The sequence below is a fragment of the Scyliorhinus torazame genome, chromosome 9 (assembly GCF_047496885.1).
Source record: "Scyliorhinus torazame isolate Kashiwa2021f chromosome 9, sScyTor2.1, whole genome shotgun sequence".
Classification (NCBI taxonomy): Eukaryota; Metazoa; Chordata; class Chondrichthyes; order Carcharhiniformes; family Scyliorhinidae; genus Scyliorhinus; species Scyliorhinus torazame.
Genome location: NC_092715.1, coordinates 27,221,863 through 27,478,665, shown reverse-complemented (window position 1 = coordinate 27,478,665; position 256,803 = coordinate 27,221,863). Strand labels below are relative to the sequence as shown.

Below are 256,803 nucleotides of genomic sequence, written 5' to 3'. Positions count from 1 at the left end.
ATTGTGGGTCACGCATCAGGGCAAGCACTACTACTTCGAAACGGCGGATGAGGCATGGACCTTCATCCGAGAAGAGAAACTGGTCTAGAACTGAGAGACTGATGTTGGGGGGGAAACAACGAGGTTGTGGTACAGAAGTGTAAATTGGGGAATGAGAGGTTTATAATATTGAAACGATACAAGTGGGTGATGGAGGGGGAGGGGGCTGCATGGAAGAGGCTGGAGACGGCGTCCTGTGTGGGTACCAGTCTGGGGGCGCTGGCAACGGCGCCGCTGCCGCTCCCTCCAAGGAGGTATACCACGAGCCCGGTGGTGGTGGCGGCCCTCAAAATTTGGGGCAGTGGAGGCGGCATAGGGGGGAAGTTAGGGCCTCGGCGTGGACCCCATTACGGGGGAACCACCGGTTCGCCACAGGAAGAACAGGTGGAGGGTTTTCGGGGTGGCACAGGGCAGGCATACGAAAGTTAGGGGACCTGTTTGTGGACGGGAGGTTCGCGAGCTTGGGTGAGCTGGAGGAGAAGTACGGGCTCCCCCCGGGGAACACCTTCAGGTACTTACAGGTAAGGGCGTTTGCCAGACGGCAGGTGGTGGAATTCCCACGGCTACTGCCACACACCGTACAGGACAGGGTGCTCTCGGGGGGGGGGGGGGGGATTGGGGAAGATCTCGGAAACTTACTAGGTGATGCAGGAGGAGGAGGAGGCCTCGGTGGTGGAGTTGAAAGGTAAGTGGGAGGAGGAGTTGGGAGAGGAGATCGAAGAGGGGACGTGGGCAGATGCCCTAGGGAGGGTGAACTCTTCCTCTTTGTGCGCGAGGCTCAGCCTCATACAGTTTAATGTGCTGCACAGGGCACACATGACCGGGACAAGGATGAGCAGGTTCTTTGGGGGTGAGGACAGGTGTGTTAGGTGCTCAGGGAGCCCAGCAAATCACACCCATATGTTCTGCGCATGCCCAGCGCTGGAGGAATTTTGGAAGGGCGTAGCGAGGACTGTGTCGAGGGTGGTTGGATCCAGGGTCAAACCGGGCTGGGGGCTCGCAATATTTGGGGTGGCAGAGGAGCCGGGAGTGCAGGAGGCGAAAGAGGCTGGAATTCTGGCCTTTGCGTCCCTGGTAGCCCGGCGGAGGATTCTCCTTCAGTGGAAAGATACAAGGCCCCCCAAGTGTGGAATCCTGGATCAGCAATATGGCAGGGTTCATTAAATTGGAGAGGGTGAAATTTGCCTTGAGAGGGTTGGTACAAGGGTTCTTTAGGCGGTGGCAACCGTTCTTCGACTTTCTGGCAGAACGCTAGACATTGGTCAATGGCAGCAGCAGCTCGGGGGGGGGGGTTACTTTATTTTTGTTTGTTATTTACACTGGAAGGGTCTGAGGGGGGTGTATATACCTGTTGTCTTAAGTCGGGGTGTTAATGTAAATTTATTATTTAGATACGGGGGGAGGGGTTTGGGGGGTTGCTTTTTTAGATTGTGTTTTGTACTTACCCCTGTTGGGTTCTTTTTTCTTTCTCATTTTGTTAATGATATTTTATGAAAATCTTTAATAAAAATTATTTAAAAAAAAAAATATTGAAACGATAGATGGGGGGGCACGGAGAAATATGGGCGCCAGTGGAAAAAGGGACTGGGGGGGGGATGGGGAATGAGGGAACTAGGCCATAGGGGGCGGGGCCGATAAGAAAGCGCGGTGTTTTTCCCACGCTATGGAGATGATGGCGGGAAGATAGGCGCAGGAAGGGAGTTCCACACGGGGGTCAAAGAGAGAACGGGGGAAGCCGGGGTCAGTTAGAGTTAGCTGACTTTCAGAAGCATCATGGGGGGAGTAACCATGCTAGATGGGGATCTGGGGGGGGGGGGGGCACTAACTGGGTTGCTGCTGCTGAGTGCAAGGGGGAGCTGGCAAGAGAAGAGGTGGTCGGGACGGGAAGGTGCCGCTGGGGGGGATGGGTGTGTGCGCGGGACCCGGATGGGGGGCTGGCCCTGAATAGGGGATGGCTAGTCGGCGCGGGGGGGGGGCGCAGGTGGCCCCCCAATCCGGCTGATCACGTGGAATGTGAGAGGCCTGAATGGGCCGATTAAGAGGGCCCGGGTGTTCGCGCACTTAAAAAGACTGACGGCGGACGTAGTCCTGCTTCAGGAGACGCATCTGAAGGTGGCGGATCAGGCTAGGTTAAGGAAAGGATGGGTGGGACAGGTGCTCCACTCAGGGTTGGACACGAAAAATAGGGGTGTGGCGATACTGGTGGGGAAACGGGTGTCGTTCAAGGCCAAGAATATAGTGGTGGATAACGGGGGTAGATATGTGATGGTGAGTGGTAGATTGCAGGGAAAGGAGGTCGTGCTGGTAAATGTATATGCCCCGAACTGGGATGACGCGGGATTTATGAAGCGGATGTTGGGACGTATCCCAGACCTGGAGGTGGGAAGCCTGGTAATGGGGGGGGGGGGGGGGGAGGAGATTTCAGTACTGTGCTGGATCCAGGGCTAGACCGGTCTAGATCCAGGACCGGAAGAAGGCCGGCAGCGGCCAAGGTGCTTAGGGGGTTTATGGAACAAATGGGGGGAGTGGATCCGTGGAGATTTGCTAGGCCGTTGGCCAAATAGTTCTCCTTTTTCCCCCATGTCCACAAGGTATACTCCCAAATAGATTTCTTTGTTCTGAGTAGGGCACTGATCTCGAAGGTGGCAGGAACGGAGTACTCGGCCATAGCCATTTCAGACCATGCCCTGTACTGGGTGGACCTGGAATTAGGAGAGGTGAGGGAGTAGCGCCCACTCTGGCGACTGGATGTGGGACTATTGGCGGATGAGGGTGTCTGTGGAAGGGTGCGGGGATGTATTGAGAGATACCTGGAGGTCAATGACGATGGCGAGGTTCAGGTGGGGGTAGTATGGGAAGCGCTGAAGGCGGTGGTTGGGGGAGAGTTTATCTCCATTAGAGCTCACAAGGAGAAACAAGAGGGCAAAGAAAGGGAGAGATTAGTGTGGGAGATTTTGAGGGTTGATAAAAGATATGCGGAGGCCCCGGACGAAGGACTATATAGAGAGAGGCGAAGACTTCAGATGGAGTTTGACCTGCTGACCACAGGAAAGGCAGAGGCACAGTGGAGGAAGGCACAGGGGATGAGATATGAGTATGGGGAAAAGGCAAGCCGGCTCTGGCCCACCAACTTCGCAAGAGGATAGCGGCGAGAGAGATTGGGGGAGTTAGGGATGAAATGGGAACTACGGAGCGGGGAGCGGGGAAGGTAAATGAGGTGTTTAAGACCTTCTATGAGAGGCTATATAAGTCCCAACCCCCGGAGGGAAAAGAGGGAATGCAACAGTTTCTGGATCAACTAAGGTTCCCGAGGGTGGAGGAGCAGGAGGTGGCAGGACTGGGGGTGCCAATTCAGGTGGATGAGGTGACTAAAGGACTGGGGAACATGCAAGCAGGGAAGGCCCCGGGACCAGACGGGTTCCCGGTGGAATTCTACAGGAAATATGCGGACCTGTTGGCCCCGCTGCTGGCGAGAACCTTTAAAGAGGCCAGAGAAGGGGGGATACTACCCCCGACAATGTCGGAGGCGACGATATTACTAATCCTGAAGCGGGATAAAGATCCGCTGCAATGCGGGTCATATAGGCCTATCTCACTCCTAAATGTAGACGCCAAGCTGCTGGCAAAAGTGCTGGCGACGAGGATAGAGGATTGTGTCCCGGGGGTGGTGCATGAAGACCAGATAGGATTTGTAAAGGGGAGACAACTGAATGTCAATGTTCGACGGCTGCTGGGGGTGATAATGATGCCCCCAGCGGAGGGGGAGGCAGAGATAGTGGTGGCGATGGATGCGGAGAAGGCATTCGATAGGGTAGAGTGGAAGTATTTATGGGAGGTGTTGAGGAGGTTTGGGTTCGGGGAGGGGTTTGTCAGATGGGTCAGACTCCTATATGGGGCCCCAGTGGCAAGTGTAGTCACAAACCGGCAACGGTCGGAGTATTTTCGGCTACACGGGAACAAGGCAGGGGTGTTCCCTGTCCCCATTACTGTTCGCGTTGGCAATTTAACCACTGGCCATAGCGTTGAGAGACTCTAAGAAATGGAGGGGGGTGGTTAGAGGGGGAGAGGAATATCGAGTGTCACTCTGTGCAGATGACTTACTGCTATATGTTGCGGACCCTGTAGAGGGGATGACAGAGGTTATGCAGATATTGAGGGAGTTTGGAGATTTTTCGGGATACAGGCTAAATATGGGGAAGAGCGAGCTTTTTGTAATACCCCCCGGGGACCAGGAAAGAGGAATAGACGCCCTGTCGTTAAGGAGAGTGGAAAGGAGCTTCCGATATTTGGGGATCCAGGTAGCTAGGAGCTGGGGAACTCTACACAGACTTAATCTGACGCGGCTGGTGGAGCAGATGGAGGAGGATTTCAAGAGGTGGGATATGCTGCCGCTCTCATTGGCGGGCAGAGTGCAGGCGGTAAAAATGATCGTTCTCCCGAGGTTGCTGTTCGTGTTTCAATGTCTCCCCATTCTGATCACAAAGGCCTTTTTCAAGAAATTAGACCGGAGCATTGAGTTTTGTGTGGGCAGGGAAGACCCCGAGGGTAAGGAGGGGGTTCCTGCAGCATAGCAGGGACAGAGGGGGACTGGCGTTGCCGAGCCTGGACGACTACTACTGGGCCGCCAATGTGGCGATGGTTTGTAAGTGGATGATGGAGGGAGAGGGGGCGGCGTGGAAGAGGCTGGAGATGGCGCCCTGTAAAGGAACGAGCCTAAAGGCGCTGGTGACGGTGCCGCTGACGCTCTCCCCGAATAGGTATACCACAAACCCAGTGGTGGTGGCAACCTTAGGGGTCGGTGGAGGCGACACAGGGGGGTGATGGGTGCCTCGGTGTGGTCCCCGATCAGGAATAACCACAGGTTTGTCCCAGGAAGGATGGACGGAGGGTTCCAGAGCTGGCAACGAGCAGGAATTTGGAAACTGAGAGATTTGTTTATAGACGGGACGTTTGCGAGCCTGGGAGCGCTGGAGGAAAAGGTATGAGTTGCCCCCAGGGAACAATTTCAGATACATGCAAGTGAGGGCGTTTACGAGGCAACAGGTGAGGGAATTTCCGCTGCTCCCGACACGGGGGATCCAGGATAGAGTGATTTCGGGGGTATGGGTCGGGGAGGGCAAAGTGTCCGAAATATATCAGGAGATGAGAGACGAGGGGGAGGCGCTGGTAGAGGAGCTGAAGGGAAAATGGGAAGAAGAGCTGGGGAAGGAGATTGAGGAGGGGCTGTGGGCTGATGCCCTAAGTAGGGTAAATTCCTCGTCCTCATGTGCCAGGCTTAGCCTGATGCAATTTAAGGTTCTACACAGAGCACACATGACGGGAGCAAGACTGAGCAGGTTCTTCGGAATGGAGGACAGGTGCGGGAGGTGCTTGGGAAGCCCGGCGAACCCCACACACATGTTTTGGTCGTGTCCGGCACTGGATGAGTACTGGAGGGGAGTGGCAAAGGTGATCTCAAAGGTGGTGAAGGTCCGGGTCAAGCCAGGCTGGGGGTTAGCTATATTTGGGGTAGCGGAAGAGCCGGGAGTGCAGGAGGCGAAAGAGGCCGATATTCTGGCCTTTGTGTCCCTGATAGCCCGGCGAAGGATTCTACTTATGTGGAAGGAAGCAAACCCCCCCCCCCCCCCCCCGGCGTGGAGGCCTGGATAAACGACATGGCAGGGTTCATAAAACTGGAACGAATGAAATTTGCGCTGAGAGGATCGGCTCAGGGGTTCTCCAGGCGGTGGCAACCGTTCCTTGACTATTTCGCGGAATGTTAAGGGAAAATAGATCGCCAGCAGCAGCAGCCCGGGGGTGGTGGGGGGGGAGCACTATTTTTTGTTACTTTGTTAGTTCACCATATTATTTAAATAATGTTATTTATCAGTTACTGTACTATTTTTATGTTAATTTGTAAAATGGAAAAATTCTGTTTGAAAAATATATATATTTTTTTAAAAATAACTCCCGAGATTGTCTTCGACAGCTGCTCAGATTTTAAAAACTTGCATTTATGTTGCTTTCACAATCTCCTGAAGTCCCAAACCACTTAACAACCAATTAACTACTTTCAGTATGGTCGCTGTATGAACCCCCGACAGCCAACTTCTGCACTGCAAACTCCCACAAGGACAATGGCTGATGTCAATCGTGGCTCACCTTGGTAGTAATTGCCTCTGAGTCAGAAGGTTGTGGGCCCATTCCAGAGACTTGAGTGCTCTAGTGCAACACTGTGGGAGTGCTGCACTGTCAAGAGGTGCTGTCATTCAAGGCCCTATCTGTTCCCTCAGGTGGTCATAAAAGATCCATAGCACTTGATTGCAAGTTAGGTATTAGTTGAGGGATACATGTGGCTCTTAAGACAGTGGGAAAGTCCCTTGCTCTTCAAATGTTACAGTAAGGAGCCTTGCAACACCAGGTGAAATGGTGGGCACCAGGTTCAGATGTTGCCATGGGATCAGTTACATCCACTTGAGAGGGCAGACAGTGTCTTGGTTTATGCCACATCCAAGAGACTGCACCGTACCACATAACGGTGCTGCACTGGAGTGAGCCTAGATTATGTGCTCAAGTTCCTGGAGAGGGATAAATCCACAGCCTTCTGACCATGCTGCCCACTGATTCATAGCCGCATTACAGCTTGGTATGGCAACTGCGCGGCACAAGATCGCAAGAAACTGCAGTGTGTGGTGAACTCATCCCAACGCATCACACCCAACGCATCACACAAGCTTGCCACCCTCCCATTGATTCTGTCTACACCTCCCGCTGCCTCAGGAAGGCAGACAGCAATACTTACCTGGCAGGGGTGAAACCATGATCAAGAAGGAAGGCAGGCAGCATTGTCAGAGTAACCTCCCACCCAGGCTTTGTCCTCTTCCAGACCCTTCCATCAGAAGATACAGAAATCTGAAGACCCGCTCATCCAGACATAGGAACATCATCTTCCCCACAGCTACGAGACTCTCCCTCGGACTGATCTGTTCCCTGTAAGAATACTATTCACAACGCCCTATGCTGCTCTTGCTCATGTATTTGCTTTGTTTGGCTCTTGTTTTGCACTGTAACCAATCACTATTTGTCGATGTACTGTTTGTCAATCTACTTTTTCGATTATTTTTTTTGCCTACTGTGTATGTTCCCTTGGCTGCAGAAAAATACTTTTCACGGTACTTCGGTACATGGGACAAATCAATCAATAGCTGATGTACTTTTATTTCCTCGCATGTCTTCCTTGCAGGGAGTGTATTTGGTGAGTGCAGGTTTGGGGCTCAGCTGTGATGTTTCATGGTCACGTAATCTGCAGAGTTACCAATTGCCTTAAATAATAGCTCCTTGGTGAGGTATCTGAAGCCTCTGGCATGTGTGGGACTGGACTTCAGCAGGGGGAATCGAGGGCGTGAAGGAAAATAGTCAAGTGGAGAGGAGGAGTAACCCTAGCACAGAAGTTCAGGTTAATGTGAACAGAGCCTCATAAGGAGATAGTTAGACACGTGACTAAAAGCTTGGTCAGAGAGCCAGGTTTTAAGGATTGTCTTAAATGAAAGAGAAGTTTAAGGGTATACTACATTGCTGGTATACAGACAATTCTACATGATAAACCAGTTTAGTGACACCATATCTGTTTCCGAGCAGGTGTAGCAATAGAACGAGCAGAGTGCAGATGCACCTCGTGCCTCAAGGAAATTTTGGTCAGTCCCAGAATAGATGTAGTATTGTTGTTTTTATGCCCATCAACGAAGGAATCTCTCCTTAGCTTGCTCGAGGTGATGCAGAATCTCATTCATTTTCGAGTGGATAATCTGGGTTTGGGTGAAACACTTAAAACTCTTGAACATGATGTATATTCAACAAATTAATCTCAACCCCTAGGCATGGTACTCACATTGTTACTCTCTGTAGCTCAAGGCATAGTTTTTAATAAGCATTGCAGTCTTGCAATTCCTGACCTTGTTTTATGTGGCCGTTGAAATTTACAATTACCCCCCTCCCCCCCCCCCCCCCCAAAAGACACTCACTCTTCTCAACCTAACAAAATATCAGGACTCCAGGAAAAAGGTAACTGCTCACACAGTAAAGCTGAAGTGCTGCCAATGTAAAGAATCACGATTAGATGTGGCAACAAAACAGCAGGCAGGGAACTACTGTTTCTAATAGAACCAAAGAGACCTGATCACCTGAGGTGTTTTTGAGTGACTGTGTGACATATGCAGACTGGCCCACACGACCTGTCTTTCAAATTCTGCCTTTTTTAATTGGGCTGAGAGACTTTGCGTTACGTCCACCGACTGGAGTCTGCATTTGCTGCGTTTTGTGTTCTCTATTCCATAAAAGTCCTCCAGGCAGTGAAAATACGGGTTTCTGAATGATGGTGAGCAGCGTGCTCTGATACAGAGTTAAATAGTCCACCCATTCATAGCCAGAGATTAAAAGGTCCAGTCCTGTAACCTTTGCAGCTGTGTATAAGCACTTTTTAAATTATAATAACTTAATAATCTTGACGTAATTAATTTGTTTTTTTTAAGTGCAGTGGTTTCATCATAGAATTTATCATCATGTAGGTTGTCATGTAGGATAATCTAACTTAGCCATAGTCTACAAGGAATGATCGACATCTGTCTTCATTGGAGACTATTGGTTGTATATAAGCTTGAAGGGGCTCTATTCAAGCATGGGACAAGGTAAGGAGACAATTCTGCATCACAACCAACTGAGCTAACTGACCCCAAAAATAAGTGCAGCCATTCTAAACTGAAGGTGAGCAGAATAGTGAGTAATGTGAGCAGGGAATTTAGTAAATGTAATGTAAATTGCTTATTGTCACAAGTAGGCTTCAAATGAAGTTACTGTGAAAAGCCCCTAGTCTCCACATTCCAGCGCCTGTTCGGGGAGGCTGGTACGGGAATTGAACCGGGCTGCTCGCCTGCTTTCAAAGCCAGCGATTTAGCCCTGAGCCCTAATACAGTAATTAGTAATACAGGAATGAATATGTTTCAGGCACAGTGCCTTTATTTTACTTTTTTAAGTATCTTTCTTGTCAAAGTATAAGAACAAGAATTGAGAAATAGGTGAACAAAAATATTATTGCAGTTTCTCTAATTGGCAGGTTGTTTTTTTCGTTTGATATCCGAAATAAGACATTTTATATAATGCTATGATTTTTGTTATTTGCATAATTTTAGTATTTTTGTTTTGAAAAAAGTTACTGGAAGCAAATAATAAATCTTTTAAATTGACTGATAATAGACCATTTACACACAGGATATCCGGACTTTTATTTTATTCTGTTTAATGCGGCTGTGTCTCATAATCCTTGCGGTATCGAGAGAGTGCTACATGTCTGTCGGGAAAGGCATTGAATCAAACCCATATGCCTTCAAATGGGATCTTTTTTGTTCAAGACGCACCTCCATGTGTTACCAGGGTTTAAACTTCTCCAGCTGCTTTGTCCTGTCCATCTATAAGCTGAGTTTGTGGAAGACTTTACATCCATATAGCAATTTCACATCTTGGGACAAGCCTAAATGCTTTGCAGCACTCCGGGTGCTCCGGTTTCCTCCCTCAAGTCCTGAAAGACGTGCTGTTAGGTGAATTGGACATTCTGAATTCTCCCTCTCTACCCGAACAGGTGCCGGAATGTGGGGACTAGGGGATTTTCACAGTAACTTCATTGCAGTGTTAATGTAAGACTACTTGTGACACTAATAAAGATTATAAGATTATTATTTGTAAGGTCATAATCCTCATTGACATGAGAATTTCAAAGGTTCACTAACCTCTGAGTGAAAGACCATCTCTCCTTCTCTGACGTAAAGTCTCTTATCCTGAGACCGACCTGGAGTTAAAGATTCGCAAGAAAGGAGAAACAGCCTTTGTTCATCTGCACTTTCGACCACAAGACATAGGAGCTTAGAAGTGGACCTTTCAGCCCTACTTGTTACAATTCATAAAAGATTATTATTACAAGAATTACATTTGAATTTTAGTCACTGTTGCTATTTTGAGGTGTAGCAGCCTATTTAACTCCATAATATCCCAGTTATATTGTTATTGTCGAGGTGTTAGCTGTGGGATGCAAATTGTCAAATTGTTTTAATGGATGACATTCCAGCTTATACACCATCTTCAGATCCAATCATTGATCTTATTTCCAAATTGGAGCCATGACTGACCCAATCAGCCCATAATTTGGCCACCTTCCTCATCTGCCTATCATTTTTTCACAACCTCGTGAAATCTCCACGTATTTTTCAGCCGATTAAGTACTTAAGTGTCCACTTGTAGGAAACGTGGCTGTCAATTTATGTACAGCAAGACCCCAAAAACATCAATGTGACAGTGACCAGATAATCTATGGGTAACTCACTCCCATTTTTTCAAAGTAGTGCCTTGGGATCTTTTACGTGTATCTGAGAGAGAAAATGGGACCTTGGTTTAATGTCTCAACCAGAGAGATACTATTGCCAACAACACAGGGGAAGACAGTGGCATAGTGATATCACTGGACTGGTAATCCAGAGACCCAAGGTAATGCTCGGGTCCCTGGTTCGAATCCCACCAGGGCAAATGATAAAATTTGAATTCACTAAAAATCTGGAATTAAAAGTCTAATGATGACCATGAAACCATTGTCGATTCTCATGAAACATCTGGTTCACTAACATACTGTAGGGAAGGAAATCTGCCGTCCTTACCCAGTCTGGCCTACATGTGACTCCAGACCCACAGCAATGTGGTTGACTCTTAAATGCCTTCTGGGATTGGCATTGAATGCTGACCCAACCAGCGATGCCCACATTCCCGAAATAATTTTTTTAAAAAACGTTAAATTTTTTTTTTTGCCATCATAGAATGTTGGGACGGTCATACCTGGCACGAAGGAAGATGGTTCTGATTGTTGGAGATCAATCACCTATGTTCCAGAACATCACTGCAGGAGTTCCTGAAGATAGTGTCGTAGACCCAATCACCTTCGGCTGCTTCATCAATGACCTTCCATCATCAGGTCAAATCCGGTTTCCTCCCACAAGTCCTGAAAGACATGCTTGTTAGGTAATTTGGACATTCTGAATTCTCCCACCGTGTACCCAAACAGGTGCCGGAATGTGGCGACTAGGGGCTTTTCACAGTAACTTAATTGCAGTGATCATGTAAGCCTACTTGTGACACTGATAAAGATTATTATTAAATATTTCTCCTTGTGTTGCCTTTGGTTCTTTTGCAATTCACCTTTAAGCGTCCTCCGCTTCTTGTCCTTTTACCAAAGGGCATGATTTCCTCCTATCTTCTCTGTCCAGACCCTTCATGATTTTGAACATCTCTGTTATGTTTCCTGTAGAAATTGAAACTTATTTTTTAAAAAAGGAATCCCCCCATCACCAGTGGAAAGAAAACGGGTGGTCAAGATTTCACTTTTTAAACATTTTGCTGTAATAAACAAGCTCCATTAATTGTGCAGGGCAAATTTCGATTTAAATAGTTGATACAACAAACATACGCCTCACATAGTTACAAGCACTCTCATTAGTTCCCATACAAATTTAGTGCCATCTCATTTGAACAGTCATCCCAGGTCAGGATTGTTCAATACGTTAGTCACTCTTTACATGTGGCTAATTATATTTCTGTTTAAATAAATAATGAGTCATCGACACTCATTGGTCACATGTAATTTCACAGTCTTTCCAACTCTGCTTCCACTATGTAGGAAGCGGTGGTGTCCTGGTACTGGCATTGGACCAGCTATCCAGAGACCGGGGTAATAGTCTGGGAACCTGGGTTCGAATACCACCATGGCAACTGGTGAAATTTACATCCAATAAAAATCTGGAATTAAAGGTCTTGTGGTGACCATTGTCGATTGTTGCAAAAACCCCTCTGGTTTTCTTTTCGGGAAGAACTCTGCCTCCCTTACCTGGTCTAGCTTACACGTGAGTGCACATTTGGTTGACCCTTAAATATCCTCCGAAAGGGCAGTTCAAGGGGTTATTGGGGATGGGCAATAAATGCTGGCCCAGGCAACATTAAATGAATAAAAAAACTCACTTCCCACTCAATCGTTTTGGTTCTTGAGCCACATTCCCCAGCAATCCTAATCAATACAATGTCCCCAGTCACCACTCGGGTTATGTGCTAATGGCACAGAATCCCCAGAGGTTCCCGTCGATCATTTAAAATAGTCTGGTGAGCTTTTTCCAACTGGGACAGCAGCAATGGCTATTGTCCAATCCACTGTCCCTTGCCCCTCCTGTCTCTGCTCTTTCCAATAGTGTAGCAAACACAATAACAGTATCTGCTCTACTCCCAGAAATCTGTTTCAACATCAGGATCTACTCGAAGACTGCCAAACAGAAAACAGGCTAACCCAATCTCACTGCAATTAGCTTACTATTTACCCGTTGCTTCTTAGGTCACATGGACATTTATTGGAATCCAATGATGTCATATGATCAGGAAAACAATTAGCCCTCAGTTAGCTTTGGTCTTATAGGGGCATCACACAAAAAAAATACATGCCTCCCAAAACTTGGACCATCACATCTCTCAGCCTTCACCCAGAAGAACAGCCCCAGCTTCTCTAATCTACCCATGTAACAGAAATCTGCCATCCCTGAAACCATTCTCATGTATCTTTATTATAATTAATCTGTTGATAAAATATATATATTTTAATAAATTGAGTATCCAATTCATTTTTCCAATTAAGGGGCAATTTAGCATGTTCAATCCACCTACCTTGCACATCTTTGGGTTGTGGGGGCGAGGGGGGGGTGCGAAACCCCTCCACATGGACAATGACCAAGAGCCAGGATCGAACCTGGGACCTCAGTGCCATGAGACTGCAGTGCTACCACTGCGCCACCGTGCTGCCCGTGGATAAAATATTTTGGGAATGCCAGTGAAACGGCCACTTGAAGCAGTGCTGTCCGATACATGAGCCACTAGTTACATATGGGTACCTGTATTTCTGTGTAAATAAATAATGAGCCATAGACACACTAGCTGCATAATCAAAACTCATTTACATGGTGTGCGCATGTGAGCTTTAACCCTTATGGCTGTTTGTTGATATAATAGATGAAAAGCAGTGGGTGCATTTTTTTGATCATTAGTTTCTAACAAACATGTGGCAAGATATCTAACAAACTAGAATACAGACAATGAGTAGTGATTGAATTCAGTAAATTCTCCTGGAGCTACTTCTTATGCAACTGTCCTCCAGTACGACTTACTACCAACTGCCAAATCGCTCCAGTCACATGGTGGATCTCCATCACCACCTACCGGTTGTAGGTCATACGGATAACTGTATACATTGATACATAACTATATGCATTGATGTGCACATTCATATCACCACACCGTCCTTTGGATGAGATGTCAAACCGAGGCCCCACCTATCTTCACAGGTGGACATAAGACCCATGGCACTCTTTCGAAGAAGAACTGGGGAGTTATCCTCCGTGGCATAGCTGGTATTTATCCCTCAATCAACATTCACTGAAACGGATTAACTGGTCATTATTGAATTGCTGTTTGTGGGAGTTTACTCTATGCAAAGTGGCTACCATGCCCCCCATTGCAAAATTGATGCCACTTCAAAAGTACTTCATTGGCTGTAAAGTGGTTTGGGACGTCCTGAGGTTGTGACACCCAATGTGTAAATACAAGTCTTTCTGTTTGTTGTCTGTGAATCTATGTAAGGGACTTTGTAATAAATTAATGTTATCATAATCACGCCTATGGTTGGTCAGCAATATCTACTTGTCAACAGCACCTTAAGGGAGATGGTGGAAGCAGATTGTGCTAATTCATTCACATGCAATTGGTCATCAATATCAGATGTTTGAAAAATGTCACAATTGTATGATTTTTCGGGTCAGCAAAGAGAACCTCAGACTCCTATGTTGCAGTTTTTATTCAGCTTCTCGTAGAATCTTAGTGTGCATTTATTTTTCAGAGTGATTAAATCCATTAGTTCTCACTGATCAGGACTGTCGACAACAGAGAAGTGTTAGCAATGCACAAAAGGCAAAACTAGGATTTCCCAACTCCCTTTGACAAATTGACAATATATTAGATACAGTACAACACCCACTAATCTGAGCACTGGTAGGCATCAGCAATACAAACAGTGTTCAGTTGCTTTGAAGAGCATTTCTCAAGACTGTGCACAATGGATTGGTCAGACCGCATTTAAAATATTGATTTCAGTTTAGGGCAACTTGCCATACGCAAAAAAAAAACTTGCTTCAGAAAGGAGCAGCAAGGCTGATCTCAAGTGTGAAAGGATGAGCTGCGATACAAAGTTAAGGAAATTTTCAGCATTGGAAAAAGATGACTAAAAGGAGACATCAGTGCATACAAACCAATGCAACACACTAGGTGCTTTTCACAACTTCACTGAAGTCTACTTATGACAAGCAATTATTATTATATTACCCTCATAATAATAATCTTTATTGTCACAAGTAGGCTTACATTAACACTGCAATGAAGTTACTGTGAAAATCCACCTAGTCGCCTCATTCGGGAGCCTGTTCGGGTACACTGAAGGAGAATTCAGAATGTCCAATTCACCTAACAGCACGTCTTTCAGGACATGTGGGAGGAAACCAGAGCACCTGGAGGAAACACACAGTCACGGGGAGAACATGCAGACTCCCCACAGACAGTGACCCAAGTGGGAATCGAACCTGTGACCCTGGCACTGTGAAGCAACAATGCTAACCACTGTGCTATCATGGAAATTGTAAAGTAAATTTAGAGCAGATAGCGGTAACAGTGATAAATGAGGGGCTGGTTTAGCACAGTGGGCTAAGACAGCTGGCTTGTAATGCAGAACAGGACCAGTAGCGCAGGTTTAATTCCTGTTCCAGCCTCCCTGAACAGGCGCCGGAATGTGGCGACTAGGGGCTTTTCAGAGTAACTCCATTGAAGCCTACTTGTGACAATAAGCGATTATTATTATTAAATGTTTGGAATAACCTCCCAAAGAGGTTATTTCCCTGGCTTGAGAGTCTCGAACACGGGGGGGGGGGGTGGGCACCTTTTTCTGAAAGTTCTTTTTTACGGGATGTGGGTGTCGCTGGCTCGGCTGGCATTTGTTGCCCATCCCTAATTGCCTCTTGAGAAGGTGGTGGTGAGCCGCCTTGTTGAACCGCTGCAGTCCATGTAGTGTAGGTACACCCAATGTGCTGTGAGTGAGGTTGACCCAATTGGACATTTGCCCACATTTAGCTTATATGCCTGAAGCAATTGGCATTTGTCTGGCATTGCAGCACAGATTTTCAATGTTGATTTTCTAAATGATATAACCCATGCCGAGTGGTGAGGCAGATATAAGGTGACTTTGAACTATTGCTATAAACTTTTGATCTGGTGGGGGGCGGGGTAGGTGGGGGGAGGACATACAGCAATACAACAACAACACGATGTTACACCAACAACTGAGGCCCCGCCCACAGGGTGCGCAGGCGTGGACTCTGGCCGCCGCGCCTGCGCACACCGCTCACTGGGCGGCCTGGCAACGGCGGCGGCTCCGGAGGATCGGGAGGCGGCTGAGCGAGAGGGTGAGTGAGAGGGTGAGGGGCTGGCTGAGGGTGAGGGGCTGGCTGAGGGGGAGGGGGAGTGAGGATGAGGGGCTGAGGGAGGGAGAGGGTGAGGGAGGGAGGGGACGCTGACCCTGGACAGGGTTTTATTTCCCGGCCGGGGGGTGATAGATCCTCACCCGAGAGAAGCGATCCCTCCCCGATCCCCCCTGCCCCATTCTCCCTGATCCCCCTCCCCTGCCCCCTCCCCCTGGCCTGATCCCCCTCCCCCTCTCCTGATCTCCCTTTCCCCCTGCCCTGATCCTCCTCTCCCCTGCCCCCCTCTCCCTGCCCTGATCCCCCTCCCCTGCCCCCCTCTCCCTGGCCTGATCCCCCCTCCCCTGCCCCCCTCTCCCTGCCCTGATCCCCCTCCCCTGCCCCCCTCCCCCTGGCCTGATCCCCCTCTCCTGATCTCCCTTTCCCCCTACCCTGATCCCCTCTCTCCCTACCTCCACTCCCCCTGCCCCCCTCCCCCTGGCCTGATCCCCTTCTCCCCCTGCCCTGATTCCGCTCTCCCCCTACGCTGATTCCCCCCTCCCCCTGGCCGGATCCCCCTCTCCCTGCCCTGATTACCCCTCCCCCTGGCCTGATCCCCCTCTCCCTGCCCTGATCCCCCTTCCCCCTGCCCTGATCCCCCTCTCCCCCTGCCCTGATCCCCCTCTCCCTGCCCTGATCCCCCTCCCCTGCCCCCCTCCCCCTGGCCTGATCCCCCTCTCCTGATCTCCCTTTCCCCCTACCCTGATCCCCTCTCTCCCTACCTCCACTCCCCCTGCCCCCCTCCCCCTGCCCTGATCCCCCTCTCCCCCTGCCCTGATTCCCCCTCTCCCCCTGCCCTGATTCCCCCTCCCCCTGCCCTGATTCCCGCTGCCCTGATTCCCTCTCCCCCTGCACTGATTCCCTCTTCCCCTGCCTTGGGCCCCCACTCCCCCTGCCTAGATCCCCCTCTCCCTGCCCTGATTCCCCCTCCCCCTGCCCTGATCCCCTTCTCCCCCTGCCCTGATTCCCTTTCCCACTGCTCTGATTCCCCTCTCCCCCTGCCCTAATTCTCCCCCCCGCCCTGATCCCCCTCTACCCCCATGCCCTGATCCCCTCTCCCCCAGCCCTGATTCCCCCTCCCCCTGCCCTGATTCCCTCTCCCCCTGCCCTGATGCCCCTCCCCTGATTTCCCCTCATCTTGCCCTGATCCCCTCTCCCCCAGCCCTGATTCCCCCTCCCCCTGCCCTGATTCCCTCTCCCCCTGCCCTGATGCCCCTCCCCTGATTCCCCCTCTCCTTGCCCTGATCCCCCTCCCCCTGCCCTGATCCCCCTTCCCCTGCCCTGATTCTCCTCTCCTCCTGCCCTGATTCCCCTCTCCCCCTGCCCTGATCCCCCTCTCCCCCTGCCCTGATCCCCCTCTCCCCTGATCCCCCGCTCCCCCCTGATGCCCCTCTCCCCAGCCCTGATCCCTCTCTCCCCGATCCCCCTCTCTTGATCCCCCTTTCCCCCTGTCCTGATTCCCTGCACCCCCTGCCCTGATCCCCCTCTCCCCCTGCCCCCCCTCCCCCTGCCTTGATCCCCCTCTCCCTGCCTTGATCCCCCTCTCCCCCTGCCCCCGTCCTGATTCCCCTCCCCCCCGCCCTGATCCCCCTCCCCCCCTGCCCTGATCCCCCTCTCCTCCTGCCCTGATCCCCCCTCCCCCTGCCCTGATCCCCCTCTCTCCCTGCCCAGATCCCCCACTCCCTCTGCCCTGATCACATTCTACCCGCCCCCTTTTCCCCTCCCCTACCCCACCCTAATATCTTGCCTCCTCCTCTCCGCCACACTCTCTCCTGCCCCCCCACCCTCAGCCCCTCCTGCCCCCCCACCCTCAGCCCCTCCTGCCCCCCCACCCTCAGCCCCTCCTGCCCCCCCACCCTCAGCCCCTCCTGCCCCCCCACCCTCCGCCCCTCCTGCCCCCCCACCCTCCGCCCCTCCTGCCCCCCCACCCTCCGCCCCTCCTGCCCCCCCACCCTCCGCCCCTCCTGCCCCCCCACCCTCCGCCCCTCCTGCCCCCCCACCCTCCGCCCCTCCTGCCCCCCCACCCTCCGCCCCTCCTGCCCCCCCACCCTCCACCCCTCCTGCCCCCCCACCCTCCGCCCCTCCTGCCCCCCCACCCTCCACCCCTCCTGCCCCCCCACCCTCCGCCCCTCCTGCCCCCCCACCCTCCGCCCCTCCTGCCCCCCCACCCTCCGCCCCTCCTGCCCCCCACCCCTCCTGCCCCCCCACCCTCCGCCCCTCCTGCCCCCCCACCCCTCCTGCCCCCCCACCCTCCGCCCCTCCTGCCCCCCACCCTCCGCCCCTCCTGCCCCCCACCCTCCGCCCCTCCTGCCCCCACCCTCCGCCCCTCCTGCCCCCACCCTCCGCCCCTCCTGCCCCCCCACCCTCCGCCCCTCCTGCCCCCCCACCCTCCGCCCCTCCTGCCCCCCCACCCTCCGCCCCTCCTGCCCCCCCGCCCTCCGCCCCTCCTGCCCCCCCGCCCTCCGCCCCTCCTGCCCCCCCGCCCTCCGCCCCTCCTGCCCCCCCGCCCTCCGCCCCTCCTGCCCCCCCGCCCTCCGCCCCTCCTGCCCCCCCGCCCTCCGCCCCTCCGCCCTCCTGCCCCCCGCCCTCCGCCCCTCCGCCCTCCTGCCCCCCCGCCCTCCGCCCCTCCTGCCCCCCCGCCCTCCGCCCCTCCGCCCTCCTGCCCCCCGCCCTCCGCCCCTCCGCCCTCCTGCCCCCCCGCCCTCCGCCCCTCCTCCCCCCCCGCCCTCCGCCCCTCCTCCCCCCCCGCCCCTCCGCCCCTCCTCCCCCCGCCCCTCCTCCCCCCCCGCCCTCCGCCCCTCCTGCCCCCCCGCCCTCCGCCCCTCCTGCCCCCCCGCCCTCCGCCCCTCCTGCCCCCCCGCCCTCCGCCCCTCCTGCCCCCCCGCCCTCCGCCCCTCCTGCCCCCCGCCCTCCGCCCCTCCTGCCCCCCCGCCCTCCGCCCCTCCTGCCCCCCCGCCCTCCGCTCCTCCTGCCCCCCCGCCCTCCGCCCCTCCTGCCCCCCCGCCCTCCGCCCCTCCTGCCCCCCCGCCCCTCCTGCCCCCCCGCCCTCCGCCCCTCCTGCCCCCCCGCCCTCCGCCCCTCCTGCCCCCCGCCCTCCGCCCCTCCTGCCCCCCGCCCTCCGCCCCTCCTGCCCCCCGCCCTCCGCCCCTCCTGCCCCCCGCTCTCCGCCCCTCCTGCCCCCCCGCCCTCCGCCCCTCCTGCCCCCCCGCCCTCCGCCCCTCCTGCCCCCCCGCCCTCCGCCCCTCCTGCCCCCCCACCCTCCGCCCCCCCCCACCCTCCGCCCCTCCTGCCCCCCCCACCCTCCGCCCCTCCTGCCCCCCCCACCCTCCGCCCCTCCTGCCCCCCCCACCTTCCGCCCCTCCTGCCCCCCCCACCTTCCGCCCCTCCTGCCCCCCCCACCCTCCGCCCCTCCTGCCCCCCCACCCTCCGCCCCTCCTGCCCCCCCACCCTCCGCCCCTCCTGCCCCCCCACCCTCCGCCCCTCCTGCCCCCCCCACCCTCCGCCCCTCCTGCCCCCCCCACCCTCCGCCCCTCCTGCCCCCCCACCCCCTCCTGCCCCCCCACCCCCTCCTGCCCCCCCACCCCCCCCCCCGTCCTGCCCCCCCCCCCCCCCCGTCCTGCCCCCCCCCCCCCCCCCCCGTCCTGCCCCCCCCCCCCCCCGTCCTGCCCCCCCCCCCCCCGTCCTGCCCCCCCCCCCCCCGTCCTGCCCCCCCCCCCCCCCCCGTCCTGCCCCCCCCCCCCCCCCCGTCCTGCCCCCCCCCCCCCCCCGTCCTGCCCCCCCCCCCCCCCCGTCCTGCCCCCCCCCCCCCCCCCGTCCTGCCCCCCCCCCCCGTCCTGCCCCCCCCCCCCCCCGTCCTGCCCCCCCCCCCCCCGTCCTGCCCCCCCCCGCCCCCCCCCCCTGCCCCCCCCCCCCCTGCCCCCCCCCCCCCCCCCCCTGCCCCCCCCCCCTGCCCCCCCCCCTGCCCCCCCCGTCCTGCCCCCCCCGTCCTGCCCGTCCTGCCCCCCCCGCCCTGCCCCCCCCGTCCCCACCCCTGCCCCCCCCGTCCCCACCCCTGCCCCCCCCGTCCTGCCCCCCCCGTCCTGCCCCCCCCCCCTCAGCCCGTCCTGTCCCCCCCCCCCCTCAGTCACCAATCCAGGAGCTGGGCGCGTTGTCTGCCTTTGGTAAACTGTTAGTTGGGGGTCAGTTAGTTGGCTCCGTGTGCTTGTTAAAATCCCGCTCTGCCCACCGTTTGTTATTGAGCGAGATACAACTCCCTGTGACAAAGGAGTTGGAATGGTTCACGGCCCATTCTGCCAGAGTCCCACCAGAGTGTCAGCTCCAGGGCTCAGCTGAAAGATTGACAGACCCAGGGAGGAAAAAGCAGAAGGAAACACAAGCGCGCTTTCCCCATGATTAGCAGGCACGTTAGTGTCGAGCTTTTAAATTATAGTTTTGTTCAGAATTTCCATGCCATGGGTGGTTTTAATCCGTGTGTTTTAAGAATATTCAGGATAAGATCTTTGCTCTTCCCATCTCCCTTAAAATGCAGTTCGCCAAACGACAGTCTAAAGTGTAACTAAATTCTGGGTCGTGGATGCCATGTAACCAACCACTTGCAAAACCCATATGGCTGTTCACCACACGCACCTCACTCAGCCCATGGAGAATGAATGGGGACCTGATTCAAATAGTCTCCCTCAGGAGATGCTCAGTGCACCAGCCACCTTGGGCTGTTCCACATTAAGATCACCAGAACAGCGGAGGGGAGTTGCTGGACTCTTTAGCCTGACGATCAGCCCGCACACTGGGGCTGTAATCCCTGCTCACAAGAGTTTTGAAACCGCATGAAAAATTCAGCTGCTGGAGCCAGCTCTGCGGGCGGGGGTGGGGTGGGTTATTTTCCCAGAAACTGGAGAGTTTGTGGAGGTTACCCTGGCGTCACTGCTGTGCTGTGCAGCGCTGCGGTCGAATAATAGCTTGACTGGACCTTTTTTGTGTGTTGGAAACGGTTGGTGGGTTGGGGTTGGATCGACTCTCTGGGAATGTTTGGAATACCCGTGGTATTAATCAGCCACACGCATTCCCATCGCCTCCCCTCGGGCAAATAGCTGCTGCTGCTGCACAGGCGAGTGTGTAGTTCGATCAGCTGATTCATGGAGTCTAGAGCTGGTCGAGGGGAGGGATCTGCCTCCTAGAACCATACTGCACAGATGAGGCCATTCGGCCCGTCATGCTTCTGCCTTCCCTCTCAAAGCTAAAGTTACGTTGCCCCCCCCCCCCCCCCCCCCATAACTGAGCAGTTTTATTTTTTGATACAGATCCTTTTAGTTTGGACAAAGACATGGAAATATTGAATTATGGCAAAATATTTAAACCATTTTGCTAGTGTGACTATATTATTGCTAGGTTTATTCAGATATAGATGTAGTAGATCTAAAAGAAAAATCAAATGATGCAGTAAATGGGGAGAGTAATCCTTATGACCGCTAATCACCTCCAAAGATGTGCAGGTTAGGTGGATTGGCCATACTAAATTGCCCTCTGTGTCCAAAAAGGTTAGATGGGGTTACTGGGTTACGGGGATAGGGTGGAGGTGTGGGGCTTAAGTGGGGTGCTCTTTCCAAGGGCCGGTGCAGACTCGATGGGCCGAATGGCCTCCTTCTGCACTGTAAATTCTATGTTCTATGTATGTTTTATTTGTCCTCAAATTTTTGCACCGGCATTTAATTTAATAATTTACACACGTTTGTTTGCTTTTGAAATAGTTATTTGAAGTTGAAGTGAAAGGCAATGGATGTGACGTGACCGAGCTTGGCTGGATATCAGGTTGCTCATCATTCAGCGGAGTCTTTGTTGCGATGAGGTTCCTTTGGAGACCTGCCACGGACTGAAGCTTCGGAGATAGAACAAGACAGAATGGATGAATCCATTTTGCTGGACCTGCTGGAGTGCCCTGTGTGCTTAGAGCGGCTGGATGCCACAGCCAAGGTGCTGCCATGCCAGCACACCTTCTGCCGGCGGTGCCTGCAGGGCATCTTGAACTCCAGGAGTGAGCTGCGCTGCCCAGAGTGCCGGACCTTGGTGGGCTGCGGTGTCGACGAGCTCCCCACCAACATCTTGCTGGTCCGATTACTTGACGGCATCAAACACCGGCCGAGGAGACCTGGCAGCAGCGGTGTCAACGGCAATAACAACGTCAATGGTACTGCCAGGGTGCAAGGCGACGGGACCATTACTACTACCAATTGTGGCACTGCATTGAGGGATCTTCAGAGCATTCACCGAGTGCAGGCACGTAGTCCCCCAGTCAGGGTAGGTTAACGGTTGGTCTTCACGTGCAATTAAACTGAAACATCTAGGAACAAAAGAGTTTGCATGTTGTAACTTTAACATTCCCTAGTCATTTTGGTATTAGAGAGTCACTTGTAAACATTTGCTTCTTGCGTTTTGCGACAGCTGCAGGTAACTGGACAAATGATTATTCAGACATACTTCTCCCAGAAATACTGCTGGTTCAAAGTGTTTGTTCAATTAATGATCCCTTTAACTTTAACAAATCTATATCTCTGACCCTTTTGCAAACATGCGTATCGAGTTTAGTTCCAGTTATGTGCGATTTTGAACGGTCAAACTTTGGGCAGGACGTCCCCATAGCCTTTTGCTGCATATTCTAGCTGCAGTAGGATTTTAAGCCAAGTAGTGCCCTATTTTATGCCGGTTAACTGGCACTGCACCTCCAATGCCCAGGGGAACATTCTGTCTGTGTTTCCATGGTGTCACATGCAGTCTTTCTCTTGCATAAACTTAAAAATCTAAAGTATTTTGAGAGCATGAGTGACAGTTTCATATTGTTTAAACACATGCATTCAATCGCGACCAGTTTATATTGCACCCAAAGGTTCAAGAAATGGACCCTGCACCCCCCTCTTCAGCACTTTATGAACTGTTTGCTGACGTTACACCTCCCTGCTGCCTTGTGCTGTGAGACTGTTTTGCTCTGCAGTCAGCTTGTGCCCCAGTTTATACTGTGACTCGACAGTCCGAGAAGTGGAAATCTCTCCTGCTGAAGTTTCAACTATCCCTCACAGAGTTGTTGTAGCCTTGTTCTAAATCGTAAATATGCCCTACCCCCCCACTGCCCACACAAGCTAATCAGTTTTATCAGTAAGCTGCTCATATTTTTCTGTTTATTTTGGACAGAGAAATGTCAATCACAATTCAATGTAATTTAAGTGAAACTATGGGCGCGATCGTCCCAAAAGTGAATAAAGACCCCGAGCGAACGCGTTTAGCTGCCTGTTTCCCAGCACTCCCAGTGCCGAGAAACACATGGCTATTCCAACGCGACTCGCTTTGACTAAGGGGCCTGAGCAGGGAATGCGCAGCCGAGGCCGCACATAGCCCCATTTTCTACAATGGGGAACTCCGCTCGCCGGAGCTCCCCGTTGTAGCTAGAGAAATGACGTCCCGATCTCCGAGACCACGAATAAAATCCCCGACCTCCAACCACCCAGCCCATACGTAACGTGGGAGGGTCCACCCCCCGCACCCCCACGGCAGGCAACCCCGGCCCGATCACACGTGCGCGAAAAATGCCAGCTTGGAACCTTGGCAGTGCTAACCTGACAGTGCCCCAGCCAAATGGCAGTGGCACCTTGGCAGTGCCAGGGTGCCCAAGTGACACCAATGCCAGGGCACCAACTTGCCCAAAGGGCATGCAGCTGGGGGTCTCCGATCCCCTTGGAGACCCCCACGTGTGCCATTCCATCTGGTCCCCGTTTGTGGGGACCAGTACCAAACGGTACTCGCCCGAGGTCCGCAGGCAAAGGGATTGAATCCCAAAACCTCAGGTACCTTGGGAATTGTAGGCTTACTGTCGCGCTCTTTATGTAGTTTGCTAAAACGTGAGCGGGATTCCCTTGCAACGTCTCGCGAGATTGCGTTGAATCTTACGAGGCGTTGTGAGCCGGGTAGACCCCGGGAGCGGGGTCTCCCGGCTTTCACCGGCCATGCTGTGCACGGCGAGCTGCTATTCCGGCACAGCATGGCCAGAGGATCGTGCCCTATGTACACCAAATGAACAAAATTGCAATTCATAAATTCAACAATGGTTGCTGGTCTAGCTGCTCTCCCCAGAAACTGTTAATATGTGTGGTCTTATGACACTAGCTGTCAGATGGTTAATAGACTGCTGAGTGCATTGGGAACTGTTCACTTAAGCTCGTGTAAAAATGCAAGGCAGCTTGCACCCGCCAATCTCCAGTGTGTTGAGACAATTTGTTAAAGATGTGAAGCACGTGATGTTTGAGTACTGCTGCAGTCCAATTGATGCCTATCACTGCTACAGTTCATATATGTTGGAAACATTTTTTTTTGAGTTGCAGAATTTAAGACGTGTAACCGTTATGTGTGATCTCGTCTCGGGAAAGTGACCCAGTCTCTCATGTTTTGACTATGTATGTGAGCCAAGGTTTGCAGTTTTTTAGTGCGATGCATCAATGATATTCAATTATTGCATCAGAACCTGCTTTAGAGCAGCTTCAAATCTCTCAATAAATGGCTCCACGCCTAATTTAATCTGAAAGAGCTACGGGTTTAGTACTCCTGACCTTGAGCTAAGTTTAGCATTAGCTTATTCCAGAAACACAGGACCACTCCATTCATTTTGAGTGGCCAAAATGACGAATTGAGAATTAAAGTTGTTTTGTTGTTTCCTGACATAGAATTGTGTGCAAACGGACTTTGAAAATTCCTTTGGCCCGAGCAATACCTGAGGTCTTTCTCTAACTCTGATGAAAATATTCCCTTGGCATCCAGAGGGTGTGGGAACAAAGCGTAACAGGTTTGTGCCAATGGCTGGAAAATGTTCCCTTTATCCTCTTGGGAATCAGCATGTATTGTGGAATCATTTTGCATCAATCGATACAAACAAGCCTAGATAATAACTGTGGATAATAATAGCATAGGAATGGTACTGGTGCAGTCATAATGGTGGTTTTCAACAATTCCTTTCAAACATTTCTGTTAAAAGAGCGGATGTGAATATTTGAAAGTGTCTGAGCAGTAGCAATAATTTCTAAACTGCAGTGACTTCTTAAGAGATATTGAGCATTCAGCAGTGTGCTATTATTGCAAGTAGTTTGCAGTGTCACCAGTGGAAGATTCAGCCATTGTCGTGTAAAGGACCTGGCATCTTAAGATGTCTGTTAAAAGCTTGTGGCTGCATTCTTCCTTTTTTTTTGACCACCAGGAATGTTTGGTGCGCTGGCCTCCTGATTGACAGCAATCCAGGGGCAAAAGTAAATTGTGGAGTGATTTCTGCTTGGAGATTACAGTTCCGTGTTTGAGTGCTGCCCCTTGGGAACTCGCTTCACAAGGTGTATGAGTGCTTTTACATTTCAAAAAGCCCAGCCGTAGGGAAACATGTGATTCTCGCCATCGGTAATAATACTTATTTTACTGTTTTAGCATCTGTTTTGACTGTTTTACCAACAACGGGGATGTGCTTCTGTCCAGCTAAGAGGATGCAATGGCGTACTAGTATTGTCACTGGACTACTGATCCAGAGACTAGGAACCCGGGTTCAAATCTCACCACGGCAGATGGTGAAATTTGAATTCAATGAAAATCTGGAATTAAATATCTAATGATGACCAGAAAAATCATTGTCAATTGTCGTAAAAACCCATCACTAATGTCCTTTGGGAAGGACAACTGTTAACCTACATGTGACTCCAGATGAGGTTGACTCTTAAATGCACTCTGAAATGGCTGTGCAAACCAGGGTAATTAAGGATGGGCAATAAATGCCCATGAACAAACTCCAGTGAACAAATAAAAAAAGGGTGGTGGATCTCCCAGGTTTGGAAGGTGCTGTCGAAGGAGCCTTGGTGAGTTCTGGCAGTGCATCATGTAGGTGATACGCACATCTGCCACTGGTGAAGGGAAGGGAGTGGGAATCGAACCTGGGACCCTGGCGCTGTGAAGCAATAGTGTTAACCACTGTGCTACCGTGCCACCAGTATAAATTGGAGCTTGGTGTGACACTTAAAGATTCCTTCTTAGGTTCCGCAATTTGTTATTGCAAACCTGTTGGGATTCTCCCTTTGGAAAAATGGGAGACCGGGTGGAAATGGTCATTCACGCCAGGTAGTTCTGTCTGGAAATGTCAGCTAGGGCTTCAACGGTCTGCTGGGTGCCTCAGCCTGTCGAAATGGCCCGCTGATGATTTAAAATGCCCCGTGGTAGCCTGGCTTCAAAGAGGAAGGTCAGGTAATGAATTGAAAGGCAGTCGTGTCAGTTCAACCTTAAACCAAAATCTCTGCCCTCGGGTCTTGGACCATTTTCTTACCCGTTTGTTAAAAAATTTAAAAACTGACAGACAAGACATACTTTTGAGGCCATTATTATCAACTTGCGCAGGTGTGTTTACTGCTTGGGCACGTCCTGAATTTATGGAATTAAAAAAGGACATTTCTAGATATGGAGTTCTCAGTTTTGTTACTATAGTTACCAAACACGAAGTGTTTGTGAGATGCCTGCACACCAATTTAATTATTTCAGGATCAATGCAACACATCTCCAGAAAATATTCCCATTTTACACATCTATGCGGCAACAATTTGTCTTTATATAACACCTTTTAATGTAGCAAAAAGTCCCCAAATACCTCACAGGAACAGTTATCAGGCACAATTTGACCCCAAAGACATGTGGCATTAGGACAGGATACCAAAAGCTTATCTTAAAGGAGAAGAGAGACGAAAGAGGTGGAGAAATTTAGGTGAAAATCCCAGTGCATGGGGTCTGGTCAGCTGATGGCACACCCGCCAGTTGTGGAGCGATAAGCATGGGGATGCACAAGGACTGTTTTTATTTTCTATTCATTCCTGGGATGCGGGCGTTGCTGGCAGGGTCAGCATTGATTTCCCTGGAAAGGGCAGTTAAAAATCAACCACATAGCTGTGGGTCTGAAGTCACATGTAGGCCAGGCCAGGTAAGGACGGCAGATTTTCGTCCCTACAGGGCATTAGTGAACCAGATGAGATTTTACAACAATCAACAATAGTTTAAAGTCCAGATTATTATTGGATTCAAATTTCACCAGCTGCCGTGGTGGGATTCAAACCTGGGTCCCCAGATCTGTACTCTAGGTCTCTGAACTACCCGTCTAGTGACAATACACCTCCTCCACTGCCTCCCAAGTATTGGAGGTTAAGTCAAGGAGGGTTTAAGCCATGGATGGATTTGACAACAGGGACAAGGATATTAAGATGGAGGCTTTGAGACTTGGGAGCCAACATACAACAGTGTGCTTGGGTGATAGGTTAATGGGACGTGGCATGATTTAGGGCATGAGCAGCAGAGGTTTGGATGAGTTCATGTTTAGAGGGTAAATGGTGGGGTGCTGGGCAGGAGAGCATTGGAATAGTCAAGTTTAGAATTAGAAAGGTTTCAGTAGCAGATGAGCTGAGGTAGGGTGAGGCATGGGTGATATTGTGGAGGTGGATATAGATTGTCTTGGCGATGAATCGTAAATGTCTTTCAATTTACTTCAGTTATCTATGTTTATTTAATGTACATGACCTCTTTCAATTGGAAAAGAATTGGAAGTGTATTTCTGTACATAACGTTGTTCCCTCACGGGGGCGGTGCAGGTGACAGTGGCATCATAGTGGAGGCTCGTCCTTGTCTTCAGCTGCTTTCCAGTGTGCGTGACCACGCAGTGACTGAGGAACCTGCTTCCGTTCCACCCCCCACCCCACCATGAGATCCTAGGAGAGAATAATTAAAATACTGTATTTCTTCAGTTATCGATTAGCAAGGTCGGGAATTGAAGCCCTCGGGGCCACACAGAGAAATCCATTCATTCAGAGAGACCATCAAACTGGGGGTAACATCGAAGACACCAAGTTCATTAGGTTGAATAGCTTTCTCTTCAAAAAAAGTGGCAGTCAAGCATCCCCTGATGATCTGGCTGGCTGAGCATTGCTGACTTTGAAACTGCAGTCCACATATCTGGCTGCAGTGTACGGCTTCAAATTGCCAGATGGAAGAGGTATTTGAAGCCACTCAAATGCTTTTCAGGTAACAAACCTGTCTGCATGCACTGTACAAGAAGGTTTGTGAGACAAAACCATTCAGGAAAGCGTTGAGCTACTTCAAGCAGTCACGAGGCAGTTGTGTAAATAAATTTACTACCAAGGGCACTGATTTCTGTTGATGTGCAAGGCACAGTCCATGGCTCTTTACTGCATTATCAATGGAACGGGAATTCTTGAATCATGTAAATAATCTCCTTACTGGAGGAATATGTTGTACCTCTTTGAAGAACCAGAGCATAGCTCGTCAAGGTTGTTTCTTTTGAAATAAATGGAAATCAATACCACTGAATTTTAGTTGCTAGGATGTTTTGTTTTGATTTTGCATCTGAGAGGCAAGTTTCTGAAGCTGGAACTCCTACTTTTTAAACACAACCAGAGAGTGTGCCATTTCCTCCACTAGCTCAGATTTCTGGGGAAAAAAACTTCACTGAGCAGAGCAAATAATGGGGGAACTAACCTGAAGCTTGGGAGAAGTAGCATGAACAGTGCATTGTAACAAAAGCTGCCGCAATAACAGAGTTGTCAATCTAGCACTCCTCCTGAACACTGGCAGCTTGCATATTGGCGGTGACTTTTAGTTTAAAAAAATCTATCATAAAAATAGATTAAATGGAATAAACGTTTTACCCTGTGGGTGTCGGTAACTGTTAGGCTGTCATGAGGCTACCAGTCAATATTACTTATCCTGCTCTGAGGGAAATAGTGATTGAATTGATTACTGTATGTAATGTGAAGCAGTGAGTGTTCTTCTCGGAGGACAAGTTTATCTCCTATTCTTGAGCACTTCTTTCTAACTATGTGGATAATGGCAGCACTTAAAAATAAAATAATGTTTCAGGGCTCCATGTTAACGGATGTCCATTTGCCTAAACCAACTTTTGTTTATTTTGTGTGCCCCCCCCCCCCCCTGGCCTTGTGGCCTCTCATCATATGTGCTGCAACACTGCATCCTTGGTTCCTCCTATTTGTAATCTATTCAGTTGCAATTTAGGCTTCTGATAGTTCCATTAATAATAATCTTTATTATTGTCACAAGTAGGCTTACATTAATACTGCAATGAAGTTACTGTAAAAAGCCCCTAGTCACCACACTCCGGCGCCTGTTTGGGTACACTGAGGGAGAATTCAGAATGTCCAATTCACCTAACAGCACGTCTTTCGGGACATGTGGGAGGAAACCGGAGCACCCGGAGGAAATCCACGCAGAAACGGAGAGAACGTGCAGACTCCGCACAGACAGTGACCCAAGCCGGGCATCGCACCTGGGACCCTGGCGCTCTGAAGCAACAGTGCTAACCATTAACATGGTAAAATGTCTCAAAAGGCTTCACAAGTGCATTAGCAAAGAAGATTTGACATTGAGCCACACAAGAAGAGCTTGATTAAAAATGTAGGTTCTAAGGAGTGTCTTAAAGGAGGAGAGAGGCAGAGTGAATTCCAGAGCTTGGTGACTGCCAGCATTGTAGCGATTAATTTGGGCACACGCCAGGAGTTGGAGGGATGCAGAAATCTTGGAGCTCTGCAGGGCTGGGATTGTGACTTGAGATATGGAAAGGCAGGGCCTTGACGGATTTGGAAATGAGGATGAGTATTTCAGTCCCGAAAGATGTGCTTGTTAGGTGAATTGGACATTCTGAATTCTCCCTCAACAGGCGCTAGAGTGGCGACTAGGGGATTTTCACAGTAACCACATTGCAGTGTTAAAGTAAGCCAACTTGTGACAATAATAAAGATTATTATTTTTGCTGAACTGGGAACCATTGTAATTCAATAAGTGTGCAAACCCATGGCAACATCATTCATACCACTTGATCAGTGCCTGATAAGTGGCAACTCATTGAAACACTTAGTTCCTGTAAAGATGACCTACTCACTCAATAAGAAGACCCTGTGGCCCAGCGTGCCTGTACCGGCTCTTATGAGTATCAATAACCCGGTCAGCTTTTTTGCTCAACGCTAATTGCCTTTGAGAAGTTGATGGTGAGTTGTCGTCTTGAACTGCTGCAGTCCATGTGGTGTAAGTACACCCACAGTGCTGTTAGGAAGGGAGTTCCAGGATTTTGACCCAGTGACAGTGAAGGAACGGCGATATATTTTCAAGTCGGGATGGTGAATGACTTGGAGGGAAACGTGCAGCTGGTGGTGTTCCCATGTGCCTGCTGCCCTTTTAGGTGGTAGAAGTCGTGGGTTTGGAAGATGCTGTCTCAGTGAGTTGCTGTACTGCATCTTGTAGATGGTATACGCTGAAGCTACTGTGCGTCGATGGTGGAGCAATTGGATGTTTAAAGTGGTGGATGGGGTGCCAGTCAAATGGGCTGCTTTGCCCTCAGTGGTGTTGAGCTTCTTGAGATCCATCACACTCCTGACTTGTGCCTTGTAGCTGGTGGGCAGGTTTTAAGGAGTCAGGAGGTGATTTACCTGCTGCAGAATTCTCAGAGCCTTACCTGCTCTCTTGTAGCTGCAGTATTTATAATGCTGGACCAGTTCAATTTCTTGTCAATGGTAACCCCCCAGGATTAAAAAAAATATATTTTGTTCAGAAAAAATGTTCAATTATAACTAATACAGAATATCTCCCCTTTGAGGGGGAGAGCAGACTGGTGGTGATTTAGCCCAAGAGTCAGCTCACCTCAGGCGAGCGGCAAGGTTGAGAAGGCATGAATAACCTTAGCGGTACGGGAATTGAACCCGCGCTGCTGGCCTTATTCCGTATAATGCCGCAGAGGAGGCTAACGATAATCGTAAGAATAATTTATTTACAAGTATTTACAGTGGTCTGCATAATAATCTCCCAGTGCAATCCTAGCTGGGAGTACTGATCTCACCTGGCCCTGATCTGGGCCTATTTTTAACCTTTGCTCATAACGAGCCCCAGGTGCTAGGCCTCCACCCTCTGCCTGGGGAACTCGTACTCCACGAGTTCCAGGGAGAGGTCAATGATGGCTTTCCCATCGTTGGAGTTATGACACTCTGCGTCACAAACCAGCTGTCCATACCAAGTGCTTCGTGGTCAGCCCGAGAGAGAAATGAGCTCATCTGGCCTGACACATGTCCCAGCCATCTTATTGGAAATAGTCATTGACCATAATACAAGTAGATCAAGCCTGCAGTATACCAGAAAGCTGCTGCTGGTCCAGTTTGACTGGTTTGAGATCATATTTGGATGGGAGTGGCCAGATGTTTTCAGGGGCCTGCTCCCATTTCTAAACTTCCATCTGGATATGTAACCCGTTTACTGGCAAATATGCATTATTATGGGATAGGGACCTGGTGAGATGAACTTGCTATTACTGCAAAACACTGGGAAAGAAGTCTTCAGTAAGTTGTACTTTACTAAAGGGAGTAGTTGTGCGTGAATGTAATACAAAGAGCGAGGACAGTGAAGAGAATAGATTTTGAAGTAAGGTTTCACAGGATCTGACTTGTTCAAACTTCCCTGCTGCACCCCCGTCACTTCCACACATACTTGTACAACTCCATAAAATATAAAAGGTTAATTGTGTCAGAAACTGGGATGAGCCATTTAAAACAAATCCAGGTGGATTTAGGCTTTACACTAGTTCAACATTACTTAAAACTATTTGGATAGAAGCTGGTTTCGACTTCAAATCTCAAGTACCCTATAAATACTACGAATGAATATGTTGTCATTAACGAGAGGCAGAAACAGAGAATCATTCAAGGCTTTTTTTCTTGCTGGCGCTTTAGAACTTCCTGCAGTGATTAAACACCTAAAAGCAGCTGGTGTCACAGCAGTAAACTACGGACAAATTGCCTGCTTAATCTGTGGTTTAAATGGAATGCCATTTGTTTCTATGCATGGCTGATTCAGTTACCTTCCATTCTGGGCTGATTTCAGTGGTGGTCCATTTGGTATAAAAGTGACAAAACTCACTTTAGCAACAGTAACAACTGTTGTTTATATAACACCTTTCATGTAAGGCATCCCAGCTGCCCAACGGCAAGCAGTCAGACCAAGTTTGATAACAAGTCACAGAAGGGCATATTGAATGGGGTGACGAATACCTTTTGTCAAAGAGGTGAGCTTTAAGCTGAAGGAATGACTGGCAGTGGCGGGGCAAAGGAAGTGTCTTTTCTACATCAAATGTTGTCAACTAATGCTTCTGTGAAGCACCCTTGAAAAGCGTTATGATGTTGAAGGCACTTTGTACCAGCAAGTTAAAGACTGGTTAGTGATGGCTGATAAACTACCAATTCTGCATTAACAACTGGTACTGGTATTTATGGTTTGGGCCAGTAAAGCTGTATCGATAGGCCTACATAGAAGTCAATTTTAATTGACAAGAGCCAGCCGTTTAAAATGATGGTTCCGTTCATTCAGTACTTGTCCATGAAATCAAATATTAAATTAGGATGACAACACCAGATGACCCTACCAATACAACAAGCCAGATTATTTAGTGGGCAGTACCGTAGTGTAGTGGTTAGCACAGTTGCTTCACAGCTCCAGGGTCCCAGGTTCGATTCTTGGCTTGGGTCACTGTCTGTGCGGAGTCTGCACATCCTCCCCGTGTCTGCGTGGGTTTCCTCCGGTTGCTCCGGTTTCCTCCCACAGTCCAAAGATGTGCAGGTTAGGTGGATTGCTAAATTGCCCTTAGTGTCCAAAGAAAGAGTAGGTGGGGTTACTGGGTTATGGGGATAGGGTGGAGGCGTGGGCTTAAGTAGGGTGTTCTTTCCAAGAGCCGGTGCAGACTCGTTGGGCCAAATGGCCTCCTTCTGCACTGTAAATTCTATGAAATTCTATATTTACTCCTAACAGTCAGGATTCTGATAGAACAATCCAAATCTCTTACCATTTAAACATGGCACAGTTTAAGATACGGACTGTAATAAACCACCTTCCTTTACTTTGAGGCAGTACCTGGCGGCACAGTGGTTAGCACTGCTGCCTCACAGCTCCAGGGTCCCGGGTTCAATTCCAACCTCGGGTGACTGTCTGTGTGGAGTTTGCACTTTCTCCTCGTGTCTGCGTGGGTTTCCTCTGGGTGCTCTGTTTCCTCCCACAGTCCAAAGATGTGCAAGTTAGGTAGATTGGCCATGCTAAATTGCCCCATAGTCTCCAAAAGGTTAGGTGGGGTTACGGGGATAGGGTGGAGCCGTGGGCTCTTTCCGAGGGTGGGTTCAGATTCGAAAGGCCGAATGACCTCCTTCTGCGCTGTAAAAGTTTGTGTACTGCAACATTTGCACGCAAACTTTGGCCAGTTATCTCCCTGCTGTAATTTGAGGGTTTTAACATTCCACAGGTGTCGAAAATGCTGTTTGGACTTCTTTCAGAAATCCATATTTATCCATTATATCTTTAATTCCTCCCCCACTCTTAAACTTAAATTATTTCAAGCTTCGTAAAATATGATCAAACATAAATCCATTGCAATGTTTACAAACTCTGTTAGATCACTCTAGTTTTGACGGACTTGTAATGAGAATTAAGTGAATTGGACCATCGCCGTATTTATTGTGTTTTGTTCCAACACTTCAACATATCAAGTGGAACAGTTTGTACAAAAAGAGAACTCTGTTGTTTTTGGCAATTATGCTATTCATTTGAGATTTAGAACGGTGTTTAATTAGCTGTCAGAACCTGAGGTGGGTGGTTAGCTTTAGATTCATCCCGAAGACCTGAAAATAGCTGTTCGATTTTTGTTTTCTTTAAACTGTGGCTTTAGATCACCGCTTTTTTTTCACTCAGGCTTAGTGTGGATGAGGGTAGTCTGCAAAGTTCAGGTAGGTTTGAGGCGTGAGTGCTTGATTTCCTCAGCAAAGATATTTGGAAGCAACAACCCATTCTAGCGGTTTCTGTTTAAGAGCATGAAAGGGAATAGGACATCAGTGATCGTGTATTTACACCGCAACCACATAATGATGTTTGAAAGAAATGTTGGCAGCGAGCAGCAGCAATTGATATTAGCACCTGCACTTAAAAGATGGTTGGTTTTCAACTATATAGACCCTGCAACGTGCATGGTTTGATATCAAGTCTCTGCAACAGAAAGCAAGATTTGAAGGAGGACAGAGAGCTAGTGCGTGTGTCTTCAAAGCCCAACCCTTCTTGCATGATTGATAGCAACAGGGTTGGATAGCTAACCATGGTAGGATGCCAACCACTGTAGCCCAGCCTCAGTAAGTGGTTTAAAAGAAAAAGTAATCCACATCAACAAATCTCCCTTCTAAAATTCCTGCGTCTCTTTCCTTTCAGATGCTCCTTAAATTCTATATGTTTGACAAATCTTTTAGTAACCTACCCTAGTACCTCCTCCCATTGGCTGGGTATCGCAATTCGATGATAATAGCTCTGGTGAAATGCCTTGGGAGGTGTTAATGGTGCTGTATAAATAATTTTAATAATCTTTATTGTCACAAGTAGGCTTACATTAACACTGCAATGAAGTTCCTGTGAAAAGCCCCAGCCGCCACATTCCGGCGCCTGTTCGGGTACAGGGAAGGAGAATTCAGAATGTCTAAATTACTGAACAGCATGTCTTTCGGGGCTTGTGGGAGGAAACCGGAGGACCCAGAGGAAACCCATGCAGACACTGGGAGAACGTGCAGATTCCGCACAGACAGTGACCCAAGACGGGAATCGAGCCGGGGACCCTGACTATGTGAAGCCTTAGTGCTAACCACTATGCTACCGTGCTGCCCGTGCTGCAAGTTGTTGTCAATTCATTGAATTAATGGTTGGCTGTCTGTATCAAGACTCACTAATTTTGGGAGAATAGCCTGCTGCACACACAAGAGTCCAAAGTGGGTATAGCAGACAGGAAAATGACTGAAGCTCCCCTAGATAACTAGAGAACTGCAAATAATTGGGTTTGCTTGATGAAGATTGGCTAGGTTGGTGGCCACTGTATTCAACCCCTAGGCAGTCTGTGGGCTGCCTCAAAGGAGATCCGCTACAGTACAAAATTCACAAGATAGTTGACACTGTTCTGGTCTCTGCTTGATTGTGTACCTTGTAGGAGATTGTTTTTTCATGGGATAGCAAAGCCAGCATTTGGACCCATCCCTAATCTCCCTTAAACTGAATGCAGTTAAGAGACAACAACATGAGAATCATAGAATCCCTACAGTGCAGAAGGAGGCCATTTGGCCCATCGAATCTGCACCGGTCTCCTGAAAGAGAACTCTCACCTAGGCCCCACTCCCCTGCCCTATCCCCATCCCGATAACCCCACCTAACCTGCACATCCTTGGACAATAAAGGGCAATTTACCATGGCCAATCCACCTAACCTGCACATCCTTGGATAATAAGGGGCAATTTATCATGGCCAATCCACCTAACCTGCACATCCTTGGTCTGTGGGAGGAAACCGGAGTACCCGGAGGAAACCCACACAAATGCGGGGAGAACATATAGACTCCAACAGACAATCCTGATCCCGGTAACCCCATCTAACCTGGACATCTTTGGACACTAAGGGGCAATTTAGCATGGCCAATCGACCGAACCTGCACATCTTTGGAATGTGGGAGGAAACCCGAGCACCCGGAGGAAACCCACGCAGTCACGGGGAGAACATTCAAACTCCAATAGACAAGGCTGGAATTGAACCCGGGTCCTTAGCATTGTGTCTGTATGTGTCTTTCTGATCATTTGGATGTGTGCCTCACTCTCTCCCGCAGTTTGTGTGTGTGTCTTTCTTTCTCTGTATTTATGTGTCTATCTCTGTGTGCGTGTGTGTGTGTGATTCTCTATATGTCTGTGTTTCTGTTTGTGTTCGTGTATCACCCTCTCTGTCTGTTCGTGTGCCACTCTCTCTCTCTGTCCATGTGTCGCTCTCTCTCTGTCTGTCCGTGTCGCTCTCTCTCTGTCCGAGCGTCACTCTCTCTCTCTGTCCATGGGCCGCTTTCTGATTCTCTGCATCCGTGTCTGTGTGTGTCTATCTGTGTGTCTGTGTGTGTGTGTCTGTGTGTGTGTGTCTCTGTGTGTGTGTGTGTCTGTGTGTGTGTGTGTGTCTCTGTGTGTGTGTGTCTCTGTGTGTGTGTGTCTCTGTGTGTGTGTGTCTCTGTGCATGTCTCTCTGTGCGTGTCTCTCTGTGTCTCTATCTCTGTGTCTCTATCTCTGTGTCTGTCTCTCTGTGTCTGTATGTGTGTGTCTCTCTTTCCTCCGTGTGCGTATCTCTCTCTGCGTCCGCGTGTGTGTGTGTCCGTCTCTCTCTTTCCCTGTCTGTCTCCCTGTGTGTGTCCGTGTGTGTGTCTCTGTCTGTGTGTGTGTGTCTCTCTGTGTCCTTGTGTGTGTATCTCTCTGTGTCCGCGTGTGTGTGTCCGTCTCTCTCTCTCTTTCCCTGTCTCCCTGTGTGTGTCCAAGTGTGTGTCTCTGTGTCTGTGTGTGTATCTCTCTGTCTGTCTGTATGTGTGTGTGTGTGTGTGTCTGTCTGTCTCTCTCTCTTTCCCTGTTTGTCTGTCTGTGTGTGTCTCTGTCTGTGTGTGTCTCTCTCTCTCACTCTCTGTGTTTGTCTCTTTCTCTGTCTCTGTTTCTCTCTCCCTCTCTGTTTCTTTCCCTTTCCCTGTCTGGCCATGATCTACTAGCCGCATTGCGCCCAACTGGGAGCAGAACCTGGCCGATAGATGTCGGGAGAAGCCTCCCGCGGGCTTCCTTGAAACCAGTACGCCTCGTGAAATCTACCCAGATCCCGTGAGGTGTCGTAATCCGGATCCTTCCCACAATGGTCATGACGAAACCTCATACGACTGTCGGTTTTAAACCCACTTTGGTGTGCTCACCCGGGATCTACTGGGCTCCCGGCATCCAACAGCCTCCCCAGGGAGTCCCTAGGCGGGTGCTGTTCAGTACTGGTCCACACAAATGGGGACCAGAAGGAATGTCACTCGTGGGGGGTCTCAGGGGATCAGAGGCCCCCCAGTTGCAGGCCCTTTGGCAAGGTGGTACCCTAGCACTGCTGGTGCCACCTGCTTACCATGGCATTGCCAGCCTGGCACTTGGCAATGTCACCAGGGTGCTATCCTGGCACTGCCAACAAACCCATGTGGCACTGCCAGATGGCAGGGGTACAGTCAGGCTGCCAGGTTGGTACTGCCAAGGTGCCAGGCTCGCATTTTCTACATGGTGGTTATCGGGCCGGGGTGCCCTATGTGGGCGTTGGGGAAGGGCAGGGACCCTGCCATAGTGCATTGGGGCTTGGGGGGGAGGGGGTGGCGGTTGGGCGTCATGTCGGGGGCTCCAGAAATTGGGTCGCCATTTAAAAATGGCGTCCCAATCTCTCGCTGCACTGAGGAGTTCCAGCGAGCGGATCTCCTCAGTGCAGAAAACGGAGTTTGTGCGGCCTCGGATGCACAATCCCCATTGAGGCCCCTATCTAATCTGGGTGCCGTTTCATAGCATTGTGTCTCTCAGCGCTGCGAGCGCCGGGAAACACACGACTGAATGCGCTCGTAGTAGAGCTTTGTTCCATATAGTTCAATCGCGCCCTCTGTCTCGCTCTCAGTCTCTGTATTGCTCTTGATCTCTGTCTCTCTGTCTTCCACTCTCTCTGACTCTGTCTGTATGTCTCTCTTTCTCTTTCTCTGTGCCTCTGTGCACGTATGAGAGATGGAGGAGTGCAGGCATTTGACCTCTTTAGGAACCAAGCTACCAGCATGCACAAACAAAATAGGAAACTTTTAAAAGTTCAGTTTACAACATCTGCACAATGGAGTGTCAAATGTTGCAGATGCTGGTACCTCGAACATTCCACTCACATGAGCGCTTTTAAAAACAAACTCATATTTGCTCCTTGTTTTGTTGAACTTAAATGGCAGGAGGATCAAGTAATAGTGCATCTTCAAACCCTTGCATGGATATAGTCACCTCTTTCAGCTCACATCAGACCACACACCTGTTACCAGGTGTGTGGGTGACCTGCTCCCAGGCTTCTTGCTGTACTACTGTTTACAGCACATTTATATTATTAATTTCACAAGCATTTTAAGAATTGACTCTGAATTATTACCCGAGGAGCCCTGGTGATGTAGAAACAGCCCTGTTGATATTGTGGGGCAGATTCTATTCCCCTGGAATGAAAGGAAGGAAGAAAACATGCACAAGCTAGGGCAACACGGTGGCGCAGTGGTTAGCACTGCTGCCTCACGGTGCTGAGGACCTGGGTTCGATCCCGGCCCCGGGTCACTGTCTGTGTGGAGTTTGCACATTCAACCCGTGTCTGCGTGGGTCTCACCCCCACAAACCAAAGATGGGTGGCACGGCGGCACAGTGGTTAGCACAGTTGCTTCACCCCTCCAGGATCCCAGGTTCAATTCCGGCCTCGGGTAACTGTGTAGAGTTTCCACGTTCTCCCTGTGTCTGCATGGATTTCCTCCGGGTGCTCCAGTTTCCTCCCACAGTCCATAGATGTGCAGGTTAGGTGGATTGGCCATGATAAATTGCCCTTTGTATCCAAAAAGAATAGATGGGGTTACTGGGTTACGGGAATAGGATAGGGGTGTGGGCTCAGGTAGGGTGCTCTTTCCAAGGGCCGGTGCAGACTCGATGGGCTGAATGGCCTTCTGCACTGTAAAAATTCTATGATTCTAAAAATTCTATGTGAAGGGGAGGTAGATTGGCCACGCTAAATTGCCCCTTAATTGGAAATAAAAAAAAAAAGAAAATAAGCATAAGCTTGCGGACATGGTTTGACTTTGCAGATTTTGGCTTGGTTTGTAGTAAGTGGACCTTGCAGAATGTCTGCGGCGAGATGGGGTAGACCACAAAGCGTGACACGGTTAAGTTTTTTGCCAAAACAGATGGTCACTTATGTTTCGCTTGTTGCTACCAGCTTGCTACCTCCTCTGGAAGTGAAATTTATTTTGAAAATAAATATCCAGGTATTCAGGGGGCGATTCTACAAAATGGAAACAAAGTGTTTGTGCCGTCGTGAATGCCGTCGCGTTTCACGACAGCGTGAACCGGGCACGGGGACGACCGATTCTGTCCCTCACGGGGGGCCAGAGCGGCGCTGGAGTGGTTCACGCCGCTCCAGCCTCCCTTCCCGGCGTCAAATGGGCGCCGTGCCAATCCGTGCATGCGCAGTTGGGCCGTGCCAACCTGCGCATGGGCGGGGGACTTCTTCTGTGCGCCGGCACTGACTCAACATGGCGTTGGTGTTCACGGGCCGGCCGCGCAGGAAAGTAAGCCCGGGGGGGGGGGGGGGGGGGAAGAGGCCGGCCTGCCGATCGGTGGGCCCCGATCGCGGGCCAGACCCCATCGGAGGCCCCCCCCCCCCCCAGGGACGGAAAGGTGGCTGCAAAGGATCCCCCATCAGTACTTGAATAAGACCAGGAGAGTTCTCCCCTTGTGTCCTGCGCCAAGATTTATTCTCCAAACAGCTCCTCCAAAAACTGGTCATTCTATCACTGCAGTTTGTGGGAGCTTGCTGCGTGCAAATTGGCTGCGGTTTTTCCCACATTACAACAGTGACTACGCTTAAATAAACTTAAAAGGCTTTGAGTTATCGTGAGGTTATGAAGGTGCTTATTTATAATTGCTTTTTCTTTATTAGTCTCAAAGCTGCCGATCTGCACGGGTGAACCAACAATCCCGTGCCCGTCTGATGTAGAATGATGTCAGAAAATCTACAAGGTGTTAGCAGGAAATCTTTCAATGTACTTTTTTTTAACTGGCAATTTCTTTGGAGGGAGCTGCGTTAGTAAGGATGGGAAGCTGGTGTCAAGAAACAGTAGCCTATTGTTTAATATCCAAGCGTAATGTACCTAAGGCTTTGATCACAAGATCATAGAGTAGTATCCATTTCAGCACCACCCATTGCTAGTTAGAAGTTGCTTTTCTTAATGCTGTAAATCATGACAGTTGGCAAAGATTAGTTGTGGTCTAAAGGAGTCTGTTTAGTACACAGTTTGGCTAGCTCTGGGCCACACGATCCAGGCGGGTTAAACTATAATGCACTCATTTAGATAAGGGGTTTTGTTGTTGATACGAGGTAAGGGTAGGTCTCTCTGTTCTGACTCATTGCTTTCAGGCGAGGTCATTTCACCCAGAGGATGTTTGTATTTGAGGATATTTAGGCCTCTCCTTGTGCATTCCTCCTGTCAGTTGTGAATAGTTGGGGGGGGGGGGGGGGGGAGTGGATGGAGGGGCCGCTGATGGCTGAATATGAGCCTGTTGGTTTGAAGACAAGCAAGCAAACATCTGTGCGAATTGTTGCCAAATTCAAAGGCTTTGTGAAGCATGAACTGACGTGAAAAGACAACATGCTCGGATTTTGAAATGGTCTGATGGCAGACAAAGGACCTATTTCATACGATAAGTCTTTCTGCCCACTATCCTCTATTTTTGAAGGTCTTTTGAAAAATAAGACACAGAGTCTATTTTTCTAGGAGTTTTGCTGTGAAGCAGGACAAAGGCGTGTGTATCCAGAAATAACATGCCACATATTCTGATGACAGGTCAAGAGTACTTTTAAGTGAATTGAGAGCAGTTTATCTGATAATAGTTTCACTGTTGAAAGCACAAAACTACCTTGATAAAATGACAGACTGTATTCTGGAATGGAGATTCCTTAATACAATCTGACCTTGCAAGGTGGTTCACAGGATGTCTAAATCTCCTGTTGTCTTTTGGGTAAAGACCTCTTTTTAAGAATTGCATAGAAACTAGAGCATGCAAAAGACCACTCAACCCATCTACCCAGTGCTCATATTCCATATGTGTCTCCTAATTATCTCTTCCCACTTTCTCTTATCTTCTCCCTCATCTGTGCGTTTAAGCCTCCTTGAAATCCTGTCTACTTTAACCACTCCTATGTAGTAATGATTTCCACGTTGTTGCCTCTTAAATCCTTTATTTGATCTGTTAACTGGCCGTTAAGGGCGGCACGGTAGCACAGTGTTGCTTCACAGCGCCAGGGACCCAGGTTCGATTCCCAGCTTGGGTCACTGTCTGCGCGGAGTCTGCACATTCTCTCCGAGTCTGCGTGGGTTTCCTCCGGGTGCCTGGTTTCCTCCCACAAGTCTCGAAAGACGTGCTTGTTCGGTGAATTGGACATTCTGAATTCTCCCTCAGTGTACCCGAACAGGCGCCGGAATGAGGCGACGAGGGGCTTTTCACAGTAATTTCATTGTAGTGCCCAGCATCACATTCTCAAGGGCAGTTGGGGATGGGAATAAAAGCTGGCCTCGCCAGCAACGCTCACGTCTTAGGAATTAATAAAAAAAACTATTAGTTCCCCCCTCTCCACCCTTCATAAATTTAGTTCCCCCTCTCCACCCTCAATAATTTTAAAGGCCTCTTGTTGGTCGAAATCCAGAATAATAGTGTTCTGCCTGGTGCCAGGTGCAACACGGAGTCTACAGATTTTGGGCTGTACTTTTCCCTGCATGAGTTCAGATCAGATTTGCTACACATCAAGTATACGTACGGGATGTGTCAGCCGTGGCTCAACTGGTAGCACTCCTGAATCGGAAGGCTGAGTGTTCAAGTTAAGCTGCCGAGATGTGAGCACAGAATCGAGGTCCTAGCACTATACCATAGTGACACTGCAGTTTGGCAATATTGTCTTTCAGGTTGAAACTTAAACCTAGGCCCACCCTCTCGGATGGATTGGGGGTGTGTGGGGGGAACCAAAAACAATCCCAAGGCATTGTTTCATAAAGGGGCAGCAGAGCTGTCACTCATGTCTTGGCCAATAGTTATCCTCTTGGCTGACATCACTGAAATAGATTCTCTGGTTGAGATTATCAATCTGATCTACTAGGGAGAAAAATGCACTTTATAACGATGAGCTAAAAGGAAGAAAATAACTGGGAAAAGTGCTGAGCTAAAGCAAGGACTTGAAATGGACGGTTTTAAACTAAGTGTCATAGAATTTTACAAAACCACCACTCAGCTGTGTAATGATTTATTTTTGGGATACAGATGATTCTAAATCTAGCTTTATGCAAGAGCAATGCTAAATTACACAAAGACAGTGGGAAATGCTGGAGTTAGTGGAGCAAATGAGTCAGATACAACCAGCCACAAAGTCGAGAGGAAGCAAGTCAGTCATATAGGCAATGAAAGATAAATGCACGCAGAGAGATGATTACGAGAGAGCTTTGAGGGCTACGAGCAACTATTTGTGCCCTCTTCTGACCATCTTATTGCCCCATTGAGGCATTGTTTCCGGTGATCCGTTGAATCTCTGGTGAGTTAGTCTGTGGAAGTCTCAGCAGGTCTGGCAGCATCTGTAGGGAGTGAAAAGACCTAACGTTTCGAGTCCAATGACTCTTTGTCAAAGCTAACCTCTTTCCCCCCCCCACAGATGCTGCCAGACCTGCTGAGATTTTCCAGCATCCGCAGTAATTTGCTGTTATAAGAGTCAAGCACACATGGCGGGAGTCTAGAGTCACATGTAGGCACAGGCCAGTTAAGGGTGGCAGATTTTCTTCTCAAAAAGACATGATCCAGATGGGATTTTGCAACAATCGATGATTGTTGTCATGGGCACCATCACTGAGACTAGCTTTATATTCCACATTTTGTTCAGCTGCCGCAGTGGGATTTGAATCCGTTTTCCCCAGAGTGTTGGCTTCGGCCTCTGGATTACTAACCTTGCGACATTGCCACTGCGCCACCATCCCCCCCGTCATAGCCCTATGAATCTTTCCTTCACATATCTATCAATTCCCTTTGGAAAGTTGCTGTTGAGTCTGCTTCCACCAGCTTTTCAGGCAATGTATTCTGGATGATAACAATTTGCTGTGCTCGTAAAATGAGAAAATCTCATTTGTCCACCTTGGATTTTTTGTTATCTGTTACCGGAAATCTACATTCTCTGGTCACCACCCTTTTCTATTATTGGGAATAGTGGAACAGGTCTCTCTATATTCTCTACCGAAACCTGAACATCTCTATTAAATCTTCCCACAACATTCACTGTTCCTCTACAGGTCTGATTGATCCATAGGAATGTTGTGGCCTCAGAATTGCTGGATTCCTTTTTATTAATGGTAGATTTTTACCAGCCGGGATGTCGGTTAGTTCAGTTGGCTGGATGGCTGGTTCGTGATGTGGAGTGAGGCCAACAGCGTGGGTTCAACTCCCGTACAGGGTTATGCATGAAGGCCCTGCTTCCCAACTTTGCCCCTCGCCTGAGGTGTGGTGACCCTCGGGTTAAATCACCCAAATCACTCAAAGGAGAGAGCAGCCTATGGTCTTCTGGGACTGTGGCAACAGGTCCAGTTTATATTTTTACCAGCTATCTCTTCCACCTTTATCTCACTTACTTTTGACGCAGCCCTGCTACTGCCCAAGCGACCTACCTTCCAGTCTTCTTGCCTGCAGCTGAATGCCTCTTTTCCAGTAAACCTTCTAGGACCCAACTTCCGGCTATCTAGCTTAGACATGCATGTCTCAAACCTGGACTCGGCTCTGCCTCTGACCCCTCCACATTTGGGGGGGCCTCTTCCCCCTGAACCTAACCTCGAAGCAGTGGGGTATATGACGTGTGCCAATGTGATTCCTGCAGTAATTGTGGGTGTGAATCCGCCTGACTTGCTGTACAGTCTGACTCTCTCCTGATTTCCATCGCTTTTGGCCAGATTCCCAGCAATCAAGCCCAAGCTCCCTGCAGAAGCACTGACTGACGGGCAGTACATTCTCAATTTAACTCTGATAATGGGAAGAGTAATATTATCTATCTTCAGTGGAAGAATCTGATTGATATAAATCTAATATATGATTTAATATGCAAGTGCATTTCATGTATAGAATCTTCAGGGTGCTTCACGGAAACACCAAATAACGGGAGAGCAATTGGAGAGGGTGATAGAAGGTTTGGGCGAAGAAGTGGGCTCGGAGAAGAATCTTTCAGGAAGTGAGATTGATCTTGGAACACAATCTGAGCGGGCTGTAAACAGCTGAAGGAAGGGGTGGATGGTCAGGAGGCCAGAATCATGTTATGACCAGGTTGGAGGAGTTGAAAGGTTCTCCTCGTTTGACTGCAACAGTGTTTTTGTTTGAAGAAAAGGATTCTACTTGCCAATTCATTGTGTACCTAACTGTTACCTGCTGTGATAAAGAATTGGTTAGGCAGGGTTTATTAATATTTTAATAGTAAGGGGTTTTATTACACTAAAACTGATCTGAATAAAATATGAATAATATGTGGATAATTAGGTGGATTGGCCATGATAAATTGCCCTTAGTGACTAAAAAAGGTTAGGAGAGGTTATTGGGTTATGGGGATAGGGTGGAAGTGAGGGCTTAAGTGGGTTGGTGCACACTTGATGGGCCGAATGGCCTCCTTCTGCACTGTATGTTCTACGTCTAGACTTCCACGAAACCGCACGTGTGCCGCATTCAAACCACACACGCAAATACAGATTACAGAGTAGAGGAGGATAAATTTGGCCAAATTAGACTTCATAGAAAAGATACACAAGGTTCATGGGTTTGTAGCTTGCTGTCCTGTCCAGCTGCAGATACGATCCCGAGGGCCTTGCTTTCGGTGCTGTGGCAGTTTAAAGTTGCAGCTGGGCTTCTTGTCTGGAGACGCTGCTGTAAAATTGAAATATTTCTTTTGAAATCTGTAGAATGGAGTCACGGATACAGTGGCAGACAGGACTCACTCAGCTTTCAAGTGGAGAAAGAGAGAGAGCAGGTGGTTTTCATAGATTATCATAGAATTTACAGTGCAGAAGGAGGCCATTCGGCCCATCGAGTCTGCACCGGCTCTTGGAAAGAGCACCCTACCCAAGGTCCACACCTCCACCCTATCCCCATAACCCAGTAACCCCACCCAACACTAAGGGCAATTTTGGACACTAAGGGCAATTTATCATGGCCAATCCACCTAACCTGCACATCTTTGGACTGTGGGAGGAAACCGGAGCACCCGGAAGAAACCCACGCACACACGGGGAGGATGTGCAGACTCCACACAGACAGTGACCCAAGGCGGAATCGAACCTGGGACCCTGGAGCTCTGAAGCAATTGTGCTAACCACAATGCTACCGTGCTGCCCCGATTTCCTGCAATCAACTGCTGCTGATTTTCTTTTGAAAACCATGCGCTTAAAAATACAGAACTTGGGCATGTCAAGCGACTTTCTTTCCTTTTCGAAAAATAGTTGTATATTCCAACGATAACTTGGTTGAGTCAAGCCTTGATGGGAGGTCCTTTGTTCAGAGTAATCAGTCGTTGAATGGTTTGTTTCCAGTTGTTGAATACTGTAGATGGCTGCCTTTGATATCTTTGATGAGGCAGGGAAGAGAGTTGTTTGCAATTCAGGAATGGGAGGGGGTGGGCCCATAAGACCATAAGACATAGGAGTGGAAGTAAGGCCATTCGGCCCATCGAGTCCACTCCACCATTCAATCATGGCTGATTTCAACTCCATTTACCCGCTCTCTCTCCATAGCCCTTAATTCCTCGAGAAATCAAGAATTTAGCAACTTCTGTCTTAAAGACACTCAACGTCCCGGCCTCCACCGCCCTCTGTGGCAATGAATTCTACAGACCCACCACTCTCTGGCTGAAGAAATTTCTCCTCATCTCTGTTCTAAAGTGACTCCCTTTTATTCTAAGGCTGTGCCCCCGGGTCCTCGTCTCCCCTGCTAATGGAAACAACTTCCCTACGTCCACACTATCTAAGCCATTCGTTATCTTGTAAGTTTCTATTAGATCTCCCCTCAACCTCCTAAACTCCAATGAATATAATCCCCTTGTCTGTAATGAGTTTATGATCCAGGACCAGACTCCTCAAGTTTTTGGTAAGATCTAGCTATGGACCAATTACATTTTGTTTAAAGTGGACAAAGTCTTAACATTCAAAATGCTTACTAAGTGGCTTAAGTGACAACACTCCATGTTCCAACCACCCACCCAGTTATCAATAAACACCAAATCAACCCCATGGCATTCAATGGTGCGACCATCACTGAATCTTCCCAATCAACATCCTGGGGTTTACCATTGACAAGAAACTGAACTGGACCAGCCTGATACATGCGGAGGCGAGAATTCCTGTGACGAGAAACCCACCATCTGATCCCCCAAAGCCTCTCCCTCCCTAACAGCACAGTGGGTGTACCTACACCACATGGACTGCAGCAGTTCAAGAAGGCAGTTCACCACCACCTTCTCAAGGGCAATTAGGGATGGGCAACAAATTCCCGCATCTCGTAAAAACTCATCAGCCAGAGGAAACATCCTATCCACAGCCACCCTTGTTACGCCTTGTGAGAGTTTTGAAAGTTTCTATGAGGTCGCCCCTCATTCTTTAAAACTCTCGGGAATACAGTTGCAGAGAGACATCTTTACTCCTATACGGGCAGCACGGTATCATAGTGATGGGCAGCACGGTAGTATAGTGGTTAGCACCATGGCTTCTCAGCGCCAGGGTCCCAGGTTGCCGTCTTGGGTCACTGTCTGTGCGGAGTCTGCACGTTATCCCCATGTCTGCGTGGGTTTCCTCCGGGTGCTCCGGTTTCCTCCCACAAGTCCTGAAAGACGTACTTGTTAGGTAATTTGGACATTCTGAATTCACCCTCTGTACCCGAACAGGCGCCGGAATGTGGCAACTAAGGCCTTTTCACAGTGATTTCATTGCAGTGTTAATGTAAGCCTACTTGTGACATTAAAGATTATTATTATTCAAATCCCCCTGCGATGAAGGCCAACATGCCATTTGCCTTCCTGATTGCTTGCTGTGCCTGCATGCTAACTTTTAGTGAGCAAGGACACCTGGACTTCCCAACCTCTCACTGTTTAAGAAATAATTTACATTTCTGTTCTTTTCGTACCAATGTTAATAACTTCACACTTGTTCACATGTATTCAATCTGCCATGTTCTAGCCTATCCACTGGTTAAATCCTCTGGAAGCCTGCTTGCACCCCCTTCACAACTTATATTTCCATTTAGTTTGTTGTTATCTGCAAATTTGGAAATATTATAATTGGTCCCCACATCCAAATCATTTATATAGATTGTGAAGAGCTATGGACCCAGCACAGACCCTTGTGGTAACCCACCAGTAACAGCCTGCCATCCTGAGAATGACCTGTTTATTCCTACCCTCTGCTTTCTGTCTGTTAACCAATTCTCAATCCACATTAGTATTTTCCACCCAATCCATACGCTTTAATTTTGTTTACTAACATCCTGGGCGGGATTCTCCACTCCCGCGCCGAAGTGCCCACGCCGTTGTGAACGCCCCTATCCCGACCGATTCAGGGCCCGATAATGGGCTAGGAGCGGGGCCACGTCATTTACACGCGCCAGGCCTCGTCACCGCGTAAAAGCGTCGCCGCATACATGACGCGGCCGGCACCGCATAACTGGCGTCACCCACGCATGCGCGGGTTGGCCGGCGCCAACCCGCGCATGCGTGGTTGCCGTCCTCTCCGAGTCCGCCCCGCAAGAAGATGGCAGACGGATCTTTCCGGGGCTGCGGAAGAAAGGAGGTCCTCCTTCAGAGAGGACGGCCCGACGATCGGTGGGCACCGATCGCGGGCCATGCCACATTTGAGGTACCCCCCGGTGCAGGACCCCCCCCCCCCCCCCCCACAGGCCACCCCCCCAGCGTTCCCGCGCTGTTCCCGATGGCAGCGACCAGGTGTGGACGGCGCAGGGGGGAACCCGCCGTTTTGGCCTGGCCGCTTGGCCCATCCGGGCCTGAGAATAGCAGGGGTGCCGGAGAATCGCCATTTTGGGTGTCTCGGGCGATTCTCCGGCCTGCGGCCCGCGGAACTCTATGGGGCCGTTCCCGCCGCTTGGGAGAATTGCGGGAGGGCGTCGGACCGGCGTCGTGGGAAATTTTGGCGGCCCAGGCGATTCTCCCGAACGGCGCGGGAGTGGAGAATCGCGCTTCCAGTGTTGGACCTTATCAAAAGCCTTCCAAAAATCCAATTACATCATAGCCACTGGTTCTCCTTTATCAATGCTGCAAGTTATATCCTCAAAACAATTCCCAAGTTTGTCAAAGATGATTTTCCTCGCATAAATCCATGTTGACTCTGCTCAATTTTAACATTCTTCTTTGAAGGTCCAGTTATCACACCCGTTATGATAGATTCTAACATTTTCCCTACTACTGACATCAAACCAACAGGTCTGTAGTTCTCCATTCTCCCTCTTCCTCCCTTCTTAAATGATGTGGAGATGCCGGCGTTGGACTGGGGTGAGCACAGTAAGAAGTCTTACAACACCAGGTTAAAGTCCAACAGGTTTGTTTCAATGTCACTAGCTTTCGGAGCGCTACTCTTTCCTCAGGTGAATAGTGGGGTTACATTTGCTACTTTCCAGTCCACGGGAATCTTTTTGAAAGATAAGCACCAATGCACCCACTATCTCCCTCGCCACCCCTTTCAACACTCTGGGGTGAAGCTCACCTTGTCTAGGGGAGTTATCAACCTTCAACCCAGTTAACTTTTCGAGTACTACCTCTTTACTGCTACTCTTCCCCCTCATCGTCTTCCTCTCCTGTATAGCTGAGCCATTCTTGGTGTCGCAAACCTCCGACTGCACTCTCGGCAGAACCAATGCCCTCACCACTATCCAAAATGGAAAACCGGTCAGTGAATGGTACCCCGGGGACTCCTGCACTACTTGCCTGGTTCTCTTGGATTGCGGTCACCCATTCTCTCTTCGCCGACACACTCCTAACCTGCGTTGTGACCACCTCTCTGAATGTGCTATCCACGTAACTCTCAGCCTCACCGCTGTCCACAGTGACTCCAGCCACTGCTCGAACTCCGAAACCTGGAGGACAGGATTGTAAATTCCATGCATCAGGAGGCCGGGAACAGTGACCACGAAAGACAACAAAACACCTCGCATTTATATAGCAGCTTTAATGTAAAACATCTCAAGACACTTCACAGGAGCCTTACCATAGAGATGTTAGACTGAGCAGAGTTGAGTGGAGGAGAAAGAAAATGGGCGCACATTTTTTGTTCAGCTTGGAATTTAGGGAGTGAAGATGATGGGAAGATAGCATTGGAACATTCTGGAAGGGTCCAAGGGTCCCAGCAGCAGAGTAACTAAACTGAGGCACAGTTAGGCAGTGTTGCAGAGGTGATTATTGATGAGCAGGACAGGGTGCAAAACAGGATGCGGTTGGCTGGGTTTTGGTACCAAGACAGCAAGTCGAGGTTATTGTCTCAGCAAATGTTTTTAGGTGTTACCTTTCAGTGGAATCGGAGACCAATCATTTGGATTAGACAGATGTGAATGTTAACTGAGGGAAGGGGCAGCACGGTGGCGCAGTGGGTTAGCCCTGTTGCCTCATGGTGCCGAGGTCCCAGGTTCGATCCCAGCTCTGGGTCACTGTCCGTGTGGAGTTTGCACGTTCTCCCCGTGTTTGCATGGGTTTCGCCCCCACAACCCAAAAAGATGTGCAGGTTCGGTGGAGTGGCCACGCTAAATTGCCCCTTAATTGGAAAAAAATGTATTGGGCACTCTCAATTTATAAAAAAAATGTTAACTGAGGGAAATCAGAAGTCAAAAGAAAATGGGCAAACTATACTTGAAGGGAAGCGTCACAAATGCCCACAGGAGGCAGTGGCTGTGCTCCCATGATCGAATTCTGAGAAAAATGCAGAGCTTTTTTCCTTTCAGAAAGGCAGACTATCTTGTAAGTGTTGGCAGGCACTAATTTTACACACAGCAAGATCCCACAAACAGCAACAGCAATTAGTCTTTTTAATGCTGTTCTGTTAATGGGACAAAACTGTGATTAACCCAATCTCCGCATGCCACTAATCCAAAACCACATTGCATGCAGGTACACTTTGGTTGAGATTCATGTGGACATTTGCATTTCAACCCAACATACTTTGCCGTGCAATCTGTTATCCATTTTCAGGCTGAGCTTTTTGCATTGGGGTACACCATAGTCACCTTGTGTGATCTTTAACAAATTTGTTGTACAGCGAAAGCTTAAATCTTTTAATATTTGACCCTTGGGGAATGTGGGAGTGACAGATTCCAGGTTGAGGAAAGGCAGGCTGTGGAATGCAGTGAATTCCAAGGATAGCTGGAGGAATTTGTGTGTGAAGGGAATGTTAGTTAGAAGGAGATCAGATCAATCACTGTTTTGTGTTTGTAAGGAACATATTTAGTCAGCAGGAAGCTTCTCTATTAAATAAGCCCCATGTGACGTGAAGAGGCGCCTCCACTTTTAATTAAGATGGGTGCAGTCAATTCCCATGAGAAGTTACTCTCTTCTCTTTAAGATCCAGTGAGAATGTCCTGGCACTAGGGAACGAAACTCCACATCGAATGGTAGCAGGACAATCTAAATTTAAAAAATAAAACTAGTCAAGTAGGTGCTTTTCTGTGGGGTCTATTTCAATAAGTAATCGGTAAGAAAAAACGCTATGTTGGAAGTGCACAGCTGGGCCTGTCAGCTTTCGAGTGCAGAACTTTACTGGAATGCGATGCATTCTGCTTAAGGTTTTAATCGATGTGTCAAATTTCAGCGGCTCCTGGGGGCTTCATTTTGTTGACTTTTTTTCCCTGTTGACTGTTAAACCAAGATCATTTGCCTGAAGCTGGATGTTTTACACAGTTACTGTTCCTTCACTCATGCTTCCACACCTAACATCAATCGTGGTGGCACTGTTATCACTATAATAATCTTTATTATTGTCACAAGTAGGCTTACATTAACACTGCAATGAAGTTACTGTGAAAAGCCCCTAGTCGCCACACTCCGCCGCCTGTTTGGGTACACTGAGGGAGAATTCAGAATGTCTAATTCACCTAACAAGCACGTCTTTTGGAACTTGTGAGAGGAAATCGGAGCACTCGGAGGAAACCCCCGCAGACACGACGAGAATGTGCAGACTCCGCAAAGATAGTGACCCAAGCCGGGAATCAAACCTGGGCCCCTGGTGCTGTGAAGCAACGGAGCTAACCACTGTGCTACCGTGCTGCCCTGAAGATTGGCAGCACTCCAGGGAAGAGAGCTGCCAGCACCTCGGGAACAGCTAGACGTGGAACAGTAACTTTAATCATGCCCAAATCGGCCACTGGATAGTAGCAGTCCAATCTAAATTTAAAAATAAAACTGTAAATCAAATCGACTACATCCTCAAAACACATTTTAAACAGAAGACCTTGGACAGTCCCCACCGCCGACAGCAAGCAAATTGATGTCAGTGTACTTTGCCCACTGTGCGTGGTGGCAGATGATAAAAGCACAAGGAATCTTCATCCTCTGTCTAAGTGCCCTAGTAATGATCCAAAAGAGATAGCAGTCTGGTAAATTGCAACTTTATTGGACAGCAGAATGGGGCTGAAGTTCGTATTTGAGCAAACTGCTAACAGCTAATGGATCTGCCCAAAATAATTGGCGCACTTAATATCGTTAAAAGAAGCCTCTCTAATTGGTGCTTATTGTAATGGCAAATGGTCAGTGTCATTTTCGATATAGGCACTTACTTGTTCAGGATAAGTAGGGTTGAAGTGGTTGTGGCTGTACTTCATCTTGCTTTGAGAACAGTGCGTGTATTTGACATTAAGAGCATCTTTTCCTCCCTTAACTGAAAAGTTTTCCAAAGAGGGTTCTTGAAAGGTGAAATAAAAACAATTTTGAAATAAAAAACAAAGAGATAAAGTCAAGCTGTGACATCACAGGAAGGCCATAAGTTGATTAGTCAGTGAGTATCGTAGCTCTTTGATTCCCTTCCACCAAAGTTAGTTATGGAGTTGGGAAGTTAAAAATAAAACATTTTCGGTAATCATAAAGGTTAAGTAAAGCACTTCAATTAACCTCTCGAAGAGAGTGGCGACCAAACAAGAACATTAAGTAGCTTTTTGAGAAGCAAGTTTTATTACCCAATCGAGGAATGGCAGGGCAACCTTGACCCCTGGGGTACACATTCTGTTCAATGTGGAAACTCCAGGGCATTTCCTGTTTCCTGGATAACCATATGTACAGGAAGTGTGATCCACTGCAGTAGCTCGAGCTCCAGGATTCAGAACTTCAGCAGCAGCTGGACTCACTGAGGCGTGTCCACGATGTTGAGAGCTTAGTGTCTAGAATGTTTATGGATGGGCCACCCAGCAGCTAGCGAGCTTAGTGTCTAGAGTGTTTATGGCTGGGCCACCCAGGAAGAGAGGGAGTGGGTGACCACTAGACAATAAGCAGGTAATGCAGGAGTTCCTTGAGTGCATTTCACTCCCCAACCAGTATTCACCAGCCAGAGCGATGGTTCATCTGAGGAGTACAGCCAGAGTGAAGTCCATGAATCCACACAAATCCTCTTTCTATTTGTAAGCCAGTCCTTTTTTTCCCCTTTTAGAGTACCCAATTCTTTTTTTTTTCCAATTAAGGGGAGCTTCAGCATGGTCATCTTTTTGGGTTGTGGGGGTGAGACCCACGCAGACGCGGGGAGAATGTGCAAACTGCACACAGACAGTGTCCCAGGGCTGGGATCGAACCTGGGTTCTCGGTGCTGTGAGGCAGCAGTGCTAACTGGTGGCTCAGCTGTACAGAATGTTGCGGAGAGCAACGCTGATTGGAAATTCAACATCCCAGGGGTTATCATTGATCAGAAACTGATCCTGACTAACCATCCAATTACAATCCAGTCTCCTCTCCACTTGCCTGGATGAGTGCAGCTCCAGCAACACTCAAGAAGCTTGACACCATCCAGGTCAAAGCAGTCCGCTTGATTGGCACCCCATCCACAAATATTCACTCCCTCCACCACTGATGAACTGTGACAGCCGTGCGTACCAATTGCAAGATGCACTGCAGGAACTCATCAGATTAGCGAGCACTTTCCAAAACAACAAGCGCTACCATCTAGAAAGGGCAAGGGCAGCACACACATGGGACCACACCACCGGAAGGTTCCCTCCAAGCCATGCATCATCCTGATTCGGAAATATACCGTTGTTCGTTCAGTGTCGCTGGGTCAATATGCTTCCCTAACCTATATCACATGGACTGCAATGGTTCAAGAACACAGCTCACCACCACCTTCTTGAGGGCAATTCGGGATAGGGAACAAAAGTCGGTCGAGCCAGCGACACCCACATTCCTTGAACGAAGAATGAAAAAGCTCCCAGCACCACACACAAGCGAGTATAGAAATAGGAGAATGGAGCAGATGTATGTGTGGTTGGATATTTACCTTTATTAAAGAAGATATGGGATTAAGTTTATATTGAAAATAGAATCCGTACAATTAAAATGTGGTGCACCAGTTGGACTGCTTTGTGAATATTCAGACTCTCATAGTCGGGTAGGAAAGTTTACATTGCTGCTTGTAAAATGGGGGAGTGATTGATGCCCTAAGATTCTCAGGTATTGTGAAGCAACACTTGCTTGAATCAGTGGTGATATTCTTACTGCTGAATGTGAAGGTTATGTATGGGCTCACGGTTGGGATTTCAATACATAACCTATTGCTGTGATGTCCTTAGAATGAGATGATATGTGGTTGTTTACTGTGAGATTTTGATGCGCACAAATTAATGCTTAGGCAGCAACGGTTACTTTGTTTCAAATTAATTCATTGGCCTAAAGTGCATTGGTGCATCCGGAGAGTGTGAAAGGTAATGCACATCAGTCAATTCTTGTGCACTGATAAACCAGGGAAGTAAGGATACCTTTTGTAAGGATACCAGTGCCCAAGCAGATTGGTGAAAGTTATGAGGTGGAATTTTTCCAACATCTGGCAGAGTATCAGGTGCAGATTGAGAACCGGTATCTATCTCTCCAGATGTGCAGCTGAGTTTTCAGACCAGATTTCTTGGCACACGACCCCCCTCCCCCAAAATATCGGGCTCTCCCCACACCCACCAAGTAAGTAACCCCCCCCCCCCACCACCCCTGTACGTACTTGTGTACGTATATACGTACACACACAATACTCACACCTGTGGCTGCCTTGAACGTAACTGGCGCACAAATCCTCTTTCTATTTGTACGGAAGTTCTTTTTTCCCCCTTTTAGAGTACCCAATTCTTTTTTTTTCCAGTTAAGGGGCGCTTTGGCATGGTCATCTTTTTGGGTTGTGGGGGGAGACCCAGGCAGACGCGGGCAGAATGTGCAAACTGCAAACAGTCAGTGACCCAGGTCTGGGATCGAACCTGTATTCTCGGCAGCGTGAGGCAGCAGTGCTAACACTGCTCCACCGTGCTGCCCCCTGTACGACAGCTCTGAGATTGCTTACCAATTACTTTGATCGCCTCACCAACCGCTTACATTTTTCCTTGCCTCCCTGCTTATATTTCAACCAGCTTTTTATTTGGAAAACCAATATAAATCTACATGTACTAGCTGGCTGCGTGCAGAGATGATTTAAAAAAAATCTTGCCTAATTGAACAATTGGTTATGGGAGACTGGGGGTGGTGATTCTCTGACCCTGAGTCGGAGAATCGCCGGGCCAGGTGCGATTCATGCGACGCCGGTCCGCTGATTCTCCGGTGACCGGCGAATTGGCGCTGGCCCGGCGCAGAGCGGACCCCCCGGTGATTCTCCATGCAGGATGGGCCGAGTGGCCGCTGAGCTAGGCCTAGTCCCGCAGGCGCCGTTCACATGTTCTCTTACCCGGCGGGACCTCGGCGTCCATCCTGCGGGGGGGGGCGACCTGGTTGGGGGGAGAGCGGATCCGCCCCTGGAGGGGGCTGCCTCCACCATGGCCTGGCCCGCAATCAGGACCTACCGACTGGCGGGCCGACTTTTGGTGGGGGCCTCTTTTACTCTGCGCTGGGCCCCTGTACCTCTACGCCATGTTGCGTCGGGGCCGGCGCGGAGAAAGAAACTTGCGTGCCTCCGCGAGTTTGCGATGGTCGCAGCGCGCATGCGCAAACCCGCAGCGGCCAGTTGACGCTGGTAACGGCAGCTGGAGATGCGTGAGTCGCTCCAGTGCTGTGCTGGCCCCCTGTGGGGCTCAGGATCGTTGCTCCTGGGGGCCTGTTGACGCCGTCGTAAAATGCGACGGCGTTTACGATGGCGTCAACACTTAGCCTCAGAATCCCGCCCCTGGTGCCAGTAATAGGTTCTGAAATCACTCCAGTTTGAGTGCTGATGCACATGGGAAACACTCGCAGCTGGTGGCTGGCAGGAACCTCTTGTTTGGCTAATGGTGACTTCAGTTTTTGTGGTGCTGAAATTTGTATTTTTAGCAAAGTGAAGTCAGGCCTCATATCTTCAACTTCAGGTGAAGCACAGCAAAAATGGGGGGAAAACATTGAATTATGCACTCATTTGACTCCAGTGTGTTGCATAAGCAAGGTTCAGGCAGCAACTGAGCAAACTATCTTGAATAGTGCTAAGGAAATGAGAAAGGTGTTCAGGATTACTAACCTATTCAGGAGGATAAAGCTCTAGCCATTTTGTTCAAAAAGCTGCTTTTTTGTTGCCTCCTTTCCAATTAAGCCCTAATGTTTTAAAAAAAAAAAAAAATTTCAAGTACCCAATTCTTTTTTTTCCCAATAAAGGGGCAATTTAGCGTGGCCGATCCACCAACCCTGCACATCTTTTTGTGTTGCGGGGGTGAGACCCACGCAGACACGGGGAGAATGTGCAAATGGACAACGACCCGGGGCCGGGATTGAACCCATGTCCTCAGCGTCGTGAGGCAGCAGTGCTCACCACCGTGCCGCCCCAATTAAGTGCAAATGGTTGGAACTGGTGCTGGTATTGCAAGTGTGAGTTGAATATGATCTGTTCGTACGAACAAGGAGCCGGAGTAGGTCATTCAGTGCATTGAGCCTGCTCCACTATTTAAAAAGTTGCTGGTTGATCTGATAGTAACTTCAAATCTGCATCCTCACCTACCCCCCGATAACCCACCACCCCCTTGCTTACCAAGAATCTACCCACCTCTGACTTAAAATATTCAAATATTCTGCTTCCATCACCTTTTCGGGAAAAAATTCTAAAGACTCCTGACTGAGTGAAAGAAATTTGCCTCAATTTATTTTAAATGAACAACCCCTTATTTTTAAACAGTGACCCCTAGTTCTAGATTCTCCCACAAGAGTAAACATCCTCTCCATATTTACCCTGTTAAGTAAGACCCCTCAGGATCCGAAAGGTTTCGATCAAGTTGCCTCTTACTCTTCTAAACTCCAGCGGATACAAGCCTAGCTTGAAAAGAAATGAAAATCGCTTATTGTCACAAGTAGGCTTCAAATGAAGTTCCTGTGAAAAGCTCCTAGTCGCCACACTCCGGCGCCTGTTCGGGGAGGCTGGTACGGGAATTGAACCGTGCTGCTGGCCTGCCTCGGTCTGCTTTCAAAGCCAGCGCCAGCGATTTAGCCCTGTGCTAAACCAGCCCTGTCCACCCTTTCCTCATAAGGCAGCCCACCCATTCCGATTACTAGACTGGTAAACTTTCTCGGAACCGCTTTCAGCACACTTACTTCTTTCCTTAAATAAGGAGACCAATATTGTTACACAGTACTCCAGATGTGGTCTCACCAGTGCCCTGTACAACTGAAGTATAACCTGTGGCACACCACTCAGCAAGTTGGTTAAACATGATTTTCATTTCCCAAAACAATATTGAAACTGCCTGGTTATCTTGAACTTAATTCTTTAATAATAGCGTTGAAAATTTCCCTTTGACAGACATTAAGTTAAGTGGCCTGCAGTTTCCCTCCCTTTTTGAATAATGGAGTTACATTTGCTATCTTCCAATCTATGGGATCTTCGCTGAATCTAGAGCGTTTTAGAAAATTAAAACCAATACACCAACTATCTCACTAGACACTTTTAAGTCTAGAGTTACGTCTATCAGCACCCGGGCACTTGTCAGCCCGCAGCTCCAACACTTTACTCAGTATCACTCCTCTGGTGACTGTGGTTTTCCTGAGTTTCTCCCTCGCTTCCATTTCCTAGTTGCTTCTGGGATGTTACTTGTATCCTCTATAGTGAAGATACGTTTGCATTTGTCCTCCGCCTCCAGGAAGAACTTCATAGAATCATAGAATTTACAGTGCAGAAGGAGGCCATTCGGACCATTGAGTCTGCACCGGCCCTTGGAAAGAGCACCCTACTCAAGCCCACACCTCTAACCCATCCCCGTAACCCAGTCACCCCATCTAACCTTTTTTTTTTTGGACACCAAGGGCAATTTAGCATGACCAATCCACCTAACCTGCACATCTTTGGACTGTGGGAGGAAACCGGAGCACCAGGAGGAAACCCACGCAGACACGGGGAGAACGTGCAGACTCTGCACAGACAGCGACCCAAGTGGGAAAATAACCTGGGACCACGGAGCTGTGAAGCAACTGTGCTACCCACTGTGCTACCATGCTGCCCCTACTCAGATGCACTTTCTATAGGACAATGGTCACTTTGTTAACAATGTTAAATATTTATAAAACTCTTACTATCTGTTTTTATATTTCTGGTTGCCTTTCACTCGTACTTTATTTTTTTCCCTTATTAATCTTTTAGTCTTCACTGCTATTCCATATATTCTGTCCAATCTTCCTAACTGCTGCCTGACTTTGCACAATTGTATGCTTTTTCTTGAAGTTTAATGCTATCTTTAACCTTTCTTGGTAATCATAGATGGTGTGGTTGCCCCTTGGACTTTTCCTTACTCGTTGCAATGTAGTTATTTTGTGCATTCGGAAATATTTCCTGAATTGCTTGCCAAGACATACCTATTGGCCTATCCCTCAACCTAATTTGCCAATTCATTTCAGCCAGCTCAGTTTTCATGCCCTCATAATTGCCCTTATTTAAGTTTAAAAATATAGTCTCAGACCCACTCCTCTCTCCCTCAAACTGATGTAAAATTCAATTACATTATGGTCGTGGGTAGCCCTCACTATGTGAGCATTGCACAATACCAGGTTGGCTCTAGAACATGCTATTCTCAGAAAACATTCAATTAACTCCTCATTTAGGCTAGCTTTGCCCATTTGACCTTTCCATTACTATAAAGATATTTTTCAGTAATCAGTGTTTTTAGGTTTGCTGCAAGATCTTGGAGCTTTAAGCAAAATAATTTGTAACAATTTACTGGCATACAAATGTTACAGATTTTGTTTGCTTGTTGAGTGCTCTTGTGAACTTCATCTTGTACTCCGACAATGATCATTTTCGCAGTGCTGTCACTCTCCACCAGTTCAGTAAAGAAGCAGAATGATTCACAACACACCAATGACACAGCTGGGAGTCAAGATTGAATATGAAGGTCTGTGCCGACTCCAAAGGGAACCTCTTGATGCTTCATTCCTGTGTCAGGTTGGATCCTGGTGCCAGATTCCACTATAATTACTCCGTGATCTTGGCATCGGGAGCTAGCGAAACCACTTTGCCCCAGTACTACAGATGGAGAGTAAATGCACCCTAAATTGCCTGCCTTCTTCAAAGCTAACTGCTTCCCACACCTCCACAGGGATCCTGACCAACTGCACACTCATTCCTGCTGTTTAGAGCAGGGCTGCCAAGAAAGAGTATTTCTTTCCAGTTCTGGGTCATTCACACACATCCAATAAAGGGAACTTCATTATTTGAAATATTACATTCTATTTCTGTGATGAGCTTTTTGTTAATTTTCATGAGGAAGTTGAACTGATATTGGATCCTCACCACTTTCATTTTCAGAACCATTCCTCAAATTGAAGCACATTTCCACCGAATGATCTTGCAAGTACTTAAAGTATTACACCAGTAATAGAATCATAGAATGGTAATAGTGCAAAAGGAGGCCATTTAGCCTGTTGGGTCCACACTGTCTTTCTATTCGAGCGAATCATCCAGCCCCACTTCCCCACCCTTACTCCATAGTCCTTTGTAATGTCTTCAGATAAGGATCTTGGGAAGTTAAACCTTCCAGATTTAACTGGGAATTTTAAATTGTAATAAATTTGTGCTTATAACCCGAGTATGCCCCCCCACGTCCGCAGAACGGCCCTCCCCTGACTGTGGCGGCGCTGGACTGAGTCCACAGCCGGCACGCTGAGTTCCTGACGGGTGAGACCACACGTGTCCACGCCGCCGGGAACTCGGCCAGTCGGGGACGGAGCATCGCGAGGCGGGCGCCCAACATAAGGACGGCGTGGATATGGCGTGCGGTGTACTCTCCGAGTATGCCGCTTTTCAGGGGGCGCTGCCCCCAATTTTGTTGTTATCCCTTCCTGGATGCAGCAGTGGAAGCGTCAGGTCTCCGAAGTGGGGTGACCTCCTGACTCTAAGGTGATGGTGCTTCTCATTGAGCCTGGGCTGATGCAATGGCATGTGCAAACGGGAGCCAAATAAAATGTGCCGAGTGAGCATGTTCAGTTGGTTGTAAACACCCTCCTGTTGGGTGGAATGAAATTTGACAATTAACTACGTCCAATAAAATAATAGCATGCATTCGTGGACAGCAGGACCATTGCTCAAGAGTTCACAGTGACAAGCTGTTACTCTACTTTACAAGCAGAACTGCAAACTCAAAGCGCCAGTGGGGGGTGGGGGGTGTGGGGGGGGCACGATTAGTTCCAGAGCCTTTGAAATGCCCGCGTTGTGGTTGAGAAAGTGGAAGGTGCCAAAGGAATTACATTTTCTTAAAAACCCTCTCAAAAAACAGACATCTGAAATATCTATAAAATTATACCAGGCCAAATTCATTGTTTAATTAGTGTTCCTCAAGGAATGTGATTGAGTATCTGAGTGCAGTTCGCCTTGATTCATCATTCTGGGAAATTAACCATACTTGCATGCCAACTGATTTGCTGAAGGCCTTCATTTAGATACTGCACGGACAGTTGGAAACTCCGGAAGATTTTCATAAAATCTGAGATGAATTCCGTAAAATGTAACCCTCGGGCCACACCCAGTTGGTACAGGGATGTAGTGGTTGACGAGCTTCTTTTTTTTAAATTTAGAGTATCCCAATTCTTTTTTTCCACATAAGGGGCAATTTTAGCGTGGCCAATTCACCTACCCTGGACATCTTTTTGGGTTGTGGGGGTGAGACCCACATGGACACAGGGAGAATGTGCAAACTCCACACTGATAGTGACACGGGGCCGGGACAAACCCGAGTCCTCTGCACCGTGTGGCAGCAGTGCTAACCACTGCACCACCGTGCCGTCCGACAGGCATCTAATATAAGTTGTTTGATTGCAAGATATTTGAGCAATTACACCAATTGACAGAAAAATAGGAGCAGCCAAGCCCCTTTTGAGCGATAAGTTTCTGTTTGTGCAGAGGAAATGTTAAATGATTCTCATGCTATTGAAAAGGTGTGCTGTATATCTATAATTCCTGTAGTTTAGTGTCCTTTTTAAAATAAATTTGGAGTACCCAATTCTTTTTTTCCCAATTAAGGGGCAATTTAGCGTGGCCAATTCACCTCCCCTGCATATCTTTGGGTTGTGGGGGTGAGGCCCACACAGACACGGGGAGAATGTGCAAACTCCACACGGACAGTGACCCGGGGCCAGCATCGAACCCTGGTTCTCGGCGCCCTGAGGCAGCAGTGCTAACCACTCTGCCACCGTGCCGCCCAGTCCAGTGTCCTTTTGTGGAAATTTCAGGTTTTTGGTTGGCAAGGGAGTCGGGCTTCCTGCCCGGTAATGACATTCAAATGAATGTAAATGAGGGCGAGAGCCTGAATGGAGCCGGTGGAGAGGGTCGGGAGACTTGCAATGGGTTTGACGCCCGGCAAGATACCAGTTTTGGCCCCTCGCGCCCTATTCAACAGGCCATCGTGATTCCCGACTGGGGCGAGTGGCCCCGGAGAATTGCCCCAGCATCTCACAAAAAGGGCTTTTGCAAAAAAAGCAGTTTGTCTAAACCCTCAAAATAGCAACTTTTTGAGTTGCCATGACAGTTTGTCCCATGGTAACACCATCCACCTCTTCAATTACCAGGAGAGGTTATTGCACATAGGATTGTCAACTCTAGGGAAACAATTCCCTGGAGGGCCAATTGCACGATATGTGTTGATGTGATGCTGGACCACGTGGTATTTCTCCCTTTGTTGGCTGAACATTATTGGGTTCTGCTGCAGTTGAGTGTCTCGAGCTGAAGAAAATACTGTTTTGGAGAATAGAATGATTTCAGGGAGATGAGTTGCAACATGGTGGATAGATTAAAAAGCATCTTAATTTAAGAGATCGGGTGCCCTCCCGGTTCTTGGCTGGCTTTCACCCTTCTTGAGTGTATCTGACGCACCCAGGCTCAAAATCCTGCTCTTCTCCTGGGATACTCACAGGAGAGCCCTCAATCCTGGCTGGCATTTGGACAATCTCTGTGAGGTTTACAACCCCAGCTGCTTCTGCTGTACAGAGCTTTCTTTTTTCTCTGCAATCTGAAGTATACCTCCTGCTTCACTTCAAACTGCAATTGTGCAGATAAACCTCATCTCCTAAATTAAAAAGAAAGACATGCATTGATACAGGGTCTTTCATGTCCTCAGCACCTCCAAAGCATGTTACAGCCTATGAAATACTGAAATGTAGTGACTGTGGCAATGCAGGAAGTGCAACAGCCAATTTGTGCACAGCAAGCTCCCTCAAGCTGTAATATACTTAATCAGACAATCTGTTTCAGGTGTTGGTTGAGAAATGAATATGGACCCTGACACCAGGGAAAACACCCCTCCCCTTCTCTAAAATGGTACCACAGGGCGCGATCTGCCGGCTGGTGTGCCAGGTGCGAAGATGAGCAGGCCAGTCAGATAGCAGGAGAGGCCAAAATCGAGAGCCACGCATGGCGGCGATAGCTTTCCAATGTAACTGGCCCGCTCCCATTGGCAAGATCTGGATTTTGCCGTGGTGTGGTGAGGAACCAATAATCACCAATTAAGACCAAGTTCCATCCCATTAACGGGAAGGACCTATCAAACGGCCTCCTGTGATCTAACCACCTCCCCAGCGGGCGGTCAGCTGGGCGCCATTCAGTACACCTATTTAAAACCATGAAGCTAACGCAGTGGCTGCTGTGGGGATCCGAGGAAGTGAGTAACCATCTTTGAAATCGGACAAACAGCTCAGGGTCTCAAGGGCCACCTGCCCCAGTGCTTGGAGGGGGGGGGGGATGTGGGCTCAGTCGGACGGTGGCTGGTGGGGGGGATCGAGAAGGCTAAGCGCCCTTGGGTCTGCCATGCCACCCTCCCGGATTGTATATACCTTTGACGGGGGCAGCCGGAGCTGCTGCCTGTCCGTCCCACCTAGCACCCCCCGGGACAGGGGGGTCAGTATCTTTCATGTCCATCTGAGGTGGATCCTCTGTTTAATGTCTCCCAGAAAGATGACAACTGCAACAGTGCAGCACTACCCCCCGTACAGCATTCTAGTGTGAACCTAGATCTTGATTTACAGTCTCTGAAATGGGACTTGAACCCACGACGTTCGAGGCGCAAACTCCAGGCACTGAGTCAAAACTAATGCTGTATGTGTAACTTCTAACTCAGCCTCAGTGGCGATGCGAAGGATCATGTCAACCAAAGCCTCTTACCTGTAATTCTAAAGGCAGACAAAAACTGTAAAGATCAAGGACCTTTAAATAAAAGCAATGACGAACGTAATAGAAATTCAAAAAAGCTTGATCAGTCAAAATCATAGAATCTCTATGTGCAGTAGGAAGCCATTCGGCCCATCGAGTCTGCACCAACCCTTCAAAAGAGCACTCTATCCAGGTCTGCTCCCCCGCCCTATCCCCATAACCCCATAACCTAACCTTCACATATTTTGGACACTAAGCATGGCCAATCCACCCAACCTGCACATCTTTAGACTGTGGGAGGAAACCCGAGCACCCGGAGGTAACCCACGCAGATACGGGGAGAATGTGCAAACTCCACACAGTCACCCAAGGTCAGAATTGAACCCGGTCCCCGGTGCTGTGAGGCTGCAGTGCTAACCACTGTGCCACCGTGGGGAAACAGCTAAAGCAAGTGAAAAGAAGAAAGTGGAGAAAAAACAAGTTTCTGCTTGCATCCAATTCCGAGGGCGACTTCTAATTTTTCAGATGTTTCCCCATGAGTAATACCATGGGAAAGCTGGTAATAATTGCTTAAAGTAGGCCAACACATTTTTCGCTGGTCTTTACTTTGAAATTTCTTTTAGACCATCTACCCTGAGAGCTGTCCTGGTTTAGTCACATGGCCTCAGTGCATGATTTCGACAGCCGTGATAAATTTTTCTCCTGTTTTCAACCTTGTCAGCTGTCCTCAGCACAAGAGAGGGGCTTGATGCGTTTTGGCAGTCACAAGACACGCTCGTGAGCTGGGATGTTCCTCGGGAGCCACTGTTTGTTTTGCAAGCTGAAGGCAAGGCTAAAAGTAAACTGCTTATGTCACAGAATGGTTATAACTGGTGCGGTGTGCTATCACGATAGCTTCTGTCATGCCACATTGCTAGTGACCTCTTTACTGGATACTAATTTGGCAAAGCCAATTATCTTCATGTCAGGGGAAGAGGAGATTGCTTTTGGCTCTCAATTTGTGCTTTCTCCCTCATTTTCCCCTTCTGTGTGTGAGGAATTGGGATATGAAGTTTTCTCTAGTATGACATGTCCAGAAGCAATTCAACTGCATTGCTTTTATTTCACTGACTGGTGGGAGAATTAGTTTGATAAGTTTTGTCGTCACCTTCAAGTAGAATTTCACTCCATTTCCAGGACAAAATGAAAGCACGAGCCTCCTTCTGTTGAAACATTGGCTGAGGATTTGAGCAGCTGTAGCTTTTTTTGGATGAGATTTGGGATAATCAGTTTTTAAAACAAAATTCGTAGAAATGTACACGCCAAAGCTACGGTGGTAAATTTAACAGAAATTTAAACTCAAGTCATTAGTTGAGCACACATACCCTCACCGTGTTGAAGGAAGAAATGGTCCTGTCAGTATTTAAACAGAAGCCAAGGAATGTTCTGTTTTTTAGGGGTGGAAGAGGAAATTGGCAGGATAGTTAAGTGGTTAATAAGCAAGTAAATGGTTCCAGTGTATTATTTTCATCTGTCTATCTACGCCCTCTTTTATTAATTTTTTTCCTCAGTTTTGAGTCATTCATGGATGAGCTTGACTGTGGGGCTGGAGCATTACCTACTGAATGAAATGTTATTTTTCTTCTCCTGCCATTTTTATTCCGCTTTAGGTTCCTCCCACCCCCTAACCGTGAGGATACTCACCTTCCGTTGGGACATTAGTGTCCTCCAGTTCCTCATTCATGTGGATTTTGTTTTTGTTTTACATTTGTAAATGAATGCTGACAGTGGGAATGGAAGCATCACTGCTGTGCTCTGTGCCCCCTGCAAGTCATTGTTGACTTGCTCAGCAGGAGTTGCTGGGAGGGGTCAAAGAAAGGAACTCTGGCTGAACAGGATGTTAACAGGGAAGAGAGGCTAGATCGGAAATGTTAGGGCTGTTCGCATTGGAAGAGAAGTAATTAAGAGGTGATATAATGATAGTTATTAAGACAAAGGACTGGATTTGCCAGTTCCGCTGCTGCTTGCCAATGGGATTTCCCAATGCTGCTGCGAATCCCGTAGGCGGGGTATGCTGCCAGCGGTAAAAGTGAATCGTAACGACTCGATAATTCTAGCCGAGAGGTTTAAATAGAGTAAATGAAGGATACACTGATGAGTTACAGAGCCATTATGTCACAGAAGATGTCATTCAGCCCTTTGGGACCATGCCGGCGTTTTGCGTAACAATCCAGTCAGTCCCATTCCCCAACAAGGATAGAATGGGGATATGGGGCTGACTGGTTTGCTTCACAGAGAGCTGGCATGATCTGGGTGGGCCAAAATGCCTCCTGTGCAGTCAGTAACTAGAGTTCATAGATTTAAATGTATTTGATGAGGAGGGATGTTTTCATTCGAGGAGTTAGGACCTGGAATGTTATATCTGAAAAGTTGGTGGAGGGGCGGCAGGGTGGCACAGTGGTTAGCACTGCTGCCTCATAACGCCGAGGACTCGGGTTTCGATCCCGGCCCCGGGTCAGTGTCCCTGTGGAGTTTGCACATTCTCCCCGTGTTTGCGTGGGTCTCACCCCTGCAACCCAAAGATGTTCAGGGTAGGGGAATTGGCCATGCTGAATTGCCCCTTAATTGGAAAAAAAAAGAATTAGGTACTTTGAATTTACCAAGAAAATTTTGAAAAGATCATGGAACTGGTAAACGATTTTAAGAAGGAATTGAGGATGTCGAACTTGCAGGTTTTCAGACAAAAGGTTGTGTGCGTGGGGCTAAGCATGACTGCTCTTTTCAACGACGCAGCACAGGCATAATGGGCCGAATAGTCATCTTGTGTTGTCCAATTGTAGAATTATCATATCATTCCAGGTAGGCTGAACCTTAAAGCTGTTGGTATCTTCCTGATCTTGTTAGCATGGAAGTTGGGAAATGCATGTCTACTTCCCACCCCTAATTACTGCAGGAACATAGCAATAAGATGCCTTCCTGTTTCCCAGCACTGTTTTTAAAAGTGGTTGTCTTGAAAGAGCAGCAACGGCCAAGCAGGTATTTTGCGACAAAATCATTTTTAGGTCCGATTCCATTTCCTGAAGAACATGAATGGACCAATTGTTTTTCTTGCCAGTTTTCTTTTTAGAATTCAGGTTCACAACCTGGTATTTGAACTCGTGACCAACAAGTTATTTACTATTCCTGGAGCAGAACCACTACTTTGCTCTTATCGAAAATGTGAGACGGTGTCTGGAAGTGAAATTAAAGACGGGCTGGATACATATTCTTTAATGAAGATGTTTTCCAAATCACTGAGGGCGGTTGGGAGGGTAGGCATAAGCAGTCCATTGTAAGACATTTTGTAGATGTCATGAGATGCAAACATGCAGCTAATGAACACATAGAATAGGACACGACCAATGAGCAGTCAGGACACTCAGAGGTGGTATTCACTATAAAAGGGATGAGGCACTCACACCCCGCCTCTTTCCACAGACCAACATCTACAGAGTGAGACAGGGTGTATCCTCAGCATCACGCCCCAACATGTGGCTTAGAGCAAGGTTGGTTCAGTTAGACTGAGTTACAACATTTAGATTAGCAGAGAGTCGAACTCATTGAGAACTGTGCTAATAGTTCAATAAATCCACATTGAACTCACTTCAAAGTCTGGAGCATCTTTTACTCAAAACTGCATCAAATGGTAGCTTGTGTTATTCCAAATTACATAACACAACAGTAGATACCTTATCCCCGCCAGTTAATATGTACGCCAGGGTTGGAATTGTATCCTGCGCCAGCGAGTTAAATCAGTGCAGCAAGGATTTTTTAACTCCTTGACTGTCTAGTGAAAAGAAAAATATTTTTTTGCCACTTGGTTCGATTTTCATTTTTACTTTTTCTTGAGCTCGTCTTAGTCCCTTTGGAGAGGGACAGGGGTTAAAATGCTGTTCCAGTTTTGACAGTGGCATTTATAAAGCTTGCAAATAAGTTGGCAGGAATCCAATTGGGCAGGTATTGTAAGATTAGTTAATCGGATAGAGATTTACGGGGAGGTGGTGGTAATGTGACTGGGTTAGTAAGCCCGAAGCCCAGGCTAAAGCTCTGGGGACATGGTTACAAATCTGTTCAGTTTATTACAAATCTGGGATTCAAAAGCTTGCCTCACTAGTGGTGACCCAAGAAACTGTCGTTGACTGTTGTTAAAAAGGTCATCCGGTCCACCGATGTTCTTTCGGGAAGGAAATCTGCCGTCCTTACTTACTCTGGCCTACATGTGACTCCAGACCCACAGCAAATTGGTTGACTATACTGCCCTCTGAAATTACCTAGCCAGCCACTCCGTTCAATTAGGGATGGGCACCAAATGCTGACCTTGCCAGTGACACTCCTATCCCAAGAAAGAATAAAAAATATAAATAAGGTAAGTGGTTGGACCATTGCTGAATAAAACAGCTTATAGTGAGTTCTCAGTCTGTGTCTGGCAGTGGACCTCTGTGTCTGGCAATGGACCACGCTACTCATTTGCTTGATACTAATTTGTGCACAGCCTCGAGCAAGAAACCTGCTGTTTTACTGAGTATGCGATCTGGATTTGGAGGTTTTGGATAGAAGAAAGCAGAGTGAAAATGTGCTGCCATGATTTTTGATGTAAAATTCTGACTAGAAGAAATGCTCGGTGTTCATGAAGTTTAGGCTGGATTCAGAAATTTGCTTTTGCTCAGATAAGCTGAAAAAGACTCTGCAGAATGTGGGTTATTAGCACTCCAGTTATCTGCCTGTCCAACTATCAATCAGAATTCTCATGGACAAGAGTGCAATGTTTGTTTATTTTGCATCTTGCTCATAGTTCACACGTTACTTTTACCTACACACCTACAATTTTAACTTGTATTGTCGGCATTCCTCCGCATCAGTAGGGTATTGCGGTGCAAGATTTAAAAAAGTGGTGCATCAATTATCCACTGATTCTCTCTTATCCTGCAAGAGAATTCCCTCCATTGTGATACATAATTAGAGTTTCCCCTTACAGCCCACATTGCCAAGCTGGCGATTAAAAACGAAACAGCTCTGAACCGGTAACAAGGTGGCATTACGCCTGCTTTCAACTCTGTTGTGAAATGTGCAAGAAAGAAAAATAACTTGAATCTTATTTCGGTGTTGATCATGTCCTTGGAAAAATACCACGCAATTGAATGGTTGCTGTTTAACATGCTGCACGAATTCGGCAAATGGAACGGGCAATTTCTGTGCAAAGTGTGATGGTCTAACCTGTTCGTGCTGATACTGTTGGTGAGACCAATACTGACTGGAGGATTGGCAGCACGGTGGTTAGCACAGTTGCTTCACAGCTCCAGGGTTCCAGGTTCGATTCCAGGCTTGGGTCACTGTCTGTGTGGAGTCTGCACGTTCTCCCCGTGTCTGTGTGGGTTTCCTCCGGGTGCTCCGGTTTCCTCCCACATTCCAAAGATGTGCAGGTTAGGTGGATTGACCATGATAAATTGCCCTTGGTGTCCAAAACGGTTGGGTTTGGTGGGGTTACTGGGTTACGGGGATAGGGTGGAGGCGTGGGTTTAAGTGGAGTGCTCTTTCTCAGGTCCGGTGCACACTCGATGGGCCAAATGGCCTCCTTCTGCACTGTAAATTCTATGATTCTATGAACTCCTGGTGCAGTACAAAAACAACATACGGCTGGAGATTTGAAATAAAAAATTAAATGCTGGAAGTACTCAGCAGATCTGACAGCATCTGTGGAGAGAGAAACAGTTAGCGTATCAGGTTGGTAACCTTTCATCAGAATTCCTGACGCACACGAGCAGTATTTAAAAAAACCTATTTCCACATCATAGTTGACATGGTAGGATTACATCCAGGCAATAAATGTACCATTGTCCTCGAGCATTGAGGAACTTACTGAAGAGGTTCTGTGAATTTACAGTAATTAAGAAGTGAAGTTCAGCCAATGTTTGTTTTTGAGTTATAGAATCATAGAAATCTATAGCACAGAAGGAGGCTATTCAGCCCACCATGCCTGTGACAGTTGAAAAAGAACTGTGCAGCCTAATCCCACTTTCCAGCTCTTGGTCCATATCCACGTAGGTGTACAATTTCTTTAATGCTTTTTGTATCAGACAAATCTTGAGTCATCTGTGAACGACAGTTAAATTTCCTTTCTAAGGAATGAAGACAGAAATATTACATTACAAATGGGAAAATTGTGACTTTTGCTCTTTGGGGGTATGATAGAGTTTCCCGTTTTGCTCATTTTTAACCGTGGCTGTAATCCGTTTCTTTGACACTTCAGAAGAAAAAAACCCACACTTCTTTGTCCTTCCTCTGTGTTCAGCCAGCCCCCAGGTTGCATGCTGTGATTCCCCACTGACCGAATGGTGTCTGAAGCCTCGAAGAGTTTCATTAGCGGGTTCAGTGACGCTTTAGAAATTAAAAAGGGAAATTGAATCATTTCGTGGATGGAACACGAGATTATTAACAGAGCATTGTTGCCAGTTTCCAGGTTTAACTTCAACCGATTCTTCCAAGGGTGGGTGACCGACTTTGATAGTACCGTACATTTCGGGTGCTTCCCCCCCCCCCACCCCTTTTCAGCGATGGGCTGGAACAAGACAGCATGACAGCTGTCTCAAATTGGACCCAGTTTCTGCAAGATCACAGACTACAGTTTGCACCATGCTGCTTGTTTGGAAGGTACATCTGCAAGGCTATTGTTGAAACCCGCAGGATACCTCGGCTCTTTGAGCTGCACAGTCTCTTACATCGTCACGTGCAGGCTCAGCTGGCAGAATGAAACACTGCCACTGGAAATTTAATTGCTAGAAATAACTGCATGATAAAGACATGAGATCCAAATTTAATTCATTAACTCCTGGGCGACTAACAGCGGCAAATATGCTGAAGATATTCTGTAGTGCAGTAAATAGTTTGAAATGTTATTGTATTTTACTGTATGTTATAAAATCATAGAATCCCAATGGTGCAGGAGGAGGCCCCATCGAGTTTACACTGACCCTCTGAACGAGCATCCTACCTCGGCCCACTCCCCTGCCCGACCCCCATAACCCCACCTAACATGAAATGCAAATGAAAATCGCTTATTGTCACAAGTAGGCTTCAAACGTCCAAAGATGTGCGGGTTAGGTGGATTGGCCATGCTAAATTGCCCATAGTGTCCAAAATTGCCCTTAGTTTTGGGTGGGGTTACTGGGTTATGGGGATAGGGTGGAGGTGTGGACCTTGGGTAGGGTGCTCTTTCCAAGAGCCAGTGCAGACTCGATGGGCCGAATGGCCTCCTTCTGCACTGTAAATTCTATGAAATGAAGTTACTGTGAAAAGCCCCTAGTCACCACATTCCGACACCTGTTCGGGGAGGCTGGTACAGGAATTGAACCCGCGCTGCTGGGCTTGTTCTGCTTTACAAGCCAGCTGTTTAGCCCATGGTGCTAAACCAGCCCCTGCCTTGGACACTACATTTGGACACTGAGGGGCAATTTAACATGGCCAATCCACCTAACCTGCACATCTTTGGACTGTGGGAGGAAACCCGAGCACCCGGAGGAAACCCATACAGACACAGGGAGAATGTGAAAACGCCACACATACAGTCACCCAAGGCTGGTGCCGCATATATTGTATGCTTATGCTATACATATCAAATACACATTTATGTGTGTGTATATGCATAAAAACAAACACCCTATAAGATAACATTCAGTTAACTGTTATGGTTTCTGTTTATGGATGTATACTGCGAAAGTAAGTTGAGTTTCTGAGGCCTGTCAGCAGATTGTGCAAATTGGATTTGGCAATGTTATGCTGCGTGACTTATTTTGGAAAATCCTGCAGACTTTGTAATTGGAGAAATTATGTGTTTTCTAACATGTAATCTACAAGCACAAAAGCAGGGCGTTTAGCCCAACTGCACTGAGGTGATTTCTATGTTCCACACGAACTCTCTCCCACTACTACACTTAACCTCACCCGATTACTTTCTGCATCCTGTACTTTCTAGCTTCCCCTTAAAAACATGAGTGCCATTCACTCAACAACTCCTTGTGATAGCGAGCTCCACATTCTCACCACTCTCTGGGTAAAGACCTTTCACCTGAATTCTCTGTGGGCTTTGTTAGTGACCATCTTATATTCACGAACCGTAGTTTTGGTCTCCACCTACAACTGGAAACATCTTCCCTAGGTCCATCCTATCAAACTCCTTTATAATATAAAGACCACTAGAGTTAACATTTCAGGTTGAAGGATTCTGATGGCAGGGCATCCATTGCCCTAAAACGCTAACTATGTTTCCCTTCCCACAGATGCTGCCTGCCCTGCTGATTATTTCCAGCATTTTCTGTTTCTGGTTTAGATTTCCAGCATAGAAACATAGAAAAAAAATAGGAGGAGGCCATTCAGCCCTTCTAGCCTACTCCACCAGTTGTTATGATCTCAAAAGCCTAGTCTCGCTTCTCTCCCTCCCCTCCTATCCTTTGATTCCCTTCGCCCTAAGTGCTATATCCAACTGCTTCTTCAAAACATGTGAATATTTTGGTTTTGAAATGGCACAAAGACACTTCTCTTGTCAATCATTGAAGGAAAACAAGGTCTTGGGTCAAAAGAAACCAAGGGCATAAGCAGATCATGTGAATGCAATGTAAAGTACCAGTCCGGAAGCTGAAATCAACAAGGAGCTGACTGTTGGTATTTTTTGAGTAATGTGTTCTAATTGTAATGTGCTGTAAAACTTCAATGTGCAGCATTTACTTTAAGCAACTTCAATATGAATGTAAAGCAGTTACAAACTGTAAAGGTGCAGCATGAATGTGGAGTGAGAGGGGACGGTGCAGTGGAAATGATCTCTGCTGGAGAAGGTCTCACAGTGCTTCAGTCTGGGTCCACAGGGTGTGTACCACTATTGCGCCCAGCTGGGGAAATTATCCAAAGACAACGGGTGCAATTTATGGACGCTCTATAAAACTGTCTTCAACGAATTTAAATGTTGAAGCAGTGAGGGCAATGTTGCTTTCTTGACATTTAATGGCCAACAGAGGTGTTTTGTGCGTTTGTGTAACCAAGCAGATGCAGGGATCACTCCTGGGCAGAAGAATCTGTGTTTCCTCACAGGTCAGTCAGCATACATGGAGAGAATCGCTGAGTTGGTTTTTGGTCCTTCTGTGTTCTCTGTTCCCATGTTCTGCGTTGCAAGTAAGGCTAATGTTTTCTTATGTGATTTTCAAGAATTAATTTAAGGCAATTTTCCACAGCTATGGTTGTCATGCTTTCTTTTTACAATTTGCTATACCTCTTTAAGATCATTATTCAGAAAAGATCAAAGTCCTCCAGAAATTCCTGAAACTCTCACCTGTGAGACTGATGATCAGCTTTTCCTATGCACGTCTCCAATGTTAGAATTCTTCCCTTACGTCTCAGTGACCAGAAGTGAACACAGTCAAGGCATGGCCTACCTAGGGCATTGTGCATTTCCATAGTAACTTCTTCTGACTCATTCTACTGTTCTGATGGTATAATTAAACATTTATTTAACTTTGCTGATTATTTTGTATTGATTGGAAATACCGAACATTGATTCCACCCGGCCTCCAGCTCTCACTTGAGCTATTTCTGTAATAGTCATGGTGTACTGACATGGTGCATTTTTCCTTCTCATAAAATTTTATCTGTCATTGTTCTGCCTACATATTCTTTCACCCAGTTCATTCTATACATTTTTGAGCTGGGGTTCTTGCAAAGTGCTGCAGACCTAGCATGACAGCCTGCTGGGCAGAGCTCAGCTTCGCTGGGTCGGTCTTGTGGCTCGCAAGCAGGATTCCCATATACCATGGGCAGAACTCTGCAGCTGACTGAGCACAAGAACCCGCACCTCAGGAAGTCCCAAACGTAGGTATAAAGACAATCTGAAAGACAACCTCAGAACTTTGAAGCTGGATACCGATACATGGTGAAAAAAGCAACCTTGGACAGACCCAAACAGAGAAGTCTCTCTCAGCTTTGACATTTAAAAAAATATATGTTTTTATTCTCCTTTTTCACATTTTCTCCCAAATTTACACCCAACAATAAGCAATAATCAGTAACGAATGTAATGCCATTCCCCATATCAATAACAACGATCCCATCCTCCCACCAAATCCCAAACATTAGCCCGCATGTTGACATAAACAATGACAAAAAGGAATCCGGAATCACCCGTAGTCACCATTAACACATACAGTCCCCCTCCGCCCAACCCTCCCAGCCCCATCGGCTTTGACATTTCAGGTCATTTTCCCCTCGTGTACTTGTCTAGCTTCCCCTTAAATGCAACGATTTTGATAAAATTAAAGAGAGGGGAAAAAAAAGGACTTGCATTTATTCATCACCTTTCACAACTTTAGGATGTTCCAAAGGGCTTTACAAGCCCAGCAATCTACTTTTGAAGTATAGTCACAGTTGCAATTCAGGCAAACACAACAACCAATGACCAGTGATGTAAGACATTCACCTCAGCTACTACTCGTCGTTGTGAGTTCTGCACTCCAGACAGCATTGAGATTACCTTCTTTTGGAACTATGTTGAAATTTTATTGGAAGTTGAGATGCAAAATTCAAGGCCTTTCTATAGTCCAATTTGGATGTCACTTCCTCAAGGACGTTCAAGGTTGGTCTGGCGTAGTCTTCTACTTCTAAACACATCCTGCTGTGAATTGTGCAGATAACCTTTAAGTTTACGCATGATAATTGATGCCATTATTTTTTCAAACTGAATTTAGACTATGGTCTGTAGATGTCAACCTTTTTGAATTGTGATAGCTGTTTAGACTGTTCCTGTTCTGTTGGCTGCTCTCAGCATCTAGACGATCACTTCTAATTGTCAATGCCTTGCATATTTTTTACAGTAAAGCTAGTTGAACATTAATCTGCACAATCAACAATTTATCAACAATTTGTCTTTGCAATTTATTAACGTGTCGGCGCCCAACTACGAATATATAAAGTAGGAGCAGGCCATTTGGCCCCTCGAGCCTGCTCCACCATTTGATAAGATCATGGCTGATCTGATTGTGACCTCAACTATGCTTTCCTGTCTATGCTCTATAATCATTGACTCCCTTGTTAATCAAAAACTTATCTAACTCAGCCTTAAAAATATTCCATTACTCAGCCTTACTGCTCTCCGGGGAAGAAATTCCACAGACTACCGACCCGCTGAAAGAAAGTGTTCTCTCATCTTCATCTTAAATGGGAGACCCTTTATTTTTAACCTGTGTCTTCCAGTTCTAGACAAGGGGGAACATTCTTTCCGTATCCATCCTTTCAATTCCCCTCAGGACCTTAAATGTTCCAATAAGATAATCTCCCATTCTTCTAAATTCCACAATGAATATATAATGAATGGCAGGACGCTGGGAAGTACAGAGAACCAGAGGGACTTTGGGGTGCATATCCATAGGTCCCTCAAAGCAGCAGGACAGGTAGCGAGGTGGTTAAGAAGGCATATGGGATACTTGTCTTTATTAGCCAGGGCATAGAATATTAGAGCAGGGAGGTTATGATGGAGCTGCATAAAACACTGGTTAGGTCACAGCTGGCGTGCTCTGTACAGTTCTGGTCGCCACACTGTAGGAAGGATGTGACTGCATTAGAAAGTATGCAAAGAAAACACACCAGGATGTTGCCTGGGCTGGAATGTTTCAGCTATGAAGAGAGGGTGGGGTTGTTTTCGCTGGAGCAGAGAAGGCTGAGGGGGGGGGGGGGGGGTCTGAATTTAGTGTATAAAATTATGTGGGGCATCGATAGGGTAGATAAGAAGAAACTTCCCCCCCCCCCCCCCCCCTGTAGAGGGATCAATAATCGGGGAGCATAGATTAGATTTAAGATCAGGGGCAGGAGACCTAGAGGGCGTTTGAGGAAAATCTTTTTCACCGAGGGTGGTGGGAATCTGGAACTCACTGCCTGAAAGGGTGGTAGAGGCGGGAACCCTCACGACACTGAAGAAGCACTTAGATGAGGACTTGAAACACCATAGCATATAAGGCCAAGTGCTGGAAAATGGGATTAGAACAGGTAGGTGTTTGATGGCCGGTGCAGACACTATGGGCCGAAGGGCCTCTTTTCTCAAAAGATAACCCTTTAATCTCGGGAATCAGTCTCTGAACTGCTTCTATTGCAGTTATATCCTCTTCAAGTAAGGAGACCAAAACTGTAAATTGCTCCAGATGTCTCACCGATGCACTGTATAACTGGAGAATCATCTCCCTACTCCAGAATTCTTGCAATAAACACCAACATTCCATTTGCCTTCCTAATTTTAGCTAACCGTACTCCCTATTTGATATTGTGCCTTTGTGCAAATACATTATAATGTTTATAAGCTGAAGTGCATCAAACTATATGAAATTTGGAAAGCAGGTGCTCAAAATCAGACCAGCAAAGGAATGGAATTCTTTTTCTCCCTTTTTGGACTGTTAGCAGAAGAAAAGGGATGAACTTAATCGGAGGTGCTCCCCGTGGGTTTGTAAACTGAAGGTCATGCTTTAATCATTTAATTGACATTTTCCAGAAAATTGCTATGAATACAGATGAAATGAATGTAGTTGATGTGTATTTGGATGTTCAAAAATAGCCACGAGAGAAACCTGTGATAATTAAAGCGACTGCTTTTGGGATAAAATAGGATTGTGGACTGATAGACTACTGAGGGACACAGAGGAGATAACAGAAGTCAATCTTTTCAGTTCTGGGGATGTAATAAACATATCGCTCACTGCTTATCAAGAAATGTTTTCATGAATAAATAAACCAATTACATTCAAACCTTATCAGATGTTATTTTTCCCGGGGAGCCATGTTAGTGATTCACTGGTTCTTCTCATACATAAATGATTGGAATATTAGCAGAAGGGCCTAATGTCAGAATTTGCTTGCAGCATCAGGCTATGGGGTATAACCAGCTCTGAAGATTGCAGGAGGACTTGACAGGTTGGCAAGCGAACAGATGCAGTGCCAGTTGCAGCTAAATGGATAAATCCTAAACCACGCCACATCTTGTTCATCCATCACCCCATGCTTGGGTACCCTAAATTTATTTTAATAAAAAGCAATGCCTCGATCTTAACATTCTCAACTTTGCTTTAAAAGCCCTCTCTCCTTCTGTTATCTCCACCAGTTTCATAAGCCTTCAAGATCTCTATGCTCCTATAATTCTGGCCTCTTGAGCATCGCCAATTCTAATCGCTCCACTGTTGTTGCAGTGCCTTTGTGCTGTAAGCACAGTAAGAAGTCTTACAACGGCAGGTTAAAGTTCAGCAGGTTTGTTTCCCGTAACAGCCTCCCCGAACAGGTGCCGGAATGTGGCGACTAGGGGCTTTTCACAGTAACTTCATTGAAGCCTACTTGTGACAATAAGCGATTCTCATTTCATTTCATTTTCATTTCAAACACTAACTTTCGGAGCACTGCTCCTTCCTCGGGTGAATGAAGAGGTATGTTCCAGAAACATATATATAGACAAATTCAAAGATGCAAGACAATGCTTAGAATGTGAGCATTTGCAGGTAATTAAGTCTTTACAGATCCAGAGATAGGGGTAACCCCAGGTTAAAGAGATGTGAATTGTCTCAAGCCAGGACAGTTGGTAGGATTTTGCAAGCCCAGGCCAGATGGTGGGGGATGAATGTAATGCAACATGAATCCCAGGTCCCGGTTGAGGCCGCACTCGTGTGCGGAATCCACATCATTTGTGCTGTAAGTTCTGGAATTGCCGCCCTATACCTGTCCATCTTTTATTCCTCTTTTAAGACAGTCTAAAACCTAACCCTTCAACCAAACTTCAGATTATCAACCTTAATGAATGGCTTAGTGAATTAATGAATGGACGTAGGGAAGTTGTTTCCATTAGCAGGGGAGACTAGGACCCGGGGGCACAGCCTTAGAATAAAAGGGAGTCACTTTAGAACAGCGATGAGGAGAAATTTCTTCAGCCAGAGAGTGGTGGGTCTGTGGAATTCATTGCCACAGAGGGCGGTGGAGGCCGGGACGTTGAGTGTCTTTAAGACAGAAGTTGATAAATTCTTGATTTCTCGAGGAATTAAGGGCTATGGAGAGAGAGCGGGTAAATGGAATTGAAATCAGCCATGATTGAATGGTGGAGTGGACTCGATGGGCCGAATGGCCTTACTTCCGCTCCTATGTCTTATGGTCTAATATCCCCTTGTGTAGCTCAGTGACATACTTATTTTGTTTTTAATGCCCCCGGAAGTGCCTCAGGTCAAGCTTTTATATCAAGGATGCTGCATAAAGGCAAGTTGTTGTTGTATGGGGAATAAATCAGAAAATTGAACCCTACACACATCTTTAAAAAATGAGTTGCAAAATGCTATCACATTTGTAAAACAAATGAGATTTATGCATGTAGTAAGTGTGAGGCCCCATTGACCATGGGCGGGGATCCCCTAATGACCATTAAATCTCGCAGGATGCCTAAAGTGGGATTTGCGCCGGCGAGATCTCAGAACGAGATCTTCCCTGCCTTCCTCCGATGACGCGATCATGTTCCCCACCCAGGAAAGGCATGACCCTGATTAGCATATTTTAACATAAAGGAAAACTAATTTATAGGACTTCACGCCACAACGTCTTCCCTCTCCTTATCGACCCACCCAGTCGGCTTGTCGTCAACACTGACACAAATCACTACTGATGTTCAAGAATGAAAACCAGCCATGGCGATCATGCTGGTGGCTGCAGAGGTAACTATATAGCCCCTAGATGGTGAGGGACATGGCTGGGCAGCACCCTGTTAGTGCTGACCTGGCAGTGCCAGGGGCTGGCCCTCTGGGGAGCCCCATTGTGGGGGGTTCCCTTTATGTGTGGCGGGTGGGAGTGAGTGCATCGATGCCTTGGGTGGTGGTGTGGTGGTTTCCCTGATGCTTGTTGGGGTGGGGGGTGGGGAACCTTGTATTTAAATCGAGGTCCCGATCTTGGGGTTCCCGGCTGTACAGCCTGCGAACCTCACACCAGTATTCTCACCTGAGCCAACACTCTGTGCTTTTTCGGGAAGAATCCGCCCAATAGGTTTGGATAGCTAATTTGACAACTTAAATTCATGTGGCGCCTTTGACGACCTTGGGATATGCCAAAGCACTTTACCTGTGCATAAAATATGTAACTTCCGGTGCATGCGAATGCGCCACTCTGCGAGCTTAAATTGGTTGTCGGCATAAATCTTAGCACACTGAGGATTCTTTAGCAAATGATGTCCAATCACGGAATCGCATCTAATGTTGGACAGTTTTGAGTTTTGCAAGCGTAGACTGGTTGGGTTCGTTCTGTAAGTTGCCTGTTGTGAGCAGCGTTATGTGTGACACGATCTGTCAGTCTTAGGGATGTATGCATCACACTGGAACTGAACTTCATATACCACAACATTACTCATTTGTGTGATAGGCAGAGAGTCTTTTTGCTTGCTGGCAGCATGCTGTTAGTGGCAAATACCACTCGTGTTGCTACTGCATTGTAATGAAATGGCTACCTTCACCTGTTGCTCAAATCTTTGCGACACCTTGCCCTTCCTGGATAATGAGGTACACTGGGCACTTTATAGGGCCGAAGGTCCGTTTGTGAGTTTCTGCGATATACAGTGTGAAATGACGTGATCAGGGTAGCCACTACCCTGTAGGGTGCTTTCGATGTGCCCTATTTCAGCATCAAGCTTGCATGGTGAGCAAATAGTTTGGGCCCTATTCACGAAGTTGCTGTAATCTGGACTCTAAAGCTAGTCCAAGAAATAAATGCTGACCAAGAAACTATCATCAATTGTTTTAAAAATCCATCTCTTTCCCAAATGCCATTTTTAGGGAAGGAAATCTGCCATCCTTGTATGATCTGGCCGACATGTGACTCCAGACCCACAGCAATGTAGCTGACTCCTGACTCCCCTCTGAAACGCCAAGCAAGCCACTCCGTTCAAGGGGATAGACAACAAATGCAAGCCGTGCCAGCAACGCTCATGTCCCATGAAATAATGAATATTAAAAAAAATACACAGTCAGTCTGGTGTTATTACAATGATATAATACTGTAGGCTTATTTACTGTACAAGATGCACAGAGCCAATCACTCAGAAGGGATTGGGTAAACACCTTGTGGGTTCAGTTATAAAGCAAAAATGAAACTGCCACATGACGTATTTCCATTCTACTGATGTTCTGCTGATATTCCTTAAAGGCATAATCCAGCAACAAAATTTCACAAATGGCAGTAATGTGATGGTTGAACTTAAGGGAGGTTATATGAACAAAGCCTCTACACATATCCGAAGCCCCTCAATCTTGGCACCATCCGAGTAAATATTCATAAAGTAACAAAGTGTGATTTGGAATTGCAATGAAAGGCTCAATGCCATCACATTTTGGCCTTCCTGATCAGTTTGTGGCAATGTATTGAACGACATTAGTTTGCATGAGTCAAGTAAGTGCTCATTATGGAAATCTTTTGTATTGGACTTTACTTTTAAGCAGCTTGCTTGTCTGGGCTTGAAATATAGATCAGCAGAGCGAGCTGTGTCTGGTACATTATTCCAACTGGCTCCTATAGATTGATGGTGTTGAATTAGCAACAATGTGAAATCAGGCAAATAAAAGTAGGCATTTATTTTCATGTGCCTGTGCATGACCTGAGAAACGCCCAGACTTCCAACTGCGGAATTTGTGAACCCGACAATTCACACCCACCTCCACACCCCGGCATCTTCAGTATCAAGTCAGTGCCGATAGGTCGATACTGGCATGGAGTGCCTGAGCTTAGCAAGTGCTTGTTCCCCCCGGAATCACTCATTTGAAAGAATTAATTCCTTCCCTCACTGCAGAACGATGAGCTATTTTTAGCAAAGAGCCGCTGTAAAGAGGAAAATAGGTCTATAATGGATGGATGTGTTCTCAAAGTCAAACTAAAGGGCTGCTTGTGTAGGCGCCTAAAGGGAAACAAAGTAGGTGTATTGGCAAGGCTGCTTCATGTCTGGATGAATTACTTCTCTTGTGCAACAAAGAAAATGAGGGCGGCCTGTAAAAACTTGATCCAAACGCATTACATAAGCAAATCGACGGCTGTAGTAATACTTTTCTATCACAGTTTTGAACAATAGCTCTCTGTCCCTTGCTGTACCATGAATTATTTAAGAAAGGGAGAGAGAAAAAGGGAAACTATAGACCTGTTAGCCTGACATCAGCAGTTGGAAAAATGCTGGAATCTATTATTAAGGGTTTGATAATTGGGCACTTAGAAAATAATGGTAGGATTGGAAGAGTCAACATGGATTTAGGAAAAGGAAACCATGTTTGACAAACCTGTGGAGTTTTTTGAAGGTGTTACTGGCAGGATAGATAAGGGATAACCAGTGGATGTGGTGTATTTGGATTTTAAGAGAGGGTTTGATAAGGTCCCACACAAGAGGTTAGTGAGCAAAATTAATGCACAAGTGATTGGGGTATTATACTGACATGGATTGAGGATTGGTTAATGGGCCGAAAACAGAGAGTAGGGATAAACGGACCATTCTCAGGCTGTGACAAGTGGAGTACCGCAAGGATCAGTGTTTGCGCCACAGCTATTCACAATCTATGTCAATGATTTGGATGTGGGGATCAAATGTAATATTTCCACGTTTGCTGATGACACAAAACAAAGTGGGAATGTGGTTGTGAGCAGGACGCAAAGAATTTTCAAGGGAATTTAGACAGGCAAGGACATGGCGAATGAAATGTGATGTGAAAAAATGTGACGTTATCCACTTGGGTAGGAAAAACCGAAATGCAGAATATTTCATAAATGGGGAGAGATTGGGAAGTGTTGATATCCAAAGGGACCTGGGTGTCATTGTTCATAAGTCACAAAATGCTAACATGCAGATCCAACAAGCAATGAGGAAGGCAGATGGTATGTTAACTTTAACTGCAAAGGGGGTTTGAGTGCAGGAGTAAGGAAGTCTTGCTGCAGTTGTATAGAAACTTGGTGAGGCCACGCCTGGAGTATTATGTGCAGTTTTAATCTCCTTTGGACTCCTTGGAGGGATATACTGGCCTTAGAGGGAGTGCAACAAAGGTCCACCAGATGGGATGGTGGGATTGTCGTATGAGGAGAGATGGAAGAAACCAACATTGGGCACTACTCAACTGTTTCTGTACTGGCCGAGGCCTTTCTGCAGCAAATCGGCACAAGTGGGGCCTTGCAGGGAACCCGCACTGCAGCTGTGATCCACCCCGATCAATGACTCACATCCGTGTAGGCTCTGAAGACTGTCCCCTGACTAAATTCAGCAGGGGGATCAGAGAACTCCATTTAGCCACTGCGGAAGCTGTTGCCTGGTTTGGTGATTACTGCACAAGCACTAAAACAAAATCAATAATTCATTGAATTTCAATTCCACAAGCTCCCGTGGTTGGAATTGAATCCAGGTCCTCAGCTAATTAGCTTGGGCCTCTGGATTACTAGTCAGGTGACTTTATCACTACACCTCTGTCTCCCTCATCTTATTAAAATCTGGGCAATCTTGAGGGGGCTTAATACTGGGGGATTCAGCAATGGTAATGCCATTAAATGTCAAGAAGCGATGGTTAGATTCTCTCTTGTTGGAGATGGTCATTGCCTGGCACTTGAGTGGCGCAAATGTAACTTGCCACTTGTCAGCCGAAGCCTGGATATTGACCATGTCTTGCTGCATTTGGACATGGATTGTTTCAGTATCTGAGGAGTCGCGGAAGTACAGTCATGAGCGAACATCCCCACTTTTGACCATATGATGGAAGGAATGTCATTGATGAAGCAGCTGAAGATGGTTGGGCCTAGGACACTACCCTGATAAACTCATGCAGTGATTCCTTGAGCTGCAATGACTGACCTCCAGCAACCACACCCTTTGTGGCAGGTAGGAATTCAACCAGTGGAGAGTTTTCCACTTGATTCCCGTTGACTCCAGTTTTGCTTGGGCTCCTTGTCCACCGCTATTCAAGGCAGAATTTGATCGTGTATGGAATCAAGCAACCCTAGCAAAACTGGAGTCAATGGGCATCAGGGGAAAGCTCTCCACTGGTTGGAGTCATTCCTAGTTTCCCTCCAAGTCACTCACCACCTGACTCAGACACCACATGTACTGCAGCAGTTCAAGAAGGCAGCTCACTGCCACCTTCTCAAGGGCAATTAGGGATGGACAACAAATGATGGCCTAGCCAGCGAAGCCCACATCCTGTAAAAATGAATTGAAAAACATATATTGTTCTCACAAACAAATGTACATGAAGCAATCATATTGTAATAGCTGTGCAATACGGAAACTAATCTGTAGATGCTTTTGTGCATTCTTAAATTGACAGACAACAAAATATGATTCCACTGATTAAGGCTAATAAATCAGATTGCATCTGAAATTTTACATCACAAGGCTATGAAAGCTATCAGAATAGTTTGCAAACTGGATCTAGCTGAATGTTATACCGGAACTTTGGAATCTGATCAGCACTATGGTTTCACCTTGATGTACTGCAATTTGCATTTCACAGCTAGATTAATGTCAAAACAATGCGGACTGCATTACATCAAGGGGGAACAACAGAGCAGCCAGGCTAATTTCAATTGTAAGTGTTGCCAATGTGCTTGAGAGTTCCCGTACGGAGATTATTCAGTTACAGGTATAGAATATCATCCATGCGGAAAATGGAGTCACTTAGCCTGGTGCGGTCACCCATCCAGCCTCGGACCTCTGATCCGATAGAAGTACCTGATGAAACACTGTGGTCTAGGCATATATTCACAGAAATGCAGCTTGTCAAAACAGCATAATGAGTAGAAAATTCCTGAAACTAAATTTATCTGTGCAGTCTGGAAAGCAAGGCACGTTGGTCCAAACAGCACACCAACCGTTCCTGAATGATACCAGTAAAAGATATTTCTTGAGTACCAATTCAGGGTTATTTGGGAAGAACAATGCTAGAATGTTATTGTTCAATCAGACAAGTGATGGAAGGGACTGTTGGCAACGCTCTCAAGGAGCACTTACTCAGCATTATCCGGCTGACGCTCAGTTTGGTTCCACCAGGGCCACTCAGCTCCGTACTTCATTACAGCCTTAGTCCAAACATGGACGAAAGAGCTGAATTCAAGAGATGAGGTGAGACATCAAGGGTGACATCACCCCAAGCATTTGACCGAGTATTGGATCAAGAAGCCCTAGCAAAACTGGAGCCAATGGGAATCGGGGAAAACTCTCCACTGGTTGGTACTTCGCACAAAGGAAGATGGCGCTGTTGCTGGAGGTCAATCATGACATTAGCGGACATCAGTGCAAGGTCAGAAGTGGAGGCGATTCAGCACCATTCGTGACTCCTCAGTTATTAAAGCAATTCATGTCCAAATGCAGCAAAACCTGGACACATTCAAGCTTGGGCTGATAAGTGGCAAGTAGCATTTGTGCCACATAAGTGCCAGGCAATGACCATCTCCACCAAGAGAGAATCTAACCATTGCCTCTTGATATTCAATTGTATTCCCCCACTGTCAACACCCTGGGGGTTGTCATTGACCAGAAACTGAATTGGACTTGCTATATAAATACTGTGGCTACCAGAGCTGGTCAGAGGCTAGGAATTCTGAGTAGAGTAACTCACTTCCTGACTCCCAAAGCCTGTCCACAATCTACAAGAGGCAAGTCAAGAATGTGATGGAATGCCCTCCACTTGCCCAGATGAGTGCAGCTGCAACAGCACTAAGAAGCTCAACACCGGACTTCCAGGTGCGGCTATGCAGAGCTAGGTCGCATATTCGGTAGCTCCTGCTTGGAACGGACTTTTGGGCTCTTTTACAGGGCCCCCACGGCATTTGTTTGACATTTCCCGGTGTGGGAAGAAGACTGCAGCATTCCCCTGACAGTGTCCCCCAGGAATGTTATGTCTTTTGGCTACCAGACCCGGCAGAAACAGTAAAAGATTTGGCTTGAGCTGCAAGAATAGACAAAGGCCTCTTCCAGCATGCAGGCGGGGGAAGTGCAAGCTTAAAGCTGCAATCTGACTTGACTCTATCAAAGGTGAATTCTAGCAGCAGAGGGAACAACTGTGAAAAGATCTACCAAGGCCATTGAAGAAGCAGGGACGAGGCTTCCGGTGGCGGCCATGGAGGAGTAGGTCGCGCATTTGGCAGCTCCCGTCTGGAACGGACTCTCAGACCTTTTTCAGGAGTTTCCATAGACTTTTTGGGGGGCACAGACTGGTGAAGCGAACACTGCCAAAAGGATTCCCTCTCGACTTCCGGTTGCGGCTATGCGGAGCTAAGCCGCACGATTCGGCAGCTCCCGCTACCACGGATTTTCGGGCTCGTTAGAGGATCCTCGCTGTCTTCAGGGGATGTCCCGGAGGACTGGAGAATAGCCAATGTTGTTCCTCTGTTTAAGAAGGGTGGCAGGGATAATCCCGGGAACTACAGGCCGGTGAGCCTTACTTCAGTGGTAGGGAAATTACTGGAGAGAATTCTTCGAGACAGGATCTACTCCCATTTGGAAGCAAATGGACGTATTAGTGAGAGGCAGCACGGTTTTGTGAAGGGGAGGTCGTGTCTCACTAACTTGATAGAGTTTTTCGAGGAGGTCACTAAGATGATTGATGCAGGTAGGGCAGTAGATGTTGTCTATATGGACTTCAGTAAGGCCTTTGACAAGGTCCCTCATGGTAGACTAGTACAAAAGGTGAAGTCACACGGGATCAGGGGTGAACTGGCAAGGTGGATACAGAACTGGCTAGGCCATAGAAGGCAGAGGGTAGCAATGGAGGGATGCTTTTCTAATTGGAGGGCTGTGACCAGTGGTGTTCCACAGGGATCAGTGCTGGGACCTTTGCTCTTTGTAGTATATATAAATGATTTGGAGGAAAATGTAACTGGTCTGATTAGTAAGTTTGCAGACGACACAAAGGTTGGTGGAATTGCGGATAGCGATGAGGACTGTCTGAGGATACAGCAGGATTTAGATTGTCTGGAGACTTGGGCGGAGAGATGGCAGATGGAGTTTAACCTGGACAAATGTGAGGTAATGCATTTTGGAAGGGCTAATGCAGGTAGGGAATATACAGTGAATGGTAGAACCCTCAAGAGTATTGAAAGTCAAAGAGATCTAGGAGTACAGGTCCACAGATCACTGAAAGGGGCTACACAGGTGGAGAAGGTAGTCAAGAAGGCATACGGCATGCTTGCCTTCATTGGCCGGGGCATTGAGTATAAGAATTGGCAAGTCATGTTGCAGCTGTATAGAACCTTAGTTAGGCCACACTTGGAGTATAGTGTTCAATTCTGGTCGCCACACTACCAGAAGGATGTGGAGGCTTTAGAGAGGGTGCAGAAGAGATTTACCAGAATGTTGCCTGGTATGGAGGGCATAAGCTATGAGGAGCGATTGAATAAACTCGGTTTGTTCTCACTGGAACGAAGGAGGTTGAGGGGCGACCTGATAGAGGTATACAAAATTATGAGGGGCATAGACAGAGTGGATAGTCAGAGGCTTTTCCCCAGGGTAGAGGGGTCAATTACTAGGGGGCATAGGTTTAAGGTGAGAGGGGCAAAGTTTAGAGTAGATGTACGAGGCAAGTTTTTTACGCAGAGGGTAGTGGGTGCCTGGAACTCACTACCGGAGGAGGTAGTGGAGGCAGGGACGATAGGGACATTTAAGGGGCATCTTGACAAATATATGAATAGGATAGGAATAGAAGGATACGGACCCAGGAAGTGTAGAAGATTGTAGTTTAGTCGGGCAGTATGGTCGGCACGGGCTTGGAGGGCCGAAGGGCCTGTTCCTGTGCTGTACATTTCTTTGTTCTTTGTTCTTTGTTTGAGCCCCAACGGAACTTTTTTTTTTGACGCAGCCCGTGGGGAAGGGAAGAGAGAGGTCCCCCTCCAACTTCTATGAAACGGACCAGAAGTGTAACGGCCAAAGGAGCGGCACTGGAGCAACGGGAGAAGCGAGGGAAAGAAAACAAAATGGCGGCAGCCAGGGACAAAGGGGAGCTGCAGGAGTTCATCAAGCGCTGCTTCGAGGAGCAGCACGAGGAGATGCGCAAGGAGATGTTGGCGCCTATGTTTTCGGCAATTGAAGGACTCGGGATCACCCAGAAGGCCCACGAAGCTAAGATCCAGGAGGTACAGAAAAGAGTCCGTCAGAACGAGGACGAGCTCGTGGGCCTGGCGGTGAGAGTGGAGCAGAACGAGGCGCTACACAAGAGGTGGGCGGGAAGACTCGAAGACCTGGAGAACAGGTCGAGGAGAAAGAATCTGCGAATCCTGGGTCTTCCTGAGGGAGTGGAGGGGGCTGATGCCGGGGCATACGCGAGCACGATGCTTGAGGCGATGATGGGCACGAAGGCCCCTTCGAGGCCGCTGGAGTTGGACGGGGCACATCGGGTGCTGGCGAAGAAGCCCCAGGCAAATGAGCCGCCAAGGGCGATGGTGGTGAGGTTCCACCGGTTCACGGACAGAGAGTGGGTCCTGAGATGGGCCAAGAAGGAGCGGAGCAGTAAGTGGGACAATGCAGAGATCCGAATATACCCGGACTGTTGCACGGAGGTTGCAAAGCGGAGAGCGAGTTTCAACCGGGCCAAAGCGGCGTTGTACCGGAAAGAAGTGAAATTCGGAATGCTGCAGCCAACGCGACTGTGGGTCACATACAAGGACCAACACTATTACTTCGAAACGCCTGAAGAGGCGTGGACCTTTGTACAAGCCGAAAAGTTGGACTCTAACTGAGGGTTTGTGAGGGTGGGGGGGATATTTTGCGGTTTGATGTATATAGGGGGTCAATCACGCGCAGGAAATGTTACATGGGCTGGGGGAGAGAGACAAGGCCGCGACAGGAGCTGCGCCAGAGGGGGCAGAGCGGGCTTTGGAAAGGCGGGAAGGGGAACGAAGGAATGCATATGGATTGGGGGACTCCCACGCAGGGAGGTCACTGGGACGGCGGGGGAAGCCGGGGTCAGCAGGCGTCAGCTGACTTACGGGAATGACATGGGGGGAGCAAAAAAGCTAGACAGGGGTCTAGCGGGGGGAAAGGGGGGGGAGAAAAGGGTTGCTGCTGCACTGGCCGAAAGGGAATGGGACACAGAAGAGGTGGTCGGGACGGGGGTCCCCCCTCTGGGGGACTGGAGGGTGAGGGAGGCGTGGACACGGGACTGGCCCAGAAAAGGAGATGGCTAGTCGGCAGGGCGTGGGGGGGTGAGTGCCCCTCCAATCCGGCTGATAACGAGGAATGTGAGGGGCCTGAATGGGCCGGTGAAGAGGACTCGAGTGTTCGCGCACTTAAAGGGACTGAAGGCGGACGTGGCCATGCTCCAAGAGACACACCTGAAGGTGGCGTACCAGGTCAGGCTAAGAAAGGGATGGGTAGGACAGGTATTCCACTCGGGACTGGATGCGAAGAATAGAGGGGTGGCAATATTGGTGGGAAAGCGGGTGTCATTTGAGGCCAAGACTATTGTAGCGGACAATGGAGGGCGATATGTAATGGTGAGCGGTAGGCTGCAAGGGACGTGGGTGGTGTTGGTAAACGTATACGCCCCGAACTGGGATGATGCAGGATTCATGAAGCGCATGTTGGGGCGCATTCCGGACCTGGAGATAGGAGGCCTGATAATGGGAGGGGACTTCAATACAGTGTTGGATCCAGCACTGGACCGCTCCAAATCAAGGACTGGAAAGAGGCCGGCGGCGGCCAAGGTACTTAGGGGGTTTATGGATCAGCTGGGGGGAGTGGACCCATGGCGGTTTGCAAGGCCGCAGGCCAGGGAATTTTCTTTCTTCTCCCATGTACACAAAGCCTACTCCCGGATAGATTTCTTTGTTCTGGGTAGGGCGCTCATCCCGAGGGTGGAGGGGACGGAGTATTTGGCTATAGCCGTTTCAGACCATGCCCCGCACTGGGTGGAACTGGAGCTGGGAGAGGAGAGGGACCAACGCCCGTTGTGGCGGCTGGATGTGGGACTGCTGGCGGACGAGGTGGTGTGTGGGAAGGTGAGGGGGTGTATCGAAAGGTACTTGGAGGCCAACGACAACGGGGAGATGCGGGTGGGGGTGGTATGGGAGGCGTTGAAGGCGGTGATCAGGGGAGAGCTAATTTCCATTAGGGCTCATAGGGAGAAGACAGAGGGTATGGAAAGGGAGAGGTTAGTGGGGGAGATTTTGAGAGTGGACAGGAGATACGCAGAGGCCCCGGAGGAAAGATTACTTGGGGAAGACGACGGCTCCAGACGGAGTTTGACCTGTTGACCACAGGGAAGGCGGAGGCACAGTGGAGGAAAGCGCAGGGGGCGACCTACGAGTATGGTGAAAAGGCTAGTCGGATGCTGGCACACCAGCTCCGTAAGAGGATGGCAGCGAGGGAAATAGGGGGAGTCAAAGATGGTAAGGGGAGCAACGGTTCGGAATGCGATGAAAATAAACGAGGTATTCAAGGCCTTTTATGAAGAGCTGTACAGATCCCAGCCCCCAGTGGGGGAAGAGGGGATGAGACGATTCCTAGATCAGCTGAGATTCCCGAGGGTGGAGGAGCAAGAGGTGGCTGGTTTGGGGGCACCAATTGGGTTGGATGAGCTGAGTAAGGGTTTGGGGAGCATGCAGGTGGGGAAGGCCCCGGGACCAGACAGATTCCCGGTGGAGTTTTGCAGGAAGTACGCAGACCTGTTGGCCCCGCTACTGGTGTGCACCTTTATTGAGGCAAGAGAGGAGGGGACCCTGCCCCCGACAATGTCGGAAGCGACAATTTCTTTGATCCTAAAGCGGGACAAGGACCCACTGCAATGTGGATCGTACAGGCCGATCTCGCTCCTCAATGTGGATGCAAAGTTGCTGGCAAAAGTGCTGGCCACGAGGATCGAGGACTGTGTCCCTGGGGTAATCCACGAGGACCAGACGGGATTTGTAAAGGGCAGGCAACTAAACACCAATGTGCGGCGGCTCTTAAACGTGATAATGATGCCATCGGAGGAGGGAGAGGCGGAGATAGTGGCAGCTATGGACGCGGAGAAGGCCTTTGACCGAGTAGAGTGGGAGTACCTCTGGGAGGTGCTGCGTAGGTTTGGGTTCGGGGTAGGGTTTATCAATTGGGTTAAGCTCCTTTACAGAGCCCCGATGGCGAGTGTAGTGACGAACCGGCGGAGGTCGGAGTACTTTCGACTGTACCGAGGGACGAGGGGTGCCCCCTGTCCCCCCTGTTGTTCGCATTGGCGATCGAACCATTGGCCATGTCATTGAGGGAGTCTAATAAATGGAGGGGGGTGGTCCGAGGGGGAGAAGAGCATCGGGTGTCGCTATATGCGGATGACCTGTTGCTGTATGTGGCGGATCCAATGGAGGGGATGGTGGAGGTCATGCAGACTCTAAGGGATTTTGGGGAGTTTTCGGGCTATAAGCTCGGTAGCCTTGTGGATAGCACAATTGCTTCACAGCTCCAGGGTCCAAGGTTCGATTCCAGCTTGGGTCACTGTCTGTGCGGAGTCTGCACATCCTCCCCGTGTGTGCGTGGGTTTCCTCCGGGTGCTCCGGTTTCCTCCCACAGTCCAAAGATGTGCAGGTTAGGTGGATTGGCCATGATAAATTGCCCTTAGTGTCCAAAATTGCCCTTAGTGTTGGGTGGGGTTACTAGGTTATGGGGATAGGGTGGCGGTGTTGACCTTGGGTCGGGTGCTCTTTCCAAGAGCCGGTGCAGACCCGATGGGCCGAATGGCCTCCTTCTGCACTGTAAATTCTATGATTCTATGATAAGCTCAATGTAGGGAAGAGTGAGCTCTTTGTATTACAGGCGGGGGACCAAGAAAGAGGGATAGGGGACATACCGCTGAGGAGGGTGGAGGGGAGCTTTCGGTATCTGGGGATCCAGATAGCCAGGAGTTGGGGGACCCTACATAAACTGAATTTGACGAGGTTGGTGGAGCAAATGGAGGAGGATTTCAAAAGATGGGACATGTTACCGCTCTCGCTGGCGGGTAGAGTGCAGTCGGTCAAAATGGTGGTCCTTCCGAGGTTTCTGTTTATGTTTCAGTGCCTTCCCATCGTGATCACTAAGGCCTTTTTTAAGAGAGTAGGCAGGAGTATTATGGGGTTTGTGTGGGCGAATAAGACCCCGAGAGTAAGGAGAGGGTTCCTGGAACGCAGTAGGGACCGAGGAGGGTTGGCGCTGCCAAACCTGGGGAGCTACTACTGGGCAGCAAATGTGGCGATGATCCGCAAGTGGGTTATGGAGGGGGAGGGGGCGGCATGGAAGAGGATGGAGATGGCGTCTTGTAAAGGAACGAGCCTGGGGGCGTTGGTGATGGCACCGCTGCCGCTCTCGCCGACAAAGTATGCCCGGTAGTGGCGGCAACGCTAAGGATCTGGGGCCAGTGGAGACGGCACCGGGGTGCAATGGGAGCATCGGTGTGGTCCCCGATCAGGGGTAACCACCGGTTTGTCCCGGGGAAGATGGACGGGGAGTTCCAGAGCTGGCATCGGGCGGGGATTGGAAGAATGGGGGACCTGTTCATCGACACGACGCTTGCGAGCCTAGGGGCACTGGAGGAGAAGTTCGAGTTACCCCCGGGAAATGCCTTTAGATATATGCAGGTGAGGGCTTTTGTGAGGCGACAGGTGAGGGAATTCCCGTTGCTCCCGGCACAAGAAGTTCAAGATAGGGTGATCTCGGGTGTATGGGTCGGGGAGGACAAGGTGTCGGAAATACACCAGGAGTTGAAAGAAGAGGGGGAAGCGCTGGTAGAAGAGTTGAAGGGTAAATGGGAGGAGGAGCTGGGGGAGGAGATCAAGGAAGGTCTGTGGGCTGATGCCCTAGGTAGGGTTAATTCCTCCTCCTCGTGTGCCAGGCTCAGCCTGATACAATTTAAGGTGGTCCACAGAGCGCACTTGACGGGGGCGAGGTTGAGTAGGTTCTTTGGGGTAGAGGACAGATGTGGAAGGTGCTCAGGGTGCCCGGCGAACCATGTCCATATGTTTTGGTCATGCCCGGCACTGGAGGGGTTCTGGAGAGGAGTGGCGGGAGCAATATCTCAGGTGGTGAAAGTCCGGGTCAAGCCAAGCTGGGGGCTAGCAATATTTGGAGTAGTGGACGAACCGGGAGTGCAGGAGGCGAAAGAGGCCGGCATTCTGGCCTTTGCGTCCCTAGTAGCCCGGCGAAGGATCTTGCTAATGTGGAAGGAGGCGAAGCCCCCCAGCCTGGAGGCCTGGATAAATGATATGGCTGGGTTCATAAAGTTGGAGAGGATTAAGTTTGCCTTGAGAGGGTCTGCGCAGGGGTTCTACAGGCGGTGGCAACCGTTCCTAGACTATCTCGCAGAGCGTTAGAGGAAGGTCGGTCAGCAGCAGCAGCAACCTTTGGGGGGGGGTGGGGGGTGGAGAAAGGGGGGACTGCCTGGGAGGGTGGATGAGCAATAGATAACATGAAGGGTTGGGGAAACTGGCACGTACGGGTGAGGGCCAGTGTACAAACCTGTGTAAATATATCATTTTGCCATGTATATATCTTGCTCTGCGCGATTCCTCGTTTTTTTTTGTTACAAGGTGGAGGGGGGGGGGGGGGGGTTATTGTTTGTAAGGGAGAAAAATTGTGTTAAAAAACTTTCACCAATATATTTTTTAAAAAAGAAGCTCAACACAATCCAGGACAAAGCAGCTCATCCGCAGTCATCTCCCTCCACCACCGACAAACAGTGACAGCAGGGTGTACCATGCACAAGATGTACTGCTGCCATTCACCAAGGCTCCTTTGACAGCATCTTCCACACCTGCTACCCTTACTATCTAGCAAGACAAGGGCAGCAAATGAATGGGAACACCGCCACCTGGAAGTCACGCACATTGCCTTTGCTTCATTGTCCTGGGGCCATAATCCTGGAACTCTCTCACAGCACTGTGGGTGTACCCTACCCCACATGTACTGCAGCAGTTAAAGAAGGCTGCTCACTATCACCTCCTCAAAGGCAATTAGGGATGGGCAATAGAAATGCTGACCTAACCAGCGGCGCCCACATCCTGTGAAAGAATAGATTAAAAAATCATGAAAGGTTTGTGACTCCCTAGTGGACAAATGATTGGTAAAATATTCCTTGCAACACCCCTTCAATCTAGAATATTTCTTGTATTACTGTCAAAGGGAGGGTTATTATAAGGGCTGATTGTAGTCTGTGTAGCCATTCCTTTATGATTTACTTGGTGCCTTTGTTGTACTTTGGGTTAAGACCATTTTAGACTACCAAGAAGGTTAAAAAATTCCACTGTTATTGAGTTCATCTTTCTTCCTGATCCTCAGAAGGCTGAAAGGTACCCCTTCCAACAATGATAGGATGATAGGATGCCCCGAATGTAAACAAAATCTCTTGAAGGGTTACTGCTCCTTTGACCTATCCCCCCCCTCCCCCACCAAGTAGGCAAGAATCCTTTCCTTCTATTTGTCTAAACATCAGAGGAACGCTTTTCAAACTTCTGAGATACATCTGTTCTTGTAGGAAATGGTAGCTATCGTGTGGTTGCAGTCAATCTTGTTTATTTAATATAGGCCATAAACTGGACAGATATGACATGGTCTGAAATCTGAATTTCAAAATCCATTGACTCAGAAATTAGTACGTTACAGTGCAGAGAAAATATTTAAACATTTTGTAAAAGTATATGCTAAAATAACTGTGATTAAATTATTAAAAAATCTTGCTTGGTCACAGTGACTCACTGCATAGTAGATTTGTAGGAAAAGATTTATTTAGGCAATGTGTTCAGCGTGTTAAAAGCAAATTGACATGTAATTAATGCTGAACGTTACTATCACAGGGCTTTGAATTATAAAAGCAGTGTTCAGCTGCTGACCTCCTGACAAGCTGCTTGTGATGAGCCTGGAGACCTCCCCCCTACCCCTGCTGTTTACTCGCCTCCTAGCTTGATTTATTTGGTTGTTTCTAGTTCCAGCTGCAGATGTAACATTTAATTAACATGCTACAAAGACCAAGTGCAATGCTACAAAGTGTGATGTCGAGTTTAACAGACCAAATGCCGTTTGTGCTTTGCGGGCAACGTCAGAGGTGAAAGTGTCAATTATAGATTGGGTCAGTCAAGTAACGTTTGGCTGTAATCTTTGAAAAGAGTGATGCCCTGTACCTGAGAGTTAAATGCCTTTGTGGCTAACTTTCAAGGTAAATGGTTACTGTACTTTTAGTACAGTGAAATACTTTACCGCACAACCATCTGCAGGAGGAACAGCTAAATGAGGTGTGAGAATGGATCAGAAATGGCTTGCTAACAGTCCACAGCAATGTGGATAAAGCTGTGTGGGAGGTAGCATTTCTATTGCAGTAAGTAGGTTAACCAGAGCATTGGCAACGTCTGTTGTATTTTGATCTCTCGCTGTTTGAAAGCACCTGATAATGGTGAATCTTACAATAGTAGAGCACACAAGGAGACTTTTGGCCTATTGAGCCTGTGCCGGCTCTTTGGAAGGGCAATCCAGTTCGGCAGATTCCTCTGCTTTTTCCCGATATTTCGGCAGCTTTTCTCCTTTATGAATTTATCCAATTTCCATTTTAAAGCTATTATTGAATCTGTATCCATGGCCCGACCAAGCAGTGCATTGCATTCCAAAGCCACACTCACCATTTGTTTTTCCTAAAATGATTTTCAAGCCACATCTGGTTCTTTTGTCAATCATCTGAAATCTCTGCCCTCTGGCAATTAACCCTAAAGCCATTAGAAACAATTTTCCTTTATTTACTCTGGGTAAAATCTAACCTGACTCGGGACGCAATGCACTGGTAAATCTCGCGAGAGGCCTCTTGCAGAATTTACCCGGCTTCCTACGCCTCGTGAGATCTTAACGGGATCTCGTGAGACATCACAATGTGGTGTTAGACGTTGTAGTTGCTGTGAAATGAAGAGTCTAAAGTTCTGTTCCTTTTTCACAAACACCCATTTATTTCATTCCAACAGCCTTTGCACAAAACTCTCACAATACATCACCTGACAGAGGCCACCTGAAGCCCCTTTACATCAGTGTCAATTAATGGATACTTAACATGAATGAGACAACTAATTGCAATGTCTCTTAACCTATTACTTAACATCTGGATCCCGCCCACGATGCAGTAAGGCACACTTGAATATGTACTCGCTGGCGTTATCCAATGCTTGGGATCACCCCCCCCGCGCCTCAGAGACCCCGGGCGAGAAACGGTCACCGCTCTTTGGGGGGGTGTCCCAGGCCATTGGGTGCCCCTGGATTGTCAGGTTCTGAGAAGGATGGTACCCTGGTACCCCTGATGACACCTGGACACCTTGGTATGGCCAGCCTGGCACCTTGGCAGTGTTACCTGGGCACCTTGGCAGTGCCTGGGTGGCATTTTGCCTATGCCAGTGATCAGGCCTGAGGGTGCCCTGCCCTTATAAGGTGGCATGCGGGGGGGCACGATGATACCATTATAGGTGAGTTGGGGGTGGGGGTCTTGAGATCAAAATGGAGCCCTCATCTCTTCCTGCACTGGTGAGCAGAGCTTGGCAGTGCAGGAAGTGAGACTTGAGTGCGGACCCGCCGGGGCATTCCTCGCTGAGACCCCGAAATGAAACCGAGTCCCGTTTGATACTGGGCTACATGCGCTTGATCCGGGACTCTGTTTCATTTCCGTTAAATCGCGTCCTCTTTTGAACATATGGACAAGGAGCAAGAGTAAGGAGCAGGAGCAGACGCAAGGGTGACATTGTTAACAGTGGTTAGCACTGTTGATTCACAGCTTCAGGGACGCGAGTTCGATTCCCAGCTTGGGTCACTGTCTGTGCGGAGTCTGCACGTTCTCCCCGTGTCTGCGTGGGTTTCCTCCGGGTGCTCCGGTTTCCTCCCACCAGTCCCGAAAGACGTGCTTGTTAGGTGAATTGGACATTCTGAATTCTCCCTCCGTGTACCCGAACAGGCGCCGGAGTGTGGCGACCAGGGCATTTTCCAGTAACCTAATTGCAGTGTCAAAGTAAGCCTACTTGTGACACTAATAAAGACTATTATCAGTAGGCCATTCAGCCCATCGAGCCCGTTTTACCGTTTAATAAGGTAATGGCTGATCTGGTGGTTACCTCAAATCTGCATCCGTCCTACTCCCAGTAACATATCACCCCCTCACTTACCAAGAATCTATCCACCTCTGACTTAAAAATAGTCTAAGACTCTGCTCCCACTGCCTTGTCAGGAAGAGAGTTCCAAAAGCCCACGACCCTCTGAGTGAAAAAGTTTGTGCCATCATGACGGCGCCACGTGACACAGTGATTAGCACTGGGACTACAGTGCTGAGGACCCGGGTCCGAATCCCGACCCTGAGTCACTGTCAGTGTGGAGTTTGCACATTCTCCCTGTATCCGTGTGGGTTTCACCCCCACATCCCAAAGATGTGCAAGGTAGGTGGCTTGGCCACGCTAAATTGCCCCTTAATTGGGAAAGAAAAAGAATTGGGTACTCTAAATTTATATTTTAAAGAAATGTTTGTTTTAAATGTGCGGCCTCTTATTTTTAAACAGTGACCTCCTAGTTCTAGATTCTCACGCAAGAGGAAATATCCTCTCCACATCCACCCTCTCAGGGCCCCTCAGGGTCTTGTATGTTATAATGGTCTGAAATACTGACTCTTTCTTTTCTGGATGTCACTTGTTTGTATCCATTTTTGCTCTTGAAATTTCAAGCACATCTTCATCTGTCTTAGGACCTGTACATGGAACTTTCAACATTTATATGTCTTAAGGATCCACATTAAAAAGGCCCCTATTTTCTTCCACAGATCTTTATTTATTGTCCAGGTTTATGAGGCACACAGGGAAGTGGATAGAATATGTCCTTTCCTTGTTGCCAGCTCGGGTTTACCTGGTGTTAACACGTCCTTCACTTTCACAGAATTACTTCTGACCATCTCTATCCTTTGCCTGACGGCAGGATCACATCATCCACCTTCTTGTTCTCATTTACCCTAACTGGATAAACTTTATCAACTGGTATCCGGTTCAATTCCGGCCTTGGGTGACTGTTGTGGATCTGCACGTTCTCCCTGTGTGTGCGTGGGTTTCCTCCGGCTGCTTTGGTTTCGTCCCACAGTCCAAATATGTGCAGGTTAGGTGGATTGGCCACTGTAAGTGTCACATGGGCCTGAAATGTTAGCTCTATTTCTCTCTCCACAGATCCTGCCGGACCTGTTGAGCTTATCCAGCATTCTGTGTTTAGATTTCAGATTTCCAGCATCCGCAGTATTTTGATTTTACCCTAATTGCCATGAGAAGGTTTGTTATCTTGTGGTTGCGTTATAATAATAGTAATCTATTGTTACAAGTAGGCTTACATTAACATTGCAATGAAGTTGCTGTGAAAATCCCCTAGTCGCCACATTCTGGCACCTGTTCGGGTACATGGAGGGGGAATTCGGAATGGCCAAATTACCTAACAGCACGTCTTTCGGGATTTGTGGAAGAAAACTGGAGCACCCGGAGACACGGGGAGAACGTGCAGACTCCGCACAGACAGTGACCGAAGCCGGGAATTGAACCTGGGACCCTGGCGCTGTGAAGCAACAGTGCTAACCACTGTGCTATCGTGCCACCTATACAACCAAGTAACTTGCCTGACCACTTCAGAGGATATCAGACACCGATTATGTATTGTGGCTTAGTGACACTTTAAAACCAGATTGCCAGACCTGATAGCATTGGCAGGTCTCCATTGCTGAAGTACATCACTGCCTAATGAGTTAGACTTTTATGACAATCTTGCCATTGTTTCCTTGTGCTGTCCAGCAAATTCAGTTTTTCAATATATTCTAGGTGTATTATGGGCCAGGGTTTAGAGAATCCCAAAGTGTATCATGGAGTTCACCTGACCCACATCTTTTAATAGATTGTGGTATGGGGAGCACACGGCTCACTCTACGGGTATGGTACAGCAGACATGGACCAGTGTTTATTAAAAAACAAAACAATGTTTATTCTATGAACTCAAGTTAACCTTTCTAAATTAAACAGTGAACGTCTTAGCAACCAGTAAATCAAATACACCCCCCAAAGAATACAACACTAAGTAATCTGTATGCTGTTCTTTTAGCATCCAAAAGACTTAACAAACCTCCAAACAGGAGCACATCAGGGTTTACATTCAAGACTGAAAACATTTATACTTCTTCTGAATTCACCAATTGATCCATAGATAGTTTTTGGATGGCAGAGGTCAACAGCAGTGCAGCTCACAGACACACCCAAGCTTTCTCAAACTGAAACTAAAAAAGCAGAAGTAGAGCTCAGCTCCACCCACACTCTGACATCACTCCAGTAACACGAGCAGCTCCATTTCTTAAAGGTACATTTCTTAAACACCCATTTCTTAAAGGGTACTCTCACATGCCAGGTGTAAGATATGAATTCACAACCCTTCTGCATTGATAGACTATTACCATAACCGTGCCATTGTTGTATCTGTTCTATCCTGCTGCTCTGGGATATCTACTCTTGGGTGTGGCCTTTCCTGTCTGTTCAGTAGGTTAATAGTATTCGTTGGCACCATTGAGCTTGTATTTAGCCCTATTTTTATATTCCTCTGTTTCCTCACTCTCTCAACAAAAAAGTTGTCCAATCTCTGGAGAAATCTGGCTGCATTTAAAATATTTTAGATCAGGTTAATCTTCACTGTGCACAATTGGTCATGCTCTCTGTTATTATTAATTTAGTTAATGCTTGTAATTTTATTTTTTTTAAATTTCATATGCATTGTACATTTAGCTGCTGTTTCGCCCCATAGAAAATAGGGAATAATTAACTCCATCTCATTGTTAGCTGCTGTAAAAAAGACAGAGAATAGTGAAACAAGACAGTTTGAGGCTTAGAGACTTTGGTGATAGATTATTTAAATAATGCCCCAGAAAGATTGGAGGTCTCTTACAGTGTTGATACTGTACTTCTCAAAGGTTAACCTCTAATTCTGCTTTAGCTGTGCCCATGTGCAGAACAAGATTGAACAAGATTGCTGCATTCAGTGTCAGCCACCTGTCCCAGTGTTATGCAGTTGAGATAATTGGGCACTTCGTCACTCGGAACCGTACAAGCTAAATGGAACAGTCAAAGCCTTGACTCTCACAATATCCGTAATTGGAACAGCAGAGGAATAGATTAATCATGTGCCGCCTGTTTTAGATATTGGGTCAGAGCAGGCAAAATCCAGCCTCTGAAGCGCTCTCATTCATTATGAATTGGTGACAGACAGAATGAAATCGAACGCTTTGCACCAGTGATGCACCATAGTGTAGCTCCCTCTTTTAAAAAAAAAATTAGAGTACCCAATTCTTTTTTTCCAATTAAGGGGCAATTTAGCTTGGCCAATCCACCTACCCTGCACAGCTTTGGGTTATGGGGGTGAGACCCACGCAGACACGAGGAGAATGTGCAAACTCCACACGGACAGTGAACTGGGGCCGGGATCCAACCCCTGTCCTTGGCGGCGTGAGGCAGAAGTGCTAGCCACTGCACCATCATAATAATAATCGCTTATTGTCACAAGTAGGCTTCAATGAAGTTACTGTGAAAAGCCCCTAGTCGCCACATTCCGGCGCCTGTTCGGTGAGGCCGGAACGGGAATTGAGGTCAAAGAGGGAACATCTCTCTTAGCCTTGCTAGAAGAAAAGCTGTACTATGGAATAATGGTTATGAAAGCAGATGCCGAAAACCTAAAGTTCAGCTAGTTAAGGAAAGTAGAGAAATTAAGACAAGTTTCCAAGAGGCCTCGAATTAATGGAACAGAGGAAACTGGGAAACAGAACAGATTACGGTTCAATAAAGTCACCAAGTTGAAAAGGCATTGGATCGGGAGAGGCCAGAAAGGTATTTGCAGTCGTGCTAAGGTTTATGAGAAATTACTACAGTTTGGGAAGCATTATTTGAAATAATCGTGGAAATTGGTGGCTGGATCTTAGAGTTTATGTAAAATCCTTCACAACAAAGGATACCTGAAGGGAGAAGTGTAAAACCTGAAAACGAAACCTTGATGGGGGCAGCAGAGGGAAAGCATAATTTAAAAGAAGATTCAAAAGTGTGACTTTTGAAAGTGGAATTTGAAATCGCTCGTGTGGAAGCCGGAGTTCAGTGAGACATGGTCGCTCACAGTATTTATGGTATTTATAGCAAAAGGAATTGTGTATAAAGGTAAGGAAGTGTTGTTGCAACTGTACAAGGCATTGGTAAGACCGCACCTGGAGTATTGTGCACAGATTTGGCCCCCTTATTTGAGGAAAGATGTAGTGGGCACTGGAGACAGTTCAAAGGAGGTTCACTAGATTGATTCCAGAGATGAGGGGTTTGTCGTATGAGGAGATTGAACAGTTTAGGCCTCTACTCCATAGAGTTTAGAAGAATGAGGGGAGATCTAATTGAGGTGCACAAGATGCTAAAAGGTATGGATAAAGTAGACGTGGAGCTGATGCTTTGTCTTGTGGGGCATTCTAAAACGAGAGGTCGTAATCTTAGAATAAAAGGTACCAAATTTCTAACAGATTTGAGGAAAAACGACTTCTCCCAAAGGGTTGTGAATCTGTCGAATTCACTACTCCAGAGTGTGGTGGATGCAGGGACATTGAGTAAATTTAAGGCGGAGTTAGTTGGACAGATTTTTAATTGCTAATGGGTTGAAGGGTTTTGGAGAATGGGCAGGACGGTGGAGTTGAGGCCAGGATAGGATCAGCCATGATCACATTGAAGGTGTTAGGCTCGGGAAGCTAAATTGCCTACTCCTGCTCCAAGGTCATGTGTTCTAGTGAGGCGATGCTCTGGCTGAATATGCAATCCAGCTCTTGGTCTGTAACATTGTAGATAGCAGATGAGGACCATATTAGCCATGGTAGAATGGCGGAGCAGATTCGATGGGCTAAATGGCCTAATTCTGTTCCTATATCTTATGAACTGATAATCACCTGGTGGGATTTGAGGAGAAATTCACAGACATTCACTTGGGTTCAGAGAGGAGTGTGTCTTACCACAGTCACCTTGTATGCTTAAAAGGAACTTTTTGTGTCAATGTGACCATTGCAGCTTAAGATGTACTTTGTAATTCATGATAATCGTAGAATTTACAGTGCAGAAGTTGGCCATTCAGCCCATCGAGTCTGCACCGGCCCTTGGAAAGAGCACCTGACCCAAGCCAACACCTTCCCCCTATCCCCATAACCCTACCTCACCGTTTATGGACATTAAGGGAAATTTAGAGTGGCCAATCCACCTAACCTGCACATGTTTGGACTGTGGGAGGAAAGCAGAGCACCCGGAGGAAACCCACGCAGACACGTGGAGAACATGCAGACTCTGCACAGACAGTGACCCAAGCTGGGAATTGAACCCAGGTCCCTGGCGCTGTGAAGCTACAGTGCTAACCACTGTGCTACCGTGCCGCCCATCTTTAAATGTGTGTGTATTTGTTAAGTTAAAAGGGGCATAAAGGGGTATTGTTTTATAATTCAAATTTTCCATGTTTAATAAATGTTTTTTTCTTATGGTTAAAACTAATTAGCGGTCTGTGACTCTGTTCCTCCGCATTGGGAGGTTAGGTGGATTGGCCATGATCAATTGCCCTTAGTGTCCAAAATTGCTCTGAGTGTTGGGTGGGGTTACTGGGTTATGGGGATTGGGTGGAGGTGTTGACCTTGGGTAGGGTGCTCTTTCCAAGAGCCGTGCAGACCCGATGGGCCGAATGGCCTCCTTCTGCACTGTAAATTCTATGATAATTCTATAAATTCTATGATTTTATTTTTCAAAAGTAAACGTTACGGTCTTTTGAGCCAGAATTCCATCCTGGGTCCTTCACGTCATAACATCAACTGGGATCATAACACAGAGGAAGAAAATAACCATTGTTGGAAAATTTAACGTGTGAGGTTTATGAATGATTTGCACCATGTTTCCTAGTCTGTTTTAAATGTTGGCAATCTTTGTCTTCCAGTAAGCTCGCAATTTTGCTCAGCTACTTGAAAATTCCCAGTTAAAACGCCAATTTGGAATTCTTCAGAATTGTTGCGTAAAGCCGACAATTTCTTTGTTCAATAAAGTTCAAAGGCTTTTATGTGAAGAGGTACTGCAGTTAAGTTAAATAGTATTGTGGTTCAGCAGTAATAAGTTGCCAGGCAGTCCTGTTCTCAGCTTGGCAAATGCTGCTATCATCTATCTCTGATCGAAACCCATTGTTGTGCACGTAACTAAATTTGTTCCTAACCAAGCAGAGGAGAAAAAAAAAAGGGTTCTGGCTGTTGTATCTGACTTTCATTACTCCAAATCTATTTTTTTTAAAAACTAAAATGCCACCATGCTAAAAAGTCGGCTGATGAGTGTATAAATCCCTCCTGTGGAGAAGCCCTTCCAACCATTACTGTTCCTCAGATAGCTGCTTCAATTGCAACAATGGCCTGGTAATGACTTTCTCCATCTGCTTCCTGACCGCTCACCCCCCCTGCACCCCTAAACCCCTGCTTCCTTTATGCATCAGTCCAATATGCAGCCCTCTGAGCTTTGGCAATTCACCCCGTGAGGCTCGGACAGCTGAGACCCATTACGGTTACTTTACTGTTCTATGACCTCTGCTCGAATTCTGTGAAGCCAAAGTTTTGCAAAGGGCAATTCTTAGCATTGTAGCTTCCTCGTGGGATAAACCCCGAGGCAAACTACGGCAATCTGTTAGTTTCCTGCAACTTGTGTGTACTTCAATCTCTGTATGTGGTTCCCCGATGCATATGAGACCAGTGCGAATAAAACGTTTTGACACCCAAGTGTAGCATCTGGTGGTCTTGCTCTCTGAGTGGAGTCGTTTCAGTGATCAAGTTGCACAGAACTCTTTTTGCCCCCGCCAGCAAAAGTATTAGATTTACATGCAAAGCAAATGCTATTGCAGTGGGAAATCCTCCAATAAAATGCAACCTGGTGCATCAAACAATTTGGTTTGGAGTTTTGCAGTTATTGCAGTGACACTATGGGAATAGCTGGCTATCTTCCAGTGACATTTCACTTTCTATACCTGACTCCCAATTTGAACTGCTACAGACACCAAATGATGTGCCTGTGCTGGTTTTCAATTTTTGCTTTTACACCACCCTTTCCCTCAAAAATCCATTTAACATTCATGACGTGTGGTTATTTGAACTTCACTGCAAGCTGATTAGTTTCCCAAGGAGTTATACTGTATTTCCGATAATTATTTTCACATTGTATATTTTTACTGCACACTTAGGTATTTGGAACGGTACTGGTGGAGTAGCTTTGTACAGTACTGTACTTTATGGCTGCCCCTGATTTGATGGTTACTGTTCAATTTATAGTTTACCTGGCATCCACCCAGCACTACTTTACTGCTTAACTGAACCCCATTGATTATAAGACTCCTTAATGTTGCCCTAATGTTCGAAAGAGTTTCACACGGCAAGGTTGTAAAATTGAGATCCTGGGAGTAGGCTCGTGACTTTATGGTTGCATCATTGGTTTTCCAGCCACAATTGAAGGATCAGATTCAATCATGGCATGTTTCCAAAATCCATTTGTCGGAATCTCAGTGAGGTTTGCCAAATTGCCTGGTGTATCTTAGTAGTGGACATATAATGGCTTGGTCCTCCTGAGGCAGCAACTGCTCATCAAGCGGTCCCTGGTTTATCGAGCTGTGCTGGCCTGGTTGGAAATCATGCGAAGCTGAAAGCGAACAGGAATGTGGTAGTGAACGGGTTTAGATCTTTACTCGGTAGATTAGACAACATGTGGTGAGCCACACCATAGATAATCAGGCTTCACATCAATAAAATTCCTATATTTGTCACAAATGTGAAGTGGCAAGTTGGTCGCACCCCCAAAAAGGACAACTTGTCTCCAATTTCAAACAAAACTGGATCACTGTTTGGGCACACAGCTCAACAACTTCTTCCTAAATCCTTTCAGTAGTCTCATTCACCACTCCTAATACAAGCTCCTGCTCCCACCTCTCGCAACAACAGTGTAACCTTTGTCTTATTGTGAGCAACGCTACAGAAAATGGTGCACTGTAATCTAGGTCTGGACACATGTTGGATGCTGTGTAATACTGTGTAATTGCTGAACTTTCAAACAAGCACCAAGACACAATGTGGGAGGTGGTGAGAAGGGCCCTCCCTTTCAGATCCTCCAAGCACAAATGAGCTGTCTGCCACAGCGTACTGTCCTCGAGATGGCTGTACCAGGGAAAACACCATTGGCCGTACCCCCCCGGACTGCATGTTTGCAAAGAATGCCTGGAAAGAGATTCAGTGGTTATCTATAACTGTGGTTCTTGGCAAGGTTCATAGCAAACAGCCCTTTAACAGGGACTCTCTGCAGTGCAGAAGTGCACACCAAGACAAATATCAGCTCGGTGAAAGATGTTCTTTGGTCTGCCCAAAACTAATTGGTCTTCCAGTTCAAGGAGTTGTCCACGATTGAGTGTTGCAAACTTGCGCATTCCATGGCCCAGGATAATATGTGTGCTCGGGGCCGCCACTACAAAGTCCCAGTTGGCAAAGGCCACCGTTTAGGGCCCTCCCACCATTGTACAACAAGGAGTTGACACCAGTGTCACCTTTCGGGCTGTGTGTATGAAGAAATGCTGGTCTGTATTGTAAGTGAACTGAACCACCGTAGCAAGCCATGTATGTATTTGATCTGCATTGTAATGTGTGAACTACCACATTTGAATTGTACTGTAATTACCTTTACAAATTTTGGGAAGAAAGTATATTTCTGGGAAAAAGATACATCACATGAATGTTCCCTTGGATCTGTGGGGGAAAACCTCACAAAAACTATTTTTTCCCCTCTTCCTAACTGCTTCCTCCATAGGGGCAGCACGGTAGCATTGTGGATAGCACAATTGCTTCACAGCTCCAGGGTCCCAGGTTCAATTCCGGCTTGGGTCACTGTCTGTGCGGAGTCTGCACATCCTTCCCGTGTGTGCGTGGGGTTTCCTCCGGGTGCTCCGGTTTCCTCCCACAGTCCAAAGATGTGCAGGTTAGGTGGATTGGCCATGCTAAATTGCCCATAGTGTCCAAAATTGCCCTACGTGTTGGGTGGGGTTACTGGGTTATGGGGATACGGTGGAGGTGTTGACCTTGGGTGGGGTGCTCTTTCTAAGAGCTGGTGCAGACTTAATGGGCCGAATGGCCTCCTTCTGCACTGTAAATTCTATGATTCTATGATATGAAGGCATATTCAGATCTGTGACCTTTGATAATGTCTCTGTGATAGCAGCTGTACTGACTCCTGATTGCACTCTGTTACCCTCAATCTTTTAGTCACCAGCCTTTTCCTTGTCCACAAAAGTTGCTGGAAAATGTGTTCAATGTTAAATTACATTTCTTGAAGGCATTTGTCTCAGGCTGGAGAGGATTTGAACCTCACTCATCTCAGTAACAGCCTACCCTGACATTGGATAAAGCTGGTCCAGACACTCATCTATGGCTCTGGATTGATGAAAATTTAAGGATTTTAAGACCCGCATCGAACATCGTAGATCTTTCACTTCCAACACCAAAAAGCAAACATCGCTGTCATGATCCCTTTCCTGCAGCACCTGCATGATTTGCGTTCCAACATTGCGTGACTTTTGGAGCGAACGCTACTTCAAATTTGCCAGAAGGCTTGAATTGCTTAATGGGATATTAATAACAATGTCTTAAGCTGAGCACATTGAGTTTCTAGTCAGAACAATTGTCAGAGAGAGCGTGAGGCAGAATCACTGGCAGAGATATATTCTGCACCAATGCACACAGCTCGGCTGTGGGTGTTGGAGGTCACTTGGGTGAACAATATGCGCTGCTCCTAGTCATCAATCCCCCCCCCCCCCCCCTTTCAAGCCTGAGGGTTTGGCAGCTGTTTGACACCAGAATTGATGCTGACTGAAGTGTTGATGTTTTGAGTTGACGTGATTTGCCATTGGCACAGCTTTCGGAATCAGCTGGTACAGTGACCTCCAGTTGGGTGGAGATGGAAGTTCCTGTAGTCAGTACAGAATGAGCACTTCCAGCAGTCTTTTCAAAGATCCCCATTCAAACACGATTGATGCTGCCAGATGTTGTTGGGTAGAGACTCACTGTGGGACATGAAAATCTTTGAGAATAACCGCTCGGAGAACAAAATCCTTGCTCTCCCCTCCCCCATCTCCATGGATCAGTGGGCCCCTGCCTAAACACTGAGACATAGAAAACAGGAAAGTCCCAGGTTTCGTCCTTGTTTCACCAGTGGTAGGGCCTGAGGCGTATCGAGGGAGTAATTATTCTCCATGGAAACTTGCTGCCTTGCAGGAGGGAAAGCCAATATACTTGCTCATACGTGTCCAATTCCACTCTTAATGCCAGAGTGAACTCTGCCAACATTACCTCATTCCGTAATACCGTTGTACCACATGATTTCTATGAATGAACCTTTAGGTTCCCATTCTCAGGTTGCAAGTTTTATGGCCCCAAACCTCTGATGGTAATTTTGTTCTGTGCTTTAAGATGTGAAACCCATTAAACTATTCAATCTCCAGTACTATGTAATCAATGATGGACTTTCTCCATTTAAATTCATGAGAGAAAGTCTAACATCAGTTTCACCCCTCTCTCGTCCAAACGATAATCGACTGACTAGTACAGAATATTTACCTACTCCCCTCACCACCACTATTAGGTTCCGGTTGCTGCTCTTGACAGGATGTAGCACAGTTCCAACCATCTCAGTCTGGAGCTATCCTGTATTCCACTGGATTCTTATTTATCTGGATATTTTTTGGAATGATTATTCAACGTGATGTTAAATTATTATGACCACTTATATTTATACAGTGTTTTGAACAGAATAAAACACTACAAGATGCTTCACGGGAGTGTTGTAAAGCATAATTAGCTGCCCAGCTACATAAGGTGATATTAGGGCAAATGGCCAAAAGCTTGGTTAGGGAGAGCAGGAGGTTTGAAAGCGTTTTAAAGGAAGAAGGAGAAGTAGAATTCTAGAGCTGAGGGCCAAAGCAACTGAGGCATGCCATGCCGGAGAAATCAAATTCAGGCTTGTTCATGGGACCTTAATTAGAGTAGCAGAGATACCAGAGTGTTGTGAGTCTGGAGGAGATTACCGTGTTGGAAGTAGGTGTGGCATTAAGTGAATTTTAAAATAAAGGTATTACTTGACCAGAAGGCCAGGTCAGTAAACACGCGGGAGATGAGTGAACAGGATTTGGTACGAGTAAGGACAGAGGCAGCTGAGATTTGGATTCCCTCAAGATTGCGGAGCATAGATTGTGAGAAAATAGCTGCGAATGCATTGGAATGGTCAAGTCTAGAGAGGGTAACAAAAGCGAGAATGAAGGTTTCACCAGCAGCTGTGCTGGGGGAAACCTGTCTCACAGATCAACTTATTGATTGAGGTCGACTTTTGATTGTTGATTTATGGTTTTCCATTGATCCTCTCTTATAACTGTGCTACCAGAATGCTATTACAGGTTGAGTATCCCTTATCCGAAAAATTGCAAAATCCGCACTTTTTTGTGTGTGTGCCACACATGCGCAGTTCCCAATGTTCTGCACATATGCAGTTCCCAATGCACGCCGCACGTGCGCAGTTCCCAATGTTCTGCACATATGCAGTTCCCAATGCACGCCGCACGTGCGCAGTTCCCAATGTTCTGCACATATGCAGTATATTCCGAAATCTGAAAAATTCCAAAATCCGATACACACTCTACCCCAAGCATTTTGGATAAGGGATTTTCAACCTATATTACGAACCTGGACCAGACCCCAACAGTGGCTAGGGTACTGGACAGAAACTCCAATATTTTATTTTAATTTTGTAACACTGTGAGGAAAGGATACCTCACTCCAGGAGTGATTTCACACAAAATAGTGGTAAAACACCCTGGGCTAGTGCGCGGTCAATTCCAGCCCCACTTGACCTGTCGCAACACAATTAAAATTAACAATTAATTCTTAGAAAATACCCGAAGTCTTTGGTTGCCCAATAAATACAGTCACCAGGTTTGTAAATTTAGACAGCAAATACAACTGGTTAACTATTATCTAATTCCTAAATCCCCTTCTTTAACTCGCCCCTCTGTCTATACAAACACACACACTCACACACAACAGGACAAACACAGAGGGGAAAGAAAGGTATAAAAAAAGAATAATACAAAAAGTAAAAGGATAAAAGTCTCTTTCAGATGGAAATCTTCCAGTTGGATTCTCGGTCTGGGGCTCCAGTTGGATGTCTTTGCTTTCAGACTGTAATGGTTTTCACTGTAGATTCATCGGGATCTCAAGACTTCTCTGCAGATTCAGAAACAGCAGGCAGGAAACCCTTTTGGAGAAAGATGTAGCGAGAGCAATGAACAGATTCTTCTGTCAAAGAACATAGAACATACAGTGCAGAAGGAAGCCTTATCGAGTCTGCACCGACCCACTTAAGCCCTCACTTCCACCCTTTACCCGCAACCCCTCCTAAACATTTTGGTCACTAAGGGCAATTTAGCATGGCCAATCCACCTAACCTGCACATCTTTGGACTGTGGGAGGAAACCGGAGCACCTGGAGGAAACCCACGCAGACACGGGGAGAACGTGCAGACTCCGCACAGAAAGTGGCCCAGCAGGGAATCGAAACTGGGACCCTGGCGCTGTGAAGCAACAGTGCTATCCTACAATGGACTGGATTCTCCGATTCTGCGGCTATGTCAGTAGGATCCATGACCAGACGGTCGGCGCCGGCCTCGCACCGATCCTCCGTCCGGTGGGGGGAGGGCTAGCAGCCGGCCAACGTAATGCCCTTGGCTTTACCTGTGGATACGGCCTCGCCACCCCAGAGCCACCCCCCCACCAGTACCCCCAGACCCCACCGAAGCCCCCTGTCAACGGAATGACTCCCCCTCTGACCAAGGTGGCGCTGGACACAGTCCGCAGCTGCAAGGCGAGGTCCCTGAATGGTATGAGCATACGTGTCCCACATTGTTGCGTACTCGGCCCATTGGGGGCGGAGCATCGGGGAGGGCGTCCTGAGGGGTCAGAGCATTGCAAAAATGGCGCTGCCCCCGATCCTGGCGTTAAGGTGGATTCTCCGCCCGATCACCGAATGTAATGGGGTGGATTCTCCGTTTTTGGGACTATATCCCCATGCTGTTGTAAAAACTGTGGACTTTCATGCCAGAAAAACTGGAATGAAAGGGCCACATATTCCTACCCCTGCTGGGGCTAGCAGGGAACCAGCGTAAATCTAGCAGCTTTTGCTGCAGGTACTTGCCCCCGCACTTCGGGATGGAGGCCGCACATGCGCACGGTGGCAGCCTCCAGAGGCCGCGCCGTGCACTATGGTGGACTCAGACTGCGGCGCTAGACCCTAAACATAATGCCCCCGCTTGGCCGTGCGCCCGACCCTGACCGCCCGCCCAAACATTGTCCGGCCGCAGGTAAGGTTCCCCCTGCCCTCCGATCGTCCCGCCCCCGACCTGGGCGGCGCGGACTGCATCCGCAGCTGCCACGCTAGTATCTCGACCAGCAGGACCATGTTAGATCCACGCCGACGGGCCTTCGGCTGGTAGGGGGCGGAGAAAGGCGGGGCGGACCTCGAGCAATGGCCGCTGGTAGGTGATATGCTGCGCGGCGTACTCTCCGTTTACGCTGCTTTTCGGGGTCCGGAGAATCGGGGAACCGGTGTCGGTCTCGATTTTGTGCGCGAAAATGGATTCTCCACCCAGCGCCAGCCACGATTCCGGCGTCAGGGTGCGGAGAATCCAGCCCGATATATCTGAAATTCCTACATTCATCACACTATATTAAATAGAAGCACCTTCCACAACAATCTGAATTCTCCCTCTGTGTACCCGAACAGGCTCCGGAATGTGGCGACTAGGGGATTTTTACAGTAACTTCATTGTAGTGTTAATGTAAGCCTAGTGACAATAATAAATATTATTACAGGCAGAATTGAGGGGTCGTCACCCAGCTCACACTTGATAACTTACTAGTGGGTCAGTATAAAGGCTGAGCAGCAATTTACTTTTCCCCATCTTTCAGCAAAGGAAAAGTTTGCTGATGGATTGTGTTATGGTGGTGGAGCAATCGACAGGGTCAGAGTATTCTATTATACGGGGGTTAATGGGGATGTGTATATATTTTTTAAATCTGGCAATACTTGAAGTGTTGATTAAAATAATGGTTCACCGGGACTTCCGGTTGCGGCAGGGATGAGCTAGCCGCACGTTTCGGCGGCTCCAGCTCCGACGGAACTTCGGGCTCTTTTAAGAGCCCCAACGGGGACTTGGACGGCCGTAAAACCCGGTGCGAGGCGCGAGGGAAGGGAGCCCCCCCCCGAAAGACGGAGGGAAAAACCGGCGGCGGCGGCTGCAGCCCAAAGAATCTGCAGCCAGAAGATCAGAGAGAGAGAGAGAGAGGGAGTGAAACAAAATGGCGGCGGAGAAACCACAGGTGACATGGGGGCCTGAGCAGGACGAGGTGGTGAGATGGTGCGTGGACCTGCTGAAGAAGGAGGTAATGACCCCGTTGTTACAGGCAATTGAGGGGCTTAAGGAGACTTTAAAGACCCAGGAGACGGAACTTCGCGTGGTGGAGCAGAAGGTGTCAGGTATTGAGGACGAGGTCCTGGGCCTGGCGGTCAAGACTCAGACGCACGAGGCACTTCATAAAAAGTGTGCTGACAGGATTGAGGCCCTTGAAAATGGAGCGCGAAGGAAGAACCTTCGGATACTAGGTCTCCCGGAGGGTGTGGAAGGAGTGGACTGTGGAGCGTACGCAAGTAAGATGCTGAGCTCACTGATGGGTGCTGAGGCCCCTGCGGGCCCCATGGTGGAGTGGGCAAATCGGATCCCGGCGAGAAGACCAAAAGCGGGAGAACCACCGAGGGCGATAATCGTGCGATTCTACCCCCTTAAGGACAGAGAAGAGGTCCTGAGATGGGCCAAAAAGGTGCGGAGTAGCAGATGGGAGAATGCGGTGGTAAGGATCTACCAGGATTGGAGTGCGGAGGTGGCGAGAAGGAGGGCGAGCTTCAACCGAGCCAAAGAGGTTTTGCACAAAAGGAAGGTGAAGTTTGGGATGCTGCAGCCGGCAAGACTATGGGTCACGCATCAGGAGAGACAATATTATTTCGAGACGGCGGAGGAAGCATGGTCCTTCATCAATGAAGAGAAACTGGACCGGAACTGAGGGACTGATGCTGCAGGGAACTGTTATTGTTGTTATTATTGTTTTTGTTAATGGGATGGTGAAAGTTAAGCGAGAAGTAAACAGGGAAGGGGGGGGACACTGGGGAAATGTGGGCGCCGGTGAGGGGGGAGAGGCGGGACATAGTCAGAGAATGGGGAAGGAGAGGGGGAGGGGAAAGGGAGCTGCGCCATAAGAGGCGGGACAGGTAAAGGGATGTTCCCGCGCCAGAAAGAATAAGGCGGGAAAACAGGCGCAAGGCGGATGGGAGTTCCCTCACACCGGGGGGGCCGAGGAGCGAGCAGGAGTAGCCGGGGTCAGTTGAAGTCAGCTGACTTACGGAAGTGATATGGGGGGAGCAATCAAGCTAGATAGGGATCTAGCGGGGGGGGGGACAACTGGGTTGCTGCTGCGGAAATCCAAAAGGAAATGGCTAAAGAGAAGGTGGTCGGGGGCGGAATGCGACGCTGGGGGAGCGAGCGGGAGCGCGGAGGCGGGATATGGGACTAGCCTAGAGAAGGTAATGGCTAGTCGACACGGGAGGGGGGCAGGTAGCTCCCCAGTGAGGCTGATCACGTGGAACGTGAGAGGCCTGAATGGGCCGATAAAAAGGGCCCGAGCGCTCGCGCATTTGAAAGGACTAAGGGCAGACGTGGTTATGCTCCAAGAGACGCACCTAAAGGTGGCGGACCAAGTTAGGCTAAGGAAAGGATGGGTGGGACAGGTGTTCCACTCAGGACTGGACGCAAAGAACAGAGGGGTGGCCATTTTGGTGGGGAAACGGGTAGCATTTGAAGCAAAGAACATAGTAGCAGAAAGTGGAGGTAGATATGTAATGGTGAGTGGTAGGCTGGAGGGAATGGAGGTCGTGTTGGTTAATGTGTATGCCCCAAATTGGGACGATGCGGGGTTTATGAGACGGATGCTGGGGCGTATTCCGGACCTGGAGGCAGGAAATTTGATTTTAGGAGGGGACTTCAATACGGTGCTGGACCCGGGGCTAGATAGATCCAGCTCAAGGACTGGAAGAAGGCCGGCAGCGGCCAAGGTACTTAAGGGGTTTATGGACCAAATGGGGGGAGTGGATCCATGGCGATTTCTTAGACCCAGGGCTAGGGAGTATTCCTTCTTCTCCCACGTCCATAAAGTGTACTCCCGGATAGATTTTTTTTGTTCTAGGAAGGTCGTTGATCTCTAGGGTGGAAGAAGCTGAATACTCAGCCATAGCGGTTTCGGATCATGCCCCACATTGGGTGGACCTGGAAGTAGGAGAGGACAGGGAGCAGAGAACACTCTGGCGATTAGATGTGGGACTGATGGCGGATGAGGGAGTGTGTGCAAGAGTGAGGGGGTGTATCAAGAGATACCTGGAGGTCAATGACGACGGCGAGGTCCCTGTGGGAGTGGTCTGGGAAGCACTAAAAGCGGTGGTCAGAGGAGAGCTGATTTCTATTGGGGCCCACAAAAGGAAAACAGAGGCCAAGGAAAGGGATAGATTACTGGGGGAGATTTTAAGGGTGGACAGGGAATTTGCAGAGACCCCGGAGGAGGAGCTGTACAGGGAGAGGAGACGACTCCAGACCGAGTTTGACCTTCTGACCACCAGAAAGGCGGAGGTACTGTGGAGGAAGGCACAGGGGAGGAGGTATGAATATGGGGAAAAGGCTAGTCGCCTGTTGGCGCACCAACTGCGAAAGAGGGCAGCAGCGAGGGAGATAGGAGGAATTAGGGATGAAAGGGGAGACACGGTGCGAAGGGCAGGAAAGATAAATGAGGTGTTTAAGACCTTTTATGAAGAACTGTATAGGTCTCAGCCCCCAGAGGGAGAGGAGGGGATGCGGCAGTTCCTGGACCAGTTGAGGTTCCCGAAAGTGGAGGAGCAGGCGGTGGCAGGCCTGGGGGCGCCGATTGAGGTGGACGAGGTTATTAAGGGACTGCGAAGCATGCAAGCAGGGAAGGCCCCGGGGCCAGACGGGTTCCCGGTGGAATTCTACAGAAAATATGTGGACTTGTTGGCCCCGTTGTTGGCAAGGACGTTCAATGAGGCCAGGGAAGGGGGGACACTACCCCCGACAATGTCGGAGGCGACGATATCGCTAATTTTGAAGAGGGACAAAGATCCGATGCAGTGTGGGTCCTATAGACCTATTTCACTATTGAACGTGGACGCCAAACTGCTAGCAAAGGTGCTGGCATAGAGGATAGAGGACTGTGTCCCAGGGGTGGTGCACGAAGACCAGACAGGGTTCGTAAAAGGGAGACAATTGAATGTTAACGTGCGACGGCTATTAGGGGTGATAATGATGCCCTCAGTGGAGGGGGAGGCAGAGATAGTGGCGGCAATGGACGCAGAGAAGGCATTTGATAGGGTGGAGTGGGAGTATTTATGGGAAGTGTTAAGGAGGTTTGGGTTTGGGAACGGATTTATTCGCTGGGTTAGACTACTTTATGGGGCACCAACGGCAAGCGTAGTTACAGGTCGACATAGATCGGAGTATTTCCGATTATATAGGGGAACAAGACAGGAATGCCCGCTGTCTCCATTGTTGTTTGCGCTGGCAATTGAACCTCTGGCCATGGCGCTGAGAGACTCCAGGAAATGGAGAGGGGTGACTAGAGGGGGAGAAGAACACCGAGTCTCGTTATACGCGGATGACCTATTGCTATACGTGTCGGACCCAGCGGGGGGGATGATAGAGGTTATGCGAATCTTGAGGAGGTTCGGGGAATTTTCGGGGTATAGGTTAAACATGGGGAAGAGTGAATTATATGTGATACATCCAGGGGACCAGAGTAGAGAGATAGAAGGCTTACCGCTAAGGAAAGTGGAAAGAAACTTCCGATACTTGGGGATTCAGATCGCTAGGAGCTGGGGAACCTTGCACAGACTTAATCTGACACGGCTGGTAGAACAAATGGAGGAGGACTTTAAGAGGTGGGACATGCAGCCTTTATCGCTGGCGGGCAGGGTGCAGGCAATTAAGATGATGGTCCTCCCGAGGTTCTTATTTGTATTTCAATGTCTCCCTATTTTAATCACCAGGACCTTTTTTAATAAAATAGATAGGAGCATTACGAGCTTTGTGTGGGTCAGGGAAAGTACCGAGAGTAAGGAGGGGGTTCCTGCAGCGCAGTAGGGACAGAGGAGGACTGGCACTACCGAATTTGGGAGATTATTATTGGGCCGCCAATGTGGCAATGATACGTTGATGGATGATGGAGGGTGAGGGAGCGGCGTGGAAAAGGCTGGAGAGAAGGTCCTGTAAAGGGACGAGTCTAGAGGCGCTGGTGACGGCGCCGCTACCGTTCTCACCGAAAAAGTACACCACGAACCCGGTGGTGGCGGCAACACTGAACATATGGGGACAGTGGAGGCAACAGAGAGGGGTGCGGGGAGCCCTGGTGGGGTCCCCTATCAGGAACAACCATAGGTTCGCCCCAGGAAGAATGGATGGAGGATTTCAGAGCTGGTACCAGTTGGGAATTAGGAAGGTGGGAGATTTATTCATAGATGGGACTTTTGCGAGCTTGGGAGCACTGGAGGAAAAGTATAAGTTACCCCGGGGGAATTTCTTGAGATATATGCAGGTGAGGGCGTTTACTAGACAACAGGTGAGGGAATTTCCGCGGCTCCCGACACAGGGGATACAGGACAGGGTGCTTACAGGGGTGTGGGTCGGAGAGGGCAATGTGTCAGAGATTTATAGAGAGATGAAGGAAGAGGGGGAGGAGTCTGTGGGCGAACTAAAAAGAAAGTGGGAAGAAGAATTAGGGGAGGAGATAGAGGAGGGTATGTGGGCTGATGCCCTAAGCAGGGTAAATTCCTCTTCCTCATGCGCCAGGCTTAGCCTGATTCAATTTAAGGTGCTACATAGAGCACACATAACGGGGGCAAGATTGAGCAGGTTCTTTGGAGTGGAGGACAAATGTGGGAGGTGTGGCGGGAGCCTGGCAAACCACGCACATATGTTTTGGGCGTGCCCGGCACTGGAAGGGTATTGGAAGGGAGTGACGGGAGTGATTTCGCAGGTGGTGAAGGCCCGGGTCAAACCAGGCTGGGGGTTAGCTCTATTTGGAGTTGCGGAAGAGCCGGGAGTGCAGGAGGCGAAAGAGGCCGATGTCGTGGCCTTTGCGTCCCTCGTAGCCCGGCGCAGGATCCTACTCATGTGGAAGGAAGTGAAACCCCCCGGACTGGAGGCCTGGGTAAACGATATGGCGGGGTTTATTAAACTGGAGCAGATAAAGTTTGCCCTGAGAGGATCGGCTCAAGGGTTCACCAGGCGGTGGCAGCCATTTCTCGACTACCTAGGGGAAAGTTAGAGGGAAGACGGATGACCAGCAGCAGCAACCCAGGGGGGAGGGGGGGGGGGGAAGGGGGGGAGGCAGTTGAGTATAGGTCAATAGAGTACGAGGTTTTGTTACTTGTATATTATTACTACTATTATTATTATTGTTAAAAAGTTAAAAAATTTCTGTTTTGTTACTGTTATCGTTTCGCTTGTTTTGTAAGCGGGAAAAATGTTGCTCAGGGAAAAAAATTTCAATAAAATATATTAAAAAAAATAAAATAAATAATGGTTCACCAGAAAGCCCCACCCCGGACCTTGAGGCGACATTTCACACAGTTCCACACGGAAGACTAAAAACCATGGGAACGGAACATGGGATTGGTTTATAAATTGTTCAGATAATTGTTCCGCTGCCACAGGTGATGTTTTCGCTGGTTTAACGAGCTAAACCATTATGTAGTCTACTTTAGTTTGTGAAAAGTCACTAATTGTTCTGGAGAGTGTTGGGTGGAGTAATTTTAATTTCGGGCAACTATTATTTTTTACGGTTTGATAAATATAACGAGCAGGCAATATATAATCTTGCTGTTGCACCTCTAATTATTCAGTCCCCTCATTCATGTAAAAATTTAAATCTTACCTTTAGGGGGAACGAAAACGAACAAGACTAAGAAATGAATAATGATTGTTCAGTATAATTCACCAGCACAGTGTTTAAGTAATTTGAAGCATAACATTGAAATTCATTAAACATGGTTCCATACGCAGCAATGGCAGGCGTCCCAGGTACTATTGACCCTTCATTGCAGGGAACTAAAACTATTAAAACCATTTTCAAGAGACTAAGGCATTAATCAGAAAGTTATGCACAATGGGAGACCTGTCTGGAATGTGCAATAAATTCAGATGCATTGATTTCAAAATTTGTCCAGGTCAGGTATAAAAATGGGGCACTCTTTCTGAATTAACTGTGTCTTAGTTTTCTGTGGGCTTTAGAAAGGCATTCGATGTGCACAGTGCATATGTATATTCATGAGGCCCAAGTGCACCTTGGAACGTAAAAGAGCTTAAACAGGATTGAGGAACGGGGTATGGATTCACGAATCATTCAAAATAACAATACAGGTTAAGGCCATTGAGAACACTTGCAGAAAAATGGGGGCGGAAAGAGAAGTTATATTCTAGTTGGATAGACCATTGGATAGAGACTACGTAGATTATTGAGTACAGTTCTGGCACCAAAGGTTCTAGAGGGAGTGGTGCAGCAAAGATTTACAAGGATGATTCCAGAGAGTTGGCCGGGATTCTCCGCCGGCATGATTCTCCGTTATGCCGGCGCCCGGGGGTTACCCGACAGCGTGGGGCTGCCCCACAACGGGAAACCCCATTGACCGGCCGGCGTAACGGAGAATCCCGCCGGCCAGTCGGGGCAGAAATGTGGGCGACGGGGCGGAGAATCCCGCCCAAAGAAACCAGAGAGGTGAACACTGTCCGGGAAGATTGAACAGACTTGGGGACTCTTTTATTTTCAGAAAACAGAAGTTTGAGGGGTTAATTGTTGAGGACTTGAATTTTATTTTTAAAATGAATTCATGGGATGTGGGGGTCGCTGGCTGGGCCAGCATTTATTGCCCTTCTATTGAGAGTCAACCATATTGCTGTGGCTCTGGAGTCGGACAGTAGGCCAGGTAAGGGAGGCAGTTTTCCATCCCTAAAGAACAATAGTGAACCAGGTCGGTTTTTTTACAACAGTCAACAATGATTTCATGGTCATCGTTAGACTTTTAATTCCAGATTTTTGTTGAATTCAAATTTCACCATCTGCCATGGTGGAATTCGAACCCAGGACCCCAGAGCATTACCCTGGGTCTCTAGATTACTCGTCCAGTGACAATACAACTTGGTAGGGTAGATATAGAGAAAATGTTTCGAGTGGATAACAGTGCTGCCTCACAGCGGCAGAGACCCAGTTTCAATTCCAGCCTTGAGTGACTGACTGTGCGGAGTCTGCACATTCTCCCCATGTCTGCGTGGGTTTCCTCCGAGTGCTCCGGTTTCCTCCCACAGTCCAAAGATGTGCAGGTTAGGTGGATTGGCCATGATAAATTGCCCCTTAGTGTCCCAAAAAACGTTAGGTGGGGTTACGTGGTTTGTGGGTTGTGGGCCTTGGTAAGGTGCTCTTTCAGAGGGCTGGGTGCAGACACGATGGGCCAAATGGCCTCCTTCTGTACTGTAGGGATTCTATGATACTTGTGGGGAGAACTCGGGGATATTAACATATCAACCCAATAACAAATTCAGGAGAAACATCTTTATTCAGATTGGTTTAAATGTTGAACTTGCTGCAAAAGGAGACAAAGCAAGATACGTACAGGAGGATGAAGGGAATAGAAGGATATGCTGATAGGATTAGAATAAGTAGAGGTGGGAGGAGACTTGAGTGGAGCATAAGCACTGGCACTGACCCATTGAAGCAAATGGCCTATTTGCATGCTGCAAATTGTACCTAAAGCTGCATTTCTCAGAATATTTTGATTGCATGTTTACTGTGCAAGTACACAATTGCCAAGGCATAAATATAATTTTGCTCGATGTTACCTTATATGGAATAAGTGCATAAGGGAGGCAGAAAGGAAATAAATTCAACTTGTACATGTGTTTGATGCTGACAATGAATAAAAGAAGACAATTTTTGATTCTGGGATCGAAGTGTGCAATTCCAGCATTTAGACAATTAATGAGATTGCGACAGAAGTCCAGCAGGTACAAACTGAAGGCCCTGCCACAATTAGGAATCAGTGGAACTCGGGAGGATATGAAGAAAAGTTACAAATTTGTGGCCTCCAGGCGCGTCCCCCAGTTTCCATCACTCCGCCCACTGACATCCGTGTCTTCAGTTGCCAACGCCCTCTGTCCTGGAATTTCCTCCCTAAAGCTTGCCACCTCTCTACCTCTCTCTCTCTGCCCTCCAAGACGCTGCTTAAAATCAATTTCAAACCTTTGGTTACCTGCCCCAATATCGCCTTATTTGCTTTTGTGTCAAATCTTGTTACTTTTTTTAATGTTTTACAGCATTGAAAACACAAGATAAATGCAGTTCGTTGTCATGAGCCAGTGCACATTCCGATCCCGTCTGCATTTTCTTTCTATATGCTTTCATGCGATGGGGTGTCACTGGCAAGTCCAGCATTTGGTGCCCATCCCCTTGAACTGTGTGTTGCTCGGCCATTTCAGAGGGCAGTTAAGAGGAGTCACATGTAGGCCAGACCAGGTAAGCATGGCAGATTTCCTTTCCTAAAGGGGATTAGAGAACCAGGTGGGTTTAACTGTCATCGATAGTGACCGTTACTGAGACTAGCTTTCAATTCCAAAATTCCACCAGCTGCCAAGGTGGGATTTGAGTCCATTTCCCCTGAGCGTTAACTGGGCCTCTGGATTTAAAGTTGCCATAGTGCCTGAGGACCACAGGCTGCTCTCCCCTTTTGAGAGAGAGCTGACTGGTGGTGGTTTAACCTGAGGGTCACCACACCTCAGGCGAGGGGCAAGTTTGAGAAAGCAGGGAGTTCACGGAAGGCCTCAACTGGTACACGAATTGAACCCGTGCTGTTGGCATCGTTCTGCATCACGAACCAGCCATCCAGCCAGCTGAACTAACTGACCCCCACCACTGGATTACTGGACCAGTGACATCACTGTGTCACCACATTCCCCCATTTTTTAATTTAGGTCATTCACATTAAGTTTTGTGCAAGTCATTTAAGTACTGATAGCTGAAGGGACATGATAAGGGGCTGGTTTAGCACAGCGGGCTAAACAGCTGGCTTGTAATGCTTGTAATGCAATGCCATCAGCGCGGGTTCAATTCCCGTACCGGCCTTCCTGAACAGACGGCGGAATGTGGCGACTAGGGGCTTTTCACAGTAACTTCATTGAAGCCTACTTGTGACAATAAGCGATTATTATTCTAAGGGACCACATTAGTTATCAATTTTGTGACTGTGGCTTGAAAAAGTTGGTTAAGGCAGCACAGTGGTTAGCACCATTGCTTCACAGAGCCAGGGTGCTTGGTTCGATTCCCGGCTTGGGTCACTGTCTCTGCGGAGTCTGCACATTCTCCCTGTGTCTGCATGGGTTTCCTCCCGGTGCTGACACACTGTTCCACGGTGCCGCCCAGGACCTGGGGGACAAATATTGATCTCTATCTTAGCAGTGTTAGCCAGTCACCAATTCAAGATAACACCGCTGCCTGATAAATTTGCTCTCAATTCTTGTTGATTGGACACTTGCCTCTTGATACTGTAACCCAGCTAACTTCAGAAAATTTTGTGAAGCAACTGGAGGAATAATAATAATCTTTATTATTGTCACAAGTAGGCTTACATTAACACTGCAATGAAGTTACTGTGAAAATCCCCCAGTCGCCACATTCCGGCGCCTGTTCGGGTACACAGAGGGAGAATTCAGAATTCTCAGCTGGTACGGGAATTGAACCTTCGCTGCTGGCCTTGTTCTGCATCACAAACCAGCTGTCTAACCGACTGAGCTAAACCAGCACTCCAGTTTATTTACATATGTCGGCACCTGATTCTTCCAAACCCGGGATCGAACGCCCGCGCCTGAGAGACCTCGCCATGGCGATGTTTAGCACTGGTCCACACAAATGTGGACCAGGCGTGATGGCACCCGTGGGTCATCAGAGGTCATCCGGTGGTCAGGCTCTGGGCAGGGTGGTAACTTGGCCCTCAGGCTCACACCCAGGCACCTTCGCACTGCCACTCTGGCACCTTGGGACTGCCATCTGTGCACCCTGTCAAGGGACACTACCTGACTGGCAGTGCCAGGTTGCCCATGCCAGGGATCGGGCTCGGGGTACCCTGCCTTTAAAAGGTGGGATGAGGGGGGGGACTCGAGGACCCTCTAAGAGGCACATTAGGGGGGAGGGGTCCAGAAGCTGCGGTGTGGTGACCGAATGGCGTCCCCGCAGGTGCCATCAGGCCTATGGACCAGTGCTAAACGGCGCCATGGCGAGGTCTCCCAGTGCGGGAGTTCCTTCCTGGGCTTTGGAAGAATCGGGCACCGACATATTTAAATGAACCTAATGGCTCACTTAAACATTTTTAAATGGCGCCCCAAAGTGAGGTAAGTGCAGTCTCGGCAGGATGTTCCTCGCCAAGGCCAAAAAAACCCCAGAGGCCCGTTTGCAGTGGCAGGAAACACCCCGCTATTCATGCCCAAAACGGGACTCTGTTTTTTGCATGTTTAATCGCGCCCCAAAGATATACAGGTTCAGGTTACGGTGGTATGGCAGGTTGTGGGCCTAGGTAGAGTGCCCTTTCAGAGGGTGGGTGCAGAGCTGATGGGCTGAATGGCCTCCTTCTGCACTGTGGGGTTCTATGGATTCTATTCTATGGATTCAAGAAGTTGTAAACAAATACACGGTATCAGTTTTTTTAAAGAAGCACACTCGTATTGACTTTCAGATAAAGTTGTGTTTCTGTCCAATGTTATTAGCTGATAAAAGTTACTTTCTCAAGCCAGCAACGTCAAGTTGGAAAAAGGCAGACTTGCATTCATATGAAGACAACCTTTACAGCCAATTATGTAGTTTTGATGTGCAGTCACTGTAATGGAGGAAACAGGGCAGCTAAAATACCAGCAGCAAAATCTCAGACAGCAATTTGATAATGACTGGATGATCTGTTGTTTAGTGATGTTGTTTGAGTGATACATAATTGGCCAGGACACCAGAGAGAGCTCTCCCTTTCTTTGTTAAAATAGTGCCATGGGATCTTGTCCGTCCACCTGAATGTCCAATCTCAGCTGACACTCAGGAGATACAAAAGTCTGAGAACATGCACAAACAGATTCAAAAGCAGCTTCTTCCCCGCTGAAACCAGACTCCTAAACGATCCCCTTGTGGACTGACCTGATAATTACTACACTCCTGTATGCTTCACCCAATGCCAGTGTTTATGTAGTCATATTGTGTACCTTGTGTTGCCCTATTATGCATTTTCTTCTCATGTACTAAATTATCTGCTGGAGCTGTTCACAGAAAAATACTTTTCACTGTACCTCGGTACACGTGACAATAAACAAATCCAAATCCAAATCACTCCAGTTCAGTACTGACGGAGTGCTGCATTATCACAAGTGCCATCTTTCCGCCGCTCCAGTGGATGTAAAACATTCCATGGTATCATTCCAAGAAGAATCGAAGAGTTTCTCCTGCTAGCATTTATCCCTCAATCGACATTTTTTTCATAAATTTTTTTTTAGAGAATCAAAAATTTACAGTGCAGAAGGAGGCCATTCGGCCCACCGCATCCGCACTGGTCTTTGGAAAGAGCACCCCATTTAAGCCCACACTCCACCCCATCCCAGCAACCTCACATCTTTTGGACACTAACTTAGCATGGTTAATCCACCTAACCTGCACATCTTTGCACTGCGGGAGGAAACTGGACCACTCGGAGGAAACCCACGCAGACACTGGGAGAACGTGCAGACTCCACACAGACAGTGACCCAAGCCGGGAATCGAACCTGGGACCCTGGAGCTGTGAAACAACAGTGCTAGCCACTGTGCTACCGTGCCGCCCAATTTTTTTTTTCCCCAATTAAGGGGCAATTTAGCGTGACCAATCCACCTAACCTGCACATCTTTGGGTTTGTGGGGGGTGAGACCCACACAGACACGGGGAGAATGTGCAAACTCCACACGGACAGTGACTCGGAGCCGGGATCGAACCCGGGTCCTCAGCGCCGTGAGGAATCAACATCCCTAAATGGAGGTAATCTTATCTTTATCAAATATTTGTTGATATCTGCTATGTGGACATTTGGCTGCTGACTCTCCTGCATTACTGCACTTCAGAAAAAAGTGCTTTGTTGGCCTTGAAGAATTTTTAAATTTCCTGTAGTCGTGAAAGACCATATAAGACCATATAAGTATAAATGCAAGGATTTATTTTTGGACTGGGCGTGTATGGTTTCTGACCTGGGGAATAGAGGGAGTACAGTGAGTCTGTGCTTTCACGGTATGCTTGCCTGCGTGGGTTTGCTCCGGGTGCTCCAGTTTCCTCCTACAGTCCAAAGATGAACAGGTTTGGTGGATTGGCCATGCTAAATTTCCCTTAGTGTCCAAAAAGATTTGGTGGGGTTACGGGTTACAGTGATAGGGTGGAGGTGTCGGCTTAGGTAGGGTGCTCTTTCCAAGGGCTGGCGCAGACTCGATGGGCCGAATGGCCTCCTTCTGCACTGTAAATTCTGTGAATGCCTGCTGGACACGCAACAACAAAATACAGATTTTTACTGGTGTGATGTTTGACTGTATGTCTTAACTTTTTAAAAGCCCCGCCCTATTCGGTTTTTTAACTTCAAAAATACCCGAGAGTACTTTTTCCCAAATGGGTCTATAAAGTTTGCCTTCTGGTCATGCAGTGGTTTCCAAGGTCATGAAGCACAGATTGTGTAAGTTGTCGGGCTGCTGTATTAGGTGGAATAACAGATGGTGAGAATATAATTTTGCGGTTCAAATTGCATTAATACAGTGAGCACTGCTCTTGCAGTTCATGGTGTAACTTTATCTCCCACAGTTATGTTACAGCTTTGCAACGCATTCCCAACCGTTTGTTGTATCTGTATTCTTTAAAGGGCATGCTTGTTTGTGTATCATGTAGTGGTTCCTGTTGTGTCTCGAAGCCTGACTTTCCCACGGGGCCCCTGAGAACCCTCAGTGTGAAGAAACCTAACCGGTTTGTTATTGTCAGCAGTACGTCTCTGTCGGTAAACAGAGGTATGAAAAGTGATTTATTTCTAGACCCAAGAGGCTTGCCAGCTTAATCTGCTCTGCAGGGCGTGGGGAGAAAGCTTTAGCAGTAGAGATATACCCAAGCATACACTACCATTTCTCATTTCTCTTGCTAATATTTCCTGGTTAGTGTGACACGATTTACCCGGCTGTGTAGCCAGTTTAATATTTTTAGTGCCCGGGATCATGGAGTGGAAAATTGCATTGTTTTTCAAAAGTCTTTCTAACCATCCCTGTTGAGAGATTTCTTATTAGACGTCGACTTTTTATATGGGCGGCACGGTTGTACGGTAGTTAGCACTGCTGCTTCACAGGTCTGGGGTCCCAGGTTCGATTCCGGCTTGGGTCACTGTCTGTGCGGAGTCTGCACGTTCTCCCTGTGTCTGCGTGGGTTTCCTCTGGGTGCTCCGGTTTCCTCCCAGAAGTCCCGAAAAACGTGCTGTTAAGTAATTTGGACATTCTTAATTCTCCCTCTGTGTACCCGAACAGGCGCCGGGAATGTGTCGACTAGGGGATTTTCACAATGTAGCCATCTCAGATGGCTACCTGCAAAGGACCATGGGAATTATGGCCAACCCAGGACTCAGACACACTCAGACCTTGTGTGTGTATTTGCAACCCAGATAGCTAGACGCGATCGAAACCCCTGCTTGTTTGCATTCTAATGGCCCATTTCCCCAGAACAAAAGGACTGTACTCATGTAACCGATACAGATGCAGACTAACCGGCACCACTCCCTTTGCTAAGAAAGCCCAAACAGCCAAGGTCAATGACCGCTCAGGACACGCCCAGCCATCAAGGCACCCGCCCCTTTATTGGCCAACATCGAAGGCAGTGTTCGAAGCCTGTCGAATTATTGGGTCCAAAGCCAAGGACCGCCCCAAAGAGCGCGAAATCCCAGAGGGATAAAAAGAGACACAGCCATGTGTTTGGTCTCTCTTGGCCCCGGCCTATGCCTAAAACCAAGTGTAGCATTACATCCAGAAGACAAGTTCAAGACCAACGATCGCTACCAGATGGATGAGCCAAGCAGAAACGAAGCCACTTCTTCTACCCAGCCACGTAAGATCTGAACAAAGGCCTTGTTCATCTGCAAAGAGCCAGTTGCCCTAAAGTTAAGTCTAGGTTATTGTAGTTGTTAGGTGTAGTTAAACTTGTAGTGTTTTGTGTTGCATGTCGAAGTAATCCATCTTTGAACTTGAACTGACTAACTGGTTGTGTGGTCCTTTGATCGATATCCGGTAAAGCCTTGTGGTGGTATCATTTGATACCTGGCGACTCTGAAAAGCAATATTATCATTAATAACTGTCATATCTAGTTAATTTGGCAGCATTATTGGTGCCGATTGGCAACATTATTGGTGACGCTGGTGGGATAGTATTCCACTCATTAAAAAGAACATCATTATTAATTGGCAACCTTACTCTGGTGCCGAAAGAGCAACAACAGTAACTTCATTGCAGTGTTAATGTAAACCTACTTGTGACAATAAAGATTATTATTATTATATGTTGATCTATCGCCTGTGTATTTGTTTGATTTTTATCTCTCTCTAATGACAAGGAAGAATCAGTGACCTAACTCTGATTTTTACAACCACTGGAAACCCACCCATCGTTGCTTCCCAAACGCTATTTCAGCTGGATGCACTATTCACATCTCTTGAGCTGGTTCTTGCGTGTTGTGCATTACAGAAATTAATTCATCAAGTACATTGTTAAAAGGGGGAGGCAGGCAGAGGCAGGATTTGCCCTGCAACACAAAGGGGATGGAGTCAAATAAAAGATCCTTTTCTCACACATTGGCAGTAACATGGATCTCTAAACGGAATATTTCCCTCCCTCCCCTATTCTCTCCCCCAAGCCTGATTGCCCTCCTTGCTGTTAGCTGGCGGCTTGTCTGGAGTCGTAGACATTGTCCGCAATCTGCTCTGGGCCTCTGATGCTCATTCTATTCCTAAACAATGGTACTCTGGTTAACAACACACAGTTAATGAGTCAAATCAATGTGGCCAGGTGTTAATGAAGGAGAATTGACAGCATTCGAAGGGACCTTGTCCAATTAAGTGGATGTAGTTAGGCCCAGGTTTTCAAATTGACCAAGATGGTCAGATTTCTGAATTTGTTGACTGACATTGTTTCTATTGTATGCTTCAGAATGAGCCCTCTTTCCCTTTAACAAGCTCACCCTGACTGATAGCAGTTAGGACAGGAGGCCCATGTGTGCCTGCAAAGTGTTTACAACACCGTGGGAATGGACCAATACATGGTTCGATCCCGACCTCGGGTCACTGTCTGTGTGGAGTTTGCACATTCTCCCTGTGTCAGCATGGGTCTCACCCCCCCCCCCCCCCCCCCCCACCACCACCACCACCACCATCATAACCCAAACACACCCATGTATTGGGGAAACAAGACAATCCTTTAGAGATTCCTCCTCGCACCTTGTATCAACCCACTGTCACTCCGTTTCTCCTGTTAACCATTCTCTCTCCTCCGGTAATCATCTTTGCCCCCCAGAAAGCAGCATTCATCATTAGGGCGAACCAGTCTCTCCTCCCCACCCCCCCCCCCCCCCCCCAAAAAGAGCCTTGCGTAGCAACATAATTTATTTCCGTTTGTTAATTTTGTTCTGTTGTTCGGAAGGTCTGGTTAACCAGAGAGTAGTTTGAATGTGGATTGGCATCCACAAGGAGTGGTTTCGGCGAATAGCATAGATATATTCAAGGGGAAGCTAGATAGTGAAACAGCAAAATTTATAACCAATTTTGGCGAGTTTGTGATCAAAATATCTCAACAATGCCACGTGGCAGCCTCCCCTTGTTAAATGTACAACTAAAAGTAGATGCGTTTATGAGGAAGAAAGGGGTGGCAGGATATGCTGATCGGATGGGATGGAATAAGTTGGGAAAAGCGGCTCATGTGGAGCATAAGCACCTGTGTCGACTTTGGGCCATACAGACATCCTGCTATGCTGTATATTTTGTTAATTAGTTGCAGTTACATTTTTTAAATAAGTCCCACAAATCTGTACATTGGTTCCGAATGCACCATTAATTTACTTTAATCCAAGAAACCCAACCTCCCTGCACGTTGTAGACTGAAGTGTCAGCCAGGTCTGCTAGTCATTCTGCCACATGCTGTCTGGGAAATCTGATCCCAGCTGCAGGTCAGTAAGTCTGCCCCGTTGCAGGTACCCAGATAGCAAGGAGCGGGGCCTGAGCCAAGCTGGGCTTGAAATTAATTTTCTGATTTAAAAAAAAAAAGATTAATTAGCATTTATGTTGCGTCTAATGATGAATGCAGCTTTCTGCAGGGAAAGTCAATCATTGGAGGGGACAAACCAGAAAACATGTAGAGCGTGATTCGCCGCTCCCGCGACTAAGTGCCCACGCCGTCGTGAACGCCGTTGAGGTTCACGACGGTGCGAAACGACCCCGATCTCGACCGATTCAGGGCCCGAAAATCGGGGCTGCGAGAAACTCGGAGGGGGGGAGGGAGGGGGGGGGGGTCGCTAAAGCAGCGTCGTCAGCGCGCGCCGAGCATTGGCGCCGCATAAAAGCGGCGTCGCGTCATCCGCCGCCTAACTGGCATCACCCGCGCATGCGCGGGTTGCCGTCCTCCCCGATGCCGCCCCGCAAGAAGATGTCGGATGGATCTTGCGGGGCGGCAGAGGAAAGGAGGTCCTCCTTCAGAGAGGCCAGCCCGCCGATTGGTGGGCGCCAATCGGTGGGCACCGATCGCGGGCCAGACCCCTTTTGAGTGCAACCCCGGTGAAAGAACCCCCCTCACCCCCCCCACAGGCTGCCCCCCCCCCAGCGTTCCCGCGCTGTTCCCGCCGGCAGCGACCAGGTGTGGATGGCGCCGGCGGGAAGCCGTCGTTTTGGGCAGGCCACTCGGCCCATCCGTGCTGGAGAATAGCGGGTGTAGCGGAGAATCGCTGTCATTTTGGGTGTCCCGGGCGATTCTCCGGCCTGCGCCGTGCAGAACTCGACGGGGCCGTTCCCGCCGCTTGGCTGCATCGCGGGAGGGCGTCGGACCGGCGTCGCGGGGAAAAATGGCGCGCCTGGCGATTCTTCAAACCGGCGCGGGAGCGGAGAATCGCGCCCATGGTGTCACAGTCAATTGGTGCAATTTGGGAGAAGGAATCTCTGAGGAATTCTGCTGTTTCTGCATTACATCGTGGGGTGGGGTGGGTGGGGGGGAGGGGGGGGGCGGCGGTGCTGCCACTCACGTCTCTATCTGTTTTGTTAAATCTAGTTTACATTCCGCTTTTGTACGAGTTCACTTAGTTTCCTGTACAGTCGAGTGAGCATCGTGAATGGCCCAGGGACACCTCCTGTGAGCTCTGCAGCTGCTTGATTTGGAGCTGGTCTTCATTACCCAGAGGTTGGCAAGGTGCTGTTTGCAGTTTGCTCCTTTATTCCCGCAGCTGAATGCAAACCGAATTGCGCGTTCAGTATCTTAGGGTGCTATGCAATACAGAGTATAATATATACGTTTGTCGAACCAGCTCGTTGAATTGGATCACGGATATCAGGACTTGAAATTTGTAGGACTCACTACAGTAAGTCTCTGTAGTGAATCCCATTAAGCAATGGATGGTGCGTTATTGTTCACAGAGGCCGTTTATTTAAGGAGGGAATTGAGCGCCAGGCTGAAAGGCAGCACCGACAAACAGCAAACTGCTTTGCATTTTAAGGGCCTCTATTCAAAAGTCTTTATTTTGCTCTGCCTTTCTTAAACCATGATCATTAAGGCAGGGAAAGATTGAATCACGGATACAGAGTCCGGTTACTTTCACATTGTCCAGTCCAGAATAACATGTGTTCGCATGGCATCTTAAATTTGAATGAGCAAAAGTAGATGATGACCCAACAAGGTCATAATTAATGCGAAATATTAGAATTAAAGATTGGACAGTCAGCAACTGAAAATAATATTTTGAATGTGTATTTTTTTTGAATGATCATTTTCAATGTCCCACTCGATGCCTTTAAGACAGCAGAGATTGTGGGTTTGGGAGATGTTGTTGAAGGCTCTGCTCTGCGAGTTACTGCGGAGCATCTTGTAAATTTTCTTAAAGCATCTTGTATTTCTGTGTTGGTTCCATATTTGCCTCAGAAAGAATGATTCCCGGCTTATTTTTCGAGTCCTCCAGCCCTCTGAGCTAGGGCGGCACGGTGGCGCAGTGGTTAACACTGCTGCCTCACGGCACCGAGGTCCCAGGTTCGATCCCGGTCTCAGGTTACTGTCCGTGTGGAGTTTGCACATTCTCCCCGTGTTTGCGTGGGTCTCACCCCCACAACCCAAAAAAGATGTGCAGGTTTGGTGGATTGGCCACGCTAAATTGCCCCTTAATTGGAAAAAATATAATTGGGTACTCAAAACCCCCCCTCTGAGTCATCTGTTTATACAAGAGCATCAGAGATCATGGCTAATTACAAATAACAGGAACACTTAAATTGAAAGTTAGGAGTGTTTCACATACTCAGTTACTTTTAGATGTAGCCTTAATAAGGGTAAGCTGGCGTGTGGCATTCCTGAAACATTTTGATCAAAGACTTAACTCAAATTTACCCAAACTGGTTTAAATTTTACTGTTTAATAATGTCAAATCTAGCATTGCCGCCTCACGGCGCCGAGGTTCCAGGTCCGATCCCGACTCTGGATCACTGTCCATGTGGAGTTTGCACATTCTCTCCGTGTTTGCGTAGATTTAATCTCCACATCCCAAAGATGTGCAAGGTAACTGGTTTGGCCAGGCTGAATTGCCCCCTAATTGGAAAAAATGAATTGGGTAGTCTAAAATTAAAAAAAAAATGTCAAATCAAAATATTGGGTGCAATCGTACGACCTTGTTGCGCCTGACATGGGGTGCAACGAGGCTGTTAAATCTCGCGTGAGGCTTCTCGTGGGATTTGCGATGCTCGGGACGCCTTGCGAGATCTAGTGAGATGTTGCGATCTGTATCTCACCCTCACTGGGCCTGATGTGGGTTTGCATATTTAAGTGAGCAGTCTACCCCAGAGTCTCTGAAGGCCCGGGATCGAATGCCCGCCCCTGGGAGACTTCGCCGTGGCGCCGTTTAGTACTGGTCCACACAAACATGAACCAGGCAGGTCTCCCAGGCCACCTGAGACCCCCCCCCCAACCGGGTGGTTGGACTCTGGGCAGGCTGGTGGTACCATGGCACTCCCGCTGGCACTTGAGCACCTTGGCGCTGCCAGTCTGACACCCTGGCAGTGCCACCCTAAGTTTGTCAGTGCAGGAAATGAAGGTAAGTGCAGCCTCGCGAGGCGTTCCTCACCGAGGCAAAAAAAACAATCCCTTTGATAGCGGGGTCATTCTCAGCCCTGTAGGCTAAACACACCCAAAATGGGACCATAAGACATAGGAGCAGAATTAGGCCACCCGGCCCATCGGGTCTGCTCCGCCATTCAATCATGGCTCATATTTTTCTCATCCCCATTCTCCTGTCTTCTCCCCATAACCATAATGGGCAGCACGGCAGCACAAGTGGATGGCACTGTGGCTTCACAGAGCCAGGGTCCCAGGTTCGATTCCCCGCTGGGTCACTGTCTGTGCAGAGTCTGCACGTTCTCCTCGTGTCTGCGTGGGTTTCCTCCGGGTGCTCCGGTTTCCTCCCACAGTCCAAAGACGTGCAGGTTAGGTGGATTGGCCATGATAAATTGCCCTTAATGTCCAAAAAGGTTAGATGAGGTTATTGGGTTACGGGGATAGGGTGGAAGTGAGGGCTTAAGTGGGTCGGTGCAGACTTGATGGGCCGAATGGCCTGTACTGTATGTTCTATGTTCTAACCCTTGATCCCCTTATTAATCAAGAACCTATCTATCTCTGTCTTAAAGGCACTCCGTGATTTGGCCTCCACAGCCTTCTGTGGCAAAGAGTTCACAGATTCACCACCTTCTGGCTGAAGAAATTCCTCCTCATTTCTGTTTTAAAAGATCGTCCCTTTAGTCTGAGATGGTGCCCTCTGGTTCTAGTTTTTCCTACAAGTGGAAACATCCTCTCCACGGCCCCTCTATCTAGGCTATGCAGTATCCTGTAAGTTTCAATAAGATTCCCCCCTCATCCTTCTAGTCTCCAACGAGTACAGACCCAGAGTCTTCAACTGTTCCTCATACGACAAGCTCTCCATTCCAGGGATAATTCTTGTGAACCTCCTCTGGACCCTTTCCAAGGCCAGCACATCCTTCCTTAGATACGGGGCCCAAAACTGCTCACAATACTCCAAATGGGGTCTGACCAGAGCCTTATACAGCCTCAGAAATACATCCCTGGTCTTATATTTTAGCCCTCTCGACATGAATGCTAACATTACATTTACCTTCCTAACTACCGACTGAACCTGCACGTTAACCTTAAGAGAATCATGAACAAGGACTCCTAAGTCTCTTTGTGCTTCTGATTTCCTAAGCATCTTCCCATTTAGAAAATAGTCTATGCCTCCATTTCTCCTTCCAAAGTGCATAACCTCACACTTTTCCACATTGTATTCCATCTGCCACTTCTTTGCCCAGACTCCTAGCTTGTCCAAATCCTTCTGCAGCCCACCTGCTTCCTCAATACTACCTGCCCCTCTACAGATCTTTGGTATCATCTGCAAACTTAGCAACAGTGCCTTCAGTTCCTTCCTCCAGATCATTAATGTATATTGTGAAAAGTTGTGGCCCCAGCACCGACCCCTGAGGTACACCAGTGTTCTTCAAACTTTTTTTCCGAGGACCCATTTTTACCAACCGGCCAACCTTCGGGACCCAACCCGGCTGACCTTCGCGACCCACGCCGGCCGACCTGAGCGACTCATCTTTCTCTTACCTTGTTTACTGCTGATAAAAATGGAGGAAATGGTTTTGGGTCCCTTTGGGCCTCGTACACGCTCCTCCAATGGAACCTGTTGGATGAAGGTGAAGCCTTCCGGTGTCGGAAAGTATGGAGTCTCCATCTGTCCAAAGTTCTGCATTTTTCCCCGTAAAATTTTATTGAATAAAACCCCCCCGAACTTATTTTAAAAAATGAATAAAATAAATGAAAAAAAATTAAATGAATAAAAAAAACCCAAACTTGTCAAAAAGCTGCGACCGTTTAAAAAAATAGCGGCCGCACTGCGCATGCGCGCTGATGATCGTGCGCGCATGCGCAATGCGGGCAAATTTTTTTTACATGTTCGCGGCCATTTTAAAGGCCGCTTGCAGCCGGCGTTATTTAAAGCCGGTTGCTGCGCGGGGATTTGCGCGATCGGGAGCGCCGCGAAGGATGGCTCCGCGACCCACCTGACACCCGCCCGCGACCCACCCACGGGTCGCGCCCCCGAGTTTGAAGAACACTGAGGTACACCACTAGTCACCGGCTGCCATCCTGAAAAAGACCCCTTTATCCCCACTCTCTGCCTTCTGTCAGTCAGCCAATCCCCTATCCATGCCAGGATCTTATCCTGAACACCATGGGCTCTTAACCTATATAACAGTCTCCTATGCGGCACCTTGTCAAAGGTCTTCTGGAAATCTAAATAAATCACGTCCACTGGTTCTCCTTTGTCTAACTTCCTTGTTACTTCCTCAAAGAACTCTAACAGATTTATCAGACATGACCTCCCCTTGATGAAGCGGTGCTGACTCAGTCCTATTTTATCATGCACTTCCAAGTACTGCGCAATCTCATCTTTAATAATGGACTCTAAAATCTTACCAATGACCAAAGTCAGGCTAACCGTCCTATAATTTCCCGTCTTCTGCCTCCCTCCCTTCTTAAACAGGGGTGTTACATTAGGCACCTTACAGTCCTCTGGGACCCTTCCTGCCTCCGGTGATTCCTGAAAGATCATCACCAATGCCTCCACAATTTCCTCAGCTATCTCTTTTAGAACCCTGGGGTGTAGTCCATCTGATCCAGGTGATTTATCCACCTTCAGTCACTGCACTCACCTCTGCTCCCTGATTCTCCTGGAGCTCTGGCATCCTACTGGCATCTTCCACCATGAAGACTGATGCAAATTAACTATTCAGTTCGACTGCCATTTCTTTGTTTCCTATTATTACTTCTCCAGCCACATTTTCCAGTGGTCCAATGTCTATTTTTGCCTCTCTCTTACCTTTTATATATTGAAATAAACTCCTTCCTATCTTCCTTTATATTAGTAGCTAGCTTGCACTCCTACTTCATCTTCTCCTTCCTTATTGCTTTTTTAGTTTTCCTCTGCTCACTTTTAAAGGCTTCCCAATCCTCTGGCTTCCCACAAATCATCGCCACTTTTTATGCTTTTTCTTTAGCTTTTATGCTGTCCTTGACATCCCTCATCAGCCATGGATGCCTTGTCCTCCCTTTAGCATGTTTCCTCCTCCTTGGGATGTATTTCTCCTGTGCCTCCCTCATAACCCCCCAAAACTCCTGCCATTGCTGTTCCACTGTCTTTCCTGCTAGGCTCCTTTTCCAATCACTCTGGCCAGCTCCTCCCTCATGTCTTTGTAGTTACCCTTATTTAATATCAGTTACATCTGACTCCAGCTTCTCCCTCTCAAACTGCAGGGTAAATCCTATCATATTGTGGTCACTGCTCTCAAAAGGTTCCTTCACCTTAAGTTCCCTAATCAAGTCCGCCTCATTACACATCACCAAATCCAGAATTGCCTGTTCCCTAGTGGGCTCTGTCACAAGCTGCTCCAAAAAACCATCTCTTAGACATTCCACAAATTTATTTTCTTGGGATTCACTACCAACCTGATTTTCCCAGTCCACCTGCATATTGAAGTCCCCCATGATTATTGGAATATTGGCTTTTTTACATGCCATTTCTATCTCCTGATTTATTTTCTGCCCCACCTCCTGACTACAGCTAGGGGGGCCTGTACATAACTCCCATCAGGGTCTTTTTATCTTTGCGTTTCCCCAACTCTACCCACAGAGATTCTATGCCTTCTGATCCTACATCGCTCCTTGCTATCGATTTAACTTCATTCCTTACTAACAATTCAACCCCGCCCCCTTTGCCCCCTATCGATAGGACACATATCCTTGGATATTTAGATCTCAGCCCTGATCCCCTTGCAGCCACGTTTCTGTGATGCCCACATCAACATACCGGCCAATTTCAATGTGCACAACAAGCTCATTTACCTTGTTCCGTATGCTGCGTGCATTTAGGTACAACACTCTCAACCCTGCATTCACCACCTCCATTCTCACAGCTGTATAGAACCTTAGTTAGGCCACACTTGGAGTATAGTGTTCAATTCTGGTCGCCACACTACCAGAAGGATGTGGAGGCTTTAGAGAGGGTGCAGAAGAGATTTACCAGAATGTTGCCTGGTATGGAGGGCATTAGCTATGAGGAGCGTTTGAATAAACTCGGTTTGTTCTCACTGGAACGAAGGAGGTTGAGGGGAGACCTGATAGAGGTATACAAAATTATGAGGGGCATAGACAGAGTGGATAGTCAGAGGCTTTTCCCCAGGGTAGCGGGGTCAATTACTAGGGGGCATAGGTTTAAGGTGAGAGGGGCAAGGTTTAGAGTAGATGTACGAGGCAAGTTTTTTACGCAGAGGGTAGTGGGTGCCTGGAACTCGCTACCGGAGGAGGTGGTGGAAGCAGGGACGATAGTGACATTTAAGGGGCATCTTGACAAATAAATGAATAGGATGGGAATAGAGGGATACGGACCCAGGAAGTGTAGAAGATTGTAGTTTAGTCGGGCAGCATGGTCGGCACGGGCTTGGAGGGCCGAAGGGCCTGTTCCTGTGCTGTACATTTCTTTGTTCTTTGTTCTTTGTTCACACTTGTCACCTATTTTGCTCTGCCTGAGGGTGATGTTGTTCTTTTTTTTGGTTATCTATTTCCCCTTCAGTTATTACACCTTCTAAGCTCACATTCTGGTTCCCACCCCCCTGTTTAAATCCTCCCGAACGAATCTAGCAAACCTCCCAGCCAGGATATCAGTGCCCCTCCAGTTTAGATGCAACCCGTCCTTCTTGTACAGGTCCCACCTGCCCCGTAAGAGATCCCAATGGTCCAAAAATCTGAAACCCTCCTTTTTCTCCCGTTAAATCACATCCATTATCTGTAATAGTTTTGTATACGTCTCCTGCTATCCAGTGGTATGGTGGTGTATAGTCAGGATGGGCCAGACCTAAGAGTCCTCAACATTAATTCTGGACCCATGAAGTCTCCAGGCAGCAGGGCAAACGTGGGCAAGGAATCTCCTGCTGATTACACCACTCTCTCAACTGATGAATCAGTACTCCTCCGTTTTGACCATCACTTGGAGTGCACCTTGCCTGGATGAGGATAAGTGAAATATTGACAGTCCTTTCACCCCCAACACATTGGAAGCAATGTGTAACATTTACAAGATGCTCCGCAGTAACTCGCAAGAGTCTTTAACAACATATCCCAAACCCACAACCTCTACTGTCTTAAAGGCATCAAGTGAACACCAGCACCTTCAACCTATACATCCTCCTGACTTGGAAATATTCTTTCACCATGCCTGGGCCACAATCCTGGAACTCCCTGACTGACAGCATGGTAGGTGTATCTACACCACAGGAACTGCAGCGGTTCAAAGCAATGGCTCATCACTCTCTTCTCTTGGGCAATTCTGTAAGGTAGCACAATGGTTAGCACTGCTGCCTCACATCACCAGGGACCAGGGTTCGATCCGGCCCCGGGTGACTGTGTGGAGTTTGCACGTTTTCCCCCTGTCTACGGTGGGGGATTGGGCTTTGGTAGGATGGTCATTCGGAGAGGGTTGGTGCAGACTCGATGGGTAGAATGACGACCTTCTGCAGTGTAAGGATACTGTGATTCTAATTAGGGATGGGAAATAAATGCTGGCCTTGCCAACGATGCCGACATCCCTCAAATAATTAAATAAATAAAGAGGTATTGTTTGTATGGCCCCTCAGGCCTGCTCCTCCATTCAATACACTCATAGCTGATCCTCTACCTTGACTCCGCTCTTCCTAACTCTAACCCTAATCCCAAATCCCTTGATATTGTCCAAACATCTATCATAATCTATCAAAACTCAATTTTGGGTAGACTCAGCAATTGAGTACCTACCGCTCTCTTGGGCATAGAATTCCAAAGATTGACAACCCTTTGAGTGAAGAGATTTCTCCTCATCCCAGTCAAACTGGCTGAACCTTTATACATAGAAACATACATAGAAAATAGAAGCAGGAGGAGGCCATTCGGCCCTTCGAGCCTGCTCCGCCATTCATTATGATCATGGCTAATCATCTTACTCAATATCCTGATCCCTCCTTCCCCTCACACCCTTGATTCCTTTACCCCCCCCCCCCCCCTCCAAAAGCGGTATATCTAATTCCTTCTTGAAATTACACAATATTTTGGCCTCAGCTACTTTCTGTGGTAGTGAATTCTACAGATTCTACCCATTCACCACTCTCACCATTCACCGCGAAAACAAGCTGGATGAACTTAACGCCAGACTTACCTCTCAGAGGTAAGTAAGAGACTGCTGTGTGCTCTGTTTCACAGGGACATGGCTCACCCCCGCCTCACCGGACTGTGCCATACAACCTGAAGGCTTCTCAATTCACCGGGCGGACTGCACGGCATCATCAGGCAAAGTGAAGGGTGGAGGGGTTTGCCTCCTCATCAACTCCTCCTGGTGCTTGGATGTGGCGACCCTGGCGACCTACTGCTCCCCAGACTTGGAATACCTGACCGTGAAGTGCCGCCCATATTATCTTCCACGTGAGTTCACTTCAGCCATTATCACAGCGGTCTACATCCCACCCCAGGCAGAAGTGAGGAAGGCGCTGGACGAACTATACACAGTTATAAACAACTACGAAACAGAACACCCGGAGGCCTTGTTCATCGTGGCCGGAGACTTCAACAAGGCCAACCTCAAGAGTGTTCTGCCAAATTTCCACCAGCACATCTCCTGTCCAATTAGGGGCGACAACACTCTTGACCACTGCTACTCAAAAATCAAGGATGGAACCTACCGTTCCATCCCCCAACCGCACTTTGGAAAATCAGACCATAAGACGGTGCTCCTTCTCCCGGCATCCAAGCAGAACCTCAAGCGGGAGAATCCAGTTAAGAAGGTTGTGCAGTGCTGGTCCGAGGAAACAGAAGAGCTCTTATGTGACTGCTTAGAGACAGTGGACTGGTCCATATTTAAGAACTCAGCCACCAACTTAAATGAGTATGCCACCACCGTCACAGACTTCATCAGCAAATGTGTGGACGACTGCGTGCCAAGGAAAGCAGTACATACGTTCCCCAACTGGAAACCATGGCTGAATCGTGAGATTGACTCCCTACTGAAGGACAGATCTGAGGCGTTCAAGACAGACGATCCTGACCTATACAAGAAATCCAGGTACGACCTCCGCAAAGCCATCCGAGATGCCAAGAGAGAATATAAAACCAAGCTAGAGTCACAGATAGACTCTCGCCGGTTGTGGCAAGGACTAAACAACATAACGGGCTACAAAGCGAAGTCGAACAGTATCTCTGGCAGCAGCGCACCTCTCCCCGATGAACTCAATGCATTCTATGCTCGGTTCCAACAGGTAACCAACAATCCGCTGTCGAGTGCCCCAGCAGCCCATAATTCCCCCATACCCACCATCACAGCTTCCGAAGTCAGATTGGCCTTCCTGAAAGTGAACTCTTGGAAGGCGACGGGCCCGGACGGGATCCCTGGTCATGCACTCAGAGCCTGCGCGGACCAGCTGGCAGAGGTATTTGCGGACATCTTTAACTTGTCCCTACTCCACTCCGAGGTCCCCACCTGCTTCAAGAAGACCACCATCATACCGGTACCAAAGAAGAACCAGGCAACGTGCCTCAATGACTACCGTCCAGTGGCCCTGACTTCAGTCGTAATGAAGTGCTTCGAGAGGTTGATCATGAAGCGCATCACCTCCATACTCCCAGAATGTCTTGATCTACTGCAATTCGCATACCGCTGCAACCGGTCCACATCAGACGCCATTTCCCTGGCCCTACACTCATCCCTAGAGCATCTCGAAAACAAGGACTCCTACATCAGACTCCTATATATTGACTACAGCTCCGCCTTCAATACCATAATCCCAGCCAAGCTCATATCAAAGCTTCAAAACCTAGGACTTGGCTCCCCACTCTGCAACTGGATCCTCGATTTTCTGACCAACAGACCACAATCAGTAAGAACAACACCATCTCCACAATAGTCCTCAACACCGGGGCCCCGCAAGGCTGCGTACTTAGTCCCCATCTCTACTTCCTGTACACACACGACTGCGTGGCAAAACTTGGTCCCAACTCCATCTACAAGTTTGCTGACGATACGACCATAGTGGGCCGGATCTCGAATAACGACGAGTCAGAGTACAGGCGGGAGATAGAGAACCTAGTGGAGTGGTGTAGCGACAACAATCTCTCCCTCAATGCCAGCAAAACTAAAGAGCTGGTCATTGACTTCAGGAAGCAAAGTACTGTACACACCCCTGTCAGCATCAACGGGGCCGAGGTGGAGATGGTTAGCAGTTTCAAATTCCTAGGGGTGCACATCTCCAAAAATCTGTCCTGGTCCACCCACGTCGATGCTACCACCAAGAAAGCACAACAGCGCCTATACTTCCTCAGGAAACTAAGGAAATTCGGCATGTCCACATTAACCCTTACCAACTTTTACAGATGCACCATAGAAAGCATCCTATCGGGCTGCATCACAGCCTGGTATGGCAACTGCTCAGCCCAGGACCTCAAGGAACTTCAGAGAGTCGTGAACACCGCCCAGTCCATCACACAAACCTACCTCCCATCCATTGACTCCATCTACACCTCCTGCTGCCTGGGGAAAGCGGGCAGTATAATCAAAGATCCCTCCCAGCCGGCTTACTCACTCTTCCAACTTCTTCCATCGGGCAGGAGATACAGAAGTCTGAGAACACGCACGAACAGACTCAAAAACAGCTTCTTCCCCACTGTCACCAGACACCTAAATGACCCTCTTATGGACTGACCTCATTAACACGACACCCTGTATGCTTCATCCAATGCCAGTGCTTTTGTAGTCACATTGTATATGTTGTGTTGCCCTATTATGTATTTTCTTTTATTCCCTTTTCTTCCCAAGTATTTAATGATCTGTTGAGCTGCTCGCAGAAAAATACTTTTCACTGTACCTCGGTACACGTGACAATAAACAAATCCAATCCAATCCAATCTCTGGGTGAAGAAACTTTCATAGAATTTACAGTGCAGAAGGAGGCCATTCGGCCCATCGAGTCTCCACCGGCTCTTGGAAAGAGCACCCTACCCAAGGTCCACACCTCCACCCCATCCCCAGAACCCAGCAACCCCACCCAACACTAAGGGCAATTTTGGACACTAAGGGCAATTTATCATGGCCAATCCACCTAACCTGCACATCTTTGGACTGTGGGAGGAAACCGGAGCACCCGGAGGAAACCCACGCAGACACGGGGAGGATGTGCAGACTCTCACAGACAGTGGCCCAAGCCGGAATTGAACCTGGGACCCTGGAGCTGTGAAGCCATTGTGCTATCCACAATGCTACCGTGCTTCCCAATCTCCTCACCTCAGTCCTAAAAGGTTTACCCCTTAATCTCAAACTATGATCCCGAGTTCTGGAGACTCTCTCTCACTCTCTCTCTCTCTCTCTTCCCCCCTCTCTCATCGCCACCATTGGGAACATTCTTTCTAAATCTACCCTGTCTAATCCTGTTCGAATTTGATCCTGCGAGTATGACCCCAAGTTCTGGACTCACTAGCCAAGGGAAACTGCTATCCTGCATCTATGCTGTCAAAGTTTGTTCTTTTTAACTCCAGAGAATATTCTGCTTAATCTTTCTCCTGGGTCAACTGCCTCATCCCTGGTAATGGCCTGTTTCTGTGCGGTTCCTTTTATCAATTGGATAAAAGCAAATTACTGCGGATGCTGGAATCTGAAACGAAAGAGAAAATGCTGGAAAATCTCAGCAGGTCTGGCATCATCTGTAGGGAGCTTTGACAAAGAGTAATCGGACTCGAAACGTTAGCTCTTCTCTCCCTACAGATGCTGCCAGACCTGCTGAGATTTTCCAGCATTTTCTCTTTCCTTTTATCAATTATCCTGTAACAAATATACCATATATTTTACAAGGCCAATACTGAATGCTTTTTAAACATTTTGGTGCATTGGAAATAAAATGGAGGCTATGCTAGGTCACGTGATGGAGGCGAGCGTCCCAAATCCACCGGCGCAGTGAATAATAGGTTTTCAAATTATATCCTTAAACGCATATGGTTCTACAATACTCTGGAGAGGAATAATACATTGGGATGTAGATAATTGCAGGCAACAAAAGAAATACAATTCACTGAGGAAATTAAATGCAAATAGCGAAACAAATTGTTTAATGAGGTCACTGCTCAGAAAAGGCGTGGTTCTGTGAAAACTGTCGGATTATATGGATGAATATTGGAGATTCCCCGGTCTTTGAAAGGATGGATATGGGTGATGCCTTCACTTGGCAGTAGCAGCTCCTCAGTAAAGGGGCAGGATTCTCCGCAAATGGCGCGATGTCCGCTACCCGGCGCCACAAACGGCGCGGATCAGTTCGGCGTCGGGCTGCCCCAAAAGTGCGGAATTCTCCGCACCTTTAGGGGCCAAGCCCTCACCTTGAGGGGCTAGGCCCGCGCCGGAATGAGTACCGCCCCGACGTCTGGCGGGAAAGGCCTTTGGCGCCACGCCAGCCGGCGCCGAAAGGACTTCGCTGGGCGACGCATGCGTGGGAGCGTCAGCAGCCGCTCACGGCATCCCCGCGCATGCGCAGTGGAGGGGGTCTCTTCCGCCTCCGCCATAGTGGAGACCATGGTGAAGGCGGAAGAAAAAGAGTGCCCCCACGGCAGAGGCCCGCCGGCCGAACGGTGGACCCCGATCGCAGGCCAGGCCACCGTGGGGGCACCCTCCGGGGCCAGATCGCCCCGCGCCCCCCCCAGGACCCCGGAGCCCACCCGCGCCGTCTGCTCCCGCCAGTACGGTAGGTGGTTCAATCCACACCGGCTGGCGTGGGTTGACTGCGGCGGGACTTTGGCCCATCGCGGGCCGGAGAATCGCCGGGGGTGGGCCCGCTGACCGGCGCGGCGCGATTCCCACCCCCGCCGAATCTCCGGTGGCGGAGAATCCGGGACACGGCGGGAGCGGGATTCACGCCGGCCCCCGGCGATTCTCCGACCCGGTGGGGGGGTCGGAGAATCGCGCCCCTGGTGCATGTACACCCACACTGTTATTCAACTTCTCATAGAACCATAGAATGGTCACAGCACAGAAGGAGGCCATTCTGGACGTCATTGCCCTGCCAGCTCTCTGCAAGAGCAATTGAAATTAAATGAAAATCGCTCATTGTCACAAGTAGGCTTCAAATGAAGTTACTGTGAAAAGCCACATTCCGGCGCCTGTTTGGGGAGAAAGGTACGGGAATTGAACCGTGCTGCTGGCCTGCCTTGTCTGCTTTAAAAGCTAGCGATTTAGCCCAGTGTGCTAAACCAGCCCATAAAATTGCTTATTGTCACCTTGTCCCGTGCCCCAGCCTTCTCTGAAAATTGTTCCGCTTCCGATAATGATCCAAGTCCCTTTTGAAAGCGATGGTTGAACCAGCCTCCACTACTCCCAGGCAGTGCATTCCAGATCCTACACAATTAATGGACAAAGAGGCTTTTTATATCTCTTGATTTAACTGAGCTACTTTCCCTGAGACTGCTTTGCAGGACTTACCTTCAGATTTGGATAGATGTTCTGGAACATATGTGCTGTTTTAGTCAATTTTTGAATGGATTTGGTTTCTCATGAAAGCAGTTGTGGTAACAGGAGGGATCCAGAGATTGGGGCTGAACAATGTCAATCCAACTCCCGTCATAACGACCTGAGAATTTAAATACAGTTCAAAAAATCCAGACATAAAGACATCGGTAACTATGAAGTTGTCAGATTTTTTTTTTTCTTCAAAAAATATACTTTATTCATAAAATCTATCATAAACATTACAGAACTGTCTTGACTTTACATTTCCATCAGAGTTACACATTCCCTTGACTTTCTTCCATTCAATTTTGATAACCTTACACACATATCGCCCTTTACGTTACCATTCCTTCTTAAACATTTACGTTGTCATGTTTCTTTTATACATTGGAGTGTTAATGACCCAGACCGAGGGGGGTTTACACTGTTACCCGCCCCTCGGTGTACATTTGCTGTTAAGACCTTACACCGTGGTCTTTCCCCATTGCGCCTTGGTGGCAGCTGCCCCAAGCTTGAGTGCGTCCCTCAGCACGTAGTCCTGGACCTTGGAATGTGCCAGTCTGCAACACTCGGTCGAGGACAGCTCTTTGCACTGGAAGATCAGCAAGTTTCGGGCAGACCAAAGAGCGTCTTTCACCGAGTTGATGACCTTCCAGCAGCAGTTGATGTTTGTCTCGGTGTGTGTCCCTGGAAACAGTCCGTAGAGCACAGAGTCCTGTGTCACAGAGCTGCTCGGGGTGAACCTTGACAAATCTCCAGACCTTCTTTGCAAAGGCACATTCCACAAGGAGGTGGGTGACCGTCTCATTTCCCCCACAGCCACTCCGAGGGCAGCGTGCAACGGCGCTGAGCCTTCGGGTGTACATGAAGACTCTGATGGGGAGGGCCCTTCTCACTACCAGCCAAGCTGATGAGACGTTCTGCCAGATGACTCTGACAGTCTGCTCAGGGAACCGTCCAATGTCCTCCACAGCCTGCTTTTCCCTGAGGGCCTCGAGGACATTACGTGCTGACCACTGCTTCATTGCCTTGTGGTCAAAGGTGTTTTTCTTCAAAACATTTTCACGAGGGACAGGTGGTACGGCACGGTCCAACTACTTGGAGCGTTCCGCGGCAATGAGGCTAGGCCCATCCTTCATAACACCGAGGACAGGTAGAACCTCACTATGTAGTGACACTTGGTATTTGCATACCGGGGGTCCACACACAGCTTGATGCAGCTGCACACAAAGGTGGCCATCAGGATGAGGGAGACGTTGGGTACGTTTCTCCCTCCCTTATCCAGAGGTTTGTACATGATGTCCCTTCGGACACGGTCCATCTTGGATCTCCAGATGAATTTGAAGATGGCCCGGGTGACTGCTGCGGCATAGGGTCGGGTAATGGGCCAGACCTGCGCTACGTACAGTAACACCGAGAGTGCCTCACACCTGATGACCAGGGTTTTGCCCGCAATGGAGAGGGAGTGTTGCTCCCACCCGCCCAGTTTCTGTCTTACCTTGGCGATGCGCTCCTCCCAGTTTTTGGTGCTCGCCCCAGCCACTCCGAACCATATCCCCAGCATCTTCAGGTAATCTGACCTGACAGTGAAGGGGACAAAGGACCGGTCGGCCCAGTTCCCAAAGAACATGGCCTCGCTCTTGCCGCGGTTTACCTTGGCTCCCGAGGCCAGTTCAAACTGGTCGCAGGCATTCAAGAGCCTGCGTACAGACGCGGGATCCGAGCAGAAGACGGCGACATCGTCCATATACAGGGAGGCCTTAACTTGCACGCCTCTGCTGCCTGGGATCGTCACTCCTCTTATACCCGGATCCTTCCTGATGGACTCGGCAAAAGGTTCTATGCAGCACACAAACAGGGCCGAGGAGAGAGGGCAGCCCTGCCTGACTCCAGATTTGATCTGGAACTTTTCCCACCCATTGATTGAGACGGCGCTATAGATGTTTGTGTAGAGCAGTTTGATCCCATTGCGAATTCCCTCCCCAAACCTCATTTTGGAGAGCACATCCATCATGCAGGTGTGCGATATTCTGTCAAAAGCCTTCTCCTGGTCAAGACTGATGAGGCAGGTGTCCACCTTCCTGTCCTGCACGTAGGCGATCGTATCCCTGAGTAGCGCGAAGCTATCAGAGATCTTCCTGCCGGGTACAGCACACGTCTGGTCAGGGTGGATCACCGACTCCAGAGCAGACCTGACCCGATTGGCGATGAGCTTGGCTATAATTTTATAATCCACATTCAACAGTGAAATGGGTCGCCAATTTCGAATTTCTTCCCTTTCCCCCTTCTGCTTGTAGATGAGGGTGTTGATGCCTTTCCTCATGGATTCTGACATGCTGCCGTCCAGAAGCATACTCTCGTACATTTCCAGCAGGTCTGGGCCCATCCAGTCCCACAGAGCCGAATACAACTCAACCGGTAAGCCGTCGCTTCCGGGGGTTTTACTCGTCTCAAAGGACCTGACGGCCTTTGTCAGCTCTTCCAGAGTTAGCGGTTTGTCCAGGTTTTCCCTCTCGCTGTCGCCTAAGACTTCCGTGATAGATGACAGGAAGGTCTGAGAAACAGTGTTGTCTGTTGGCTTCAGATCATACAGTCCAGCATAAAAGGATTTGCTGATCCTCAGGATGTCAGACTGCGATGACTTTACAGAGCCATCTTCTTCCTTCAGGCTGCTGATCACAGAGGTCTCTCTGTGCACCTTTTGGAAGAAGAAGCGTGAGCACTTTTCATCCTGCTCCACGGAGTGGACTCTGGGACGGAAGATAACCTTGGAGGCCTCCGAGGTGTAGAGCAAGGCTTGCTGGCTCTTCAAGACTGGCTCACAAATGCACCACTTACGAAGGGAATTTGCCATCCCTACCTGACCTGCCGTGTTTACGGCACATTAACATGGTTGTGTCTTATCTGCACTCTGAACTCGAGGGACTAAGGATGGGCAATTAAAGCTAGCCTTGCCAGTGCTGCCCACATCCCGTGAGAAATCATGTTTAAAAATAATTGCGGTTTCAAAGAACTGTCCATTAAAATCTACCCCTGACCAGGTAGCTTGTGAACCTTCAGTAATTTACATACCAGTTGAAAGTGTGTGAGGGGCGTGCCAGTATGCTGCTGGTGTTAAATTCACCTGAGCTTTGTCTTGCCCTAAAAAGCGCAGAAAGAACCTGCGTTCCTTACAACCCAGTCATCTTATTCTCTCAGATTTCAGCAGAAGCTTTTTAACAGAAACAGTATTGAGTCTTGGCTTTTGCAAGCACTGTATATGTGAGGCATGGGTTTCATGTTTCTGAAATGGCTCATCAAAGAGATTTATAACTGGTTATAAAGTGTTGTAATGTGACAGAATGGATCTATTTTTATGCTCACTCATTTGTTCGGTGACCAACTTCTGCAACTTGCATGTTTCTAAAGTAAAGTAAATGTATCCTTATTTTCTGTCAGATATAAATAATTAGAAGCAAGCTCAGGTTATTTTTTCGTAAGTGCCTCGAATACTACTTTCGCATGACCTATAAAGCTCAGAATGGGATGTCTAGTTTAATTAACTGCCCAATGGCCTTCTGAGGTACGTCCCACGTCAGAAATTTATGGGCAGCTTAATACAATGGGTTGAATTTCCCCCCCCAAAATGGCAAAGTGTCAAGTTTTGAATGAAAACTAGTGTGTTTCTCCCCAGAGAAACAGCCAGGTTTTCTCTCTGGATCTTCTGACATTTTGCCAAAAAGAAAAACCGGGAGACATGTTTTGCAGGGCCTCATAGAGCAGAAAGCCCAGTTGGCGGGGGTTAGCGGCCTGGAAAATCCATCCATCTGGATAGTGGGTTGTTAACAGCTGTGTGAATTCCCAGTTTCCGTTCAGAAGGTGGTTTTGAGATGTCACGTTGAATCACTGCAATTCTTGCAAGGTGTTCACGGTGTTCGCACAGTGCTGTCAGGCAGTGTTTTTCAAACTTTTTTGCCGGGGACCCTTTTTTACCTACCGGCCATCCTTCGTGACCCACACCGGCCAACCTTCGCGACCCACGCCGCCCGCACTTCGTGGCCCACACCGGCCGACCTCAAGCCCCACCGTTTTTGCTGACCGTTAATGTGTCAGGTGAGCCTGCTTGGTCCTCACGATCTCACTTGCTTTGTCATTCAATGTTACACGTCTGCTCAGGACTTCAGCTGCCGATTTAAGATCTCACTGCATCCGTTGAAAAAAAATCAAGAGGTTTGTCCTCAAACTTTCCATGTTTAGTCTTGAAATGCCTTTGAAGCTTTGAGAGTTTAATCTTTTGTTTACCAGTACTTCCCTACATATAACACACACAAACTTTACATCCTGATTTGCAGTGGCACAATTAATAAACCCATACCTCAAGAAATCATCTTTATGCTGCTTTGTTCCTGTTTTCAGCTTCGTCTTTATGGGTTGTTCGCCAGAGGCCCTGGAGCTCTCAGCAGCACTGCTGGCAGCTACAAAATGGAGGAATCTCTCTCGCGCACAGTGCACATGACGTCAGTGTACGAGGGCATGTGACCTGCTCTCTGCTGCCGCTTCTGGAGAGAAGACTCCATTGATTTTTTAAAAAGAATTTGCTCCTGGGTCAGCGCGCTGACGTCGGGAGGAGGCGGACTGCCTCGCAGAGCTCTGGGCCTGCGCACTATTGAGGAGCACGCGTGCGCGGGATAATCATAGTCATAGAATTTACAGTGCAGAAGGAGGCCATTCGGCCCATCGAGTCTGCACCGGCTCTTGGAAAGAGCACCCTACCCAAGATCAACACCTACACCCTATCCCCATAACCCAGTAACCCCACCCAACACTAAGGGCAATTTTGGACACTAAGGGCAATTTTGGACACTAAGGGCAGTTTATCATGGCCAATCCATCTGAAAGCCGGCCACGACAGTTGGACACTTCTTCCCGCGATCGGGAACGCTGCGACTGATAGCCTTCCCGACATCTGCCTGCGACCCACCTGCGGGTCGCGACCATGACTTTGAAAATGACTGCTGTTAGGTACTGAATTCTCGGATTCCGACCCAGCAACAGTGAAGGAATGGTAATAAATTTCCAAATCAGGATGGTGTCTTGTTCATTCCAATACTGGGCAGCCTTTTTGTTTCAATATTTGATGTTCTCAGACTGGCTTTGGCTTCTTCTTTGTCAGACAGTACACAAAGTTAATCAATCTAAAACTCTGATTCAATGGTAAACAATTGCTTTTTTGTATTGGAGAGTCTATGTTTAGCCTGCAGTTAATGTGTCAGCATACCATCACCGAGTGGTTGCATTTTTTGTTGGCTGAGTTGCCAGTGAATGGGAACTCCCACCCACTGTTAGCCTGCAGAGATCTTTTGCACAGTTCCTTTGAAGTCTGGCCAAGAGTGAAATCCGAACTTGCTCTTGGTCTCAGTTTAGCAGATATTGCGAGGCCGGTTGACTTGCTGAGCAGTCCTCCCGAATCTGCGGAAATGCAGGTGGGCAAATCCATAACCAGGTCCAAGGGTTTTCAACCATAATGTTTGACCCCGAGGTGAGCTTTCAATCGCGTATACATGCAATCACTTAAGACCACCTAATTCCATCTGTGTGACATCAGCTGTTGGGGCCACTGCCCCAGCTCTTCTGCTGCTGAAACCTTCACCCATGTCTTTATTACCTCAACACTTGACTATTCTAACACACCCCTAGCCAGCCTCTCACATTGTACCCGTTGTAAACTTGAGTGTCATCCAGAACTCCGTTGCTGTGTGCTAATTTGGCAACAAGTACCGTTCACCCATGACCTCATTCTCGCTGATCTGCACTTAAACAGTGCCTCAATTTTAAAATTTGCAATCCCTCCATATCCTCACCCCACCCTGTCTCTGCAATCTCTGCAGTCTGCCCATTCCGACCTCCTGATCGACACCTTCAGCTATCTAGGCCCTAAGATCTGGGGCGGGATTCTCCGACCTCCCGCTGGGCTGGAGAATCGCGGGGGGGGGGGGGGGGAGGGGGGGGGGCGTGAATCCCACCCCGACGCTGGCTGCTGGATTCTCCTGCGCTGGTTTTTCACCGTGGCGGGAATCCTGCTGCGCCGGTCGGGGGCCGTTGGGAGCCCCCCCCCCCCCCCCCCCCCCGGGCGATTCTCTGGCCCGCGATGGGCCGCGTGGCCGCCCATTTTCGGCGGGTCCCGCCGACGTAAAATACACCAGGTTTGTACCGGCGGGACCTGGCTCTGTGGGCAGCCTGCGGAGTCCCCGGGGGGTGGGGGGGCCTGGCCCACGATCAGGAGTCACCTGTGCAGTGGGGGCACTCTTTCCCTCTGCGCCGGCCGTGTAACAGTCCGCCATGGCTGGCGCGGAGAAGAACCCCCATGCGCTGGGATGACGCCAGCACATGCGGAGGCCCTTTGGCGCCGGCTGGCACGGCACCAACCCCGTCGGCGCCAGACTAGCCCCTGAAGTTGCGGAGGATTCCACACCTTCCGGATGGACCGATGCCGGAGTGGTTCATGCCGCACCTCGGCACCGGTACGGCCCGCCCTGCCGGGTAGGGGAGAATCCCACCCCTGGAATTTCCTCCCTAAACCTCTTTCGCCCTGCACGTTTATTTCCTCCTTTAAGGCATTCCTTAAAATCTACCTCTGACCAAATGTTTGGTCATCTGCCCTAATATCCCCTTGGCTGTGGAGGTGGGGGGTACGGGGGGGACGGGGGGGGGGGGGGGGGGGGGGACGGAGCGCATGAACCTATTTGGTTACGTGATGCCTCTGTGAAGCTCCATGGTAAATTTTAATTACGTTGAAGGTTCTAAAAGAATACAAGTGGTTGAAATTAGATTTTAAGTATAAATCTAAGCAGGTAAATGCGCAAATTGTATTGTATCATCCGAACAAATGAGCAAGGAACAAGATAGGCAATTGAATCTCTCGGTCGATCTGCTCTGCCATTTAATAAGATCATGGCTGTCATGATAGTAGCCTCAAATCTGCATCATACCTATCCCAGATCTATCACCCCCTTGTTTACCAAGAATCTAGCCACCTCGTCTTTAAAAATAATCAAAGACTCTGCTTTCTTCACCTTTTCAGGAAGAGCGGTCCAAAGACTCACATTTCTCCTTATCTCCGTCTTAAATGGACAGCCTCTTATTTTTAAATAGTGATGTCTAGCTCTAGATTCTCCCCACTAGAGGAAACATTGTCAGGGATAAAAGTCTATCTATTGGATTGGCTTTTGTGAACTTAAAGACAGTGAAGGTTTGTTGCTTTTCCGGTGTGGTATTTTAGTTTAAGTGGTGAGAGTGTTGTGAACAATGGCTCTTTCAGAGGCTCAGAAGTTTTTGGGGATGGACACGATAACATGTGATACCTTACGGACAGAGAGTAAAAACAGACTGTTAGGTTTGGCAAAAAAAGCATTGCAGTTAACACTGCCTAGGAAAATACAAAAAGATGAGGGGCGTCATTCTCCGACCCCCCGCCGGGTCGGAGAATGGCCGTTGGCCGCCGTGAATCCCGCCCCCGCCGAAGTCTCCGGTACCGGAGATTGGGCGGGGGCGGGAATCGGGCCGCGCCGGTTGGCGGGACCCCCCGCTCAATTCTCCGGCCCGGATGGGCTGAAGTCCCGCCCAGAAATTGCCTGTCCCGCCGGCGTAAATCAAAGCTGGTATTTACCGGCGGGACCAGGCGGCATGGGCGGGCTCCGGGGTCCTGGGGGGGGGGGCGCGGGGCGATCTGACCCCGGGGGTGCCCCCACGGTGGCCTGGCCCGCGATCGGGGCCCACCGATCCGCGGGCGGGCCTGTGCCGTGGGGGCACTCTTTCCCTTCCGCCTCCGCCACGGCCTCCACCATGGCGGAGGAGGAAGTGACTCTCCCCACTGCGCATGGGCGGGAAACTGTCGGCGGCCGCTGACGCTCCCGCGCATGCGCCACATTTCCGCGCCAGCTGGCGGGGCAACAAACGCCATTTCTGCCAGCTGGCGGGGCGGAAATCCCTCCGGCGCCGGCCTAGCCCCTCAATGTTGGGGCTCGGCCCCCAAAGATGCGGAGCATTCCGCACCTTTGGGCCGGCGCGATGCCCGTCTGATTGGCACCGTTTTTGGCGCCAGTCGGCGGACATCGCGCCGTTGGGGGAGAATTTCGCCCGAGGTACTTAACGTGGTATCTGCGCATTTACGTTTGCCTGTGATACATTCTGATTCATTAGATGTGGCAAAAATTCAGTTGCAAATTAAACAAATGGAACATGAGAAAGAATTAAAGCGACTGGAATACGAAAGAGAGAGAGAGCGGAAAAAGAAAGAGAAAGAGAGAGAGAGGGGAAAAAGAAAAGGAGGGAGAAGAAAGGAGAAAAGAAAGAATTGCCCGAGCAGAACAAAAGGAAAAAGAAAGGGAGATACAGATCAGGGAAAAAGATAAAGAGAGGGAGTTTGAACTTCAGAAAATGGCCATGAAACATGACAATCAGTTAAAATTGGCAGACGTAAAGGGAAACGTACAGTTGGAGAATACTGAAGAGGATAGTGAGAAAGAGCATCATAGTCGAAGGCTTGGTGGGAATCTGTTTAAATATATCCAAGCATTGCCAAGGTTTGACGAGAAGGAAGTGGAAGCCTTTTTCATTTCATTTGAGAAGGTAGCTAAACAAATGAAACGGCCACAGGACATGTGGGTGTGTATTACTGATTCAAACAAAGCTGGTAGGTAGAGCTAGTGAAGTGTTTGCATCACTACCGGAGGAGGTGTCTGGAACATATGAGGAGGTGAAAATCCATCTTAAGTGCATATGAACTGGTGCCTGAAGCTTACAGACAAAGGTTTAGAAATTTAAGGAAAGAATTTGGTCGAACAAACATGGAGTTTGAAAGGCTCAAACATAGTAATTTTGATAGGTGGATAGGGCAGCACGGTAGCATTGTGGATAGCACAATTGCTTCACAGTTCCAGGGTCCCAGGTTCGATTCCAGCTTGGGTCACTGTCTGTGCGGAGTCTGTGGGCGTGAGTTTCCTCCGGGTGCTCCGGTTTCCACCCACAGTCCAAAGATATGCAGGTTAGGTGGATTGGCCATGATAAATTGCCCTTAGTGTCCAAAATTGCCCTTAGTGTTGGGTGGGGTTACTAGGTTATGGAGATAGGGTGGAGGTGTTGACCTTGGGTAGGGTGCCCTTTCCAAGAGCCGGTGCAGACTCGATGGGCCGAATGGCCTCCTTCTGCACTGTAAATTCTATGATAAGGACTTTGAAAATAGACCAAACGTATGAAGCTCTCAGAGAAATTATACTTTTGGAGGAGTTTAAAAATTAAATTCCTGATGTAGTGAGAACTCACGTGGAAGAACAGAGGGTTAAAACTGCGAGATTAGCAGCAGAAATGGCAGATGATTATGAATTAGTTCATAAATCAAAGATTGGTTTCCGACATCAGTTTCAGACGGTGAGGGATAGAAACTGGGGACATGAGAAATACTCAAGTGGTAAAGGTAAAGGTGATCTGATGGGAAACAAACTGACCTGAAAGAGTTATTGATATCACATGGGCAAGTTTGTAGACATAAAGTGGGAAGTACTAAAATGGCTATACATGATGTAGATGTGGGAAATGCTGTTCCGATCAAACAACATCCATATAGACTTAACCCTTTAAAATTGGCACAGGTTAACAAAGAAATTGAGAGTATGCTTACAAATGGCATAATTGAAGTGGGTTGCAGCCAATGGAGCTCATCCATAGTGATGGTACCTAAACCAGACGGTACCCAACGGTTGTGTGGGGACTATCGCAAGGTGAATGCAGTTACAAGAACGGACTCTTATCCTATCCCGCGTTTGAAGGATTGCATTGAGAAATTGGGCCAATCTGCTTTTATTTTCAACTTCCAGACATGGAAAGAACATTTAAAACATCGTATGGAATTCTTCGATCGACTTCAGGCGGCGGGTTTGGTGATGAACCTAGCCAAAAGTGAATTTGGAGAAGCCCGAATCACTTTCCTTGCGGAGTTTCCGATACCCTCAAGACGAAGGGAAATAATGCGATTTCTTAGCATGAGTGGATTTGATCGAACATTTGTGCAAAAGTTTTGTGGCGTGATTCCTCCACTGATGGACTTGCTAAAGAAACGTCAAAAATTTCAATGAACAGCGGACTTTCAACAGGCATTTGCCTGCCTGAAAGCTGTGATCACCAATGCTCCTGTAGTGGAGAATTGCAAGGGGCTCTGTGGTCAGATTGAACTAAAGTATCTGATTCTAAAGAGAAATGCCGAGGAGTAGAGGAATGGATGGATCGTGCAGAGACTTTGTTCAAAGAGACTGTCAATCGAGAAGGATTTTGATTGGAGGAAGAAGAACAAAGAAAAATGGACTATATTATTATACCTGTTTGCGTGTGTTATTTTTTTAAAACGAAAAGGTATATTTACTGTGTACATTTCTTAGTGGATGGTGCAAAAATGAAAAATGAAACCATCTTGAAGTTGATGGTTTATTTATTTTTCATGGGGGGAAATGTCAGGTGAGAGTGCCTTTAAGAAATGGATGTTTAAGCAATGTACCTTTAAGAAATGCAGTGATGTCAGAGTGTGGGTGGAGCTGGGCTTTAGATCAGCCATTTTGCATTTTTTAGTTTCAGTTTGAAAAGAGCTTGGGGTGTGTCTGGGTGTTTCCAGAGAGCTGGATCTGCTGTGATCTCTGCCATAAAAGACTATCTCTGGATCATTTGGGTGATTTAAACTCATAATAGTAAAGCCTTTAACCTGATGTGTTTCTGTTTAAAGGTATCAAGTCTCATGGATGTTGAAAGGAATAACTGAAGGATTATTTAGTAATATTTTCGGGGTTATCTTTGAAGTAAGGGGTGTTAAGAGGTTAAGTTGAGTTCATGGAATAAACATGGTTTTGTGTTTAAAAACCCACTTGTCCATAATTGTAATCCCACACCTAGGGAACAAGCCGTGTGCTCGGAAAAGCAACAATAGCATTAAAGGGAGAGGTTGGTTGAACTCCATGATACATTTTGGGGTTCTGAAAACACCTCTCCCGTAACAACATCCTCTCCACATCCACCTTGTCAGGACCCCTCAGGATCTTGTATGTTTCAATTGGGCAGCACGGTAGCACAAGTGGATAGCACTGTGGCTTCACAGCGCCAGGGTCCCAGGTTCGATTCCCTCGCTGGATCACTGTGTGCACTCCCCGTGTTTGCATGGGTTTCCTCCGGGTGGTCCGGTTTCCTCCCACAGTCCAAAGACACGCTGGTTAGGTGGATTGGCCATGATAAATTGCCCTTAGTGACCAAAAATGCTCGGAGGGGTTATTGGGTTACGGGGATAGGGTGGAAGTGAGGCTTAAGTGGGTCGGTGCAGCCTCGATGGGCCGAATGGCCTCCTTCTGCACAGTACGTTCATGTTCTAAGTCGCCTCTTACTCTTCTAAACTCCAGTGGATACAAGCTGAGCCTCTCCAACCTTTCCTCATAAGGCAGCCCACACTTTCTGGGTATCATTTGTGTATTAGGACAGAACTGTCCTTGGATTGCACTCTGCGGTACAAACAATCGAATCATGGGACACATGTAAGGTCAGGTTCTCTCTCCTCTTAAACTGTCCCTTGCTGCACCACATTAAATGTGCTGCTCAGCAAAGGGCAACAGCAACGTGACATTCAAAAAAATTACCAAGCTCTCCGTGGCCTGCCTGCTCCAACTATTGAGAGGAGAAGTGGAATACAAATTACTTGACAATTTTTCAGAAACTCCTGGGCATTGTTAATGGCCTTAATTCCTTAAAATAAATAGTTCAGCCATTGCACACCGGAATTAGTGTCTCCATTATTCATTTGCCTTGTGAAACCCTTTTCATTCCCAGCACTGTGCTCACATGAAAGAGAAACATGGAAGCATATGGCAGTCGCAGATGTGCTCACCATGGACAACCTTTTAAAAGGCAACTTCCTGAGCAATGACTTCTCCAATTATTTCCAGTAATTCTTACAGGAAATTATACCAGTCACCTCCTGGAGCAAAGAAGTGGGAAAACTATTTCCCAAAGTGATGTCTGGCATTGACTTCTTTGCTGTTTGCAAGAGACTGCGTTTAAGGAATGGGTGTTTGGGCGTTTGTGATTGACTGTTTGAGTTGCGGGGTATTATCTTCTCCTTCGTAAAATATTTAATTTCCTCACCACACAATGAGTGTTCATAGTCTTCTTTCCTACATTTGTATCACCAGTGCTGGAAATGCAGTTTTTTCCCAGTAATATACAGCACGAGTCCGGATGTAGAGCAGAACTCTGTTGCTCCAGAGACAAATGTGCTTTGTTTGCGACATGAGATCAATGTTCCCGACGGTGCAGCTTATGGGTGGAATTCTCCATTTGAGAGACAAAAGGGCGCTTCTCCCAAAAGGGAACAAAGAGCCCTAGCGGGCGCGTTGAGCGCGTGTTTCCTGGGCACTTGCGGTGCCGAGAAACACATGCCTATTCTACGCAACTTGTGTTGAATAAGGGACCTGAAAGGGGAACGCGCAGCCGAGGCCGCACATATCCCCGTTTTGTGCAGTGCAGCATTTAATCCCAATCTCCGAGGCCCCTGAAACAACCCCTGACCACCCCCCACCCCGGGAGGGTTCACCATCTACAAGGCAAGTCAGGAGTGTGAGGGAATACTCTCCGCTACTTAGATGACTGCAGCTCCAACAACACCCAAGACGTTTGGCATCATCTAGGACAAAGCAGCCCGCTTGATTGACAGCTATCCACCCCCTTAAATATGTACTGCCTCCACCGCCGATGTACAGTGGTGGCAGTATGAGGGGCTGGTTTAGCACACTGGGCTAAATCGCTGGCTTTTAAAGCAGACCAAGGCAGGCCAGCAGCACGGTTCAATTCCCGTACCAGCCTCCCCGAACAGGCGCCGGAATGTGGCGACTAGGGGCTTTTCACAGTAACTTCATTGAAGCCTACTTGTGACAATAAGCGATTTTCATTTTCTACAAGATGCATTACAGTAACTCACCAAGGCCCACTGGACAGAAACTTTCAAACCCTGTAGCTGGGTCAAATCCCATGAACTTCCTCACACCACTGTGGGTGTTCTCTACACCACATGGACTGCAGCGGCCCAGGAAGGCGGATCACCGCCAAATTATCGAGGGCATTTTCGGACGGGCAACAAAAATATCCAGCAAAGTCCACATCCCGTGAAAGAATTTTAAAAATTGGTCTGAATTGTTGGAACTGTATGAACAGCGAAGAATTAACTGGGTTAGATTCAAATCGAAGTTAGTGTTAAAATGTTATTACATAAACTCACTGCGCCACCCAGGCATCAGTGCGTTCGACGTATCAATATTTAGTCGGCACCTGAAATGTGTTTTGTGCCATGTCGAGTGATTGCATTGACGCACTGAAGTGTTTTGGCATGTCTTTAAAAAGTAAATTTTTGCCTGACAGTGGATTATTTTACATACTGTTTAATTAGTAACATTAGCCCCGTTGACAACTCCCATGTATTTATATTTCATTCAGCGCTCTGACTGAACCCTCCCTATCCAGTGACACCAACGACGCCAGCTCAAAGCCAAAAGCCGACGTGTGTAACTTGCTGCAGGGTCACACTCAGTTGTGCAGGTGAGGTGGATTGGCCATTCTAAATTGCCCCTTAGTGTCTAAAGGTTAGTTGGGAGTTATGGGGATCGCTTGAGGGAGTGGGTGGGGTGCTTACGGAGTGCCGGTGCAGGTTCGATGGGCCGAATGCCTGGGGAATCCAGATATGCCACAACTGGGCACAGATCCATAAGTGGAACCTGTCGAGCCGAGTGGAGTGAGTAAAGAAAGATCTGCAGAGGTGGGACTCACTCCCGCTCTCCCTGTTGGGAAGAGTGCAGAGAATAAAAATGAACGTGCTGCCAAGATTCCTCTTCCTATTCAGATCCCTCCTGCTCTTCATCCGCAAAGCCTTCTTCATCAAGGTAGATCGATTAAGCATGCTGTTTGTGGGGGCGGGAAAAAACTCTCGGGTTCGCAAAAGCATCCTACAAAGGAGGCCGAACATGGAAGGCCTGGCGCTGTTGAACCTCCTATTCTACCACTGGGCAGCGATTGCAGAAATGATTTGGGGGTGTCTGGGAGAGCTGGAGGTGGAATGGGTACGGATGGAGGAAACCTCCTGTTTGGGACATGCCTCCGAGCACTGGCCACAGCCCCACTTCCATTCCCCCCCAGTCAAATACTCGAGGAGCCCGGTGGTAGTGGCCACACTAAGGACCTGGAATCAGCTCAGGCACCATTTCAAACTTGGAGTCATGTCTGTTGTAGCTCCCATCTGTAAAAACCACAAATCCATCCCGGTAAACACAGATGCCACCTTCAAAACGTGGAGACAGGACGAAGGGGTACTGACAGTACGGGACCTGTATGTAGGTGGTAAAGTAGCGACCCTGGGGGAACTAACACAAGCTCCAGATCCTGAAAGGCAATGAGCACCAATACCTACAACTGCGGGACTTCCTTCGCAAGAAGACCGCAACGTTCCCCCAGCTACCCGGACATACCCTACTGGACAAACTGCTGGCAGCGGTTTAATTGGGGGACGATAAATGCGCCGACGTGTAGGGACAAATTTAAAGGAGGTAAGGGCCCTGTTGGATGCGACACGGGAAAGGTGGGAGGAAGAGCTAGGCATGGAGATAGGGTGAGGACTCTGAATCGAAGCACTGCATCGGACAAACTCCACCTCCTCATACGCAGGACTGAGCCTAATGCAGCTAAACATGGTGCATAGGGCACACCTAACCAGGGCACGCATAAGCGGGTTCTTTCCGGAGATGGAGGATAAATGAACGGTGCAAAGAAGGTCCAGTCAACCACACTCACGTGCTCTGCTCCTGCCCCAAGCTTCCCGGGTATTGGACCTCCTTTTTCGAGACCATGTCCAGGGTCGTGGGGGTGAGGGTGGAGCCTTGCCCTTAAATGACAGTCTTTGGGGTGTCAGAACAATCAGAACTCTTTATGGAAAGAGGGGCAGACGCCTTGGCCTTCGCCTTCCTCATTGCCGCCGGAAACTCCTGCTCGGGTGGAGATCAGCAGTGCCACCCAAGGCTGTCTGTCTGACTTCGCAGAATTTCTGAAAATCCTCCATCAGGGGCTCGGAGGAAAGCTTCCTCAGCACATGGAGCCAAATCACCAGCCGTTTCGGGGACCTAATCGTGACCAGCGACTTGGGGGAGGGGAGGCAGCATCCAAAACATAGTGGCAATATACACTGATACCTACTCCGAGACCCCTGAATGTAGAGCCATAAGGCCGGGCACGATCCACTAACAAAGACCACACCGGTAAAATGTACACCAGAGGTACAGCTTAACCGCATAGTGGATACAGGGAGTCGAAGGAAGGAAAATATTTATTCTCATCACCATGGCTGCTTCTGTGTTATGTTCTAGGCACTTTGATCATATCTCTAGTATGTTTACTACAATGATGTAGCTTGTTTATATTTGATGGTAGGTTTGATATAAGTGTGTATTTGAATTATACTGTCAATGTGCTTTCCTTTTAGTTTTTCAAACAGTTAAAAAAATGTCATTGGACTGCATGGAGGAGCCAACTTATATCCTTTAAAATCTAGTGGTTGGCACTGCCGGCCTGTTCCAGGGCACTGCCCAGGCATGTCGCTCCCTCCCCAGCGGCCAGACTTACCTCTGCACCTTAACTGATTATCGTTTGGCCAAACCTGTTGTAAACCTCGCCAAAGTGACATCCCGTCAGCGAGGTATGAATATTTAATGAAGGGGGATCATGTGGCGAGGGGGGGGTGGGGTCATATTTAAAGTAATTAAAATCTGTTTAAATGAGGTTCCCACCCTTTATTGGCATGAAACCTCGCGACGTCGCCAATGAGGAAAATCGGGAAACGCAATCTCTCCAGAGAGAATCGAAGTTTATGTTTCTATCCGGGTTTCGTGCCCGCATCGCTGATCCCGCGCAGAGCTAGTGCAGGATCAAAATTTCCCCCCACGTTATTGGACTGTAATTCTGGCATTAACTCGGCATGGGCTGGATATTCAAGGGTCAAAACGTTATTCCATCTTCCGAGCATGTTAAGAAACATTACTCTTTTCTGTCAGCAATGCCTCAGTTCGGAACACTCATCTCTGAAATCAGGAGTCATGGGTTTTAACCCCACTCCAGAGCCTTGAGCACCGAATCTACACTCTGGTGCAGTACTGTTGGAGGGGCCACCTTTCAGACGAAATATTAAACTGCCCTGTCAGCTGGATGGAAAAGACCCCATGACACCATTTTGGAAAAGAGCTGGGCTGTTTGCCCCAGAATCTCCTGGCCAATATTTATTCCTCAGCCGTCGTCACTAAAGCAGATGATCTGATCACCGCCACATTACTAGTTGTGGAAGCTTGCTGTGCGTAAATTGGCAGCCATGCTTCCTGCTTCGCAATAGTGGCTTCAGTTCAGAAAAGCCAGTTCAATGGCTAGAAAGTGCTTTAGGACATCATGTATATAAATGTAAGTTGTTTTCTCATTCCCTTTGGGGACATAATTCGAAGGATGTCGACAACTGCCTGAGTTGCTTTTCCTCAAATGCGAATGTAAACCGTGACAAACTTATCAAACAATGCTGAACAGATTATTCAATGTCTAGTGGAGTTTTGTTTTAATTATTTGTGAGATTTGATCGTTGCCAGCAACGACAACATTATTGCCTATCCTTAATTGCCTTCAAGAAGGTTGTGGTGAGCCTCCTTGTAGTGCTGCAATCCAAGTAGTGTAGGCACTCCCATAGTGCTGTTAGGAAGGGAGTACCAAGATTTCTGACCCAGCGACAGTTAAGGAATGGACATAGTTGCAAATCAGGATAACTTGGAGGGGAGCTTGCAGGGGCTGATGTTTCCATGTGTCTACTGCCCTTGTTCTTCAGAGTGATGGAGGACTTGGATTTGGATGTCACTGTTCGCAACTGCAAAAGAGAACCAGGAGGGGTAATATTTTGAGTGCCCCAAACTCTAACCGATCTTCCCTCTTTTCAGATGCTGGCAAGCATGGCAGTCTTTAGGGTTTTTCAATGTTGCGTGAGACCTGCATTGCTGTGGCTGTAGTCCCCAAGCATGCGTCTCGTGAAGCTGCTTGTCAAACATCCAGGTCTTGACAAGGATAAGAATTTGCAGGGCTGTGGGGAAAGAATAGATTGTGGGACTGGATTGCCCTTTGAAAGAGCCAGCTGTACTATTCGATTCTCTAACTCACCAAGATCAGTGACTGAGGGAAAAACACTTTTAAGCGAAAGTTGGGGGGCTGTCGGTCCTGTAGCATGTCAGCAGTTTTACATTTTACTTGCCAGCCGTTACACAGGTTTAATGTTTTGGAGACCCTCAGATGCATTATCAAATCACTTTCAGCATTTGCAGTGACTTTTCACTTTTTGCACAAAAAAAAAGAGCTTTGACCTTCATAAATTGCTGCAGTGTGCACCATTTTAAATATCAAGTTATGTACAGGGGCCCATATGCTTCAAAGATTCATTGGAAATGAATTGAGGTGACTCCCAACATTCTGCAAGTGGAACGCAAACTGGTGCTTTTATTTCAAGAGGCCATTGGTGAGTATTATGGGCTCCAAGGGACAGCCTGGTAGCATAGTGGTTAGCACAGTTTCTTCACAGCTCCAGGGTCCCAGGTTCGATTCCCGGCTTGGGTCACTGTCTGTGCGGAGTCTGCATGTTCTCCCCGTGTGTGCGTGGGTTTCCTCCGGGTGCTCCGGTTTCATCCCACAGTCCAAAGGTGTGCAGGTTAGGTGGATTGGCCATGATAAATGCCCTTAATGTCCAGAAAAAAAAGGTGGAGAGGGGTTACTGGGATAGGGTGGAGGTATGGGCTTGGGTAGGATGCTCTTTCCAAGGTCCAGTGCAGACACGATGGGCCAAATGGCCTCCTTCTGCACTGTAAATTCTATGATCCAAGTTGTGACAAGCCTTTGCACCTTACAATACTGAACATCAAACATGAGGACGTTTCAGCTGAACCAATAGAGGAAGTGAAACAGCATCAACATACTGCCAATCAAATATAGGCTGATTCCATATTTGTATTCCACTGCTTTTATGATGTGAATTGTCAATTTGTGCCTCATAACTCAACATCAAAGTAGAATGGAATTTCATTAATCGGTGTTAATGATTTTGATAAAGTCTTGCTTTACTTTTGCCTTCCTGTGTCTGTTAATGTTAGTCCAATCACTATCAGGCTGTAATGCTCAGTACTTAAAGCATATTTATTTAGCAATTAAACTTTATAATAGCAGTTCGGCAAGCGCTTACCATTAGGAATGGGCCTGTAAAGAGGGATGAATACTGGTAAACTAGCTGATGGCAACAGAGATCATGGGAGGTAATTTTCTGTTTTTATCTGGTTCATTCACTTCTGTTCCAGTTCATCATAGAATGGTTACAGCATGGAAGATCACCCTTCGGCCCATCATCTCCGTGCTGACCCTCTTAAGGAGCAATTCACCAAGTGCCATTACCCTTGCTCCCCGTAGCCTAGCCGTTTTTTTTCTTTTTCAGATAATGATCCAACTCACTTTCGAAACCCTCAGTTGACTCTGCCGCCACCACACTCTCAGGCAGCTGATTCAAGATCCAAACCACTCGCTGCATGAAAACGATTTTCCTTGTGTTGCCATTGCTTCTTTTCAAATTATCTTAAACCTGAGCCCGCTGATTCTCAATCCTGCAACAATGGGAACAATATCTCTCTATCTGCTCTGTCCAAACTCCTCATGACTTTGAACACCTCTATCAGATCTCATCTCCCCCTTCTCCTCTCCAGGGAAAATAGCCCCAACAACTAGCATACTTGTTCGCCATTGGATAAGATCATGGCTAACCTGATTGCGGCCTCAGCTCCACTTTCTGCCTCCCCCTGATACCCTTCGACTCCCTTGTTAATCAAAAATCTATGTAACTCAACCGTAAAAATATTTAATGATCCAGCCTGCACGGAACTAAGGGGCTGAGAATTCTACAGACCAATGACCCTGAGAGAAAACCAATTCTCATCTTCTTCAATGGGAGATCCCTTAATTTTAGAACTGTCACCCCTAGTTCTGTTCTCTGCCAGGAAGAGAAAAATTCCTTTCAGCATCCACTCTGTCCATTCCTCTCAAGATATTATAGGTTTCAATAAGATCGCCTGGCATTCTTCTAAACTCCAATGGATACAGGCACAACCTATCCAAACTTAACTCTTAGGATAACCCCTTCATCCTAGGAATCAATCACGTTCTCTTCACAGGATTCTGTCTGTTTTATTAACTGCCCTGTCGTCCTGTCCTGCCACCTTCAATTGGGCGACATGGTGGCGCTGTGGTTAGCACTGCTGCCTCAGAGCGCCAGGGACCCGGGTTCAATTGCGGCCTTGTGTCACTGTCTGAGTGGAGTTTGCACGTTCTACCTGTGTCTGCGTGGGTTTCCTCCGGGTGCGCCGGTTTCCTCCCACAGTCCAAAGACGTGCAGGTTAAGTGGATTGGCCATGATAAATTACCCCTTAATGTCCAGGGATGTGCAGGTTAGATTATGGGTATAGGGTGGGGTGGACATGGTTAGAGTGCAGACTCGATGGGCCGAATGGCCTCCTTCTGCACTGTAGGGATTCTATGATTCATGTCAGCCTACACCCAGGTTCCTGTCCTGAACCGCTCCTGAACAGTCATAAATTAATTACAGTTGAGGGGAGGTTATATGTGTACATGAGAGAGAGAGGGGAATAGACTATAAGAACCAGGAGCAGGAGTTGGCAATTCAACCCCTTGAGCCGGCTCTGATCATGGCCGATCTCTCTGCCTCAACTCCACTTTCCTGTCCGTTCTGCACAAACCTTCAACCCATTACTAATTAAACATCTGTCTATCTCCTCCTTAAAGGTACTCAATGAAAGAATATACTGATAGGGTGTGGTGAAATAGGGTGGCAAGCGACTCATGATGCTTGATTTAGCACAGCTGGCTTGTAATGCAGAACAATGCCAGCAGCGTGGGTTCAATTCCCGTACCGGCCACCCGAACAGGCGCCGGAATGTGGCGACTAGAGGCTTTTCACAGTAACTTCATTGAAGCCTACTTGTGACAATAAGCAATTATTATTATTAATATCATTTGGGTTAAATAGCCTGTTTTGTGTTGCAGATTCTATGTATTGAACACAAACCCTGCCGAGTTGCAATTTTAATCCCCTGACGAGAATATTGAGATTGCATGCAAAACTGTTTGTAATTCTACAAACGAAATCAGTTTTTGGGGGGAATTTTCTTTCATTTTGTACATTTTAGTTTTATTTTGTATATATCCAGGTCTTAATGAGCACTGATTTCCACTTTCAAACGGAAACAGGGTTGAACAAGAACAAGGATTTCCTTGACGGATGAATTCGAGTGGCAATAGGGGATTAAAATTGGCCCAAAGGCAACTAAACCAAATCAGGTGTGTGCGTGACTGAGGATCAAATGTGGACCGGTTAGCAATGCTTTCCACAGTCACCCATGTCTTGTACACGCCCCCCTGTCTAGGCTCCTCATGAATGATGGCTAATTTGCAGAAGTACAGGATTACAAGCACTCTTGCACCCATCGCCACAAATCAATGTTTTCAGGATGAAAGAAAACTTTAAAAGAATAGTTTTTTTTGTGGGGGAGGGGATGTGGGGAAGCGCTGAACAATACTGAACTCATTCAAAGCTTATGGAGATGAAGTGGACACAGCTGCTGAAAGCCTCGGTGAGCTGAAAATGTTGTGCTTCACTGTCAGGAGACTGCACCGTAATCTAGCATTTCACTGGTTACTTCTGGTTACTTTTACCACACAGTGCAATGAGCACAAACAAATAAAAGCACCTATGCAATGGAGTCAGTTGTAAAGACATTGACAAACCTCTATTGCCGCGACCCAAATAACTTTCCATTTTCCAAGTATTCCTTTGTGGTATGAAGCTTTTGGTGCCTTGCAACTGCTCATGTTGTTTCCCAGGTTGTCACTTTACTTAGAGAACTGCAGGATTCCTGCAGAGTGTTTCCAAGTGGTTTCCGATGTCAATATGATAGCCCCATAAAATGAGACAGTGGCTATTTTCAAAATGTTGCCATTATGCATTTCATGGAAATGTTCTCTCTTCAGGTACATTGCCGTAAGAGGGCATTGGCTACCATGGACCGTCATGTTAAACTTGCTCTAGAGGTGATGCCTCATTCATCCAATTTGCGAGGCTCTTTAGAAAGATCGCTCTTTTTCTACCTCGATCTCTTTTACCAATGATTTTGATTTGATTTGATTTGATTTATTATTGTCACATGTATTAGTATACAGTGAAAAGTATTGTTCCTTGCATGCTGTACAAACAATGCATATCGTACATAGGGAAGGAAGGAGAGACTACCGAATACAATATTACAGTTATAGCAAGGTGTAGAGAAAAGATCAACTTAATACGAGGTAGGTCCATTCAAAAGTCTCATGGCAGTAGGGAAGAAGTTGGGGCGAAATTCTCCGGAAACGGCTCCGCATCTTTGGGGGCCGAGCCCCAACCTTAAGGGGCTAGGTCGGCGCCGGACGAATTTCCGCCCCGCTAGCTGTCGGAAAAGGCCTTTGGTGCCCCGCCAGCTGGCGCGGAAATGACATATCCGGGCGGCGCATGCGCGGGAGCGCTAGCGACCGCTGACGGCATTCCCGCGCATGCGCAGTGGAGGGACTCTCTTCCGCCTCCGCCATGGCGGAGACCGTGGCGAAGGCGGAAGGAAAAGAGTGCCCCCATGGCACAGGCCCGCCCGTGGATCGGTGGGCCCCGATCGCGGGCCAGGCCACCATGGGGGCACCCCCCCGGGGCCAGATCGCCCCGCGTCCCCCCCCAGGACCCCGGAGCTCGCCCGCGCCGCCTTGTCATGCCGGTAAGGTAGGTGGTTTAATCTACGCCAGCGGGACAGGCATTTTAGCGGCGGGACTTCGGCCCATCCGGGCCGGAGAATCGCGTGGGGGGGCCCTGCCAACCGGCACGGCCCGATTCCCGCCCCCACCGAATATCCGGTGCCGGAGAATTCGGCAACCGATGGGGGCGGGATTCACGCCAGGCGCCGGCGATTCTCCGACCTGACGGAAGCAGGTGGAAGAGAGTAAGTCCGGGGTGTGTGGGGTCCTTAATTATGCTGGCTGCCTTTCTGAGGCAGCGGGAATTATAGACAGAGTCAATGGATGGGAGGCTGGTTTGCGTGATGGACTGGGCTACATTCACAACCTTTTGTAGTTTCCTGCGGTCTTGGGCAGAGCAGGCTCCATACCAAGCCGTGATACAACCAGAAAGAATGCTTTCTATGGTGCATCTGTAGAAGTTGGTGAGGGCCGTAGCTGACATGCCAAATTTCCTTAGTCTTCTGAGAAAGTAGTCGTTGGTGGGCTTTCTTAACTATAGTGTTGGCATGGGGGGACCAGGACAGGCTGTTGGTGATCTGTCACCTAAAAACCTGAAGCTCTCGACCCTCTCTACTTCGTTCCCATTGATGTAGACAGGGGCATGTTCTCCACTACGCTTCCTGAAGTCGATGATCATCTCCTTCGTTTTGTTGACATTGAGGGAGAGATTATTGTCGTCGCACCAGTTCACCAGATTCTCTATCTCATTCCTGTACTCTGTCTCGTCATTGTTTGAAATCCGACCCACGACGGTGGTGTCATCAGCAAATTTGAAAATCGATTTGGTGGGGAATTTAGCCACACAGTCGTAGGTGTATAAGGAGTATAGTAGGGGCTGAGGACACAGCCTTGTGGGTCACTGGTGTTGAGAATGATCGTAGAGGAGGTGTTGTTGCCTATCTTTACTGATTGTGGCCTGTGGGTTAGAAAGTTCAGGATCCAGTCGTAAAGGGAGGAGCCGAGGCCAAGGCCCCGGAGTTTGGAGATGAGTTTCGTAGGAATGATGGTGTTGAAGGATGAGCTGTAGTCGATAAATAGGAGTCTGACATAGGTGTCTTTGTTATCTCGGTGTTCCAGGGTAGAGTGCAGGGCCATGGAGATGGCGTCTGCTGTGGACCTGTTGCAGCGGTAGGCAAACTGTAGTGGATCAAGGCAATCCAGGAGGCTGGAATTGATTTGTGCCATGACTAACCTTTCGAAGCACTTCATGATGATGGATGTCAGAGCCACTGGACGATAGTCATTAAAGCACGCTGCTTGATGTTCTTTTGGTACAGGGATGATGGTCATCTTCTTGAAGCAGATAGGGACCTCAGATTGTTGTAAAGAGAGATGATCTTTCCCATCAGTATCAGACTATCAAAATCATGATTTCTTATTACGTGCCCAAGAAATTCCAACTCTATCTTCCTGACCTTGGTCAGCAGAGTCCTTTTGATCGTGGATTTTACTGGCACCTCTTAGCATCATAGAATCCCTACGTACAGAAGGAGGCCATTTGGTCAATCACGCCTGCACCAACTCTCCAAAATAGCACCCTACCTAGGCCCACGTCCCCGCCTTATCCCTGTGACCCCACCTAACCTTTTGGACATTTAGCATGGCCAATCCACCTAACCTGCACATCTTTGGATTGTGGGAGGAAACCGGAGCACCCGGAAGAAACCCACGCAGCCACATGGAGAACATACAAATCCCACAGCAGTCGTCACCCAAGGTCGCAATAGAACCCAGATTCCTGGCACTGTGAGGCAGCAGTGCTAACCACGTGCCGCCCTTAATTGGTAGTGTGACTTGTCCAAGATATCCTCATTGTTCCCTTAAAAATTCACAACTCTGCAGCTTCAATTCTTCTCTGCATTGCTTCACGAATCATCCAAAACTCATTTCCATTTGTCAAAATTGGCATGATTGGAGCGTTTTCATGGAAATTACTACTGTTAAAACAAGTATTTGATCTTGGTGTTGTGCAATGCCACTCAAACCTGTCTAACTCAATATACAAAGAGCAGTACAGGGTGTGAATTTCAGAGTTTTGGGTCAATGAAGTTAAACATTTTGATCCTTCTGGTGTGTGGTTGCTGGGCCATCAGCAAGTGCTAGAAATTATCCACCTAACAAGGTAATGGTGACAAAAACAACTGGATTGTTCACGTGGCAACTGGATGCCATAAAGCCAAGTTCCATGCAGCAGACACTTTTCAAATCTCAGTCAGTCAAACTTCAATGTTCTGAATGGAATTTTCATGTCTCTATGTCCCTTTTGTATGTCATACCATATCAGTCCAGGGCAATATAAGCACTTACCATGTACCTTATTTATTTTATTCAAGGCAGTTGCTCCTGCTGGTTCAGTGATTAAATGATCCATGGTAGCCACGCAGCGATTTTCTTATATTCTAATTGCCAGAAAACATTCACACCATCCTAGTATAAGCACTGCACTTCATATGGACATGAGAAGTCATTGCAGCATTTAGATCCCAGAAATTTGCACATTTCTCTAGCACAGTAAGAGGTAAGCTTGAACAGTGATGGAGTTTGGGGGTCTGAGGGATCAGAGGCTGGTGGAGGCTGGTTTAGCACAGAGCTAAATCGCTGGCTTTGAAAGCAGACCAAGGCAGGCCAGCAGCACGGTTCAATTCCCGTACCAACCTCCCCGAACAGGCGCCGGAATGTGGCGACTAGGGGTTTTTCACAGTAACTTCATTTGAAACCTACTTGTGACAATAAGCGATTTTCATTTCATTCATGGGGGGGAGATTGATGGGTGTGTGCGTAGCTGTCGGCCTCGCTATCACATTTACATGACCAATCTTGCCCCCTTTTCCCAGTCCCAGAAAACAGATTTGTGGTTTTATTTACTAATCGACTTGTGGCCTGTGAGTGAGTTTTCATTCTGCTGTCTGCACCCTTATTTGCACACAGGCAATTTCAGCATAAAGACAGTGAGACTTGCTCCCTCCACCTCCCTATCTGTAGGCAAGGTTGCATTTATGGCCATTAAAATGGAACACTGTGACTTGGGCTCCCTTTTTAACCCCACTTTAGTGACTGTTGCTGAGCAATTGATGATGTCCCATTTCTATGGAAATTCACAATTTTAAAACAAAATCCCCCCCAAATCTTCTGTTTCATGAATATCAATGTGTTTTTTTACAATTTGTAACAATTGGCAGTCGGTGTTTAGAAGGCACTCATTACCAACACACCTGCTTCAGATGCTCTGATTTATGCGAATCAAATTGGGCTGCATACTTCTGTTTGCTTCTAAGCTATTCATTTTTTTTTTTGCGATACCAATTCATTGTGTTTCCCGGTTATAAATCATGCTGACAAGCACATGTCTCAGTTGCCTGATAGATGGCCGTGAAGTGAGATATGGCAATGTGAAAGAATTGTGTTTCCAAACAGAATGTGTCATTTGCAATAAAGAAGGTGTGCGGAATGAGACAGAAGATAAACTGTTATCACAGCTAAACATCTGCCATCGTCCATGTTTCGCACGTCCTCATTTTTGTCCTAACACAATAAAACTCAAACTTCTTGGAAAACTTGAAAGCATTTGGAAAGTTGATGAAATTACCAAGAGAGATTGACTCGGGTTGTATTCCGTGGCATTTAGATGACAGCGAATTTGAGGGTAGTTGGAGGGAAACTGTTTCCATGCTTGGAAAGTCTCAGGCAAGGGCATAACCTAAAAGTTAAAGCCAGGTCTTTAGGAGTGAAGTGAAGAAATCTCGTATTGATAAAGCTTGGTAGAAGTTTGCAAAGCTCTGAGGCAAACAGTAAATGTGCTTGATTAATTATTAATTTTAAAACTGAGATGTATACAGTTTTGTCAGTCAAGATATTTTTGCACATGGGAATTTGGTCAAAAATCAGCCATGATGTCACTGAGGGGCTAAATGGACAATGTCTCTTCCTATGTTCCTGAATGTCATGGCTCTACTGAGGAAAGATGGTTTACTCTCTCATTAAAGCTGATCTAGGACCCAATCTACCAGCTGCGTCCCGTTGGAATCAGGGTGGGATGCTACCAGGAGAGCCCTCCCTTGGTGTTCCCGTCAGCCATTTTGCCTTGCGGGATCTAGCCAGATCGATCGGCCACCCGGTATCTACCAGCCTTGTCGAGGAGACCACAGCCTGACACTCTCCAGCACTGGTCTCCACAAATGGGAACCGGGCAGAATGGTACCTTGGTGGGGGGGGTGGGCGATCGAAAGCCCCAGGGTGGCCAGCCTCTGGGCAGGGTGGCACCCTGGCACTGCTGATGGCAGATGGGTACCTTGACACTGCCAGCCAAGAACCCTGGCTGTGCCATCAGTGCCAGCCTGGCACAACAAGGGTGCCCAGGTGGCACTGCCAGGCTAGCAGGGGCACTACTAGGGTTCCGGTGCCTGTTCGGGTACATGGAGGGCGAATTCAGAATGTCCAATTCACCTAACAAGCACGTCTTTCGGGAATTGTGGGAGGAAACCGAAGTGCCTGGAGGAAACACACGCAGACACAGGGAGAACGTGCAGACTCTGCAGACAGTGACCCAAGTCGGGAATCGAACCTGGGACTCTGGCGCTGTGAAGCAACTGTGCTAACTACAGTGCTACCGTGCCGCCCCATTACACAATGGGGCAGATGTCTGGTGAATTTTGGATCTCATATGAAGATTTTAGTGTGCTTTCCGAGTAGGACCCAACTTTGAGGACACATATTTCAGACCTTGGAGAGTTATTGTTGGTGATGGACTGAGTGGTACAGTGGGCTAGAGCAATGTCTCTCTGCTTCTTGAGAGCTATATTTCAATCCAGCACAAGTAGATGACACCTCAGTTTGGGGACCTCAAGGAAGGTAAGTTTGGGAAGCCATGTTCTATTTTACAGAAGGCACTGATCAACATCTTGGAATGGTCTGTTGGTCAGGAGAAGATGATGGTGAAGCGTCACTGCGTTTGTAGTCCAGAGGCCCAGCCTTATTCTCTGGGGCCACCACAGGAGTTCAATAAATCTAGACTCCGTTCATGATGCCATGAAACTACTATTGAATGTCTAGATAGCCTTTAGGGAAGGGAATCTGCTTTCCTGACCTGGCCTGGCCTACATGTGACTCGAGACCCCTGCAATGTGGCTAACTCTTAACTTCTGAAAAGACCGAGCGAACCACTCAGTTCAAGGGCAATTAGGGTCGCCAGCAAGTGCTGGCCCTGCCAGCGATGTCCATCTCCCCATGAAAGAAGAAAGGAAAAATAAAGACTGATACCGAAAAGATCAGAATGGTGTAATATGAAAGATTTGCACAAGTTGGAACTGAGGCATGTTGTTGGAATAGATTAAAAGCCCCAAAAGGATATTCGCGACAAAAGAAAAAACGTGCATTTCACAAACATAGGAAATCCCAAAGTGCTTTACAGCCAATGAAGTACTTTTTGAACTTAGCCGCTGTCCCATTGTAATGTCCCATGCCCTCACGTTGATGGATGCAAATTTAAAGGAAAAAATTCACCAAGGGCAGATGTTTAATCTGAGAACGTTTGCAGGTTCACCTTCAAAATGGTACTCCTGCCTCTGCAAGAGTTAAGTATGAGGTTTTACATAATTTATGGTGATGGGGAATTAAATATGTTTAAAATGTTTAACTTGTATTGTGTTGCAGGGTATACCTCAACTACCGTGTGCCAAAGCATTGTACAACTATGAAGGAAAAGAGCCTGGTGATCTGAAGTTCAACAAGGGTGACATCATCATCCTGCGACGACAAGTGGATGAAAATTGGTACCATGGGGAAGTTAGTGGTGTCCATGGTTTTTTCCCCACCAACTTTGTCCAGATCATTAAACCTTTACCTCAGCCTCCACCACAGTGCAAAGCACTTTATGACTTTGAAGTGAAAGATAAGGAAGCGGATAAAGACTGCTTGCCATTCTCAAAGGTGAGGGCTTCCCTTTTTGTTCATTCAGGGGAAGTGTGTGTTCCTGACAAGGCTGGCATTTATTGCCCCGGGAAGATAGTGACGCTCTTTTTCTACTTAGCCTAATTTTGGGTGTGTTTGAATGGAATAATTTCCTTGCCCAGGCTATTCCACTGCCTATCACAATGCAACTGAGGAGTGGTTTTCCTTAGACAGTCATAAAGTACCAGACTTCCTATCTTGTGTGTTTTTTGTGAAGCTTTGCATTCTTTGTACCATTTGCACCCAGCTGTGAAAGCTGAGGGGTATTTCAAGTAAGGCAGACTTGCCAGTGCTATAATACAGATCAGAAAAAGGTTTTGTAATGCCAGACTGGTGCCAACACTTCTGATATTTCTGTAATTGTAAACCCCAGAGAGAGGTGACTCACCCCATTTCACACAACGAATCCTTAAAATAAACCATGGGTCTGCAACCAAGATCCTCTTCCATGCGACCAAACATAGTCAATCATTGAACTTACAGCTCCCAAACCCTAGTCCTGTCCACTGAGATAGAATTTGTTTACTTTGTGAAATAGGATTCCTGTTTTCCCAGGTGACTTAATTTATTTTTTGCTTCAGGATGATATCTTGACAGTGATACGTCGAGTCGATGAAAATTGGGCTGAGGGAATGTTGGGAGACAAGATAGGGATATTCCCAATTTCGTATGTTGAGGTAAGTAATTACTTTCAGTCGGCAGAGTGTATATGTATATATCTGATTTACGGGCAGCACGGTAGCATAGTGGTTAGCGCAATTGCTTCACAGCTCCAGGGTCCCAGGTTCGATTCCCAGCTGGGTCACTGTCTGTGCGGAGTCTGCACGTTCTCCCCGTGTGTGCGTGGGTTTCCTCCGGGTGCTCCGGTTTCCTCCCACAGTCCAAAGATGTGCAGGTTAGGTGGATTGGCCATGCTAAATTGCCCTTAGTGTCCAAAAATTGCCCTTAGTGTTGGTTGAGTTGGGTTACTGGGTTATGGGGATAGGGTGGTGTGGGCTTGAGTAGGGTGCTCTTTCCAAGAGCCGGTGCAGACTCGATGGGCTGAATGGCCTCCTTCTGAACTGTAAATTCTATGAACAGGTCACCCACCAACCTGAAATGTTGACTCAGTTTCTCTCCACAGATGCTGCCTGACTTGCTGAGTATTTCCAGAATTTTCTGCTTTTGTTTGTTTTGTGTGTGTGCAAATGTGCTGTTTACACTGTATTTTCAATACGTTTTTTTCATTGTAAGGGATAGAGGATTTACTTTTTGGAAAGATCACTGGTCGCATGCTGTTCACCCAAGTTTCCTCGTAAAAGTACCACTTAATGTTGCTACGTTGAATATATACTGCAGGGGAGGCCTTGAGGGTGTGTGTTACACAACACAGCGAGGAACAGATATACAACTACGCTGTAACCTATCCAGTCCAGGAATCTATTGTTTGAAAACACCAGTTATCCAGAAATCGTTTGAGCAGAATCACCTGTTCCCTTGATATCATCAGCATTTTAATTCAGTACTTTGGGAGGAGAAACAAAGAACAAAGAATAGTACAGCACAGGAACAGGCTCTTCGGCCCTCCAAGCCTGTGCCGATCACGACCAACCGCCTGTGTCCTTCTATCCCCTGTCAGTTCATGCGCCTCTCCAGATAAGTCTTAAAGGTCGCCAACGAATTTGCCTCAACCACCTCACTTGGCAGTTCATTCCAGGCCACCACCACCCTCTATGTAAAAAACTTGCCCCACACATCTCCACTGAACCTTTCCCCCCTCACCTTGAACTTGTGCCCTCTTGTAATTGTCATTTCCGCACTGTGAAAAAACCTCCAACTGTTCACCCTATCTATACCCCTAATAATTTTATAAACTTCTGTCAGGTCGCCCCTCAGCCTCCGTCTCTCTGGGGAGAACAATCCCAGTTTATTCAGTCTCTCCTCAGCTAATATCCTCCGTACCAGGCAACATCCTGGTAAACCTTTTCTGTACTCTCTCCAAAGTTTCCACATTCTTCTGGTAGAGTGGTGACCAGAATTGGGCACAATATTCCAAATAATAATAATCTTTATTGTCACAAGTAGACTTACATTAACACTGCAATGAAGTTACTGTGAAAAGCCCCGAACCAACAATCTATATAACTGTAACATAATTTGCGAACTTTTATACTCGATGCCCCGTCCGATGAAGGCAAGAATGCCATATGCTTTCTTTACCACCATTTCCACCTGTGCTGCCATGTTTTTTTTTCTTCTTCAAAATTTAGAGTACCCAATTCATTTTTTCTAATTAAGGGGCAATTTAGCGTGGCCAATCCACCTCGCCTGCACATCTTTTGGGTTGTGGGGACGAAACCCACGCAAACACGGGGAGAATGTGCAAGCTCCACACAGACAGTGACCCAGAGCCGGGATCGAACCTGGGACCTCGGCGCCGTGAAGCAACAGGGCTAACCCACTGCGCCACTGTGCTGCCCACTGTGCTGCCATTTTTTAAGGATCTGTGGACCTGCAAGTCCAGATCTCTGTGTGTGTCTATGCTCCTGATGGTTCTTCCATTTATTTTATAGCTCCCACCTGAATTGGATCTACCAAAATGCATCACCTCGCATTTGTCCAGGTTAAATTCCATCTGCCATTTCTCTGCCCAATTTTACAGCCTATCTATATCCTACTGTATTTTCTGACAATCTTCATCACTATCCGCAACTCCAACAATCTTAGTATCATCCGCAAACTTGCTAATCAGACCCACTACGTTTTCTTCCAAGTCATTTACATATATTACAAACGGCAGAAGTCACTGCGGTTCACCACTAGTTACAGACCTCCATTTGGAAAAACACCCTTCCACTGCTACCCTCTGTCTTCTATGGCCAAGCCAGTTCTGAATGCATCTCCCATCATTGGAAGATATAGGGTGCTATTCAACCCCCCCACCCCCCATGCCAGGTGGGAGAATTGCCGGGGCGCCGCGCAAATTGCGCCACGCCGCCCCGACCCCCGCATGCGATTCTTCCACCCCCCCCGGAAACCAGCGGCGTGCAATTCGCACCAGGCCGCTCGGAGAACCGGCGAGCGGCAATTCTCTGGCCCGGATGGGCCGAGCGGCCGCTACGACAGGTCCCCGACGGCGCCGTCCACCCCTGGTCGCTGCTGGCGGGAACTCTGCGGGAATGCTGGGCGGGCGGCCTGTGGGGGAGGGAGGGGGGCTCCTTCACCGGGGTGGCCTCTTGCGATCGGGGCCCATCGATCGGCGGGCCGACCCTCCCCCCCCCCCCCCACCCGGGGCTACCTCCTGCCGCGTGCGGCCCCAGAACACCGCCGCCATGTTGGTGAGGGGCCGGCGTGCATGCGCAGGATGGCGCGGTTCAACTGCGCATGCGCAGGATTGGGCTGCCCTGACTGCGCATGCGGGGGTTGGCGCGACGCCCATTTGGCGGCGCGTAAGGACGCTGGAGTGGCGTGAACTGCTCCAGCGCCGTGCTGGCCCCCTGTGGGGGCCAGAATAGGTCGTGCCCAGGCCCAGTTCGCGCCATCGTGAAACGCGACGGCGTTCACGACGGCGCGAACACTTGGCCTCCATATCGGAGAATCGCCCCCTTAATACTTGGTTAAGAAAACTATTTTTGTTACTGCTGTATAATGTTTTAATCATTGCTTTATGTTTCAGGAAAATATTTACAAATCGGTGTTTTCTGATTCTGACAATTGTTAGGCATTTCAATATCATTCTATAATCCAGAAAATTCCAGAAATGACAGTGGACCAAGTATTCTGGATTTGAGAGGTTGCAGTGTATTTGCATTCTATGCAATCAATTATTACAGCAGAAGATGAAAATGTCCAGTCAGAGGTTAATACAGCTCATATGGGACAGCTGAGCTGAGCTTCTGGCCTTGTTTTTTTTATGCTGTTAGGTATTGGTATGTAATTTCATTCATATCGTTCCTGGATTTTTACAACAATTAATGATAGTTTGGGTGGCGCAGTGGTTAGCATTGCTGCTTCGGGGCAGCACGGTGACGCAGTGGTTAGCATTGCTGCCTCGGGGCAGCACGGTGATACAGTGGTTAGCATTGCTGCTTCGGGGCAGCACGGTGACACAGTGGTTAGCATTGCTGCCTCGGGGCAGCATGGTGACCCAGTGGTTAGCATTGCTGCCTCGGGGCAGCATGGTGACCCAGTGGTTAGCATTGCTGCCTCGGGGCAGCACGGTGGCGCAGTGGTTAGCATTGCTGCCTCGGGGCAGCACGGTGACACAGTGGTTCGCATTGCTGCCTCGGGACACCACGGTGACACAGTGGTTAGCATTGCTGCCTCGGGGCAGCACGGTGGCGCAGTAGTTAGCATTGCTGCCTCGGGGCAGCACGGTGACACAGTGGTTAGCATTGCTGCCTCGGGGCAGCACGGTGGCGCAGTGGTTAGAAGTGCTGCCTCGGGGCAGCATGGTGACACAGTGGTTCGCATTGCTGCCTCGGGGCAGCACAGTGACACAGTGGTTAGCATTGCTGCGTCGGGGCTGCACGGTGACACAGTGGTTAGCATTGCTGCCTCGGGGCAGCACGGTGATGCAGTTGTTAGCATTGCTGCCTCGGGGCAGCACGGTGACACAGTGGTTAGCATTGCTGCCTCGGGGCAGCACGGTGACACAGTGGTTAGCATTGCTGCCTCGGGGCTGCATAGTGACACAGTGGTTAGCATTGCTGCCTCGGGGCAGCACGGTGACACTGGTTAACATTGCTGCCTCGGGGCAGCACGGTGACACAGTGGTTAGCATTGCTGCCTCGGGGCAGCACGGTGACACTGGTTAGCATTGCTGCCTCGGGGCAGCACGGTGACACAGTGGTTCGCATTGCTGCCTCGGGGCTGCACGGTGACACAGTGGTTAGCATTGCTGCTTCGGGGCAGCACGGTGACACAGTGGTTAGCATTGCTGCCTCGGGGCAGCACGGTGACACAGTGGTTAGCATTGCTGCCTCGGGGCAGCACGGTGACACAGTGGTTAGCATTGCTGCTTCGGGGCAGCATGGTGATACAGTGGTTAGCATTGCTGCCTCGGGGCAGAACGGTGGCGCAGTGGTTAGCATTGCTGCCTCGGGGCAGAACGGTGGCGCAGTGGTTAGCATTGCTGCCTCGGGGCAGCACGGTGACACTGGTTAGCATTGCTGCCTCGGGGCTGCACAGTGACACAGGGGTTAGCATTGCTGCCTCGGGGCAGCACGGTGACACTGGTTAGCATTGATGCCTCGGGGCAGCACGGTGACACAGTGATTAGCATTGCTGCCTCGGGGCAGCACGGTGACACAGTGGTTAGCATTGCTGCCTCGGGCCAGCACGGTGACACAGTGGTTAGCATTGCTGCCTCGGGGCAGCACGGTGACACAGTGGTTAGCATTGCTGCCTTGGGGCAGCACGGTGGCGCAATGGTTAGCATTGCTGCCTCGGGGCAGCACGGTGACACAGTGGTTAGCATTGCTGCCTCGGGGCAGCACGGTGACACAGTGGTTACCATTGCAGCTTCGGGGCAGCACGGTGACACTGTGGTTAGCATTGCTGCCTCGGGGCAGCACGGTGATGCAGTGGTTAGCATTGCTGCCTCGGGGCAGCACGGTGACACAGTGGTTAGCATTGCTGCCTTGGGGCAGCACGGTGATGCAGTGGTTAGCATTGCTGCCTCGGGGCAGCACAGTGACACAGTGGTTAGCATTGCTGCCTTGGGGCAGCACGGTGATGCAGTGGTTAGCATTGCTGCCTCGGGGCAGCACGGTGACACAGTGGTTAGCATTGCTGCCTCGGGGCAGCACGGTGACACTGTGGTTAGCATTGCTGCTTCGGGGCAGCACGGTGACACAGTGGTTAGCATTGCTGCCTCGGGGCAGCACGGTGACACAGTGGTTAGCATTGCTGCTTCAGGGCAGCACGGTGACACAGTGGTTAGCATTGCTGCCTCGGGGCAGCACGGTGACACAGTGGTTAGCATTGCTGCTTCGGGGCAGCACGGTGACACAGTGGTTAGCATTGCTGCCCCGGGGCAGCACGGTGACACAGTGGTTAGCATTGCTGCCTCGGGGCAGCACGGTGATGCAGTGGTTAGCATTGCTGCCTCGGGGCAGCACGGTGACACAGTGGTTAGCATTGCTGCCTCGGGGCAGCACGGTGGCGCAGTGGTTAGCATTGCTGCCTCGGGGCTGCACAGTGACATAATGGTTAGCATTGCTGCCTCGGGGCAGCACGGTGATACAGTGGTTAGCATTGCTGCCTCGGGGCAGCACAGTGATACAGTGGTTAGCATTGCTGCCTCGGGGCAGCATGGCGACACAGTGGTTAGCATTGCTGCCTCGGGGCAGCACGGTGACACAGTGGTTAGCATTGCTGCCTTGGGGCAGCACGGTGACACAGTGGTTAGCATTGCTGCCTCGGGGCAGCACGGTGATGCAGTGGTTAGCATTGCTGCCTCGGGGCAGCACGGTGACACAGTGGTTAGCATTGCTGCCTCGGGGCAGCATGATGACACAGTGGTTCGCATTGCTGCCTCGGGGCAGCACAGTGACACAGTGGTTAGCATTGCTGCGTCGGGGCTGCACGGTGACACAGTGGTTAGCATTGCTGCCTCGGGGCAGCACGGTGATGCAGTTGTTAGCATTGCTGCCTCGGTGCAGCACGGTGACACAGTGGTTAGCATTGCTGCCTCGGGGCAGCACGATGACACAGTGGTTTGCATTGCTGCCTCGGGGCAGCACGGTGACACAGTGGTTAGCATTGCTGCCTCGGGGCAGCACAGTGGCGCAGTGGTTAGAAGTGCTGCCTCGGGGCAGCACGGTGGCGCAGTGGTTAGCATTGCCGCCTCATCGGTCCGAGGTTCGATCCCAGCTCTGGGTCACTGTCCGTGTGGAGTTAGCACATTCTCCCCATGTCTGCGTGGGTTTTGCCCCCACAACCCAAAGATGTGCAGGGTAGGTGGATTGGCCACACTAAAAAAATTGCCCTTAATTGGAAAAAATGAATCGGGTACTCTAAATTTAAAAAGAAAGAAGTGCTGCCTCATGGCTCCGAGGTCCTGGGTTCGATCCCAGCCCCGGGTCATTGTCTGTGTGGAATTTTCACATTCTTGCTGTGTCTGTGTGGGTCTCACCACCACATACCTAAAAGATGTGCAGGGTTGGTGAATTGGCCACGCTAAATTGCCGCTTAATTGGGGGGAAAAAAAATTGGTACTCTAAATTTATATTAAAAAAAACAATTAATGATAGTGTAATGGTGCCATTACTGAGACTAGCTTTCAGTTCCATATTTTTTATCAATTGAATATATTAGTTAATGTTTTCGAACTTGTGACCTAGGACTTTTGGATTACTAGGACAATGACATTCCCACAGCACCACCATCTCTTCCAGATTCTATATGACAATGGCTTATCTGATTATGGCCTTAACTCCACCTGGGACCTGTCCTCTACAGGAAAGAGGAAAGTTGTCAGGCAACCACCTTTTCTGAATTAAACAAGAGACAATAAATCGCTGATACATTCTCCATGGCATCGCCTTGACCAATCAGCATCCTTTTCTTCTCCAGTATAAGTTGTTGCTCCCTTTGAGATTTGGCATTCTTGCATTTGTCCTGATGAGTGCAAGGTCAAAGGTTTTGACACACTGTCTCTTTTTTTTCAGTAATACTCAATATCTGTACTACCAAGTGACTAATTATGTATTTCTGTATATTTTATTTATGACTCTCACTGCTAATTTATGCTGCAGCCAATAAACTCATTGTGCATATTAAGTTTTTACTGTTAATTTGGTGTTAGAACACTGAAAAGTGCTAATCAAATTCCATAATCATGCAAAGCTGCAGACATGCTAATAGCACCAACCTCCGGTTTGTTCGGAGTGATGTTTACAGTGATGAAACAAACGTAAACGATAATGATAACGTTTCAAAATTTAATTTGGATTGCATTCAAAATTAAAATTTGAGCCTGCTGATGTAGCAGCCCACTGAATTCCGGCCATTCGGATAAGTTTCTTCAGCGCAGATACCAATCATTTCTATGGTTTGAGAAACTTTTTTTTTATTATTCCCAGTTTAACTCAACAGCCAAACAGCTAATACAGCTGGATAAACCTCCAACCTCCACTTCTGGAAGTGGCGAATCGGGCGAAGGCAACAGCAATATCCCAGCGGCTGCACACAGCAATTCTGCCCCGAAACCCGGAGACATCACGAAAAAGAACACCAAAAAACGTCACTCGTTCACCTCGCTGACCATGTCCAACAAAGCATCTCAGTCATCTCAAAACCGGCACTCCATGGAGATCAGCCCTCCCGTCCTGATAAGCTCCAGTAACCCAACAGCCGCAGCTCGCATCAGTGAATTGGGTGGACTCTCCTGCAGCGCTCCTTCTCAGGTAACTGGCCCGGCGGTTTCTGGCTGCTCACGTGTTCTGAAGCCATTTGTTGTTAGATTCCATTCCCCTTTGCAATAAACGACAACATTCCATTTGCCGTCCCTTTTTATTTTGAAAATGTTTTTATTGAGTTATCACATTTTGTATCCAACAATTTACAAAACGCTAAAGCAGCCCATATATTCACAACAGAAGAGCATCCCAACAACAACCGTGGCTGTGACCCCCCCCCCCCCCCCCCCCCTTAAACAAGCGTAATTTTCTTCCAAATTAGATATTCTTCAACATGGCCAAGACACGTATTTACGGACACTTATGTACAGTTTGGTTCGGACTTTAGCTTGCTTGTGAGTCCGACCTAGAATCATAGATTCTGCAGCTTTTATCCCTCCTGCTTGTCCTTCGCGTTCTACTTGCGTGTGCTTTCCCCATCCCCCCAACCACTTCCTTCCGCCGCCCCACCCCCAACCTTTCCCTCTGTCCATGTATAGCCTTGTCTACCCCCTCACCCCCAATTTATTGGTTGCTTGCTACAAACAGGTCTTCGAACAAGTCTTCATCCGATCCACGGATTGCAAATTTTATTTTCTCAAGCCTGAGGAATTCCGCCAGGTCAGCGAGCTAGTCTGCAGCCTTGGGTGGTGCTGCCGATCCCCAACCGAGCAGGATTCTCCGGCCGGCGGGCTGTGGCTGCCCAGCAGTAGAATTGTAGGTTTGGGGTTGGGGGGGTGGCGGTGGCAGGCTTCCCACCTTTCTTGTCCACGATAGGACCTTCTTTTGGATCTTTGGGTGCTTCGCCCCCCACCGCACCACACAGACAAAAACGCCATGATTAACCTGTCAACTGCGTTGAGAAAGGCCTTGGGGAATGTAGATCTTGAGGGATCTGAACAGGAAGAGGAACCTGGGCACTATGTTCATTTTGATCGTCTGTATTCTCCCTGCGAGGGAGAATGCGAGTGAACCCCACCTGTGCAGGTCCTTTATTGACTTCCTCCACCAGACTCGTCAGGTTCCATTTGTGGATCCGTGTCAGTCGTGAGCTATTTGGTTCCCCAGGTAGCGGAATTTAGTTTGGGGCCATTCGAACGGCAGTCCCCCTAGCTCTGTCCCTCCCCCCTGCGGGTTCACAAGGATGATTCTGGCTCTTGCTCAGGTTAAGCTTGTAAGCTGAGAAGGCTCCAAACTCCTTGAGGAGTTTCATTATCCCTTCCATGCTGGTCTGGTCTGGGGAATCGAGGTGCAGAGGAGCAGGACATCCGTATAGAGTGAGACTCAATGCTCTCTATCCCCCCCCCCCCCCCCCCCTCCCATTCGATACCTCTCCACCCCTTCGCCGTTCTGAGGGCAGTTGCCAGTGGCTCAGTTGTCAGGGCAAAGAGTAACAGGGATAAAGTGCATCCCTGTCTCATGCCTCTGTGCAGCCGGAAGTATCTAGAGCTGGTGGTGTTTGTCCGTACGCTTGTCATGGGAGCGCTGTACAGTAGTTTCAGCCAGGAGGTGAACTCTGGCCCGAAGCCAAACTGTTCCAATACCTCTAGGAGGTACTTGCATTTGACTCTGTCCAAGGCCTTTTCTGCGTCCAGAGAGATGATCACTTCTGGTGTTCTCTCCCCGGATGGGGTCGCAATCACGTTCAGCAGGCGCCTGGTGTTCGCTGTTAGCTGCCTGCCCTTGATAAAGCCCAACTGATTTTCTGCGACTACCTCTGGCACACAACTCTCCAGCCGCCTCGCCAGGGCCTTAGCCAGGATCTTTGTGTTAGCGTTTAGGAGTGAGATGGGTCTATCGGACCCACATTCCATCAGGTCTTTGAATTTTTTGGTTATCAACGATATTGAGGCTTGGGCCAGCGTTGGTGGCAGTGTGGTTGCGAACATTTCCCCGCAAGTGCGGGGCCAGTGCTGGCGCAAATATTTTGTAGAAGTCAGTCTAGAATCAACCTGGCCCCGGCGCCTTTCCATTTTCTAATTACTTGCTGCATACTAATTGTTATGGGCCAGGTTTAGAGAACCCCAAAGTGTACCATGGAGTTCACCTGACCCACAACTTTTAATAGATTGTGGTATGGGGAGCACACGGCCCACTCGACAGGTGTGGTACAGCAGAAATGGAAAAGTATTTTTTAAAGCAAAACAATGTTTATTCTGTGAACTCAAGTTAACCTTTTTAAAACATACAGTGAACATCTTAGCAACCATTAATTCGAATACAACCCCCAAAAGAATACAACACTAAGTAATCCTTAATAACTTCCCAAACAACATCCAGAAGACAAAAGAAACACTTTAAAAAAAAATTGAGAGTGCCCAATTAATTTTTGCTAATTAAGGGGCAATTTAGCATGGCCAATCCACCTACCCTGCACATATTTGGATTGTGGGGGCGAAACCCACGGAAACACGGTGAGAATGTGCAAATTCCACACGGACAGTGACCCAGAGCTGGGATCGAACCTGGGACCTCGGCGCCGTGAGGCAGCAATGCTACCCACTGCGCCACAGTGCTGTCCTCAAAGAAACACCTTTTAACAGAAGCACATCAGGGTTACATTCACTACTGAGAACATTTATAATTCTGAATTCACCAAATGATCAAGAAATAGTCTTTTCATGGCAGAGAGAACAGCAGTACACCTGCTTTGTCTGGCTTCAGCTCCAACACTGAAACGAAACCAAAAAAAAAGCACAGACACACCAAGCTTTTCTCAAAGTGAAACTAAAAAGCTCAGCTCCACCCACACTCTGACATCACTGCAGTAACATGAGCAGTCAAACATTTCTTAAAGTGACATTCTCATGACACTAACCTATTGTGATTCATGTACTGGGACACCCAGTTCCTACTGCAATCTCTCCATTTAAATACTATACTGCTTTTCCATTCTAATTTTCCCACATTATGCTCCATCTGCCAAATCTTCGTCCCCCCTCTTAACTGTCTCTTCTTTGGAACGTTACCTCTGTTACTCTCGCCACAGATGTTGCCAATCTGCTGAGCTTTTCCTGCACCATCTATTTTTATTCCCCTTTATCCACTTTGCTTGTTACTTATAGGGAATCCCTACAGAATCATAGGATCCCTTCAGACGGAGGCTATCCGGCCCATCGAGTTAGCACCGACACTCCGAAAGAGTACCTTACCCAGGCCCAATCCCCCATCCTATCCCCGCAACCCCACCTAGGGGCAATTTAGCATGGTCAATCCACCTAACGTGCACACCTTTGGATTGTGGGAAGAAACTGGAGCACCCAGAGGAAACCCACGCATACATGGGAAAGATGTGCAAACTGCACACAGTCACCCGAGGTCGGAATCGAACCTGGGTTTCTGACACTGTGAGGCAGCAGTACTAACCACTATGCCTCCATGCTGCCCACTTCCCCTCCGTGCTGCCCACTTCCCCATACGTCTAATAAATTAGTTGAACACAATTTTGCTTTCACAAAGCCATGTTGGTTGTGGTTTTCGAAGTACGCTGCTTTTGCCTCCTTCATAATAGATTCTAGCAATTTCCTTTTGACAGATATCAGGCTAAGTGGCCTGTAGTTTTCTGCTTTCTATCTCCCTCCTTTCTTGAATAAAGATGTTACATTTGCTATTTTGTAATTCGCTGGCACCCTTCCAGAATCTAAGGAATTTGGGGAAGTTATAACCAATGCCTTTACCACCTCTGCAGTCACTTCTTTTAAGACCCTAAGATGCAGGCCATCTGGCCCTGGGACTTGGTCAGTCTTTAGGTCTAATAAACTTTCCAGCATCTTTTCCCTAGAGATGCTGATTTTTTTTAAGATCCTCTCTCCCATTCATCTTTGATATTCAATTATCTTGGGAAGATTTCTAAGTCTTCGACCATGAAGACAGACTTCTACCATTTTGTTATTTTCCATTATTAATTCTCCAGACTCAGTCTCTAGAGAATCAACACTAGCTTTACTTACTCTTTTTCCTTTTAAATACTTGTAGAAATTCTCAGTGACTGTTTTTATATTACTAGCTAGCTTTCGCTCATACTCTTTTTCTCCATCTTTCTTTTTATCATTCTTTGCTGGCTATTAAAACCTGATCTGTTCTGTCAATAATCTTTGCAGATTTGTGCTGTGGTTCTTTCAATTTAATACAATCCTTAACTTCTTTATTTAACCACGGGTGATGCATCCTTCTCAAAGAGTCTTTCTTTCTTATTGGGATAAATCTTTGCGGAGAGAGTTATTAGTATCTTATTAAAATTCTACCACTGCATCTCTATTGTCCTGCTGTTTAAACTAGTTTCCCAGTTTATTTTTGCTCTGGCTTCATAGCCTTATAATTACTCACACTTCACCCCTTCAGACTGAACATGAAGTTCTATCATGTTATATCACTGTCACCGAAAGCCTCCTTTACCACAATGTTATTGATTAATCCTGCCTCATTTCTCATTATCAGGTCCAGAACAGCCTGTTTCCTGATTGCTCCTGGAATGTACTGCTCTGAGAATTTGTTCCGCATACACTCAATGAATTTACATGGAAACATACATAGAAAATAGAAGCAGGAGGAGGCCAGTCAGCCCTTCGAGCCTGCTCCGCCATTCATTATGATCATGGCTGATCATTAAGTTAATTAACCTGATCCTGCCTTCACTCCATATCCCTTGATTCACCAATCTGGGTGAAGGAACTTCTCCTCACCTCAGTCCTAAAAGATTTACCCCTTATCCTCAAACTATGGCCCCTAGTTCCCGTACCGGCCTCCCCGAACAGGCTCCGGAATGTGGCGACTAGGGGCTTTTCTCAGTAACTTCATTGAAGCCTACTTGTGACAATAAGCGATTAGGGAAAAAAAAAAAGTTCTGGACTCCCCCACTATCGGAAACATTCTTTCTGAATCTACCCTGTCTAATCCTGTTAGAATTTTATAAGTGTCTATGAGATTCCCTCTCACTCTTCTAAGCTCCAATGAATATAATCCTAACCGACTCAATCTCTTCTCATATAACAGTCCTGCCACCCCAGGAATCAGTTTAGTAAACCTTCATTGCACTCCCTCCATAGCAAGAACATCCTTCCTTAGATAAGGATGCCAAAACTGCACACAATGCTCCAGTAAGATGTCTTACAACACCAGGTTAAAGTCCAACAGGTTTGTTTCGATGTCACTAGCTTTCAGAGCGCTGCTCCTTCCTCAGATGAAGCTAGTGATATCGAAACAAACCTGTTGGACTTTAACCTGGTGTTGTAAGACTTCTTACTGTGCTCACCCCAGTCCAAGGCCGGCATCTCCACATCATGGCTCCAATATTCCAGGTGTGACCTCACCAATGACCTATACAATTGCAGTAAAACATCTCTATTTCTCGCTATGAAGGCCAACATTCTATTTACCTTCTTTACTGCCTTATGTGCCTGCGCTTACTTTCAGCGACTGATGGATAACCATTTAAATAATAATCTGCCTTCCTATTTTTTCTACCAAAGCGAATAATCACATTATATTGCATCTTCCATGCATATGCCCACTCACTCAGCCTCTCCAAATCATGCTGAAGCATCTCTGCATCCTCCTCACAACTCACCCTCCCATCCAACTTTGTATCATCTGCAAATTTGGAGATAATACATTTAGTTTCCTTGTCCAAATCATTAACATATAATGTGAACAGTTGGGGTCCTAGCACAGATACCTGCAGTGCCCCACTAGTCACTGCCTGCTAATCGGAAAAAGACCCAGATATTCCAACTTTTTCCCTCCTGTCTGCTTACCAGCTTTTTATCCATTCCAAGACACAACCCACGATCCTTTGCACTTTAAGTTGACATAGTAATATGCCATGTGAGACCTTGTTGAAAGCCTTCTGAAAGTCTAAATAAACCACATCCACCAGTTCTCCTTAGTCAACTCGACTCATTACATCTTCAAAGAAATCAAGTAGATTTGCTAGCATGATTTCCCTTTTGTAAATCCATGCTGACTTTGTCTGATTATACCACTGATTTCCAAATGCTATGCTATGAAATCCTTGACAATGGATTCTAGCAACCTCCCTACTACTGACGTATGGCTCACTGGTCTATAATTTCCTGTTTCTCTCTACTTCCTTTTTTGAATAGTGGGGTTATATTAGCTACTCTCTAATCAATAGGGACCCATTCCAGAACCCAAAGAATTTTGGAAAATGACCACCAATGGATCTACAATTGCTCGGACCACGTCCTCCATTAAAATAATAATCTTTATTAGTGTCACAAGTAGGCTTACATTAACACTGCAATGGAGCTACTGTGAAAAGCCCCCAGTCGCCAAATTCCGTCACTTGTTCGGGTACACAGAGGGAGAATTCAGAATGTCTAATTCACCTAACAGCATGTCTTTCGGGACTTGTGGGAGGAAACCGGAGCACCCGGAGGAAACCCACGCAGACACGGCGAGAAAGTGCAAATTCCGCATAGACAGTGACCCAAGTCGGGAATCAAACCCAGGCCCCTGGCTCCAGAGAGACACCAGCCGGGCGGTGTTCAGCACTGGTCCCCACAAACAGGGACCAAGCGGAATGGCACTTGGAGGGTGGGGGTCTCCCAGGTGATCGGAGCCCCCGGGTGTTCGGCCTCCAGGCAGTCTGGTACCCTGGCACTGCTGGTGCCACCCAGGCACCTTGGTACTGCCAGCGTGGCACTCTGGCAGTGACTCCCTGCAGTGCCACCTGGGTGCCACTCTGGCACTGCCAAGATGCTCAGCTGGACCTGCCATGTTGGCAGGGGCCAGGCTGACATTTTGGTCACACCAGGGGTTGGGCCTGGGGGTCCCCTGCCAATGTGAGCTGGGGTACAGCGGGCCTGAGGACCCTCTTACAGGTGAGTTGGGGCTTTGTGGGGGTCGCTTCGGGGATCAAGAGAGCGGAGTGCCATTTAAAAATGGCATCTGATCTTTTCCTGCTCTGAGGAGCTCCGCTGATCAGACAAGGAAAATAACAACAGAGTGCCGTTAAATAGCGTGCCGGGAATGACCCTGGAAATCCTCCACAACACGGACTCTGATTTTTAAGAATTAAACCGTGCCCCTCGTCTCTGTAATGGTTGACAAGTCATACATATTTATTTTTATTCGCGCTAATTATTCATCAAGTTTGTTACTAAAGTTACGTGCATTCAGCTCCAAACTCAGGTTATCATTACCCAAATCACAACCATAATCTAGTACCTTGTTGTTATCCGTTGACTTGCTGCACCCCCCTCACACAATTTCCTGCTACAAGATTAAATACAGGAGGTTTTTGTCTGAACATTCTCAGGGTGGGCATCACTGGCAGGGTGTGCATTTATTGCCCATCCTTAATGACCCTGAGAAAATGGTGCTGGAACCCCTCCTCGAAGTGCTGCATGGAGGTGTGCCGTTCTTTTATCGATCCAAACGGCTTGCTTTAGGTAAGGGTATCGGGATTTCTTCCCTAACAAACACCAGCGAATCATTTGCGTTTTGACTACAACCTGGCACTTTCACGGTCACTTGCACTGATACCAGCTTTCCATTTACAGGTTGTTTTTTTTCTGAATTGAATTAAAATCCTCAAATTACCATTTACAACAGACGGCAGGGGAAATGTCTTTACGCAGCTCGCTGTAAAGTTGTAGAATTTGCTTCCAGGGTTAGTGATTGAAGCAGAAACAAAATCACCATTCGAGATTATTGGATAGGCACATGGAGCACACCAGAATGACAGGGAGTGGGATAGCTTGATCTTGGTTTCGGACAATGCTCAGCACAACATCGAGGGCCGAACGGCCTGTTCTGTGCTGTACTGTTCTATGTTCTATGAGATTAGATTGGTCAGATGGATGAAGGAAAAGCGCTAAAATATATGGAATCCAAATAGTTTGCAGTGAATTTTGCAAACTGGCTCTAGGATGTCAGTGTTATTGCCCATCTCTAATTGCCCTTGAGAAGGTATTGATGAGCTGACTTCTTGAACCGCTGCAGTCCTTGGTGTAGGCAGGGAGGGAATTCCAGGATTTTAACTCCGCTACAGTGAAAGAAGAGCGATGTATTTCCAAGCCCCAAGAATTAAGTGAATTGGAGGGGAACTTTCAGGTGATGGTATTCCCATGCATCTGCTACCCTTGTTCAGCTAGATGGTTGGAACTATGTGCTCACATGAAGGCTAAATGGCAACACGATTAGTTGGACTCTGGTCTATTTCTGTGTTGTAACTTTTTACGCATCTCTAGGCAAGGCTCTCGCTGGTGTTCACTGTGGAACAGCAATTGACAAATTGAATGGATTGATGAGCCATAGTACCAGAAGAGCAGGGGACAATATTAGAATATCAAGCTTAAACTACACAATGCTTCTGTCAGAACTTCCCCAGAGTATAGTGTAACCCAAACCACAAGCTTAGAAAGCAGTGCAGAGAAAAACCATGAAACGTATTTCGAGCCTCAGACGACAGAGTGCTGAAATCCCAAAGGAACTGGGATTTTTCAAACTTGGAAGTTGGTGACTTTGAAGTGACTTTTGCTGAGGTATATTTTAAATTGTAAACCCTTACAGAAAAACATAAATCTCTTAACAGTACCGTACTTCAAACCGATGGGGTCAGGCGCGCAGATTCACATTGCTGAAAGTAAAAATTAAGACAAATGGCGGTCCTCACGGATTGGTCCTCTCGGGAGATTTCTGTAGAGGAAAACATTTGTAAGGAATAGTTCAGTGTTATGATGGAAGAACTGCAGGCCGCCCGAATGGAGCGTCTAAGTGTGCCTTTCCTCTCCCACGTCCTATCGTTTGATCTTTCAAAGCATCTTAAATTGATTTTGTGGAACCTATTGCAACTCTTCAGGATATTAATAAGTAGACTACAAAGGATTTTCGACAAAGGGAGCTGCAGGTGCTGAATAGCTTGCAACTGAAGGTTTCTTTAGGGGCAGACATTGAATAGAGAGACATGGAATATAAAATAGCTTGAACAAACAAATTAGAGTGAAGCTGGTTCCTGAACAGCTGTTCCAGTAAAGATACGGCACTGGCATCTACTCGACAATGTGGATTATAGCCCAGGTATGTCTTGGTGCACAAGAAGCAGGGCAAATTTAACCTAGTCTCTCCAGTGTTAGAAGGTGCCATTGAAATGGTAGTTACTGACCAAGAACCTGATCACTGACGTCCAGTTTGTGTTCCGCCAGTGCCACTCAGCCCCAAACCACACTGCAGCCTCGATCCAAACATTAACACATGAGCTGAATTTCAGAGGTGAGGTGAGAGTGACTGCTCTTGATCTCAAGACAGCTTTTGACCGACTGGCTTCAAGAAGCCCTAGCAAAACTGGAGTCAATGGGTATTGGGGGGGGGGGGGGGGGGGGCAGGCGGGCGCACTGCACAACGCTCAACACTGTTTACAATTCTCAGATCATGAAGCTGTCCATACCCACATGCAGCAAGACCTGGCCAAGAGGAGATTCAGGCTTGGGCTGATAAGTGGCAAGGAACATTAATGCAATACAAGTGCCAGACCACCTCCAGCAGGAGAGATCATAAACATCTCCCCTTGACATTCAGTGGCATTACCATTACTGAATCCTCCACCATTAGGGCGGCACAGTGGTCAGCACTGCTGCCTCACAGCGCCAGGGACCCGAGTTCAATTCCAGCCTTGGGTACTGTATGAATGGAGTTTGCACATTCTCCCCATGTCTGCGTGGGTTTCATCCGGGTGCTCCGGTTTCCTCCCACGGTCCAAAGATGTGCAGGTTAGGTGGATTGGCCATGCTAAATTTCACCTTAGTGTCAGGGGTGTACAAGTTAGTTAGGGAGACAGGATAGGGCAAGGGACTGGGCCTAGGTAGGGTGCTCTTTCAGAGGGTCGGTGCAGACCCAAATGGCCAAATGACCTCCTTCTGCACTGTAGAGATTCTAAGATTCTATGATTAATTAACATCCTGGGGTCACCATTGATGAGAATCTTTACTGGACCAGCTATATAGATATTGTGGCTACAAGAGCAGGTCAGATGCTGGCAATTCTGTGGTGAGGAACTCACCTCACTCCCCAAAGCCTGTCTACCATCTACAAGGCACATGTCAGGAGCATGATGGCATATCGTCCACTTTTTTGGATGAGTGCAGCTCCAACAACTCTCAGAAGTTCAGCACCTTTCAGGACAAAGCAGCCTGTTTGACCCATTCATCCCTCAAGCATTCACTCCGGGCGCACAGCGGCAGCCGTATGTACTACCTACAAGATTCATTGCAGGAACTCTCCAAATCTCCTTTCACAGCGCCTCCCAAATCCACGATCTCTATCACCTAAAGGAACCAGGACAGCAAATATATGGCAACACCACCACCTGCAAGTTTCCCTCCAAGCCACTCACCATCTTGACTTGGAACTGTATTGCTATTCCTTCACTGTCATCGTATCAATATCCTCCAGCTCCCTATCTGACAGCCCGGTGAGTGTATCTAGACCAGATGGACTGCAGAGGTTGCAGATGTCATCTCATCTCCATCTTCTCAAAGCCAGTTAAGAATAGGCAATAAATGTTGGCCTTATCATTGATACACACATCCCATGAACAATTTTTTAAAAGAGCAGCTCTCATATTAGTGGTAACTAAAACAGGAGCCCTGATAATGTGTGAAGAGCATATTTTATTTTTCTACTGGTTTACATAAACTCACAGTGATATATTTGAGGGTGATTTTAGGTGGATGTTTAGTGAATACTGAACAGCTGGTTCAGATGTTGAAATGTTCATCGTATCTCAGAGGAGATGTTTGACAAGAGCACACAGAGCCATCCCCGGATGTTCTTTTGTGCCCCCGTTGGCAGCTATGTTTTCAGCTGCTGGCCTTGAGCTCTGGAATTCCCTCCCTAATCATCTCACTTTCTCCCTCTCTCCTTTAAGACACCGCTTAAAATCTAGCTGTTAAGAAACGTCTACTTCCACGTGAGAATTTTCAGATGTTTTAATTAGAATTGTATAGAATGTTCAACAAGGGAAAGAGGCCAAAGTCCAACTGGTCCATGCCAGTCTTTATGCTCTGCAGCCCTCTTTCTCTACCCTATATCCTTCCATTCATTGCTCCCTCTTATTTATCTTGCTTGTCTATTATGGGCCAGGGTTTAGAGAATCCCAAAGTATATCATGGAGTTCACACGACACACAATTGTTTATAGATTTTGGTTACGGGGAGCACAAGGGCCCACTTTACAGGTGTGATGCAACAGAGAGCTAAAGTATGTTTAAAACAAAACAATGTTTATTCTATGAATTCAGTTAACACTTTATAAACACACAGTAAACATCGTATCAACTACAAACACTGATACTTTCCCAAATACAATATTCTATAGGTAACCCTTAATAACTTCCCAAACAACATCCATAAGTTAAATCCTTTTTAAAATAAAGACAGCAGGTTTAAATGCTCTACAGAAACAGGTATTACTTTGAAATCATCAATGATCTGAAGACATTCTTTAGCTTGTAGAGAGAGAGATCATTATACAGCTGCTGGCTTTGAATGCAGCTATCCACCTCTGAAAACGAAACCAAAACACACACTGCAGCTCAAAAACGAAAGTGAAAGACAGACAGCCCAGCTCCACCCACACACTGACATCACTGCAGCTATTTGATAAACACCCATTTCTCGAAGGTACATCCACGTGACATGCACTTAAATACATTAATGCTAGTGTCTCATTTACTCCTTGTGGTAGGGAGTTACACATTTCAACGACTTTTCTTGTTCCCTAAATTACCTGTTGGATTTAGCAGCGACTATGCTAGAATATATACATATACATATCTATAAATGGTAACATGTAAGTTAAAGGTTAAAGGGCAGCACGGTGGCGTAGTGGTTAGCATTGCTGCCTCACGGCGCCGAGGTCCCAGGTTCGATCCTGGCTCTTGGTCACTATCCGTGTGGTTTGCACATTTCCCCTGTGTTTGCGAGGGTTTCGCCCCCACAGTGTAGGTGGATTGGCCACGGTAAATTGCCCCTTAATTGGAAAAAATAATAATTGGGTACTAAAGATAAAGTTCTCTAAAATTCAGTGTTTCGACACACTTGTGCGCCAGCTTTCACGAAGAGAAATTGCTGGTTTTGTATTCGAAAAAGTGAATCATCACCTTTCAGTCTGCACTTCTGGATTTGTCGGTTTGGTTCACCATCGCATTCTCCCAAGTTTCCAGCCCTCAGGAACTGTGGTTTTTCAGTTCTTGAATGTGGGAAAGTTGATGCCAGTTCCTTCCACTCTTGATTATTTGTATTGGTCACAAAAGACAGAGAAAGGTCGGAATTGTAACTTTCCCGCCATTTGTCACAAACTAGGTACAACGGGAATTTGCAACACTACATGCATCATAAAAATTGGAATAGCTTGGGTGTGGAAGACAGGGAGCATTGTCCCTCAAAACTGTGTTGTACTAGGCTGAAATGTTACTCTGCTTTCCAATTTATTCTTCCAGTCTGTACATCGATTCAAAAAAGAAAAATGTTTGGGTTAGTTAAGGTGTCTTCATTTTCAAAGTTCCAGTAAGTAAAATAACCATCAAATGTCTACATGAAGCCCGCTTTACTCTAGGATTGCAACTTCAACCGCAAGATCAAAAACTTGTGTGCTGGCAAGGATTAATGTTGTGACCACCTGCACTTAAAGGTCAGATCTACTGATTCCAAATTAAAACATTGCATACTTAATTTGGAAGACAGTAATCCTTACCAGTAACTAGAGAAAATTATATTGTTGGTTTGATCTTTTAAAATTTACAGTGCAGAAGGATGCCATTCGGCTCATCACATCTGCACTGGCCCTTGGAAAGAGCACCCTACTTAAGCCCACACCTCCACCCTATCCCAGTAACCCCACCTAACCTTTTTTTTTGGACACTAATGGCAATTTAGCATGGCTAATCCACCTAACCTGCACATCTTTGGACTGTGGGAGGAAACTGGAGCACCCGGAGGAAACCGATGCACACACGGGGTGGATGTGCAGACTCCGCACAGGCAGTGACCCAAGCCAGGAATCGAATCTGGGACCCTGGAGCTGTGAAGCAACAGTGCTAACCACCGTGCTACCGTGTGAAGTTCGTTGTTCAGTATTCCACCTAACCAAGTGATGGAAAGAATTACTGGGTAACCCAAGCGGATATGGATGGATAATGAGTATAATTTTTGAAAATGTATTGCATAATAATGCATCAAAGTATTGATTTGCATATTATTCTGAAAATACAAACTTCATTCACTGTTGCTAAGCTTTGCTGCTGGCATTGTGTTCTAGCGCATTGGTATCCTCGTCTCCAAATGCTTTGTGGCTTCTCAAGAATGTGATCCAGCCTGTACATACTCTTTCCCTCATTCGACAGAACATCACTGCTTGTCCGCCATGTTGTCTACCCCACTATAGGTGTGCTTGCACTAAAATCATCCCTCAAACTATGTCCACCCTCCTTTAAACTTCCTAAACAGGGTTTAAACGGCTGTCCTTCCACAACCTTTTTCAGATGTTGTAGAATGACGACCTTTGTTCAACATTTGGATCTCTCGTGGATATGTACATTTTGGGTGGTGTGTCTTAAGATTAATATAATCTGAAATAATCGCTGGTTTAAATGGATCTGTTCCTTGATCATTGCAGTGCACGTTATGCTGAAATTATTGATGTTTTGAGATGTGATTTGCTGCTGATGCAATGTCATACTTTTTGTGTGACATAATACACTCTCTCTCTGTTAACAGGTTCACATTAGCACTACTGGTTTAATAGTGACCCCACCTCCCAGCAGTCCTGTGAATACTGTAGCTCCATGTGTCTTCCCTCTAGAGGGCACCTACTCTGTTGGTTCCGGGGTAAGTATATTATATGTAATGAGAGAATGTGAAGCTGTATCTTTAGCATCAACTTCTAAATTTGAATTATCAACCTAGTGTAATCAGTCTTGGTGAGTCAGCAAGTACATTGGAGTTTGTAATATATGAATGTAAAGTTTTCCATTGTGATGAAAATGAATAATCTGTTTACGCTGGTTACTGTAAGAACAGTACACTAACCTAGCCATGGTCTTCTGTCTTGTAAGACCATCGTCTTGTGGTGACCAGTAACACTATGTTCAACACCTCCTGGTGTGGTTCTGGAGACCCAGCCTAGCCGACAGTCTCTGCTGCATTTGCTGCAGAGGAGGTCAGTGGGCTGAGATGGTGCATAATGCTGTTCTTTGTTTCCTCTGGGCCCTCGTATTGACCAGCTGAGCTTCTTGCCTCTTCTGTCCTTCCAAACTGTCAGCCTCCGGAGATCACAGCTGGCATCAGAACCAGAGGACAAAATTTCAGACTTTAAAACAGAGATGAGGAGGAATTTCTTCAGCCAGAGGGTGATGAATCTGTGGAACTCTTTGCCGCAGAAGGCTGTGGAGGCCAAATCACTAGGTGTCTTTATGACAGAGATCGATAGGTTCTTCATTAATCAGGGGATCAGAGGTTGTGGGGAGAAGGCAGGAGAATGGGGATGAGAAACATATCAGCCATGATTGAATGGAGGAGCAGACTCGATGGGCCGAGTGGCCTAATTCTGCTCCGATGTCTTATGGTCTTATGGCATCGACATTCTCCCCCGACTGTCAGTGTCGATGCCCACCATCTTCATTTCACACTTACGGGTGCCTTGCAGCGGATGTAGCGGCCCAGTGGCCAATTCACTGCACAGAAGGTCTTTGGCAATACGACTGTCAAGCATCCAATGAACGTGACTGAACCAGCACGGATGTTGTGACTTAGCTATGAGTGTATGCTGATGGAATTAACATGCTCCAGGATCTCTGAGTCCAGCCAAGGGATACCAAGAATATGTCCGAGAGAGCAAAGGTGGAAACTGTTGAGCTTCTTCTCCTGCCTAGTATATGATGTCCAGGTTTCACCACCATAAAGGAGTGCGCTGATGATGTACTTAGTGGACTCGCAGTTTGGTGTTCTCAGTCAGGTTGCATATACTCAGCCTGGACATAAAAGCTGCAGCTTCTGTGATGCGTGTGTTGATTTCAGTGACAGATTCCTGGTCATTGTGGAGCTTAGGTATGGGGAGCTATCAACAACGTCCAGCATCACATTGTCAGTGCTGAAAAATGGCGATCAGGCAATATCCGTCTTCTTGATTTGGATGGTCAAACCAAGCTCGCGACTGGAGTGAGAACATCTGACCATTTGCCGCTGCAATCTCTCAGTATGAAATGTTGCGGTGTCATCAATGTAGAGCAACTATCTGATGAACACTCAGTACGCCTTTGCCTTGGATCTCAGGCGAGGTAAGCTGAACAGTCCTGGTGTGTAAGTAGACGCCCTCTGTAGATGACCTGAAGGCATATGACAGCAGCAAAAAGAAATATATGTTCCACTTTGAGATCCACAATGCATTGTCATAGCTGACCATCCCCATCATGTTGTGATGGAACGAACAGATCATACTGAGCAGGTTCAGCAAGCAACCAATTTTCTCCAGCAATTTAGATAGACCGCTTCTGCTCACATGGTCAAATGCCTTGGTCAGACTGATGAGGGCAATATTTAGTGGTCACCTTTGTTCACAGTATTTCTCTTGCAGCTGCCAAACTGAGAAGATTATGTCAATTGTAGATCATCCAGCTCTGAATCCACACTGGGATTTGGCATAGATGTGTTCAGCCAGGATCTGCAGTCTGACAAGGTTAGCATGGGTAAATAATTTTCCCATGATACTCAGCAGGGAGATGTCTCGATCGTTGTTGCAATCACTGTATTGGGTCACAATCTTAGCATCACGTATATCCTGGGGCACTGCCCCCTCCCTCCAGTCGGGACTTAGTGGTTCATGCAGATGTTGTAAGAGTGCTTGTTTCCCATGTTTGGTGAGTTCAGGTGGTACAATATCAGCATCTAGAGCTTTGCCCATTGCAAACAACTTAATAGCTTTGATAAACTCCTCCACTCTGGGTTCGATATCCAGCAATGTCATGACAGACTTTCTGTAGTGTCCAGAGCTTCCTCGGTGATGGTGTTCTCCCTACGGTACAACTCGAGGTAGCGTTCCACCCACCTCTCCCAACTGTTCATGGCAGTCAGTGATGACCTCCCCTGCCTTTGTTTTCAATAGAGCCATTTTCTTTGCATATGGGCCTATTTCCTTTATGATCCCCTCATACATTCCTCTGACATTGCCCGTGTCAAAGGACACCTAGATATTTGCCAACGTTGAAACCAGTAGTCATTGGCACACTGCCTAGCAGACTGTTGACCTTTATTTCGAGCAGCTCTTAATATATTCAAAACTGTCTCGCTTGGATCTCTTTTGTAATTAATGAGAGCAGACCGCTTTGGTTCAATGACAGGTACCATCACAGTGATGTTAGCCCCGAATCAATCAGCATTTTTCCACTTTTGCTTCCCATATACTGAGATTACATAGAACATACAGTGCAGAAGGAGGCCATTCGGCCCATCGGGTCCGCACCGACCCACTTAAACCCTCCCTTCCACCCTATCCCTGTAACCCAATAACCCTTCCTAACCTTTTTGGACACTAAGGGCAATTTATCATGGCCAATCCACTTAACCTGCACATCTTTGGGCTGTGGGAGGAAACCGGAGCACCCGGAGGAAACCCACGCAGTCACAGGGAGAACGTGCAGACTCCACACAGACAGTGACCCAGCGGAAATCGAACCAGGGTCCCTGGCGCTGTGAAGCCACATGGTCAAATGCCTTGGTCAGACTGTGGTCTTGTAGATGATGTCTGATAATTGGTTCCATTTTGCTTCTGCATTCTTGTATGGCAAAGCTGCAGGTGCTGATGCAATGCCCCCCGAAACACATCGAGCAAGTGAGAGTGCCTGTTCAATTGATTCGAGGGACTGTTGGTTTTTATCTGGGTAGGGAGTATGGCTGACATTGGTACAAGAGTGGCATTTCTGCTTTGAATGAAAAATCTTCCAGGCTTGCATCCTCACCCGAGTACACACCTGGGAGTGATATGTATATCACAGTCAGCTGAGTCACATCTGATGATGATCAGATCCATCTGGTATCAATGCCCTGATCTTGCATGTCTCCAGGACACCTTGGTTTGTTCACGGTTGGTTCTGAAAGGTGATGGTTACACAAAACGTATGGTCGGAGCAAAGCTCAAGTAGTCTTTGCCTGTTCTCATTTACCTTTCCCAGGTTCTGATGTCCAAAGTAGGAGGGCCGTGGTTCATGATTCATGGCTGCACTTGCATTGCAATTCCCAAGTAAGTAAAGATGTTCTGACTTGGGAATTCTGATGAGCTTTTTATAGAACTGGTCTTGTACCTCTGTTGTACAGCACTGCATTGGAGCATAAATATGCGCAAGGTTAACTGGCCCTGTTTGAGTTGAGGGGTGGATGGACAAAGTGACTTCTGAACCATTTGTTCCTTGCAGCATGGTGTACACGTCGCTCATGTTTCCTCTGAACTCTTACCCTGCCAGATGACGGTGTAATGCTTTTTTTTCAATAATCTGCTCTCAGTAAGCCTGCTCTCCTGTAGGGATGCTCTGTCAATGTTCAGCTTTGGATTCACCTGAGGAAGGAGCAGCGCTCCGAAAGCTAGTGACATCGAAACAAACCTGTTGGACTTTAACCTGGTGTTGTAAGACTTCGTACTGTGCTCACCCCAGTCCAACGCCGGCATCTCCACATCATGGCTACCATCGACACCGCAAACTGCCGGCTCAAAGTGGAGAGGATCTCCAGGAAGACCGCGCATATAGACACTGACATTAAGTTTCTACAAAGATGCAAGAAAGCAGACAAGATCCCGAAAGGGCTACAGATCACAAACCCACTCAAGTCGACCTACAACACAGACTTCGCTGAGAGACTCTGCCGCCGCACCTCTCTCACACTCCTCAACCACCTCGTCCGCCAGCTCTACAGCAGACGACGCAACCTGGAAACCAAGACAGAGGCCATATTCTCAACTTGTGCTCAGGATGCAGCAGACCAGCTGCGGAACACCGCCAAACAGATGAGACAACAATACTATGCCACCTATATGCATACCAAGAACAGAAAGCTTGAGAAACTTGGCATCACCACCGGCAGCAACCAAGCCACCCCCGGTGTCACAGTAGAAAACAATACAGGGAAATCTATTGTCAACTTGTCAGACTACACCCTTCAACCAGACGAAATTGAAGTCCTCAGCAGAGGGCTTAATTTCTGCACCACCACCAAAATGGACCCCATCAGTCTCGCGGCAGACACGGAGGAATTCATCAGGCGAATGAGGCTCCGGGAATTCTTCCACAGACCCCAAGAGGCCAACAGCGAACCCAAGCAGACTACCAATGAACCGGAACAGCAGACCGAGAGATCTGCGGTGTGGCAACCGAAGAGGAAAGAGTCGAATTGGACCCCTCCGGAAGGCCGCTGCCTTAGACTCGACATGTATGCTAAAACCGTCAGGAGTCGCGTCAATGCCAGATTCATCAGTCGCATTCACAAGACAACCCCGAACGTCACCCAAGCACAACGCAATGTCATCCGCGCTCTCAAGACCAACCACAGCATCGTCATCAAACCAGCAGACAAAGCGGGGGCCACTGTCGTACTGAACAGAACGGACTACTGCAAAGAAGTATACCGACAACTGAACAACCAAGAACACTACAGACAGTTACCCGCAGATCCGACCAAGGAACAGATCCGCCAACTTAACAGACTGATCAAGACCTTGGATCCAGATCTTCAGAGCACCCTACGTGCTCTCATCCCACGTACTCCCCGCATTGGAGATCTCTACTGCCTCCCAAAAATACATAAGGCCAACACACCAGGCCGCCCTATCGTTTCAGGCAATGGGACCCTGTGTGAGAACCTCTCTGGCTACATCGAGGGCATCTTGAAACCCATCGTACAAGGTACACCCAGCTTCTGTCGCGACACGACGGACTTCCTACAGAAACTCAGCACCCATGGACCAGTTGAACCAGGAACATTCCTCGTCACAATGGACGTCTCGGCACTCTACACCAGCATCCCCCATGACGACGGCATTGCTGCAACAGCCTCAGTACTCAACACCGACAACTGCCAATCTACAGACGCAATTCTGCAACTCATCCGCTTCATTCTGGATCACAACGTCTTCACCTTCGACAAAAAGTTCTTCATCCAGACGCACGGAACAGCCATGGGGACCAAATTCGCACCCCAATACGCCAACATCTTCATGCACAAGTTTGAACAGGACCTACTCACCGCACAGGACCTTCAACCGATGTTATACACCAGATACATCGATGACATTTTTTTCCTTTGGACCCACGGCGAAGAATCACTGAAACGACTACACGATGACATTAATAAGTTCCATCCAACCATCAGACTCACCATGGACTACTCTCCAAAATCAGTTGCATTCTTGGACACACTCGTCTGCATCAAGGACGGTCACCTCAGCACTTCGCTTTACCGCAAACCCGCGGATAACCTCATGAAGCTCCACTTCTCCAGCTTCCACCCTAAACACATTAAAGAAGCCATCCCCTATGGACAAGCGCTCCGTATACACAGGATCTGCTCAGACGAGGAGGAGCGTAACAGACATCTACAGACGTTGAAAGATGCCCTCGTACGAACGGGATATGGCACTCGACTCATCGATCGACAGTTCCAACGCGCCACAGCGAAAAACCGGACCGACCTCCTCAGAAGACAAACATGGGACACAACCGACAGAATACCCTTCGTCGTCCAGTACTTCCTCGGAGCGGAGAAACTACACGTCATTGATGACAATGAACATCTTGCCAAGGTCATCCCCACACCCCCACTACTTGCCTTCAAACAACCGCGCAACCTCAAACGAACCATTGTGTGCAGCAAATTACCCAGTCTTCAGAACAGTGACCACAACACCACACAACCCTGTCATGGCAATCTCTGCAAGACGTGCCAGATCATCGACATGGATACCACTATTACACGTGAGAACACCACCCACCAGGTACGCGGTACATACTCGTGCGACTCGGCCAACGTTGTCTACCTCATAAGCTGCAGGAAAGGATGTCCCAAAGCGTGGTACATTGGCGAGTCCATGCAGACGCTGCGACAACGAATGAACGGACATCGCGCAACAATCACCAGGCAGGAATGTTCCCTTCCAGTCGGGGAACACTTCAGCAGTCAAGGGCATTCAGCCTCTGATCTCCGGGTAAGCGTTCTCCAAGGCGGCCTTCAGGACCCGCGACAACGCAGAATCGCCGAGCAGAAACTTATAGCCAAGTTCCGCACACATGAGTGCGGCCTCAACCGGGACCTGGGATTCATGTCACATTACATTCATCCCCCACCATCTGGCCTGCGAAATCCTACCAACTGTCCTGGCTTGAGACAATTCACACCTCTTTAACCTGGGGTTACCCCATCTCTGGATCTGTAAAGATTTAATCACCTGCTAATGCTCGCATTCCTAGCATTGTTTGGCATCTTTGAATTTGTCTATATATGTGTTTCTGGAACAGACCTCTTCATTCACCTGAGGAAGGAGCAGCGCTCCGAAAGCTAGTGACATCGAAACAAACCTGTTGGACTTTAACCTGGTGTTGTAAGACTTCGTACTGTGCTCACCCCAGTCCAACGCCGGCATCTCCACATCAATGTTCAGCTTGGCAAGTTTCATGTCAATCACAGCTGTCTTGTGCGCCATGTCGACCAGTTGTGAGTCTTCTGTCAGTCTCTTGCACATGGTCCTGACATTTCAGTTTGCCAACTGAAGGGTTGGCACCTTCTTTCTTTTTGTTTATTTCATTTGTTTGCCTGGTACGATGGATTCTGCCATTCGTCGAGAAGAGACTCTTAAGTTTTTTTAAAACTTTGGGCATCACTGGTTAGACCAGCATTTGCTGCGCTGTCCTAATTGCCCTTGAACTGAGCGGGTTGCCATCAGCCGTTGTGGGATTCAAACCCAGGGCCCCAGAGTATGCCCTGGGTCTCTGAATTACTAGTCCAGTGACAATACCACTACGTCATCGCCTACCCTGTTTCCATTGAGGGAGGTATCCCACTGCTCTCTCTCTCTCCCCCTCCTCGAATTGTTTCATGCTGTCTCACTGCTCTCTCTCCTCGAACTGTTTTATGCTGTCTCACTGCTCTCTCTCTCTCTCTCCCCCTCCTTGAGCTGTTTTATGCTGTCTCACTGCTCTCTCTCCTCGAACTGTTTCATGCTGTCTCACTGCTCTCTCTCTCTACCCTCTCTTTTATTACGCCCCTGTATTAGCTTGATATACTACGGAGTGTAATATGTGTTACTCAAACCTTGGTTACTGATGAGGTCTTCTGAATCTCATCCAGTAGTAACAAAAGGATTACTGAGTAACTATAACAATAATTGCATGAGTTCTTTACTTTAACATTGATACTAGTGATAAGATTAACAAGATCTAACTACAGTAACTATACGTAACTCCACTAACCACCTGAACTCATCTGATACTGCCCTGGTCACAGTACACCCAAAAGAGAGAGAGAGAGACCCAATGTGGTTTATTTTATACCCCTGTTGGTCCGGCCCTCTAGTGATCATGTGGTGCTACTGATTACACATTAACCCCTTATGTACACGCACATACAGAGATCACTACACCCTCGAGCTGTTTTATGGTGTCTCACTTCTCTCTCTCTCTGTCCTCGAGCTGTTTTATGCTGTCTCAATGCTCTCTCTCTCTCTCTCTCTCCTTGAGCTGTTTTATGGTGTCTCACTGCTCTTTCTCTCATCATGTTTACATAGATTACATAGAACATACAGTGCAGAAGGAGGCCATTCGGCCCATCGAGTCTGCACCGACCCACATTAATCCCTCACTTCCACCTTATCCCCGCAACCCAATAACCCCTCCCAACCTTTTATGGACACTACGGGTAATTTAGCATGGCCAATCCACCTAACCTGCACGTCTTTGGACTGTGGGAGGAAACCGGAGCACCCGGAGGAAACCCACGCGGACACGGGGAGAACGTGCAAACTCCGCACAGACAGTGACCCAGCGGGGAATCGAACAGCGGGGAATCGAATGTTGTTTAAAGTTGTTTTACTCTCTCCCCTCATTCTGATTTATGGTGTCTCACTGTTAGGGCCGCCTTTACTGTCATTTCTATTCCATCAACAACTGTATTTAGAGCTGTATCATGCCTTCACCCTGATTTTAGCTATGTTTCAAATTTCCCATCCCTTACCTTTACATGGTCCATCTCTGATTCTCCCCTTCAATATTGCTGAAAAGAGAGACATGTCACCGAAACTTTTTATCTTACACTCATCTGGTCAAACACAGGAATGCCAAGTTTCAAACAATCAATTATGAGCAATGGATGGAACGCGTTGTTTGATTCGATCAGCCAATCATTGGGGTGAATAGACTACATAACTGGCATTGCACCGGCACTGAATTTTATACAAGACATTGCTCAATTGTAAGATAGCCAGAACATCTTTTTAAACTGACAACTGTTGGAGGAAAATACCATTTGTGCAACCACTACATAGTAGCAGCATGTAATAGCTTGCTTAACCTATTGTTCACATTTTTGAGATACTTTACCTTTTCAATCACTGGGGCTTATATGCCCTACATACAAGGCATTGTACCAGTACTGAAATATACGGCATAAGAAGCAAAGTACAGGTCATACTTAACCAGTTTACGCATGCAAGACCCAAAACAAAATGCCTGCTGATAAATCTGGGGCGGGATTCTCTCAGTCCCCGCGTGGCCAGGCCGGAGAATCCCCGCGACCGCGCGAATCGTGCCACGCCGCCCCGATTCTCCGTAGAGGGTAGAATTGGCGCCGGTGTGGTTGGCGCGGCGGCAGTCGCAGGCTGCTCTACGCGGCCGGCCCGCCGATTCTCGGGCCGGGATGGGCCGAACGGCCGTCGGGGAAACGCAGAGTCCCGCCAGGGCCGTCCACACCTGCTCTCATCCGGCGGGAACCAAGCGTTGAAGGGTCGGTTGGCGGCCTGTGGGGCAGGGGGTCCGACCCCGGGGGGGCCTCCGATATGGCCTGGCCCGCAACTGTGAGTAAGAAGATCGACAATCAAGGAAAACTTACTTGCATTGAAGTGTGTGGAATCTGGGCCGCAGGCACCGCGCACATGGAAAAACTACACGGGCCGCAAGCGGGGAACGGGGATTTTGAAGTCTGCTGACTCTGCGTGGGCGGGCCACTACTTGGGAGAAAAATCGAAATACTCCGGCAAAAATGGGAAAGAATTCCTAGTTGCTTGTTCAAGGGATTGCATGTGCTTAAATGAAATGAAATGAAAATCGCTTATTGTCACAAGTAGGCTTCAAATGAAGTTACTGTGAAAAGCCCCTAGTCGCCACATTCCGGCACCTATTCGGGGAGGCTGTTACGGGCTGTTACACAGTCAGAATGGAAAATGTGTAGACCCTAGGAGTTGGGATCCAAAAATGGTGGGAAAAACGGGTGCACATTTGATGAGGCTTATGAAACATGAACTTCATATAAAAAAGATTCCAATTGTTTTTCATAGCTAATCAGACACCAGCGGGCCTAAAGGTCGCAACATTTCTCAGCTCAGTTGGCCGTTTATGCTGCTACAGAATCTTGTTCACCCAGAAAATCAGGAGACAGGTCCTTCAGTGAATGAATGAAAGTTTTAGAGGGACATGCTCTCCTAAACCCTTATTAATTGCAGAAAGGTTCCAATTCCACCACCGTAGTCAAGAAGAAGGCTAAACCATTTTACAGTTTCTGGCGTCTTTAAGAAGATTAGCTAGATGTGAATTTGGCACAACACTTGATGATGCTCTTCGAGACAGGCTGGTTTGTGGATTATGCAGTGAAGCAATTCAAAAGAAACTGCTTATTTTTAGTGATTTAACTTTAGAAGCTACTGTGGAAGTTTAAAAAAAAAAAATTTAGAATACCCAATTATTTTTTCCAATTAAGGGGCAATTTAACCTGGCCAATCCATCTACCCTGCACATCCTTTTGGGTTGTGGGGGTGGAACCCACGCAGACACGGGGAGAATGCAAATTTCATACGGACAGTGACTCGCGGCTGGGATCGAACCCGGGTCCTTGGTGCCTTGAGGCTGCAGTGCTAATCACTGAGTCACCGTGCCGCCCTGAGCTGCTGTGGAAGTTGCCATATCTATGGAGCTTGCTACAACAGAAGCTTCTTAGTTAGGGGCTGGAAAGAAGATCCACAAAATGGATACCTCGAGGAACAGGGCCGTAAAGGTGCAACCACGTCATCGGTGTACACAGGGTGGACACCCAGTGGGGGAATGCTGGAGTAAATCCGATACATGCAAGAACTGTGGTAAAAAGGACTATATTGCCAAAGTGTGTTGGACTCCAGAAAACGTCTCCTACACCAAGAAGGTGCAGGAAGAACAACACAAGCAGGATTGCTGAGACAATGTATCATCAAAAGCTGAAGCATCTACCTTTAAAACTGTCAAATGTGATCCTAAGGAAGTACACTGAAGAGGTTGCACCATTAAAAGGATGCATTATGGTGAAAGTAAAAGCAAATGGGCAGACGGCAAAGTTGCCTCTTCACATTGTCTGTGGAAATTTCCTTGCTTCATTTGGCAGAGCATGGTTGGCTAAGATTAGGCTGAACTGGGAAACAGTTAATCAATTAGTGGATTCAAAGAGCAACTTGCAACAACTTCTGAAGAAGTATGAAAAGATGTTTGAAGATTCACGAGGCTCTATGACCAGAAAATTGAACCAGTCTCAAAGCTAGAACCGTACCAACCGTACAACCAGACCTAAAGCTGAAGAAGAACTAGAAAGATTAGTAAGTCATTGAACTTGTTGCTACAAGTGATTGAGCGACACCAATCATTCCTGTATTAAAATGGGATGGCTCAGTGAGAATATGTGGAGATTTTAAATCCACTATTAACTCAGTTTTGTGCGCGGATCATAATCCACTGCCGCTGATTGAAGGACAGAAATTCAGTAAAATTGATCTTTCACAGGCATATCTACAGATGAATGTGGCTGCTGAATCATAGCCGCTACCCACCATAGTGACACACAAAGGTCTGTTTCATTACAGAAGACTTCCTTTTGCAATAACATCTATGTTTGCTATTTTTCAAAGATCCATGCAAATTCTAAGTGGGTTGAATGGAGTGCAATGTTATTTTGATGACATAATTATCACCGGTTCAAGTGAACAGGAAAACTTGGAGAATTTGGAAGCTGATCTGAAGCGGTTACAGAGGTGCAATCTGAGAGTTAAAAAAGAAAAGTGCGGCTTTTAAATTACCTTGGCCATATCATCGACAAAGACGGTTTACACAAAGAACCAAAGAAAATGTCAGCAATCATAAAAGCACTACGTCCTCAAAATGTAACAAATTTAAGGTCGTTTTTAGGATTGATCATTAATGACCAATTAGTGCCGAATTTAGCAACATGATTGAAGCCTTTATTAATGTTGTTATGTGTCAAACAGGCATGGTACTGGTCAGAAGAATGTGAAAATGCTTATGACGAAGTGAAAGGAGCTTTACTGATGTCAGGGCTGTTGGTTCATTATAATCCAAAAATGAAGTTGCAATTAGCTTGCAATGTCTCATCCTATGGGATTGGTGTAATGGTCTTGCACATTATGCCTTCAGGAAAGGAGCGACTGATGGCATTTGCTTCTCGCATGATTACTAACACAGAAATGAATTACACTCAGCTACGCTCATCATTTGCGGTGTAAGAATAATCAGTAATAATAATAATATTGATTAGTGTCACAAGTAGGCTTACATTAACACCGCAATGAAGTTACTGTGAAAAGCCCCTAGTCGCCACACTCCGGCACCTGTTCGGGTACACAGAATGTCCAATTCACCTAACAGCACGTCTTTCAGCACTTGTGGGATGAAACCAGAGCACCCGGCGGAAACCCACTCATACACGGGGAGAAAATGCAGACTCCGCACAGACAGTGACCCAATCGGGAATCGGACCTGCGACCCTGGTGCTGTGATGCAACAGTGCTAACCACTGTGCTACCATGCCGACCTTATATACTTCTATAATTCCCCCTTGCACTCCTTCTGTACCCTTTGTCCTTGAAAATTTTCTCCCTTCTTTCCTTCACTGTTCTAGTTGCCTTCTACCCTCTCTGCCTGAAGGTATTCCAAACACACTCTCTGCAAATGAGGCCCTGACTATCTCACGACTTTTTCATAGATGATATTTTTGGGATTTGGTCTAAATTTAGATTACTGCCGACTTAAAGATTCGGCTAACCATGAACTGCCTTTGGAGTAGACAGAGTGGAAAGTCATGTGAACCAGCTACCAGCTGCCAGCACTCTCCGAAGAAGTAGGATAAATATTTAACCAGATTACATTCCTCTGTATTCAAAGTTAATGCTCCAGCTTTCTAATGATTAGCTGTAGTCAGCTGATCGGCAAGGCTCCCAGGTGTTCTTAAGCATGGCATGATTAAAGGGTTACCTAATTGGACGGAAATTATTCTGAGATCTGTCAGGTTTAAGCATATATCATCGGGAAGGATTTTTCAAGAAGATACTATATTGGAACCTTCTCACTCGTTGCCTGTCATTGTGTATATGGGTAAATAGGACTGAAATGTTGCTGCAATTTAAGTGAAAGGTATATGACTGTGTTTGAAGTGACAGAATTTGTTGCTGCTCCTGGGAATTGTTGGAAAGACTAGATTTAATTTAAATTGCTTTCGCAAATGTGATTGAAGTGCCAATGTACTAGTCTGTCTCAGCGGCACCGTTCTCCAACTTTGTGTCGATTGTAATGTGGAAATTAGTTGCTGCTTTTATACATGGGGCAGAATTCAACCAAAAAGTGTTATTTTGGGCGGGTTTGGCAGGGTGTTTCTTGCCAGCGTTTTGGGTGACGCACACCCGTTTTCACACTTAGGGTGTGATATAACTTTTGAAAAATAGAGGGCGCGAACTTCCGGCCACGCTGCGCTGGAAAAGCAGCTCGCCGCGGCGCAGCATGGCCGGTGAAAGATGGGAGAACCCGCTCCCGGGATCTGCTCGGCTCGCAACGCCCCGCGAGATTCAACGCAATCTCTCGAAACGTTGCGATATGAATGGGCAGGATCACCTTTTGGCATGTCTGCATATTAGAGCAAAGCAGTAAGCCTCACTCTAATGTGCAGATTCCGTAGTTACCTGAGGAGGTACCTGAGGCTTTGGGATTCAACCCCTTTGATTGAGAGACCTCAGGCGAGGGCCATTTGGTACTGGTCCCCACAAACAAAGACCAGACGGAATGGCACTCCTGGGGGTCTCCAAGGGGATCGGAGACCCCCACCTGCCTGTCCTTTCACAGTAACTTCATTGCAGTGTTAATGTAAGCCTGTTGTGGGAATAAAGATTATTATTATTATTTTGGCAGGGTGGTACCGTGGTACTACTGCCACCTGTATACCCTGGCAGTGCCACCTGGGTGCTAGTCTGGCACTTCCATGATGCCCAGGTGGCACTGCCAGCTGGCAGGGGCACTGCCAAGGTGCCAAGCTGGCAATGTTTGCACGCGCGATCGGGCCGGGGCTGCTCAACATGGGTGTTGGTGGGGGGGGGGGCATTATTTTGGGGGCCCCTGGTGTCCTGATCTCTCACTACAACGAGGCGATCTAACGAGCGGAGCTCTCCATTGTAAAAAATGGGACAATGTGTAGCTTCGACCGTGCGTTCCCCATTCAGGCCCCTTGTTCAACACAATTCGCATTGAATAGCCATGTGCTCTCGGCATTACAAGTGCCAGGAAACACGCGGCTAAACGCGATGGCTCTGGGAATTTGTTCCCTTTTGGGCATATCGCGTCCAGAGTCCCTTCCGTGCGGGATTAGCGGGATCTTCCCCAGTGCTACAACCCCGCTATCGAACGGCACTTTGTGTTTTAGTGATCCTGGCACGGGCAAAATGACAGCGTGGCACCTGGCGGTGCCATCCGGGTGCCACACTGGTGGCACCAACAGTGCCAGGGTGCCACCCTGCCCGGAGGGTGACCACCTGGGCACCTCTGATTGCCGTGGAGACCCCCGCTCCCCGTATCCGTTTATGGGGACCAGGAGTGCACCGCATCCAGCTGGGGTTTCCTCAACAAGGCTGGGTGGCCGTTAACTGGGTTCTTAAACTCACTTACCCATTGTGGGCAGGACCCAGATCATGACGTCTTGCGTGATCTGGTCAGACCTCGCGAGGCGTAATGGCCGTCGTGAATCCCAGGAGAGGCCTCCCCCGGGTTTTACCAGCGGCGTGACGTGGCTGGTAGATTGTGCCCCCTGTCTTTTTTGGGGTCCCTGGGAAGTTTCTCCCCTGTCTAGCCCATACTTCAAAATTCTTTCAGCAATGGGGAGCTGAACTTGCCTGCGAAACCGGCTCCTCAGAGATCAGGGCAGCGTTTTGAAAGAGTGCCCGATCCTTAGTGAGCTTGAGGGTGCTCCACACCCTCCTCCCATGGACAATGTCACCCCCCCCCCCCCCCCAAGTGAGGACACTCGCTATGGGGTCACCGAGGCCTTTTTAAGGCCTCCCAAAATCCCTTTTAGGCCCAACAACGCTTTCAGGACACCCCCCACCCCCAAGCCTGGGAGACCACCAGTGCCATTATGTCTGGTCCACATTCGTGTGAACCAGTAATAAATGGTGCCCAGTCAAGGTCTTGCTGGGGAGGCATTAGTTTGGATTTGGATTAGTTTGTTGTCACGTGTACCAAGGTACAGTGAAAAGTATTGTTCCGGGTACAGTCCAGACAGATCATTCCATACATGAGAGAAAAAAATATATAGGACATACGTTAATACAAAATGTAAATACATAGACACAGGCATCGGGGGAAACATAAAGAGTGTAATACTACTCAGTAGAGAAGATACGTGAAGAGATAAGTTCAGTCCATAAGAGGGTCATTCAGGAGTCTGGTAACAGCGGGGAAGAAGCTGTTTTTGAATCTATCAGTGCGTGTTCTCAGACGTTTGTATCTCCTGCCCAATGGAAGAGGTTGGAAGAGTGAATAACCCGGGTAGGAGGGGTCTTTGATTATGCTGCCCGCTTTCCCAAGGCAGCGGGAGGTGTAGACAGAGTGAATGGATGGGAGGCGGGTTCGTGTGATGGACTGGGCAATGTACACGACTCTCTGTAGTTTCTTACAGAATCCGGCTCATGCATATCTAAATGAACCTAATGACTTATTTAAATATACGGTTCTGTATCTCACCCACTGCGGGAGAGATCTAGATTGCAATGTCTCACGAGGTTTAGGCATGCTTCCAGTATTTGGAACATTACTGTCAAAGGGCGACCTTGCCAAGGACCCATTGACAATGCAGACATCTGCTGGAAAAATCGACTGATTGGAGCTAATGGTTTTGTGTCTTCTTTCAGACTATAGTACAAGTGTAGTGTGGATGATCAGAGCGAGAAAAGTTCAGGGTCCTGGGTTCGATTCCCACTTGGGTCACTGCACGAATTTGGCATGTTCTCCCCGTGTCTGCGTGGGTTTCCACCGGGTGCTCCCATTTCCTCCCACAAGTCCCGAAAAATGTGCTTGTTAGGTGAATTGGACATTCTGAATTCTCCCTCAATGCACCGGAGCAATAGGTCAGAAGGTGAGAAAATTGAGGGAGAACTAGGGAATAGGGCCAGTATGGCTCAGAGGAAGAGCAGACAGGGAGATGTTACTGAAAACAGCGGGACTGGTGGCCTGAAGTGCATATGTTTTAATGCAAGAAGTATAACAGGTAAGGCAGATGAACTTAGAGCTTGGATTAGTCCTTGGAACTACAATGTTGTTGCCATTACAGAGACCTGGTTGAGGGAAGGACAGGATTGGCAGCTAAACATTCCAGGATTTAGATGTTTCAGGCGGGATAGAGAGGGATGTAAAAGGGGTGGAGGAGTTGAGCTAATGGTTAGGGAGAATATCACAGTTGTACTGAGGGAGGACACCTCAGAGGGTAGCGAGGCTATATGGGTAGAGATCAGGAATAAGAAGGGTGCAGTCACAATGTTGGGGGTTTACTACAGGCCTCCCAACAGCCAGTGGGAGATAGAGGAGCAGATAGGTAGACAGATTTTGGGAAAGGAGTAAAAGCAACAGGGTTGTTGTGATGGGAAACTTTAACTTCTCCAATATTGACTGGGACTCACTTAATGCTAGGGGCTTGGACAGGACAGAGTTTGTAAGGAGCATCCAGGAGGGCTTCTGAAAACAATATGTAGATGGTCCAAATAGGGAAAGGGCTGTACTGGACCTGGTATTGGGGAATAAGCCTGGCCAGATGGTAGAAGTTTCAGTAGGGGAGCATTTTGGGAACAGTGACCACAATTCAGTAAGTTTTAAAGTGCTGGTGGACAAGGATAAGAGTGGTCCTAGGGTGAATGTGCTAAATTGGGGAAGGCTAATTATAACAATATTAGGCGGGAACTGAAGAACCTAGATTGGGGACAGATGTCTGAGGGTAAATCAACGTCTGACATGTGGGAGGCTTTCAAATGTCAGTTGAAAGGAATTCAGGACCGGCAAGTTCCTGTGAGGAAGAAGAAAAATATGGCAAATTTCAGGAACCTTGGATAACGAGAGATATTGTAGGCCTCGTCAAAAAGAAAAAGGAGGCATTTGTCAGGGCTAGAAGGCTGGGAACAGACGAAGCCTGTGTGGAATATAAGGGAAGTAGGAAGGAACTTAAGCAAGGAGTCAGGAGGGCTAAAAGGGGTCACGAAAAGTCATTGGCAAATAAGGTTAAGGAAAATCCCAAGGCTTTTTACACGTACATAAAAAGCATAAGGGTAGCCAGGGAAAGGGTTGGCCTACTGAAGGACAGGAAAAGGAATCTATGTGTGGAGCCAGAGGAAATGGGCGAGGTACTAAATGAATACTTTGCATCAGTATTCACCAAAGAGAAGGAATTGGTGGATGTTGAGTCTGGAGAAGGGTGGACACATTGAGATCCAAAAAGACAATGTGTTGGGCGCCTTGAAAAATATTAAGGTGGATAGGTCCCCAGGGGCTGATGGGATCTACCCCAGAATACTGAAGGAGGCAAGAGAGGAAATTGCTGAGGCCTTGACAGAAATCTTTGGATCCTCACTGTCTTCAGGTGATGTCCTGGAGGACTGGAGAATAGCCAATGTTGTTCCTTTGTTAAAAAAGGGTAGCAAGGATAATCCAGGGAACTATAGGCCGGTGAGCCTTATGTCAGTGGTAGGGAAATTACTGGAGAGAATTCTTCGAGACAGGATCTACTCCCATTTGGAAGCAAGTGGATGTATTAGCGCGAGGCAGCACGATTTTGTGAAGGGGAGGTCGTGTCTCACTAACATGATGGAGTTTTTCGAGGAGGTCACAGAGATGATTGATGCAGGTAGGGCAGTGGATATTGTCTATATGGACTTCAGTAAGGCCTTTGACAAGGTCCCTCATGACAGACTGGTACAAAAGGTGAAGTCACACAGGATCAGAGGTGAGCTGGCAAGATGGATCCAGAACTGGCTAGGTCATAGAAGGCAGAGAGTAGCAATGGAAGGTGCATTTCTGATTGGAGGGCTGTGACTAGTGGTGTCCCGCAGGTATCACTGCTGGGACCTTTGCTGTTTGTAGTATATATAAATGATTTGGAGGAAAATGTAACTGGTCTGATTAGTAAGTTTGCGGACGACACAAAGGTTGGTGGAATTGCGGATAGCGATGAGGACTGTCAGAGGATACAGCAGGATTTAGATAGTTTGGAGACTTGGGCAGAGAGATGGAGTTTGAGCCGGACAAATGTGAGGTAATGCATTTTGGAAGGTCCAGTACAGGTAGGGAATACACAGTGAATGGTAGAACTCCCAAGAGTATTGGCATTCAGAGAGATCTAGGTGTACAGGCCCACAGGTCACTGAAAGGGGCAACACAGGTGGAGAAGGTAGTCAAGAAGGCATGCGGCATGCTTGCCTTCATTGGCCGGAGCATTGAGTATAAAAATTGGCAAGTCATGTTGCAGTTGTATAGAACCTTAGTTGGGCCACACTTGGAGTATAGTGTTCAATTCTGGTCGCCACACTACCAGAAGGATGTGGAGGCTTTAGAGAGGGTGCAGAAGAGATTTACCAGGATGTTGCCTGGTATGGAGGGCATTAGCTATAATGAGAGGTTGAATAAACTCTGTTTGTTTACACTGGAATGAGGAATGTTGAGAGGTGACCTGATAGAGGTCTACAAAATTATATGAGGGGCATAGACAGAGTGGATAGTCAGAGACTTTTTCCCAGGGTAGAGGGGTCAATTACTAGGGGGCATAGGTTTAAGATGCGAGGGACAAGGTTTAGAGGAGATGTACGAGGCAAGTTTTTTACACAGAGGGTAGTAGGTGCCTGGAACTCGCTGCTGGAGGAGGTGGTGGAAGCAGGGACGATAGTGACGTTTAAGGGTCATCTTGAAAAATACATGAATAGGATGGGAATAGAGGATACGGACCCCAGAAGTGTAGAAGAGTTTAGTTTAGACGGGCAGCATCGTCGGCGCAGGCTTGGAGGGCCGAAGGGCCTGTTCCTGTGCTGTACTTTTCTTTGTAAGAAGTCTACACCAGGTTAAAGTCCAACAGGTTTGTTTCAAACACTAGCTTTCGGAGCACTGCTCCTTCCTCAGGTGAATGAAGAGGTATGTTCCAGAAACATATATATAGACAAATTCAAAGATGCAAGACGATGCTTAGAATGCGAGCATTTGCAGTTAATTAAGTGTTTACAGATCCAGAGACAGGGGTAACCCCAGGTTAAAGAGGTGTGAATTGTCTCAAGCCAGGACAGTTGGTAGGTTTTCGCAAGCCCAGGCCAGATGGTGGGGGATGAATGTGATGCGACATGAATCCCAGGTCCCGGTTGAGGCCGCACTCATGTGTGCGGAACTTGGCTATAGGTTTCTGCTTGGCGATTCTGCGTTGTTGCGCGTCCTGAAGGCCGCCTTGGAGAACGCTTACCCGGAGATCAGAGGCTGAATGCCCTTGACTGCTGAAGTGTTCCCTGACTGGAAGGGAACATTCCTGCCTGGTGATTGTCGCACGATGTCCGTTCATTCATTGTCGCAGCGTCTGCATGGTCTCGCCAATGTACCACGCTCCGGGACATCCTTTCGTGCAGCGTTTGAGGTAGACAACGTTGGCCGAGTCGCACAAGTATGTACCTGGTGGGTAGTGTTCTCACGTGTAATGGTGGTATCCATGTCGATGATCTGGCACGTCTTGCAGAGATTGCCATGGCAGGGTTGTGTGGTGTCATGGTCACTGATCTGAAGGCTGGGTAGTTTGCTGCAAACAGTGGTTTGTTTGAGGTTGCACAGATGTTTGAAGGCAAGTAGTGGAGGTGTGGGGATGACCTTGGCAAGATGTTTATCTTTATCGATGACGTGTTGAAGGCTGTGAAGAAGATGTCGTAGTTTCTCCGCTCTGGGAAAGTATTGGACAACGAAGGGTACTCTGTCGGTTGTGTCCAGTGTTTGTCTTCTGAGGAGGTCGGTGCGGTTTTTTGCTGTGGCGCGTTGGAACTGTCGATCGATGAGTCGAGTGCCATATTCCGTTCGTACGAGGGCATCTTTCAGCGTCCGTAGATGTCTGTTACGCTCCTCCTCATCTGAGCAGATCCTGGGTATATGGAGAGCTTGTCCATAGGGGATAGCTTCTTTAATGTGTTTAGGGTCGAAGCTGGAGAAGTGAAGCATCGTGAGGTTATCCGTGGGTTTGCGGTAAAGCGAAGTGCTGAGGTGACCGTCCTTGATGGAGATGAGTGTGTCCAAGAATGCAACTGATTTTGGAGAGTAGTTCACGGTGAGTCTGATGGTGGGATGGAACTTATTGATGTCATCGTGTAGTCGTTTCAGTGATTCTTCGCCGTGGGTCCAAAGGAAAAAAATGTTTCTTTGTTCTTTGTACCCGAACTGGTGCCGGAGTGTGGTGACTTGGGGATTTTCACAGTAACTTCATTGCAGTGTTAATGTAAGCCTACTTGTGACAATAATAAAGATTATTATTAATGTCCCAAAGCAAGGCTACCTGCCCCTTTCAAGTTTTTCAGGTAAGTCTCACTGGATGCTGGATACCTGCCTGATGAAATTTATCTGCCAGCTCATTTGCCAGTGTCTAATTTCTACTGATGTCAAACTATGCAATGACTCATAAATCAGGGCCAGCGAAACTAAATTGTTCACTCTGTAAAATAGCATCCCAGTCTCTTAGCTTTACACTTTGCTGGCATAAGAATAGAGAGAAATTGTGCTTGTTGCTGGACTGGTTTAGATTGCCTGAGGAGATTGGAGAGAAGTTTTCCTGCGTATGCTTTCTCTTTCTGCCTCTCCCAGGAGATTGAATGGCTGGGAGGCACCGTGTGGGTTGAGGAGAAGAAAGGTTTAGTCGTGATGCTCCCACCGTCATGAAGTGGGACAGGTTTAATGACCCCAGTTGGTTTTTTCATGCCAGTTAATTTCATATGTTTGTCATCTGAATTTTTGCAATGTGCAGAAGGTTACAGCTGACACATTAAGTGCCTTGCTTGGTGTTTCCTACAAGGTAATTTGGTGGTGTACGTGCGCACATTTATATTTTTGTGTCAGGTTTCCCAGGTGTGTCAGCGTTCAGAGCTGGAGAGGAGAGAGAAATCTGTTGTTAATCAGCAAGAAGTTTCATTAATCAGCAACCATAACTGAACTATTCTTATTACAAGTGGACAAAGTGGCTCGACAAAGGATTGCAGCTATTCATGAGCCACCATTATTCAGGTCTGATTGCTAAAGATTACTGACCCTTGTGATGGCGCGACTTCAAAGGCTCCTGAACGTACAGAGAGGCATAGGAAGAGACAATGATAGGCCGGTCATTGTGATCTGTGCGTCGTGGCTCTCACTGAGCTGCAAATCAAAGGCTGCTGCCAGGTGGTGGATGGATAAGTTTCATTCCAGTGTATTGGGTGTGCAACATTTAAATTATGATGTGCATTATGTTACATTTTAAAGCTGAGTGTTTTGTTGCAATAGGTTTCATTTTACTCAGGTTAATAATGTTTATGTTAACAACAGGAATAAGTGCGCAAATCTGAAATCCGTACAATGATGGAATTGACTGTAAGACTGATAAATATTACACATATTAAGTGTGTTGGCTACACTCTACACTGCTCACAACTACTACACTGCTCATTGTTCACTACTACATAGCTCACGACTGCACTGCTCATTGTTCACTCTCCACTGCTCTGCTCATTGTTCACTCTCCACTGCTCACTACTATTATACTGCTTATTGTTCACTGCTACACTGCTCACCACTACTGCAGTGCTTGTTATTCAGTGCTACACTTCTCATTGTTCACTACTACACTGCTCATTGTTCACTACTGCACTGCTCACTACTACTGCACTGTTCATTGTTCATGAATACCTGTGCTCGTAGCTACTGCACTGCTCACTGTTTACTACTGCACTGCTCATTAGAACATAGAACATACAGTGCAGAAGGAGGCCATTCAGTCCATCGAGTCTGCCCTGACTAAGCCCTCACTTCCACCCTATCCCCGTAACCCAATAACCCCTCCTAACCTGTTTGGTCACTAAGGGCAATTTATCATGGACAATCCACCTAACCTGCACGTCTTTGGACTGTGGGAGGAAACCGGGGCACCCGGAGGAAACCCACGCAGACACGGGGAGAACGTGCAGACTCCGCACAGACAGTGACCCAGCAGGGAATCGAACCTGGGACACTGGCTCTGTGAAGCCACAGTGCTTATCCACTTGTGCTACTGTGTTGCCCCACTACTACACTGCTCATTGTTCACACTACACTGCCCATAACTACTACACTGCTCATTGTTCACACTACACTGCTCACTACGACTATACTGCTCATTGTTCACTACTACATAACTCACAACTACTATACTGCTCATTGTTCACTACTACACTGCCCATAACTACTACACTGCTCATCGATACTACTACATAGCTCACAACTACACTGCTCACTGTTCACTCTACACTGCTCACTATTATTATACTGCTTATTGTGCACTACTACACTGCTCACCACTACTCCACTGTTTGTTATTCAGTGCTACACTTCTCGTTGTTCACGACTACACTGCTCATTGTTCACTACTGCAGTGTTAACTACTATTACACAGTTCATTGTTCATGAGTACCACTGTGCTTGCAACTACTACACTGCTCAGTGTTCACTACTACACTGCTCACTACTACTACACTGCTCATTGTTTACTACAACACTGCTCACTACTAACTACGCTGCTCCATCATAAGGTCAAATGTGGGGATATTTGCGGATGACTACATAATGTTCAGCAACATTTGCGACTCCTCGAATAATTAAGCAGTCCATGTCCAAATGCAGCAAGACCTGGACAATATCCAGGCTTGGGCTGAAAAGTGGCAAGTTACATTCGCGCCACACAAGTGCCAGGCAATGACCATCTCCTACAAGAGAGGATCTAACCACCGCCCCTTGGCATTCAATGGCATTATCATCACTGAATCCCCCCACAATCAGCATCCTGGGGACCATTGATCTGAAACTGAACTGGACTAGCCATATTAATACTGTGGCAACCAGGGCAGGGCAAAGGCTAGGAATCCTACGGCGAGTAACTCACCTCCTGACCCCCCCAAAGCCTGTCCACCATCTACAAGGCACAAGTCAGGAGTGTAATGGAATACTCTACACTTGCCTGGATGAGCGCAGCTCCAACAACACTCAAGAAGCTCAACACCATCCAGGACAAAGCAGCTTACTTGATTGCTCCCCCTACACCCCAAAGACTGCAGCGGTTCAAGAAGGCAGCTCACCACCACCTTCTGAAGGACAACTTGGGATGGGCAATAAATGGGCTTAACCACCGACACCCACATCCTGTAAATTAATTTTAAATAGCTACTGCTACACTGCTCATTGTTCACTACAATACTGGTCACTACTACACTGCTTATTGTTCACTACAACACTGGTCACTACTACACTGCTCATTGTTCATGGCTACACTGCTCACTGTTCACTACACTGCTCACTGCTACCACATTGTTCATTCTTCACTATGGCATGGCTCACTACTACGACACTGCTCATTGTTCACCACACTGTTCACTACTAAACTGCTCTCTGCTACTACACTGCAGACTCGTACCGTTGCAACCCATTGACTGAACTAGTGTTGTGATTGACTAACATTTCTACACATTTAATTTGTAAATTGAATTAAAGTTACTGGACTGGTATTCTGGAAGCAAATAATGTAGAAGAGCAAGAGGTCAAATCTACTCAAGCAGTAACGAATTCAGTTAAAAAAAAATAAAAGCTGGTATTAGTAGCAGTGAATGCTCACTGGCATCCTTCAGGAACGATAAAACCTGCTGCTCTTACCCGGTTTGACCAGACTGTGAGTCCAATTGCAATCCAATTTGCAAATGTTGTACTAACCTTTAAATATCGGGAGAAGGATAAACCGGCATCTACAGGACACTTAGCCTAATCTTGGCGATGGGGAAACCTTCATAGATAATAATCTGGGACAATATCACTTGCCATTTGTAAAATTATGGGCTAATAAATTAAAGTCAAAATCCAATTTTGCTAATTCGATTGAGTTCTTTGATGAAGGAAAAAAGTTAATGAGAATAGTGTGGGTGATGTATATATAGATTTCAAAAGGCATTTAATCGAGTTTTATATTAGACTTGTTCGCAAGATTAAAGTCCATGGATACAAAAAGATAATGACAGCATAGATACAGAACTGGCTAAGAGACAAAAAGAGAGTACTGGTGAACTGTTTATTCAGACAGTGGGGAAGTTTATAGTGGCGTTTCCCTGGGGTCCCACTGGTATTTTTAATACAAAGATTAATGACCATGTCTTGGATATGCAGGGCTTCATTTCAAAGTTTACAAATCATATGTAACTCGGAAATGTGGTAAAGTGAGGAGGCTAGTAACAGACTTCCGGCTGACATAGATTGGTGAAATGGGTGGCAGATGAAATTTAACACAGAGAGATGGATGATACATTTTGGCAGAAGAAATGAGGAAAAGCTTGGTACAAGTTAAAGATGCAGGAACAGAAAGGCATTGGACATAGTTATGCAAATCTTTGAAGGGGTCAAGACAAATTATAATAATCTTTATTGTCACAAGTAGGATTACATTAACACCGCAATGAAGTTATTGTGAAAAGCCCCTAGTCTCCACATTCCGGCACCTGTTCAGGTACACGGGGGTGGGGGGGGGGGTGAATTTCAGAATGTCCAAATTACCTAACAGCACATCTTTCGGGTCTTGCCAATGTACCACGCTTTGGGACATCCTTTCCTGCAGCGTATGAGGTAGACAACTTTAGCCGAGCCGCATGAGTATGTACCGCGTACCTGGTGGGTAGTGTTCTCACGTGTAATGGTGGTACCCATGTCGATCTGGCACGTCTTGCAGAGGTTGCCATGGCAGGGTTGTGTGGTGTCGTGGTCGTTGTTCTGAAGGCTGGGTAGTTTGCTGCAAACAATGGTTTGTTTGAGGTTGCGCGGTTGTTTGAAGGCAAGTAGTGGGGGTGTGGGGATGACCGTGGCAAGATGTTCATCTTCATCGATGACGTGTTGAAGGCTGCGAAGAAGATGTCGTAGTTTCTCCGCTCCGGGGAAGTACTGGACGACGAAGGGTACTCTGTTAGTTGTGTCCCGTGTTTGTCTTCTGAGGAGGCCGGTGAGGTTTTTTGCTGTGGTGGGTTGGAACTGTCGATCGATGAGTCGAGCGCCATATCCCGTTCGTACGAGGGCATCTTTCAGCGTCTGTAGATGTCTGTTACGCTCCTCCTCGCCTGAGCAGATCCTGTATATACGGAGGGCTTGTCCATAGGGAATGGCATCTTTAATGTGTTAGGGTGGAAGCTGGAGAAGTGGAGCATCATGAGGTTATCTGTGGGCTTGCGGTAAAACAAAGTGCTGAGGTGACTGTCTTTGATGGAGATGAGTGTGTCCAAGAATGCATCCGATTCTGGAGAGTAGTCCATGGTGAGTCTGATGGTGGGATGGAACTTATTGATGTAATCGTGGAGTCGTTTCAGCGATTCTTCGCCGTGGATCCAAAGGAAAAAAATGTCATTGATGTATCTGGTGTATAACGTCGGTTGAAGGTCCTATGCGGTGAGGAGGTCTTGTTCAAACTTGTGCATGAAGATGTAGGCATATTGAGGTGCAAATTTGATTCCCCATGGCTGTTCCATGTTTCTGGATGAAGAGGTTGTTGTCGAAGATGAAGACGTTGTGATCCAGAATGAAGCGGATGAGTTGTAGAATTGCGTCTGGAGATTGGCAGTTGTCGGTGTTGAGTACAGAGGCTGTAAAGTACTGAGGATCTATAAAGTGTTGAGTACTGAGGATCTGTAAAACTTAATTACCTGCAAATGCTCGCATTCAAAGTATCGTCTTCCATCTTTGACTTTGTCCATATATATGTTTCTGGAACATACCTCTTCATTCACCTGAGGAAGGAGCAGTGCTCCGAAAGCTAGTGATTTGAAACAAACCTGTTGGACTTTAACCTGGTGTTGTAAGACTTCTTACTGTGCTCACTCCAGTCCAACGCCAGCATCTCCACATCATGGACACAAAGATAGTTAGGAAAGTAAGATGAGGCAGTGGGGTAGTGGTATTGTCACTGGACTGGTGATTCACAGACCCAGGGTTACTCTGGGGACCTGGATTCGAATCCCGCAATGGCAGATGGTGGAAATTGAACCCAAGAAATATCTGAAATTAAAGTCTAATGTTGACCATTGTTGATCGTCGTAAAAAACCCGACAGGTTCACTAATGTCCTTTAGGGAAGGAAACCTGGAGTCCTTACCTACATGTGACTCCAGTCCACAGCAATGTGCCCTCTGAAATTGCCTGGCAAGCAACAGCTTGACATAGTCATACTTGCGGAATCATACTTTACAGATAACGTCCCACTATCCATAGGTATGTCTAGTCCCACCGCCAGTACAGATCCAACATGTTGTCAGTCAAGAGGGAGTTGCCCTGGGAGTCCTCAACATCGACTCCGGACCCCATGAAGACTCATGGCTTCAGATCAAACATGGCCAAGGAAACCTGCTGATTACCACGTACTGAAGGGCAACTAGGGATGGGCAATAAATGCTGGCCTAACCCACAACGTCCACATCCTGTAAAATAATTTTTTTAAATACTGTCTACCATCAGCTGATGAATCAGTACCATGTTGTACACCACTTGGAGGAAGTACTGAGGGTGGCAAGGGCATAAAATGTACTCTGGGTGGGGGACTTCAATGATCATCATCAAGAGTGGCTCAGTAGCACCACTAGTGACTGAGCTGATCTCGTCCTAAAGGTCATAGCTGTAGACTGGGTATGCGACAGATGGTGAGGGAGCCAACAAGAGGGGAAAACATGCTCTATCTCATTCTCCCAACTTGCCTGCCGCAGATGCATCTGCCCATGACAGTATCAGTAGGAATGACCACTGCACAGTCCTTGTGGAGATAAAGACTCGTCTTCATGTTGAGGATACCCTCCATCGTGTTGCGTGGCACTACCATCGTGCTAAATAGGATCGATTCAGGACAGATGTAGCAACTCTAGACTAGGCATCCATGAGGTGCAGCAACAGAACTGTACTCAGCCACAATCTGTAATCTTATGACCAGGAAAATCCCCCACTCTACGATTAGCACCAAGCCAGGTGGTCAACCCTGGTTCAATGAAGAATACAGGAGGGCATGCCAGGAGCAGCTGCAGGCATACCGAAAAATGAGGTGTCAACCTTGTGACGCTACAACACAGGACTACTTGCATGCCAAACAACATAAGCAGCAAGTGATAGACAGAGTTCAGCGATCCCACAACCAACAGATCAGAGCTATGTTCTGCAGTCCTGTCATATCCAGTTGTGAATGGTTGTGGACAATTAAACAACTCACTGGAGTAAGAAGCTCAACAAATATCCCCATCCCCAATGATGGAGGAGCCCAGCACATCAGTGCAAAAGCCAAGGAAGGCTGAGGCATTGACAATAATCTTCAGCCAGAAGTGCCGAATGGATAATCTATCTCGGTCTTCTCCAGAGGTCCCCAGCATCACAGATGTCAGTCTTCAGCCAATACAGTTTTCTCCACGTGTTATCAAGAAACAGCTGAAGGCACTGGGTACTGTAAAGGCTATGAGCGCTGACAATATTCTGGCAATAGTACTGACGACGTGTGCTCCAGAATTTGCCGCGTCCCTAGCCAAGGTGTTCTAGGTCAGCCGCAACACTGGCATCTACCCGGCAGCACGGTAGCATTGTGGATAGCACAATTGCTTCACAGCTTCAGGGTCCCAGGTTCGATTCCGGCTTGGGTCACTGTCTGTGCGGAGTCTGCACATCCTCCCCGTGTGTGTGTGGGTTTCCTCCGGGTGCTCCGGTTTCCTCCCACAGTCCAAAGATGTGCAGGTTAGGTGGATTGGCCATAATAAATTGCCCTTAGTGTCCAAAATTGCCCTTAGTGGTCATAGTGGGTGGGGTTACTGGGTTATGGGGATAGGGAGGAGGTATTGACCTTGGGTAGGGTGCTCTTTCCAAGAGCCGGTGCAGACTCGATGGGCCGAATGGCCTCCTTCTGCACTGTAAATTCTATGATATGATAATGTGGAAAATTTCCTGGGTGTGTCCTGTCCACAAGAAACAGGACAAATCCAACCCAGCCAAATACCACCCTATCAGTCTACTCTCCATCATCAGTAAATTGATGGAAGGTGTTCTCAACAGTGCTATCAAGTGGCACTTACTCAGCAATAACCTGCTCACTGATGCTCAATTTGGGTTCCGCCAGGGTCACTCAGCCTGACCTCTTGGTGCAGACATGGACAAAAGAGCTGAACTCCAGAAGTGAGGTGAGAGTGACTGTCCTTGACATCAAGGTAGCATTTGGTCGAGTATGGCATCAAGGAGCACAAGCAAAACTGGAGTCAATGGGAATCAGGAGGAAAGCTCTCCTCTGGTTGGAGTCATACCTCGCTGTGGTTGTGGGAGGTCAGCCATCTCAGTCTTGGGACATCACTGCAGGAGTTCCTCAGGGCAGTGTCCTCGGCCCAACCACCTTCAGCTGCTTCATCAATGTTCTTCCTTCCAACATAAGGTCAAATGTTGGCATATTTGCGGATGACTGCACATGACTGCACAATATTCAGCACCATTTGCGACTCCTCAGATACTGAAGCAGTCCATGTCAAAATGCAGCAAGACCTCGACAATATCCAGGCTTGGGCTGACAAGTGGCAAGTTACATTCACATTACACAAGTTTCAGGCAATGCCCATCAATAAGACAACATCAAGCCAGCGCCCCATGACATTCAATGGCATTGCCATCGCTGAATCCCACACACAACTTCCTGGAGGTTATCATTGTATTTATAGCCATATCAATACTGTGGCTACAAGAGCAGGTCAGAGGCTGGGAATCCTGCAGCATGAACGCACCTCCTTATCCGTAAAGCCTGTCCACCATCCAGAATGCACAAGTCAGGAGTGTAGTGGAATACTCTCCACTTGCCCTGGGAAAATGTGAAATTGTCAATTTGTGCAATTATCTGAACATTGAGAGATTCCAGAGCTCTGAAATGCAGAAGAATATTTTTTTTGAATTTATAAATTTAGAGTACCCAATTCTTTTTTTCCAATTAAGGGGCAATTTAGCGTGGCCAATTCACCTACCCTGCACATCTGAATGCAGAAGAATAAAGGAGTCCCAGTGAATGAATGACAAAAGGATATTATGCAGGTACAGCAAGTTATTAGGGCATCTATTAGAATGTAACCCTCTATTGCGAGAGGAATTGACTATAAAAGTAGAGCAAATATGCTTCAGTTGGAAAGTACACTGGTGAGGCCGCATCTAGAGTAATGTGTACAGCATTGGTTTCCTTTTTTAAGGAAGGATGTTAATGCGTGGAAGCCGCTCAGAGAAGGTTTGCCAGCATAATATCAGGAATGGGTCGGTTGTCTTATGAGGAAAGGTTGGTTAGGTTTGTACCCACTGGGGCAGCACGGTGGCGCAGTGGTAAGCGTTGCTGCCTCACGGCACCGAGGTCCCAGGTTCGATCCCGGCCCCGGGTCACTGCTGTGCAGAGTTTGCACATTCTCCCCGTGTTTGCGTGGGTTTCGCCCCCACAACCCAAAGATGTGCAGGGCAGGTGGATTGGCCGCGCTACATTGCCCCTTAATGGGAAAAAATGAATTGGGTATTCTAAATTGAAAAAAAAAGGTTTGTACCCACTGGAGTTTAGAAGAATAAGCGGCGACTTTATTGAAACATATAAGACCCTGAGGAATCTTGGCAGGGTGGATGTGGAGCGGATGTTTCCTCTTGTGGGAAAATCTAGAACTAAGGGGGGGGGGGGGGGGGGGCACACACTTAAGATGGAGGTGAGGAGAATTTGTTTCTCTCAGCGATTGTTGAGTCTTTGGAACTCATTTCTTCAAAAGGCAGTGAAAGCAGAGTCTGAATGGTTTTCAGGAAGTGGATTCATAGAATCATAGAATTTACAGTGCAGAAGGAGGCCATTCGGCCCATCGAGTCTGCACCGGCCCTTACAAGGAGCATCCTACTCAAGCCCATGTATCTACCCTAACCCCGCAACCCAGTAACCCCCACTTAATCTTTTTGGATACTCAGGGCAATTTAGCACGGCCAATCCACCTAACCCGCACATCTTTAGACTGTGGGAGGAAACCGGAGCACCCGGAGGAAACCCACGCAGACACGGGGAGAACGTGCAGACTCCGCACAGACAGTGACACAGCCGGGAATCGAACCTGGGACACTGGAGCTGTGAAGCAACTGTGCTAACCACTATGCTACCGTGCTGCCCATCTTGACAAACAAGGGGGTAAAGGTTACTAGGGTTAGGCAGGAGGTCACAGTCAGATCTGCCATGATCTTATTGATGGCAGAGCAAGCTCGAAGGGCTGAGTGGCCTATTTCTTCTAATTTGCCTCTTTGTATGTTGCTGTACCTGTCCCCATGCACTTTATTCTCTTGCCTTGTGTTGAATTACTGAACGGCAGCTAAGAACCTGAGAGTCTGCATCTCAGTTTAAGGCGCTGTGGCGGTTAAACGGGGCTGGATGAAGACCTGCGTCTTCATTATTGATCAAGAAGAGTTGCACTGATGGCTTCTCTTGAAGCTGGCTGCTGTGTTTTCTACATTACCACAGTGACGACACTTCAAAAGTACTTCATTGGCCTTCAGAAGCTTTGGGACGTCCCGAGGTCAATGCGCGACATAATCACATATCCTTATGGGAAGAGGAAAGAATTGAAAATATTTTATTCATTCTCTCTACTGTACTTTACACAGCCTGTAAGATGCATAATGCTCACATTTTGACTGATGTAAAATTCAGCACTGTTGCACTGTTTAAAAATGACTTATACTTGAAAGTTCAGCATGAGAATTTATAGCTTTCAGCTAAAACGCTAAAAGAAATGTGCTAAAAGCTTGGCAGAGTGAAAGATTTTAAACAGTGTTATGACAGAAATAGGATGTGACCTAAATGATCAGTGTAGCGATGGTTCCCAGACTCATTAAAATTGCATGTAAAGCTCTTTTAGAGGAGAATGCGTCAAAGGATATTTATTTTTAACATGGTGCTGCAATATTTGAATAAGGGGGTTGAAATTTGTGGTAGAATACCAGCTAATCCGCCTCAACAACTTGAAGACGTTTCAGCAGACTGGTGTCCAAGTTTATCACAATATTCTGTTTTCTTTTTAAAAATCGGTGTTGGAGTGTAACCTACTTTTTAAACTTCCTTCAATAGCTTGCACTTAAGAAAGCTTTCTGTTTGAAAGTCGAGCCCATTTTGTGGCAGTGACTGCTTTTCCATTTGGACAGAAAAAGACTAAATTAGTTTATACAGTCTATTCCATCCTGGCATGACTGTAAACTTGACAACATCGCCCAATCCTATTTGCCTTCCAACTCGTACACGCACATGCAAACATAAACCTACAAAGAAGGATGAGGAAAATACTTGAAATTATAAACAGAAAGTAAAGGGGTTAGCACTGCTGCCTCACGGCGCCGAGGACCAGGGTTCGATCCCGGCCCCGGGTCACTGTCGTGTGGAGTTTGCACATTCTCCCCGTGTCTCCGTGGGTCTCAACCCCACAACCTAAGGATGTGCAGGGAAGGTGGATTGGCCAGGCTAAATTGGCCCTCAATTGGAAAAAAAAAACAAAAAACAAAGTACTGGAAATAAAGCTCAGCAGGCTTGGCAGCGTCTGTGGAGAGAGAAACAGAACTGACGTTTTAAGTCTCCATAGGACTCTTCATCAGAACACAGAGAGGTTCTGAGGGAAGTTCAGAAGAAGGGTCATATTGGTCTCGAAACATAAGCCCTATTTCTCCCTTCATAGATACCGCCAGATCTGCTGTGTTTTTCCAATATTTCCTGTTTTTAATTTCAGGTCCCCAGCACCTGCAGTATTTTGCATTAACCGCAGGGAAAGACCTGCTGGTCCATCCAGTCTGTCCCATCAAATTGCGATTGCTTCATGTCTGGTTCCTGCGGGTTTTTCTGGGAAAGAGAAAGCCGACAGATGATCCTATAGGGGTGTTCAAAATCATGAAATGGATTTGAAAGGGTCGACGCAAGAGAAGATGTTTCCAAAACTAGATGTTGTAAATATCAGATGGGCTTCAATAAATCAAATCTGGAAATCTGGATTGATTGTGGAACCGCAGGAAGTTGTTGAAGAGAGAGGCATAATCGATGCAAGGGGAACCTAGCTGATTACATGTGGGCGAAAGGAATGGAAGTACGTTCCTCAAAGGAAATAAGAGTGGGAGGAGACATGAGCCGAGCGTGAATGCTGGTGTAGAGAGGTTGGGCTGAATAATCCGTTTCTGTGCTGTATGTGCTATGTCCATGTACTGCCCTAACACCATGAATTGTTTTTATGCAGGAAAACCACCCACCACCTCCGCCGCCACCTCCTTCGAATGCTGTAGTTACCACCTCTGCTTCTAGTACTCCAAGACCAACACTGGGACCGGCAGACCAGGTGGTGGCACATCCAAGGCCTCAAGTGCGGCCAAATATGTAGGTAACATAAATATATATAAAATAAATCCAACTTGTTTATGGGCTGGATCAAGTAGAAAAGGGCAATTTTGAAATTTGATTTTGTTTTCTTGCTGGTTTTCCTCACCACCCATCTCTGGGGTTGGTTTCCCTGCGGCAAACTCCTGACCAAAACTCCCTGCCCATTGGTGCTGTTGAGAAATTAGCCTTCACATTTCCATCCTGCAGTGTGCTCCCTCAGTACCTTTGCACCTGGTTGTCTGTCTGTAAACAACATATCTCAAAACCTAATTGATGATTTCAACAAAACTTGGTACTCTTGTTAGGACAGGTAAGGTCCAAAGAAGAACTTCGGGGATGCGAATCCGGATCCTGGAACTTTTAATGGACCCCGTTAAATTTGGAGGATAGAATGAATTGATTTTTTTTTTTTTAGAATGTCATGGGTTGTCTTAGAATGTTGTAGATCGTCACAGCTGCCAAAATGTGATCAGAGTTCTCAGAGCAGGTTGTTGGATGTGAATTGGCCTGAAGCCTCCTCAGTGAAGTGGAATCTCTTAATGAAAAAGATTTTTTTTCTCAGCTTCGTAGTTATAGAGCACTAACCAGGCAGGGAAAAGGCTCAAGAAAGAACTGCGTAATTAAAATAATGTTGAGTTAAAACAGTGTGGTGGAGTTATTGCACTCTGCTGGGTGCCCTCTTCACTTGTTTAAATACATAATTTTAGCATTTTTCTTGTTGAATTAGCAGGAATCGCTTGCAAGACATTGAATCTAAGGCACAGAAATGGCCCCCCCAGCCGAACTGGTATAATTATGTCCCTCAGTTTTGGACTATTTTATAAGTGGAAACCCTATCAATCCCTTTTTAAAATTTTGAATACTTCTTTCAGATCACAATTCGGTCTCTTCTGTTTTCAGAGGCACCCAAATATTAATTTCAGCAAACACATTCATCCCACTGCTTCCCTGCTTGCTTCTTCGTCATGGCACCCTAACGTTCCATAATATGCACTAGAATTGAAGTGTTTCTTTAACACAAAACATAATGCATACTCATATGTGAATCAATTTCTGAGGGAGTTAGATGTCTAGTTATGAGTATTTGTAAAGAGAAAATGCAAAGACCTTTTACATTTTTTAGTGTTTAGCCAAACATTCTTTGGATTCATCCAATATAGAACAGAACCATAGAATTCCTACAGTGCAGGAGGCTATTCTGCCCATCGAACCTTGCACCAACCCTGTTGTACTTAATGATCTGTTGAATGTATTTAATGATCTGTTGAGCTGCTCGCAGAAAAATACTTTTCACTGTACCTCGGTACACGTGACAATAAACAAATCCAATCCAATCCAACCCTCTGAAAGAGCACCCTACCGAGGACCACTCCCCTTCCCCTATCCCCGTAACCCCACCTATCGTGCTCGTCTTTGGACACTAAGGGGCAATTTAGCGTGACCATTCCACCTAACCTGTGCCTCCTTGGACTGTGAGAGAATACCAGAGCACCCGGAGGAAATCCATGCAGACACAGGGAGAACGTGCAAACTCCACACAGTCTTGTGTTTACTTTATTTACTTATACTGTTTGCAGTGAGTCAGGGTATGTTCTGCAAGAACAGGAGCCTTCTCACACACAATGTAGTATTGTGCTGTTTAAGATGTAGATGTGCATCTCTTTCAGGCCATAATGCAATTTCTCCACATTCCTCAAATGAATCCACTAATTACGGGGCAGGCTGGAATGTTTTCCTGTTTTACAGCTGTACAGTAGTCTTTCTCTCCAGCCTGGGACAATTGCCCCCTTTGACTGATAGGTTCCTCATACTTTATCTGTGTCTTCAGGTATATTGCTTTATATCCGTACACTCCTCGCAAAGAAGATGAACTCGAGTTGCGAAAGGGAGAGATATTTCTTGTGCTTGAGCGCTGTCAAGATGGATGGTTCAAGGGAACATCTATGCACACAGGCAAAATCGGTGTTTTTCCTGGGAATTATATGGCACTCGTAACCAGGTCAGTAAGCCAATTCTCCGAACTTAATTCAAAGTATTATCTTACTTTGCACCACTGTACTCCTGCTTTATGTAGTGGTCATGTCACAGTATTGATAATCTGAAGAGAACAACCTTTTCAATCTCAAACTATTTGGGGAATTTGAATTCAGTTTAATAAATTAAAATCTGGAAAATAAAAAGCTGGTTTCAGTCACAAGTGGCTAGGATGAGGCTGTCGGTTTGTCAGTGATGCACTGACACCCTCTGGAGAAGGAAATCTGCCATACTAACTCCATCGGGCCTATATTGTGACTCCGGTCTCACCCCAATGTGGTTGACTCTCAACTGATTTCTGAACTGGCCAGGTTATATAAAAAAAAAAGCATTGCAAGAAAACCCAAGACTTCGTGGTCTGTAAAAGGCACACCACCGTCTTCTCACGCCAATTGGAGTTGCCCACCATCTGCAAAGGAGTAAAATAAAACCTGTGATCTCGTGGCATGGTGAATTAGAGGATGCACTTTGTTTTTAATACAGCAACTGGGCTGCTATTGTCATTGGATCCGAAGCATTAACTCTGTTTCTCTCCCCACATGTGCTGCCAGACTGACTGATTTTTTCCAGCCCTTTCTGTTTTTATTACTGCTGTTACAGGACAGTGCTGAGATTGCGGAACTCGCTACCATGATAGATTGAGATGAAGACAGATGGGAGGTGTCTCAGGCGTAGCATAAACTTGGACTGGTTGGGCTAAATGGCCTGTTTCTGTGCCGTCTATCCGGTGCGATGCTTTTTAACATATGTATGCTATATTAATGGGATGGCATGATGGCGCAGTGGTTAGCACTGTTACCTCATGGCACCAAGGACCCAGGTTCGATCCCGGCTCTGGGTCACTGTCCACGTGGAGTTTGCACATTCTCCCCGTGTTTGCATGGGTCTTCCCCACCACTCAAAAAGATGTGTAGGCTAGGTGGACTGGCCACGCTAAATTGTCCCTTGATTGGAAATAAAAGAATTGTGTGCTTTAAATTTTTTTTAAAAAATGTTTTAAATCTATGTTATATTTATGTAGGGCCTTTAATGTAACAAGATGTCCTAAGGCCCTTATTAACCAAGTACGATGGAGCAAAACATTACAAAATATAAGTTTGGCACTGACTGCAAACATGGGCGAAATTCTCCCCCACGATGTCCGCCGACTGGTGCCAAAAACGGCGCCAATCAGACGGGCATCGCGCCGGCCCAAAGGTGCGGAATGCTCCGCATCTTGGGGAGCCGAGCCCCAACATTGAGGGGCTAGGCCGGCGCTGGAGGGATTTCCGCCCTGCCAGCTGGCGGAAATGGCGTTTGGTGCCCCGCCACCTGGCGCGGAAATGCGGCGCATGCGCGGGAGCGTCAGCGGCCGCCGACAGTTTCCCGCGCATGCGCAGTGGGGAGAGTCTCTTCCGCCTCCGCCATGGTGGAGACCGTGGCGGAGGCAGAAGGGAAAGAGTGCCTCCACGGCACAGGCCCGCCCGCGGATCGGTGGGCCCCGATCGCGGGCCAGGCCACCGTGGGGGCACCCCCCGGGGTCAGATCGCCCCGCGCCCCCTCCAGGACCCCGGAGCCCGCCCACGCCGCCTGGTCCCGCCTGTAAATACCAGCTTTGATTTACGCCGGCGGGACAGGCAATTTCTGGGCGGGACTTCGGCCCACCCGGGCCGGAGAATTGAGCGGGGGGGTCCGCCAACCGGCGCGGCCCGATTCCCGCCCCCGCCCAATCTCCGGTACCGGAGACTTCGGCGGGGGCGGGATTCAGGGCGGCCAACGGCCATTCTCCGACCCAGCGGGGGGTCGGAGAATGACGCCCCATATGCTTTAAACAAAATTTTAAATCTATTACTTGTTATTCTCCTCGCTTTTCACCCCGTTCTTTTTGTACTTCGATTTTATATTTCTCAGAAGTATAACTTTGGCTGTAGCACTGGAATTTCTCTGCAATACAGACTGAGGAGCTGAGAGTTGCAAAACTTGGCACTAAAGACACTGCAGTAGGGTGTAACTGCAGTGTGACAAGTTTGGATAAGTGTTTTCCATTGTAAACGTAGATGTTGGAATTTATGATGAAAAAGGTTGTCAACCAGAAAGGACGTTTTATGTTATGTGCGTTCTTGAGGGTATTCTTAACCTCAGATGGATTGTTACCGAGTCATGTTTTAAGACTACAGTAACTCATCATTGTTAAAATGTAACCTGAGTGCCCTTACTTAAACCCACACGGCTTTCTTAAAGCAGAAACTTTTTAATTGATAAGCTCAGTCTACTGAAAATACTTATTTCCTTTCAGTCACGTCTTCAAATGATACCCTTGGGTTTCAAATGATCTTTGTAAACAATTTTCTTCGGCCAGATGTGGTTAAATTCATTGAACGTGTTGTGTCCGAAAGCCATGATTTTAACATTCTCAAATTAACCCCTCCCTATCTCTGTAACCTCCTTCAGCCTGACAACCTTCCGGCTGAGCCTTCAGCCACCTCAGCTTAAAGCTTCGAATTCCCTCCCTAAACCTCTCACCTCTCTCTGCCGCCTTAAGACGAACATTCAAACCTGCCTCCATGACAAAGCTTTCCGTCACCTGTCCTAATGTCGTCGCCTTATGCCTAGTATCCAGAGTTTGCTCTCGTGTGTGGCATTCTGGGATGTTTTACCACGTGAAGACATGAAATAGATGCAAACAACGTGAACATATTAAAGAAAACATCCCGCAAATAATCTAATCTGCGGCGGGGGCTCCTTAAACAAAGGAAATACAGTCGTTTTTGTCGCTGTAACATGCTTACAAGCTCATTTGGGACCCACCTTGCTCAGGATCAGCTGGTGCGACAGATGTAAAACAGGGTGCCTGATGGATGGTTTTCTTAACAAAGCCATTCTGCAGATGGGTAGAAGAGTGGAGCGCAGTCTGCCCAGCATGTTCCCTTGTAAACCAACAGCCTTGGCAGGGCAGCAGCAGTGATATGCTGCCTGACAATTTTCATTTAGTGGGCGGATTAGCGCTGAATGGAAAAGAAAAAAGTGGATGAGAGATACTCGCAATGGTGGTAGAAAGAGGAAAGAAAGGAAGCACACAGTATGATGAAATTGAAAGGAAAATAGAGAGTACATGTCGGTAGTCTACAAAGAAATTGTACAGTGAAATATGTGATGAAGTATTGGAGCTGGAAAGAAATCACAGGCATGAGGGTAGACTATAAAAAAGCGTTTGCTCATATTTATTACCAAAAGTTAATAGATGTGTCACTGAAATGTGACATTGGCAATAACAATGTGAGATTTATCCAGAGCCTATTTTGGGACCAATTAGGGAGCACCAGGCCAGAAGATGGAGAATCAAATATGCTTCAAATGAAGAGAGGAGTACTGAGGAATGAGAGAGTATTCGAGAATCTAATTCAGAGAATTAGACGGACTTCCAGGGATAGAAATTGGAGGAACAAACATAAACTTGTGGTGCACTGATGACCACAGCGCTACTCGCAGAGTCAGGAGAGACCTGACAAAGTATCGGAGATCAAGTAAAATTTAGAATATGGATTGAGAATGAACACCAAAAAGACAAATGGTAGTTGGAAGGAATACATTGGAAGAAACTCGAGTGAAGATTGAAGTGGATAGTATACCAATTAAAAGTACCCAATTATTTTTTTTCCAATTAAGAGGCAATTTGGTGTGGCCAATCCACCTACCCTACACATCTTTGGGTTGTGGGGGTGAGACCCACACAAAAACGGGGCGAATGCGCAAACCCCACATGGACAGTGACCCGGGGCCGGGATCGAACCCAGGTCCTCAGCGCCGTGACATTTAACACAAATTAACAGAAGATGGTAGATGTGATGCTGAAGTTAGGAGCTTAGAGGTGGCCAGAAATAATTTTGTAAAGGTGAAGGATGTGTTAGCAACAAGGGGCTGGATTCTCCGCACCCCGACGCCGGAATCGTGGCCAGCGCCGGGTCGGAGAATCCATTTCCTCGCACGGAATCGCGACTGCCGCCGGTTCCCCGATTCTGCGGGCCCCGAAAGGCCGAGTACGCCGCGATGCCTAAAACCTACCTGGGGCCATTGCTGGAGGCCCGCCCCGCCATTCTGTGCCTCCGAACCGGCTGAAGTCCTGACGGCGTGGATCTAATATGGTCCAGCCGGTTGGGAAACTAGCGTGGCGGCTGCGGAATCAGTCCGTGGCCGCCCAGGTCGCGAGTGGGCCGATCGGAGGGCAGGGGGGCCTTATACGCGGCCGGGCAATGTTCGGGCGGGCGGTCAGGGTTGTGCGTGCGGCCAATCGGGGGGTCTATTTTTAGGGTCCAGCTCCGCGGTTGGAATCCGCCTTGTGCATACGCGGCCTCTGACCCGGAAGTGCGGGGGCCCGTATCTGCAGCAAAAGCTGCTAGATTTACGCCGGAACCCTGCTAGCCCCCTGCAGGGCTAGGAATATGTGGCCCTTTCACGACAATTTTTCTGGCCCAGGGTGTTTGTAATGTGGAAGCTCAGACATATACTTAAATTCCATATACAGACTATAAGACAAATGAACCAGTGAACCATAGAATGATTTCGGCACGGAAGAAGGCCATTAAGCCCACCGTCTCTGTGCCAGCCCCACAGAAGAAACTATCCGGTCAATTTAATCCCACCTTCAGCACCTGGTCCCTAGCCTTGCAGGAACCAGCACTTCACGTTTAGATCCAGGTACCTTTTAAATGAGTTGAGCATTTCAGCCTCAACCACCAATTTGGGCAGCGAATTCCAGACGCCCACGGCCACCATCTTCTGGGTGAACAAGCTTTTGCTCATGTCTCTTAAATCCTTCCACCAATTACCTTAAAGCTATGCCTATAATTTTGAGCACTTCAATTAGGTCACCCCTCAGCCTCCACTTTTCTAAGGACAACAAGCCTAGCCTCGCCAGTCTACAGTCTTCAAGCTCTGGCGACATCGTTGCAAATCTCCTCTGCACTCTCTCCTGAGCAATCATGTTCTTCCTGTAAAGTGGTGACCAGAACTGTACTCAGAACTCCAGCTGTAGCCAAACCAGCATTTTATACAAGTTCCTGCAGTACGTACATCCCTGCTTTTGTGTTCAATATCTCACCCAATAAAGGAAAGCATTCCATACACTTTTTTCCATTAACCATCTCTCCTGTCATCTTCAGGCAACTTTCTTCTTGCACTTCAAGGTCTCTCACTTCCTCTACCCCTCTGAATGTCCTCCCGTTTATTGAGTATTCCCTTGCCTTGTTTGCCTTCCCCAAATGCACTACCTCACATTTTTCAAGATTGAATTCCATTTTGCCACTTTTGTGCCCATTGATATCATTCTGAAGACAACAACTATCTTCTCTGGGGTGGCACAGTGGTTAGCACTGTTGTCTCACAGCACCAGGGATCCGGGTTCAATTCCAGCCTCGGGTGACTGTGTTTGCACTTTCTCCCCGTGTGTGCGTGGGTTTCCTCCGGGTGCTCTGGTTTCCTCCCACAGTCCAAAGATGTGCAGGCTCGGTGGATTGGCCATGATAAAAAAATTGCCCCTCAGTGTGCAGGTTGGGTGGGGCTACGGGGATAGGGTCCGGGAGTGGGCCTTGGTAGGGCGCTCTTTCAGAGAGGATCAGTGCGGACTCGATGGACCGAATGACCTCCTTCTGCATTGTAGTTCTTTTTTCTTCACTATCAACTGCATGGCCAATTTCTGTGTCATCTACAAATTTCCCAATCAAACAATTAGCATATACAGCAAACAGCAAGAGCCCCAATACTGAGGCCTGTAGAAGGGAGGGGGGTTGGGAGAGATCAGAGCAGCCGGACATAATGCACCCCGATCTGTAAGGAGCCTTTCCAGTTGGGCCCGTCAGCAGGAAATGACTTTTAAATGTGGCCTCCCCGAAGCCAAAATAACAACAAAGTGCTGTTGAATGGCGGGGTTCTGCAGCGCCCGAGAAACACCTTGTAAACATGCCCAAAGCCGGACATAGATTTTTTTTCTGGTTAAATCGCGCCGTCTGTTTTTCTCCCTTTACAGATGCTGCCAGACCTGCTGAATATTTTCAGCGTTTACTGTTATTATTTCAGATTTCCAACATCTGCAGTATTTTCATTTTGTTTCGGTTTAGCCTGTTATTTTCAGTCTGGTGATTGTTAATTTGTTTCTGCAGGGCACCTTCTGCAGCAGGGCAGCCAAATTTCCCGGTGGTGGTGACAGCGCAGGTCGGGCGAGGAGTGACTACGGTTTTGCCAGTGATGACATCTCAGCCCAAAGCTTCCGGGAACGGCCTGGAGTTCAGCAGACCCGTTAGTCCGACCCCACCCATCCCCACTGCCGTGGTGTCAGCAGCACACGTGCAGGCTACCAATCCACAGGCAAAGGTTCTGATGCACATGACGGGCCAGATGACGGTCAACCAGGCTCGCAACGCCGTTCGGACAGGTGGGTTCGGCGTGGCATTGATGATGTTACCATTGATCCAGCGCAATCTTACTCAAACTGTTGATCCCGGGAGGTTGGGTAACAAGACAAGAGCCACCATTTCCCGCATACCTTCCTCGTGCTGTTTGCCTATTTTTTGCTCTGATGTTTTAAAATCTCCAGCAGAAGCAATATCCACTTTTCAGCCTGAAATACACACTCTGTCTTCTTGGATCAGTTCGTTGCCTTTCCCTGGGAACATTCCATTGATCTGTTGACCTGGTTCTAACCTCCTCCGCCCAGCACCTGCCTGATTGGTTTATTAGGAGCCTGAACTCACTCTGCATTAAGACTTCTACGACAATACCTCCTGTCTTCGATTTTGAGTCTAATTGGTTCATTTTTTTTGCATCAGGTTGCCTGTTGCAAGCTTAGGAACATAAGGAGGAACAGGCGGAGGCCATTCAGCTGCCCAAGCCTGTTCCGCCATTCAGTTGGATCAGGGCTGATCTCTATCTTAATTCCATCCCTCCACCTTGCTCCATATGCCTAATGCCCTTATCTAACAAAAGCCTTATCAATGTTCCAGTGACAGCCAGCCTTAATAGCCTTAATCTCGAATTCCACATTCCCACAACCTTTTGTGTGGAGACATCACCCCTGAAGATAGTAGCTCTAATTTTAAGCTTATGCCTGCTTGTTCTGACTTCCTCAGCAAAGAACATAGCTTCTACCTAACCCATCAATTTCTTTGTAATTGCTGGCTTGGTGTTTTGTAGCTTGATACCAACGGGTGAACTTTCCTGCAGTTGTGTTTTTGCTTAGAGCTTTTTTCATAGCCTCATACAATATAGAAGGAGGGATAAGCAATTCTTCCCACTCCACTGTTCGTTCCCCATAAACCTGCAATTTTTCCTTTCAGTACATATCCAGTTCCCTTTTGAAGATGAATATGCTTCTACTACCCTTTCATATTGTGCATTCCAGATCATAACTCACTGCATATAAAACAAGAGAGATAAAGAGAAAGTTTTTATTGTCAATTGCCTTCAATCTGTTACTGACCCTCCTACCAATGGGAACAGCTTGTCCTTATTTATTCGACAAAAATCCTTCATGCTGTTGAACATTTTTGTTAAATGCTTTCTCTGCTCCAAGGAGAACAATCCATTTTGCTCCGGCCTCTTGACATAATTCCCTTTGCTTTGTTAATTGAATCTTTTGCTTCGTAATTCGGTAATATTTAAATAATTAAATCTCTTTTCGCCCAACAGCTGCTGCCCAGGGCCAGGAGAGACCGACTGCTGCGGTGACTCCTATACAAGCCCATAACCCAGCCTCCACCATCCCCCCGACGACAGTGGCCCCTCAGCAAGCCGTGTCTTTGCAGCATCCACAGCAAGCCGTCGCTCCTTTTACCGTGGTTGCCGTTCCGACGGCAGCGAGGCCGGGTGCTGCTCTAACCTCCGCTACTGCTGCCATAACCCCGCCGAACGTCAATGCCACATCCTTGGAGGGGGAGCCGACAGGCAACGGAGCCTGCGTTGCTCCAACAGTCCCTGCCACCCCACCTGTGACGGCCTCAGCCGCCAACAAGTTTGAAAAGGAGAGCAGAGAAAAGGTGAGGCGTGTTTTCCTTTCTTTTTTCAACTTTGGTCGGAAAGTGGCCCAGTGAATGGCGCAAATGTCGCTTGAGCCAAAAGGTTGTTGGTTCAATCCCCTCTCCAGCGACTTGAGTACAAGAGTCAAGGCTGATGCTTCAGGGTAATACCGAGGGAGTGCAACCTTGTCAGACCCGTCACCTTTTGGAAGAACTGTTAAACTGAGGCCTCGTGTTTCCTCACAGTGGATGATCCCACGGCACTATTTCAAAGAAAAGCAAGAGAATTTTTCCCAATCGTCTGACTGATATTTAAATTTCAATCAGCTGCTCTCCAAAACGTATCTGGTTATTTTCATGGTGATGTATGTGGGAGCCTGCTCTTTGCATATTGGCTTCTGCATTTCCCCACATCACAACAGTGAATGGCCTAGAATATGGCTGATGGAATCATAGAACCATAGAATTTACAGTGCAGAAGGAGGCCATTTGGCCCATCGAGTCTGCACCGGCCCCTTGGAAAGAGCACCCCACTTAAGCCCACGACTCCACCCTATAACCCAATAACCCCACCCAACCTTTTTGGTCACTAAGGGCAATTTATCATGGCCAATCCACCTAACCTGCACATCTTTGGATTGTGGGAGGAAACCAGAGCACCCGGAGGAAACCCACGCAGGCATAGGGAGAACATGCAGACTCCGCACAGACAGTGACCCAAGCCGGAAATCAAACCTGGGACCGCGGAGCTGTGAAGCAACTGTGCTAACCACTGTGCTGCCCCACCATATAATGTGAATAAGTGAATTCATCCACTTTACCGGAAAAACCAGAAAGGCAGAGCATTTCGTAAGCGGGAAGGGGTTGGGAGTGTTGATATCCAGAGGGACCTGGCTGTCCTTGTTCATGAGTCACTAAAAGCTGGCATGTGGGTGCAGCAATCAATTAGGAAGGCATCACAAGGGGATTTGAATACAGGTGTAAAGATGTCTCGCTGCAGTTGTATAGAGCCCTAGTGAGACCGCACCTTAAGTATTGTGTGTGGAATTGGTCACCTTATCTCCGGAAGGATATACTTTCCATAGAGGGAGTGCCTTGGACATTCGTCAGACTGATCCCTGGGATGACTAGATTGTTTTATGAGGGGAGATTGAGGAAACCCGGTTTGTGCTCTCTCGGGTTTTGAAGAATGAGAGGTGATCTCATTGAAACTTCTAAAATTCTTACAGGGCGTGACATGGTAGATCACAGAATCACAAAATTTACAGTGCAGAAGGACGCCATTTGGCCCATCGAGTCTGCACCAGCTGTTGGAAAAAGCACCGTACCCAAGCCCGTACCCCCACCCTATCCCGATAACCCAGTAACCCCACCCAACATTAAGGGCAATTTTTGGACACTGGGGCAATTTCGCATGGCCAATCTACCTAACCTGCACATCTTTGGACTGTGGGAGGAAACCGGAGCACCCGGAGGAATCCCACGCACACACGGGGAGAACGTGCAGACTCCGCACAGACAGTGAACAAGCCGGGAATCAAACCGGAACCCTGGAGCTGTGAAGCAATAGTGCTAACTGCTGTGCTACCGTGCCGCCCATGTGGACAAGATGTTTCTCCTGGCTGGTGAGTCCAGAACCAGGGGACATAATCTCAGGATTAGGGAAAGGTCATTTCAGACTGAAATGAGGAGGAATTTCTTCATTCCGAAGCTGGTGAATCTTCGGAATTCTCGCCCCAGGAGAACTATGGAAGTTCAGTCATTGAGCATGTTCAAGACATAAATCATTAGATTTCTGGACATTAATGACATCAAGAGATGTGGGGTTAGTAGAGAAAAATAGTGCAGAGGTAGATTATGAGCCACGATCTGTTTGAATGGCGGAGCAGGCTCGAAGGGCCCAATGGTCTACTCCAAGTTCCTATGTTCGTAACAGTGACTAAATTTCAAAATGAACTTAATTGGCTGTAAAGTGCTTTCAGATGTCTGAGATTGTGAGAGGCTTTATTTAAATATAGTACTCTTTGGTGATGCAAAGGCGATGAGGGTAGTGCAGTGCATGTTGACTACATGGATTTTAGTAAGGTATTTGACGAGGTCTCTCATGGCAGACTAGTCAGCAAAGTAAAAGCTCATGGGTTACAGGGTATTGTGACAAATTGGATCCAAAGTTGGGTGAGTAACAGGAAACAAAGGGTCGATGGCTGCCCTTGCCAATGGAAAGCTGTTTCAAGTGATTTTCTGCAAGGCTTGGTGTCGGGGCCCCTGCTGTTTGTTTTATATATTAACGATTTGGACTTGAATATGGGGGGCACGATTGGGAACTTTGCAGATGACACAAAAGTTGGCCGTGTAGTGGATAGTGTCGAGGATAGCGGTGAGTTCCAAAATGATATAGGTGGGTGGCTGGAGCGGGAAGGAAAGTGGCAGATGGAGTTCAACTCTGGTAAGCGTGAGGTAATGCATTTAGGGAGGTCAAACAGTAAAAGGGAATACACAATAAATGAGAATATACTGAGAGGGGTAGATGAAGTAAAAGATCTTGGCATGCAAGTGCACATGTCCCAAAAGGTAGCAGCACAGGCACAAAAGGTTGGAAAGAAGGCACAGGGAATACTCCCCTTCCTTGGCAGAGCAATACAATACAAAAGTAGGGATATAATGATGGAATAGTATAAGACACAGGTGAAGCCACAACTGGAGTATTGTGTGTAGTTTTCATCACCACAGGAGTCGACAGGAGGAACCTGTTTCCCTTGGCAGGGAGTTCCAAAACCAGGGTTCATAGTTTCAAGCTAAGTGACAGAAGGATTAGACGGGACATGAGGGAAAACATTTTTCGCAGAGGGTAGTGGGTGTCTGGAATTCGCTGCCTAAGTTGGTGGTGGAGCAGAAACCCTAAACTCTTTAAAAAGTACCTGGATCTGCATCTTAAGTGCTTTAAGCTGCAGGGTATGGACAGAAATATGGGATTAGAAATGGCACCTGGGTGTCTTTGGGTCGACATGGACAAGATGGGCTGAATGGCCCCCTTCTGTGCTGCATCATTTCTATGGTTCTAATTGCAAAGCTGAAGCACAGCCCCCTTGTGAAGAACCCTAAAGGCAGAATATCCCTGAAAACATCGGTAAAATAGGAACGAAACAAAAATACTGGGCGTTATTTAACCAGTGCATTGTGACAGGCACTAATCTGGACGCGTCGGTTAAATAGCGGGAAATGGAAAAGGGTGCGAATCAGTTTGCTATCTAACCTATTGGGCTTGGTCGGGGGGGCTGAAGCGTTCCAGGTCAGGGGGCTCCCCTGGGCTTGGTCGGGGGGGCCTTTTCATCTGTGAGACCTTCAAACCATCTTTAAGTATTGTGGGTACCTATAACACGGACAACTGCTGTCTGTCTGTCCTACCAAACACTTCCCGGACAGAGCCCTGCTCTTGGTTATATGGTGACGGTCTCTTTAACTCCCATTGACTGTGAGTAGCTTCTGGCTTCACAACTGAAGGCTATTGCTAATAAGGAAGTGGCATTGTTAGTTGTGAGAGCACTTCACAGCTGCAGGTTGTGTTTGCTGCTTGCTCCTGCTGGTGGCTGCAGATGCCTGGAGGCTGCTGTTGCTGTTTCCTTCCATTTCTGTAGCCGGAAAGAGGTACAATTGTTTTCTAAGACACCAGGCTTGGGGACGTATGGGTCCAGAAGGCAATCCGGTTTGAAGCAAGAAGACTCTGCGGGATCTGATGCGCGACATTTATCCAAATGGGCCACCTGATGACACCGTTGAAGAAATGCTTTAGCAGATTGCTGCTGCTTTTGTTGCTGGTGTGGTGAGTGATGTAACTGACACGTCACCGCGGGTTAAACACGCTGGAAGTCAAAGATGTTAAACTGCACCTTGAGCAGCAGTGGAATATGTGGATGTCAGGATTTGGTTCCGGTGAGATTGAGCCGTGTGGGAAGGGGGCCTGCACAACTGCGGCTCCTGGATGGAGAATGGCACTGATATGTGGAACAAGTAACACCTTGATGGACAGATTATTTCTCCGACAAAGTCCTGGACGTAATAACACATTCTCAGGCTTATCCTCCGTTTCTGTTGAGGAACCTGCGAAGGCTGATACCGTGTGTTTGTTTTGTTTGTGAAAATGAGCTGATATAGCTATGTATTGGTACCAATATGGAACAGTGACATTTCCTTGTTTTCTTTGCGCTTATGATGGGCTATCTTCTGTGGGGACAAAGAAGAGGAGTCGCAGGAGGAGCTGGAGGGTGGAGGAGAGGTGGCAGCAATGGTCCGGTATGCTCGGATGACCAGAGAGGCCCTCATCCTTCCCCGTTTCTCATCTGCTCCCCCCTCCCCCCCATTCCCCATCTTCCTCCCTATTCCCTTCCTTCCAGCCCCAATTCCCTGTACCCCCTTGCCCCCTGACTAGCCTGCTCCCCCCTCCAAGGGGTCCCATAACATCACCCCAGGGTGATGGGCCTGTGTTGGCACTGTCAGCGGGTCAACATACAAGGCAGGAGAGTGATGATCATTCGCTGTGAGGAAAGCTCTGGTGCTCCTCAGTTTCTGCTAAAGTTTGTCTCCTGTCTTTCTGCTGAGAGCGCTCTCATACCCATCGCCTGAATGGGGTCTGCATCGGGGACGTTTGATCTTGAACCAATGTGCTCGGGGGTGGGGGCAGCGGAGGGCAATCGGGGGTGGGGGTGAAGGCAGGTCCACTGTGAAGATTATCGTGACAGAGGCTTCACATGTATCTGGTGCAACATGTTTTAACAGGGACCATTGGGCATTTCTATTCTTCCTAGCTACAGATGGTGGGGAACCCCCCCCCAATGTCTACTCAGTGATTCTAAATCTTCTTGATCTTTCCTGGTGTACTGCCATGTCTAGGTGTGTCCCCAGGATACACATCAGAGGTAGAGGCAGCCTGCTGCTTTCCGCACTCTTTGGCCTTTGATACCCTTGGGCATACGTCCTCTGGAGGGCCCTGAGCAGCAAGGCCCCGGCCGACTTACCAGTGTCACTGGCATTGCCATGGCACCCTGTTCTGCCCACTGCTCTAGAGACGTGCTAGTGTCAGAAGAGGGGGATTCGGAAGAACTGGAGACTGCTGTTGTCTCCTTGCCGGCAGGCCCCAGTTTGGCCTCCAGTGCTTCCTACTCCCTGATGGTGCCCGCAAGGCCCTGGGGGCTCCATGGGATGGAGGGGCAGCTGGAATGAGCTCCAGAGGCCTCTGCGTCATCTGGGTCAGCCAGTCCTGGCAACTCCCCATTGTCTGCACCATGGTGTTGACACCCTCAGCAATGCTCCTCAGTGACTGGGCCATGCTGTGCTCTGCCCCAGCAATGTCCAGCCACGTCTGGGACACGTCCCTCAGCGATTGGGACGTGATGTCAAGGCCCTCAGTCTTGGACGTCACAGACTGAGCCATGCCTAGGGACACTCCCACTCAAGATGCTGACCTTGTGCTGCAGGCTTTCCACTGCAGTCGCCACCCTAGCAGTGTTGGCCTTGATGCCACGCATAGTCGGCATAATTTCCTATGCCCGTAGCCTTTGGGACTCCTCCAATCGACTATGCACTCGCTGGAATATAGCTGACATCCCATCCTGAATCTCACGGGCGTGTCCTAGCATCTGCATCAGCTCTGAGATAACCTTGCCCAGAGGCTTGCCATCTGACTGGGGCTCAGCTGAGTCCTCCTAACTCCCTTGGATGTGCCTGCCTCCAACTGATGTGCACCTCAATGGTGGTCTCCTCGGAGCTCTCCTCTGGGCTGGTGGCGAGCAACTCCGGATGGCCCAGCCCCATCAGATGGAGATCCTGTGATAGAATGGACATGTGGTCAGTGAGAGGGAAGGATTGTTCTGTCTGACATGAACAACTCACTTGAGACGGGTCATCTAGTTGAAGGGGCAGTGGATCCTCACCTCTGTGGCTCAGGCCAATTTCGCTGTTGGTGATTGCTCTCTCCTCGGTCAACCCCGCGATCTGCAGGGCCCGTTCCTAATAGGGCGTGAAGACTCGGATCTCTGGTACTCCCCCACCCCTGTCTTGGCCCTTTCGCGCTTATGATGGGCTATCTTCTGTGGGGACAAAGAGAGGGCTTTGTGATCGGGGGTGGGGGGGGTCTCTGGCAGGTGGCATGTGTGGGCACCACAACTGGACATGAAGGGGTTGGTCCTGGTGGGTGCCAGGGCGTGCTGGGGAACAAGCAAGAAGATCAGATGTGTGGAGGGTGCGAGGTGCCAGCCAGTTTGTTTGGGCGTGGGTGGTTTGGGAATTTGAGGGGTGGCAGGCAGAACGGATGCCAGAAGAGAGGCGGAGGTCGTTGATCTTCTTCCGACATTGGACGGCGGTCCTCCTGGTCATGCTGCCCGCACTGACAGCTGCTGCCACTGCTGCCCAGACGGTATTGCTGACCCTGTTGCTGCCCCTCCAGCCCTCTCGGGGGAACTGGATGTCCTGTCTCGCCTCCACAGCCTCCAGGCGCCTGGCCTTGTCGGCATCGCCAAAGCGAGGAGTCGGTCTGCGCGCTGCCATGCTTGTGTGTTGACAGGGAGTGAGTGGTGAGGGAGCGTTTAAAAGAAACTCCCCCTTGTAAGCAGCGAGGGCTCATTTCAGGGACTGAGTGCCGTTAAATATGCGCCCATCGAGTAACACCCCGCCAATTGCACCCAAACTGACACTTGGAAATGTTTCCGTTAGACACGCCCGCTACAGGGGCTGGAAATTTGAAAGGAAAACAGACCATGCTGGACATCTCGCAGCAAGACTGGCAGCATCCGTGGAAAGAGAAATAGTGTTAACGATTCAGGACCATAGCCTTTTATCAGAAGTGGATAATGGTCGAGATTAACAGCTTTTATGCAAGGGCAGAGTCAGAGAGCAAGGAGAGCGGGGAGGCAAGTACAAAGGGGGAAGGTCTGTGATAGGGTGTAAGGCAGGAGAGATTCAATGACAAGGAATTTATGATCCTCCTGGAGATCAGTAATGTGAAAGGACCATACTTACCAAAAGATATACAAGAACTAGGAGCAGGAGCCGGCAATTCAGTCCCTCGAGTTCACTCAACCATTCAATACGACCATGGCTGATCTTCACCAATGGAAGAAATTGATGGGTCAGGTTGCACTTTTTATTGCACCTATAGATCACACTAATTTGCTGAGACAACAAAGATGTCTCTCAGATTTACTGGCTGTTTCCCCAGCACCAGTGCCGTCCCCACCGACTTTCACAATTCCTCAAATAGAGTTTAACTCGTTTCCCATGTGCACAATTTGATCATTAAGTAGCCTCCTGTGATATATTTGCCTTGATTTCTGAGAAGCAGTACTGAAGCTGCACTGAGCACTGCATATTGATAATGCATGGCGGCAGCGGGAGTGGCGTCACCGATTGCTAGCGTGAGTAACTGTGCAGAGTAAAGAAGCGGCCTGTACTGAACACACCTCGTTAATAGAGCTCCTTTAGTTTGTCAGCCTCTGTGTCTCCTAACATCAACCCTGCGGACACAACACAGGAACTGGCGAGGTGGACCTCGAACAGCGCTTGCTAGTCTCCAGGGAGGAGGAAAGATCAATGGAAAGAACAAAGAAAAGTACTGCACAGGAACAGGCCCTTCGGCCCTCCAAGCCCGTGCCGACCATGCTGCCCGGCTAAACTACAATCTTCTACACACCCTGGGTCTGTATCCCTCTATTCCCATCCTATTCATGTATTTGTCAAGATGCCCCTTATATGTCACTATCGTCCCTGCTTCCACCACCTCCTCCGGCAGCGAGTTCCAGGCACCCACTACCCTCTGTGTAAAAAAACTTGCCTCGTACATCTACTCTAAACCTTGCCCCTCGCACCTTAAACCTATGCCCCCTAGTAATTGACCCCACTACCCTGGGAAAAAGCCTCTGACTATCCACTCTGTCTATGCCCCTCATAATTTTGTAGACTTCTATCAGGTCGCCCCTCAACCTCTGTCGTTCCAGTGAGAACAAACCGCGTTTATTCAACCGCTCCTCATAGCTAATGCCCTCTATACCAGGCAACATTCTGGTAAATCTCTTCTGCACCCTCTCCAAAGCCTCCACATCCTTCTGGTAGTGTGGAGACCAGAATTGAACACTATACTCCAAGTGTGGCCTAACTAAGGTTCTATACAGCTGCAACATGACTTGCCAATTCTTATACTCAATGCCCTGGCCAATGAACGCAGGTATGCCGTATGCCTTCTTGACTACCTTCTCCACCTGTGTTGCCCCTTTCAGTGACCTGTGGACCTGTACACCTAGATCTCTCTGACTTTCAACACTCTTGAGAGTTCTATCATTCACTGTATATTCCCTACCTGCATTAGACCTTCCAAAATGCATTACCTCACATTTGTCCGGATCAAACTCCATCTGCCATCTCTCCGCCCAAGTCTCCAAACGATCTAAATCCTGCTGTATCCTCTGACAGTCCTCATCGCTATCCGCAATTCCACCAACCTTTGTGTCGTCTGCAAACTTACTAATCAGACCAGTTACATTTTCCTCCAAGTCATTTATATATACTACAAACAGCAAAGGTCCCAGCACTGATCTCTGCGGAACACCACTAGTCACAGCCCTCCAATTAGAAAAGCATCCTTCCATTGCTACTCTCTGCCTTCTGTGACCTAGCCAGTTCTGTATCCACCTTGCCAGCTCACCCCTGACCCCTTGTGAGTTCACCTTTTGTACCAGTCTACCATGACGGGCAGCACGGTAGCATTGTGGATAGCACAATTGCTTCACAGCTCCAGGGTCCCAGGTTCGATTCCGGCTTGGGTCACTGTCTGTGCGGAGTCTGCACATCTTCCCCGTGTGTGCGTGGGTTTCCTCCGGGTGCTCCGGTTTCCTCCCACTGTCCAAAGATGTGCAGGTTAGGTGGATTGGCCATGGTAAATTGCCCTTAGTGTCCAAAATTGCCCTTAGTGTTGGGTGGGGTTACTGGGTTATGGGAATAGGGTGGAGGCGTTGACCTTGGGTAGGGTGCTCTTTCCATGAGCCAGTGCAGACTCGATGGGCCGAATGGCCTCCTTCTGCATTGTAAATTCTATGAGGGACCTTGTCAAAGGCCTTACTGAAGCCCATATTGACAACATCCACTGCCCTACCTGCATCAATCATCTTTGTGACCTCTTCGAAAAACTCTATCAAGTTAGTGAGACACGCCCTCCCCTTCACAAAACCATGCTGCCTCTCACTAATACGTCAATTTGCTTCCAAATGGGAGTAGATCCTGTTTCGAAGAATTCTCTGCAGTAATTTCCCTACCACTGACTTAAGGCTCACCGGCCTGTAGTTCCCTGGATTATCTTTGCTACCCTTCTTAAACAGAGGAGCAACATTGGCTATTCTCCAGTCCTCCGGGACATCACCTGAAGACAGTGAGGATCCAAAGATTTCTGTCAAGGCCTCAGCAATTTCCTCTCTAGCCTCCTTCAGTATGCTGGGATAGATCCCATCAGGCCCTGGGGCCTTATCTACCTTAATATTTTTCAACACGCCCAACACCTCGTCTTTTTGGATCTCAATGTGACCCAGGCTATCTACACACCCTTCTCCAGACTCACCATCCACCAATTCCTTCTCTTTGGTGAATACTGATGCAAAGTATTCATTTAGTACCTCGCCCATTTCCTCTGGCTCCACACATAGATTCCCTTGCCTATCCTTCAGTGGGCCAACCCTTTCTCTGGCTACCTTCTTGCTTTTTATGTATGTGTAAAAAGCCTTGGGATTTTCCTTAACCCTATTTGCCAATGACTTTTCGTGACCCCTTCTAGGCCTTCTGCCGCCTTGCTGAAGTTCCTTCCTACTTTCCTTATATTCCACACAGGCTTCGTCTGTTCCCAGCCTTTTAGCCCTGACAAATGCCTCCTTTTTCTTTTTGACGAGGCCTACAATATCTCTCGTTATCCAAGGTTCCCGAAAATTGCCGTATTTATCCTTCTTCCTCACAGGAACATGCCGGTCCTGAATACCTTTCAACTGACACTTGAAAGCCTCCCACATGTCAGATGTTGATTTACCCTCAAACATCCACCTCCAATCTAGGTTCTTCAGTTCCCGCCTAATATTGTTATAATTAGCCTTCCCCCAATTTAGCACATTCACCCTAGAACCACTCTTATCCTTGTCCACCAGCACTTTAAAACTTACTGAATTGTGGTCACCGTTCCCGAAATGCTCCCCTACTGAAACTTCTACCACCTGGCCAGGCTCATTCCCCAATACCAGGTCCAGTACAGCCCCTTCCCTAGTTGGACTGTCTTCATATTATTTTAAGAAGTCCTCCTGGATGCTCCTGACAAACTCTGCCCCGTCTAAGCCCCTGGCACTAAGTGAGTCCCAGTCAATATTGGGGAAGTTGAAGTCTCCCATCACAGCAACCCTGTTGTTTTTACTCTTTTCCAAAATCTGTCTACCTATCTGCTCCTCTATCTCCCGCTGGCTGTTGGGAGGCCTGTAGTAAACCCCCAACATTGTGACTGCACCCTTCTTATTCCTGAACCCTACCCATATAGCCTCACTGCCCTCTGAGGTGTCCTCCCATAGAACAGCTGTGATATTCTCCCTAACCAGTAACGCAACCCCTTTTACATCCCCCTCTATCCTGCCTGAAACATATAAATCCTGGAACGTTTAGCTGCCAATCCTGCCTTTCCCTCAACCAGGTCTCTGTAATGACAACAACATCATAGTTCCAAGTACTAATCCAAGCTCTAAGTTCATCTGCCTTACTCGTAATACTTCTTGCATTAAAACATATGCACTTCAGGCCACCAGACCCGCTGTGTTCAGCAACTTCTCCCTGTCTGCTCTGCCTCAGAGCCATACTGGCCCTATTCCCTAGTTCTCCCTCAATGCTCTCACCTTCTATTGCTCCCGTGCCCACCCCCCTGTCATACTAGTTTAAACCCTAGTAAGGATGGGGTAAAAGGTCTTTGAAGAAGCGCGTGATAGCAAAAGGAAGCCTGGAAAGTTTGACAAGGACGAGAAGGCTGTCGTGGCCCCGGAATATGGCGGTGATCGGTTGTCGGACCCCGGCACAGACCACCCTTCTGGCTGTGTATCTTGTATTCCTGATGTGAGAATGCCTTTTCAGGGACCAGTTTGTTATCTCAGCTCCCTTGTCACACTGGTAAACATCAGTTGGTGTGAAGAGTAGTTGTTTTCTTTGAGATGTTTTATTTGACTAGAGTGGGGGAGGAAACCAATCATCTCGGCTAGTTACGGCTGGTTTAGCACAGGGCTAAATCGCTGGTTTTGAAAGCAGACCAAGGCAGGCCAGCAGCACGGTTCAATTCCCGTATCAGCCTCCCCGAACAGGCGCCGGAATGTGGCGACTAGGGGCTTTTCACAGTAACTTCATTTGAAGCCTACTTGTGACAATAAACGATTTTCATTTCGTCTCAACAATGGTCACCAGTAAATTTAAATTAGCATCGTGACTGGAAACAAATTGTTCTCAATGATTTCCAAATTGTGAAAACTGCTGAATAATAACTGAGAGGGCGGCACGGTGGCGGAGTGGCTAGCACTGCTGCCTCACGGCGCCGAGGACCTGGCTTCGACCCCAGGTCACTGTCCGTGTGGAGTTTGCACATTCTCCCCGTGTGTGCGTGGGTCTCGCCCCCACAATCCAAAACAATATGCATTCTAGGTGGATTGGCCACACCGAATTGCCCCTTAATTGGAAAAAGATAGAACTGGGTACTCTAAATTTATTTTTAAAAATTCAAATGAATAGTAACTGAGAACTGTGTTGCACTGAAGCTGCAGTCTCGCCCCAGCTGATAGCACAATGTAGGAGGCAACAGCGTGATTGCTTTTGCTGTTAACTACATACATTTAATGCAATTTAATGCAACAAGGGGCTGGTTTAGCACAGGGCTAAATAGCTGACTTTTAAAGCAGACCAAGGCAGGCCAGTAGCACGGTTCAATTCCCTTACCAGCCTCCCCGAACAGGCGACTAGGGGCTTTTCACAGTAACTTCATTTGAAGCCTACTTGTGACAAGCGATTTTCATTTCATTTCATTTCAATTTAACTAGCTTATCAACTCCCCACCCTCCAAACTTTTCTTTTTTCAAACACTTCTCCAACCCTGTGGTCAAAATATCACTTGGTGCACTGTGACTGAAAGATTGAGCAAGCAGCTGCGGTTTTCCAGTGTTTTCTGTTTTTATGCCACCTTTACTTGGTGTGGCCTCCAGATCCACCGTAGTGTGGTTGACTGCTAACTTCCCTCTGAAATGGTTGAGTAGGCCGGGCAAGGGTGACAGAAAATGCTGTGCACCCCATGATAGGTTGCTAGCCTCCCAGTGGGTAGTGCGCTTTCATAGCATCATAGAATTTATAGTGCAGAAGGAGGCCATTCAGCCCATCTAGTCTGCACCATCCCTTGGAAAGAGCACCTTACTTAAGGCGCCACCCTAAACCTTTATCCCCATAACCCAGTAACCCCACCTAACCTTTTTGGACACTAAGAGCAATTTAGAATGGCCAATCCACCTAGCCTGCACATCTTTGGACTGTGGGAGGAAATCGGAACACCCGGAGGAAACCCACGCACACACGGGGAGAACGTGCAGACTCCACACAGAGTGGAGGACAGGGATAGGCTCCATTGCGATTTGCGTTGTACACAAATTCTGCCAGTTCTCACAGACCAGGCTTTCAGAGGCAGACTGACCATTTGGGTGGTACTAGCACCCATGAAACAGTACGGCACCTCGGTGATGTTTTAGGCTTTCAAGAGATTGTGGAAGAAAATTGATGAAAAATGGAAGCAGATACAGAGTGATTTAATAGCGTGCGCTTTCTCTGTGAGCAAACTTTCCTCACCAAAGTATGTTCTTGTTTATTTGTGGCGTTTTAATGGATAACTGATATTCTCTGAGCCAGTTTTAGACTCTGTTCAGTGTGATGTTATCATAGATGATGATAACATCACACTGAACAGAGTGAAACTGGCACAGTGATTGTTACTGGAAGTTATTGTTTTCTAAAAAATAATTTTATTCGGGTATTTGCAAGTTTTTATAATAACAATAACAATGACATAAACATGGTACAATAAACATTTCCACCCTCATCACAATCTTCACACACCCCAACCGTAAAACACCAGTCCGGCCCTCTTCTCCCCCCCCCCCCCTCCCCTCCCCCCCCTCCCCCCCCCTCCCCTCCCCTCCCCCCTCCCCCCTCCCCTCCCCCACCCTCCCCCTCCCCTCCCCCTCCCCTCCCCCACCCTCCCCCTCCCCTCCCCCCCTCCCCTCCCCCTCCCCTCCCCCTCCCCTCCCCCACCCTCCCCCTCCCCTCCCCACCCTCCCCCTCCCCTCCCCCACCCTTTGGAATTCTGCTTCTGCTGACATTTTAATTTTCCCCGAGAAAGTCGACGAATGGCTGCCACCTCCGGGTGAACCCTACCGTTGACCCTTTTAAGGCAAACTTTATTTTCTCGAGACTGAGAAACCCAGCCATGTCACTAACCCAGGTCTCTACACTCAGGGGGGGGGGGGCTTTGAGTCCCTCCACAGTAATAAAATCCGTCTCCGGGCTCCCAGGGAGGCAAAGGCCAAGACGTCGTCGGCCTCTTTCGCCCCCTGAACTCCCGGATGTTCCGACACTCCAAAGATCGCCACCTCCGGACTCGGCACCACCCGTGTTTTGAGTACCGTAGACATTGCCTTAACAAAACCCTGCCAAAACCCTCTACGCTTCGGGCATGCCCAAAACATGTGGACATGATTTGCTGGGCTTCCCGCACACCTCGCACACCTGTCCTCTACCCCAAAAAACTTGTTCATCCGGGCCACCGTCAGGTGTGCCCGGTGGACTACCTTGAATTGTATCAGGCTAAGCCTGGCACATGATGAGGACGCATTAACCCTGCTAAGGGCATTCGCCCACAGACCCGCCTCTATCTCTCCTCCTAGCTCGCCCTCCCACTTGCCCTTAAGCTCCTCCACCGGAGCGTCCTCCGCATCCAAAGGTTCCTGGTAAATATCTGATACCTTCCCCTCTCCCACCCAGGTACTGGAGACTACTCTGTCCTGTATCCCCCGTAGCGGCAGCAGCGGGAAGGCCGGAACCTGCTTTCTCAAGAAGTCTCGCACCTGCAAATACCTAAAGGAAGTTATTGTTTTAAACTCTGTTTGTTGCCTCACAGAAGGAAAAGAAAGGTTTCTTAAAACTCCTGTCGGGCGCATCTACAAAGCGAAAGTCCCGGCCCTCGCCACCTTCCTCGCCCACGTTAGAATCTGAACAGGCAGCTGCAGAGACATTCCTCCAGGGAGCTGTGGGGCCGGAGGTCCCTTCCAGCGTTAGCCACGGCAGAGCCGGCTCCTGCCCCGTGGATACAGAGGCCCCTGGAGCAACGCTGGAAACACTCCATCGGAAGACAGCTTCTTTAGACTCTGGCGTTCCCATCGCTCCCCCTCCAAGGCAGCCTTGTTCATCCATGGCTTCAGTTCAGCTGGAAGCCAAATCCGTGCCGTGTGAAAGGTACTCACTTCACTGTTTAATCTCTGTGTGAATTGGGGAAATAAATGTAAACTGTATGTTTTTCACTCCATAATCTCTCCTTCAGTAAAGTAGTATATTAGTACAGTTTAAAGAACACTGAACCATTTCAGCTTTGCTTGTGCATGATCCTAAAGCTTTCGTTTTAATTCAGGCTTTTAGCGTTATTCCATTGACATAAAAAGAAAAATAATTCTCTCTCTTGTTTCCCCCACCTCACATTTCACCCTTACCCTTGCAAAGCGCTGCCGTCATTACCCCCCCCGATTCTCTCTTTGATTTCTTCCTTCCATCTCTCCCCTGGTGAATCACAAGCATTACATCAGCAGTGCGGAGTTAATAAATCATTAACAACATCATTTGTTACCAACAGTGCGTTCACAAATTGCAGCTAAATCACCCGAATGCATTTGTACCTTGATGTGTGGAAAATGTGAAACCATCCAGTCAATCATTAACACTGCGGTATGGTTACACATTTACCAGAAGTGCTTTTTTTTTTGTCAAATGGAAACCTAACTGCGGTGACCATAAAAAAGAAAGTCAGGAAATTTCTCCAGGAAAGCAGGTGACGAGTGTGATATTGGCGGTGGGACATTGGGAATTGAGGGCAGCTGGATCGCTCTTTCCGTCCGCATCATTGAGTCCTCTCACCCTCTCCAATTTGTGCTCCTCGTCTTTACCGACTTCATCACACCTGGTGGATGTGGTCAGTCAGTGCCTTCAGTTGTGATTGAAAACTGACCGTCTGCCCGAGCACGTAGTAAATCACTGGGTTGGGGGCGGGACGGGAACATTCAGAGGGCGGCCAAAAATCTCTCTAAACTGTCCCGTCCTGTCCGTGATGATACCTGCTGCTGGTGGGACTGGTAAATCCCACCCATAGTTTATTACAGCACGGGAAGGAAGCTATTTGTAACTTCATATCTACGCCAACTCTCAATTCACAGCTGTGAGTTAGGGCTGCCCGGTGGAGGGGGTTACAGAGGTAGGAGGGGAAAGGCCATCGAGTGATTTGAAAGAAAGAGAATTTTTAAATAAAGACATTGATTGGGAGCCAATGTAGGTCAATAAACACAGGGGTGGATAAGTGAATGGCACTTGTTGCAAATAAAGACACGGCAGTGGGCAGCACGGTAGCATAGTGGATAGCACAATTGCTTCACAGCTCCAGGGTCCCAGGTTAGATTCCTGACTTGGGTCACTGTCTGTGCGGAGTCTGCACATCCTCCCCATGTGTACGTGGGTTTCCTCCGGGTGCTCCGGTTTCCTCCCACAGTCCAAAGATGTGCGGGTTAGGTGGATTGGCCATACTAAATTGCCCATAGTGTCCAAAATTGCCCTTAGTATTGGGTGGGGTTACTGGGTTATGGGGATAGGGTGGAGGTGTGGACCTTGGGTAGGGTGCTCTTTCCAAGAGCCGGTGCAGACTCGATGGGCCGAATGGCCTCCTTCTGCACTGTAAATTCTATGATCTATGAATTTGGGGTTGACCTCAATTTTATGGAGGGTGGAAGATGGGAGACTGTCAGACATCGCAGTGGTTAGCACTACTGCCTCACAGCGCAAGGGACCCGAGTTCGATTCCAGCCTTGGATGACTGGGTGGAGTTCTCCCTTTGTCTGCGTGGGTTTCCTCTGGATGCTCCGGTTTCCTCCCATAGTCCAAAGATAGAACATAGAATATTACAGCGCAGTACAGGCCCTTCGGCCCTTGATGTTGCGTCGACCTGTGAAACCAATCTAAAGCCCATCTACATTATTCCCTTATCATCCATATGTTTATCCAATGACCATTTGAATGCCCTTAATGTTGGCGAGTCCACTACTGTTGCAGGCAGGGCATTCCACGCCCTTACTACTCTCTGAGTAAAGAACCTACCTTTGACATGTCCTATATCTATCTCCCCTCAATTTAAAGCTATGTCCCCTCATGCTAGCCATCACCATCCAAGGAAAAAGATGTGCAGGTTAGGTGGATTGGCCATGCTAAATTATCCTTTAATGTCCAAAGATGTGCAGGTTAGGTAGGGTTACGGGGATAGGTAGGGTGCTCTTTCAGCAAGTCGGTGCAGACTGGATGGGTCCAATGGCCTCCAGCACTGTTGGGATTCTATGAATTCTACGGATATTAATTCTCCTGCCCTTTTCCCATATAACTGCTGAGTTATTCTTTTTTAAATATTCTGTTCCCTTTTTTGAAAGCATTTCTGGAAACTTATTTGTGTTAGGATGTTCTCCTTGCCCTTCTCTTTGTTTTTTTGCTTAAATCTATGTCTTCTAGTTCCCTCAAACAGTAGAAATAGAGAAGACCTTTTGTAATTTTGAGCAATCCAGCAAAACTTTTCCTTAACTTCCTTTCTTCTGATGAAGATATAGACAGATTGAGTGACTGGGCTTAACCATGGCAAATGGAATTCTAAGTGTGAGGTCAGCCACTTTGGAACCAAGATAGATGAATTATATTCTCTAAATGGCGAGAGTTGTAGAGGAGCAAAGGAGTGTCCGAACCACTAAATATACAGAAAGTAATCAGAAAGGCTCAAGGAACATTAGCCCGATTTCAAGGTGACTGGAATAGAGGGTCAATTAAGGGTCAATTAAGCGTGGCCAATCCACCTACCCTGCACACCTTTCTGGGTTGTGGGGGTGAGACGCACGCGTACACGGGGAGAATGTGCAAACTCCACACGAACAATGACCCGGGGCCGGGATCGAATCCGGGCCCTCGTCTCCATGAGGCTCCAGTGCTAACCACTGTGCCACCGTGCCGCCCTTGGATAATTTGTCTGATTGCTGTGTGTGGGGCTTCGTTGATAGTAAATTGGTTGTTCTTCATCTTGATGAGTGCTCAACCCAATGGCAGGCCCTTGAAGCCACAGCAAAAAGGACGTGTTTTTCTTTATACCATGGGTAGCGTGAGGAGGCAGGCCCTGAATTTACCTCGGCCAGAAGAGAGATTAAACCCCGTGCTGTCATCCTGAGCAAGTGGCATATTAGGAAAGCAGCAACCGCAAAGCCAAGCATCTTTGTTTTATTTTGATTCAGCTAAGGGTTTCCATGGGAACAGACTGGCTGGGACCTCTGCTTGAGCGCTGCTCGTGAATGTGCTAACATTGTGATGTGCCTCACCAAACAGGGACAATGAGTGGCAGAGCCTAAAAGAGCGGGGTGGGGAAAGGGAAGGGGAAGAAAAAGTTGTATTTGAACAGCATCTTTCACAACCTCATCAGGATGTTCCACAGCCACCAGAGCATTCCTGAAATATAACCACTGCTGCAACCTTTTGCATCCTCTTGATGTCAGGCCTCAGTTTGGCATCTCATTCATTCAAAGAAAGTCAGGGCAGCTCATAGACAATGAACCATTCGAACCTTGATTTGGTACTTCGGCATGTGAGTGCAATTTTTTGCACCTTTTTAATGGTATTGGAATGTGCCAATTGGTCAATTGGGTACTTGCTCTGGAGGCGCTTTTATAAGACGGTCTAATTATAATTGAGGATTGTTTAAAATCCATCTTTACTGATTTTAAAGACGTGGACTGGGAAGGCGGCAAGGAGGGGCGGGGGGGAGGGGGGGGGGTGCGGTTTGCAGGAGGTAGCTTCAGGTATTTTTTGCGGCTTCTTAAAAGACAGCCACCGGGAGAAAATAAATCTACAGACAATTAAAAACAGTTGCAGTCTCAAAGCGAATGTAAATTTGAAGAAAGTTAGCGAAGATCTGCTTTTATTTGGAATGCCATTGAAGCACCCAAAAAAAAACAGATGGGAGATTAATGAGGCACCGTTAGACTAAGTGGCATAAAGTATAACCTTATCTGCATGGTGTTTAAAATAGCTGATGTAGCTTGGAAAGTGCCGTTTAATTGGAAATGATCTGTGTGGTTTTGCTTCGGGACTGATTGAATTGAGGTTGCCTTTAACACACGCCAGCTGCAACTGGAAGCGGAGTGGGGGGAAACAAACCTTGGGCTAACAAGGCTGCAGCTTGCTTACTGTCTGCTAATTGGTCATTTCCTTCATGTACCCAGAGACATGTGGGAAACTGGAGCGCAGCAGGTCACCCCAATTTTTCTTTGATCTTAGCCCCGCCATCCCCGTATCGACCTTTCGTCTTCCCAAACCCGCCCGGGTTCACCTAGTTGTAAAAACTTGTGCTTTTCTGCACCTTTACATTGCACACAACTCGATGACGGAAGCCAGTTTCTGGAGCTGTCATGTTAAAATCATTGGCAAAAACAGCAAAAGGCCCTTGGAAAGAGCAATCTGATCATTCGCACTATCGCCAGCTCTTTCCCCATAGCCCTGAAAACGTCTCCCTTTCAAGTGTTTATTCAATTCCTTTCTGAAAGTTACTACCGAGCCCCCTGCCACCCTTCTAGGCAGTGCATTACGTTGCTGCTTCTAAACTGGGCCCATGCAGTTCCCTTGCATTGATTGAGTGCAAGGCAAGTACTAGTTTGCATTTGTCAGAATGGCAGGAGGCGGGGTGCGAAAGAGTGGTTGAAAAGAATTCTCAGTGCTGAAATTTGATCCATCCAGTCGCAGTAAGTCAGGGTCGCCGGTTCCAGCCTAAACCCCTGAAAACCATGAATAATCACAACCCCTAAATGATCTTCCTGAGTGCATGGGGCTCTACACTGTCGCATGCCAGATGTCGAACATTGAGGAGAATTTCAGTCATGTTTGAGAAAACAAGAAGTTTTGAGAAAACAACAAGGGGAGATGGTGACGCTGCTGGACTAGTAATTAAAAGGTGCAGGCTAATGCTCTGGGGACATGGGTCCAAATCCCACCCATGGCAGCTGGTGGAATTTAAAATCAATTAATAAGTCTGGCTAGTCTCAGTGACGGTGCCCATGGCGACCATCATTGATTTCTTTTATAAAACTCACCTGGTTCACTAATGTCCCTTTAGGGAATGTTATAATCATCGTGTCACAAGTAGGCTTACATTAACACTGCGATGAAGTTACCGTGAAAAGCCCCTAGTCGCCACACTCCGGCGCCTGTTCGGGTACACGGAGGGAGAATTCAGAATGTCCAATTCACCTAACAAGCACGTCTTTGGACTGTGGGAGGAAACCGGAGCACCCGGAGGAAACCCACGCAGACACGGGGTGAACGTGCAGACTCCACACAGACAGTGACCCAAGCCGGGAATCGAACCTGGGGCCCTGGCGCTGTGAAGCAACAGTGCTAACCACTGTGCTGCCGTGCCACCCATAATTGTGACTCCAGACCTACAGCAGTGCGGTTCACTCTTAAATGCCCTCAGTTCAAGGGCAACAAATGCTGGCCTTGCCAGTAAGGCCCACATCCCATGAAAACAAGATACAGCAAACGATGAGGAAGGCAAATGGAATGTTGGTGTTTATTGCACGGGACTGTAATATAAAAGTAGGGAAGTTTTGCAGTAGTTGTACAGAGCCTTAGTGAGACCACACCGTATATTAATTTTGGTCCTCTTATTCGAAAAAAGGCAGAATTACGTTGTAAGCAGTTCAGAGAAGGTTTATTCGACTCTGGAATGGCTTATCCTAGGAAGAAAGATTGGGCAGGTTGGACAGATACCGGTTGGAGTTCAGAAGAATGGAAGGTGATCTTACTGAAACGTGTAAGATCCTGACGGGACTTGATAGAGCAGATACCAAGAGGATGTTTCCTCTAGTCAAAGAGTCGAGAACTAGGGGACACAGTTGAAAATAAGAGGCTTGCCTACCTTTTAAGAATGAGACGAGGAGAATCTTTTTTCTCTTGAGGGTCGCTACTCTGTGCAATGCTCTTTCCCAGAAGAGCAATGGAGGCTGGACCATTGAATATATTCACGATAATGATACATAGGTTCTTGACAGACGAGGGAGGCCAGGGTAGACAGGAAAGTGGAGTTGAGACCAGAACCAAATCATGCATGACCTATCTTATTGAAGGGTAGAATAGGCTCGAAGGGCCGAATGGCCTACTGTTGCTAGACCTTTGTTGCTATGAAAGATTTAAAAAACGGTACAAAATAACAAAGGCAATGCCTTGGAAGGTACGGCGTCTACACAAGAGTGCGCGATAGTGGTGCTACAGTGCCTGCGGTCCTTGAATTATGACTTAGATTTTGTAGTGTTAAAGAGGCTTATACCTATCAACACACCGCAATCGACAGGCAGGGAAACGTTAGCTGGGCATTCAAGACACGCACCACAATGTCTGGAACATAATGTCCCACCATGTAATCTCCTAGAAGAAAGGTTTACGTTTATGTAGCACCTTTCAAGATCCCACAGCACAAAATGACCAGGTAACCAACTCCCCAGCTGATCTTCAAATCTCTCCCAGTGCCGCACAGAACCGCCTGGATCTTGCGGTTAATTCCTGGAGTGGAACATAAACTGTCAGCCACAACACGGTTACTGCCGTTCTAATACAGGGTGTCGAGTGGCTGTACAGTCGGATTTCAGAATCATGGAATGATACAGTGCAGAAGGAGGCCATTCAGCCCATCCCGTCTGCTCTGGCTTTTTGGCTGAGCTATCAAATTAGTCCCACAACCCTCCTCATTCCCTTTGTTGCTAAATTCCCTTTGGGAAATCACTATTGAATCTGCTTCCACCACCCTTTTAGGCAGTGCATTCCACATCTTAACTCGCTGTATCATTTTGAAAAGTTTCCTCGAACCACCTTTCTTCTTTTACCAATCACCGTAAATATGTGTCCTCTGGTTACCGGCCCCGCCTGTCCCTGGAAACAGTTTCTCCTTAGATACTCTGTGGAAACAATTCATGATTGTGAACTTCTCTATCAAATATCCCCTTATCCTTCTCTTCCCAGGGGGAAATAATCACAGCTTTTCGCAGTCCATCGATGAAGTTTAAGTCTCCCATCCCTGTTACATTTCTATTCCGTACCCTCTCCAAGATCTTGGCTTCCTTCCAAAAGTACCGCGCCCAAAATTAAACATACTGCTTCAGCTGAGGCCTTGCTAGTGATGCATATTTCTTTTTGAACAGGTACAGAGTTGTCGTATCCTACCCCCCCCAGAGTGAGGCTGAGCTGGAGCTGAAAGACGGCGACATTGTATTTGTACACAAGAAACGTGAGGACGGCTGGTTCAAGGGCACCCTGCAACGGAACGGAAAAACCGGACTCTTCCCTGGCAGCTTCGTGGAGAGCCTCTGAGGGGCCTTTATAACGCATGAGCACACCATCGACATGAAGCACACACACACACACAACAGCCTAAAGCACCGGTTTTTGAGCAGAATATCTCCACGAAGAGCTGAGATGGAGATATAAGACTCCCTTCTTAATCTTCTGTCAGAAGAGGTCAGCTGCTTGGATTTTCGTCTTTTGTGTGTTGAGTTTCCAGAGGTACAGCAACAGCACAGTGAATGTTCACCAGTGACACAGCTCCCAGTGGGTACAGTTTGTGGTGATTCTTTCTGATTCAGTCTGTGCCTTTCACTGTCATTCAGTCTGTCATCAGCTCCTTTTGTTTCCCTCTTCACTGAATCACAAGCACCCCAGCTATTGTCTGGCAACATAATGGAATCAACTGTTTACAAAGAGGCTGTAATTAAGACAAAACTTTGTAACTTATTGGGTTAGAGTTTTTTTTTTAGTCCTTGATTCATCATGTAAAGTGAAAGTTCTATAATGTCAAATGTTGAAAATTGTAATAATTTATAAGTGTTATTATCTGAGAGGGGAAGCTGGATTATCTCCTCAAGCTTCAGTTCGACATAGTACCTCTTCTACACACATCCCTTTCAACTCCGTTACTGATCGCTGGTTTGGTGAATTTATTAAAAATTGTAAGCGAGGACTGGTACGGCCTCGTGATGTTCTCCGGTGGTTCTGTGTGTGGCGGCAGGTGTAGGTTTGTAATGGTGTTGACCTGTACTGTAAATTGCAGAGGTTTGGGACCTTGATTTGTAGTTTTGTACGGAGGCCCGCTCCCCTCCCCCCAACCCCCAAAAGAAAGTCAAGACATTAAGAAAAACCTCAAGAAGAAAACTGTGAAGTGGTAGTTTAAGACTGGAAAACAAATTAATGAATGCGAGGGAGTCTCCACTCTGAAACCACCCATTCTTAATTCCTCTTGCCATTCAAAGCACGTTTGATTGTGACCAAGGCCGACTGTTTGTGGCTTGCACTGAAAAGTGGACAGGATTGAAAAGCGTGATTCCCAGAACACCGGCAGGGGTTCTGTTACGGCCTGGTTAGCCCATGCTAAAAGTTGGCTTGTAGCTCACTGACATGCAGTTAGCCCGTGGCCTGCTGTCTACCTTGTCCCTGGTGGTTCAAACTGTGCAAGCTGCCTGTATTCCAAATGGCTACATTGGCGCCTTTGGAACCCACAAGCTCCCAGCTAACTATTCCAAGATCTGACTTTGGGCTTACAGCTCAGAATCTTGTCCCCACACTGGTTGGCCATGTGTAATAGTGCAGGACCACTTTATTCTCTTAATTTCAAAAAATCTCTCTTCATTACAGTCGTCAGCTTAGATTGTTTTGGGCCCAGTCTATCCTACCGACTCAGGCCCATCTCCAAGTGCTGTGCCTGAATGTTTTGGACCCGAGGTACGCGACTGGCTTGGTTGCAGGTCTTCAAATCTACATTGCACTTAGAAGCAGTGTTACCAGTGCTTCTGGCACCATGTCGGCACAGTACCGCGTGTGTTAGAGGCCTGCTTTAAACATTTAAGCGCATTTGTTTCCCCATGGCCTGCCTGCACCCTTCTATAATGGGCACAAAACTTCCTTTTAAATATAATGATGTGACCAACCTTTCTTTGATGATTCCTTCAAAGACATACCCCACACACACAAAAAAACCGACCTGTGTGCTTGAACAAAATTAAATGTTGCATATCTTAACCTGGATTTTTCTTTTTTAAATGTGTGAAAACTGCCGTGGCTGCAGAGGCTGGCATCGGTACTCCCCTGCAGCGGACTGAAGCTATGTCTTGATAGATTCTGGCATTTCACAGAGTAACCTTAGAATATTATGAGGGAGCAGTAAATCAAATCATAAAACCTGAAATGTCGGATTTTTTCAAATCTGAAATGTGAGCTCGTGGGTTTGTCTTGACGTGTCTATCTCATAAATAAAGCACCACCACTTTAGTAAACATATAATGTGAATGCATTTACCATTTTATCCTGTATGTGTTGAGATAAGTTTGTGCGCACACACATACATACTTGCACGTGTATAACACAATCACACCAGTACAACATTTCTTGTTGAACTGTGAAAGGTTTTGTTACACACGGTATGCAAATTTTCGTTACTTTTTTTGGCAGATGTATGTTCTTCTGATACCGTAAAACTGAGAAAGAAACACATTCGTAATGTTGAATATCCACTTTACTTGATGATTTCTATGTGTCTTTGTGCAGGAATCCTGTTTGGGAATACACAACCCTTTTCTTTTTGTTTTAAGTCTGCAGGTTCATTATAATTCTTGATCCAGGGCCACAGATTTATTTTGGGTTGAACTTGTCTAATGTAGTCAACGATAGCTTGACTTGCCTCCTGTTCTGTATCAGTTCGTGCTTTTCAAACTGTGAGCACAGACCCTCCAAATATTGACACAGTCCTGGGGAGTGGTCACATACCTATCCTCTTAGCAGCCATAGATACCACTGTGTTTGCCATGGAATTAAGAGATGTAGGAGTCTCTCTGTGTGCTGCGTTCCATAATAAATCTATCCCCGTGCTCAGGGAACTGTAGACCCATGAGAGCGTGGACTCTACTTTCAACTACCTAGACCCTGAGCTCTGAAATTCCCTTTCCGAGCCTCTCCGCCTCATACAAAATAGGGGCAGAAATAGGCCATTCGGCCCCTTGAGCCAGCTCCACAATTTAATAAGATGCCAGATCTCTTTGTGTTGCAAGTTCTACATTCCCATCCCCAACCGATATTAACGACTTGGATACAGGGATAGAAGGGTCTATCGCCAAACTTGCAGATGACACAAAAATAGGTGGGACAGTAAGTTGCAATGAGGAAATAAGAACCTTACAAATGGATATAGATAGGTGAGGAGAGTGGGCCAAAATGTGGCAGATGGAGTTTAATGTGGATAAGTGTGAGGCCATCCATTTTGGTCGGAAAAATAGAAAGGCAATTTATTATCTAATGGGGAGAGACTTTGGGGTGCTCCGCTGCAGAGGGATCTGGGTGTCCTTGTGCATGAGTCACAGAAAACCAGCATGCAGGTGCAGCAGGTAATAAAAAAAAGCGAATGGAATGTTGGCATTAATAGCTAAAGCAATAGAGTATAAAGATAAGGAAGTGTTGTTGCAACTGTAGAAGGCATTGGTAAGACTGCACCTGGAGTATTGTGCACAGTTTTGGACCTCTTATTTGAGGAAAGATGTAGTGACATTGGAGGCAGTTCAGAGGAGGTTCACTAGATTGATTCCAGAGATGAGGGGTTTGTCGTACGAGGAGAGATTGAACAGTTTAGGCCTCTACTCCATAGAGTTTAGAAGAATGAGGGGAGATCTAATTGAGGTGCACAAGGTGCTAAAAGGTCTGGATAATGTAGACATGGATGCTTCCTCTTGTGGAGCATTCTAGAATGAGCAGTCAATAGTCTCAGGACATGGGGTAGCAAA

General features: G+C 47.8%; 1 protein-coding gene across 4 annotated transcripts; it reads left to right on the top strand.

The window, feature by feature from the left end:
- The first annotated feature begins 15,480 nt into the window (after positions 1-15,480).
- sh3rf1 (SH3 domain containing ring finger 1) lies at positions 15,481-255,313 on the top strand. 4 transcript variants are annotated; one of them, XM_072515735.1, is made up of 12 exons: positions 15,481-15,593; positions 21,392-21,917; positions 166,773-167,048; positions 167,651-167,746; positions 175,136-175,459; positions 189,187-189,297; positions 221,473-221,609; positions 223,441-223,611; positions 229,781-230,052; positions 231,306-231,652; positions 245,832-246,166; positions 253,183-255,313. In XM_072515735.1, exons 2-12 carry the CDS (start codon positions 21,543-21,545, stop codon positions 253,349-253,351), a joined length of 2,613 nt encoding a protein of 870 aa, XP_072371836.1. In that variant the 5' UTR covers positions 15,481-15,593; positions 21,392-21,542; the 3' UTR covers positions 253,352-255,313. The 4 variants fall into 4 exon arrangements, with proteins under 4 accessions (XP_072371836.1, XP_072371835.1, XP_072371838.1 ...); XM_072515734.1 differs by having other exon boundaries at positions 21,392-21,938; XM_072515737.1 differs by lacking the exon at positions 245,832-246,166 and having other exon boundaries at positions 21,392-21,938.
- Positions 255,314-256,803: the final 1,490 nt, after the last annotated feature.

What these genes read in the sequence shown, in the direction of transcription:
- sh3rf1 (XM_072515734.1), top strand. Translation starts at nt 21,543, where the DNA reads ATGGATGAATCCATTTTGCTGGACCTGCTGGAGTGCCCTGTGTGCTTA. An exon ending in CCTCAAGTGCGGCCAAATAT is followed by an intron (nt 221,610 to 223,440) that starts GTAGGTAACATA and finishes CTGTGTCTTCAG; the next exon opens with GTATATTGCTTTATATCCGT. An exon ending in AAAAGGAGAGCAGAGAAAAG is followed by an intron (nt 231,653 to 245,831) that starts GTGAGGCGTGTT and finishes GTTGCCTCACAG; the next exon opens with AAGGAAAAGAAAGGTTTCTT.